Here is a 288,358-nt window from a genome sequence, read left to right as displayed (position 1 = left end):
CCCAAGCCAGTGATTCAAAGAGAAGGATGCTAAGTTGAAATTTAATTCTGCATAGAGAACTTTACATGGGATTCATTTAATATTACCTTGTGTTGAAGCCCTCACCCCTGTTCCTTCTCTGTTTGTCTTTTTCCAAAATTCACTGGTATCCCCCAACCAAGAGGAGTCAGAGCTGAGCTGGGCACTAAGAAGGGTGCTTCCTGACTCCAGTTGCAGTCCTGGGGGTAGCTGTGGGCAAGTGCAGGGCTCCCAGAGGTCCAAGGGTTGGGAGGAGCGGTCCAGAAGCACGTGGGTACAAGAGGAAGCCCTTCATCTAGAATGAGGGCTGCCTCAGCACCCCTGCAAGGACCATGCAACCCTTTCCTGGGACCCTGAGTGCTTCTCCAGCAAGACGCCATAGAACCCTCTGTCATCTTCCATGTCTCTAATGCCTGTTCTGACCCTCTTCACTTTGCCCACCACACCTGCCCCCCGTGACCCTCCTTCCCAACACCCGTCCTGCTCTGCCCTCAGTCTTGTTTCTCTCACACCCCCGGGGACAGACTCTGTTCATGGGGCTGACTGCTCTAGTTGTAGCCTTTTGTTTCATCCCAGATGTCCTTGTCACCTTCGAAGTTAATATTTTTCCCCTGGATGGAAAGATGAGGGTCCAGGGGGATAATCAGGAAGGGGCAACACAGCCAAGCTAGGACTTCAGGAGTCCTAGGGAAGAGGTGGCAGCTCGACCTCTGCTTTCCCCCTTATGGCCGGTAGGTGGTGCTAGATGCAAGCCAAGGCCCTGCTGGGGCTTTGGAGGAACAGTCACAGCCCTGCTTACAGGAAAGTGCTCTGCCTGAAGCCCTCTGTGGGTTGGGACACAAGACAGTGTGGATGGAGAGCTGATTCAGAACGCCAGAGGGGCTAGGAAAACTTAATTATTTCTCATCACTAAGCCTTGTGTCCCTTATAGACTGGGACTGTGTCCCCCTCTAGGAATTTGGGATGGGTTGAAAAAAGGACTTGCCTCACCTTTTCCTCCCTAGGAGATTAGAGCAACTAGGTTAAAGCCTTATCTCCATCTTTGCTAAAATATTGTCTCCTTCAAGTAGAGGTGAATTGTCCCTTCCATAGACACTCAACACAGTTTCACTTCACCCCATTGGAGGCACTTTACACATGACAGAAAGGAATTGTTTCCATGGGCTCCCTTTATCAGTAGATAGTCAGCTCTTGGAGGTTATTTTATAATCAATTTTATATCCTCACCCACCCAGACTTGGCACATAGTATATGCTCAATAAGTGAGTGAATGATGAAGAGAATGAGTCAATGGGTGGATAAGCTCAGTATTTTCTATGGGCTGCAAAGAGAATGTATAAACTCCCCCCTGCCCCTGAGATCTTTAAGAATGCTGATAGTCTCTGCCTAGGGATTTTTGCAGTGACCTGTGGAAGGAAGGATGAACCTTGAAGCCAACACCTAGCTCTGACCTTCACACATATATGTTGAACCTTTTCCTTCATTTGATGAACATCCACTGGTGCCCATGATGTACTGGGGGTATCTTTCTAAGCCAAGAAATCTCCTATCAATCAAGAGAGCCCCCCACATCCCTACAGAAGAGGAGTGACAGAAAGTCGGCATGCTTGAGCTCTAGGCCTTTGGGCTTAACTTCCCAGGTGTGCAGAGCTTAGGGAAAAGTTTGGACTTCCAATATTGACCAGCCGGAAAAGGCAAAGGGATCTCTCTTGGGCAGGCCCTGGGCTGGTGGGCTCAAGAGTACCCAATTGGTGTGCAGAAGGAGGCCGAGAAGTGTCTTGAGTGGGTATTTTTTTTTTTTTTTTTTGCGAAGACTGAAACTCTGCAGAGTGTGTAATTTTATTGAAGACTTGGATGAGACCTGGTAATTAGACTATAAGCTGGCATAAAGTGGGAAAGGGGTGGATAATTTGTGGAATCCCCAAAGATCTGGACCAACAGAATGAAGGGATGAATCAGTGAGGGATGGTCTAACAGGAATAGGAGGAAAGTCTTATGTAAAGGCCAACTGGAGGGGGGAGGCGTGGCTTCAGTCCTGCCCCTGTGAAGACTGCAGTGTTTATTGCTAGGATTGATCAATGAGATGAGACTGCCACACACAAAACTAACCTTTGGAGTTCAGTGGGAAGATCTGAGCTCTGGTCTGCTCTGGTCGACTACTTCTGGAATGTTCCATTCTGTTCTAGGGACCTTTTATGGGAATTATTTAACAACAGCTCATGTTGAAACACTGACCCCTGTTCCTTCTCCCTTTGTCTCTTTACAATCTTTATTGTCATCTCCCAGGGCCAGGGCTGTCTTCTGAATGACACAATTTGCTGAAACAAACACCAAAGGGAGAAAACAGGACAAGGAGGAGATTCAAAACCAGCGTGCAGGAGAAACCATTGAAAGAACCAGGAGCTCATTATCCTGGAGAAGACAAGGCCTGAGTGACTCTACTTGGGTTGAAATGACCTCTTGAGCAACAGGACACGTCAGGAGTGGGTAAGTGCCCCAGAGGTTTGCAGGCCCAGGGTCGGGGGTTGAGTGTGAAGCCCCCACGTTTCTTACTGGGCCTCAGAGACCAAGAGCAAGTGTCTCTCCAACCCTCTGCACCTCAGGGCTTCCTTAGGACCACTTAGACATAAATTCAAGCATCTGTAAGGATCAGTGGCCTCACAGCTCAGCCTCTGCTGCTGGCCCTGTGGTACTGTGCCCACTCTCTTTGTTGAGCCTAGGCCTGCTAATTGAGCTGAATTCCCTTAGGTTTCTGGGTAAGGACCAGGGTCAGCAGCAGAGCTTTAGTGTGCTCATGGCTCATAAGGGAGGTAAGCCAGATAGAAAGGCTTCTGAAACCTCTCTCCTATCCCTTGTCAGCAAAGAGTCAGGCTTCAGATTCTAGCTGTGTGATCTCAAGCAAGTCAAACAACCTCCCTGAGCCTCAGCCTGATTACCTGCAGGTTGGTGGCAGGTATCCTCACATGGGCCCTCCCTAAGAGCTTCCTCTTCACCTCTTATACTGCACTATGAGGCTCCCAAAACCAGAGGTTGTTGGGTCCTGCCCAACATCTTCTTGCTAAAATAAAGGTGTCAGCCTCCTCTGTTTACTCTGGATCATTCCTGTCAGGTGGAAAGTTCAATGCTAAAATCTGGTAAGTCCTGGGCAAACTTGGACACATGGGTTACCTTAGTTGGTATTCCCATCCATTTCTCTCTTTCCCTGCAACATGGCCAGTTTTGTAGTCAGCCCTCAGCCAAAGATTTGCTGAAGGACAGTGCAGGGCAGATGTCAAGGACTGCCACTCTGTCCTTCATCTCAGCACTGTTTGCAATCCCCCGCAACCCCGAGCTCAGCAGCTTAGGTAGTTTCTTGTCTCACTTGGAATGGGTTTGCTCTTTCTTTTCTCTTTGGCATCTGCTCATTTCCCCCTGAGATTTCTAATGAATATTGAAATTAACCTGGCATCTCCCCTAGTCCATTCCACATTGAGAACTGTCACTTCCTACAGCTCCTGTCAACACTGGCACTCACATGGTCACTAGGTGACTGGGTCTTGTTCTTGCAAACACCCTATTCTTCTGGGATGGACAAAGTTGACATTGGGCACAGTACTTTCCCAATTTCAATGTCAACTGACATCCCCTGGGGAAAAGAAATCATTGTGGTTACTAGTTCAGTTCTCAGAAATTTTGACTTCCTTTCAAGTTGCCCAAAGGTCCCAGAGAAACATGAGGCCAGTTTCCCAATGATCATGTGCAGGATCCCAAAGTGCTGCAGCCTCTTCTGGCCCACTTAAAGAATGACCTTCTGTAGAAGCGCAGAGTGCAAGTTCACACTGAGACAGACTGTGCACTCATGCTTGCCTTCAACTGAAAACTCTGTCCAAAGACCATTCTGCTCAGTCTGCAAGTTTTGTCGCTGGCCCTCAAAGAAAGATTGGGATGGAAGGTGGGGGAAGGGAAAGAATAAGAAACATTATTTTTTGCTTTAATTTCCTAGTTTAATGCAATGTGCATTAGATAAACATATGTTGATGGAGCCCCTACTAGGTACTGAGTTGTGCAAATACAATAGCCTTGACTTCAAGGAACCTAGTGATTAGGAGGGAGACAGAAATATACACAATTACCTTTGAGCCCTGGAATGTTCTGAGTTGTGCTGTGATAGATGCTTGGCTGGCACTCTCTGCATGTAGTAGTGGCCCTCTGAACTTATGGGCGGGGTGCTTGTTGAGGAGATGGGATGCCCTGGACTCTGAAAGTTGGGTGGGTGGGATCATGATGCTATAGATGAGTGAAGGGGAGCACAAAGCATTCTGGAGCCCAGGTGCCTATACAGGGAGTCATCTCATGACAGAGAAACCTGGAAGGGGAGGTAAGTTGGATTCTGGTAAACAGATTTGGGGCGATGGAGCTTAGCATGGAGTTCTATAGGTTTTATAAAGCAGGAAAGAACAAGAAAACACAGATACCTTTTGAAAAAATGTCAGTTTTTGAATTCCACCCCTTGCTGTATTTTCCTCTCCCATTTTTAACAAGGAGCTGGACCAGCCCTCCCCTGCCACACCTGCTTTGTCCTTTCCTCTGTCCCTGGAAGGGAGAGGCTTGGTCCAGCCCCAGGGAGGCTCTGGCCATTGGTTCCCCTCCATTTCTAGGTTGAGAACTGCTGAGCTTGAGGGCTGGAGGCCTGTTCTCTCCTTGTGGCTCAATCCATTTCTCCAGAGCCACTGAGCAGAAAGTTCAACCTGGCATCTTCAACCTGGACCCGATGAGTCTCCCAGCCCCTCTGCACCCTCTTCTCACCTTGTTGGCACATTTCTCTCACCATCCTTCTCCTTGCCTATCTTCCCTCTTTCTTCTTCCCTGGTCTCACCCGTCCTTCCATCTGCCCTTTACCTTGACAGCAGAAGCCCTCCCCTCCCCCTCATCCTTCCACTAGACCCCACTGCTCCATGGCTGCTGCAGAGGTGGGCTTTGGGGTGAGACAGATCTGAGTTTGCTCTTGGTCTCTACACTGTGTAATCACAAGCAAATCAGTTATCTCTCTAGACATCTGCTTCTTCACCTGCAAAAGATGGGCAATGAGAGAGACCTTCCCACGTGGGCCAAGGAGTTGCTCAGCCCCTGGCCCTGGGGGGTGTTTAGGGCTTCACTCTCTTTTTCCTCCCCTCACTTTCAGGTGGGGCAGGGAGAGGGCCTCTTGGCCTTCATGGGTAGCCAAAGGTAGCTTTGGCTAGGGAGGCCCTGGGCAGCTCCAGGTGGTGTGCAGCTCCTTGCTGGCTTCCCACGATGCTGCTGGCCTTTTAAATTGCCTCCCTGTCTCCCTTATAGGATAACAAGGGCATAAATCAGGAGCTGTCAACGTTCATTTCCATCCTCTGGCGGACAGCTGTCCTGCCCCAGCCAGGCTCCAGGCCTGTCTGCAGAACACTGGCTCCCTAAAGCTGGGGAGAATGATGGACTGGGGCTAAGGGGGTCAGTTCAGTCCTCAGAGGGGGCCATGGAGCTGGGTGAAAAAGATCTAGCATCTGCTATGGCTCCTACATGTGTCTGTCCTTGTCCTTCCTGGCCCTGAATCAGAAACCATGAGCCATCAGGTGGGGACTAGATTCTTCTTCCTGGGGTGCAATGCTGCCAGGATGGGCTAGACCTACCAGGGGCCATCTTCACTAGGAATGGAAAGGGAGGGTCTTCCACCAGGAGTCTAGGGCAAAGACACCCAGAAAGGATGACTGGCTCTTTTTCCTTCTCCTTCCAGGGGATGGGAGGGTACCAGAAGCAGAGCTAGCTCCGAGAGACTCACCAGTGATAAGGAGTAGTACCAGCAAACTCAGGTTCCGAGTAAGAGAGCCCTAGTCAGCAGCCTGGACTCAGCTGTCTTGGGCTGCCAGCAAGGAGGAACTTTGAAATCCTCAGCTTAAACCTGGTCATTTTACGGATGAGGAAAAGGAGGCCATGTGGAACCAGAGTTAGTTACTGGGATCTTCGTCCTGAGGCTGCTACATGGGATCTCACATACCCCAAACAGGTGCCCAACAAATGAATGAATGAATAAATTAAAACAAACAAATGAATAAAGAGGGCTGCAGCCCCTCAGCTCTGCACAGTGACAATGAACCTCTCCCTCCTACATCCCAGGTGATGGTCTGTTGCTGTCCTCATGCCATCTGGCACACCCTGAGCTGCTTGACATAGAGACCAAGTCTGAGTTTTTGATGCCTCCTTGCTGTGGTGAATGCTCAGGGTTCTAGTAGACTTTCTTTTCTGCCCTGCAGAAACCAGGCAGCCTCTCCTTTCCTTACTGCCTCACTAGGGGGCAGTTGAATGTAAGAAGTGTTTAGGAAGTCCTGAGTTTGAAACTGGCCTCCTACAGTATATCAGTTGGGTGACCCTGGAAAAGTGACTTAACCTCTTTGATTCTATTTTCTCATCCATAAAAAGGGGTTTGCAAGGATTCAATAACATTATGTACCTAAGAAGTATAGAAAAATATGACCCACAGCAAACAGTCACTGCTTTGTAGTTGTGGCTGTGGTCACGGTCATTGTCACCATCATCCTGCCTATCTTTATCTTCGGAATCCCAGTATGATAGGGACGGCTTGGTGTGGCCCAGTGTCTGGTATGTTGGTGCAACCTCTGGGTAGTCCTGCAACATCCAAAACACAGTAGAACACTGAGTTCCTGGGCAACCCATGAATTCTGCATAAAAGAGGATAGTGCCCTCAGATTGGTGCTTGGGACATCGCCTCCCTGTTCTCTCCAGCAGGGTCTGGAGCTTGTCACTAGGAGACACTGGGAAAGCATCTGTCACAGGGCATGGGCACCCTAGGAAAGTGCCCGCCCATCCATCCATCCATCCATCCATCCATCCATCCATCCATTGTATTGGGCTCCTGGACTCTCTTTTTGGAGTGCTGAGGGTGGTTCTTGAACTTGACTTTGGAAAGAGGGCATCCAAATGGAGCACCAAGTATCACCAACTTTTGAGGATCACCTGGCTTCCTCCAATTGGATGAACCTATGGGGGTTCCTTCCCAGACAGGTTTCTGGAGCAGGTGTCTGAAAATCCCCTCTTCATCTTACACATTCACTCCACAACTCTGGCTATCAGACTTGGGCTCTGGTCAGAGCTCACTAGAGCTGGTTTGTACCCTCTCTGACTGCCACCTTTATTCCCTCTCCCACCCCCATCTTGGAATTCCCTGGGCTGGGCTTTTTGTTCCCTCGTTCCCAGGCAGTGCAGCTGGTGCTGTAGGCTGGGGTGGGAGTGGAGCAGAAAGTCTGTGGGAGGTTGCTGTCTCTTAGTTCCAAAGGCAAACATGGCTTCCCATGCCCCCTACCCCAAGTAACACTTCCCCTAATTCCTACACTGGTATCTCATCAAATAAGATTAATTTTTCTCTTTTTTCTTATTTATTTATTTATTTATTTACTCCCCCCCCCCCTCCCGTTTGCATATGAGACCTACTGAAATGTCTGTGCGCTCTTTCTGGTAATCATGAGAGTGAGAGGAAATTGGAGCAGATTGGGTGGTTTCTTGCTTTGAGCCCCAGGAGTGTTGGCAAGCGTCTGGTCTCCTCTTCTCTGAACTGAGCACCTTGGAGCATCACCTCTTCTATCTTCGGGTTCCTCAAGTTCTGCTCTGCTTAAAGAAATAAAAGCCAGGTTGGTTTTTAGCAAGGGGCGGGGGACCGACTGGTGGAGTTGGTGAGCACCTATAACTGGGAGGCTGAACCATCTGGTAGAGAGTGGGCCCCTGAGGAAGAATAGTAAAAAGCGAAAGAAGGGAAGGAAGGACTACTATGTGTCCAACTCTGAACTAGAGACATTGGGTACATTTTATTCCATTCCCCAAGTTGCATTATAAGGAAATAACCGTGAACAATGGCCAAGAGCATTTTTTCCCAGGTGAGGCAGATAAAGCTCAGAAAGGTGCAGTGATAGGCCCAGGTCACTAGCTTGTAGGTTCTGGAAAAGGGTTTTTTCCTGGGGCTAAACCTCATGCTCCCATTGCTCCTGGGGGTGGGGGCGTGGATTAAGGGATGCTTGGCTGGAAGCTATTTCCTTGACTTTCCTCCACTGAGATCATCTGGTGACTGATAAATGCAGGTGGGTTAGGAGTGAGATGCTCATGGAGTATGTGAAGGTCCTGGGGTCCATTGACTGGCTAGCAGGAACCAATGGCTATCATTTTTGCAGAGTTTAATGTCCGTAGGATGTTTCTGTGTATTCTGATTGATCCTTGTGATTGCTGGAAGCCCATGTTACAGAAGAGAAATTGGAGGTTCAGAGAGGTGCTGTAGCATGCCCAAGGTGACAGAGCCTAATATGTTCTTGATGCTAAAAAAGTGAATTAGTTGGGTCTGAAATCCAACATTCTGTAGTCTGAGCCAAAGGCTCAGGGCCAGGGCAGGGGGAAGGTGTGACACAGGCTGCTTTTGTGAGGAGCAGGTGGAGAGAAGGGCATCTGGGGGAGGTGACAAAGAGAGGCAGAACTGGAAACTGAGTGGGAGTGGGCAGGATTGGCTAGGGATAGGGTGTAGTGGGGACCCTCGGAGATGGGAGGCCTGAAGGGGGGGATGTGTAGCCCAAAGATGGTCTTGGCTTCTGGAGGGCAGAGGCCATCATAGTAGTGGGGCCACTGGGCCTAGGCTCAGGGGGGAAACCTGGCAAGGACCCAGGTAGTCAGGTGCTGTCCTGGAAGCTGCTGTTCCCAAACTTCTCCTCACTTTAGCTGAGAACAGAGCTACTAATCTTTCTGCTTCCAGAAGCCCCTTGATATTTGCCCTGTCCAGGAGAAGTCTGCAGCAACAAGTATAATTCTGGAGGCATAGAGGAATAAGTCAGCTTGAAGCATCCTATTTTGTTTTAGTTCCAAGCTTTTCATGTGGGGTTTCAGGGAGCAAAATTGTTCATTAACTAACCTCCCCAAAATGTATAACGTCCATTTCTGGGTTAGAACCTGGGGGAAATACAGTGAAGCTCACAGATAATCCTGCCCATATTGGGGTCTGCAATTCAGGGGTGCACAGACACAGCACCTTAGTGGCACAGAAGTGCTGGGGATGCTGGGACAGTCACTCATTTACCTATACCTATAGAGTCCCTATAATGGCCTTGTTTTAAGGACTGGAAAATCAGTAGCTAAACCAGCAAGGTTCTCATCCTCAGGAAATTTACATTTTAAAATCTGGTAACAGGAGAACATTCCCTTGGGAATTGAGAAGGCACCCAGACTGCTTTGCCCCATCTTGTTGATCTCATCTGCCAAGTGAAGGCCGCTATCCCTGGCTTCCCTCTGATCAGTAAATATGCAAACAGCAGGGTATTGTGCAAAGGTAAGTGTTACATGGGGAGGAGCTCATCTGGGAAGGTACTGAGGACTGGGTCCACAATGGGTGGATGTGGGTGCACCCTAAGGGAGGAGATATTCATATCTCACAGCCTTCCCCATCCCCCAGTCCCTGTTAGTGTCCTGACCAAGCCTCTTCTGGCAACCCAATGTTGCTGCTCACCCTTCTAGCTTTCCAGAAACATGATCCCTGATTGCTGCCAGCCCATCCTGGTGCTCACCTGCTGCCATTTTCCATGGACTCTGCTCTCTGTAGAAGGGATCTGGTGTTTGCTCAACAGCAGAGCAGGGTCTTCACCAGGATTCGCTGGTGGCAGGAATCCTCCTGTCCTGCTGCCCTCCATGGGACTTTGCCACACTGAATTCCTAGTTCAGACTAACTGTTCAAAGCCCTGCTCATAGCCTGTAGAGACTCAGCATGGGGAGCTGCCCTGTATGGTAGGGACCAAAGCCTGCCTCTTCTCCCCTCCCTGCAGCAAGCCAGGTGACAGAATCCTCAAAGGGCCCCAGAGGCTCAGGAATCCTTCCTCCAGAGGAGATGCATTCTAGTCTGCACCCAGAACCTTCTTCCCCAGGAACCTGGGACTTGCTGAATACTTCCTGGCAACAGGCAACTCAAGCATCTAAGAAAGAGATAGGAGAGCATCAGTAATTGCTCTTGATGGTTGTTTCTGCTACATCCCACAGCATGACAAGGGAGGCTTGAACTTGCCAGGGGGCGCTGTACCACCCATGTGTGGGATGAGCTTTGTGGTGGCAATGTGTTTGGCTGACCAGAAGGGGCAGGAAAGCCCTCTGGGAATCTCAAAAAGGGCATTAAGTAGTCAACCCAGAAGGCTCACCCTGTTGCATTGTTCAAAGTGCTTTACTACATTATCTCACAACTGCCTTGTAAGTTAGATACAATTGAACCTCTATTTTTCAAAAGGGGAAATTGACCCAGGAGCATTCTCAATGACCAAAGCTGGGAAAGATTAGAAAATTATACATTTACACTCAGGAAAGGAACTGAGATATTTTGCTCAGAGAAGAGATGGGAGGTAGACAGTCAGCTTCCTGATTGGCTTGTAGAAAAGAGAGTAGACTTTTCCATGGAGCTCTGGGAACAGCACTAATTCCAAGGGTGAAAACTTTACAGATATTGACTTCATTATTTCAGAATGAACGTTATTCAGGAATAAAGCTGCCTGAGAACAGAGTAGAGTCTTTGGTAGTAGTGAGTTTCCTGGCATTGAAGGTGTTCAAGCGGGGACTTCATTTGGGAGTGCTGTTCAGGGAATTTCTACATCAAGTGGGGTTGCACTAGATGGCTTTATATTGGGGAGGATCTGTTCCAACCCAGAGAGTTTGTCCAAGATCTTGGAACTTGAATCTAGGACCTGAACTGGGGCTTCCTGTAGCTGGGTTATTCTGCTTTCTGGGGCCATGTTGGTGCTTGACTCCCTCCCTCTCCCTTCATGGGTGAGTTTCCATCTTCCATGTATGGACAAAATTCTCTCCTTGGCCCCCCATCTTCTGAATGGCATTATACATCCTTGACTTCTAGCTAGGTTTCTTTCCCTTGCATCTTGAGCATGGGTCATCCAGGAATCAAGCCTCTTCCTCTAGCACAAGTCCAGGCCCACCAGCTCCATGTAGCTCTTTGGAACAGCACATTCTTCAGAGCTGTCTTCCCTGTCTCCCTTGGTGCTTCCCCTAGCACCAAGATTCCTTTTTCAGCTCAGAAGGGTAGTGGGTCCTATTTCTGTTCAGCTAGAAAGTTGTGCAAATCTTAGATTCAGAAGCTGAATGGGATGAATCCATAATGCCTAGGATGTGGTTTGACTCCCCAAAAATGTGGCCAGTAATCTGGAGCTATGAGTCTATGAGAAAAGGGACTCTGGCTGGGTTTTAGAAAGGATGACAGACGACCAGAAGGTCAGGAATTTGCAGTGGACAGAAGCCCTGGGAAGTGGAAATTCTGGGCTCAGCATCATGTGTTTGTAAGTTTCCTGAATTTCTATTCCTTTCTTCCTTTCCTAGGTGGCAGGGAATTTTGGCTGCTGGGAATCCCTCATAAACAGTCAAGTAGAAATCTCAGGTGTTCACACATCTGCAACATTCCCTTTAAGAAAAAGGCATGTACTCAACTTCTCTAGGTGTTGGGAAAGTTGGCCCACTGTGCTGTGTCAGGCAGCTGTCAGTCTGGCCTATCTAATCAGAGAACACAATGGAATCTTGGGGACATTCCCATCTTCTCCAGACTTTTGGTAGCAGAAGGCATCAACTTAACTGTAAAGAGTTTCTAGAACTTTAGTTTCTGTTAAAACATATCAAAACCACCTTTGCCCATTCTTGCTTTCTCTTGATCAGCAGGGGTACACTGGTGAGTTTCCTCATCTATAAGACTCCAGCTAGCAGTAAAGGAGATTGTGTGTGTGTGTGTGTGCGTGCGTGCGTGCGTGTGTGTGTGTGTGTGTGTGTGGTGGGGAGAGGCACCCCTGATTGGAGGGATGCTGAGATGAATCATGATATCTCTTAGACCTGGTGATGGCTATATACTGGGAATGAGGATTGCCGCAGTCCGGCTGCAGCAAAATAGCCGGGTGATGTGACAGGTAGTCTTCCTAGTTGATCAGGACATTCTTAGCAAGAAGATAAGATACCCCAAATGTTTTGGACTCCAGTTGACTCAGAGAAAAGTGTCTGCACTAGAGACTCTCCTGCTTCCTCATCCAACTTCTGAGGTTAAGAGCCAGCAAAGCATGACTGTCTTTCCATGGGCAGCGTGAGCAAGCCATTCTCCTGATGTTCTTACATTTGGAGTGAAACTTCAAAGGTCTGGTTTTGACAAGATTCTTGTAGCTGAAATAGCTAGTTTATTTTGCCCTAATCCAAACCTCAATCCCTCTTCATTCTCAGTGATCCTTTCAACCAGGTCCATGTAGAATCAGAGAATATTCAAGCTACAAGGGTCTTTGGGTCACTGTGCTTATGAACCACCTGGGAGCTTGTAAAGTGGTCTGTGGTAGGGCCTAAGGGGCTACATTTGTAGCAAACTTTTGGGTATTGTGGATACATCTGGTTAGAGGGTTTGAAGGAACTGGCCCAATTTTACAGATGTGAAGGCTGAGACCCAGAAGGTTTATGTGATTTGCCCCTGATCCGAGGTAGAACTCTGCTCTTCCCACTTGCAGTCTATTATCTGCTCTAAAAAAGGTCTTCCTCCTTTCAGGCTTCTACTTCCCAGTAGGCCCAAAGCATAACCATAGCATCCACTATAACCCCATTTCACTGTCAAAGATGAAAGACCATCTCAAAAGGGTTCCTAAAATTTTTATTTTTATTTTTAATCCTGACTTATGAATGCCTATCCTTCTTTGTCAGAGAGGTTAAAATCATATTTTCTTTCTTAAAGAAAGGGTGGTGGTGGTGGTGGTGGTGGTACTGAGCATCTTTTAGACACAAACATTTTTGCTCCAGGTTGGGGCACCAATGCTGTACTGAATCCTCTTGGCATGGGATGGTTGTTCAATCTCCCCTGTGTTGTTTGAGGAAAGTTCCATGTTTCTCTGCTGCCACCTGCCACTTCCCAAGAGAGGCCAAGCTTGAGTGTTTTTGACTACACCTCAGTTTCCCTGTCTCTAAAACAGACTTTCAAAAACCAGTCACAGAATAGTACTTGAAGTGGCAGGGAGATTCCCAGTGGACAAGGACACCAGCGACTGGCCTGGGGCCAGTAGGAGCTGTTTGAGAGTCTAAGGCTGTCTCCACTCTGTCCCCTCCTGCTGGTAGGAGGGCAAAATGCCATTCTGGGGACAAGGCCATAATGGTGACAGGGCCTAAAAGTCTCACTGAGGCCAAGGGAAGGCGGAATATGACGGGAAGTTGGGAAAACTGCCTTTTATAGGCATGTTCTTTTCTTTCTTTCTTTTTTTCCTTTTTTTTTTTGTCACAAGTTTTCTCCCAGCGACAGTGCCGCTCATAGACATCAGGTCTGTCAGTGGTTACTCCTGGGGCAGGCTGAGGCACCCGCATACCCCTTCCCCCATTTTGCCTGCAAGTTGCATGACCTGCATCTGAATCCACAGGGGGGCGGGGGAGAAGCCTTTCAGATACTGGATGCAGTTGAATTCACTGTATTTTGCTTCCTCGCCTGCCCTCATCCAAGCTCCGGGAGGAGAGCCCTGCTTTCTTCTGCCTGTGAATGCTGTAGTGTCTGCCTACTCGGACTCCCCTAACCCTTTCTTCTCCTTTCCTACAGCGGATGCTCGAGTTTTCTCAGCAAACCGCTCATACTTGGCATCTTCGCGTTTATTTTATTAAAAAAAATTCCTGTCAAGGCCAAAAGCGGGGACCCCCTCTCCCCGACAAGAGCTGAACTCGCGCCGAAGGCTGCACCTGTTTTGCGCCACTACCAGGAAGGGGTGCTTGGGTGGGAGGGAAGGTGGGAGGTTCTGCGCCCCCCGAATCCGGAGAAAGCAGCCCGCCCGCCCCCTCACCGGGCAGCCAGCTCAGCGCACCCGAGAGCTGACCCGAGAAGCCGGCCTCTGACAGTGCTGGCATGGCGCTTGCCAAAAAAATGCCCCTTGCATCTCAATTTCCCTGTCGTTTCTCCACAGGCACGTCTTGCCCGGGCCACCTCAGCTCTCCAGCGCAGCCCTTTCGGTGCTTGTTCTGTCCATCTCTGCTCCCTGCTTGCCCAAGGCCGAACGTAAAACCCTTTGCCAAGAAGGCGCAGTGGGCGTAGGGGCATCAAGCGTGCCATGCCCCGCATTCCCCTCCCAGCCAAGCCCAGCTTCCCGGACTCTTGATTACGGAAGTGAGTGTCATTCACATCTAGGTCTGCGCGTGGGCAGCCCCGGTCCCTGGGTCCGGGTGGCTCTCTGGGGTTCCTGTGCGCTCCTGGCCCCCCAGTCACCATCCGCGAGCCTATGCCCCCCACCCAGGCTCGGGTGCACTCCCCGGTCACCTCGGCCACGTACATTTCACTTCCTCCCGGCTGTCGAGATTGCAGCAAAACCGGGCAGCACGAGGGCCAAAAAGTGGAGAGGAGAGCGCCTTTCGTGTCGCGCAGCCAGCTTGCCAACTCTCCCTCCCCAGCCCCGACCCTCGCAATCCCAACTGCAACTTTTTCCCTTCCGTCTCGGTTTCCCCTTGGCTGCGGCGAGAGGGCGCGGGGCCGGGAAGCTTGGAGCCGGCGGGCGGGCAGCCGCACGGCTGCGGGTGGCGGTGTCGGCGAGAGCCGCGAGCCGGCGAGTGGGTGGGTGGGTGGGGAAGGAGGAGGGAGAGGACCGGGTGGGGGGATTGGGAGAGGGGTGGGGGGAGGGGAGGGAGGGGGGAGATTCCGCTCTTCTGCCGCTCCCAGCCCGGGGGGGGGGGGGCGGCAGGGGGAGGAGGCCACGACGAGGGAGGGGAGGAGGAAGGGAGGGAGCCGAGGAAGACGCTCCGATAACCCGTGTGTTTCGTGAGGCTCGGAGCACTTGTACATTTCTGCAGGCGCGCAGCGAGCCATTCGCGGCGGCTGCTGCAGCTCCGACTGCATCTTCCTGCTTCTTCCTCCAGCACTGGGTGTGTGTATGTGTGAGTGTGTGTGTGTTTTGCAGGTGTGTCCGTTTTAATTCTGCCCAGTAGGTGGGACTTGGTGACTTTAGCACCATTTTTCCTTTTTCTTCCCCCCCCCCTTTTTATTATTATTATTTTTGCCTTCCCACCGTCTGTTGCAACCCGGCAAAGTCTCGGAGTCGGAGAGCGCGCCTCGCTTCCAGAGCCCCTGGACTCGACAAGCCAGGGAGCGCCGAGCCGGCCACCATGCCCGGCAGACCGCGCCACTAGGCGCTCCCCGCGGCTCCCACCCGGCGGCGGCGGCGGCCGCAATGGTTTCGGACGCTGAAGGATTTTGCATCTGATCGCTCGGCGTTTCAAAGGCAGAGGCCCCCCTCCCCCTTCCCCCCTCCCTCGCCGTCTTTGTTTCCTTCCCCCCCTGCTCTCCCCACTCCCCCCACCCCACCCCCCTCTCCTCTCCTCCTCCTCTTTTTTAGAAGCAGCGATCGGAGATGAATGTCTCTCTTTGCCCAGCCAAGTGTAGTTTCTGGCGAATTTTCTTGCTGGGAAGCGCCTGGCTGGACTATGTGGGCTCCGTGCTGGCTTGCCCTGCAAATTGTGTCTGCAGCAAGACTGAGATCAATTGCCGGCGGCCGGACGATGGGAACCTCTTCCCCCTCCTGGAAGGGCAGGATTCAGGGAACAGCAGTGGGAACGCCAGCATCAACATCACGGACATCTCAAGGAATATCACTTCCATGTAAGTCAGGCGGCCGCTCCCCAGCCCGCCTCCCCCTCGCTCGGTGTCTCCCTTTCGCCCGCCCGCGGCCCGGGAGCCGGCCCTACGCCCGCCCCAGCTCGCCACTACCCGCTGCCCGCCGGGCGCGCGTCAGGCTCGCTCTGGCTCGGGAGATGCTCTCGGGCTGCATATTCCAGGTGACTCTGGCCCTGGCGAGGCGGGATCCGGTGATGCTTGTGTGTACCTCTCCCGGGAGAGGACCCTAGAGCGGGCCCAGGGCTTGAGGGCTCAGCTCCTGCCCCCGCCCCCACCCCACCCGCTGTAGGCTGATTTCGAGGGTGCGAATTGGGTTCTTTGCCCCCCACTAAATAGCCCTCTCCAGCCCCATTTTGGGCATTTCTGAGGACACCCCCTTTTCCCACCCTCATCTGCATCTGGGCGCCTACAGATCCCTTTCTCTGCTTGGGCTTTGATGACTGCTCTGGATAATTCCGAGTCAGGATGATGAAGGGAGGAGAGGACGTGTTTTGGGAAGGGGGTTTCTTCTAGCATGGTGCGGATCTGTTTATGTGGAAAATTGAACTCTGCTTGGCTTTTGCCTGGTTCTGCCCCATCTGAGACCTGTGGTGACCTGCTCTTATTTTTCTTTAATAGAGATGGGGAACAGAAGCATAGGAAGGGGAGGAAGCAAGAGCTTAGGGACCTGTGAAACTGCCCATCCTTTCTTTTATTCCTTGGCCAGGTGACCCCCCCCCCCCCACTTCCAATCCTGCCACCCTACAGAAGGGTGTGGATGCTCTGGGATGTTCAGAGGATGGTTCTCCTTTATTTCTCCTCAAGGTTCCCATCCCCTGGGAACCTCCAGGAATGGGTAGGATGCTGAGAGAGGTTTGCCCCGAAGTGCTGGCCAGGTCTGAGGAAAGCATTTGGGGTGGCTCTTTACCTCTTGAAAGGACTCAAGCAAGAGGGGCTGAATGTGCCATTGGTGCTGCTCTCCTAGCGTCAGCTCTCTCTTGCTTCAGCCCAGTGTGATGGGGCCGCAAAGCCAGGAGGAATTGCAGTCCTGCTCTCTCCAAAGCCCGCCAGCCCTCTTGGCTTAATGGAGACTGCTTTCATTCTTGCAGCTGACAGTTCGAGGGAAATGGACAGCCCAGGAGATGTTCCTGACTCCTGGCTCAAGAGGCAAGCTGGACCCATATCTCAGCTCTGTTGTTCACCCCTCACCACCTTCAACCTGGCCAGGGATGATAAGACAAGCAGCTAAGGCAGAGGGGGAGGAGGAGGAGGGCAGGAGAAGTAGGATGAACCTAGTTGTCCCTCTCCTTCCTTGTAGGCCACAGTGTCCTGCTTCCCTCAGGATGTAGGGAAAAGGGCTGTTGGTGAGATTGTCAGGAAAACTGTCTTGGAAGTGCACATCTGGGGGAGCCATGTGTGGAGAAGTAGACAGAGCTCAGTGGCTAGTCCTGGTACTTGGGAGTCCAAGCTAGGGATTTCCAAGGGACTAGGTGGGCTACCGGTTGAAGAGGAGGAGCCCCAGGGGCCCCATGTGAGTCTGTGGGAGCCAGTGAGCTGCATCTAGTTTGTTCCATGTTCCATGGATATGGATGTGTGTATCTGTTGGATGGTAGCTACCGTGGGAGGCAGAGATGGTCACAATCACGTAGGCTCTTTATAGCCACACAGAGGTGTCACTCCTTTGAAAATGAGGCTCAGGGAAGCAGTCTGACAGAAAAGAGTTGGATTGGTCTTTCCAGGCTGCTGGATACAATGGTGATGGGAGGAGCCTAGGGTAGCCTCTGACCCTCTTTGGCATTGGAGGGGACCCTAAGAGAACAGCTGGGGGGATAGCAAACAGGGAATGGGGTGGAAACCCCTCTGTGTATGCCCCCATTCTTGTTTTAGGACTGGAACCCTGGCAGACTGGCAGGACTCTTTTCCCCAAATCTGCCTCAAAACCAAAGAGCAAGGGAACTGTATTCCCTAGGAGCTGTGAGAGTGGTATATTGGGAAGGGTCAGAGGTCATGGGTCAGATGACCTTTCTTCGCCCCATTTCTCCCCAGTGCCCTGTTATATATGTGACTGGTATTGACTGACCTCGGGAAAGGGCCAAGCCTTTTACTCTGGAGGCAGACAGCCTGGAGAGAGGGAGAGGAGTCTTGTTCACCCTGGAAAGAGCATGTGGCTATCCCTATTTTACCCTGAGGAAATGGAGGCTCAGGTGGTAAAGTAACTTCGTCTGGGGTGGAACCAGCCTTAGGAATATGTTCTCTCCAGCGCATGATTGCAGGCCCTGCTCTGTGGCACTCTACAGGATGAAGGGGCTTGAGGGGCAAGTGGAAGGGCCTTGCCTTAGCTTGGCCTGGAGAAGTGCTCTTTGAATTTATGATGTTTGCAGAGACAAGGTTTTAAGGAGGCCCCCAGCCTCCTGTCAGCCTAAAGCTCTGGGGACTGGTGTTTGCTTCTAGGTGGGCTTGGATGGGCTCTAGGTATAAGGAGGGTGGGGCCTCTGCAGATTCACCCTCAGGTCCCTCCCTTGGGTGCTGGATGGATTGTCTTGAGTTTTCAGAGGCACAAGAGGTCCGTGAGCCTGTGGTTCTGCTTCTCAAGGCAGTATGTGGGATGGTTCCTGTCCCTATCTGAGCCCGGCCGAGGGCTGCCTTGGGTGGACAGCTACCACCGCTTCCGCCACTTCCTGGTATCATGAAGAAATTAGCTATAAAATGTCAGGGTAGAAGTGTGGGGTCTCACTTCTGCCTCTCTCAGTGCCAAGCTGCTCCAAAGGACTTTTCCTTTTGGACTTTTTGTTCAGGAGACCAATCCTTCTGCCATTGAAGCTCTTGATACACAGTGGCCTCATCTAGAAATGTCCATGCGCAGCCACGCCCAACCAGTCTCTGACGTCACAAAGGCAGGAGGGTGGTGGCTGGGATGGTGGGCTGTCTGGGCTGGGTTGGAGTGGTGCCTCCTTGGCTGTTAGAAAGAAGATGGAAAGAAGAAGATGGCATTTCTGGGCCAGATGTTCTTGAAACTAGTTGCCTGGGCTTGCAAAGACCATGGGCTCTTGGCTGGGATGCTGAGCTGCCAGCTGGGTGTCACCCCTAGCCACCACAGCATTTGGCAGCTGTCTGGTCCCTTTATTTTCTCTGCTTCCCCTGAAGACTCTCTCCTCACTAGCAGAGGGGCCATATGGGACTTTGCCATATTGACTCTTTGATTCTCCACCTTTCTAAGTATCAAGGGGAGACTCAGCTTTGGCAATTACCAGTGAGAACAGGGGTTCCAGCAAAATGTGAACCGGGCCCCAAAGCCATTGGTCAGGAGGCTTAGCAAGGTGCTCAAGCCCCAGGATTGGAGCTAGGCCTGAGCGGGGAGGCATAGGGGACTTTGAGGTGAGATTTGGAAGGGGCAGTAGTTACAGCCCTGGGGAAAGAGATACTTCCAGGATAAAAGCTGGGGCCCTGGACCCCACTGGTCTTGGGATTTTACACTGAGGCAGGGCTGTTGGTTGGCTTCAGGCCCTCCCTGGATCTAGAGTTTCAGCCTCAGCAAGCCCAGTAGGTCAAGCTTCCATAGGACTCCCTGGGGCCAAGGACATTGGCCCTGCGGTTTCATGGAACCTGCAAATGTGAAAGCTTTGGGCAAGATCAGCCTGGCCTGCCAATAGCTTTGACAGTACTTGTATACCAGCTCCAGGACAGTTGAGCTTGGAGCCTGGAGGCTCCTCAGGGTCCTGCAAGGCTCCGGCCACCCTCCTGCCTGGCTAAGTGTGCTGCTGAAGGGAGGGAGGGCCAGACACTGGCTTGTCTGTGATGCTGTCTGTCCTCACCCTGCCAGTCAGCCCTGGCTGGTCCTTCCTTCTGTCTGAGGAAGGAGCAGGATGCCACCCCAGGTGAATCTTGAGTGGGTAGGTGTGCATAACCTGTGGCCCTCTCTGGGGATGGCTCTTGCCAGTATGGTGGTTCCTCTACTGTGGCCTGTGGTTCCTATCCCAAGTTCTCCATTGAGTGGTTTGTGTTGAGGTCACAGGCACCTCATTGGCCTCTCTTCCCAGAAAGTAGCAGGTTAGGAATAGGGGAAGGATTGGGACCCCTCTTCTAGCCCTCTTGAGCTGTGTATCACAGGGCTACAGTCTTTCTGAGCTTATGAATTCAGCTATGAATTGAGGCCATGGGGCACAGTGTCCCTTCCAGTTTGGACCTCTGTCATCCCCGAACCAATGAATATCCCCCAGGAAGCTTAGCCAGGCCAGGGCTAAGGGTCCCTTCTTTGGGATGGTGGTCACTCTTGTGATAACACCAAGAGGAGGGTGTATTGGGCTCTTTCACTGGCTGTGGGCCACCTGTCGTTTCCTCCTTCCTCCCTCTCCCACATCTAGAAATCTCAGGTTCACACAGACTTTGAAATAATTTGCGATATATGACACAATTTGAAGTCAACTTCCTAGACCAAATGTCACACTTAAGAATGTGCCAGGGCCTGCAGCCTCTCCTTAGTGGCTGGGTACCTAGCTTCATGCCCCCCATTCTGCACCCTGGGCTCAGGGCCAGGAAGACATGTTCCCCACAAAGTTCTCCACCCATTGCTGGAGCAGGGGCCTCCACTGGATGAGAGAAGGAAACATTAGAATTCTACTTGAAAGTATTTTTGCCTAGAAAAGGGAATATTTAATATTTAATGTATAAAGATACCTAAGCACATGAAAAATATGAGTATTTGGGTTGCAAATTTTTTTATTGCCAAATCATGTAAAATAAAATTTAAAAAAGCTTGGTGCCCTTGTTCTTGTGATAGGAAGGTGCTGAGCTTGAGAGGAAGGTGAGTGAGGGACAGGAGAGGTGATACTGAAACCCTTGGATCTCCCTCTTGGTGCTGTTCCAAGGGGAATTAGACGATTTAGGCAGTGGACAGAGGGACATGAGGCAAGACCAGGTTAGGGGAGCTCTCAAAAGATGATCTCCTAGTACCTATGAGGAACCTGCCTGTTTGTCCCAATGAAGCAAATTCTCCATCTGTATGAATAACCCACACTCATTTATATTGATTCCCAGTTTACATGCTACTTAGAAACTGTTGAGTTTGTTTTTGCAAAAGCAGACATTATCAGTCCCATTTTACAGATTCACCAAAGTCAAGAACAAAACTGGAGTCCCAGGTGTTTGAGTTGCTCTGGCTCCCCAGTGAAAAGGTCCAGAGGCTTTGGGGTAGCCGGAAACTGCTGCTTCTGCGCCATGGCCCTGCCGCTGCATGTCCTCTGGTGTGTTGGGAAGGGGGATGCTGAACATTTTTATCCAGAAGGTGGTTTCACTTTCAAGGGGTGGGGGTAGGGTAATGACCTGTTTCATGGGACTTGTGGAGGGCGGTTGAGTGACCTGGTAACTGTTCTAAAAGTAGCCTAATGGAGGCTGGACTTATTGGAGGCTGGTCGCCAACAGATCTGGTGACCAACTGAGCCATCAGCTCAAGTCATTTATCATTCCCTGAGCCTCACCTGTCTCGAATACTCTGGTGGCAGGGCCCATTGCAGGCTCCTTTTTGATGGGGTTGGTCATCAAAGAGTAAGGACTCCATTAAAGCCCAAACCAAAGCTCAGCATCCGCTGGAGTCTTCAGAACACTCCAGGAGGATCCCCCCCAAGTTTTAGCTGCCCTAATCACAGGGCCCACCAGTATTCAGAACTGGAGGGCATCACTGCAAGCCCATCCTCCTCTTGTTCCCCACGAAGGTCCTGAAGTCCAAAGGGCAGGACTTAGCTGGGGGTTCCCAGGTTGCTGGGAGACTTCTCTTCCCAGGCATGCTCCCAGGTCAGGGTGTGGCCTCCTACTCTACCCTGGCTCCTGTTCTGGGCACTTTGACAAAGCCAGAGCCTCCCCCACAACTGCATCTCCCTCTGGGGTGATGTTTCCAAATTCAGGGTCCCCAGAGGCGACAAGTGTGTATAAGGCTGGCAGCCCCAGGGCTCCTGGCAGCCCGTAGCCCACGCCAATTAGAAATAAACTCAATGAGAGTTTCTGCTGAGCTATTTACATGTGGGACTGCAGAACTGGGCTCTGCACACTTGGGAGCCTGTCCTTTCTCTCTGGTCACACCTCTGTCCCTGGTCCCCTGCTGGCTTATCCCATCTAAAGGGCCCCAGGTACTGGGTGATGGAAGATTCAGAATTTCTTCCTTAGGTAGACATCATCAAACATGGAGACTCTAGAAGCTACTCTCGTCCTATGCCCAGTTTTTCCAGCTACTCCTCCAGCCCTGTGGACAAATCTCTTCCCTCCTCCAGGCCTCAATTTCCTTATCTGTAAGATAAGGATAATCATAACAGCTGTTTTACAGCAGCACTCTGTTGAAGTTCAGTGTCCTGTGTCATGTCTGGCACAGAGAAAGCTGTCGATACATGATAACTAATAATAGCTAGCATCTATTGAGTACATGATAACTAATTATGGCTAGTATTTATTAAAGGACAAGAGAACCAGTGGTTGCTAGCATTTATTGAACACTTATTCCAGACACTATTCAAAGCACTTAAGGATAATACTTCATTGTGGCATCATACCAACTCTATGAATTAAGTGTTATTAGTCCCATTATATAGATGAGGAAACTGAGTCCAGGGAAGGTACTTGACTTGCTTAATTTCATACAGCCAATAAGTTTTTAAGTAATCTAGCATCTAAATATTAAGCTCTTTTGCCTATGTTCTCTTCCTATATTTGTAAGCATACTAACATACACATGTGTATATATATATATGCATGTAGTCATGTCTACATATACACATGCACACAAATATACTGGTATTATGATAAGTTAATAGGAAAGTAAAAGCATTGAAATGAAAGTCTTTGCTGTTATTCTAATTTCCTAGGTGAGAATTGCCCTGGCTGGGGTTACAGGGTAAGGCAAATGGGGTAATTATGGGTATGATGTTGGTCAGGCAGTTTTGGCGAACACAGTCCCTGGCCTCTAATGGTGGGGGAGGCTTTTGGGCTTTCCTCTTGACCGGTTCCCGATAACCAGTCCTCCCTTGAGGCCTCTTTGACCACCCCATGGTAGCCTGGCCTCTGAAGTTGCACCAGTCCTATGGTGGCCCAGGTGATAGTGGAAGCTGGCAGGGCCTCAGGGAGCTGGTGGCTGGGTCACCAGTCAGCTCCTCTTTGGGTGGAGGCATGGTTCACAGGATGATGTCCCTGGCTGCCCATGGCCAGAGAGAACCTGGATGGGGCAACAGAGGGTGGAGTGGCTTCTCCCAGCTAGAGCTTTGAGGTTTTGGGGATGTATTTGGATGCAAGAAGGAAGGGGGTATCCAAAATGCTGGGCAGCCAGAGTTGGGAACTGGTAGAGCATCTTTCTTGAAGGGAGGATTCTGGTTCTTTCTGTCCCCTTCTCTTGCCTCCTGCACAAATAAGCAGCCTCTACTTCCAGTCTCCTATCTGTTGTCCCAGCTCTCCATCCTTGCTCACTGATATTCCATCTGTCTCTCTGCAGGGATGAGCTATGAGCATGGGTGATGGCTATAGCTGTCCCCATGGAGACAGAGTGTCCTGCAAAACAGCTAAGATCGCAGGGCATTTGCGAGCACACTGTCAATGTTGCTGCTTCCTGGCTGTATGAATTTGCCATGTCATAGAACCTCTCTGGACCTCAATTTCCACTCCTGGGAGTCGGTGTCATGTAACTTGCAGCCTGGCCCCCTTAAAGGTTTATTGGTCACTGTTGAAGCCATGTAGTGATGTACTCAACAGGCTTTGTGAACAATCCAGCACGATGTTGGCTATTTCCACTTCCAGATGACTGGGGGAAGATTTTTGACTTAGGAATATCAGCACTCTGAATGGTCATTCGGTAGATCTGGAAAGAGACTCAGAAATACTTTGGGCCAAACTCAGTTTTATAGAGGAAGAACTTGAGGCTTATGAGAAGTGAATGGATTTGGCTCAAGCATCCAGTGAATTCCTAGTACAAAGTGGAGCAGGACCCTGCCTCTCTAGCTGTGTGACTGGCCCCCTGCCCTCTGGTGTCTGCTCTGAGGCTGAGGGATTACAGAGGTAGGGGAAAGAGCCTCCAACTAAGAGAGATCTCAGATTAAAGTCCTAATCCTGGTTACCTGTCACAGTACACCGCATGGTGTGCGTGCATCTGAGGGCATCATTGTGCCCCCCCAAGGGCCTTTCTTCTGTGTTCTGTGCACAGCACCTTTGAGGTCTCTGTAAACAAACCTTAAAGCCTGTGGCTTCCTGCTTGCCAATATGGGCTTCGGCTAGACTCATGGTGGCCACCAGAGGGCAGTGCGGCGCACAAGACCGTCAAGGCTGGTGACTTCAGAGGGTGAGGGGTGGAGCTGCAATGTGGCCCTAGCAGGGTGGGAAGTGCATAGTCAGCTTGTACTATCAAAGATTCCCTGAGCCAGGCCTGAGGCGGGAGGTCAGCTCTCCCCTAGGCAGGGCCTCTCTCAGCAAGCTTCTGTGCTTGCTTCTGTGCAGTCCAGCAATGTGAAACTCCTGTCCCAGCCTTTCAGGCTTCCTGGGTTCCCCAGGAAGGGCCTGAGAGACTGCCCTGGACAGAGGGACTGTCCCCTTTCCGCCACATCTCAGTCCTAGCAGCAGCTGCAGCAAGCAGCGCATTTGCATAGGAGTAATGGAGATGAACCAAGAGTGTAGCACAGCCCAGGAAAATCCAGTCTTGATAGGGACACAGTAAAGCTGATGGACAGTTACACTGTGCAGTGAGCTTTATATACTGGCTCAGGCTGTTTTGATATGCCAGCCCAGGCGTGAAGGCGTCTCTCACCTCTCCCTGCCTTCCAATCCAAATTTGGGAATTACTGAACACCATGTAGGTACTGGGTAAACACTAGGCCCTAGAAATTTTTAGAGATGAGAGCTTGGTGCCATCTCTTAAGCTCTCTAGACCCTGGGTCTGCTTTCAAAGAAGACCCCATTCAGTGGTGGGGCATGAAAGTGCCTTTGCTAACCAGGGGCTTGGGCCTTGCCTCCACAAGCAGTTTCTGTTGCCTCCTGTGACCTGCCAGCCCTTTTCTGTTCCAGGCAGGCTTGTTTGAGCAGGGATTGTTCCCATTCATGTACCAATAAGTCTATGAAGGAGCCTTGTTATCAGCTTTAGCGACCAGGTCTCTTGCTTCTGTAGTGGGTGCTGAGCTTGCAGGGCTGGGTCCTATTCTCTGACCTGAAGGGCCTCCCACAGCTGCCTGACCAAGGGATGCAGACAGGGCTCGCTCTCTCTTGTGATCAATTTTTGCCCACCAACTTATTATTTCTGATAATTTTTCTGAGGCTAGGCTGCTGAAGAGCAGGAATGAAAGTTGGCATTTATGACCCTCCAACTGGGCTGGAGCCATCTGCATAAGTAACCATATTTATTTATGGCAACTACTAAATGAAGCTTTAGTTTGTGACTCTGCCTCCTACCAGCTGTGACCTGGGCTGGCTATGGAACTTTTTTGACCCTCAGTTTCCTCATCTGAAAAATGGTGGTAATAAAAATAATACGGGTTTGTCAGTGCGAACATGAGTAGTATGTGTAAAACTCTGAATGCTGTTTCCCCTCCCTTTTGTTTTCTCCCCTAGTCATTACCATAATCCAGAACCTCATCCCCACAAGCAGGGGTGCTTTTCATGGCCCTCAGCTGTTTCTTCCTGCTCCCAGTTTCTCCTCCTCCTCTCTCATTTTACATACCCTCACAGATGCTTTCTAATCAGGGTATTCAGTTAGAACAATTCCAGTGCCCTGAGCTTTTTAGTGACTCTTTTTTTTTTCTTTATTGAGAGGTAGCAGGAAAAATAGAGACTTTTTTAGTTAGACAATTTTCCTGGTTCTGACTCGTTTGGGTTTAGACAAGTTGCTCAGTGTCTCTGAGCCTCAGTTTCCTCCTCTGAAAAATCAGGCTTATAAAGACATCTTTGTATAGTGGTTGTGAGCATTTGATGAGATTATGCTAAGTACCTGGCATGTGATGGGTACACAAGGGCTGGCTGGCAAGTATTGCAGTGGAAGTATCTAAGAGGTAAGGGACAATGACATTTCAGGGTCCTTAATGAGTGGAATTAAAGTAAATTATGAGGGGAACCAACACGTGGATGAAGCTGAGGGAGGCAACAGGAGGACCCAGGTGGTGTACATTGGAAAAGGAGGCCGACTAGCAGAGGCATGTGTCTGCCACAGTGACGGGGAGGTTGCTTTGGTTGCACAGCTAAGCGGCCCATTTGGGGTACTAAATGTCAGAATGTCCCAGGCAAAGCCTTTCTGCTGCCTGCCTTCCACACTTGCCAGGCCCAGGAGTTGGATCCCAGCAATCCCTGTCCTGGGTAATTCGGTAGCACCCAGTCTCTGGCAGATGTTGTCCCATGTGGTTTCATGACTGTTCTTGGCCCCGCTGCTCTTCCCATTTACCAGCTGACTTCCTTTTGGCTGTTGTCATGGAATAATCCTGTCAGGCACAGATGGGGCTCAGGACCAGCCCTGGTAGAAAGAATTTAGGAATCCTGTGAGATAGGGGTGACCTCAGATCCCTCCAGTACACCCTTAAGAACCTCCAAAGCACTTTCCTTTCAGTTCCATGTTAAGTCACAAGAGGGCACTAGACCATGATTTCTGCTGGGAGGGAGGTGCCATTTAGCCTTATTGTGTTTGTGTCGTGGATGGAAGTCTGAGCCCCACTTGTTTTTTTCCTAGGTGCCAGCAACTCTGAGGTCACTGCAAACCAACTTGATTAAACCACAGCCCATAGCACCAAGACTGCAATCTCAAGGCGGGGGGGGGGGGTCTATTTGTATAGTGACATGGTCATGAAATTTGGTGTCAAAACTGGGTTCCAATCCTTGCTCAGCCCCTAGCTTTTTTTTTTTTTTTTTTTTTTTTTTTTTTTTTTTTTTAATTATGAGTAAGTTATTCGGTTTCCCTGGTCTTTATCTGCAGAGTGGGAGGTGTTGCTAAGATGTTACCACTGATTAAATGGTGTGTGGAAAGTGTCTGGAACATGGTGGATACTCAATGAGCGGCCTTCTGTCTCTTTCTGGAAGAAGGTCAAAGTTAGGCCATAATCCAGGGGATAAGTCTGGGATCCTGTGGGTCTGATGGGGTCATTTTACTTCCTTTCTGCTCCACCATGAATGCTCTGTGGTTCCAATTCACTAGGGGACAGCAGTGACACCCAGTGGCTGGAATGGAGAACAGCAAGTGTGTTCTGATTGTGGAGGGCGCTGATGATGGGAATTGTTGGGGCCAGATGATACTGAATCTGAGTTAGGGGCTGTCTGCTTCAGGGAATCCATCAACAGAATATCTCCCCCTTTATGGGTAGGTGCTACTGATGATGCACTGTGGGCACCAGTGTGGTGATAGCTATTGGTATTTTTCTTGCCTGTGTCCATAGGATGAGGTCATAAATAGAGAAAACCCTGGCAACTGATTGAGTTTATGGGGGCCAACCAATTCTGGCATCTAAAAAGTAAACCCTTTCTGGAGTTCATAGAGTTCTACTCTTTTTGAGAGGCTTTAATATAATCTATCTGGTTGGCCTCAACCAAGAGACTGGAGGTCTCTGAGCCTCAGTGTGTGTATTTGGAAAATGTCGGGGTGGGGCTGGCTGACCACAAGGGCTCTTGCAGTTGAATTTGAGTGTCAGACATCATTGTACCCGCTTTGTTCAGTAAAGGTGGGGTGAGGTCCAGGGAGAAGAGGGGGGGTTGGGCTTTAGGCTGTGCTGGTGAACAGTCTCCATCCTGGATAAGGGAGGGGCCTTTCCTCAGCAGTAGGGTAGACTGGAGGCTGGAACTGGGGTGTCCGTGGCTCCTCACCTTGCAAAGCCTCTTCATTGATGCACCTGAGATCCAGGAGGGAGCATTGGCAGACGTGCCAGGCTCAGGAAGTTATTTAATATCAGCTTTGCTCCAGATTGCATTTCTGACTCCCTGCCACCTCTTAAGTGGCAGTCATTTTAACAAATGTGGTGATAAGACTCCAAGTGGGAAATAACATGAGGAAGGGGGAGGGGGCAGGGTGTGGAGGAGGGGTGGAGTTTTATTCCCTTGGCAGAAACCTTGCCTTGGAGGCCCTCAGGAGGGAGAGTCATAGAAGAAGAGCTGTGGCCCTGCAAAGCCCCTGGCAGTGAAAGAAGTAATAAGAAGTGCCTGATTTTTAGGGCGTGTCGCCTACAAGCTCCTACTTTCTCTCCAGGGGAGGGCCCTATGTCACTGGTAAATTCTGGCTCCTATCCTTGGGGCAGGTGTAGGAAGGGAGGCCCTACATTCTGTGTTCCAAGGGCATAACAGAACACTGATGGGGGCCTGGTGTTGGTGGTGCGCTTGGCTTACTGTGAATGCTGAGCTCCAGTTGTACCTAAGTTGTGGAGTGCCCAGGTGTCTGGCTACCAGCCTTGCTGCCTGCCAAGGGCCTCCTAGCCTCTGGACTGCTGGGGAAGGGTGTGCCAGCAGGGCTAGCCTGGCTCTTCCTTCTGTAGGACGGAGAGGAGGAGCCCATACTCTTTCATCTTGTCCACTTGCATCAACTTGTGCCCAGCTAGATGCTCAGCCCTGGGGTACCTTGTTGAGAAAATAAACCATGAACCTTCCCTCCTGGAATTTAGAATCGAATGAGGGAAGGAAGTTTTAGATAAATGGTCTATAGCTCACAGGATAATCTCAAGAGAAGCAGGGGCAGAGTTTTAGAAAATGGATCTGATGTAAAATTAAAATATATATAAATGTGTGTGTGTGTGTGTGTGTGTGTGTGTATGGCTTCCATTAGGTGGAGAGGGTTCCATTTACCTAGATAGAGATTTAAAAAATTCTAGATATTCCTGCTCATAGATCCTTTTAATGTTGGAAACAGTAGAGTGAGATGTCAGGATTGTGCCCCTGGCAGTGAGATTGATTTCCTGACCTTGCCCTTGCCCACAGAGGATCTGTGGTGTTCTAGGAGAAGCCACACACTGGAAGGCAAGAGAGGTAGTTTCCATTTCTTTTCCTGTCACTCTCTGCCTGTGCGAGACAAAGATTGAGGGAGAGTGGTTTGCTTGGAAGATGTTATAGCTTGGATCTGGAATGTCCCCCCAAAGCTCATGTGTTGAAAACTTGGTCCCCTATGCAGAAATGTCCAGAGGTGAGACTGTTGGGTAGTGACTGAATCATGAGAACTCTGACCTTATCAGTGGATTAATCCATTGGATGGATTAATGGTGAGTGGATTATTGGTAGAAACTTTAGGCAGGTGGAACATAGTTGGAGCAAGTATGTCACTGGGGGTGTGCCTGGTGACTATATCTTGTCCCTGACCCCTTCCTTCCTCTTGTCCCTGCTCCACTCCTTCCTGGCCACCATGAGTTGAGCAGTTTCCCACTGCCAGGCCCCGCTTCACCTTGGTCCCCAAGCCATGGAGTACCTGGTCTAAAACCTCTAAAACCATGAGCCAAAATGAGTATTTCCTCCTTTAAGTTGTTATTGTCAGATATTTTGATCACAGAAGAAGATCTGACTAACACAAAAGGGACCCAGAAAGCCTGGGGGAGGGAGGAGAAATGAAACTGGAAGGAAAGGGCCAGGAGCCAAGAGCAGATATGCTCATGGCTAGAGGCTCTGGGGGCACCGTTCATTCATGGATCTATTTGAGTATTTATTCAACATGGGTTTATTTGAGGGCTTCCAATGAGCCAGGCACTTTTGTGTGGGCCAGGAAAGCAGTGGTGAGCTGGACAGAAAAGGTCATCATTGTTATTCTGAGGTCAAGCAGCAACCCGCTAGGTTCCTGGCTCTTGCACCTGGATCCTGCTCCTGGGGATCTCACTCCATAGGTGGGAAGTGGCCAGGTGTGCTGGGGGTCCAGGGATAATTCCCTCAGTTCCCCAGGGCCAAGTTCCTGCGAGAAAATTCCATCTGAGAGTGCTTGGTGCAGGGGAAGTCAGCCTTTCCCCCTGTGTGCTGGGTGGAGGTGATCCTGGTGGGATGAGGCACAGGTCGGGACAAAGAGACTGGCCCCACAGGGTGTTGAAGAGTGGGGCTTCAGCTTCCTCTCTCAGCACTTGGCCCTACTCAGAGTTTAACAATTCCCGCCACCCTCCTATCGATCTCAGAGCACCCAGGGCCCTAGGAGAGCAGAAACGGCTGGAAGCAGGAAGGGCAATCTTAAACCTCTCTGACCTTCATCTAGGATTCATTTTCCAGGCTTATTTCTCATCTCCATGGAAATGACTGGTCACTCTTCCCTGAGTGTCAGCCTTGGACTGTGTCTCAGGCAACTGCTGCAGCACCCACCCTCCTCCTATACATCTTGTGGTCAGGGCTGCTGTTGCCTGTGGTCAGGTCAGGCTCCACCCCATTGCCCTTTGCTGTGTCTGTCCTTATCTACCCAGGTGGGACCACTGGACAGAAGAGGGTGGCATGGCTAACATCTCTGTCCAGCTGAGACCCTCTGGAGCCTTGCACCAAATACTTATGCACCTGGATCCTGCTCCTGGAGATCTCACTCCATAGGTGGGAAGTGGCCAGGTGTGCTGGGGGTCCAGGATAATTCCCTCAGTTCCCCAGGGCCAAGTGCCCTGAATGATATCAGACTTGAGTTTACTTTTTTCCCACTGTGCTGTGAGCTCCCGGAGGCAAGCAAGGTGGCTCCTTCTGCTCTGTCCCCTGTAGCCAGCTCCTGGTAGGTGACAATCAAGACCTGTAAGCTAGAACAGGCTCATTTCCTGTGTCACAGCTCTGTGACCTCCTGGCCTGGCAACAGTGCACATGCTTCTGTCTAGATGCCATACACATTGCCCTCAAAGGTCTGCATTCTTCTGTGGGCCTTGGGCTCTGCCCTCAGCACACTGCCTGTCAGAAGAATCTTCGAATCTTGCTCTTCCTAGTGAGAACAAGTGCTGTGTGATGCCACCTTCCAGGCTGTTCTAAGGGCACTCTGATTTTAACCCCTTTTATTCTCAGCACAACCAGGTGAGATGCGTACTATTTCAGGTTGAGTAACCCTTATCTAAAATGCTTGGGACCAGATGTGTTTTAGATTTGGGATAATTTTTTTGATTTTGGAATATTTGCATGTACATAATGAGATATCTTGGGGATGGAACCCAAGACAAAACACGAAATTTACTTATATTTTATATAAGCCCAGTAAACATAGTCTGAGGGTAATTTAATACAAAACTCTAAATAATTTTGTATATGAAGTTTCTCAATGTGGAATTTTCTACTGGTGGCGTCGTGCCAGCACTCAAAATGTGTAAGATTTTTAGAGAATTTGGGGATTTGGATTTTTGGACTGGGGATGCTCAACCCGTATCATTCTCATTTTGTGAATGGGGAAATTGTAGTGTAAGCCGCTAAGTGATTTGCCCTGATCATCCAGCTACTAAGTGGCGTGTCTGACTGCAGAGTCATGTGCTCACGCCCCGTGTTGCAGATGACCCTGATCATTTCTTGCCAATCCCCATTTACCTTTAGTTCTGGACCCAGCCCTCCTCCCACAGCAAACAGGAACTCTTCACTGACAGGACACAGGGCTCTGTTCTGACTTGCAACTTGGGCAATGGTGAGGAGCATGGAGCAGAAGCCACTCTTGGGACCAAGAGGAGTTTGGGATTTCTCAGTTTCATGGTGTTTCCAACCCCATCTTCAGAAAATGTCCTCTAAAGGAGTACAGAATGGATGGGCCTCTCTGGGCCTGTCCCTACCACCAACTTACTGGGTGAGTGTGGGCAAATCCATTCTTTCTTTCTGGGCCTCTGTTTCCTTGTATTAGAAATCAGAGGGAAGGTCTAGGTGATATATTTAAAAAATTTTTTTTTAGTTGTAGATGGATCCAATAACTTTTTAAATTTATTTTTAGTGGTGCTGAGGATCAAAATCAATGACTCACACATGTTAAGCAGCGCTCTGCCATTGAGCTACAATCACACCCCTTGCACTAGGTGGTCTTTGAGGCCCCTCTGGCTCTTCCTTCCACTAGTTCTCTTGTGATGGCTGGGAATGGGGAGGTTAGGAAAACCCCTGAAGCTGGAGGGGGTTGTTTGCCAGGGGCAGAGTCTGTAGGGGCAGGGGCAGGGGCAAGGGCATGGCCTGTGCTGTGCATAGGCATGAGTGGGATCCTTGTGGCCAAGTGGGCACACTGTTCTGTGGAATGGCACTAGGGGTTTTATACTTGTGTGTATGTGCCCATGACACCAGGGTTTATTAAAGCACAGACTGTTGGGCCCCAGCCCAGAGTTTCTGATTCCATCTGCCCTCCTTACCCCTCCCCCCACCCCCGGGAATTTTCATGTTGGTGATGAAGAGGCTGCGGGTCATGACCACACTTGAAGAAGGACTGTTCCTGTGGATGGCTTTCACGCTATATGTCCTGGAGTGAGATCAGAGGCGATATGGGATTCTGCCAAAGGTTTCTGTGAGGGCTGGGGTTGTAGCTCAGTGGTAGAGCACTTGCCTAGCATGTGTGAGGCACTGGATTTGATCCTCAGCACCACATATAAGTAAGCAAAATAAAGGTCCATTGACAACTAAAAAAATGTTTTAAAAAAAGATTTTTGTGAATAAAGTTTCCCAGACTGTAAACCATCTGAATGCCCCCAATCTCAAAGATATGAATTCACTCTCCAGCACATTCGGACAGGGTTTGTCTGGGTGCCAGTTTCTCTCTCTGTCTCTGCCCCTCTTCTCTTGTACCCCAAACATGGTACCTGGCTCCATCTTGAATTTGGCTCCATCCTCACCTCTCCCCACAGTGCTGGACTTGGCATGAACTTGTTTGGACCTACAAGATTCAATATGCAGTTGGGAGGTGAAAACAGAGTTATGTTGGACAGAACGCCCTTCCAGACTCAAGTTGATTTGTAAAAATGATTTGGGAGGCAAGAGAAGTAAATCTGTAACCACAGCTCAAGAGCCTTAGTTGGATCCTAATTACTCCCACGTCAAGGTCAGAGTTCTTTCTGTGCTTTTGAAGGCTTTCATGTTCAGGTACAGCATCTCTCTGGAGCCTACTGCCTGTTATCCTCCCATGAAAATCCTCTGCCCCGGCCAAACTCATCTCATGTTCATTCCTTAAACAATCCTAAGCATTTCCCACTCTTGAGTCTTTTGATCCAGCTGCTTCCCCTGCCTGGAAATCCTCTGTCCTTCATTCTGCTCATCTGGATCCTTCCTATTACTCTAGTCTCACTTTTGAGATACTCTGTTGTCCAGACCCTGTTTTTGGATCGCTCTATCTTTGCGGTTCCGTGGCTGTTGTTTGTTGAGTGCTTTTTCTTCAGGCCTGGGGGTTTATACAGTAGCTCATTTAATCAGGACAACAACCACATGCATGGAGAATGGCTCTCATTTAGCAGATGAGGAAATAGAGACCAAAAGATGCAAGAGCTTGCCTCAGGCTGGAGCTGTAAACAACAGTTAGGATTCAGACCCAGGCTGACTGCAGAGCCTGTGGTCCCATGTTTATTACAGCAGTGGGTGCAAAAGCAAAGCAATTGGAGACAATTCAGAATGTCATCAGGAGACATTTGAATCGAAAGATGAATCATGGCACATTGAAATGATGGAATCCTATATAGCAGCTACAATAAAAACCCTTTCTCTGTGTAGTAACATGGCTATATTTTGAAAACAAAATACTAATGGGAAAAAAAGCAAATTGCAGAATGACATGCCATATATATAAGTTAAATATCACAACTGATACAATGTATTGTTTATGGACATGGTTGTGCAGTAAAAAGATAAAGTTATGGCTAGATACAAACCAGTTTCCTTATAGCTTTATCTGTAGGGGGGGGGGAAGGAGGGAGAGAGGGAGGGAGGAAAGGAAGGGATGCAGAGGATATGAACTTTATCTGTTATGTTTTTCTCCTCTTTCTTCAAGATCGTTGCATATGACCCAATGGTAATGTGTCTTCATTCCAGTAATGGGTAGATAAAGGATTCAACATATAATCCTTTGTGTTTTTTTCTCTACTAAAGTAAAATTCTAGAAGCCCTAAGCAACAAAAATATCATTATGCCCATCAGATTTGTAATTTAAAACAAGAACAGTATTAAAGTCATTGTATGTATTGGCCATGGCTGCCGTAATAAAGCCTGGGGTGTCTTAAGCAAAAGGAATTCATTTTCTCACACTCTGGAGTCTGGAAGCCCAAGATCAAGGTGTCAGCAGTTGGCTTCTCTCTCCTTAGCTTGCAGACAGCTACCTTTATGCCATGTCTTCACATGGTCTTTCCTCTGTGCGTGTCTGTGTCCTAATTTTCTGTTATAAGGACGCTCGTCATATTGGATTAGGGGCTACCCTAATGACCTTATTTTATTTTAATTGCCTCTTTAAAGACCCTCTCTCAAATATAGTCACATTCTGAGGTCTTGAGGGTTCAGCAAATGAATTTGAGGCAAAGGGTCACAATTTAGCAATCCACACACACACTCAAAAAGGATGTCTTCTGAAATTAACATAGATTTTTCCAGGGGCAGAATTCTGAATTCTGCAGAAGTTCATCAGAGCTGAATTTTCCTCTGTTTTCTGATTCCTCTTGCTGCTGGTGCCCTAGCATCTGTGTGGTTGGCATTGTGGCCAAGGTGGCCCTATAGAAGAGGTTGCACAACCCTAGGTGAAACAGAGATGGATAGAGGAAAGGACACACACAAGCAAGCACAAAAGCCCAGATGGTTCCCGGGGACTGTTCTGATTGTTTTACATTTAAACCATAGGGATAGTTAAGTAACGCAACATTTCTATCAATTGTGCTATTTTTCTATTTCTCCCTCTTGTTAATCAGTTAACTTATTAATTTGATGTCTCAAGAGTTGACGTTGAATACCTTGTTCGAGTCAGCCACCCAGTGGGCAGTGGGGGACTGCTCACCCCCGGCCCCACCAAATGGCAGCAGACTAGAACTGTAGATTTGGGGTGGCAGTAAGGAAGAATGTCCCAAAAGAATGGCCACAAAATGGAATTGCTTTCCTTGGGATGTATAAATAAATAGACTTTACCTCCATCTTATCATTTGATGATAAAAAAATCTCATTCAGAAAAATTTGCATCCATATAACCACGAGCTAGAGCCTGTAATTAACATTTTATCTGCCTTGATTTACTGCATTGTCCATCCACTCATCATTCCTCCATCCACTCATTTACCCGTCCTATTTTTCTGATGCATTTTAGAATAAATTGCAGATGTTGGTACAATGCCCTGCAATACTTCTGCCTCTATATCATTAGAATTCAATATTTGTTTCCATTTGAGGTAGCATTTCTATTCAACGAAACACATAGATCTTAAGTGTCCATCTTCTGCGTTGTGACAAATGCATACACCTGTGCCACCTATGCCCATTCAGATTCACAATGTTGTCACCTGGAGAAAGTTCCCTTATGTCTTTTCCAAGTCCATCTCCACCACCAGCTCCCCAGAGGGAACCACTGTTTTGATTTTTCACCTACAGATTGCTTTGGCCTGTCCTACAGCTTCATATAATGGAATCATATCATATGTATTTAGCAAGAATGGCTTTGCGATTCCCCCTCATTGTTGCAGATGTCAGTATTTGGTTCTCTTTTATGGCTAAGTAGTGTGACATTGAACGTACGCCAAACCTGAGTTTATCTGTTCTCCTGTTTTCGGAGCTGTGGGCTTTTTCCAGTTTTGGACTATTATGGGTAAATCTGCTATGAATATTTTTGTACAAGCCTTTTGGTGAACATATGCTTTTGTTTTTCCCTGGGTCACTCTCCATGAGTGGAATTTCTGGGATGTGTAACGAAATTTGTGTTTAACTTTATAGGACACTGTCTGGCCTGTTTCTGAAGTGGTTGTACCAATTTACACACTAGGTCTGCTTTTGATTAATCTGGGTCAGGAGAGGTTCATTTACATAACTCCTGGAAACAAGACCCATGGAGTCTTTATCTTAGGTGAGGCAACTGAGGGGCAGAGGTGGCATCCCTTGCTCAAGGTCACTTACCTGGCAGTTGGCAGAGCTGAGATCCTGACTCAGTTTCCATGTGTATGGGTGTGGGGGAGCTCCTTCAGGTGCTCCCAGTCCCCTGTCCTTTCTGAGCCCCCTATTCTCTCTGACACTGTGAAAGTCGGGGCCCGGTGGGCCCTCAGTGCTCTTCGGTGGGGCTGAGCCCCTGGGCTGGGGTGCTCTAGTCCAGAACTTGAATGCTTTCTCAGAGTTCTCTGTCTACCCCAGCTTTGCTGCACCTGCCAGGGGCCCAGGCTGGGTCCCGATTCATTGCACAACTTCCCTGGGTTGGTACCTCCCACCCCCAAACACTTCAGCTGGGAATCCCGTGGGAAGGGGTTTAGATGTCAGTTTTAGTGAAATAAAAATCCATGAGGGTTTTTTCTTTTAAGTAGGAGATGAATCCATTTCATCTTAAGAGATGGGAGATACACACACACACACACACACACACACACGCACGCACGCACACGCCAGAGAAAGAAGGGCCACGTGTATGGGATTTCTTGGGAGGGTTTTTTATCCAGCTGGGACAGGTGGTCGGATTTCCCAGGGGAAGGGACAACAGAGCTGGAACTTGAAGGATGAGCCGGCATCAGCTACTGAGAGAGGTCGGACATAATGGAGGTTATTTTAAATAGAGGGAAGAGTGTGAAGAAAGCTCTGGAAGCAAGAAAGCCTGTAAGGAGCTAAGGGAAGGTCATCCTGGATGGAGAAGCAGGTAGTGGACAGATCATGGAAGACTCAAGGACTGTGGACTTCTTATAGAGGCAGGGTGGTTGTGAGCTGAGGAGTATTTTTTTTTCCTCTTTTCACATCTTTTTTTTTTTTATTGGTGCATTATAGTTGTAGATAGTGAGGGGGATTTATTATTATATATTTGTACTTGCACTTAACAATGTAATTTGGCTAATATCACTCCCCAGAACTTTCTCTCACCTTCCTCTCCTCCTCTTCCCTGGTCCCTTTCCTCTACTGATGTCCCTTTCATTTTCATGAGATCCTCCCTTTCTTTTCCTTTTTCCTCCCTGGCTTCCACAAATGGAAGAAAACATAAGACCTTTGACCTTCTGAGTGTGGCTTATTTCACTTAACATAATGTTCTCAAGTTCCATCCACTTTCCTGCAATGACATGATTTCATTTTTCTTTATGGCTAATTAAAGCTCTATATTGTGTATATATACCCCTTTTCTTTATCCATTCATTCATTGATGGACACCTAGGCTGGTTCCATGATTTGGCTATTGTGAACTGTGCTGCTATAAACATGGGTATGCATGTATCACTGTAGTAAGATGACTTTAATTCTTTGAGGGATAAAAATTGAGGAGTGGTATAGTTGGTCATATGGTGGTTCTATTCCTAGTCTTTTGAGGAACCTTCATACTGATTTTCATGGTGGTTGTATTCATTTATAATCCCCCCAATAGTGTCAAGGAGTAAGGTTTTGTCCTATTTGTCCCACCAGTGCTTAGTATGTGCCTGGTTAAGTAAGTGCTGGGCTGACACATGAATGAATGAATGAATGAATGAATGAGGAGACCTACAGCGGGGGTGGTAGGCTGTGGGAACTTTTTCAAGGTCAGGGTTGCTCAGGTATGATCTGGGTTCTGAGAGAGGCAGATGCAGTTGGGCTGAGGTGGGGTCCATCACCTCTAGGCCAGAAGTCCAGCCAATAATTCTCTAGCTTGTTTGCTAACATATCAGCCGCAGGCAGAGATTGGCCTGGCCTCATCTGAAAGGCACCAAGGGGCATGGGAGGGAACTCCAGCTCAGGAATGCCACTTACTAAAATATATTTGTTTATTCAGAGATTTAATTAACATGTTTAAATATTAAAGAGTAAACAACGTGTGTCTAGTGGGACTCAACATTTACCAACAGGAGTTCTGGCTTATTTGATGATTTGTGTTTTCTCTGCCCTAAGAGTCCTGTTCCTGGCTCTTGTTTGGGGATGCTGTGGGAGTGTAGGTTCTCCCAGGACAGGACAGGGAGGTGGGACTAGGAGAACAAAAAATCAGGAGAGGAGGAACAGGGTATTGTCAGGACCCGAAGGAGGTACACGGAGGTGGAGAAGGGAGGGGAGGGGAGGAGGAGGAGAAGGCAGAGAGCAATTTTCTAGAAAGGCGGAGCTATCCAGGCAAAAGAAACTAAGACACTGCATTCAGTTTCTGCAGAGAGAAGAGAGAAATTTGGAATTTTAGGACAATGGGACCAAGGTGCACAATAAGATGGCTGGTGGTAATTAGGAAGTCTTTGGGGGAATCTCTACAGCTGGGGGACTGAGGGGTCTTGAGGTGTGCTCCTATGAGGATACCCCACGATCCTGCAATCAACTTTCAGTTTCTGTATGCTACTTTTTGTGGGATTAGCTTCTCATCAGGATGCCAAAAGAGACTGCAGGCTGGGTAGTGACTGGGTAGAAGCAGCTCCATGACTTGTGGTCTCAGTGAGGGAGGGAAGGGTCTAGAGTGATAGGGAGACCCCAGCCACTTGGCCAGGTAGAACTCCATGAAACCAGGGGTGTTTTGCAGATGATCTGCGTTACAGTATCTCTGCAAATGAAGTCCTGGATGCGGACAGATTACACCGGGGGTTATTTATTGGCAATGCGCTCTACGGTTTTAATTTTTTCTTTTTGCTTATTCAGGCTTTAGCTCCAGAGGAAAATAGCCTGGGGTGGCTCCGAAATAGATTCTCTCTGCCCCATTAACTTATTCAGTGAGTTTAATGGTCCTTTTTTCCTCTCAGCCTTGAAGCCATCATTAAAAGGCAGAGATTTATAAAAGCAAAGACACTGAGCTTTAGTCAAACTCTCATTCTGGGCTGGGGGAGACCAGGGTCCCGGGCAGCTAGGTACCTGCTTCTGCCCAGCTCTGGTGGTGAAGATCTTGAGTGGGTCCAGGACCTCAGGACAGAAGCTCTCCGTGGAGTAGATGGTTTCCTGGTTTCTTTGGGGCATGTGACACCACTCCTCAAAAGCTCTATAGGGATGAGTGACCCTGGCTCTCCCAGTTCAGGAGACACAGATGTCTCTGAAAAGCCTAAGGCTGAGCTCCCTCTGTCCTTAGGAGGCCTCTAGGATTTTTCTAGGGACGTCCCCTGGCTCCCCTCATGGCCACCACTCACCATCTGCTGTGGGTTGCTTTATAGAAAATCAACTCACAGAAGTCACTTCACCAAGGGACCAACTTGTTAGGAGCCAGTTCCCTTCAAGCCAAGTGACTAGAAGGCCAGTTATCCCAACGACCAACGAGCAAAAAGCCCAAACAAACCCAAAGCCTGTGTGCTAAATGCTCAGTTTTCCAAATTTACCAAAATTTTGATTAAGGAATATAATTACTAAACCAAGCCAAGTGCAGCCAGCCCAATCCAAGACTGAATTCAGTTCTTTCCACTTCCTCCATTATTTGTGCATTTGCGGGGTGCAAAGCTGGAGGTTTCAGGATACTGCAGAAGAATAAAATAGGCCTGTTCTTCAAGAGAAGGTAGATGTGACAGTGAGGTCCCCACAGAACAAGATGTGGTAGGAGTGGGGTGGTGGTTTGGGAAACAGAGAGGAGGCCATATCTCATGTCCCTTGATTCACATGGGGTCTGGATACAGAGGGAGGTTTGAAGAGAGCTTGCTTTGGGTTGAGGGGGCAGTGTACAGCATAAGTACCCTATGAGATTGAGAAGTGCAAGGTCCCGGTTGGCCTGGAGAGTAGGGAGTATGGAGGAGTGATGGACAAGCACTTGGGCACACTTGGGGAGGGTGTCAAACGCCGCACTGAGCTTCTGTGCCCTGTTGGGTTAATGGTTGGCACTGTTGAAAGCTGAGGAGGACAATCTTAAGGAAGAGTTCAAATGACTTTAAAAAATATGAGTCTGTGAATGGAAATAATTGAAATAGCAAAACAGTAGAAAATAGAAAAAGAAATCATTCCTAGTCTCACCAACCCTAGGAAAACCAAACAAAACAGAAAAAAAAAGGTACACTTTGATGGAATTCCTTGAAGTATTACAGTAAACTCGATTCTTGAGTCAGTGCAGAAGATGAAGAGTGACTTCTGAAAACTCTTTGAACTGCCTGTGAACACCATAAAAATGTGCCCACTCAGAAACACACGAGAGCTAAGACCAGGTGTGGGGGCAGCCAGGTCATAGACAGTGAATCGAGCCCTGTGTAATGGTGCACACCTGTGACCCCAGCCACGTGGGAGGCTGTGGCAGGAGGATCTCAAATTTGGAGTCAGCCTCAGCAACTTGGCAAGACCTTGTCTCAAAATAAAAAATAAAGAGCAGGGATGCAGATCAGTGGTAAAGCACCCCTTGGGTTCAATCCCCAGTACAAACAAAGAAGACAAAAGAAAATATTATTTCTCTTCTCAGTCTTTCAGGGTGCATAGCAATAAATTCATTTTGTAGATTAAGTGAGAATATTTTGTCTGTGTGCGTGTGTGTATTTTCATGTACCTGAGCAGGTTTTTTTAGTTTGCATTTTTAGAAGAACAATCTGCAGTGCACCATGGATTGTGGAAGATCCTTAGATACTAGAGGAAGATGGGATCAGACCAGTTGCAAAAACTCAACATTGGGTGTTGAGGGTGGGAGGTAGAGGGAATGGAGAGGAGAAGCAGTCCAAAGACCTCAAGTATCTCAAACAATGCTGATTATATGAGTACATTACATTATATGATTATATGTGTTTAATGTGAGAGACGGAGGTGTTAAGGAGGACTGAAATTTCCAGACCTGGGTGAGGAAGGAACGGTGTGCCTTAGCAGGAATAGGTTAGGGGGGGAGGACGGTGACTTCTGAGCTGATGACGCCTGTGAGAGATGATTGGCATGCAGGATAGAAATGCTCTGGGGTGAGACACCTTGTCTCTGATCAGTGGGCCCTTCTGGATTAGGTCCATAAGCACAAAACAAAACAAAACAAAACAAAACAGCAAGCAGCTTGTTAAAGAAGGGGTTCAAGGGTTGACCATGTTCTGGGAGCAAATTCTGCCATGGCCACCAGCCAGCCTTCTCCACGGGTGTCCAACCAACCAGCATGTGTTCCAGCGACGCGCTTGCTCTTGTGAGAAATTTGTTAACATTGGCTCCTGAAACACTTTATCTTTGTCTCTATGAGGTCCTGTGCTTTTATACCCGCTCCTTCTCAATTCTGTAGGCAGGATGTGGCTTCTCTGGCTCTGAGCTTGCTATAAGTGCACTACCAAGTAATAAGAGAACCCAAGGTGTTGGCATTGGGCTGGAACAGCAAGAAGATTGGCTATTATATGGTTACTAGTAATGATTGGGAAGATTGATAATTGTAAAGATAATTATCAATCTACAGTCAAATGGATTTTCAAAATTGCTGTTTACTACATTGTGAAGAAAGCTGGCAAGATTTTATCATTCCTTTGTATGCAGACGGCAAGATCTGCCTGCCTGTTTGGGGACCAATGGGGCTCTACCCACGATAGTCAGTTTTCTGAGATCGTGTTCTCTAAACCTAAAACGAGAGCATGTGCTCTGGAGAGGTGAGCATACTTATGGGAACATCAGGTTCGCACACATCAGCTTTGAGTCATTCTGGGAAATCCAGGCGTCTTCTGTTTACTCCTCCTGGGTGAAGCAGTACTCACAGTCCAGCACTGCTGATGACGACAGCCATAATAACAGCATTATTTAACAATGGGTCTGTGTGCCCTGGCTCTGTGCTGTGTGCTTTTCATGCAGTGGCATTAATTGTTGATTTAATAACAATGGAACGAGGTAGGCGTTGTAATTTCCACTTCTTAGACTTAGGTGCCCAAGATCATCTGGCTAGTAGTACTAAGTGGGTTGGAGCTCCACCTGTCTGTGCCCAGCGCCTGAGATCCCACCTGTACACACTGTGGATGACAGTCAGCACTCCTTGTCAAGCCCACGTCTGAGGTGGTGGGACCAATCCATGCTCCCTAGTTCTGCACATCAGGCACATTATTACTTGGTAAGATTTCCCAAGTTGGAACAAATGTTCCTGATGTCAGTTCAATGAGAAATTCTGCTCCATGCTCCCTGGGCTACATTGATCCATTCACCTCGAATAAAATAACCGTGTGGCGAACTAGATAAAATATTTGTACCATTGATTGCTTTATTTCGTGTGGACAGGAGGTGCGAGTGAACAAGTGCTGTGAGCAAGCGAAGGAGGCTGTGTCAGCCATGTGAGGAGAGCAGCTAGGGCAGTGCCTGGGGCTGTTGGTGCCCCAGGGGTATTGCCTGTTGTACTTGGATACGACTGAAAAGCTATGGCAGCCTCTACTGGGGTTCCTTCTGAAAACTGGTTGTACACTGTTGGCCACTGACAGGGGTGTCTTCCTGTGGATGGAGAGAGATCAGGGCATCTCACTTGAGAAGGAGATAGACCCCTCCCACATCTCTGAAGGGTCATACAGAAAAGGACTTGGTAGTCTTTTCACTCACTGACTCACTCAACAAACATCGGAATATAATAAGGGGAAGCAGATTGAAAACAGCCTGGGGTTAGAAGTCAGGAAGATTCTTCCCTGATTCTCCCACTTATGGACTGTGGGATGTTGGGTAGTCACAATTGTGTGCCTTTTTGAGCTTTTGTTCGTAATTAGATAGGCTTGCATTTGGCTGCAGGTAACTGAAAATAGACTTTGGTGGTTTAAACATGGAAGTCTATTTTTCTGATGGAAGGTTGACTGATGTTACTCCAGTGGCTTGGTTTGTGGGTGCAGTCTATGATTGTCTAGGCCTTTGTCTCTTGGTGGCTAGATGTCTGCAACCACTGAGTGCTGGTAACAAGCAGGCAAATAAGGGGAGAGCTAAGGAGCCAGTCCACCAGGAAAGCAAGGGGAGAGGCACCCCCACCCCCTCAATTGTTGCATGTGTTTTGGCCCCAAACACTGCCACCCCCAACCACCCGGGAGATTGGGCAGATGAGCATGTGACTTTCCATCTCTATAAAGAGGCAGAGGAAGGTGGAGTGAGGGAGACAGAAGCTGGGAGGTTTCTGGAAGTGCTGCCATTTCTTGAGGACTTGTGAGCATGCAGGAATATGGGCCTCTAATTGTGTGTGAGGCTATGTGGAGGTCATTCTAGGGCAACAACAAGCCCAACAGGTAACCATAACACAAGGTGGAAGGTGAAGAGAGCTGGGGTTTGCTATGGGTTTCCCCAGGGGACAGTCTGGTCTTATCCATGAAATCTGGAAGGCTGTGGTAGGATGTGAGTGCTGAGTCCCATCTGGACAAGAGGAAGGAGAAGCAATGCCAGAGGACCTCGAGTATACTGTGGACACGTGGGGGCCAGTCCTGGGGCCATGGGCTGAATTCAGTTCTCTCCAGTTTCTCCAGTATTTGTGCATCTGTCAGGGGGCAAAGTCAGAGATTGAAGAGATCACAAGAGAGGAATAAACTAGGTCTGGGACATGCCAGACAGGTGCATCTGTTTTTCAAGAGAAGGCAGATGTGACTGTGAGGTTCCCACAGAATGGGACGGGGGTGGTGGTTTGGGAAACTGAGAGAGGAGACCATCTCTCATGTCCCCTGATATAAAGTGAGGTCTGGATATGGAGGGTGGAAGGGGGAGACCCATCTTCCAGGAAGATTAGACTTAGAGAACCAGAGAGGGATTGGGTGGGGAGACCTATTGAGAAGTGCAGATCCTCTCTGGATGGAGGGATGAAGATCAGAAATAGGAGGAGGGTGTGGGAGTGAGAAATGGCGTGGAGAGCAGAGTGGCAGGATTTGACCCTGGGGCGTTCGAGTGCTGGGATGTCCAGTGGGGAGCCTGGGAGGAGGGGAGTGGTGTGGCCACAGACTGAGCAGGATCCAGCCTGAAGTGGACAAGGGAAAGAAAGGGATGAATCTGATTTCACACACGTTCTTGCTGTGGTCTTGCCGTCTCTTGACATGTTCATCCCTTTGTGTGCACGTGGGTTCCTGGAAGCCCTCTTTTGCCTGTCTATATTTCTTCTCTTTATAAGAACACGGGTCAGATGGAATGGAGGGTCCTTCCTGATGAACTCATTTTAATTTAGTGTTTTCTTTAGGCTCTTAGGTCACATGCTGAGGTACTGGTGGTTTGGGCTCCCATTTAGGAATGTTTCTGGGGGAACATAATTCAGCCCATAATTCTTCCCATCAGGGAAGACCAGGGTTAGGTTGATAGCAAACACAGCTTTTGCGCCCGGCACAGTAGCACATGCCTGTAATCCCAGTGACTCTGGAGGCTGAGGCAGGAGGATCACAAGTTCAAGGCCAGCCTCAGCAACTGAACAAAGTTCTAAACAACTTAGTGAGACACTGTCTAAAAAAAAAAAAAAAAAGATAAATAAATAAATAGGGAAACACAGCTTTTTAAAAGAATGGGGGGGGGATCTGAAGATGGTTTTGAGTAGAAGGAGGAAGCCTGGGGGGTGGAGGGAGAGCCAGAAGGAACAGGAGAAACCAGGCAGAAATGGGAGGAATTGGAGGAGAGAGGATGAGGAGTATGGATTGAAGCTGAGATTTTCTGGAAGGCAGAGACAGTGTTGTACAGCTTTGAGGCTGCGGTGTCTCACTTGACTCTGGGGTTTGCATGAATGAAAGAAAAAGACACTCTCTATATCTGCAAAAGGTGAGTGTTTGGAGGCATTTAGTGTAGTGGGAAGATGAGGCAACTTGAGTACCACTTCCTAGATCTTCTCAGTAACCCTTAACCTCTCTGAGCTTCAGTTTTCTCATCTGTAAAATGGGAGGATAATACCTCCTACATGGGGTTACTGAGGGGATTAAGTAAGATAATTTCTGTAAAACCATGACCTCATAAAACACTGCTCAGAGTGACTAAGGGCTCTCTACAGGTTAGGTAGGATGCCCGAGAGTGGACTAGGCCATTTGAGCATCTGCTGGGGTGACTGTGGGCTCAAGAGCAGGGATGGGGGTTTGGTGGAGATTAGTACCAGCCATAGGTGCTGTGCAACCCACAGGTGGCTCTGTGCTGCTGTGGCCATGCCAGTCAGGACAGGGGTGGGCCTAAGAACCAGGAGGAGGGGCTTCTGAGGGCTGGACTTCCTTGACCCCCGGGTGTAATTTCTGTCTGATACTGCAGGAGCCTGACCATTCTCCAGGAAGTGAATGTTGTGCATGGAGATGGGCCCCACCTGTGGGTCATCCTTCACGCACCCCAACCCCCAACTTCCCCTGGGCACCTTAGGGCTGCCTTATGGATGGCTGTTGGGCCTGCTCCTTCTTTTTCATTCACTCCATCTTGTTGACACTTCTTTGGGACCTTCCCTGACGGATCATCCAGTGGCTGCAGCTTCTGGGGTTTGAGTGGCTCAGAGGCCTCCACAGAGGGGAAGGGCTTGTCCTGAGTGTGTTGGAGAGCAGGGATTGGGGAGAGACCACTGGAGGGGCAGGTAATGCCCTTGATCTTGGGTATTTCATTATCAGAGTTAGGGACTGATGTCTCCAATCTATATTTGAGGAAACTGAGGCTCAGAGGCAAGAGGACTCTCCTGGAGCCACACAACACAGGCATGGCAGAGTGAGGACTCCCACCATGGCTTTGATTCCATGTCCAGAGCTCTCTCGACTGCTTTCTGGGATTGCCCCTGGCCTATTGCACTGGCCTGTTGGAAGGGTTGACTGTGATCTGCAGTCTGAAGGACACATCAGGACAGTGAATATCCATTGACTGTGGCTGGCTGGACCCCGGAATGCCTCTGCACTCTGTTGTTCTGGCCCCTCTCCAGACCCCTCCCACCCCTCGCTTGCCTTCCATGGAATGTTGTGTGTGGGGCCATCGGGGCTCCTTGGGTTTCTGAAAGGGGCTTGGGATCCAGTCTTTGAGGATCTGGGTGGGAAGCCTTAGCACTGTCAGAGGGGAAGGGGGCTGTGCCTGGCTGGTCCTAATAATTGTGATCCTGTTTTATGAATTGGAACTGAGGATGACTTAAAGTGGAGGTGTCAGGAGAGAGACCTTCCCATGCCCTGCAGCCCCGCCCCAGCCGCTACTTGTCCCCCCACCAACTCCTGGACTCTTCATCTTTTGCTTCATTCATCTGAGGTCTTTTCCGCCCTGAATGCACCCCAGGGATCCCTCCTACAGGAGCTTCCTTGGGGTTTGCAGAGCAGAGGCGAGTGTGTGTGTGTGACACCCGCTCTGCAGCTCTGTCGGGTTGGTCTCTTAGGATGAGGGTGAGGCAGAGGCTATGGTCCCTGGGGTCTCTCCAGCCCAGCAGAGAACATGGACCAGATGGAGCCCAGCATTTGGATTTTGTGTGTGTGCAGAAATGCCTTCTCTCATGCAAAACCCTGACCCACGTTGGAAAGCAAACTCATGGGTGCAGAGGTAGAGATGCCTGGGGTGTCTTGACATAGAACTTTAGATTTATCTTGGGGGCGGTCTTTCCTTTGGTTATTCTTGGCATCTCCCTCACTCTGCTCCATCACCCTGTGAGAAATACCATCTTCCCTGCATCCTCTTGGTACTGGCTGGCATTTAAAAGAACCTCACTAACTACTAAGGGAGAATAAAATGGAGATAATTATAGGAAAATAAAAAAGCAAACATGATCAAAATAGTCAGCTTTTCAAAGCAGTACTGTACTGTGACACCCTGCTCCCCAGGGGTTGGTTAATTCTCCAGCTCACCCTGCAAGGCCCAGCCGCCTCCCGGCTCCTAGAGTGGGGGGCTGTGCACACCTCGGCCGCCCTGCCCGCCTCCTCGGTGCCAGGATAATTTATGTAGCTGCCTCCCTAACGAGACAGGGACGCTTCAAGGTCAGCCGCAGGCCGAGCTTATCAGACTTGCCTTCTCAGCAGTAGGGCACTCCTGGTAGGCACCTGGGCCGTGTGTTCCTGTTGAATAAGAAATATCACGGGCCAAATAACAGAATGAGAATAACCAAGACAGGCTTGAGAGCTCCTGATTATTGAAGTCTCAGTATGTTCCGGGCCCTGCTATGCACTTTATAGAGGTGATCTCAAGAAAAATTACAATGTTTATCTGAAGTCAGAATTAATGCCATCATTAGCAGCACTGGACAGATGGGAAAAGTGAGGCTCAGAGGTTTATGGGTGATGTGCCTAAAGTCCCTTAGCTGGCTGGAGAGGTATTCAGACCCAGCTCGTTCAGGTCCCGAAGTGCAAACTGTGGGGTACTTCTCCTTGTGTGCCAGGCCTGTTAGGCTGTGCTGGGAAGCAGAGCCCTGGAGATTGCTACCTACCTGCTCTGCAGGCCTCATACTCTGCAGGCAGGCTTTCCTCCTTTCCCTGGGTCTCCCCCTCCAGTTCTCAGTGCTTGGTGCAGGGATCCCCTCTTTTCTTGCAGGGGAAATCCTGATCTGAACTGTGGACCACTCTTCTCAGGCTGGATGCTCACATGGGCCACTCAGCACTGTACCACCCAGGGCTGTTGTCTGAGTGTCTGCAGCAGCTTTGAGAGGCAGCAGCTGAGACCACACTGAACTAGAGTCTTAGGTCACTACGGGGCCCTCCTAGTCAAGTGGGTGTTGCCTGGAGGCCAGCTCTGGGTCCTGTGAACTCTGCAACTCCCAGGAGTATACAGAATGAATGCCATGTGTCCACCCCCACTTGTCCCCACTTCTGCCTCCCTTGCCTCATGTCCCATGTCCTTTTGGTGTCCTCTACCTTTGGCACACTGCCTTTGTCTCCAGTCCCCATTCTAGACCATAACTCCCCAAGTCTTCTGCCCCTACCCTGTTAATAACAATAACAGTCACCTTTTATTTTTTTGAATTAAGGGTCTTTCAAGTACAGTATCTCACTTAATCCTTCCATGGCCTGAGGCAGTATTTATTATTCCCATTTTCCATATAAATGGGCATAATACCCAGCAGGGTTACCTGCCCTGTCTGTGCCCTCGGGATCCTGCCTCTGGCTGCCTCTGTGTCAGGGGCTGTTCCCCACCCTGCTTTCTGGCACTGGGGCATGCCCATGGCCTGCTCTGGGCTGTCTGGCTCCTGGGAAATTTAGTCCCTGCTTGCCCTTGTGCCCGTGGCCTCTGCCTTCTTGTCCCTGGTGTGGTCTTCCACACACCAGCTGCTCCTTGGCCTCCTAACACATGGACAGAAAGCAGCTCTGGGGAGGAGGGGAGCAATGAAGCAGTAGGGGGCACAGCTGCGACCAGCACTCAAGCTTGGCGACTCAGGCTACTGAGCCCTCCCGGGTGGTCTTGCTGTGACATGTTGCCCTGGCAAGCTGGTCAAGGACTTTCCACTGGCTGATTCTGGGGAAGGTCACTGTCTGCCCTGGGGCTGTGTGTGCAGGGGGTGTTCTAACTGCCGCTGACATCTGCCTTCTGCTGAGCATGGAGCCCCTCCCCCACCAGCAGCTCTGATTGGAGGGAGAAAGGAGGAAAAAACCTCTCACCGAGGCCACCCACCCTCCCATCAGCCTCTGTCTCTCCTCCTCCCTGCTCTTCCAGCTGCCCACTGTCCCCCTCCCATCACTTGTTGCTTGGTTTGAACTTGGCAGGTACTTGGTGAGGCAGTCCAGCATCCCTAAAGGACCCCCCCTTACCCCACGGCAACTCTTTGGTCCCATTTAGCCAATACCTGGCTGTGGGGTGTGCACTGTCATTAAGCCTCTCTGGGTCTCAGTTTCTTTAACCCTGTTGCTGTGGTTTGAATGGGTTCCCCCAAGTTCATGTGTTGGACACTTAATCCTCAATGCAATCCTTTGAGAGGTGGGACCTTTAAGAAGTGATTAAAGAATCAGCTATTAATACTATTACTGAGTTAGCTATTCTAATTTTAGAGGGGGTATTAGGGATTGAACCCAGAGGTGGTTAACCCCTGAGCCACATTCCCAGCCCTTTTTAAAACATTTTATTAGAGACCGGGTCTCACTGAGTTCCTTAGAGCCTCTCTAAGTTGCTGAGGCTGGCTCTGAACTTGTGATTCTCCTGCCTCAGCCTCCAGAGCTGCTGGGATTACAAGCATGCACCACATCAGCTGTTTTAGAATGGGTTCCTTTGAGGATGGGTTTGTCCCCTTCTGCTTCCCCCTTCTCATCTCTCTCTCTTCTCTCTTTCTCTCTCTCTCTGGAAAGCGTAGTCTTTCCATTCTGCCTTTTGTCATGGGATGATGCATCAAGAATATCCTTGCTCAATTTCCCAAACTCTAGATCGAGAAATAATACTTCTTCACCCAGTTACTCAGTTCATGGTATTCTGTTTTAGTGCCACTACACAGTCTAAGACAGATATTAATAATGGCATGTACCTCATAAGGCAGTTGTGAGAATTCTAAGTGCCTAGTGTTAGAGTCTGTAAACAAGTCAGGATGGCGCCTGGCATTTTGCCAGGGGGAGTGGTTTGTGAGGTGACTCCAGGGAGCCATTAAGTGTGGAGATTCCTTATTGGTTGACTGCTGTATCTAGTTTATGCTAATTAAGATAAGCTGTGTGGAATGTATATATACCGCTCCTGTCCTACAATAAACGACTCCCAGTCCAGCTGTATCAATCTACACAAGTTGTTCGTCACCCCCCGGTTATTTTGCGGCAGCCGGACTGCGGCAGCCTAGTACATCGCCTGGCATTCATTGCTCTGGAGTGGCAGCTCTGGTAACAGATTACTGCTGTTACCTTCAGGAAGCAGTAGCTCATGTCAGAGTGCCTTTGGTCTGCCACAGTGGCCATCTTGTACAGTTTAGCCTAATAACTGTACCTCCTTAACATCCTGGCAGGTCTTTGAGCTTTAGTTCTCCTGCCTATCAAATGGAAGTCACAGGATATTTTACCAGGTAACTGCTGTGGGTTCTACACCAGACAGTATGAGAATATGCTCTGTAAACTGAAAGTCATCATTAAAATGGGGAGAAAAATTTAAAAAAATTATTATGATTGTATTGTTGAAAGGCACTTTCAGGATTAAGATAATAATGTGTCGATCCTGTCTGAGTCTGAATCCTCGGGCTGCTGCTTGCCAGTCGCCCCTTTCTATATCTCAGTTTCCTGACCTCTAATGTAGGGGTAATAATAGTAACAGCTTCACAGGGGATATTTGGGCGTGGATTTGAGCAAGCATTGGAGCAATGTGTAGGTTTGGGCATGTATTAGAGCTGGGCTCTTGGATCCATACTTGTTCCTGTACTAGGGAGAATCTGAGTTCAGATTTGGATTCCAGTTGGTTGCCGACAGCCTCTCTGCACCTGCTTGCCCTGCATGGGCTTTACAGATTGATTCTGAGACATGACAGGCCTCTTTGGCCCAGGGATTCCAGTTGCAAATAAGGTGTGCAGGAAACACTTATTGGTAATATTATCTCTCCAGTGCCACATAAGCCATGTCGATAAATTAATCTCACATTGTTGGGATCAAACAGCCCTCTATTCTGGTAGAGTCTGGAAGAAGAACCTGAAGGGGCCCATGCTGGATGGGAGCTGAAGCAAGACTTGTACAACCCATTCAAACACCCATAGGCCTAGGGCCCTCACAAATCCCATAGAAAAAAATGGGAAAAGATATCAAGACAGTACATCAGAAGATCACACTGCAGGAGCAAACATGAAGTGGCTCATGGAGTCACCCTGAAGTTCTCAGGCCTTACAGGATGGTTCTAGCCAGCCCTCATATTCTTACCAAGATTTAGAAAAAAAAAATCTGGGTAGAACCTTCAGTACAGACTTACTACATTCCATGGGTGTACTTATATGTGTACCAAAAATAAAATAATGACTACAGAAAAATTGAAACCAGGAACTTTCTCCCAAATGGATGATGTTTAGGAGACCATACAACTTGCCTCTAATATGTGTCACATGTTGGTCTCCTAGATTGGGGATTATAAGGCTCCTGAATGTGCTGGTCTGTGTACTTAGGAAGACCCTAAAAGCCCCATGCAAAGGTGGAAGGGACTAATGATCAGGACTGTTTTGTACTGCACATTAGTGAGTTTTTTCCCCAAAAAGCAGCTTGCAGAAAAGTCTAAGTGTTTCTGCAAGTGAACACTTGAACGTAGAAGAGCCAAATTGAGGGTCAAAGTGGGAATGATGAAAGGATCAAGTCTGCCTGGATCATCAAAATCTGGTGCAAAAATTTGTGCAGAGATTTCAGTAAACTAAAATTTTCTGCAAGGTGCTCAAAAGTTCCCAAATGCCTCTGCTTGGGTCTACTTTAAAAGGGAACAAAATAGAGAGTGCCCAGAGTGTGCTCTAAGCAGAGGAATTACTCAGCCAAGACCAGAACACCTTCAATTCAAAGCGTTTGAGCAGCTTGCACAAAGTCCGAGTTTACTGGAAACACTGCAAAAATTTTTGCACTGGATTTCATTAATACTGAACAGAACTGATCCATTCACCATCCTACTTTGTCCCCCAAATTTGGTTCTCCTAGGTTCAAACATTCACTTGTAGGAACACTCTTAATTTTAAGATTTCGTTTTGCCCTATAGGGATGAATGCAGTTGGAACTGGAAATCAAACACAGTTTAAGACAGCTGCTTGAAACTTCACACACTCAATAAGTCCTCAGTGTGCACTGTATGTTTTATTCCCTGTTGAAGTAGCCCTAAGCAGAGGCATTTCTCAGCAAAGGCAGGAACACATTATTGGGAGCATTTGAACAGTTGCCTGAAAAGTGCAAATTTACTGGAATCTCTGCATAAATTTTTGCAATGGATTTTGTTGATACTGGGCAGGACTGATCTTTTCACCAGTCCCACTTTGGCACCCAAATTTGGTTCTCCTAGGTTCCAGCGTTCGAATGCAGAAACACTTGTTATTTTCAATTTCAATTCCTTTTGCCTATAGGGATGAATACAGTTGGAAATGGAAATAAAACACGGTTTGCGCTAGCTGCTTGAAACATCACCCAGTCAATTAGTTCTCAGTGGGCACTCTCTGTTTAAGTCCCTGTTGAAGTATTACTAAGCAAAAGCATTTCTCAGCCAAGGCAAGAACACCTTCATTTGAAAGTGTTTAAGAAGCTTGCACAAAACTCAGAGTTTACTGAAAATTCTGCAAATATTTTTCACCAGATTTTGTTAATACTCAGCAGGAATAATCCATACACCAGTCCTACTTATTCCTACAAATTTGGTTCTTCAAGGTTGAAGCATTCACTTACAGGAACACTTTTAATTTTTAGGTTTCAGTTTGTTTTACTCTATAGAGATGAATGCAGTTGAAACTGGAAATCACACACGGTTTGTGCTAGCTGCTTGAAACATCACCCAGTCAATTACTTCTCAGTGGGCACTCTCTGTTTTGTTCCCTGTTGAAGTAGCCCTAAGCAGGGGCATTTCCCAGACAAGGCAAAAACACTTTCATTTGAAAGCTTTTGAGAAGGTTACAGAAAACTCCAAGTTTATAGGAAACTCTGCAAATGTTTTTAACCAGATTTTGTTGATACCTGACAGAAATGATACTTCCTGCACTCCCAATCTCCCCCCAAATTTGGTTCTCCTTGGTTAATTCATTCAGTTGCAGGAAAACTGTAAATTTTTAGGTTTTACATTGTTTTGTTCTATAGGGATGAATTTTTTTTAGTTGCTTTAGACTATACCCACTGAATTAGTTCTCAGTGGGCACTGTCTGTTTTGTTCCCTGTTGAAGTAGCCCTAAGTAGAGGCAATTCTCAGCAACAGCAGGGACAACTTCATTGGAAAGTGTTTGAGAAGCTTGCCCAAAATTGAGGTTACTGAAGTCTACCAATATTTTTTTCCATGGTTTTTGTTGATACTTGGCAAGAATGATCCTTATGCCAGTATCACTTTGCTCCCCAAATTTCATTTTTTAGGATGAAGCATTCTCATGCAGGAACACTTCAAATTTTTAGGTTTCACTTGGTGCCGCAGCCCGGCTGGCTGGGCAAAATAACCGGGGGGTGACGAATGACTTGTGTACGTTGATGCAGCAGGAATGGAAGCTGTTTATTGTAGGATCTGAGCGATATTTATACATTTTACACAGCTTATCTAATTAGCATAAAATAGATACAGCAGTCAACCAATAAGGAATCTCCACACTTAATGGCTTGCTTTTGTTACTTCACAAACCACTCCCTCTGGCATTTGGCCAGGCGCCATCCAGACTTGTTTACAGACTCTAACATTTCTCTGGCAAAATAACAGGTGCCAATCTGACTTGTTTACAGACCTTAACAACTTGGTTTTGTCCTAAAGGGATAGGTTAGTTCTAGCTGCTTGAAACTTCACCCACTGAATTAGTTACCAGTGGGCACTCTTTGTTTTGTTCTCTCTGGAAAATTCCTAAGAAGGGGCATTTTTTAGCCAAAGCCAAAACAACTACATTGGAAAATGTTTGAGAAGCTTGAAAACTACAATTTTACAGAAAACTTGGCCAATATATTTTCTCTGGATGTTGTTGATTATTCACAGGAATGATTATGATACCATTCTCACTTAACCCTACTAATTTGGTTCTTCTAGGTCCAAGTGTTTGCTTTCAGGAACTCTTTTAAATTCTAGGTTTCACTTTGTATTGGCCTATTGAGATGAATGCAGTTGGAAGTGGAAATCAAATACAGTTTGTGCTAGGTGCCTGAAACTTCACCCACTGAATTAGTTCTCAATGGGCACTCATTGTTTTATTCCCTGTTGAAGTAGCCCTAAATAGAGGCATTTTTCAGCCAGGGCAGGAACACCTTTAATTGAAAGCATTTAAAAAGCTTGCACAAAAGTCTGAGTTGACTGAAATCTGTGCATATATTTTTTCAGCGGATTTTGTTGATACTTTGTAGGAATGATCAATATATGAGTCCTATTTACCCCTAATTTTTTTTCCCCAGGTTGATGCATTGGCTTGAGGTTACACTTCACCCACTCAATTAGTTCTCAGTGGGCACTCTCTATTTTATTCTCATTGTAAAATCCCTAAGAAAGGGCATTTCTCAGCCAAGGCCAAAACACTTTCACTGGAAAGTGTTGGAGGAGCTTGCAGAAAACTGCAATTTTACAGAAAACTTGGCCAATATATTTTCTCTGCATATTGTTGATAATTGGCAGGGATGATTATGACATCAGTCCCACTTAACTCTACTAATTTGGTTCTCCTAGGTTCAAGTGTTCGCTTGCAGAAACTTTTTAAAATTCTAGGTTTCACTTTGTTTTGGTCTAATTGGATGAATGCATTTTGAACTGGAAATCAAAAAGGGTTTGTGCAAGATGCCTGAAACTTCACCCACTGAATTAGTTTTCTGGACACTCGCTGTTTTGTTCCCTGTTGAAGTGTCCCTAAGCAGAGGCTTTTCTCAGCCAAGGCAGGAATACCTTTATTTGAAAGTGTTTTAGAAGCTTACATAAAAATCCAAGTTGACTGAAAAGTCTGCATATATTTTTTTTTTCCAGAAGATTTTGTTGATTCTTGGTGGGAACAACTGATTCATGGGTCCTACTTAGTCCTAAAAATTTGGTTCTTCCAGGTTGTTGCATTTGAAGTTATAGGGATGAATGCTGTTGGAACTGGAAATCACACATGGTTTGTGCTAGCTGCTTGAAACATCACCCAGTCAAGTAGTTCTCAGTGGGCATGCTCTGTGTTGTTCCCTGTTGAAGTAGCTCTATGTAGGGGCATTCCTCAGCCAAGGCAAAAACACCTTCATGTGAAAGCTTTTTCGAAGGTTGCAGAAAACTCCAAGTTTATAGGAAAATCTGGAAATATTTTTTTAACCAGATGTTGTTAACATAGGCAGTAATAATAGTTAAAGCACTCCCAATCTGCCCCCAAACTTGGTTCTCCTAGGTTAAAGTGTTCACTTGCAGAAAAACTTTAAATTTTTAGGTTTCACATTTTTTTGTCCCATTGGGATGGGTTTGTCCTAGTTTCTTGAGACTATACCCACTAAATAGTTTCTCAGTGAGCACTGTGTGTTTTGTTCCCTGTTGAAAAATCGCTAAGCAGAGGCAATGCTCAGTCAAGGCAGGAACAACTTCGTTTGAAAGCATTTGAGAAGCTTGCCCGAAACTCTGAGGTTACTTAAAACTCTGTCAATATTTTTTTCAATGGGTTTTCATGATACTTGGCACGAATGATCCCCCAAAAGTTCCAGTCCCACTTTGACCCCCAAATTCAGTTTTCCTAGGTTGAAGCATTCATATGCAGGAACACTTTAAATTTTTAGATTTCACTTTGATTTGGCCTATTGGGATTAATGCAGTTGGAACTTGAAATCAAACACAGTTTGTGCTAGGTGCCTGAAACTTCACCCACTGAATGAGTTCTCAGTGGGCACTCACTTTTGTGTTCCCTGTTGAAGTAGCCCTAAGTAGAGGCATTCCTGAGCCAATGCAGGAACACCTTTATTTGAAAACGTTTTAGAAGCTTGCACAAAAATCCGAGTTGACTGAAAAGTCTGCAAACTTTTTTTTTAGCGGATTTTGTTGATTCTTGGCAGGGATGATAGGTACATAAGTCCTACTTAGCCCTAAAAATTTGGTTCTCCCTGGATGATGCTTTTGCTTGCAGGAACACTTTTAATTTTTGGGTTTCAGTTCATTTTACCTATAGGGATGAATGCAGTTGGAACAGGAAATCACACATGATTTGCACTTGCTACTTGAAACATCACTCGGTCAATTAGTTCTCAGTGGGCACTCTCTGTTTTGTTCCCTGTTGAAGTAGCCCTAAGTAGGAGCATTTCTCAGTCAAGGCAAAAACACCTTCATTTGAAAGCTTTTGAGAAGGTGGCAGAAAACTCCAAGTATATAAAAAACTCTGCAAATATATTTTTAACCAGATGTTGTTGGTATTGATAGGAATAATACTTACAGCACTACAAATCTGCCCCCCAAATTGGGTTGTCCTAGGTTGAAGCGTTCACCTTCAGGAAAACTTTAAATCTTAGGGTTTCACTTTGTTTTGTCCTGTAGGGATGGGTTTGTCCTAGTTTCTTTCTTTTTTATTTTTATTTTTAAAAATTTTTATTGTTGGTTGTTCAAAACATTACGTAGTTCTTGATATATCATATTTCACACTTTGATTCAAGTGGGTTATGAACTCCCATTTTTACCCCATATACAGATTGCAGAATCACATCGGTTACACATCCGTTGATTTACATATTGCCATACTACTGTCTGTTGTATTCTGCTGCCTTTCCTATCCTCTACTATCCCCCCTCATCCCCTCCCCTCCCCTCTTCTCTCTCTACCCCCTCTACTGTAATTTATTTCTCCCCCTTGTATTTTTTTCCCTTTCCCCTCACTTCCTCTTGTATGTAACTTTGTATACCCCTGAGGGTCTCCTTCCATTTCCATACAGTTTCCATTCTCTCTCCCTTTACTTCCCACCTCTCATCCCTGTTTAATGTTAATCTTCTTCTCATGCTCTTCCTCCCTACTCTGTTCTTAGTTACTCTCCTTATATCAAAGAAGACATTTGGCATTTGTTTTTAAGGGATTGGCTAGCTTCACTTAGCATAATCTGCTCTAATGCCATCCATTTCCCTGCAAATTCTATGATTTTGTCATTTTTTAATGCAGAGTAATACTCCATTGTGTATAAATGCCACATTTTTTTAATCCATTCGTCTATTGAAGGGCATCTAGGTTGGTTCCACAGTCTTGCTATTGTGAATTGTGCTGCTATGAACATCGATGTAGCAGTGTCCCTGTAGTATGCTCTTTTTAGGTCTTTAGGGAATAGACCGAGAAGGTAAATAGCTGGGTCAAATGGTGGTTCCATTCCCAGCTTTCCAAGAAATCTCCATACTGCTTTCCAAATTGACCACACCAATTTGCAGTCCCACCATCAATGTACAAGGGAACCCTTTTCCCCACATCCTCACCAGCACTTGTTGTTGTTTGACTTCCTAATGGCTGCCAATCTTACTGGAGTGAGATGGTATCTTAGGGTGGTTTTGATTTGCATTTCTCTGACTGCTAGAGTTGGTGAGCATTTTTTCATGTACTTGTTGATTGATTGTATGTCCTCCTCTGAGAAGTGTCTGTTCAGGTCCTTGGCCCATTTGTTGATTGGGTTATTTGTTATCTTATTGTTTAATTTTTTTCAGTTCTTTGTATACTCTGGATATTAGGGCTCTGTCTGAAGTGTTAGGAGTAAAGATTTGTTCCCAGGATGTAGGCTCCCTATTTACCTCTCTTATTGTTTCTTTTGCTGAGAAAAAACTTTTTAGTTTGAGTAAGTCCCATTTGTTGATTCTAGTTATTAACTCTTGTGCTATGGGTGTCCTATTGAGGAATTTGGAGCCCAACCCCACAGTATGTAGATCATAGCCAACTTTTTCTTCTATCAGATGCAGAGTCTCTGATTTGATATCAAGCTCCTTGATCCATTTTGAGTTAACTTTTGTGCATGGCGAGAGAAAGGGATTCAGTTTCATTTTGTTGCATATGGATTTCCAGTTTTCCCAGCATCATTTCTTGAAGATGCTATCCTTCCTCCATTGCATGCTTTTAGCCCCTTTATCAAATATAAGATAGTTGTAATTTTGTGGATTGGTTTCTGTGTCCTCTATTCTGTACCATTGGTCCACCCGCCTGTTTTGGTACCAGTACCATGCTTTTTTTGTTACTATTACTCTGTAGTATAGTTTGAAGTCTGGTATCGCTATACCGCCTGATTCACACTTCCTGCTTAGCATTGTTTTTGCTATTCTGGGTCTTTTATTTTTCCATATGAATTTCATGATTGCTTTCTCTATTTCTACAAGAAATGCCATTGGGATCTTGATTGGCATTGCATTAAACCTATAGAGAACTTTTGGTAATATCGCCATTTTGATGATGTTAGTTCTGCCTATCCATGAACAGGGTATATTTTTCCATCTTCTAAGATCTTCTTCTATTTCTCTCTTTAGGGTTCTGTAGTTTTCATTGTATAAGTCTTTCACCTCTTTTGTTAGGTTGATTCCCAAGTTTTTTTTTTTTTTTTAGGATATTGTGAATGGAGTGGTTGTCCTCATTTCCATTTCAGAGGATTTGTCGCTGATATACAGGAATGCCTTTGATTTATGCGTGTTGATTTTATATCCTGATATACAGGAATGCCTTTGATTTATGCATGTTGATTTTATATCCTGCCACTTTGCTGAATTCATTTATTAGCTCTAATAGTTTCTTTGTAGACCCTTTTGGGTCTGCAAGGTATAGAATCATGTCACCTGCAAATAGTGATAATTTGAGTTCTTCTTTTCCTATTTGCTGTTCATTTCTTTCATCTGTCTAATTGCTCTGGCCAGTGTTTCGAGAACTATGTTGAACAGAAGTGGTGAGAGAGGGCATCCCTGTCTTGTTCCAGATTTTAGAGGGAATGCCTTCAATTTTTCTCCGTTCAGAATGATGCTAGCCCGAGGCTTAGCATAGATTGCTTTTACAATATTGAGGTATGTTCCTGTTATCCCTAGTTTTTCTAGAGTTTTGAACATAAAGGGATGCTGTACTTTGTCGAATGCTTTTTCGGCATCTATCGAGATGATCATATGGTTCTTATTTTTAAGCCTATTGATGTGGTGAATAACATTTATTGATTTCCATATATTGAACCATCCCAGGGATGAATCCTACCTGATCATGGTGCACAACTTTTTGATATGTTTTTTTATCCGATTCGCCAGAATTTTATTGAGGATTTTTGCATCTAAGTTCATTAGAGATATTGGTCTGTAGTTTTCTTTCTTTGAAGTGTCTTTGTCTGGTTTAGGAATAAGGGTGATGTTGGCCTCGTAGAATGAATTTGGAAGTTCTCCCTCTTTTTCTATTTCCTGAAATAGCTTGAAAAGTATTGGTATTAGTTCCTCTTTAAAGGTTTTGTAAAACTCTGCTGTATACCCATCCGGTCCTGGGGTTTTCTTAGTTGGTAGTCTTTTGATGGTTTCTTCTATTCCCTCAATTGATTTTGGTCTGTTTAGGTTGTGTATATCCTCCTGACTCAATCTGGGCAGATCATATGAATTAAGAAATTTATCGATGCCTTCACTATCTTCTATTTTATTGAGTATAAGGATTCAAAATAATTTCTTATTATCTTCTGTATTTCTGAAGTGTCTGTTGTGATATTGCCTTTTTCATCCCGTATGCTAGTAATTTGAGTTCTCTCTCTTCTTCTCTTCGTTAGCATGCCTAAGGTCTGTCGATTTTATTTATTTTTTCAAAGAACCAACTTTTAGTTTTGTCAATTTTTTCAATTTTTTTTGTTTCGATTTCATTAATTTCAGCTCTGATTTTAATTATTTATTGCCTTCTACTTCTTTTGTTGTTGTTTTGCTCATCTTTTTCTAGGATTTTGAGATGAAGTATTAGATCATTTATTTGTTGGTTTTTTCTTTTTTTAAGGAATGAACTCCAAGCAATGAATTTTCCTCTTAGAACTGCTTTCAGTGTGTCCCATAGATTCCGATATGTTGTGTCTGTGTTTTCATTTATCTCTAAGAATTTTTTAATTTCCTCCTTGATTTCTTCTATAACCCATTGATCATTCAGTAACCTATTGTTCATTCTCCAAGTGATGCATGATTTTTCCTTACTTCTTTTATTGTTGATTTTCAGTTTCATTCCATTATGATCAGATAAGATGCATGGTATTATCTCTACTCCTTTATATTGTCTAAGAGTTGTCCTGTGACATAATATATGATCTATTTTTGAGAAGGATCCATGTGCTGCTGAGAAAAAAGTGTAACTGCTTGATGTTGGGTGGTATATTCTATATATGTCAATTAAGTCTAGGTTATTAATTGTGTTATTGAGTTCTATAGTTTCTTTATTCAACTTCTGTTTGGAAGATCTGTCCAGTGGTGAGAGAGGTGTGTTGAAGTCTCCCATGATTATTGTATGGTGGTCTATTAGACTCTTGAACTTGAGAAGAGTTTGTTTGATGAACATAGCTGCACCATTGTTTGGGGCATATATGATTGTTATGTCTTGTTGGTGTATGGTTCCCTTGAGCAGTATGTAGTGTCCCTCTTTATCCCTTTTGATTAACTTTGGCTTGAAATCTATTTTATTTGATATGAGTATGGACACTCCTGCTTGTTTCCGAAGTCCATATGAGTGATATGATTTTTCCCAACCTTTCACCTTCAGTCTATGTATGTCTTTTCCTATCAAATGCATCTCCTGAAGGCAGCATATTGTTGGGTCTTGTTTTGTGATCCATTCTACTAGCCTGTGTCTCTTAATTGGTGAGTTTAAGCCATTAACATTTAGGGTTATTATTGAGATATGGGTTGTTCTTCCAGCCATATTTGTTTATTTATGTTACTAAACATGGTTTGTTTTCCTCTTTGATTATTTTCCCCCCTTTTACTGTACTACCTCCCGCTGTTGGTTTTCATTGATATTTTCCATTTCCTCTTCCTGTAATATTTTGCCGAAGTTATTTTGAAGAGATGGTTTTCTAGCTGCAAATTCTTTTAACTTTTGTTTATCATGGAAGGTTTTAATTTCATCTTCCATCCTGAAGCTTTATTTTGCTGGATACATGATTCTTGGTTGGAACCCCTTTTCTTTCAGTGTTTGAAATATGTTGTTCCAGGATCTTCTAGCTTTCAGAGTCTATGTTGAAAGATCAGCTGCTATCCTGATTGGTTTACCCCTAAATGTAATTTGCTTTCTTTCTCTTGTAGCTTTTAAAATTCTCTCCTTATTCTGTATATTGGGTATCTTCATTACAATGTGTCTTGGTGTGGATCTCTTATGATTTTGAACATTCAGCATCCTGTAGGCTTCTAGGATGTAGAATTCTGTTTCATTCTTCAAGTCTGGGAAGTTTTCTCATATTATTTCATTGAATAGATTGCTCATGCCTTTGGTTTGGACCTCTATACCTTCCTGTATCCCAATAACTCTTAAGTTTGGTCTCTTTATGTTATCCCATATTTCTTGGATGTTCTGCTCATGGTTTCTTAACAGTCTCACTGAGCTGTCTATGTTCTTTTCAAGTTGAAATACTTTGTCTTCATTGTCTGATGTTCTATCTTCTAAGTGTTCTACTCTGCTGGTAATACTCTCATTTGAGTTTTTAATTTGATTTATTGCTTCCTGCATTTCCAGAATTTCTGTTTGTTTGTTTTTTTATAACCTCTATCTCCCTGTATAGTTGATCTTTTGCTTCTTGGATTTGTTTATGTAATTCATTGTCAAAGTGATCTTTCATTGTCTTATTTTGCTGTCTAGTGTCTTCCTTGAGACTCCAGATTATCTGAAGCGCGTATATCCTGAATTCTTTATCTGACATTCCATCTGCTGCAGCCATTATCTCTTCTAAGGTTGAGTTGCCCTGCATTGCTTGTGGTCCTTTCTTTCCTTGTCTTTTCATACTGCTCGCGTTTCTTTCTGCTTGGTGAAACTGTTGTGTTATTGAATTTTCCCCCTATATTTTTATATTGCTCTTGTATAGTTGAAAAGTCTCCCTTGCAGGAGCGGGCGGCGGCTGTGCTCCTCCTCCAATTGGGGTGATCTGTCTACCACGCTGATGGGCCGCTGGTCCTGTTCTGCCGGTCGGTCCAGGTCTGCCTACCTTGCAGGCGTGGGCGGCGGCTCTGCTCTCCCCTTACCTCAATTGGGGTGATGTGTCTACCTTGCCGGTAGGCTGCTGGGCCTGTTCCGCCGGTTGGTTGCAGGTCTGCCTACCTTGTGGGCGCGGGCGGCGGCTCTGCTCTGCCCCTACTCCAATTGGGGTGACGTGACTTCCACGCCGGCGGGTCGCTGGGCCTGTTCCAGGTGCGGGAGGCGCCTCTGCTCTGCCCCTATTCCAATTGGGGTGACGTGTCTACCATGCTGGCAGGCTGCTGGGCCTGTTCCGCCGGTCGGTCGCAGGTCTGCCTACCTTGCGGATGTGGGCGGCGGCTCTGCTCTCTGTCCTAGTTTCTTGAGACTGAAATATTTCTCAGTGGGCACTGTGTGTTTTTTTCCCTGTTGAAGTATCCCTAACAAGAGGCAATGCTCAGTCAAGGCGGGGACACCTTCATTTGAAAGCGTTTGAGAAGCTTGCCCCAAACTCTGAGTTTACTGAAAACTCCCAAAATATTTTTTCAATGCATTTTGTAGATACTTGGCAGGAATGATCCTTAAACCATTCCCACTTTGCCCCCCAAATTCAGTTTTTCTAGTTTGAAGCATTCAAATGCAGAAACACTTTAAATGTTTAGGTTTCACTTTATTTTGCCCTAAAGGGATGGATTAGTTCTAGCTGCTTGAAACTTCACCCACTTAATTAGTTCTCAGTGGACACTCTTTGTTTTCTTCTCATTGTAAAACTCCTAAGAAGGGCATTTCTCAGCCAAGGTCAAAACACGTTCATTTGAATGCCTTTGAGGAGCTTGCAGGAAACTGCTGTTTTACAGAAAATTCAGCCAACATATTTTCTGTGCATTTTGTTGATAATTGTCAGGAATGATTATGACACAAGTCCCACTTAACCATACTAATTTGGTTCTGCTAGGTTCAAGCATTCGCTTTCAGGAAGTGTTTTAAATTCTAGGTTTAACTTTTTTTGATCTGTTGGGATTAATGCAATTGTAAGTGGAAATCAAACACAGTTGTGAGAGCTGCATAAATCTTCACCCAGTGAATTAGTCCTCTGGGAACTTGCTGTTTTGTTCCTTGTTAAAGTAGCCCTAAGCAAAGGCTTTTTTTCAGCCAATGCATGAAGACCTTTATTTGAAAGCATTTTAGAGGCTTGCACAAAAATCTGAGTTGACTGGGAAGTCTGCAAATATTTTTCAGTGGATTTTGTTGATACTTGGCAGTAATGATCAATACATGAGTCCTACTTAGCCCCAAAACTTTGGTTCTCCTCGGTTGATGAATTCAGTTGCAGGAACACTTTTAATTTTTAGGTTTCAGTTCATTTTACCATATAGGGATAATGCATTTGGAACTGGAAATCACACACAGTTTGTGCTAGCTGCTTGAAACATCACTCCATCAATTAGTTCTCAGTGGGCACTCTCTGTTTTGTTTTCTGTTAAAGTAGACCTAAGCAGGGGCATTTCTCAGACAAGGCAAATACATCTTCATTTAAAAGCTTTTGATATGGTTTCAGAAAACTCAAAGTTTATAGAAAACTCTTCAAATAGTTTTTAACCAGATTTTGATGATACTTGACATGAGTGATACATACAGCACTCCCAATTTTCCTCCAAAGTTTGGTTCTCCTAGTTTGAAACGTTTGATTGCAGCAAAACTTAAATTTTTAGGTTTCACATTGTTTTTTTTTTTTTTCTAGAGGTATGGGTTTGTACTATTTTCTTGAGACTGTATCCACTGAATAAGTTATCAGTGGGAACTGTCTGTTTTGTTCCCTGTTGAAGTAGCCCTAAGCAGAGGCAATTCTCAGCCAAGGCAGGAGCACCGTCATTTGAAAGAGTTTGAGACTCTGGCCTAAAACTTTGAGTTTACTGAATACTCTGCAAATATTTTTTAAATGGGTTTTGTTGATACTTGGTAGAATTGATCTTTACACCAGTCCCACTTTGCCCCCCAAATTTGATTTTTCTTCATTGAAGCATTTGCATGCAGCAATACGTTAAATTTTTAGGTTTCACATCATTTTGCCCTAAAGGTATGGGTTAGTTCTAGGTGCTTGAAAGTTCACCTCTGAATAAGTTCTCAGTGGGCACTCTCTGTTTTGTTCTCATTGTAAAATCCCTAAAAAAGGGCATTTCTCAGCCAAGACCAAGACATATTCATTGGAAAGCCTTTGAGAATCTGGCAGAAAACTGCCATTTTACAGAAAACTCAGCAAATACATTTTCTCTGCATTTTTTTGACAATTCGCAATCATGATTATGATAACAGTCCCACTTAACCCTACTAATTTTGTTCTCCTAAATTCAAACGTTTCCTTGGAGGAACTCCTTTAAATTCTAGGTTTTACTTTCTTTTGGCCTATTGGGATGAATGCAGTTGGAAGGGGAAATCAAACACGGTTGGTGGTAGCTTCCTGAAACTTCAACCACTGAATTAATTCTGAGTGGACACTCGCTATCTTGTTCCCTGTTGAAGTAGCCCTAAGCAGGGGCATTATACTTTATTTTGCCCTGACAGGATGGGTTAGTTCTAGCTACTTGAAACTTCACCCAATGCATTAGTTCTCAGTGGGCACTCTCTGATTTTTTCTCATTGTAATGTAAAACTCCTAATCAGGGACATTTCTCAGCCAACTCCAAAACACCATCTTTGGAAAGCATTTGAGAAGCTTGTAGAAAACTGCAATTTTATGGAAAACTCAGCCTATATATTTTCTTATGATTTGCTTGGTAACTGGCAAAAATGATTATGACTCCAGTCCCACTTAACCCTTCTAAATGGGTTCTCCTAGGTTCAAGCATTCGTTTGCAGGAACTCTTTTAAATTCTAGGTTTCACATTGTTTTGGTCTATTTGGATGAATATAGTTTTACCTATAGGGGTGAATGCAGTTGGAACAGGAAATCACACATGATTTGTACTTGCTACTTGAAACTTCACCCAGTCAATTAATTCTCAGTGGGCACTCTCTGTTCTCATTGTAAAATCTCTAAGAAGGGGCATTTCTCAGCCAAGGCTAAAACACCTTCATTTGAAAGTGTTTGAGAAGCTTGTAGAAAACTGCAATTTTATGGAAATATCAGTCAATATATTTTCTCTGGATTTTGTTGATAATTGGCAGGAATGATTATGACACCAGTCCCACTTAGCCATACTAACTTGGTTCTCCTAGTTTCAAGCATTCACTTGCAGGAACTCTTCTAAATTTTAGGCTTCACTTGTTTTAGCCTATTGGGATGAATGCAGTTGGAAGTAAAAAAAATCAAACATGGTTTGTGCTAGCTGCCTGAAACTTCACCCACTAATTTGTTCTCAGTGGGCACTCACTGTTTTGTTCCCTGTTGAAATTGCCTAAGCAGAGGCATTTCTCAGCCAAGGCAGGAATACCTTCATTTGAAAGCTTTTTAGAAACTTGCAATAAAATTTGACTTGTCAGAAAACACTGCAAATATGTTTTCAGTGGAATGGTTGATATTTCAAAGGAATGATTGATGAATGAATCCTGCTAAGCCCTAAAAAGTTCATTCTTTCAGGTTGATAAGTTTCCTTGCAGGAACACTTTTAAGTTTTAGGTATCACATTGTTTTGTCCTATACAGAATGGTTTGTCCTAGTTACTTGAGACTATACCCACTGAATTAGTTCTCAGTGGGCACTCTCTGTTTTGTTCCAAGTTGAAGTAGCCTTAAGCAGAGGCAATTCTCAGCTAAGGCAGAAACACCTCCCTTTGAAAGCATTTGAGAATCTTGTACAATAGTCCAAGTTTACTAAAAATTCTGCAAATATTTTTTCAATGGATTTTGTTCATCCTTGGCAGGATGGATACTTACAGGACTCCCACATTGAGACCCAAATTTGGTTTTTCTAGGTTGAAGCCTTCACATTCAGGAACAGTTTAAATTATTAGGTTTCACTTCATTTTGCCATTTAGGGATGGGTTAGTTCTAGCTGCTTAAAACTATACCCACTGAATTAGTCCTCAGTGGGCACTCTCTGAATTGTTCTCATTGTAAAATCATTCAAAAGTTCAGTAACAGGTTATAGTTAGGTTCAGGGTTTGGTTAGCATTGGAGTTATGGTTAAATTTGGTCAAATTACTTTGATACTGGGTGGAATTCATCTTTTCCCTAGCCCCACTTGGCTCCCCTAGTTTGTATCTTCTAGTTCCAAAGGTTCTCTAAAAGGTTAGGGTTTGGTTTATGTTTAATGTATTGGTTAGGATTAAAAGTGGTTGGATTATTTGTACGCTGGGCAGTGTTCATTCATTACCCATCCTTAAGAGCTTCTCCAAGTTTTGGTCCTCTAGTTTCAATGGTTCACTGCCAGGAACAGTTTGAATCTTCATGTTTCAATTCATTTTGCCTTATAGGGATGAATGGAAATGGAGGTGGTAATCAAACAGGATTTGTGATAGCTCTTTGTAACTTCACACACTAAATAAGTTCTTCGTGTTCTCTCTCTGGTACTTTCCTTGTTTATGTTTCACTAATCTGAAGTACAAAGAGACAGCTTTATCTGTGAGCATTAAAGAACAACCAAGGGACTACTCTGAACTGAAATAGCTCCATAAAAATTTTGGATGGATTTCTTTGATACTGGGTAGGATTCATATTTTACCTAGCCCCAGTAGGCTCACCATGTTTGGGTCTTCTAGGTTCAAAGTTGGCTAAGAGTTTATGGTTAGGTTTAGTGTTAGTGTTAGGGTTAGGTTTATCATTAGGGTTACAGTTAAAGTTGGCCAGATTACTTTGATACCTGGCAGGATTAATCCTTTACCTAGCCTTACTAGGTTCCCCAAGTTTGGATCTTCTAGGTTTGATGGTTCTCTGGTAGGAAGAGTTTGAATTTTCATTATTCACTTCATTTTGCTCTATAGAAATTAATTAAAATAGACGTGGAAATCAAACAGAATTTGTGCTAGCAGCTTAAAAGTTCACACAATCCACCAGATCCCAGTACACACTTTCTGGTTTGTTCTTTGTTGAAGTAGCCCTAAGCTGAAGAATTCAGCAACAACTTTGTGGGAGCATATTAGGAGAAACGTTGGAAATAGCCATGTACTGAAATAGCTTCAAAATTATTTTGGTTGGATTTCTTTGATACTTAGCAGGATTCATCTTTTACCTACACCAACTGTGCTCCTCAAGTTTGGATCTTTTTGGTTCAAAGGTTCGCTTATAAGTTAGAGTTAGGTTTGGAATTTCATTATCATTAGAGTTATGGTTAAATTTGGTCAGATTACTTTGATACTGGGGAGGATTCATCTTTTTTCTAGCCCCACTGGGCTCCCTAAGTTCATATCTTCTAATTTCAAATGTTTGCTTTCAGGTCAGGTTTATGTTTATGTTTAATGTATTGTTTAGCAGGCTGGGGATGTGGCTCAAGTGGTAGCGCACCCGCCTGGCATGCATGCAGCCCGGGTTCGATCCTCAGCACCACGTACAAACAAAGATGTTGTGTCCGCCAAGTACTAAAAAAAAATAAATATTAAAAAAATTCTCTCTCTCTCCCTCTCTCTCTCACTCTTTCTTTAAAAAAAATAAAAATAAAAAAATGTATTGTTTAGCATTAAATGTCATGGAATTATTTGGACACTCAGCAGTATTCATTCATTACCCACCCTTAAGAGGCCCCCCAAGTTTGTGTCCTTTAGGTTCAATGGTTCCCTGGCAGGAACAGGTTGAATCTTCATGTTTCACTTTATTTTACCATACAGGGATAAATGGAAATGGAGGTGAAATAAAACAGGATTTGTCCTACCTGCTTGAATCTTCATGCACACAATCAGTTCCAGTTGTGCTCATTCTGGTTTGTTCCTTGTTGAAATTGCCTTAAGATGAAGTAGAAAGAGACAGCTTTATCTGCAAGCACTTTTGGAGCAAGCAGGGAATAGATTGTAATGAAATATCTGCAAAAAAATGTGTGGTCAGATTTCTTGGAAACTGGGAAGTATTAATCTTTTACCTAGCCACACTAGGTTTCCTAAGCTTGGGTCGTCTAGGTTCATTGGTTCTCTGCCAGGAACAATTTCAGTTTTCATTTTTCACTTCATTTTGCCCTCTAGGAATGAATGAAAATAGATGTGGACATAAAACATGATTTGTGCTAGCTTCTTGAACTTCACACATTCAATCAGTTCTCAGTGCACACTCTTTGGTGTGTTTCTTGTTGAAGTTGCTCTACGCTGAAGTAGAAAGAGACAGTTTTATCTGTGAGCACTTTAGGAGCAAGAAGGGGAATAAAGTGTACAGAAATATCTGCAAATTTGTTTGGGTCAGATTTCTTTGATACTGGCAGAATTCATATTTTACCTAGACCTACTAGGCTTCCCAAGCTTGGATCTTCTAGATTCAAAGGTTTCATAAGAGATTGGGGTTAGGTTTAGAGGTAGAGTTAAGTTTATGGTCAGCATTAGGATTAGGGTTAAATTTTGTCAGATTAATTTATATGGGCAGGATTCATACTTTACCTCGCCTTAGTAGGTTCACCAAGTTTGTGTTTTCTAGGTTCAATGGTTTGTTGCCAGGAACAGTTTCAGTTTTATTTTCCCTTCTTTTTGCCCTGTAGGAATGAATGAAAATAGACATGGAAATAAAACAGGATCTGTGCTAACTGCTGGAAAGTTCACACACTCAATCGGTTCTCAGTGCCCCCTCTATGATTGGTCTAAGCTGAAGTAGAAAGAGACAGCTTTATCTTTAAGTGCTTTAGGAGAAAGCAGGGGAATACCTATCTACTGAAATAGCTTCAAAATTTTTTTATTGGATTTCTTTGAAGCTGGGCAAGATTCATTTTTACCTAGCTCCATTAAGGTCCTCATATTTGGGTCTTCTATGTTCAAAGGTTCACTAAAAGTTTAGGGTTAGGGTTAGGGTTAGCATTAGAGTTAGGGTTAAATTTGATCTCTTACTTAGCCCTATTAGGCTCCCCAATTTTGGGTCTTGTAAAAACAAAGGTTCGCTAACATGTTAGGATTAGGGTTAGGGTTAGGGTTAGGGATATGTTTAGTGTTAGAGTAAGGGTTAAAATTGATCAGATTAGTTTAATACTTGCAGGATTCATCTTTTACCTAACATTAGTAGGTTCCCAAAGTTTGGAGCTTCTAGTTTCAATGGTTCACTGGCAGGAACATTCTGAATGTTCATGTTTTATGTTATTTGCCCTATAGGGATGTATGAAAATAGAGGTGGAAATCAAACAGAATTTGTGCTAGCAGCTTGAGACTTCATACACTAAATCAGTTCTCAGTGCTCACTCTCCAGTTTGTTTCTTGTTGAAGTGGCCCTAAGCTGAAGCAGGGAGAAACAACTGTATTTGGGAGCACTTTAGGAAAAAAAAAAACAGGGAAATACCCATGTACTGAAAAAGCTCTAAAAACTTTTGGTCACATTTTTTTGATACTGAGCAGTATTCATCTTTTACCTATCCCAACTATGCTCCTCAAATTTAGTTATTCAATGTTCAAATATTTGCTAACAGGTTAGGGTTAGGTTTATGTTTAGTGTTAAATTTAGGGGTATGGTTAGCAGTAGGGCTAGGTTTAATTTGGCCGGATAACTTTGATATGAGGCAGGATTTATCGTTTACCTAACCCTACTAGGCTCCCCAAGTTTGAATACTAAAGGTTCAAAGGTTCACTAACAGGTTACTGTTAGGGTTAGTGCTAGAGTTACTGTTAGCTTTAGTGGTATGGTTAAATTTGGCCCTACTATTTTGATACTGGGAAGGACTCATTTCTTACCCAGCCTTCCTAGGTTCCCCAAGTTTGGGTATTCTGTGTTCAATTGTTTCCTGGCATAAACAGTTTGAATTGTCAGTTGTCATTTCATTTTGCCCTATAGGGATGTATGGAAATGGAGGTGGAAATCAGAAAGGATTTGTGCTAGCTGCTTGAAATTTATCACTCTCAATCAGTTCTCAGTGCACATTCTCTGTTTTGTTTTTTGTTGAAGTTGAACTAAGCTGAGGAAAAAGTGACTTCTTTATCTGTGAGTGCTTTAGGAGCAAGCAGGGGAATACTCATGTACTGAAATAGCTCCAAAAATTTTTGTCAAATTTCTTTGAGATGGGAAGCATTCATCATTTCCCTAACCCCACTAGGCTTCCCAAGTTTTATACTTCTATGAACAAAAGTTTACTACCAGGTTAGGGTTAGGGTTATGGTTAGCATTAGGGTTAGGAAATTAAATTTGTCAGATTACTTTGATACTGTTCAGGATTCACTTTTTACCTATTCTTACTAGGTTCCCCATGTTTGGGACTTCTAGGTTCAATGGTTTGCTGGCAGGTACAGTTTGAATTTTCATGTTTTACTTCATTTTTCTCTATAGGGTTGTACTGAAATGCAGATGAAATTCAAATAGGATGTATGCAAGCAGTTTGAAAGTTCACACACTTAATCAGTGTTCAGTGCACACTGTCTGAATTTTTTTCATTGAAGTTGCCCTAAGCTGCCATAGAAAAAACTTCTTTTTCTGTGAGTGCTGTAGGAGCAACCAGAAGAATACCCATGTACTGACATAGCCCTCAAAATTTTTGGTCAGATTTCTTTGACACTTGGCAAGATTTATCATTTACCTATCCCATTATGCTCCCCAAATTTGGGTTATCTAGGTTCAAAAGTTCACTAACAGGTTACAGTTAGGGATAGAGTTAGGGTTCGTGTTAGCATTAGGTTTAGAGTTAAATTTGAGGAGATTACTTTGATTCTGGGCAGGATTCATTCTTTACCAAGTCTCACTTGTTTTGCCAAGTTTGGGCCTTCTAGGTTCAATGTTTCACTGGCAGGAAGAATTTGAATTTTCCTGTATAATTTTATTTGCACAGCAGGGATGAATGTAAATGAAGGTGGAAATCAAACAGAATTTGTGATTGCTGCTTGAGTCTTCACACACTCAAACAGTTCTCAGTGTGCTCTCTCTGGTACTTTCCTTGTTGAAGTTGCCCTAAGCTGAAGTACAAAGAGACTGCTTTATCTATGAGCATTTAAGGAACAACCAGGGGACCACACAGAACTGAAATAGCTCCAAATTTTTTTTGGTTGGATTTCTTTGTTACTATGTAGGTTTCATCTTTTATGTAGCCCCATGCTCATCAAGTTTGGGTCTTCTAGGTTCAAAGGTTGGCTAAAATTTTACGGTTAGGTTTAGTGTTAGGGTTAGGGTTATGGTTGTCATTAGGGTTGGGATTAAATTTAGTCAGATTACTTTGTTACTGGGGAGGATTAATTCTTTACCTAGCCTTACTAGGTTCCCCAAGATTGAGTCTTCTAGGTTCAATGGTTCATTGGTAGGAACAGTTTGAATTTACATTTTCCCCTTCATTTTGCTCTATAGAAATGTATGAAAATAGACACGGAAATCAAACAGAATGTGTTTTAGCTGCTTAAAAGTTTACACTCTCCATAAGTTCCCAGTGCACACTCTCTGGTTTGTTCCTTGTTGAAGTAGCCCTAAGCTGAAGCAGGCAGCAACAACTTTATATGAAAGCACTTTAGGAGAAAACTTGAAAATAGCCGTGAACTGAAATAGCTACAAAATTCTTTTGGTTGGATTTCTTTGATACTGAGAAGGATTCATCTTTTACCTAGACTGACTGTGCTCCTCAAGTTTGGATGTTTTTGGTTCAAAAGTTTGGTAACAGGTTATAGTTACGTTCAGGGTTCGGGTAGTATTAGAGTTATGGTTAAATTTGCTCAAATTACTTTGATAATGGGGAGGATTCATCTTTTTCCTAGCCTCAGTAGGCTCCCCAAGTTCATATCTTCTAGTTCCAAATGTTTGCTAAAAGGTTAGATTTAGGTTTATGTTTAATGTATTGGTTAGGGTAAAATGTAGTGGTATTATTTGGACACTGGGCAGTGTTCATTCATTATCCATCCTTGAGAGGTTTCCCAATTTTGGGTCCTCTAGGCTCAACAGTTCGCTGGCAGGAGCAGTTTGAATCTTCATGTTTTAATTCATTTTGCCCTATAGGGATGAATGGAAATGGAGGTGGAAATCAAACAAAATTTGTGCTATCGGCTTGAAACTTCAGGCACAGAATCAGTTCTCAGTGCTCTAATTCTGGTTTGTTTCTTGTTAAAATTGCCTTAAGCTGAAGTAGAAAGAGACAGCTTTATCTGTAGGCACTTTAGGAGCAAGCAGGGCAATAAATTGTAATGAAATATCTGCAAAAATTTTGTGATCAGATTTCTTTGATACTGGGCAGAATTCATCATTTATCTAACTGTACTAGGCTTCCCAAGTCTGGGCCTTCTAGGTTCAATGATTTGCTGCTAGAAACAGTTTGAATATTAATTTTTCACTTCATTTTGCCCTCTAGGAATAAATGAAAGTGGACGTGGACATAAAACAGGATTTGTGCTAGCTGCGGGAAACCTCAATCACTCAATCAGTTCTCTGTGTACTTATTCTTGTTTGTTCCTTGTTGAAATTGCCTTAAGCTGAAGTCAAAAAAGACAGCTTTGTCTCTGAGTGCTTTAGGAGCAAGCAGGGGAATAAACTGTACTGAAATAGCTGCAAAATTTTTATGGTCAGATTTTTTTGACTGGGCAGAATTCATCTTTTACCTAGCCCTACAATGCTTTCTAATTTTCAATCTTCTAGGCTCAAAAGTTTGCTAACAGGTTGGGGTTAAGTTTAGGTTTAAGGTTTAGTTTATTGTCAGCATTAGGACTAGGGTTAAATTTGGTCAGATGACTTTGATACTGGGCAGGATTCACCTTTACCTAGCCATACTAGGATAACAAAGTTTGGGTCTTCTAGGTTCAATGGTTCACTGCCAGGAACAGTTTGAGTTTTCATTTTTCACTTGATTTTTACCTATAGAAACGAATGGAAATAGACGTAGAAATAAAACAAGATTTGTGGTAGCTGCTTGAAGCTTAACACACTCAATCAGTTCTCAGTGCACACTCTTTGGTTTGTTCCTTGTTGAAGTTGCTCTAAGCTGAAGTAGAAAGAGACAGCTTCATCTGTGAGCACCGTAGGAGCACACAGGTAAAGTGTTGAGAAATTGCTGCAATTTTTTTTTTGTTGGATTTTTTTTTTACTGGACAGAATTCATCTTTTACCTAGCCCTACTAGGTCCAAAGTTTGGGTCTTCTAGGCTCAAAGGTGTCCTAACAGGTTGAGGTTAGTTTTAGGATTAGGGTTAAGTTTCTTGTCAGCATTAGGATTAGGGTTAAATTTAGTGAGATTACTTTGAATCTATACAGGATTCATACTTGACCTAGCCTTAGTAGGTTTGCCAAGTTTGGATCTTCTAGGTTCAATGGTTCACTGCCAGAAACAGTTGGAGTTTTCATTTTTCACTTCATTTTGCCCTCTAGGAGTGAATGGTAATAGATGTGGAAATAAATCAGGATTTGTGCTAGCTGCTGGAAAGTTCACACACTCAGTAAGTTCTCAGTGGCCCCTCTATGTTTTTTTTTACTTGTTGAAATTGATCTAAGCTGAAGTAGAAAGACACAGCTTTATCTCTGAGCACTTTAGGAGCAAGAAGAGGAATATCCATGTACTGAAATAGCTCCAAAATTTTTTGATTGGATTTCTTCGAAACTGGGCAAGATTCATTTTTACCTACCCCATTTAGCTCCTCATATTTGGTTCTACTACATTCAAAGGTTTACTAGAAGTTTATGGTTAGGATTAGAGTTAGGGTTAAATTTGGTCAGATTACTTTGATACTCAGTAGGATTGATCCTTTACCCAGCTTTACTAGGTTCCCTAAGATTAAGTTTTCTAAGTTCAATGGTTCCATGGTAGGAACAGTTTGAATTTTCATTTTAAACTTCTTTTTGCACTATATAAATGAATGAAAATAGACGTGGAAATCTAACAGTATTTGTGCTAGCTGCTTAAAAGTTCATACACTCATTCAGTTCTCAGTGTGCCCTCTCTGGTTTGTTCCTTGTTGAAATAGACCTAAGCTGAAACAGGAAGGAAAGACTTTATGTGGAAGCACTTTAGGAGAAAAGAGGGAAATAGCCATGTAGTGAAGTAGTTCCAAAATTTTTTTTAAAGAGAGAGTGAGAGAGGAGAGAGAGAGAGAGAGAGAGAGAGAGAGAGAGAGAGAGAGAGAGAGAGAGAATTTTTTAATATTTATTTTTTAGTTATCAGTGGACACAACATCTTTGTTTGTACGTGGTGCTGAGAATGGAACCCGGGCCGCACGCATGCCAGGTGAGCGCGCTACCACTTGAGCCACATCCCCAGCCCCCCAAAATTTTTTGGGTTGGATTTTTTTGATACTGAACAGGATTCATATTTCATTTAGACCGACTGTGCTCCTCAAGTTTGGGTCTCCTTGGTTCAAAGGTTAGCTAACCGGCTAGAGTTAGGTTCAGGGGTTTGGGTTAAGTTTAGGATTGTGGTTAACATTATAGTGAGGGTTAAATTTGGTCACATTACATTGATACTGGGCAGGATTCGTCTTTTCCATAGCCCCTCTAGGCTACCCAAGTTCCTATCTTCTAGGTACCAAGGTTCACTAACAGGTGAGGTTTGGGCATATGGTTAAATAAGGAGGGATTATTTGGACACTCTCAGTATTCATCCATTACCCATCCTTAAGAGGTTCCTCAATTTTGGGTTCTCTAGGTTCAATGGTTAGCTGGCAGGAACACTTTGAATTTTGATATTTCACTTCATTTTGCCCTATAGCGAAGAATGGAAATGGAGGTGGAAATCAAACTGGATTTTTGCTACCTGCTTGAAACTACACACACTCAATCAGTTCTCAGTACACTCATTCTTGTTTGTTCCTTGTTGAAATTGCCTTAAGCTGAACTACAAAGAGACAGCTTTATCTGTGAGTGCTTTAGGAGCAAGCAGGGGAACAAAATGTACTGAAATAGCAGCGAAAATTTTGTGGTCAGATTTCTTTGATACTGGATCAAATTCATTTTGTCCCAGTCCCACTAGGCTTCCCAAGTTTGGGTCTTCTAGGTTCAAAGGTTTTCTAACAGTTTAGGTTTAGATTTAGGATTAGGGTTAAATTTATAGTCACCTTTAGGGTTAGGGTTAAATTTGGTCAGATTAATTTGATACTGGGCAGGATTAATACTTTACCTAGCCTTACTATGTTAATCAAGTTTGGGTCTTCTAGGTTCAATAGTTCACTGCCTGGAACAGTGTGAGTTTTCGTTTGACTTAATTTTGCCCTATAGTAATGTATGAAAATAGACAGGGACATAAAACAGAATTTGTGCTAACTTCTTGAAACTACACACACAGAATTATTTCTCTCTTTTTTTTCTGTTTCAAGGTTATTTTATTAAATATCTTCAGTTCAAGGTTTCATTGTAACAAAGCTATGAAGGGTCTACCAACATTCAGAACAAACACTATTTTTAAATTATTTCTATGTCATGCAAAAATTCTGCATCAAATGCCTTCCATTTCCTGTTTAAAAGATTATTTTAATAGTCTATTGTCTATAGATGCTGAAATTAGCCCCAGAAGAGGAGTAAGAATGCTAAGAAGTGGGGCTGGAACAGCCATATGAAGCTATGGGTCTCAATGAACCTAAGACCATTTGTCTTCAAGCCAGCAAAACCAAATCCTGTGGTGAAGGTATCTGCGAGCTGGCACTGCAGGCTGCAGGGCAGGGTGGTGGGTAGGGCCCAGGGGCTGGGGCATGCATGAGGCGCTAGAGGAGCCTTGCTAAATCCAAGCATCAGCACCTGTGAGTTTGCTCTCCTCAGCTGGCTCCAAAGTAAACCTGTAGCTTTGCCTCTTTTCCCAGATCCTGTGCCTCCTGAAGTTAGTCCAGGGAGCTGGAGTCTACCCACCTTTCCCCCAAAAGTGTAGATATTTGTGCAGATAAATATGCACAGTTGTTTTGGGAGAAACCCAAGGCTATGACCAATTGCTCCTCCATTATCTTCTCATATTGGCTTAGGGTAGATCTTTTCCTCCTGGAATGGAACTCCTTGGGCAGAGAGAGACAATGAATGTAGGAGTCTTTGCTCTGAACACCTTTTTTGGGTACATGCAGGTGAGGGGGGGTGATGCCCATGCAGATTGTCCAGCAATAAGTCTATACTTCAGTTGGTCAGTAGAGGCCTCTTTCAAGAGGATGCTTCTTGCCAGAGCACTCATGTCAATCTCAAAGACAGGGAAAGAGATGGATGTGCAGCAAGAGTAGAGTAAGAAGGGAGGCAACCCTGAGGGCAGCCTGAATGCATAGAAACAACCACCACCTCTTATCCCACTGCCTCACTCCTCCCATCCCACAGGGGCACTTCACGGAGGATCCAGGTCCAGATGAGGGTCAGCATGGGGGACCACCACCATGAAAAGGCAAGACAAAGATGGTCCAGAAACAAAACTGCCAAAAGCGACAAAGGGAGCCCTGACCAGGGCCTGGCTCCCTCCTTGCTAAGTTATCAGGAACAAAAACACGAAGCAGAGCAGCAAAACCTCCCCTTCCCACCTGCAGGGATTAGGCCTCAATATCAGGGCCCAAGGGCATTGTGCATCCTATATAAATGGATGAGTAAATAAGTGCATGTCAGACTAACACGAGGTTTCTCATCAGCTTCATAGCAGACATACTTCTGCAGCACCAATTCTCTTCCCTTTTATGCTAAATGAACAGTACAGCAAAATCCGGGACCTCAGTCCTGAGGCCACTGCTTCTCAGCTGCGTCCACAGCTGGCTGAGAATTCTGCATTCTCTCTCAAGTAGGTCTAACAGCCATGGTGTTTTCATCAGCTTCTTTCTAGGTGCTTATGCAGTTTCCGAAGAAGCCCACTCATAGACCTGGGGTAAGCAGGCCACCTCAGGGGCCATAATCACATCATGGCCCCCAAAGCTCTGTCAGAGTCCTTGCCTGGTCCCCCTGGGTCCGTGGGGGTTCTGAGGCTAAGCTCACCTCTTCAGGACTGGTGGGTGAGCCCAACGTTCATGCCAGGATGGGCATCACACAAACTCCTGTCTTCTTGCAAGCCCAAGGGCGTAGGTGGTTTTGAAATGCTTCATGGTACAGATTCCATTTTTTTTAAACAATCTTTTTTTTTTTCTTAAATGTAAAAAAACACCTCGGTACAGCAGAGACAGACACGAAGGGCGGACGGGAGGGCTGCATGCAGGGGCGTGCATTGGCTGCTGCCGCTTTGTAATTTAATTGTTTTAAACCTCAAACGAACAGGACTGCCACTGTCACTCAGGCCCTCCAGAGCCACTGGCTGCGAAGGTTCGACCTCCAGCTGGAATCACCTAATCCCCCTGTGGCTGAAGCTCACTGCAATGGTGCGGCAGGGGCCCCTGAGCAGTGATAGTGGACATTGAGCCACTTGCCATCCCGGCGGTGCCAGACCCGGGTCTCCTCTGACTGGCTGGTACGGGGCGACCCTGCCCGTCGATGTACTGGGTGAGACGGATGTAGGCGATGCAAGCTGCGTCCTCCCCAATCACGTGGACATGTGGGTTTAGGATGGTGGTATGGATGGGCTTGCTGTTCTTGGACAGGAGATTCTCAAAGTAAAACTTATGGAAATCCATCCCCTCCACGAGGTTACCGAGGGCATCAGACTCAAATGAAGTGAGACCTGGGTCACAAATCTTCGTGTAGGCCTCAAAGTCCCCATTGTTGATGGCTTCAATCAGCTGTTTTGTGATCTTAATGATCTCCTGTTTTCGCACTTTGAGGTCCTCATCTTCTGTAGTGGTGTTGCAGCTCTCTGTGGAGCCCTTGATCCCATCTGTAGCATTGTGCACCACGGTGGTTTGTGGCTCCATGGCCATCTGCAAGGGCACGGGCTCTTGGGCTGGGCTTACGAGACTGTTTTTGTTGTTGCTCTGTGGCTTGACACCTCCATCCGACTTCTTGTTCAATAGGCTTTTGGCAGCTGAGAAGTTCCTGGAGACAAGCATGGTCATGAGGATGGCACCCTTCAGTTTTCTCCGGGCATTGAATTTGCGCAAACACTCCACAGTCTCTTGGCGGTGCATCATGGAGGCTACCTTGGATCATTGACAGACCCATGGGTGCTTCAGAGCCTGGTCAGCCGTGATGTGTTTTGCTGGGTTTATGGTCAGCATCTGGTTGATCAATTTCTTGGCTTCAGGAGTCACTGTGTCCCATTCTGGTGATGGGAAATCATACGCTCCAGCCTTGATCTGCTGATACAGCTTGTGCTGATCCTCATCCCACAAGGGAGGGTAGCCCACCAGGAGGATATACAGGATGACCCCGCAGGCCCAGATATCCACACGTTTTCCATAGGGATCTTTCCTCAAGACCTCAGGGGACAAGTAACCTGGGATGCCAGCAAAACCAAACCAAGCCTGCTGCTCTCCTTGCACTTCGATGGCGAGGCCAAAATCAGCCAGCTTGATGGCAGCACCCTTGCATTTACTTGCCAGCAGCAAGTTCTCAGGCTTCAGGTCCCGATGGACAATGTCATGCTGGTGGATGTGGTTAACACTCTCCAGAATCTGATGTATACAGTGGCTGGCATCTGCTTCACTGTAGTATTCTCTAGCCACAATGTCTTCAAACAGCTCCCCGCCAGTAACCAGGTCAAACATGAGGTAGTGAAACCCTTCTTCAGAAATACAGTCATGGAGGTGCACAATATTTGGATGTTTCAAAAGTCGGCATATCCGAGCCTCATGTTCTAGTTTTTGGTGATCTTGGGCTGACAACTTCTTGGTATTGATGATTTTCCTGCGGACCACAGAGAAAGCACCCCTCAGGCTGTACATCAGGAAATGATGGGCAATGCTTCAAACACACACCTGCTGCATCTCACTGATAGCCCTGCAGTCTTGCCAAGCTCCTCGAAGAGCTGTAGTCGTCAGTGAAGCGAGTGCAGGTGGTGGTGGTGGCCATGCTGGCTGGCTGGCGGGCGGGCGGACGTGGTGGTGCAGCCCGCGCCGACGTTGGTGCACAGTCACCCAGAATCATTTCTCAATGCACACTCTCTGGTGTTTTCCTTGTTGAGGTTGCTCTAAGCTGAAGTAGAAAGAGATAGCTTTATCTGTCAGTGCTTTAGGAGCAAGCAGGGGAAACCTTGTGTACTGTAATAGCTCCAAAATTTTCAGTTGGATTTCTTTGACACTGGGCAAGATTCATATTTTACCTAGCCCTATTAGTCTCCTCACATTTGGGTCTTCTAAGTTCAAAGCTTCACTAAAAGTTTAGGGTTAGGGTTAGGATTAGGGGAATGTTTAGCATTAGAGTTAGGGTTAAATTTTGTCTTTTACCTAACCCTCTTAGGCTCCCAATATTGGGTCTTCTAAGAACAAATGTTCTCTATCAGGGTAGGATCAGGGTTAGGATTAGGGTTGTGGTTAGCATTAGAGTAAGGATTACAATTTGTCAGGTTATTATGATACTTGCAGAATTCATTGTTTACATAGCCTTATTAGGATCCCTAAGTTTGGGGCTTCTAGGTTCAATGCTTCTGTGGCAGGATCAGTCTGAATATTCACGTTTCACATCATTTTGCTTTATAGAGATGCATGAAAATGGAGGTGGAAATCAAACAGGATTTGTTCTAGCAGCTTGATAATTCACACGCTCAATCAGTTCTCAGTGTGTCCTCTCTGGTTTGTTCTTTGTTGAAATAGCCCTGAGCTGAAGCAGGCAGAAACAACTGTATTTGGGAGCAGTTTAGGATAAAAGAGCAGAATACAAATGTACTTAAACAGGTCCAAAAATTTTTGGTTGGATTGCTTTGACACTGGCAATATTTATTTTTACCTTGCCTCATTAATCTCCTCACATTTTGGTCTTCTATATTCAAAATGTCACTAAAAGTTTAGGCTTAGGGTTAGGCTACCCCATGTCTACCATTAGGTTTAGGGTTCATTTGGGTCTCTTAGCTAGCCTTATTAGGCTCCTCCATTTTGGGTCTTTTAAGAACAAATGTTTGCTTACAGGTTAGATTTAGGTTTAGGGTTAGGGTTATGCTTAGCGTTAGAGTAAGGGTTAAAAATGGTCAGATTACTTGACACTTGCAGGATTCATCTTTTACTTATCCTTAGTAGGTTCCCTAAGATTGGGGTCTCTAGCTTCAATGGTTCACTGGCAGTAACATTCTGAATTTTCATGAAACATGAAATTTTGCCCTATAGGGATGCTTGAAAATGGAGGTGGATATCGAACAGAATTTGTCCTAGCAGCTTGAGACTTCACACAATCAATCAGTTCTTAGTGCATCCTCTCAGGTATGTTCCTTGTTGAAGTGGCCCTAAGCTGAAGCAGGCAGAAACAACTGTATTTGGGAGCACTTTAGGAGAAAACAGGGAAATACCCATGTACTGAAATAGCTCCAAAAATTGTTGGTCAATTTTTTTTTGGATACTGAGCATTATTCATCTTTTCCCTAGCCTCCCTAGGCTCTTTAAGTTTGTATCTTCTAGGTTCAAATATTAGCTAACAGGTCAGGGTTAGGTTTAAGTTTAGTGCTAAAGTTAGGGCTATGGATAGTGGTACGGTTTGGGTTATATTTAGTCGGATTACTTTGATATTGGGAAGGACTAATGCTTTATGAAGCCTTAGTAGGTACTCCAAGATTGGGTGTTCTAGGTTCTAGGTTCAATGGTAGGAACAGTTTGAATTTTCATTTTTCACTTCATTTTGCCCTATAGAAATTAATGGAAATAGATGTTGAAGTCAAACAAAATTTGTGCAAGGTGCTTGAAAGTTCATGACCTCAATCAGTTCTCAGGGCACACTCTCTGGTTTGTTCCTTGTTGAAGTAGCCCTAAGGTGAAGCAGACATTAATAACTTTATGTGGGGGCACATTAGGAGAAAACACGGAAATAGGCATATATACTCAAATACCTCCAAAAATTTTTGGTCAGATTTCTCTGATACCAAGCAGAATTCATCTTTTACCAAGACACACTGTGCTCCTCATGTTTGGATCTCCTTAGTGCAGATGTTTGCTAACAGATTACAGTTAGGTTCAGGGTTTGGGTTAATTTTATGGTTATGCTTAGGTTTAAAGTTAGAGTTAAATCTGGTCAGATTACTTTGATACTGAGCAGGAATCATCTTTTCCCTGGCCCCACTAGGGTCCCCTAGTTTATATCTTCTAGGTTCACATTTTGCTAACAGGTGAGGGTTAGATTATGGTTAGGGCTAAATGTGGTGGGATTATTTAGACACAGGGCAGTTTTTATCCATTATCGATCTTTAAGAGGTTCCCTAAGTTTGGGTCCTCTAGATTCAATGGTTTGCTGGCAGGAACAGTTTTAATCTTTATGTTTCTTTTCATTTTGACCTATAGGGATAAATGAAAATGGAGGTGTAATTCAAACAGGATTTGTGCTACCTGCTTGAAACTACACACACTCAATTAGTGTGTGCTCTCTCTGGTTTCTTCCTATTTGAAGTTGCTCTAATCTGAAGTAGAGACAGCTTTATCTGGGAGAGCTTTAGAAGAAAGCAAGGAAATACTTATGTAATTAAATAACTCCAAAAATTTTTTAGCTGTGTTTCTTTGACACTAGGCAAGATTCATCTTTTATTTAGCCCCATTAGGCTCCTAATGTTTGGGTCCTCTATGTTAAAAGGTTTGCTAAAAATTTAGGATTAGGGCTATGGTTAAGGTAGGTTTAGAGTTAGGGTTAAATTTTTTTTTTTAACCTAGCCACATTAGGCTCTCCAATTTTGGTTCTCTTTAGAACAAAAGTTCGCTAACATGTTAGGATTAGGTATAGGGTTAGGGTTATGGTTAACATTAAGGTAAGGGTTAAAATTGGTCAGAATACATTGATACTTTCAGGATTTATCTTTTACCTAGCCCCATTAAACTCCTCAAGTTTGGGACTTCTAGGTTCAAAGATTCGCAAAAAGTTTAGGGTTAGGGCTAAGGTTAGGGTTATGTTTAGCATTGGAGTTAGGGTTAATTTTGGTCTATTACCTAGCTCCATTAACCTCCCCAATTTTGGGTCTTCTAAGAACAAAGTTTTGCTTACAGGTTAGATTTAGGGTTAGGGTTAGCATTATGCTTAGCATTAGAGTAAGGGTTAAAATTGGTCAGATTATTTTGATACTTGCAGGATTCATCTTTTACCTAGCCTTAGTAGGTTCCCTACATTTGGAGCTTCTAGGTTCAATGGTTTGCTGACAGGAACACCCTGAATTTTTATGTTTCACATCAAGGATGCATGACTTTGGAGGTGAAAATTGAAAAGTATTTGTGCTAGCAGCTTGAAACTTCACATACTCTAACCAGTCTCAGTGCCCACTCTCTGCTTTGTTCCTTGTTGAAGTAGCCCTAAGCTGAAGCAGCCAGAAACAACCATATTTGGGAGTGCTTTAGGAGAAAACAGGGAAATACACATGTACTAAAAGAGCTCCAAAAATTTGGGGTCAGATTTTTTTGATACTGTGTGGAATTCATCTTGTACCTAGCCCAACTATGCTCCTCAAGTTTGGATATTCTAGGTTTAATTGTTCACTAACTAGTTAGGGTTAGGTTTATGGTTAGTGTTAAGGTTAGGGGTATGTTTTGTGGTAAAGTTAGGGTTAAATTAGTTAGGTGTGGGGAAGGATTTATCTTTTACATAACTCCACTAGGTTCCCCAATTTTGATATTCAAGGTTCAAAGGTTCACTAACAGGTTAGGTTAGGGTTAGGGTTAGGATTAGTGATAGCATTAGGGGTAGAGTTGAATTTGGTCATATTATTTGATATGAAGCATGTTTTATCCTTTACCCAGTCTTACTAGGTTCCTCAATTTGGGGTCTTCTGTGTTCAATGATTCCCTGGCATGAACAGTTTGAATTGTCGTGTTTCATTTCATTGTGTCCTATAGAGATGTATGGAAATGGAAGTGGAAATGGAGGTGGTGCTATATTCTTGGAAGTTCACCCACTTGATCAGTTCTCAGTGCACACTCTCTAGTTTGTTTTTTTTGTTGAAGTTGCCTAACCTGCCATAGAAAGAGACTTCTTTATCTGTGAGTGCTTTAGGAGCAACCAGGGAAATACCCATGTACTGAAATGGCTCCAAAATTTTTTTGTCACATTTCTTTGACACTGGGCACAATTCATCTTATGCCTAACCCTGCTAGGCTCCCGAAGTTTGGGTCTTCTAGAACAAAATATTTAGGTTTAGGGTTAGGGTTAGGTTTTGTTTTAGGGTATGGTTAGCATTAGGGTTAGTGAATTAATTTGATTAATTTACTTAATTAATTAAATTTAATTAATTTACTTTGATACTGGAAAGAATTCCTTGTGTACCTATCCTTACTAGGTTCCCCAGGTTGAGGCCTTGTAAATTAAATGGTTCACTGGCAGGAAAAGTTTGAATTTTCAAGTTCCACTTCATTTTTATCCATAGGATTGTATTGAAATGAAGGTGAAAATCCAACAGGATTTGTGCAAACATTTTGAAATTTCACACACTTATTCAGTTTTCAGTGCACACTCTCTTTTTAAATTTTTGTTTAATTTACCCTAAGTTGCCATAGAAAGAGATTACTTTATCTGAGAGCACTTTAGGAGCAACCAGGGCATATACTGCAATAGCTCTAAAAATTTTTGATCAGATTTCTTTGACACTCGGTAAGATTTATCATTTACCTTCCTCTATTAGGCTCCCCAAATTTGGGTTTTCTATGTTCAAATGTTCATTAACAGTTTAAGGTTAGATTTAGGGTTAGGATTAGGTTCATGGTTAGCATTATGATTACAGTTAAATTTGGTCAGATTACTTTGATAGTGGGCAGGATTCATTCTTTACCTAGCCTTACTTGGGTTGCCAAGTTTGGGTCTTCTAGGTTCAATGGTTCACTGGCAGGAATACTTTGAATTCTTATGTTTCATTTCATTTTGCCCCAGAGTGGTGAATGGAAATGAAGGTGTAGATCAAACAGGATTTGCACTAGCTCCTTAAAATTTCACAAACTGAATCAGTTCTCAATGTGCTCTCTCTGCTATTTTCCTTGTTGAAGTTGCCCTAAGCTGAAGTACAAAGAGAAAGCTTTATCTGTGAGTGCGTTAGGAGAAAGCAGGGGACTACACTGTACTAAAATAGCTCCAAAAAGTTTGTGGTTGGATTTCTTTGATACTGGGCAGAATTAATCTTTACCTAGCCACACTAGGCTCCTCAAGTTTGGGTCTTCTAGTTTAAAGGATCACTAACAGGTTACCATTAATTTTAGGGTTAATTTTAGGGTTATGGTTGTTTTTAGGGTTAGGGTTAAATTTGGTCAGATTACTTTGATACTGGGCAGAAATAATCTTTTTTCCAGCCTTCTAGTTTCCCTAATATGGAGTTGTCTAGGTTCAATTCTTTGCTGGGAGGGACAGTTTGAATTTTCATTTTTCACTTTTTTTTTGCCCTATAAAAAGAATGGAAATAGATGTGGAAATCAAACAGAATTTGTACAAGCTGTTAGGAAGTTCACACACTCAATCAGTTCCAAGTGCACACTCTCTGGTTTGTTTCTTTTTGAAGTAGCCCTAAGCTGAAGCAGGCAGGAACAACTTTATGTGGGAGCATTTTAGGAGAAAACAAGGAAACAGCCATGTACTGAAATAGCTCCAATTTTTTGGTCAGATTTCTTGGATACTAAGCAGGTTTCATCTTTTACCTAGACCAGCTGCACTCCTCAAGTTTGGGTATACTTTTTCAAAGGTTTGCTAACAGGTTAGAGTTAGGTTTAGGGTTTGGGTTAAGGTTATGGTTATGGTTAGAGTTAGGGATAAATTTGGTCAAATTACTTTGATACTGGGCAGGTTTAAATCGTCTCTAACTCCACTAGGCTCCCCAAGTTTGTATCTTCTAGGTTCAATGTCTGCTAACAGATTAAGGTTATGTTTATGTTTAGTTTTATGGTTTAAGTTAAATGTGGTGGGATTATTTGAACACTGGGCAGTATTCCTCCATTATCCATCCTTAAGAGGTTCCCCATGTTTGGATCTGCTAGGTTCAACAGTTTGAAAGCAGGAACAGTTTCAATCTTTAGGTTTCATTTCATTTTGCCCTATAGGTATGAATGGAAATGCAGGTGGAAATCAAACTGGATTTGTGCTATCTTCTTGAAACGTCACATACTCAATCAGTTCTCTGTGTGCTCATTCTGATTTGATCCTAGTTGAAATTGCCTGAAGCTGAAGTACAAAAGGACAGTTTTATCTGTGAGTGCTTTAGGAGCAAGCAAGGGAATAAACTGTACTGAAATGGCTCCAAAATTTTGTGGTTGGAATTCTTTGGTACCGAGCAGAATTAATCTTTTATCTAGCCCTACTAGGCTTCCCATGGTTGGGTCTTCTGCATTCAAAGTTTTGCTAACAGGTTTGGGTTAGGTTTAAGGTTAAGGTTAAGTTTATGGTCAGCATTAGGGTTAGGGTTATAGTCAGATTACTATATAGTCAGATTACTTTGACACTAGGCAGGATTCATACTTTACATAGCCTTACTAGGTTCACCAAATTTGCATCTTCTAGGTTAAATAATTTGCTCCAAGCAACAATTTGAGTTTTCATTTTTCACTTCATTTTGCCCTATAGGAATAAATTGAAATAGATGTGCAAATCAAACAGGATTTGTGCTAGCTGTTTGAAACTTCCCACACTCAATCAGTTCTCAGTGTACTCTCTCTGGTTTGTTCCTTGTTCTAATCTGAAGTAGAAAGAGACAGCTTTATCTGTGAGCACTTTATGAGCATGGGAATACCCATGTACTGAAATAGCACCAAATATCTTTGTTTGAATTTCTTTGACACTGGGAAAGGTTCATCTTTTACCTATGCCTATTAGACTCCTCACGTTTGGGACTTCTATGTTCAAAGGTTGGCTAAAAGTTTAGGGATAGGGTTAGGGTTAAAGTTATGTTTAGCATTAGAGTTAGAGTTAAATTTGGTTTTCTAACTATCCCCATTAGGCTTTCCAATTTTGGGTCTTCTAAGAACTGAGTTTTGCTATCAGGTTAGGATTAGGGTTAGGGTTAGGGTTATGGTTAGCATTAGAGTAACAGTTAAAATTGGTCAGATTACTTTGATACTTCCAGGATTCATCTTTTACCTACCCTTAGTAGGTTACCTAAGTTTGGTGCTTCTAGGTTCAATGGTTTGCTGGCAGGAACAGTTTTCATGTTTCAGGTCATTTTACCCTATAGGAATGCATGGCAATGAAGGTGGAAATTGAACAGTATTTGTGATAACAGCTTTAAACTTCACACACTTAATCAGTTTTCAGTGCCCACTCTCTGGTTTGTTCCTTGTTGAAGTAACCCTAAGCCAAAGCAGACAGAAACAACTATATTTGGGAGCACTTTGGGAGAAAACAGGGAAATACCCATGTACTGAAATAGCTCCAAAAATTTGGGGTCAGATTTTTTTTGATACTGAGCAGGATTCATCTTGTACCTAGCAAGACTATGCTCCTCAGTTTTGGATATTCTAGGTTGAAATGTTCACTAACAGGTTAGGGTTAGTTTAATGGTTTTTGTTAATTTAAGGGGTATGGTTAGTTGTAGAGTTAGGGTTAAATTTGGTTGTATTACTTTAATACAGGGAAGGATTTATCTTTTGCATAACCCACTAGGCTCCCTATGTTTCAAAATTCAAGATTCAAAATTCAAGATTCAAAGGTTTGCTAACAGGATAGGGTTAGGGTTTGCATATTCAAAGTTCAAAGGTTTGCTATTAGGTTAATGTTAGGATTATTGTTAGGATTAGGGTAATGGTTAGCATTAGGGGTAGGGTTAAATTTAGTCAGATTGTTTTGATACTGGGCAAGATTTATAGTTTACATAGCCTTACTAGGATCCCAAGTTTGGGGCTTTTAGGTTCAATGGTTCGCTGCCAGAAACAGTTTGAGTTTTCATTTTTCACTTCATCTTTTCCTATAGGAATGAATGGAAATAGATGTGGAAATAAAACAGAATTTGTGTTAGCTTCTTAAAACTTCACATACTCAATCAGTGCTCAGAACACACTCTATTTTTGGTTCCTTGTTGATGTTGCCCTGTTGTGAAGTAGAAACAGACAACTTTATTTGTGAGTGATTTAGGAGCAAGCAGATGAATTCCCTGAACTGTAATAGCTCCAAGATTTTTATGGTTGGTTTTATTTGATACTGGGCAGGATTCATCTTTTACCAAGTTCTGCTATGCTTTGAAAATTGGGTCTGCTAGAAACAAAGGTTCGCTAACAGGTTAGGGTTAGATTTAAGAATAGGTTTAGAATTAGGGTAAGGGCTTTGGTTAGCTTTAAGGTTAGGGTTAATTTGATCAGATCACATTGATACAGTGGAGGATTCATCTGTTACCTAGACCCACTAGGCTCCCCATGATTGGGTAGTCTAGGTTCAAAGGTTCAATAACAGGTTGGGGTTAGGTTTAGGTTTAGGGTTAGGGGTAGGTTACATTTTGTCAGATTTCTTTCACAGTTGGCAGGATTCATCTTTTTCCTAGCAGCACTAGGCTCCCAAAGTTTAGGTCTTTTGGGATCAAAGGTTCACTAAAAGGTAAGGGTTAGGGTTAAGGTTAGGGTTAAGGTTAAGGTTATGATTAGCGTTAGGGTTAATTTTTAATTTGATCAAATTTCTTGGAAACTTGGTAGGATTCATCCTTTATCTAGGCTTACTATTGTTTCCTAAGTTTGGATTATTCATTTCCTTGCCCCAGGGGACTACCCAAGTTTGCCTCTTCTAGATTCAAAGGTTCACTAAAAGTTTAGTGTTAGGGTTTGTGTTAGTGTTTGGTTTAGGATTAGAATTATGGTTAGCATAAGGGTTAGGGTTAAATTTGTTCAGATTACTTTGATACTGGGCAGAATTCATTCTTTACCGAGCCTCACTAGGTTCCTCAAGTTTGTGTCTCCTTGGTTCCATGTTTTTCGGGCAGGAATAGTTTGAGTTTTCCGGGTTCATTTCATTTTTGCCTATAAGGATGTTTGAAAATAGTGGTGTAAATCCAACAGCATTTGTGCTAGTTGCTTGAAAACTTAATCTGTTTTCAGTGCACAGTCTCTGGTATGTTTTTTGTTGAAGTTGCCCTAAGCTGAATTAGAAAGAGACAGCTTTATCTGTGAGCGATTTTGGAGTAAGTGGGGAAATACACATGTACTGAAATATCTCCAAAGCATTTTGGTCAAATTTCTTTGACACTGGTAGGATTCATCTTTACCCAGCCCAACTAGGCTCACTAAGTTTGAATCTTCTGAATACAAAGATTCTCTAACAGGTTAGGGTTAGGTTAGATGAGGGTTAGCATTAGGGTTATGTTTAGCATAAGGGTTAGTGTTGAATTTTGTCCAATTCCTATGATATTAGGTGGGATTAATCATTTTTCTAGTCTTACCAAGTTTATTAAGTTTGGGTCATCTAAGTTGAATGGTTTCCTAGCTGAAACAGGTTAATTTTTCAAGTTTTACTTCATTTTGCCTTATAGTAATGAATGGAAATAGACGTGGATATCAAAAGGATTTGTGCTAGCTTCTTGAGATTTAAACACTCTATGAGTTCTCTGTGCAAACTCTGTGGTTTGTTTCTTGTTGAAGTTGCCCTAAGCTGAAATAGAAAGAGAAAACTTTATTTTTGAGCACTTTAGGAGCAAGAAGGGAAATACCCATGTACTGAAATATCTCCAAAATATTTTGTCATATTTCTTTGACACTGGAGAGGATTCATCTTTTACCTAGCCCTACTAGCCTCACCAAATTTGGATCTTCTAATAAGGAAGTTTTGCTAACAGGTTAGGGTTAGTGTTAAGTTTAGGATTATGGTTATCATTAGATTTAGGGTTAAATTAGGTCAGATTACTTTGATATTTGTCAGGATTCATTATTTACATAGCCTTACTAGTTTTTCCAAGTTTAGGTTTTCCAGGTTCATGGGTTCACTTGCAGGAACAGTTTGAATTTTTATTTTCACTTCAGTTTGACCTGTAGTGATGAATGGAAATGGGGGTGCAAATCAAACTGCTTGAAACTTCACACACTCAATCTGTTCTCAGTGTGCACCCTCTAGCTTGTTGCATGGTGAAATATCACTAAGGTGAAGGAGGAAAGAACTAACTTTATCTGGGAGCTTGTTAGGAGAAAACAGGGAAATAACCATTTGTAAAATAACTCCAAAATATTTTGGTCATATTTCTTTTATACTGACACAATGCATCTTTTACTAGTCCAACTATGCTCCTCACATTTGGGTCTTCTGGTGTCAAAGGATTGCTAAAAGGTTAGGGTTAGGTTTTGGTTAGGGTTAGGGTAGGGTCAGTTAGTGTTAGGGTTAGGATTTTATTTGATCATATTACTTTGATACTGGGTAAGATTCATAATTTAACTAGCCTCACTACACTCCCTAGTTTGGATCCTCTATGTTCATAGGTTCAATAAAAGATAGGGGTTCGAGGCAGACCACGTGGCCCGGAGAGGGGGCACAGCCACCCGCCTGTGTGGTAGACTGACCACTCCAACTGGAGTAGGGGCCCAGCTGCCCGCCTGCTGTGTAGACAGACCACTCCAACTGGAGGAGGGGCCCAGCCACCCACCCGTGCGGTCACCGGACTGAGCTCTGGACAAACATAAGGTCTCCCCAACACCCCCCACCTCATCAAACACCTTATGAGAAAAACTGATGGAACTCATCTTGGAAAATCCCACCAACCCTTAAAACCCATCAACTGGTGGGCATGGCTACCAGCTCAGTTCTGCAGCGAATCAGGCACCTGGTTTACATCTCAGAGAATAAGAGTAGAGAGGCCACAGGTGGAAGCTCAAATCCTCTCACACTTACTACCACCACCATCCTGAACCCAGAGACTCAAGCTAGGAATAGACAATGCCACCTGCTGGAAGAAAAGAAAGCCTAGTTCTAAGAGATATATTTTTTCTTTTTTTCTCTTCTCTCTCTCTTTTATCCATTCATCCAGTCTCCTCTACCCTTCCCCCTCTGGTCATCGCAACCTCAACATATGTGAATCCAAGAATTGTGCATGAAAAAGACTTTAACAACTGAATCACCAGAATAATATAATATAGAGGAATTGCATATGCCCCACCTCCCCCGCCCCTTTAATTTCTTTTTTTCTCTTACTTTCTTTTTCACACTCTCTTTTTTCTCTTTCTTTCCTTGCTTTTTGATTTTCTCATTCTTACTCCCTCTATCCCACTTGCAACCCCGTAAATTTTACTATTTCTAAGTAGGGTAACCTTATAAATACAGATAGGAGTTTGAATCTATACATTCTTCCATAAATTACCCATCTATTGGTTAGAACTCTCCAAAGTTACTAAGTTAGATTTACCGCATACCCTCACTCCTTTCCCCCTAAACATAACATCTTACACCTGAAATTCAGTTTCCTTAATGCTACCAGAAATGGTATGCCTTTCATGAAACTAATGACTATATTTGTAAATGATAATTGAAACCAACATTTGTAGACATAGAGTCTAGCTATAAAAGTAGTAATAAGGAAAACGTGTGCTTAGATGTTGTACTATTGATATTGGGAACTGTTAACATTGTCTTTCTCCACAAAAGGGAGACTTTGGAACTATACAAGAGCAATATAAATATATAGGGGGAAAATCAATAACACAACAGTTTCAGAAAGCAGAAAGAAACGTGAGCAGTATGAAAAGACAAGGAAAGAAAGGACCACAAGCAATGCAGGTCAACTCAACTTTAGAAGAGGTAATAGCTGCAGCAGATGGAATGTCAGATAAAGAATTCAAGATATACATGCTTCAGATATTCTGGAGTCTCAAGGAAGACATTAGACAGCAAAATAAGACAATGAAACATCACTTTGACAATGAATTACATAAACAAATCCAAGAAGCAAAAGATCAACTATACAGGGAGATAGAGGTTATAAAAAAACAAACAAACAGAAATTCTGGAAATGCAGGAAGCAATAAATCAAATTAAAAACTCAAATGAGAGTATTACCAGCAGAGTAGAACACTTAGAAGATAGAACATCAGACAATGAAGACAAAGTATTTCAACTTGAAAAGAACATAGACAGCTCAGTGAGACTGTTAAGAAACCATGAGCAGAACATCCAAGAAATATGGGATAACATAAAGAGACCAAACTTAATGGGATACAGGAAGGTATAGAGGTCCAAACCAAAGGCATGAGCAATCTATTCAATGAAATAATATGAGAAAACTTCCCAGACTTGAAGAATGAAACAGAATTCTACATCCTAGAAGCCTACAGGATGCTGAATGTTCAAAATCATAAGAGATCCACACCAAGACACATTGTAATGAAGATACCCAATATACAGAATAAGGAGAGAATTTTAAAAGCTACAAGAGAAAGAAAGCAAATTACATTTAGGGGTAAACCAATCAGGATAGCAGCTGATCTTTCAACATAGACTCTGAAAGCTAGAAGATCCTGGAACAACATATTTCAAACACTGAAAGAAAAGGGGTTCCAACCAAGAATCATGTATCCAGCAAAATAAAGCTTCAGGATGGAAGATGAAATTAAAACCTTCCATGATAAACAAAAGTTAAAAGAATTTGCAGCTAGAAAACCATCTCTTCAAAATAACTTCGGCAAAATATTACAGGAAGAGGAAATGGAAAATATCAATGAAAACCAACAGTGGGAGGTAGTACAGTAAAGGGGGGAAAAATAATCAAAGAGGAAAACAAACCATGTTTAGTAACATAAATAAACAAATATGGCTGGAAGGACAACCCATATCTCAATAATAACCCTAAATGTTAATGGCTTAAACTCACCAATTAAGAGACACAGGCTAGTAGAATGGATCACAAAACAAGACCCAACAATATGCTGCCTTCAGGAGATGCATTTGATAGGAAAAGACATACATAGACTGAAGGTGAAAGGTTGGGAAAAATCATATCACTCATATGGACTTCGGAAACAAGCAGGAGTGTCCATACTCATATCAAATAAAATAGATTTCAAGCCAAAGTTAATCAAAAGGGATAAAGAGGGACACTACATACTGCTCAAGGGAACCATACACCAACAAGACATAACAATCATATATGCCCCAAACAATGGTGCAGCTATGTTCATCAAACAAACTCTTCTCAAGTTCAAGAGTCTAATAGACCACCATACAATAATCATGGGAGACTTCAACACACCTCTCTCACCACTGGACAGATCTTCCAAACAGAAGTTGAATAAAGAAACTATAGAACTCAATAACACAATTAATAACCTAGACTTAATTGACATATATAGAATATACCACCCAACATCAAGCAGTTACACTTTTTTCTCAGCAGCACATGGATCCTTCTCAAAAATAGATCATATATTATGTCACAGGACAACTCTTAGACAATATAAAGGAGTAGAGATAATACCATGCATCTTATCTGATCATAATGGAATGAAACTGAAAATCAACAATAAAAGAAGTAAGGAAAAATCATGCATCACTTGGAGAATGAACAATAGGTTACTGAATGATCAATGGGTTATAGAAGAAATCAAGGAGGAAATTAAAAAATTCTTAGAGATAAATGAAAACACAGACACAACATATCGGAATCTATGGGACACACTGAAAGCAGTTCTAAGAGGAAAATTCATTGCTTGGAGTTCATTCCTTAAAAAAAGAAAAAACCAACAAATAAATGATCTAATACTTCATCTCAAAATCCTAGAAAAAGATGAGCAAAACAACAACAAAAGAAGTAGAAGGCAATAAATAATTAAAATCAGAGCTGAAATTAATGAAATCGAAACAAAAAAAATTGAAAAAATTGACAAAACTAAAAGTTGGTTCTTTGAAAAAATAAATAAAATCGACAGACCTTAGGCATGCTAACGAAGAGAAGAAGAGAGAGAACTCAAATTACTAGCATACGGGATGAAAAAGGCAATATCACAACAGACACTTCAGAAATACAGAAGATAATAAGAAATTATTTTGAATCCTTATACTCAATAAAATAGAAGATAGTGAAGGCATCGATAAATTTCTTAATTCATATGATCTGCCCAGATTGAGTCAGGAGGATATACACAACCTAAACAGACCAAAATCAATTGAGGGAATAGAAGAAACCATCAAAAGACTACCAACTAAGAAAACCCCAGGACCGGATGGGTATACAGCAGAGTTTTACAAAACCTTTAAAGAGGAACTAATACCAATACTTTTCAAGCTATTTCAGGAAATAGAAAAAGAGGGAGAACTTCCAAATTCATTCTACGAGGCCAACATCACCCTTATTCCTAAACCAGACAAAGACACTTCAAAGAAAGAAAACTACAGACCAATATCTCTAATGAACTTAGATGCAAAAATCCTCAATAAAATTCTGGCGAATCGGATAAAAAAACATATCAAAAAGTTGTGCACCATGATCAGGTAGGATTCATCCCTGGGATGGTTCAATATATGGAAATCAATAAATGTTATTCACCACATCAATAGGCTTAAAAATAAGAACCATATGATCATCTCGATAGATGCCGAAAAAGCATTCGACAAAGTACAGCATCCCTTTATGTTCAAAACTCTAGAAAAACTAGGGATAACAGGAACATACCTCAATATTGTAAAAGCAATCTATGCTAAGCCTCGGGCTAGCATCATTCTGAACGGAGAAAAATTGAAGGCATTCCCTCTAAAATCTGGAACAAGACAGGGATGCCCTCTCTCACCACTTCTGTTCAACATAGTTCTCGAAACACTGGCCAGAGCAATTAGACAGATGAAAGAAATGAACAGCAAATAGGAAAAGAAGAACTCAAATTATCACTATTTGCAGGTGACATGATTCTATACCTTGCAGACCCAAAAGGGTCTACAAAGAAACTATTAGAGCTAATAAATGAATTCAGCAAAGTGGCAGGATATAAAATCAACATGCATAAATCAAAGGCATTCCTGTATATCAGGATATAAAATCAACACGCATAAATCAAAGGCATTCCTGTATATCAGCGACAAATCCTCTGAAATGGAAATGAGGACAACCACTCCATTCACAATATCCTAAAAAAAAAAAAAAAACTTGGGAATCAACCTAACAAAAGAGGTGAAAGACTTATACAATGAAAACTACAGAACCCTAAAGAGAGAAATAGAAGAAGATCTTAGAAGATGGAAAAATATACCCTGTTCATGGATAGGCAGAACTAACATCATCAAAATGGCGATATTACCAAAAGTTCTCTATAGGTTTAATGCAATGCCAATCAAGATCCCAATGGCATTTCTTGTAGAAATAGAGAAAGCAATCATGAAATTCATATGGAAAAATAAAAGACCCAGAATAGCAAAAACAATGCTAAGCAGGAAGTGTGAATCAGGCGGTATAGCGATACCAGACTTCAAACTATACTACAGAGTAATAGTAACAAAAAAAGCATGGTACTGGTACCAAAACAGGCGGGTGGACCAATGGTACAGAATAGAGGACACAGAAACCAATCCACAAAATTACAACTATCTTATATTTGATAAAGGGGCTAAAAGCATGCAATGGAGGAAGGATAGCATCTTCAAGAAATGATGCTGGGAAAACTGGAAATCCATATGCAACAAAATGAAACTGAATCCCTTTCTCTCGCCATGCACAAAAGTTAACTCAAAATGGATCAAGGAGCTTGATATCAAATCAGAGACTCTGCATCTGATAGAAGAAAAAGTTGGCTATGATCTACATACTGTGGGGTTGGGCTCCAAATTCCTCAATAGGACACCCATAGCACAAGAGTTAATAACTAGAATCAACAAATGGGACTTACTCAAACTAAAAAGTTTTTTCTCAGCAAAAGAAACAATAAGAGAGGTAAATAGGGAGCCTACATCCTGGGAACAAATCTTTACTCCTAACACTTCAGACAGAGCCCTAATATCCAGAGTATACAAAGAACTGAAAAAAATTAAACAATAAGATAACAAATAACCCAATCAACAAATGGGCCAAGGACCTGAACAGACACTTCTCAGAGGAGGACATACAATCAATCAACAAGTACATGAAAAAATGCTCACCAACTCTAGCAGTCAGAGAAATGCAAATCAAAACCACCCTAAGATACCATCTCACTCCAGTAAGATTGGCAGCCATTAGGAAGTCAAACAACAACAAGTGCTGGTGAGGATGTGGGGAAAAGGGTTCCCTTGTACATTGATGGTGGGACTGCAAATTGGTGTGGTCAATTTGGAAAGCAGTATGGAGATTTCTTGGAAAGCTGGGAATGGAACCACCATTTGACCCAGCTATTTACCTTCTCGGTCTATTCCCTAAAGACCTAAAAAGAGCATACTACAGGGACACTGCTACATCGATGTTCATAGCAGCACAATTCACAATAGCAAGACTGTGGAACCAACCTAGATGCCCTTCAATAGACGAATGGATTAAAAAAATGTGGCATTTATACACAATGGAGTATTACTCTGCATTAAAAAATGACAAAATCATAGAATTTGCAGGGAAATGGATGGCATTAGAGCAGATTATGCTAAGTGAAGCTAGCCAATCCCTTAAAAACAAATGCCAAATGTCTTCTTTGATATAAGGAGAGTAACTAAGAACAGAGTAGGGAGGAAGAGCATGAGAAGAAGATTAACATTAAACAGGGATGAGAGGTGGGAAGTAAAGGGAGAGAGAATGGAAACTGTATGGAAATGGAAGGAGACCCTCAGGGGTATACAAAGTTACATACAAGAGGAAGTGAGGGGAAAGGGAAAAAAATACAAGGGGGAGAAATAAATTACAGTAGAGGGGGTAGAGAGAGAAGAGGGGAGGGGAGGGGATGAGGGGGGATAGTAGAGGATAGGAAAGGCAGCAGAATACAACAGACAGTAGTATGGCAATATGTAAATCAACGGATGTGTAACCGATGTGATTCTGCAATCTGTATATGGGGTAAAAATGGGAGTTCATAACCCACTTGAATCAAAGTGTGAAATATGATATATCAAGAACTACGTAATGTTTTGAACAACCAACAATAAAAATTTTTAAAAATAAAAATAAAAAAGAAAGAAACTAGGACAAACCCATCCCTACAGGACAAAACAAAGTGAAACCCTAAGATTTAAAGTTTTCCTGAAGGTGAACGCTTCAACCTAGGACAACCCAATTTGGGGGGCAGATTTGTAGTGCTGTAAGTATTATTCCTATCAATACCAACAACATCTGGTTAAAAATATATTTGCAGAGTTTTTTATATACTTGGAGTTTTCTGCCACCTTCTCAAAAGCTTTCAAATGAAGGTGTTTTTGCCTTGACTGAGAAATGCTCCTACTTAGGGCTACTTCAACAGGGAACAAAACAGAGAGTGCCCACTGAGAACTAATTGACCGAGTGATGTTTCAAGTAGCAAGTGCAAATCATGTGTGATTTCCTGTTCCAACTGCATTCATCCCTATAGGTAAAATGAACTGAAACCCAAAAATTAAAAGTGTTCCTGCAAGCAAAAGCATCATCCAGGGAGAACCAAATTTTTAGGGCTAAGTAGGACTTATGTACCTATCATCCCTGCCAAGAATCAACAAAATCCGCTAAAAAAAAAGTTTGCAGACTTTTCAGTCAACTCGGATTTTTGTGCAAGCTTCTAAAACGTTTTCAAATAAAGGTGTTCCTGCATTGGCTCAGGAATGCCTCTACTTAGGGCTACTTCAACAGGGAACACAAAAGTGAGTGCCCACTGAGAACTCATTCAGTGGGTGAAGTTTCAGGCACCTAGCACAAACTGTGTTTGATTTCAAGTTCCAACTGCATTAATCCCAATAGGCCAAATCAAAGTGAAATCTAAAAATTTAAAGTGTTCCTGCATATGAATGCTTCAACCTAGGAAAACTGAATTTGGGGGTCAAAGTGGGACTGGAACTTTTGGGGGATCATTCGTGCCAAGTATCATGAAAACCCATTGAAAAAAATATTGACAGAGTTTTAAGTAACCTCAGAGTTTCGGGCAAGCTTCTCAAATGCTTTCAAACGAAGTTGTTCCTGCCTTGACTGAGCATTGCCTCTGCTTAGCGATTTTTCAACAGGGAACAAAACACACAGTGCTCACTGAGAAACTATTTAGTGGGTATAGTCTCAAGAAACTAGGACAAACCCATCCCAATGGGACAAAAAAATGTGAAACCTAAAAATTTAAAGTTTTTCTGCAAGTGAACACTTTAACCTAGGAGAACCAAGTTTGGGGGCAGATTGGGAGTGCTTTAACTATTATTACTGCCTATGTTAACAACATCTGGTTAAAAAAATATTTCCAGATTTTCCTATAAACTTGGAGTTTTCTGCAACCTTCGAAAAAGCTTTCACATGAAGGTGTTTTTGCCTTGGCTGAGGAATGCCCCTACATAGAGCTACTTCAACAGGGAACAACACAGAGCATGCCCACTGAGAACTACTTGACTGGGTGATGTTTCAAGCAGCTAGCACAAACCATGTGTGATTTCCAGTTCCAACAGCATTCATCCCTATAACTTCAAATGCAACAACCTGGAAGAACCAAATTTTTAGGACTAAGTAGGACCCATGAATCAGTTGTTCCCACCAAGAATCAACAAAATCTTCTGGAAAAAAAAAATATATGCAGACTTTTCAGTCAACTTGGATTTTTATGTAAGCTTCTAAAACACTTTCAAATAAAGGTATTCCTGCCTTGGCTGAGAAAAGCCTCTGCTTAGGGACACTTCAACAGGGAACAAAACAGCGAGTGTCCAGAAAACTAATTCAGTGGGTGAAGTTTCAGGCATCTTGCACAAACCCTTTTTGATTTCCAGTTCAAAATGCATTCATCCAATTAGACCAAAACAAAGTGAAACCTAGAATTTTAAAAAGTTTCTGCAAGCGAACACTTGAACCTAGGAGAACCAAATTAGTAGAGTTAAGTGGGACTGATGTCATAATCATCCCTGCCAATTATCAACAATATGCAGAGAAAATATATTGGCCAAGTTTTCTGTAAAATTGCAGTTTTCTGCAAGCTCCTCCAACACTTTCCAGTGAAAGTGTTTTGGCCTTGGCTGAGAAATGCCCTTTCTTAGGGATTTTACAATGAGAATAAAATAGAGAGTGCCCACTGAGAACTAATTGAGTGGGTGAAGTGTAACCTCAAGCCAATGCATCAACCTGGGGAAAAAAAATTAGGGGTAAATAGGACTCATATATTGATCATTCCTACAAAGTATCAACAAAATCCGCTGAAAAAATATATGCACAGATTTCAGTCAACTCAGACTTTTGTGCAAGCTTTTTAAATGCTTTCAATTAAAGGTGTTCCTGCCCTGGCTGAAAAATGCCTCTATTTAGGGCTACTTCAACAGGGAATAAAACAATGAGTGCCCATTGAGAACTAATTCAGTGGGTGAAGTTTCAGGCACCTAGCACAAACTGTATTTGATTTCCACTTCCAACTGCATTCATCTCAATAGGCCAATACAAAGTGAAACCTAGAATTTAAAAGAGTTCCTGAAAGCAAACACTTGGACCTAGAAGAACCAAATTAGTAGGGTTAAGTGAGAATGGTATCATAATCATTCCTGTGAATAATCAACAACATCCAGAGAAAATATATTGGCCAAGTTTTCTGTAAAATTGTAGTTTTCAAGCTTCTCAAACATTTTCCAATGTAGTTGTTTTGGCTTTGGCTAAAAAATGCCCCTTCTTAGGAATTTTCCAGAGAGAACAAAACAAAGAGTGCCCACTGGTAACTAATTCAGTGGGTGAAGTTTCAAGCAGCTAGAACTAACCTATCCCTTTAGGACAAAACCAAGTTGTTAAGGTCTGTAAACAAGTCAGATTGGCACCTGTTATTTTGCCAGAGAAATGTTAGAGTCTGTAAACAAGTCTGGATGGCGCCTGGCCAAATGCCAGAGGGAGTGGTTTGTGAAGTAACAAAAGCAAGCCATTAAGTGTGGAGATTCCTTATTGGTTGACTGCTGTATCTATTTTATGCTAATTAGATAAGCTGTGTAAAATGTATAAATATCGCTCAGATCCTACAATAAACAGCTTCCATTCCTGCTGCATCAACGTACACAAGTCATTCGTCACCCCCCGGTTATTTTGCCCAGCCAGCCGGGCTGCGGCACCAAGTGAAACCTAAAAATTTGAAGTGTTCCTGCATGAGAATGCTTCATCCTAAAAAATGAAATTTGGGGAGCAAAGTGATACTGGCATAAGGATCATTCTTGCCAAGTATCAACAAAAACCATGGAAAAAAATATTGGTAGACTTCAGTAACCTCAATTTTGGGCAAGCTTCTCAAACACTTTCCAATGAAGTTGTCCCTGCTGTTGCTGAGAATTGCCTCTACTTAGGGCTACTTCAACAGGGAACAAAACAGACAGTGCCCACTGAGAACTAATTCAGTGGGTATAGTCTAAAGCAACTAAAAAAAATTCATCCCTATAGAACAAAACAATGTAAAACCTAAAAATTTACAGTTTTCCTGCAACTGAATGAATTAACCAAGGAGAACCAAATTTGGGGGGAGATTGGGAGTGCAGGAAGTATCATTTCTGTCAGGTATCAACAAAATCTGGTTAAAAACATTTGCAGAGTTTCCTATAAACTTGGAGTTTTCTGTAACCTTCTCAAAAGCTTTCAAATGAAAGTGTTTTTGCCTTGTCTGGGAAATGCCCCTGCTTAGGGCTACTTCAACAGGGAACAAAACAGAGAGTGCCCACTGAGAAGTAATTGACTGGGTGATGTTTCAAGCAGCTAGCACAAACCGTGTGTGATTTCCAGTTTCAACTGCATTCATCTCTATAGAGTAAAACAAACTGAAACCTAAAAATTAAAAGTGTTCCTGTAAGTGAATGCTTCAACCTTGAAGAACCAAATTTGTAGGAATAAGTAGGACTGGTGTATGGATTATTCCTGCTGAGTATTAACAAAATCTGGTGAAAAATATTTGCAGAATTTTCAGTAAACTCTGAGTTTTGTGCAAGCTTCTTAAACACTTTCAAATGAAGGTGTTCTTGCCTTGGCTGAGAAATGCTTTTGCTTAGTAATACTTCAACAGGGACTTAAACAGAGAGTGCCCACTGAGAACTAATTGACTGGGTGATGTTTCAAGCAGCTAGCGCAAACCGTGTTTTATTTCCATTTCCAACTGTATTCATCCCTATAGGCAAAAGGAATTGAAATTGAAAATAACAAGTGTTTCTGCATTCGAACGCTGGAACCTAGGAGAACCAAATTTGGGTGCCAAAGTGGGACTGGTGAAAAGATCAGTCCTGCCCAGTATCAACAAAATCCATTGCAAAAATTTATGCAGAGATTCCAGTAAATTTGCACTTTTCAGGCAACTGTTCAAATGCTCCCAATAATGTGTTCCTGCCTTTGCTGAGAAATGCCTCTGCTTAGGGCTACTTCAACAGGGAATAAAACATACAGTGCACACTGAGGACTTATTGAGTGTGTGAAGTTTCAAGCAGCTGTCTTAAACTGTGTTTGATTTCCAGTTCCAACTGCATTCATCCCTATAGGGCAAAACGAAATCTTAAAATTAAGAGTGTTCCTACAAGTGAATGTTTGAACCTAGGAGAACCAAATTTGGGGGACAAAGTAGGATGGTGAATGGATCAGTTCTGTTCAGTATTAATGAAATCCAGTGCAAAAATTTTTGCAGTGTTTCCAGTAAACTCGGACTTTGTGCAAGCTGCTCAAACGCTTTGAATTGAAGGTGTTCTGGTCTTGGCTGAGTAATTCCTCTGCTTAGAGCACACTCTGGGCACTCTCTATTTTGTTCCCTTTTAAAGTAGACCCAAGCAGAGGCATTTGGGAACTTTTGAGCACCTTGCAGAAAATTTTAGTTTACTGAAATCTCTGCACAAATTTTTGCACCAGATTTTGATGATCCAGGCAGACTTGATCCTTTCATCATTCCCACTTTGACCCTCAATTTGGCTCTTCTACGTTCAAGTGTTCACTTGCAGAAACACTTAGACTTTTCTGCAAGCTGCTTTTTGGGGAAAAAACTCACTAATGTGCAGTACAAAACAGTCCTGATCATTAGTCCCTTCCACCTTTGCATGGGGCTTTTAGGGTCTTCCTAAGTACACAGACCAGCACATTCAGGAGCCTTATAATCCCCAATCTAGGAGACCAACATGTGACACATATTAGAGGCAAGTTGTATGGTCTCCTAAACATCATCCATTTGGGAGAAAGTTCCTGGTTTCAATTTTTCTGTAGTCATTATTTTATTTTTGGTACACATATAAGTACACCCATGGAATGTAGTAAGTCTGTACTGAAGGTTCTACCCAGATTTTTTTTTTCTAAATCTTGGTAAGAATATGAGGGCTGGCTAGAACCATCCTGTAAGGCCTGAGAACTTCAGGGTGACTCCATGAGCCACTTCATGTTTGCTCCTGCAGTGTGATCTTCTGATGTACTGTCTTGATATCTTTTCCCATTTTTTTCTATGGGATTTGTGAGGGCCCTAGGCCTATGGGTGTTTGAATGGGTTGTACAAGTCTTGCTTCAGCTCCCATCCAGCATGGGCCCCTTCAGGTTCTTCTTCCAGACTCTACCAGAATAGAGGGCTGTTTGATCCCAACAATGTGAGATTAATTTATCGACATGGCTTATGTGGCACTGGAGAGATAATATTACCAATAAGTGTTTCCTGCACACCTTATTTGCAACTGGAATCCCTGGGCCAAAGAGGCCTGTCATGTCTCAGAATCAATCTGTAAAGCCCATGCAGGGCAAGCAGGTGCAGAGAGGCTGTCGGCAACCAACTGGAATCCAAATCTGAACTCAGATTCTCCCTAGTACAGGAACAAGTATGGATCCAAGAGCCCAGCTCTAATACATGCCCAAACCTACACATTGCTCCAATGCTTGCTCAAATCCACGCCCAAATATCCCCTGTGAAGCTGTTACTATTATTACCCCTACATTAGAGGTCAGGAAACTGAGATATAGAAAGGGGCGACTGGCAAGCAGCAGCCCGAGGATTCAGACTCAGACAGGATCGACACATTATTATCTTAATCCTGAAAGTGCCTTTCAACAATACAATCATAATAATTTTTTTAAATTTTTCTCCCCATTTTAATGATGACTTTCAGTTTACAGAGCATATTCTCATACTGTCTGGTGTAGAACCCACAGCAGTTACCTGGTAAAATATCCTGTGACTTCCATTTGATAGGCAGGAGAACTAAAGCTCAAAGACCTGCCAGGATGTTAAGGAGGTACAGTTATTAGGCTAAACTGTACAAGATGGCCACTGTGGCAGACCAAAGGCACTCTGACATGAGCTACTGCTTCCTGAAGGTAACAGCAGTAATCTGTTACCAGAGCTGCCACTCCAGAGCAATGAATGCCAGGCGATGTACTAGGCTGCCGCAGTCCGGCTGCCGCAAAATAACCGGGGGGTGACGAACAACTTGTGTAGATTGATACAGCTGGACTGGGAGTCGTTTATTGTAGGACAGGAGCGGTATATATACATTCCACACAGCTTATCTTAATTAGCATAAACTAGATACAGCAGTCAACCAATAAGGAATCTCCACACTTAATGGCTCCCTGGAGTCACCTCACAAACCACTCCCCCTGGCAAAATGCCAGGCGCCATCCTGACTTGTTTACAGACTCTAACACTAGGCACTTAGAATTCTCACAACTGCCTTATGAGGTACATGCCATTATTAATATCTGTCTTAGACTGTGTAGTGGCACTAAAACAGAATACCATGAACTGAGTAACTGGGTGAAGAAGTATTATTTCTCGATCTAGAGTTTGGGAAATTGAGCAAGGATATTCTTGATGCATCATCCCATGACAAAAGGCAGAATGGAAAGACTACGCTTTCCAGAGAGAGAGAGAAAGAGAGAAGAGAGAGAGATGAGAAGGGGGAAGCAGAAGGGGACAAACCCATCCTCAAAGGAACCCATTCTAAAACAGCTGATGTGGTGCATGCTTGTAATCCCAGCAGCTCTGGAGGCTGAGGCAGGAGAATCACAAGTTCAGAGCCAGCCTCAGCAACTTAGAGAGGCTCTAAGGAACTCAGTGAGACCCGGTCTCTAATAAAATGTTTTAAAAAGGGCTGGGAATGTGGCTCAGGGGTTAACCACCTCTGGGTTCAATCCCTAATACCCCCTCTAAAATTAGAATAGCTAACTCAGTAATAGTATTAATAGCTGATTCTTTAATCACTTCTTAAAGGTCCCACCTCTCAAAGGATTGCATTGAGGATTAAGTGTCCAACACATGAACTTGGGGGAACCCATTCAAACCACAGCAACAGGGTTAAAGAAACTGAGACCCAGAGAGGCTTAATGACAGTGCACACCCCACAGCCAGGTATTGGCTAAATGGGACCAAAGAGTTGCCGTGGGGTAAGGGGGGGTCCTTTAGGGATGCTGGACTGCCTCACCAAGTACCTGCCAAGTTCAAACCAAGCAACAAGTGATGGGAGGGGGACAGTGGGCAGCTGGAAGAGCAGGGAGGAGGAGAGACAGAGGCTGATGGGAGGGTGGGTGGCCTCGGTGAGAGGTTTTTTCCTCCTTTCTCCCTCCAATCAGAGCTGCTGGTGGGGGAGGGGCTCCATGCTCAGCAGAAGGCAGATGTCAGCGGCAGTTAGAACACCCCCTGCACACACAGCCCCAGGGCAGACAGTGACCTTCCCCAGAATCAGCCAGTGGAAAGTCCTTGACCAGCTTGCCAGGGCAACATGTCACAGCAAGACCACCCGGGAGGGCTCAGTAGCCTGAGTCGCCAAGCTTGAGTGCTGGTCGCAGCTGTGCCCCCTACTGCTTCATTGCTCCCCTCCTCCCCAGAGCTGCTTTCTGTCCATGTGTTAGGAGGCCAAGGAGCAGCTGGTGTGTGGAAGACCACACCAGGGACAAGAAGGCAGAGGCCACGGGCACAAGGGCAAGCAGGGACTAAATTTCCCAGGAGCCAGACAGCCCAGAGCAGGCCATGGGCATGCCCCAGTGCCAGAAAGCAGGGTGGGGAACAGCCCCTGACACAGAGGCAGCCAGAGGCAGGATCCCGAGGGCACAGACAGGGCAGGTAACCCTGCTGGGTATTATGCCCATTTATATGGAAAATGGGAATAATAAATACTGCCTCAGGCCATGGAAGGATTAAGTGAGATACTGTACTTGAAAGACCCTTAATTCAAAAAAATAAAAGGTGACTGTTATTGTTATTAACAGGGTAGGGGCAGAAGACTTGGGGAGTTATGGTCTAGAATGGGGACTGGAGACAAAGGCAGTGTGCCAAAGGTAGAGGACACCAAAAGGACATGGGACATGAGGCAAGGGAGGCAGAAGTGGGGACAAGTGGGGGTGGACACATGGCATTCATTCTGTATACTCCTGGGAGTTGCAGAGTTCACAGGACCCAGAGCTGGCCTCCAGGCAACACCCACTTGACTAGGAGGGCCCCGTAGTGACCTAAGACTCTAGTTCAGTGTGGTCTCAGCTGCTGCCTCTCAAAGCTGCTGCAGACACTCAGACAACAGCCCTGGGTGGTACAGTGCTGAGTGGCCCATGTGAGCATCCAGCCTGAGAAGAGTGGTCCACAGTTCAGATCAGGATTTCCCCTGCAAGAAAAGAGGGGATCCCTGCACCAAGCACTGAGAACTGGAGGGGGAGACCCAGGGAAAGGAGGAAAGCCTGCCTGCAGAGTATGAGGCCTGCAGAGCAGGTAGGTAGCAATCTCCAGGGCTCTGCTTCCCAGCACAGCCTAACAGGCCTGGCACACAAGGAGAAGTACCCCACAGTTTGCACTTCGGGACCTGAACGAGCTGGGTCTGAATACCTCTCCAGCCAGCTAAGGGACTTTAGGCACATCACCCATAAACCTCTGAGCCTCACTTTTCCCATCTGTCCAGTGCTGCTAATGATGGCATTAATTCTGACTTCAGATAAACATTGTAATTTTTCTTGAGATCACCTCTATAAAGTGCATAGCAGGGCCCGGAACATACTGAGACTTCAATAATCAGGAGCTCTCAAGCCTGTCTTGGTTATTCTCATTCTGTTATTTGGCCCGTGATATTTCTTATTCAACAGGAACACACGGCCCAGGTGCCTACCAGGAGTGCCCTACTGCTGAGAAGGCAAGTCTGATAAGCTCGGCCTGCGGCTGACCTTGAAGCGTCCCTGTCTCGTTAGGGAGGCAGCTACATAAATTATCCTGGCACCACGGAGGCGGGCAGGGCGGCCGAGGTGTGCGCAGCCCCCCACTCTAGGAGCCGGGAGGCGGCTGGGCCTTGCAGGGTGAGCTGGAGAATTAACCAACCCCTGGGGAGCAGGGTGTCACAGTACAGTACTGCTTTGAAAAGCTGACTATTTTGATCATGTTTGCTTTTTTATTTTCCTATAATTATCTCCATTTTATTCTCCCTTAGTAGTTAGTGAGGTTCTTTTAAATGCCAGCCAGTACCAAGAGGATGCAGGGAAGATGGTATTTCTCACAGGGTGATGGAGCAGAGTGAGGGAGATGCCAAGAATAACCAAAGGAAAGACCGCCCCCAAGATAAATCTAAAGTTCTATGTCAAGACACCCCAGGCATCTCTACCTCTGCACCCATGAGTTTGCTTTCCAACGTGGGTCAGGGTTTTGCATGAGAGAAGGCATTTCTGCACACACACAAAATCCAAATGCTGGGCTCCATCTGGTCCATGTTCTCTGCTGGGCTGGAGAGACCCCAGGGACCATAGCCTCTGCCTCACCCTCATCCTAAGAGACCAACCCGACAGAGCTGCAGAGCGGGTGTCACACACACACACTCGCCTCTGCTCTGCAAACCCCAAGGAAGCTCCTGTAGGAGGGATCCCTGGGGTGCATTCAGGGCGGAAAAGACCTCAGATGAATGAAGCAAAAGATGAAGAGTCCAGGAGTTGGTGGGGGGACAAGTAGCGGCTGGGGCGGGGCTGCAGGGCATGGGAAGGTCTCTCTCCTGACACCTCCACTTTAAGTCATCCTCAGTTCCAATTCATAAAACAGGATCACAATTATTAGGACCAGCCAGGCACAGCCCCCTTCCCCTCTGACAGTGCTAAGGCTTCCCACCCAGATCCTCAAAGACTGGATCCCAAGCCCCTTTCAGAAACCCAAGGAGCCCCGATGGCCCCACACACAACATTCCATGGAAGGCAAGCGAGGGGTGGGAGGGGTCTGGAGAGGGGCCAGAACAACAGAGTGCAGAGGCATTCCGGGGTCCAGCCAGCCACAGTCAATGGATATTCACTGTCCTGATGTGTCCTTCAGACTGCAGATCACAGTCAACCCTTCCAACAGGCCAGTGCAATAGGCCAGGGGCAATCCCAGAAAGCAGTCGAGAGAGCTCTGGACATGGAATCAAAGCCATGGTGGGAGTCCTCACTCTGCCATGCCTGTGTTGTGTGGCTCCAGGAGAGTCCTCTTGCCTCTGAGCCTCAGTTTCCTCAAATATAGATTGGAGACATCAGTCCCTAACTCTGATAATGAAATACCCAAGATCAAGGGCATTACCTGCCCCTCCAGTGGTCTCTCCCCAATCCCTGCTCTCCAACACACTCAGGACAAGCCCTTCCCCTCTGTGGAGGCCTCTGAGCCACTCAAACCCCAGAAGCTGCAGCCACTGGATGATCCGTCAGGGAAGGTCCCAAAGAAGTGTCAACAAGATGGAGTGAATGAAAAAGAAGGAGCAGGCCCAACAGCCATCCATAAGGCAGCCCTAAGGTGCCCAGGGGAAGTTGGGGGTTGGGGTGCGTGAAGGATGACCCACAGGTGGGGCCCATCTCCATGCACAACATTCACTTCCTGGAGAATGGTCAGGCTCCTGCAGTATCAGACAGAAATTACACCCGGGGGTCAAGGAAGTCCAGCCCTCAGAAGCCCCTCCTCCTGGTTCTTAGGCCCACCCCTGTCCTGACTGGCATGGCCACAGCAGCACAGAGCCACCTGTGGGTTGCACAGCACCTATGGCTGGTAATAATCTCCACCAAACCCCCATCCCTGCTCTTGAGCCCACAGTCACCCCAGCAGATGCTCAAATGGCCTAGTCCACTCTTGGGCATCCTACCTAACCTGTAGAGAGCCCTTAGTCACTCTGAGCAGTGTTTTATGAGGTCATGGTTTTACAGAAATTATCTTACTTAATCCCCTCAGTAACCCCATGTAGGAGGTATTATCCTCCCATTTTACAGATGAGAAAACTGAAGCTCAGAGAGGTTAAGGGTTACTGAGAAGATCTAGGAAGTGGTACTCAAGTTGCCTCATCTTCCCACTACACTAAATGCCTCCAAACACTCACCTTTTGCAGATATAGAGAGTGTCTTTTTCTTTCATTCATGCAAACCCCAGAGTCAAGTGAGACACCGCAGCCTCAAAGCTGTACAACACTGTCTCTGCCTTCCAGAAAATCTCAGCTTCAATCCATACTCCTCATCCTCTCTCCTCCAATTCCTCCCATTTCTGCCTGGTTTCTCCTGTTCCTTCTGGCTCTCCCTCCACCCCCCAGGCTTCCTCCTTCTACTCAAAACCATCTTCAGATCCCCCTCCCCATTCTTTTAAAAAGCTGTGTTTCCCTATTTATTTATTTATCTTTTTTTTTTTTTTTTAGACAGTGTCTCACTAAGTTGTTTAGAACTTTGTTCAGTTGCTGAGGCTGGCCTTGAACTTGTGATCCTCCTGCCTCAGCCTCCAGAGTCACTGGGATTACAGGCATGTGCTACTGTGCCGGGCGCAAAAGCTGTGTTTGCTATCAACCTAACCCTGGTCTTCCCTGATGGGAAGAATTATGGGCTGAATTATGTTCCCCCAGAAACATTCCTAAATGGGAGCCCAAACCACCAGTACCTCAGCATGTGACCTAAGAGCCTAAAGAAAACACTAAATTAAAATGAGTTCATCAGGAAGGACCCTCCATTCCATCTGACCCGTGTTCTTATAAAGAGAAGAAATATAGACAGGCAAAAGAGGGCTTCCAGGAACCCACGTGCACACAAAGGGATGAACATGTCAAGAGACGGCAAGACCACAGCAAGAACGTGTGTGAAATCAGATTCATCCCTTTCTTTCCCTTGTCCACTTCAGGCTGGATCCTGCTCAGTCTGTGGCCACACCACTCCCCTCCTCCCAGGCTCCCCACTGGACATCCCAGCACTCGAACGCCCCAGGGTCAAATCCTGCCACTCTGCTCTCCACGCCATTTCTCACTCCCACACCCTCCTCCTATTTCTGATCTTCATCCCTCCATCCAGAGAGGATCTGCACTTCTCAATAGGTCTCCCCACCCAATCCCTCTCTGGTTCTCTAAGTCTAATCTTCCTGGAAGATGGGTCTCCCCCTTCCACCCTCCATATCCAGACCTCACTTTATATCAGGGGACATGAGAGATGGTCTCCTCTCTCAGTTTCCCAAACCACCACCCCCGTCCCATTCTGTGGGAACCTCACAGTCACATCTGCCTTCTCTTGAAAAACAGATGCACCTGTCTGGCATGTCCCAGACCTAGTTTATTCCTCTCTTGTGATCTCTTCAATCTCTGACTTTGCCCCCTGACAGATGCACAAATACTGGAGAAACTGGAGAGAACTGAATTCAGCCCATGGCCCCAGGACTGGCCCCCACGTGTCCACAGTATACTCGAGGTCCTCTGGCATTGCTTCTCCTTCCTCTTGTCCAGATGGGACTCAGCACTCACATCCTACCACAGCCTTCCAGATTTCATGGATAAGACCAGACTGTCCCCTGGGGAAACCCATAGCAAACCCCAGCTCTCTTCACCTTCCACCTTGTGTTATGGTTACCTGTTGGGCTTGTTGTTGCCCTAGAATGACCTCCACATAGCCTCACACACAATTAGAGGCCCATATTCCTGCATGCTCACAAGTCCTCAAGAAATGGCAGCACTTCCAGAAACCTCCCAGCTTCTGTCTCCCTCACTCCACCTTCCTCTGCCTCTTTATAGAGATGGAAAGTCACATGCTCATCTGCCCAATCTCCCGGGTGGTTGGGGGTGGCAGTGTTTGGGGCCAAAACACATGCAACAATTGAGGGGGTGGGGGTGCCTCTCCCCTTGCTTTCCTGGTGGACTGGCTCCTTAGCTCTCCCCTTATTTGCCTGCTTGTTACCAGCACTCAGTGGTTGCAGACATCTAGCCACCAAGAGACAAAGGCCTAGACAATCATAGACTGCACCCACAAACCAAGCCACTGGAGTAACATCAGTCAACCTTCCATCAGAAAAATAGACTTCCATGTTTAAACCACCAAAGTCTATTTTCAGTTACCTGCAGCCAAATGCAAGCCTATCTAATTACGAACAAAAGCTCAAAAAGGCACACAATTGTGACTACCCAACATCCCACAGTCCATAAGTGGGAGAATCAGGGAAGAATCTTCCTGACTTCTAACCCCAGGCTGTTTTCAATCTGCTTCCCCTTATTATATTCCGATGTTTGTTGAGTGAGTCAGTGAGTGAAAAGACTACCAAGTCCTTTTCTGTATGACCCTTCAGAGATGTGGGAGGGGTCTATCTCCTTCTCAAGTGAGATGCCCTGATCTCTCTCCATCCACAGGAAGACACCCCTGTCAGTGGCCAACAGTGTACAACCAGTTTTCAGAAGGAACCCCAGTAGAGGCTGCCATAGCTTTTCAGTCGTATCCAAGTACAACAGGCAATACCCCTGGGGCACCAACAGCCCCAGGCACTGCCCTAGCTGCTCTCCTCACATGGCTGACACAGCCTCCTTCGCTTGCTCACAGCACTTGTTCACTCGCACCTCCTGTCCACACGAAATAAAGCAATCAATGGTACAAATATTTTATCTAGTTCGCCACACGGTTATTTTATTCGAGGTGAATGGATCAATGTAGCCCAGGGAGCATGGAGCAGAATTTCTCATTGAACTGACATCAGGAACATTTGTTCCAACTTGGGAAATCTTACCAAGTAATAATGTGCCTGATGTGCAGAACTAGGGAGCATGGATTGGTCCCACCACCTCAGACGTGGGCTTGACAAGGAGTGCTGACTGTCATCCACAGTGTGTACAGGTGGGATCTCAGGCGCTGGGCACAGACAGGTGGAGCTCCAACCCACTTAGTACTACTAGCCAGATGATCTTGGGCACCTAAGTCTAAGAAGTGGAAATTACAACGCCTACCTCGTTCCATTGTTATTAAATCAACAATTAATGCCACTGCATGAAAAGCACACAGCACAGAGCCAGGGCACACAGACCCATTGTTAAATAATGCTGTTATTATGGCTGTCGTCATCAGCAGTGCTGGACTGTGAGTACTGCTTCACCCAGGAGGAGTAAACAGAAGACGCCTGGATTTCCCAGAATGACTCAAAGCTGATGTGTGCGAACCTGATGTTCCCATAAGTATGCTCACCTCTCCAGAGCACATGCTCTCGTTTTAGGTTTAGAGAACACGATCTCAGAAAACTGACTATCGTGGGTAGAGCCCCATTGGTCCCCAAACAGGCAGGCAGATCTTGCCGTCTGCATACAAAGGAATGATAAAATCTTGCCAGCTTTCTTCACAATGTAGTAAACAGCAATTTTGAAAATCCATTTGACTGTAGATTGATAATTATCTTTACAATTATCAATCTTCCCAATCATTACTAGTAACCATATAATAGCCAATCTTCTTGCTGTTCCAGCCCAATGCCAACACCTTGGGTTCTCTTATTACTTGGTAGTGCACTTATAGCAAGCTCAGAGCCAGAGAAGCCACATCCTGCCTACAGAATTGAGAAGGAGCGGGTATAAAAGCACAGGACCTCATAGAGACAAAGATAAAGTGTTTCAGGAGCCAATGTTAACAAATTTCTCACAAGAGCAAGCGCGTCGCTGGAACACATGCTGGTTGGTTGGACACCCGTGGAGAAGGCTGGCTGGTGGCCATGGCAGAATTTGCTCCCAGAACATGGTCAACCCTTGAACCCCTTCTTTAACAAGCTGCTTGCTGTTTTGTTTTGTTTTGTTTTGTTTTGTGCTTATGGACCTAATCCAGAAGGGCCCACTGATCAGAGACAAGGTGTCTCACCCCAGAGCATTTCTATCCTGCATGCCAATCATCTCTCACAGGCGTCATCAGCTCAGAAGTCACCGTCCTCCCCCCCTAACCTATTCCTGCTAAGGCACACCGTTCCTTCCTCACCCAGGTCTGGAAATTTCAGTCCTCCTTAACACCTCCGTCTCTCACATTAAACACATATAATCATATAATGTAATGTACTCATATAATCAGCATTGTTTGAGATACTTGAGGTCTTTGGACTGCTTCTCCTCTCCATTCCCTCTACCTCCCACCCTCAACACCCAATGTTGAGTTTTTGCAACTGGTCTGATCCCATCTTCCTCTAGTATCTAAGGATCTTCCACAATCCATGGTGCACTGCAGATTGTTCTTCTAAAAATGCAAACTAAAAAAACCTGCTCAGGTACATGAAAATACACACACGCACACAGACAAAATATTCTCACTTAATCTACAAAATGAATTTATTGCTATGCACCCTGAAAGACTGAGAAGAGAAATAATATTTTCTTTTGTCTTCTTTGTTTGTACTGGGGATTGAACCCAAGGGGTGCTTTACCACTGATCTGCATCCCTGCTCTTTATTTTTTATTTTGAGACAAGGTCTTGCCAAGTTGCTGAGGCTGACTCCAAATTTGAGATCCTCCTGCCACAGCCTCCCACGTGGCTGGGGTCACAGGTGTGCACCATTACACAGGGCTCGATTCACTGTCTATGACCTGGCTGCCCCCACACCTGGTCTTAGCTCTCGTGTGTTTCTGAGTGGGCACATTTTTATGGTGTTCACAGGCAGTTCAAAGAGTTTTCAGAAGTCACTCTTCATCTTCTGCACTGACTCAAGAATCGAGTTTACTGTAATACTTCAAGGAATTCCATCAAAGTGTACCTTTTTTTTTCTGTTTTGTTTGGTTTTCCTAGGGTTGGTGAGACTAGGAATGATTTCTTTTTCTATTTTCTACTGTTTTGCTATTTCAATTATTTCCATTCACAGACTCATATTTTTTAAAGTCATTTGAACTCTTCCTTAAGATTGTCCTCCTCAGCTTTCAACAGTGCCAACCATTAACCCAACAGGGCACAGAAGCTCAGTGCGGCGTTTGACACCCTCCCCAAGTGTGCCCAAGTGCTTGTCCATCACTCCTCCATACTCCCTACTCTCCAGGCCAACCGGGACCTTGCACTTCTCAATCTCATAGGGTACTTATGCTGTACACTGCCCCCTCAACCCAAAGCAAGCTCTCTTCAAACCTCCCTCTGTATCCAGACCCCATGTGAATCAAGGGACATGAGATATGGCCTCCTCTCTGTTTCCCAAACCACCACCCCACTCCTACCACATCTTGTTCTGTGGGGACCTCACTGTCACATCTACCTTCTCTTGAAGAACAGGCCTATTTTATTCTTCTGCAGTATCCTGAAACCTCCAGCTTTGCACCCCGCAAATGCACAAATAATGGAGGAAGTGGAAAGAACTGAATTCAGTCTTGGATTGGGCTGGCTGCACTTGGCTTGGTTTAGTAATTATATTCCTTAATCAAAATTTTGGTAAATTTGGAAAACTGAGCATTTAGCACACAGGCTTTGGGTTTGTTTGGGCTTTTTGCTCGTTGGTCGTTGGGATAACTGGCCTTCTAGTCACTTGGCTTGAAGGGAACTGGCTCCTAACAAGTTGGTCCCTTGGTGAAGTGACTTCTGTGAGTTGATTTTCTATAAAGCAACCCACAGCAGATGGTGAGTGGTGGCCATGAGGGGAGCCAGGGGACGTCCCTAGAAAAATCCTAGAGGCCTCCTAAGGACAGAGGGAGCTCAGCCTTAGGCTTTTCAGAGACATCTGTGTCTCCTGAACTGGGAGAGCCAGGGTCACTCATCCCTATAGAGCTTTTGAGGAGTGGTGTCACATGCCCCAAAGAAACCAGGAAACCATCTACTCCACGGAGAGCTTCTGTCCTGAGGTCCTGGACCCACTCAAGATCTTCACCACCAGAGCTGGGCAGAAGCAGGTACCTAGCTGCCCGGGACCCTGGTCTCCCCCAGCCCAGAATGAGAGTTTGACTAAAGCTCAGTGTCTTTGCTTTTATAAATCTCTGCCTTTTAATGATGGCTTCAAGGCTGAGAGGAAAAAAGGACCATTAAACTCACTGAATAAGTTAATGGGGCAGAGAGAATCTATTTCGGAGCCACCCCAGGCTATTTTCCTCTGGAGCTAAAGCCTGAATAAGCAAAAAGAAAAAATTAAAACCGTAGAGCGCATTGCCAATAAATAACCCCCGGTGTAATCTGTCCGCATCCAGGACTTCATTTGCAGAGATACTGTAACGCAGATCATCTGCAAAACACCCCTGGTTTCATGGAGTTCTACCTGGCCAAGTGGCTGGGGTCTCCCTATCACTCTAGACCCTTCCCTCCCTCACTGAGACCACAAGTCATGGAGCTGCTTCTACCCAGTCACTACCCAGCCTGCAGTCTCTTTTGGCATCCTGATGAGAAGCTAATCCCACAAAAAGTAGCATACAGAAACTGAAAGTTGATTGCAGGATCGTGGGGTATCCTCATAGGAGCACACCTCAAGACCCCTCAGTCCCCCAGCTGTAGAGATTCCCCCAAAGACTTCCTAATTACCACCAGCCATCTTATTGTGCACCTTGGTCCCATTGTCCTAAAATTCCAAATTTCTCTCTTCTCTCTGCAGAAACTGAATGCAGTGTCTTAGTTTCTTTTGCCTGGATAGCTCCGCCTTTCTAGAAAATTGCTCTCTGCCTTCTCCTCCTCCTCCCCTCCCCTCCCTTCTCCACCTCCGTGTACCTCCTTCGGGTCCTGACAATACCCTGTTCCTCCTCTCCTGATTTTTTGTTCTCCTAGTCCCACCTCCCTGTCCTGTCCTGGGAGAACCTACACTCCCACAGCATCCCCAAACAAGAGCCAGGAACAGGACTCTTAGGGCAGAGAAAACACAAATCATCAAATAAGCCAGAACTCCTGTTGGTAAATGTTGAGTCCCACTAGACACACGTTGTTTACTCTTTAATATTTAAACATGTTAATTAAATCTCTGAATAAACAAATATATTTTAGTAAGTGGCATTCCTGAGCTGGAGTTCCCTCCCATGCCCCTTGGTGCCTTTCAGATGAGGCCAGGCCAATCTCTGCCTGCGGCTGATATGTTAGCAAACAAGCTAGAGAATTATTGGCTGGACTTCTGGCCTAGAGGTGATGGACCCCACCTCAGCCCAACTGCATCTGCCTCTCTCAGAACCCAGATCATACCTGAGCAACCCTGACCTTGAAAAAGTTCCCACAGCCTACCACCCCCGCTGTAGGTCTCCTCATTCATTCATTCATTCATTCATTCATGTGTCAGCCCAGCACTTACTTAACCAGGCACATACTAAGCACTGGTGGGACAAATAGGACAAAACCTTACTCCTTGACACTATTGGGGGGATTATAAATGAATACAACCACCATGAAAATCAGTATGAAGGTTCCTCAAAAGACTAGGAATAGAACCACCATATGACCAACTATACCACTCCTCAATTTTTATCCCTCAAAGAATTAAAGTCATCTTACTACAGTGATACATGCATACCCATGTTTATAGCAGCACAGTTCACAATAGCCAAATCATGGAACCAGCCTAGGTGTCCATCAATGAATGAATGGATAAAGAAAAGGGGTATATATACACAATATAGAGCTTTAATTAGCCATAAAGAAAAATGAAATCATGTCATTGCAGGAAAGTGGATGGAACTTGAGAACATTATGTTAAGTGAAATAAGCCACACTCAGAAGGTCAAAGGTCTTATGTTTTCTTCCATTTGTGGAAGCCAGGGAGGAAAAAGGAAAAGAAAGGGAGGATCTCATGAAAATGAAAGGGACATCAGTAGAGGAAAGGGACCAGGGAAGAGGAGGAGAGGAAGGTGAGAGAAAGTTCTGGGGAGTGATATTAGCCAAATTACATTGTTAAGTGCAAGTACAAATATATAATAATAAATCCCCCTCACTATCTACAACTATAATGCACCAATAAAAAAAAAAAAGATGTGAAAAGAGGAAAAAAAAATACTCCTCAGCTCACAACCACCCTGCCTCTATAAGAAGTCCACAGTCCTTGAGTCTTCCATGATCTGTCCACTACCTGCTTCTCCATCCAGGATGACCTTCCCTTAGCTCCTTACAGGCTTTCTTGCTTCCAGAGCTTTCTTCACACTCTTCCCTCTATTTAAAATAACCTCCATTATGTCCGACCTCTCTCAGTAGCTGATGCCGGCTCATCCTTCAAGTTCCAGCTCTGTTGTCCCTTCCCCTGGGAAATCCGACCACCTGTCCCAGCTGGATAAAAAACCCTCCCAAGAAATCCCATACACGTGGCCCTTCTTTCTCTGGCGTGTGCGTGCGTGCGTGTGTGTGTGTGTGTGTGTGTGTGTGTATCTCCCATCTCTTAAGATGAAATGGATTCATCTCCTACTTAAAAGAAAAAACCCTCATGGATTTTTATTTCACTAAAACTGACATCTAAACCCCTTCCCACGGGATTCCCAGCTGAAGTGTTTGGGGGTGGGAGGTACCAACCCAGGGAAGTTGTGCAATGAATCGGGACCCAGCCTGGGCCCCTGGCAGGTGCAGCAAAGCTGGGGTAGACAGAGAACTCTGAGAAAGCATTCAAGTTCTGGACTAGAGCACCCCAGCCCAGGGGCTCAGCCCCACCGAAGAGCACTGAGGGCCCACCGGGCCCCGACTTTCACAGTGTCAGAGAGAATAGGGGGCTCAGAAAGGACAGGGGACTGGGAGCACCTGAAGGAGCTCCCCCACACCCATACACATGGAAACTGAGTCAGGATCTCAGCTCTGCCAACTGCCAGGTAAGTGACCTTGAGCAAGGGATGCCACCTCTGCCCCTCAGTTGCCTCACCTAAGATAAAGACTCCATGGGTCTTGTTTCCAGGAGTTATGTAAATGAACCTCTCCTGACCCAGATTAATCAAAAGCAGACCTAGTGTGTAAATTGGTACAACCACTTCAGAAACAGGCCAGACAGTGTCCTATAAAGTTAAACACAAATTTCGTTACACATCCCAGAAATTCCACTCATGGAGAGTGACCCAGGGAAAAACAAAAGCATATGTTCACCAAAAGGCTTGTACAAAAATATTCATAGCAGATTTACCCATAATAGTCCAAAACTGGAAAAAGCCCACAGCTCCGAAAACAGGAGAACAGATAAACTCAGGTTTGGCGTACGTTCAATGTCACACTACTTAGCCATAAAAGAGAACCAAATACTGACATCTGCAACAATGAGGGGGAATCGCAAAGCCATTCTTGCTAAATACATATGATATGATTCCATTATATGAAGCTGTAGGACAGGCCAAAGCAATCTGTAGGTGAAAAATCAAAACAGTGGTTCCCTCTGGGGAGCTGGTGGTGGAGATGGACTTGGAAAAGACATAAGGGAACTTTCTCCAGGTGACAACATTGTGAATCTGAATGGGCATAGGTGGCACAGGTGTATGCATTTGTCACAACGCAGAAGATGGACACTTAAGATCTATGTGTTTCGTTGAATAGAAATGCTACCTCAAATGGAAACAAATATTGAATTCTAATGATATAGAGGCAGAAGTATTGCAGGGCATTGTACCAACATCTGCAATTTATTCTAAAATGCATCAGAAAAATAGGACGGGTAAATGAGTGGATGGAGGAATGATGAGTGGATGGACAATGCAGTAAATCAAGGCAGATAAAATGTTAATTACAGGCTCTAGCTCGTGGTTATATGGATGCAAATTTTTCTGAATGAGATTTTTTTATCATCAAATGATAAGATGGAGGTAAAGTCTATTTATTTATACATCCCAAGGAAAGCAATTCCATTTTGTGGCCATTCTTTTGGGACATTCTTCCTTACTGCCACCCCAAATCTACAGTTCTAGTCTGCTGCCATTTGGTGGGGCCGGGGGTGAGCAGTCCCCCACTGCCCACTGGGTGGCTGACTCGAACAAGGTATTCAACGTCAACTCTTGAGACATCAAATTAATAAGTTAACTGATTAACAAGAGGGAGAAATAGAAAAATAGCACAATTGATAGAAATGTTGCGTTACTTAACTATCCCTATGGTTTAAATGTAAAACAATCAGAACAGTCCCCGGGAACCATCTGGGCTTTTGTGCTTGCTTGTGTGTGTCCTTTCCTCTATCCATCTCTGTTTCACCTAGGGTTGTGCAACCTCTTCTATAGGGCCACCTTGGCCACAATGCCAACCACACAGATGCTAGGGCACCAGCAGCAAGAGGAATCAGAAAACAGAGGAAAATTCAGCTCTGATGAACTTCTGCAGAATTCAGAATTCTGCCCCTGGAAAAATCTATGTTAATTTCAGAAGACATCCTTTTTGAGTGTGTGTGTGGATTGCTAAATTGTGACCCTTTGCCTCAAATTCATTTGCTGAACCCTCAAGACCTCAGAATGTGACTATATTTGAGAGAGGGTCTTTAAAGAGGCAATTAAAATAAAATAAGGTCATTAGGGTAGCCCCTAATCCAATATGACGAGCGTCCTTATAACAGAAAATTAGGACACAGACACGCACAGAGGAAAGACCATGTGAAGACATGGCATAAAGGTAGCTGTCTGCAAGCTAAGGAGAGAGAAGCCAACTGCTGACACCTTGATCTTGGGCTTCCAGACTCCAGAGTGTGAGAAAATGAATTCCTTTTGCTTAAGACACCCCAGGCTTTATTACGGCAGCCATGGCCAATACATACAATGACTTTAATACTGTTCTTGTTTTAAATTACAAATCTGATGGGCATAATGATATTTTTGTTGCTTAGGGCTTCTAGAATTTTACTTTAGTAGAGAAAAAAACACAAAGGATTATATGTTGAATCCTTTATCTACCCATTACTGGAATGAAGACACATTACCATTGGGTCATATGCAACGATCTTGAAGAAAGAGGAGAAAAACATAACAGATAAAGTTCATATCCTCTGCATCCCTTCCTTTCCTCCCTCCCTCTCTCCCTCCTTCCCCCCCCCCTACAGATAAAGCTATAAGGAAACTGGTTTGTATCTAGCCATAACTTTATCTTTTTACTGCACAACCATGTCCATAAACAATACATTGTATCAGTTGTGATATTTAACTTATATATATGGCATGTCATTCTGCAATTTGCTTTTTTTCCCATTAGTATTTTGTTTTCAAAATATAGCCATGTTACTACACAGAGAAAGGGTTTTTATTGTAGCTGCTATATAGGATTCCATCATTTCAATGTGCCATGATTCATCTTTCGATTCAAATGTCTCCTGATGACATTCTGAATTGTCTCCAATTGCTTTGCTTTTGCACCCACTGCTGTAATAAACATGGGACCACAGGCTCTGCAGTCAGCCTGGGTCTGAATCCTAACTGTTGTTTACAGCTCCAGCCTGAGGCAAGCTCTTGCATCTTTTGGTCTCTATTTCCTCATCTGCTAAATGAGAGCCATTCTCCATGCATGTGGTTGTTGTCCTGATTAAATGAGCTACTGTATAAACCCCCAGGCCTGAAGAAAAAGCACTCAACAAACAACAGCCACGGAACCGCAAAGATAGAGCGATCCAAAAACAGGGTCTGGACAACAGAGTATCTCAAAAGTGAGACTAGAGTAATAGGAAGGATCCAGATGAGCAGAATGAAGGACAGAGGATTTCCAGGCAGGGGAAGCAGCTGGATCAAAAGACTCAAGAGTGGGAAATGCTTAGGATTGTTTAAGGAATGAACATGAGATGAGTTTGGCCGGGGCAGAGGATTTTCATGGGAGGATAACAGGCAGTAGGCTCCAGAGAGATGCTGTACCTGAACATGAAAGCCTTCAAAAGCACAGAAAGAACTCTGACCTTGACGTGGGAGTAATTAGGATCCAACTAAGGCTCTTGAGCTGTGGTTACAGATTTACTTCTCTTGCCTCCCAAATCATTTTTACAAATCAACTTGAGTCTGGAAGGGCGTTCTGTCCAACATAACTCTGTTTTCACCTCCCAACTGCATATTGAATCTTGTAGGTCCAAACAAGTTCATGCCAAGTCCAGCACTGTGGGGAGAGGTGAGGATGGAGCCAAATTCAAGATGGAGCCAGGTACCATGTTTGGGGTACAAGAGAAGAGGGGCAGAGACAGAGAGAGAAACTGGCACCCAGACAAACCCTGTCCGAATGTGCTGGAGAGTGAATTCATATCTTTGAGATTGGGGGCATTCAGATGGTTTACAGTCTGGGAAACTTTATTCACAAAAATCTTTTTTTAAAACATTTTTTTAGTTGTCAATGGACCTTTATTTTGCTTACTTATATGTGGTGCTGAGGATCAAATCCAGTGCCTCACACATGCTAGGCAAGTGCTCTACCACTGAGCTACAACCCCAGCCCTCACAGAAACCTTTGGCAGAATCCCATATCGCCTCTGATCTCACTCCAGGACATATAGCGTGAAAGCCATCCACAGGAACAGTCCTTCTTCAAGTGTGGTCATGACCCGCAGCCTCTTCATCACCAACATGAAAATTCCCGGGGGTGGGGGGAGGGGTAAGGAGGGCAGATGGAATCAGAAACTCTGGGCTGGGGCCCAACAGTCTGTGCTTTAATAAACCCTGGTGTCATGGGCACATACACACAAGTATAAAACCCCTAGTGCCATTCCACAGAACAGTGTGCCCACTTGGCCACAAGGATCCCACTCATGCCTATGCACAGCACAGGCCATGCCCTTGCCCCTGCCCCTGCCCCTACAGACTCTGCCCCTGGCAAACAACCCCCTCCAGCTTCAGGGGTTTTCCTAACCTCCCCATTCCCAGCCATCACAAGAGAACTAGTGGAAGGAAGAGCCAGAGGGGCCTCAAAGACCACCTAGTGCAAGGGGTGTGATTGTAGCTCAATGGCAGAGCGCTGCTTAACATGTGTGAGTCATTGATTTTGATCCTCAGCACCACTAAAAATAAATTTAAAAAGTTATTGGATCCATCTACAACTAAAAAAAAATTTTTTAAATATATCACCTAGACCTTCCCTCTGATTTCTAATACAAGGAAACAGAGGCCCAGAAAGAAAGAATGGATTTGCCCACACTCACCCAGTAAGTTGGTGGTAGGGACAGGCCCAGAGAGGCCCATCCATTCTGTACTCCTTTAGAGGACATTTTCTGAAGATGGGGTTGGAAACACCATGAAACTGAGAAATCCCAAACTCCTCTTGGTCCCAAGAGTGGCTTCTGCTCCATGCTCCTCACCATTGCCCAAGTTGCAAGTCAGAACAGAGCCCTGTGTCCTGTCAGTGAAGAGTTCCTGTTTGCTGTGGGAGGAGGGCTGGGTCCAGAACTAAAGGTAAATGGGGATTGGCAAGAAATGATCAGGGTCATCTGCAACACGGGGCGTGAGCACATGACTCTGCAGTCAGACACGCCACTTAGTAGCTGGATGATCAGGGCAAATCACTTAGCGGCTTACACTACAATTTCCCCATTCACAAAATGAGAATGATACGGGTTGAGCATCCCCAGTCCAAAAATCCAAATCCCCAAATTCTCTAAAAATCTTACACATTTTGAGTGCTGGCACGACGCCACCAGTAGAAAATTCCACATTGAGAAACTTCATATACAAAATTATTTAGAGTTTTGTATTAAATTACCCTCAGACTATGTTTACTGGGCTTATATAAAATATAAGTAAATTTCGTGTTTTGTCTTGGGTTCCATCCCCAAGATATCTCATTATGTACATGCAAATATTCCAAAATCAAAAAAATTATCCCAAATCTAAAACACATCTGGTCCCAAGCATTTTAGATAAGGGTTACTCAACCTGAAATAGTACGCATCTCACCGGGTTGTGCTGAGAATAAAAGGGGTTAAAATCAGAGTGCCCTTAGAACAGCCTGGAAGGTGGCATCACACAGCACTTGTTCTCACTAGGAAGAGCAAGATTCGAAGATTCTTCTGACAGGCAGTGTGCTGAGGGCAGAGCCCAAGGCCCACAGAAGAATGCAGACCTTTGAGGGCAATGTGTATGGCATCTAGACAGAAGCATGTGCACTGTTGCCAGGCCAGGAGGTCACAGAGCTGTGACACAGGAAATGAGCCTGTTCTAGCTTACAGGTCTTGATTGTCACCTACCAGGAGCTGGCTACAGGGGACAGAGCAGAAGGAGCCACCTTGCTTGCCTCCGGGAGCTCACAGCACAGTGGGAAAAAAGTAAACTCAAGTCTGATATCATTCAGGGCACTTGGCCCTGGGGAACTGAGGGAATTATCCTGGACCCCCAGCACACCTGGCCACTTCCCACCTATGGAGTGAGATCTCCAGGAGCAGGATCCAGGTGCATAAGTATTTGGTGCAAGGCTCCAGAGGGTCTCAGCTGGACAGAGATGTTAGCCATGCCACCCTCTTCTGTCCAGTGGTCCCACCTGGGTAGATAAGGACAGACACAGCAAAGGGCAATGGGGTGGAGCCTGACCTGACCACAGGCAACAGCAGCCCTGACCACAAGATGTATAGGAGGAGGGTGGGTGCTGCAGCAGTTGCCTGAGACACAGTCCAAGGCTGACACTCAGGGAAGAGTGACCAGTCATTTCCATGGAGATGAGAAATAAGCCTGGAAAATGAATCCTAGATGAAGGTCAGAGAGGTTTAAGATTGCCCTTCCTGCTTCCAGCCGTTTCTGCTCTCCTAGGGCCCTGGGTGCTCTGAGATCGATAGGAGGGTGGCGGGAATTGTTAAACTCTGAGTAGGGCCAAGTGCTGAGAGAGGAAGCTGAAGCCCCACTCTTCAACACCCTGTGGGGCCAGTCTCTTTGTCCCGACCTGTGCCTCATCCCACCAGGATCACCTCCACCCAGCACACAGGGGGAAAGGCTGACTTCCCCTGCATCAAGCACTCTCAGATGGAATTTTCTCCCAGGAACTTGGCCCTGGGGAACTGAGGGAATTATCCCTGGACCCCCAGCACACCTGGCCACTTCCCACCTATGGAGTGAGATCCCCAGGAGCAGGATCCAGGTGCAAGAGCCAGGAACCTAGCGGGTTGCTGCTTGACCTCAGAATAACAATGATGACCTTTTCTGTCCAGCTCACCACTGCTTTCCTGGCCCACACAAAAGTGCCTGGCTCATTGGAAGCCCTCAAATAAACCCATGTTGAATAAATACTCAAATAGATCCATGAATGAACGGTGCCCCCAGAGCCTCTAGCCATGAGCATATCTGCTCTTGGCTCCTGGCCCTTTCCTTCCAGTTTCATTTCTCCTCCCTCCCCCAGGCTTTCTGGGTCCCTTTTGTGTTAGTTAGATCTTCTTCTGTGATCAAAATATCTGACAATAACAACTTAAAGGAGGAAATACTCATTTTGGCTCATGGTTTTAGAGGTTTTAGACCAGGTACTCCATGGCTTGGGGACCAAGGTGAAGCGGGGCCTGGCAGTGGGAAACTGCTCAACTCATGGTGGCCAGGAAGGAGTGGAGCAGGGACAAGAGGAAGGAAGGGGTCAGGGACAAGATATAGTCACCAGGCACACCCCCAGTGACATACTTGCTCCAACTATGTTCCACCTGCCTAAAGTTTCTACCAATAATCCACTCACCATTAATCCATCCAATGGATTAATCCACTGATAAGGTCAGAGTTCTCATGATTCAGTCACTACCCAACAGTCTCACCTCTGGACATTTCTGCATAGGGGACCAAGTTTTCAACACATGAGCTTTGGGGGGACATTCCAGATCCAAGCTATAACATCTTCCAAGCAAACCACTCTCCCTCAATCTTTGTCTCGCACAGGCAGAGAGTGACAGGAAAAGAAATGGAAACTACCTCTCTTGCCTTCCAGTGTGTGGCTTCTCCTAGAACACCACAGATCCTCTGTGGGCAAGGGCAAGGTCAGGAAATCAATCTCACTGCCAGGGGCACAATCCTGACATCTCACTCTACTGTTTCCAACATTAAAAGGATCTATGAGCAGGAATATCTAGAATTTTTTAAATCTCTATCTAGGTAAATGGAACCCTCTCCACCTAATGGAAGCCATACACACACACACACACACACACACACACACACACACACACACACACATTTATATATATTTTAATTTTACATCAGATCCATTTTCTAAAACTCTGCCCCTGCTTCTCTTGAGATTATCCTGTGAGCTATAGACCATTTATCTAAAACTTCCTTCCCTCATTCGATTCTAAATTCCAGGAGGGAAGGTTCATGGTTTATTTTCTCAACAAGGTACCCCAGGGCTGAGCATCTAGCTGGGCACAAGTTGATGCAAGTGGACAAGATGAAAGAGTATGGGCTCCTCCTCTCCGTCCTACAGAAGGAAGAGCCAGGCTAGCCCTGCTGGCACACCCTTCCCCAGCAGTCCAGAGGCTAGGAGGCCCTTGGCAGGCAGCAAGGCTGGTAGCCAGACACCTGGGCACTCCACAACTTAGGTACAACTGGAGCTCAGCATTCACAGTAAGCCAAGCGCACCACCAACACCAGGCCCCCATCAGTGTTCTGTTATGCCCTTGGAACACAGAATGTAGGGCCTCCCTTCCTACACCTGCCCCAAGGATAGGAGCCAGAATTTACCAGTGACATAGGGCCCTCCCCTGGAGAGAAAGTAGGAGCTTGTAGGCGACACGCCCTAAAAATCAGGCACTTCTTATTACTTCTTTCACTGCCAGGGGCTTTGCAGGGCCACAGCTCTTCTTCTATGACTCTCCCTCCTGAGGGCCTCCAAGGCAAGGTTTCTGCCAAGGGAATAAAACTCCACCCCTCCTCCACACCCTGCCCCCTCCCCCTTCCTCATGTTATTTCCCACTTGGAGTCTTATCACCACATTTGTTAAAATGACTGCCACTTAAGAGGTGGCAGGGAGTCAGAAATGCAATCTGGAGCAAAGCTGATATTAAATAACTTCCTGAGCCTGGCACGTCTGCCAATGCTCCCTCCTGGATCTCAGGTGCATCAATGAAGAGGCTTTGCAAGGTGAGGAGCCACGGACACCCCAGTTCCAGCCTCCAGTCTACCCTACTGCTGAGGAAAGGCCCCTCCCTTATCCAGGATGGAGACTGTTCACCAGCACAGCCTAAAGCCCAACCCCCCCTCTTCTCCCTGGACCTCACCCCACCTTTACTGAACAAAGCGGGTACAATGATGTCTGACACTCAAATTCAACTGCAAGAGCCCTTGTGGTCAGCCAGCCCCACCCCGACATTTTCCAAATACACACACTGAGGCTCAGAGACCTCCAGTCTCTTGGTTGAGGCCAACCAGATAGATTATATTAAAGCCTCTCAAAAAGAGTAGAACTCTATGAACTCCAGAAAGGGTTTACTTTTTAGATGCCAGAATTGGTTGGCCCCCATAAACTCAATCAGTTGCCAGGGTTTTCTCTATTTATGACCTCATCCTATGGACACAGGCAAGAAAAATACCAATAGCTATCACCACACTGGTGCCCACAGTGCATCATCAGTAGCACCTACCCATAAAGGGGGAGATATTCTGTTGATGGATTCCCTGAAGCAGACAGCCCCTAACTCAGATTCAGTATCATCTGGCCCCAACAATTCCCATCATCAGCGCCCTCCACAATCAGAACACACTTGCTGTTCTCCATTCCAGCCACTGGGTGTCACTGCTGTCCCCTAGTGAATTGGAACCACAGAGCATTCATGGTGGAGCAGAAAGGAAGTAAAATGACCCCATCAGACCCACAGGATCCCAGACTTATCCCCTGGATTATGGCCTAACTTTGACCTTCTTCCAGAAAGAGACAGAAGGCCGCTCATTGAGTATCCACCATGTTCCAGACACTTTCCACACACCATTTAATCAGTGGTAACATCTTAGCAACACCTCCCACTCTGCAGATAAAGACCAGGGAAACCGAATAACTTACTCATAATTAAAAAAAAAAAAAAAAAAAAAAAAAAAAAAAAAAAAAAGCTAGGGGCTGAGCAAGGATTGGAACCCAGTTTTGACACCAAATTTCATGACCATGTCACTATACAAATAGACCCCCCCCCCCCGCCTTGAGATTGCAGTCTTGGTGCTATGGGCTGTGGTTTAATCAAGTTGGTTTGCAGTGACCTCAGAGTTGCTGGCACCTAGGAAAAAAACAAGTGGGGCTCAGACTTCCATCCACGACACAAACACAATAAGGCTAAATGGCACCTCCCTCCCAGCAGAAATCATGGTCTAGTGCCCTCTTGTGACTTAACATGGAACTGAAAGGAAAGTGCTTTGGAGGTTCTTAAGGGTGTACTGGAGGGATCTGAGGTCACCCCTATCTCACAGGATTCCTAAATTCTTTCTACCAGGGCTGGTCCTGAGCCCCATCTGTGCCTGACAGGATTATTCCATGACAACAGCCAAAAGGAAGTCAGCTGGTAAATGGGAAGAGCAGCGGGGCCAAGAACAGTCATGAAACCACATGGGACAACATCTGCCAGAGACTGGGTGCTACCGAATTACCCAGGACAGGGATTGCTGGGATCCAACTCCTGGGCCTGGCAAGTGTGGAAGGCAGGCAGCAGAAAGGCTTTGCCTGGGACATTCTGACATTTAGTACCCCAAATGGGCCGCTTAGCTGTGCAACCAAAGCAACCTCCCCGTCACTGTGGCAGACACATGCCTCTGCTAGTCGGCCTCCTTTTCCAATGTACACCACCTGGGTCCTCCTGTTGCCTCCCTCAGCTTCATCCACGTGTTGGTTCCCCTCATAATTTACTTTAATTCCACTCATTAAGGACCCTGAAATGTCATTGTCCCTTACCTCTTAGATACTTCCACTGCAATACTTGCCAGCCAGCCCTTGTGTACCCATCACATGCCAGGTACTTAGCATAATCTCATCAAATGCTCACAACCACTATACAAAGATGTCTTTATAAGCCTGATTTTTCAGAGGAGGAAACTGAGGCTCAGAGACACTGAGCAACTTGTCTAAACCCAAACGAGTCAGAACCAGGAAAATTGTCTAACTAAAAAAGTCTCTATTTTTCCTGCTACCTCTCAATAAAGAAAAAAAAAAGAGTCACTAAAAAGCTCAGGGCACTGGAATTGTTCTAACTGAATACCCTGATTAGAAAGCATCTGTGAGGGTATGTAAAATGAGAGAGGAGGAGGAGAAACTGGGAGCAGGAAGAAACAGCTGAGGGCCATGAAAAGCACCCCTGCTTGTGGGGATGAGGTTCTGGATTATGGTAATGACTAGGGGAGAAAACAAAAGGGAGGGGAAACAGCATTCAGAGTTTTACACATACTACTCATGTTCGCACTGACAAACCCGTATTATTTTTATTACCACCATTTTTCAGATGAGGAAACTGAGGGTCAAAAAAGTTCCATAGCCAGCCCAGGTCACAGCTGGTAGGAGGCAGAGTCACAAACTAAAGCTTCATTTAGTAGTTGCCATAAATAAATATGGTTACTTATGCAGATGGCTCCAGCCCAGTTGGAGGGTCATAAATGCCAACTTTCATTCCTGCTCTTCAGCAGCCTAGCCTCAGAAAAATTATCAGAAATAATAAGTTGGTGGGCAAAAATTGATCACAAGAGAGAGCGAGCCCTGTCTGCATCCCTTGGTCAGGCAGCTGTGGGAGGCCCTTCAGGTCAGAGAATAGGACCCAGCCCTGCAAGCTCAGCACCCACTACAGAAGCAAGAGACCTGGTCGCTAAAGCTGATAACAAGGCTCCTTCATAGACTTATTGGTACATGAATGGGAACAATCCCTGCTCAAACAAGCCTGCCTGGAACAGAAAAGGGCTGGCAGGTCACAGGAGGCAACAGAAACTGCTTGTGGAGGCAAGGCCCAAGCCCCTGGTTAGCAAAGGCACTTTCATGCCCCACCACTGAATGGGGTCTTCTTTGAAAGCAGACCCAGGGTCTAGAGAGCTTAAGAGATGGCACCAAGCTCTCATCTCTAAAAATTTCTAGGGCCTAGTGTTTACCCAGTACCTACATGGTGTTCAGTAATTCCCAAATTTGGATTGGAAGGCAGGGAGAGGTGAGAGACGCCTTCACGCCTGGGCTGGCATATCAAAACAGCCTGAGCCAGTATATAAAGCTCACTGCACAGTGTAACTGTCCATCAGCTTTACTGTGTCCCTATCAAGACTGGATTTTCCTGGGCTGTGCTACACTCTTGGTTCATCTCCATTACTCCTATGCAAATGCGCTGCTTGCTGCAGCTGCTGCTAGGACTGAGATGTGGCGGAAAGGGGACAGTCCCTCTGTCCAGGGCAGTCTCTCAGGCCCTTCCTGGGGAACCCAGGAAGCCTGAAAGGCTGGGACAGGAGTTTCACATTGCTGGACTGCACAGAAGCAAGCACAGAAGCTTGCTGAGAGAGGCCCTGCCTAGGGGAGAGCTGACCTCCCGCCTCAGGCCTGGCTCAGGGAATCTTTGATAGTACAAGCTGACTATGCACTTCCCACCCTGCTAGGGCCACATTGCAGCTCCACCCCTCACCCTCTGAAGTCACCAGCCTTGACGGTCTTGTGCGCCGCACTGCCCTCTGGTGGCCACCATGAGTCTAGCCGAAGCCCATATTGGCAAGCAGGAAGCCACAGGCTTTAAGGTTTGTTTACAGAGACCTCAAAGGTGCTGTGCACAGAACACAGAAGAAAGGCCCTTGGGGGGGCACAATGATGCCCTCAGATGCACGCACACCATGCGGTGTACTGTGACAGGTAACCAGGATTAGGACTTTAATCTGAGATCTCTCTTAGTTGGAGGCTCTTTCCCCTACCTCTGTAATCCCTCAGCCTCAGAGCAGACACCAGAGGGCAGGGGGCCAGTCACACAGCTAGAGAGGCAGGGTCCTGCTCCACTTTGTACTAGGAATTCACTGGATGCTTGAGCCAAATCCATTCACTTCTCATAAGCCTCAAGTTCTTCCTCTATAAAACTGAGTTTGGCCCAAAGTATTTCTGAGTCTCTTTCCAGATCTACCGAATGACCGTTCAGAGTGCTGATATTCCTAAGTCAAAAATCTTCCCCCAGTCATCTGGAAGTGGAAATAGCCAACATCGTGCTGGATTGTTCACAAAGCCTGTTGAGTACATCACTACATGGCTTCAACAGTGACCAATAAACCTTTAAGGGGGCCAGGCTGCAAGTTACATGACACCGACTCCCAGGAGTGGAAATTGAGGTCCAGAGAGGTTCTATGACATGGCAAATTCATACAGCCAGGAAGCAGCAACATTGACAGTGTGCTCGCAAATGCCCTGCGATCTTAGCTGTTTTGCAGGACACTCTGTCTCCATGGGGACAGCTATAGCCATCACCCATGCTCATAGCTCATCCCTGCAGAGAGACAGATGGAATATCAGTGAGCAAGGATGGAGAGCTGGGACAACAGATAGGAGACTGGAAGTAGAGGCTGCTTATTTGTGCAGGAGGCAAGAGAAGGGGACAGAAAGAACCAGAATCCTCCCTTCAAGAAAGATGCTCTACCAGTTCCCAACTCTGGCTGCCCAGCATTTTGGATACCCCCTTCCTTCTTGCATCCAAATACATCCCCAAAACCTCAAAGCTCTAGCTGGGAGAAGCCACTCCACCCTCTGTTGCCCCATCCAGGTTCTCTCTGGCCATGGGCAGCCAGGGACATCATCCTGTGAACCATGCCTCCACCCAAAGAGGAGCTGACTGGTGACCCAGCCACCAGCTCCCTGAGGCCCTGCCAGCTTCCACTATCACCTGGGCCACCATAGGACTGGTGCAACTTCAGAGGCCAGGCTACCATGGGGTGGTCAAAGAGGCCTCAAGGGAGGACTGGTTATCGGGAACCGGTCAAGAGGAAAGCCCAAAAGCCTCCCCCACCATTAGAGGCCAGGGACTGTGTTCGCCAAAACTGCCTGACCAACATCATACCCATAATTACCCCATTTGCCTTACCCTGTAACCCCAGCCAGGGCAATTCTCACCTAGGAAATTAGAATAACAGCAAAGACTTTCATTTCAATGCTTTTACTTTCCTATTAACTTATCATAATACCAGTATATTTGTGTGCATGTGTATATGTAGACATGACTACATGCATATATATATATACACATGTGTATGTTAGTATGCTTACAAATATAGGAAGAGAACATAGGCAAAAGAGCTTAATATTTAGATGCTAGATTACTTAAAAACTTATTGGCTGTATGAAATTAAGCAAGTCAAGTACCTTCCCTGGACTCAGTTTCCTCATCTATATAATGGGACTAATAACACTTAATTCATAGAGTTGGTATGATGCCACAATGAAGTATTATCCTTAAGTGCTTTGAATAGTGTCTGGAATAAGTGTTCAATAAATGCTAGCAACCACTGGTTCTCTTGTCCTTTAATAAATACTAGCCATAATTAGTTATCATGTACTCAATAGATGCTAGCTATTATTAGTTATCATGTATCGACAGCTTTCTCTGTGCCAGACATGACACAGGACACTGAACTTCAACAGAGTGCTGCTGTAAAACAGCTGTTATGATTATCCTTATCTTACAGATAAGGAAATTGAGGCCTGGAGGAGGGAAGAGATTTGTCCACAGGGCTGGAGGAGTAGCTGGAAAAACTGGGCATAGGACGAGAGTAGCTTCTAGAGTCTCCATGTTTGATGATGTCTACCTAAGGAAGAAATTCTGAATCTTCCATCACCCAGTACCTGGGGCCCTTTAGATGGGATAAGCCAGCAGGGGACCAGGGACAGAGGTGTGACCAGAGAGAAAGGACAGGCTCCCAAGTGTGCAGAGCCCAGTTCTGCAGTCCCACATGTAAATAGCTCAGCAGAAACTCTCATTGAGTTTATTTCTAATTGGCGTGGGCTACGGGCTGCCAGGAGCCCTGGGGCTGCCAGCCTTATACACACTTGTCGCCTCTGGGGACCCTGAATTTGGAAACATCACCCCAGAGGGAGATGCAGTTGTGGGGGAGGCTCTGGCTTTGTCAAAGTGCCCAGAACAGGAGCCAGGGTAGAGTAGGAGGCCACACCCTGACCTGGGAGCATGCCTGGGAAGAGAAGTCTCCCAGCAACCTGGGAACCCCCAGCTAAGTCCTGCCCTTTGGACTTCAGGACCTTCGTGGGGAACAAGAGGAGGATGGGCTTGCAGTGATGCCCTCCAGTTCTGAATACTGGTGGGCCCTGTGATTAGGGCAGCTAAAACTTGGGGGGGATCCTCCTGGAGTGTTCTGAAGACTCCAGCGGATGCTGAGCTTTGGTTTGGGCTTTAATGGAGTCCTTACTCTTTGATGACCAACCCCATCAAAAAGGAGCCTGCAATGGGCCCTGCCACCAGAGTATTCGAGACAGGTGAGGCTCAGGGAATGATAAATGACTTGAGCTGATGGCTCAGTTGGTCACCAGATCTGTTGGCGACCAGCCTCCAATAAGTCCAGCCTCCATTAGGCTACTTTTAGAACAGTTACCAGGTCACTCAACCGCCCTCCACAAGTCCCATGAAACAGGTCATTACCCTACCCCCACCCCTTGAAAGTGAAACCACCTTCTGGATAAAAATGTTCAGCATCCCCCTTCCCAACACACCAGAGGACATGCAGCGGCAGGGCCATGGCGCAGAAGCAGCAGTTTCCGGCTACCCCAAAGCCTCTGGACCTTTTCACTGGGGAGCCAGAGCAACTCAAACACCTGGGACTCCAGTTTTGTTCTTGACTTTGGTGAATCTGTAAAATGGGACTGATAATGTCTGCTTTTGCAAAAACAAACTCAACAGTTTCTAAGTAGCATGTAAACTGGGAATCAATATAAATGAGTGTGGGTTATTCATACAGATGGAGAATTTGCTTCATTGGGACAAACAGGCAGGTTCCTCATAGGTACTAGGAGATCATCTTTTGAGAGCTCCCCTAACCTGGTCTTGCCTCATGTCCCTCTGTCCACTGCCTAAATCGTCTAATTCCCCTTGGAACAGCACCAAGAGGGAGATCCAAGGGTTTCAGTATCACCTCTCCTGTCCCTCACTCACCTTCCTCTCAAGCTCAGCACCTTCCTATCACAAGAACAAGGGCACCAAGCTTTTTTAAATTTTATTTTACATGATTTGGCAATAAAAAAATTTGCAACCCAAATACTCATATTTTTCATGTGCTTAGGTATCTTTATACATTAAATATTAAATATTCCCTTTTCTAGGCAAAAATACTTTCAAGTAGAATTCTAATGTTTCCTTCTCTCATCCAGTGGAGGCCCCTGCTCCAGCAATGGGTGGAGAACTTTGTGGGGAACATGTCTTCCTGGCCCTGAGCCCAGGGTGCAGAATGGGGGGCATGAAGCTAGGTACCCAGCCACTAAGGAGAGGCTGCAGGCCCTGGCACATTCTTAAGTGTGACATTTGGTCTAGGAAGTTGACTTCAAATTGTGTCATATATCGCAAATTATTTCAAAGTCTGTGTGAACCTGAGATTTCTAGATGTGGGAGAGGGAGGAAGGAGGAAACGACAGGTGGCCCACAGCCAGTGAAAGAGCCCAATACACCCTCCTCTTGGTGTTATCACAAGAGTGACCACCATCCCAAAGAAGGGACCCTTAGCCCTGGCCTGGCTAAGCTTCCTGGGGGATATTCATTGGTTCGGGGATGACAGAGGTCCAAACTGGAAGGGACACTGTGCCCCATGGCCTCAATTCATAGCTGAATTCATAAGCTCAGAAAGACTGTAGCCCTGTGATACACAGCTCAAGAGGGCTAGAAGAGGGGTCCCAATCCTTCCCCTATTCCTAACCTGCTACTTTCTGGGAAGAGAGGCCAATGAGGTGCCTGTGACCTCAACACAAACCACTCAATGGAGAACTTGGGATAGGAACCACAGGCCACAGTAGAGGAACCACCATACTGGCAAGAGCCATCCCCAGAGAGGGCCACAGGTTATGCACACCTACCCACTCAAGATTCACCTGGGGTGGCATCCTGCTCCTTCCTCAGACAGAAGGAAGGACCAGCCAGGGCTGACTGGCAGGGTGAGGACAGACAGCATCACAGACAAGCCAGTGTCTGGCCCTCCCTCCCTTCAGCAGCACACTTAGCCAGGCAGGAGGGTGGCCGGAGCCTTGCAGGACCCTGAGGAGCCTCCAGGCTCCAAGCTCAACTGTCCTGGAGCTGGTATACAAGTACTGTCAAAGCTATTGGCAGGCCAGGCTGATCTTGCCCAAAGCTTTCACATTTGCAGGTTCCATGAAACCGCAGGGCCAATGTCCTTGGCCCCAGGGAGTCCTATGGAAGCTTGACCTACTGGGCTTGCTGAGGCTGAAACTCTAGATCCAGGGAGGGCCTGAAGCCAACCAACAGCCCTGCCTCAGTGTAAAATCCCAAGACCAGTGGGGTCCAGGGCCCCAGCTTTTATCCTGGAAGTATCTCTTTCCCCAGGGCTGTAACTACTGCCCCTTCCAAATCTCACCTCAAAGTCCCCTATGCCTCCCCGCTCAGGCCTAGCTCCAATCCTGGGGCTTGAGCACCTTGCTAAGCCTCCTGACCAATGGCTTTGGGGCCCGGTTCACATTTTGCTGGAACCCCTGTTCTCACTGGTAATTGCCAAAGCTGAGTCTCCCCTTGATACTTAGAAAGGTGGAGAATCAAAGAGTCAATATGGCAAAGTCCCATATGGCCCCTCTGCTAGTGAGGAGAGAGTCTTCAGGGGAAGCAGAGAAAATAAAGGGACCAGACAGCTGCCAAATGCTGTGGTGGCTAGGGGTGACACCCAGCTGGCAGCTCAGCATCCCAGCCAAGAGCCCATGGTCTTTGCAAGCCCAGGCAACTAGTTTCAAGAACATCTGGCCCAGAAATGCCATCTTCTTCTTTCCATCTTCTTTCTAACAGCCAAGGAGGCACCACTCCAACCCAGCCCAGACAGCCCACCATCCCAGCCACCACCCTCCTGCCTTTGTGACGTCAGAGACTGGTTGGGCGTGGCTGCGCATGGACATTTCTAGATGAGGCCACTGTGTATCAAGAGCTTCAATGGCAGAAGGATTGGTCTCCTGAACAAAAAGTCCAAAAGGAAAAGTCCTTTGGAGCAGCTTGGCACTGAGAGAGGCAGAAGTGAGACCCCACACTTCTACCCTGACATTTTATAGCTAATTTCTTCATGATACCAGGAAGTGGCGGAAGCGGTGGTAGCTGTCCACCCAAGGCAGCCCTCGGCCGGGCTCAGATAGGGACAGGAACCATCCCACATACTGCCTTGAGAAGCAGAACCACAGGCTCACGGACCTCTTGTGCCTCTGAAAACTCAAGACAATCCATCCAGCACCCAAGGGAGGGACCTGAGGGTGAATCTGCAGAGGCCCCACCCTCCTTATACCTAGAGCCCATCCAAGCCCACCTAGAAGCAAACACCAGTCCCCAGAGCTTTAGGCTGACAGGAGGCTGGGGGCCTCCTTAAAACCTTGTCTCTGCAAACATCATAAATTCAAAGAGCACTTCTCCAGGCCAAGCTAAGGCAAGGCCCTTCCACTTGCCCCTCAAGCCCCTTCATCCTGTAGAGTGCCACAGAGCAGGGCCTGCAATCATGCGCTGGAGAGAACATATTCCTAAGGCTGGTTCCACCCCAGACGAAGTTACTTTACCACCTGAGCCTCCATTTCCTCAGGGTAAAATAGGGATAGCCACATGCTCTTTCCAGGGTGAACAAGACTCCTCTCCCTCTCTCCAGGCTGTCTGCCTCCAGAGTAAAAGGCTTGGCCCTTTCCCGAGGTCAGTCAATACCAGTCACATATATAACAGGGCACTGGGGAGAAATGGGGCGAAGAAAGGTCATCTGACCCATGACCTCTGACCCTTCCCAATATACCACTCTCACAGCTCCTAGGGAATACAGTTCCCTTGCTCTTTGGTTTTGAGGCAGATTTGGGGAAAAGAGTCCTGCCAGTCTGCCAGGGTTCCAGTCCTAAAACAAGAATGGGGGCATACACAGAGGGGTTTCCACCCCATTCCCTGTTTGCTATCCCCCCAGCTGTTCTCTTAGGGTCCCCTCCAATGCCAAAGAGGGTCAGAGGCTACCCTAGGCTCCTCCCATCACCATTGTATCCAGCAGCCTGGAAAGACCAATCCAACTCTTTTCTGTCAGACTGCTTCCCTGAGCCTCATTTTCAAAGGAGTGACACCTCTGTGTGGCTATAAAGAGCCTACGTGATTGTGACCATCTCTGCCTCCCACGGTAGCTACCATCCAACAGATACACACATCCATATCCATGGAACATGGAACAAACTAGATGCAGCTCACTGGCTCCCACAGACTCACATGGGGCCCCTGGGGCTCCTCCTCTTCAACCGGTAGCCCACCTAGTCCCTTGGAAATCCCTAGCTTGGACTCCCAAGTACCAGGACTAGCCACTGAGCTCTGTCTACTTCTCCACACATGGCTCCCCCAGATGTGCACTTCCAAGACAGTTTTCCTGACAATCTCACCAACAGCCCTTTTCCCTACATCCTGAGGGAAGCAGGACACTGTGGCCTACAAGGAAGGAGAGGGACAACTAGGTTCATCCTACTTCTCCTGCCCTCCTCCTCCTCCCCCTCTGCCTTAGCTGCTTGTCTTATCATCCCTGGCCAGGTTGAAGGTGGTGAGGGGTGAACAACAGAGCTGAGATATGGGTCCAGCTTGCCTCTTGAGCCAGGAGTCAGGAACATCTCCTGGGCTGTCCATTTCCCTCGAACTGTCAGCTGCAAGAATGAAAGCAGTCTCCATTAAGCCAAGAGGGCTGGCGGGCTTTGGAGAGAGCAGGACTGCAATTCCTCCTGGCTTTGCGGCCCCATCACACTGGGCTGAAGCAAGAGAGAGCTGACGCTAGGAGAGCAGCACCAATGGCACATTCAGCCCCTCTTGCTTGAGTCCTTTCAAGAGGTAAAGAGCCACCCCAAATGCTTTCCTCAGACCTGGCCAGCACTTCGGGGCAAACCTCTCTCAGCATCCTACCCATTCCTGGAGGTTCCCAGGGGATGGGAACCTTGAGGAGAAATAAAGGAGAACCATCCTCTGAACATCCCAGAGCATCCACACCCTTCTGTAGGGTGGCAGGATTGGAAGTGGGGGGGGGGGGGTCACCTGGCCAAGGAATAAAAGAAAGGATGGGCAGTTTCACAGGTCCCTAAGCTCTTGCTTCCTCCCCTTCCTATGCTTCTGTTCCCCATCTCTATTAAAGAAAAATAAGAGCAGGTCACCACAGGTCTCAGATGGGGCAGAACCAGGCAAAAGCCAAGCAGAGTTCAATTTTCCACATAAACAGATCCGCACCATGCTAGAAGAAACCCCCTTCCCAAAACACGTCCTCTCCTCCCTTCATCATCCTGACTCGGAATTATCCAGAGCAGTCATCAAAGCCCAAGCAGAGAAAGGGATCTGTAGGCGCCCAGATGCAGATGAGGGTGGGAAAAGGGGGTGTCCTCAGAAATGCCCAAAATGGGGCTGGAGAGGGCTATTTAGTGGGGGGCAAAGAACCCAATTCGCACCCTCGAAATCAGCCTACAGCGGGTGGGGTGGGGGCGGGGGCAGGAGCTGAGCCCTCAAGCCCTGGGCCCGCTCTAGGGTCCTCTCCCGGGAGAGGTACACACAAGCATCACCGGATCCCGCCTCGCCAGGGCCAGAGTCACCTGGAATATGCAGCCCGAGAGCATCTCCCGAGCCAGAGCGAGCCTGACGCGCGCCCGGCGGGCAGCGGGTAGTGGCGAGCTGGGGCGGGCGTAGGGCCGGCTCCCGGGCCGCGGGCGGGCGAAAGGGAGACACCGAGCGAGGGGGAGGCGGGCTGGGGAGCGGCCGCCTGACTTACATGGAAGTGATATTCCTTGAGATGTCCGTGATGTTGATGCTGGCGTTCCCACTGCTGTTCCCTGAATCCTGCCCTTCCAGGAGGGGGAAGAGGTTCCCATCGTCCGGCCGCCGGCAATTGATCTCAGTCTTGCTGCAGACACAATTTGCAGGGCAAGCCAGCACGGAGCCCACATAGTCCAGCCAGGCGCTTCCCAGCAAGAAAATTCGCCAGAAACTACACTTGGCTGGGCAAAGAGAGACATTCATCTCCGATCGCTGCTTCTAAAAAAGAGGAGGAGGAGAGGAGAGGGGGGTGGGGTGGGGGGAGTGGGGAGAGCAGGGGGGGAAGGAAACAAAGACGGCGAGGGAGGGGGGAAGGGGGAGGGGGGCCTCTGCCTTTGAAACGCCGAGCGATCAGATGCAAAATCCTTCAGCGTCCGAAACCATTGCGGCCGCCGCCGCCGCCGGGTGGGAGCCGCGGGGAGCGCCTAGTGGCGCGGTCTGCCGGGCATGGTGGCCGGCTCGGCGCTCCCTGGCTTGTCGAGTCCAGGGGCTCTGGAAGCGAGGCGCGCTCTCCGACTCCGAGACTTTGCCGGGTTGCAACAGACGGTGGGAAGGCAAAAATAATAATAATAAAAAGGGGGGGGGGAAGAAAAAGGAAAAATGGTGCTAAAGTCACCAAGTCCCACCTACTGGGCAGAATTAAAACGGACACACCTGCAAAACACACACACACTCACACATACACACACCCAGTGCTGGAGGAAGAAGCAGGAAGATGCAGTCGGAGCTGCAGCAGCCGCCGCGAATGGCTCGCTGCGCGCCTGCAGAAATGTACAAGTGCTCCGAGCCTCACGAAACACACGGGTTATCGGAGCGTCTTCCTCGGCTCCCTCCCTTCCTCCTCCCCTCCCTCGTCGTGGCCTCCTCCCCCTGCCGCCCCCCCCCCCCCGGGCTGGGAGCGGCAGAAGAGCGGAATCTCCCCCCTCCCTCCCCTCCCCCCACCCCTCTCCCAATCCCCCCACCCGGTCCTCTCCCTCCTCCTTCCCCACCCACCCACCCACTCGCCGGCTCGCGGCTCTCGCCGACACCGCCACCCGCAGCCGTGCGGCTGCCCGCCCGCCGGCTCCAAGCTTCCCGGCCCCGCGCCCTCTCGCCGCAGCCAAGGGGAAACCGAGACGGAAGGGAAAAAGTTGCAGTTGGGATTGCGAGGGTCGGGGCTGGGGAGGGAGAGTTGGCAAGCTGGCTGCGCGACACGAAAGGCGCTCTCCTCTCCACTTTTTGGCCCTCGTGCTGCCCGGTTTTGCTGCAATCTCGACAGCCGGGAGGAAGTGAAATGTACGTGGCCGAGGTGACCGGGGAGTGCACCCGAGCCTGGGTGGGGGGCATAGGCTCGCGGATGGTGACTGGGGGGCCAGGAGCGCACAGGAACCCCAGAGAGCCACCCGGACCCAGGGACCGGGGCTGCCCACGCGCAGACCTAGATGTGAATGACACTCACTTCCGTAATCAAGAGTCCGGGAAGCTGGGCTTGGCTGGGAGGGGAATGCGGGGCATGGCACGCTTGATGCCCCTACGCCCACTGCGCCTTCTTGGCAAAGGGTTTTACGTTCGGCCTTGGGCAAGCAGGGAGCAGAGATGGACAGAACAAGCACCGAAAGGGCTGCGCTGGAGAGCTGAGGTGGCCCGGGCAAGACGTGCCTGTGGAGAAACGACAGGGAAATTGAGATGCAAGGGGCATTTTTTTGGCAAGCGCCATGCCAGCACTGTCAGAGGCCGGCTTCTCGGGTCAGCTCTCGGGTGCGCTGAGCTGGCTGCCCGGTGAGGGGGCGGGCGGGCTGCTTTCTCCGGATTCGGGGGGCGCAGAACCTCCCACCTTCCCTCCCACCCAAGCACCCCTTCCTGGTAGTGGCGCAAAACAGGTGCAGCCTTCGGCGCGAGTTCAGCTCTTGTCGGGGAGAGGGGGTCCCCGCTTTTGGCCTTGACAGGAATTTTTTTTAATAAAATAAACGCGAAGATGCCAAGTATGAGCGGTTTGCTGAGAAAACTCGAGCATCCGCTGTAGGAAAGGAGAAGAAAGGGTTAGGGGAGTCCGAGTAGGCAGACACTACAGCATTCACAGGCAGAAGAAAGCAGGGCTCTCCTCCCGGAGCTTGGATGAGGGCAGGCGAGGAAGCAAAATACAGTGAATTCAACTGCATCCAGTATCTGAAAGGCTTCTCCCCCGCCCCCCTGTGGATTCAGATGCAGGTCATGCAACTTGCAGGCAAAATGGGGGAAGGGGTATGCGGGTGCCTCAGCCTGCCCCAGGAGTAACCACTGACAGACCTGATGTCTATGAGCGGCACTGTCGCTGGGAGAAAACTTGTGACAAAAAAAAAAAGGAAAAAAAGAAAGAAAGAAAAGAACATGCCTATAAAAGGCAGTTTTCCCAACTTCCCGTCATATTCCGCCTTCCCTTGGCCTCAGTGAGACTTTTAGGCCCTGTCACCATTATGGCCTTGTCCCCAGAATGGCATTTTGCCCTCCTACCAGCAGGAGGGGACAGAGTGGAGACAGCCTTAGACTCTCAAACAGCTCCTACTGGCCCCAGGCCAGTCGCTGGTGTCCTTGTCCACTGGGAATCTCCCTGCCACTTCAAGTACTATTCTGTGACTGGTTTTTGAAAGTCTGTTTTAGAGACAGGGAAACTGAGGTGTAGTCAAAAACACTCAAGCTTGGCCTCTCTTGGGAAGTGGCAGGTGGCAGCAGAGAAACATGGAACTTTCCTCAAACAACACAGGGGAGATTGAACAACCATCCCATGCCAAGAGGATTCAGTACAGCATTGGTGCCCCAACCTGGAGCAAAAATGTTTGTGTCTAAAAGATGCTCAGTACCACCACCACCACCACCACCACCCTTTCTTTAAGAAAGAAAATATGATTTTAACCTCTCTGACAAAGAAGGATAGGCATTCATAAGTCAGGATTAAAAATAAAAATAAAAATTTTAGGAACCCTTTTGAGATGGTCTTTCATCTTTGACAGTGAAATGGGGTTATAGTGGATGCTATGGTTATGCTTTGGGCCTACTGGGAAGTAGAAGCCTGAAAGGAGGAAGACCTTTTTTAGAGCAGATAATAGACTGCAAGTGGGAAGAGCAGAGTTCTACCTCGGATCAGGGGCAAATCACATAAACCTTCTGGGTCTCAGCCTTCACATCTGTAAAATTGGGCCAGTTCCTTCAAACCCTCTAACCAGATGTATCCACAATACCCAAAAGTTTGCTACAAATGTAGCCCCTTAGGCCCTACCACAGACCACTTTACAAGCTCCCAGGTGGTTCATAAGCACAGTGACCCAAAGACCCTTGTAGCTTGAATATTCTCTGATTCTACATGGACCTGGTTGAAAGGATCACTGAGAATGAAGAGGGATTGAGGTTTGGATTAGGGCAAAATAAACTAGCTATTTCAGCTACAAGAATCTTGTCAAAACCAGACCTTTGAAGTTTCACTCCAAATGTAAGAACATCAGGAGAATGGCTTGCTCACGCTGCCCATGGAAAGACAGTCATGCTTTGCTGGCTCTTAACCTCAGAAGTTGGATGAGGAAGCAGGAGAGTCTCTAGTGCAGACACTTTTCTCTGAGTCAACTGGAGTCCAAAACATTTGGGGTATCTTATCTTCTTGCTAAGAATGTCCTGATCAACTAGGAAGACTACCTGTCACATCACCCGGCTATTTTGCTGCAGCCGGACTGCGGCAATCCTCATTCCCAGTATATAGCCATCACCAGGTCTAAGAGATATCATGATTCATCTCAGCATCCCTCCAATCAGGGGTGCCTCTCCCCACCACACACACACACACACACACACGCACGCACGCACGCACACACACACACACACAATCTCCTTTACTGCTAGCTGGAGTCTTATAGATGAGGAAACTCACCAGTGTACCCCTGCTGATCAAGAGAAAGCAAGAATGGGCAAAGGTGGTTTTGATATGTTTTAACAGAAACTAAAGTTCTAGAAACTCTTTACAGTTAAGTTGATGCCTTCTGCTACCAAAAGTCTGGAGAAGATGGGAATGTCCCCAAGATTCCATTGTGTTCTCTGATTAGATAGGCCAGACTGACAGCTGCCTGACACAGCACAGTGGGCCAACTTTCCCAACACCTAGAGAAGTTGAGTACATGCCTTTTTCTTAAAGGGAATGTTGCAGATGTGTGAACACCTGAGATTTCTACTTGACTGTTTATGAGGGATTCCCAGCAGCCAAAATTCCCTGCCACCTAGGAAAGGAAGAAAGGAATAGAAATTCAGGAAACTTACAAACACATGATGCTGAGCCCAGAATTTCCACTTCCCAGGGCTTCTGTCCACTGCAAATTCCTGACCTTCTGGTCGTCTGTCATCCTTTCTAAAACCTAGCCAGAGTCCCTTTTCTCATAGACTCATAGCTCCAGATTACTGGCCACATTTTTGGGGAGTCAAACCACATCCTAGGCATTATGGATTCATCCCATTCAGCTTCTGAATCTAAGATTTGCACAACTTTCTAGCTGAACAGAAATAGGACCCACTACCCTTCTGAGCTGAAAAAGGAATCTTGGTGCTAGGGGAAGCACCAAGGGAGACAGGGAAGACAGCTCTGAAGAATGTGCTGTTCCAAAGAGCTACATGGAGCTGGTGGGCCTGGACTTGTGCTAGAGGAAGAGGCTTGATTCCTGGATGACCCATGCTCAAGATGCAAGGGAAAGAAACCTAGCTAGAAGTCAAGGATGTATAATGCCATTCAGAAGATGGGGGGCCAAGGAGAGAATTTTGTCCATACATGGAAGATGGAAACTCACCCATGAAGGGAGAGGGAGGGAGTCAAGCACCAACATGGCCCCAGAAAGCAGAATAACCCAGCTACAGGAAGCCCCAGTTCAGGTCCTAGATTCAAGTTCCAAGATCTTGGACAAACTCTCTGGGTTGGAACAGATCCTCCCCAATATAAAGCCATCTAGTGCAACCCCACTTGATGTAGAAATTCCCTGAACAGCACTCCCAAATGAAGTCCCCGCTTGAACACCTTCAATGCCAGGAAACTCACTACTACCAAAGACTCTACTCTGTTCTCAGGCAGCTTTATTCCTGAATAACGTTCATTCTGAAATAATGAAGTCAATATCTGTAAAGTTTTCACCCTTGGAATTAGTGCTGTTCCCAGAGCTCCATGGAAAAGTCTACTCTCTTTTCTACAAGCCAATCAGGAAGCTGACTGTCTACCTCCCATCTCTTCTCTGAGCAAAATATCTCAGTTCCTTTCCTGAGTGTAAATGTATAATTTTCTAATCTTTCCCAGCTTTGGTCATTGAGAATGCTCCTGGGTCAATTTCCCCTTTTGAAAAATAGAGGTTCAATTGTATCTAACTTACAAGGCAGTTGTGAGATAATGTAGTAAAGCACTTTGAACAATGCAACAGGGTGAGCCTTCTGGGTTGACTACTTAATGCCCTTTTTGAGATTCCCAGAGGGCTTTCCTGCCCCTTCTGGTCAGCCAAACACATTGCCACCACAAAGCTCATCCCACACATGGGTGGTACAGCGCCCCCTGGCAAGTTCAAGCCTCCCTTGTCATGCTGTGGGATGTAGCAGAAACAACCATCAAGAGCAATTACTGATGCTCTCCTATCTCTTTCTTAGATGCTTGAGTTGCCTGTTGCCAGGAAGTATTCAGCAAGTCCCAGGTTCCTGGGGAAGAAGGTTCTGGGTGCAGACTAGAATGCATCTCCTCTGGAGGAAGGATTCCTGAGCCTCTGGGGCCCTTTGAGGATTCTGTCACCTGGCTTGCTGCAGGGAGGGGAGAAGAGGCAGGCTTTGGTCCCTACCATACAGGGCAGCTCCCCATGCTGAGTCTCTACAGGCTATGAGCAGGGCTTTGAACAGTTAGTCTGAACTAGGAATTCAGTGTGGCAAAGTCCCATGGAGGGCAGCAGGACAGGAGGATTCCTGCCACCAGCGAATCCTGGTGAAGACCCTGCTCTGCTGTTGAGCAAACACCAGATCCCTTCTACAGAGAGCAGAGTCCATGGAAAATGGCAGCAGGTGAGCACCAGGATGGGCTGGCAGCAATCAGGGATCATGTTTCTGGAAAGCTAGAAGGGTGAGCAGCAACATTGGGTTGCCAGAAGAGGCTTGGTCAGGACACTAACAGGGACTGGGGGATGGGGAAGGCTGTGAGATATGAATATCTCCTCCCTTAGGGTGCACCCACATCCACCCATTGTGGACCCAGTCCTCAGTACCTTCCCAGATGAGCTCCTCCCCATGTAACACTTACCTTTGCACAATACCCTGCTGTTTGCATATTTACTGATCAGAGGGAAGCCAGGGATAGCGGCCTTCACTTGGCAGATGAGATCAACAAGATGGGGCAAAGCAGTCTGGGTGCCTTCTCAATTCCCAAGGGAATGTTCTCCTGTTACCAGATTTTAAAATGTAAATTTCCTGAGGATGAGAACCTTGCTGGTTTAGCTACTGATTTTCCAGTCCTTAAAACAAGGCCATTATAGGGACTCTATAGGTATAGGTAAATGAGTGACTGTCCCAGCATCCCCAGCACTTCTGTGCCACTAAGGTGCTGTGTCTGTGCACCCCTGAATTGCAGACCCCAATATGGGCAGGATTATCTGTGAGCTTCACTGTATTTCCCCCAGGTTCTAACCCAGAAATGGACGTTATACATTTTGGGGAGGTTAGTTAATGAACAATTTTGCTCCCTGAAACCCCACATGAAAAGCTTGGAACTAAAACAAAATAGGATGCTTCAAGCTGACTTATTCCTCTATGCCTCCAGAATTATACTTGTTGCTGCAGACTTCTCCTGGACAGGGCAAATATCAAGGGGCTTCTGGAAGCAGAAAGATTAGTAGCTCTGTTCTCAGCTAAAGTGAGGAGAAGTTTGGGAACAGCAGCTTCCAGGACAGCACCTGACTACCTGGGTCCTTGCCAGGTTTCCCCCCTGAGCCTAGGCCCAGTGGCCCCACTACTATGATGGCCTCTGCCCTCCAGAAGCCAAGACCATCTTTGGGCTACACATCCCCCCCTTCAGGCCTCCCATCTCCGAGGGTCCCCACTACACCCTATCCCTAGCCAATCCTGCCCACTCCCACTCAGTTTCCAGTTCTGCCTCTCTTTGTCACCTCCCCCAGATGCCCTTCTCTCCACCTGCTCCTCACAAAAGCAGCCTGTGTCACACCTTCCCCCTGCCCTGGCCCTGAGCCTTTGGCTCAGACTACAGAATGTTGGATTTCAGACCCAACTAATTCACTTTTTTAGCATCAAGAACATATTAGGCTCTGTCACCTTGGGCATGCTACAGCACCTCTCTGAACCTCCAATTTCTCTTCTGTAACATGGGCTTCCAGCAATCACAAGGATCAATCAGAATACACAGAAACATCCTACGGACATTAAACTCTGCAAAAATGATAGCCATTGGTTCCTGCTAGCCAGTCAATGGACCCCAGGACCTTCATATACTCCATGAGCATCTCACTCCTAACCCACCTGCATTTATCAGTCACCAGATGATCTCAGTGGAGGAAAGTCAAGGAAATAGCTTCCAGCCAAGCATCCCTTAATCCACGCCCCCACCCCCAGGAGCAATGGGAGCATGAGGTTTAGCCCCAGGAAAAAACCCTTTTCCAGCACCTACAAGCTAGTGACCTGGGCCTATCACTGCACCTTTCTGAGCTTTATCTGCCTCACCTGGGAAAAAATGCTCTTGGCCATTGTTCACGGTTATTTGCTTACAATGCAACTTGGGGAATGGAATAAAATGTACCCAATGTCTCTAGTTCAGAGTTGGACACATAGTAGTCCTTCCTTCCCTTCTTTCGCTTTTTACTATTCTTCCTCAGGGGCCCACTCTCTACCAGATGGTTCAGCCTCCCAGTTATAGGTGCTCACAAACTCCACCGGTCAGTCCCCCGCCCCTTGCTAAAAACCAACCTGGCTTCTATTTCTTTAAGCAGAGCAGAACTTGAGGAACCCGAAGATAGAAGAGGTGATGCTCTAAGGTGCTCAGTTCAGAAAAGAGGAGACCAGACGCTTGCCAACACTCCTGGGGCTCAAAGCAAGAAACCACCCAATCTGCTCCAATTTCCTCTCACTCTCATGATTACCAGAAAGAGCGCACAGACATTTCAGTAGGTCTCATATGCAAACGGGAGGGGGGGGGAGTAAATAAATAAATAAATAAGAAAAAAGAGAAAAATTAATCTTATTTGATGGGATACTTGATGAGATACCAGTGTAGGAATTAGGGGAAGTGTTACATTGGGGGGCGGGGGCATGGGAAGCCATGTTTGCCTTTGGAACTAAGAGACAGCAACCTCCCACAGACTTTCTGCTCCACTCCCACCCCAGCCTACAGCACCAGCTGCACTGCCTGGGAACGAGGGAACAAAAAGCTCAGCCCAGGGAGTTCCAAGTTGGGGGTGGGAGAGGGAATAAAGGTGGCAGTCAGAGAGGGTACAAACCAGCTCTAGTGAGCTCTGACCAGAGCCCAAGTCTGATAGCCAGAGTTGTGGAGTGAATGTGTAAGATGAAGAGGGGATTTTCAGACACCTGCTCCAGAAACCTGTCTGGGAAGGAACCCCCATAGGTTCATCCAATTGGAGGAAGCCAGGTGATCCTCAAAAGTTGGTGATACTTGGTGCTCCATTTGGATGCCCTCTTTCCAAAGTCAAGTTCAAGAACCACCCTCAGCACTCCAAAAAGAGAGTCCAGGAGCCCAATACAATGGATGGATGGATGGATGGATGGATGGATGGATGGATGGATGGGCGGGCACTTTCCTAGGGTGCCCATGCCCTGTGACAGATGCTTTCCCAGTGTCTCCTAGTGACAAGCTCCAGACCCTGCTGGAGAGAACAGGGAGGCGATGTCCCAAGCACCAATCTGAGGGCACTATCCTCTTTTATGCAGAATTCATGGGTTGCCCAGGAACTCAGTGTTCTACTGTGTTTTGGATGTTGCAGGACTACCCAGAGGTTGCACCAACATACCAGACACTGGGCCACACCAAGCCGTCCCTATCATACTGGGATTCCGAAGATAAAGATAGGCAGGATGATGGTGACAATGACCGTGACCACAGCCACAACTACAAAGCAGTGACTGTTTGCTGTGGGTCATATTTTTCTATACTTCTTAGGTACATAATGTTATTGAATCCTTGCAAACCCCTTTTTATGGATGAGAAAATAGAATCAAAGAGGTTAAGTCACTTGTCCAGGGTCACCCAACTGATATACTGTAGGAGGCCAGTTTCAAACTCAGGACTTCCTAAACACTTCTTACATTCAACTGCCCCCTAGTGAGGCAGTAAAGAAAGGAGAGGCTGCCTGGTTTCTGCAGGGCACCTGCCCCTTGGCATCCAAACAGCAAGGGTGTTCCTGGTTTTAATAGGGAAGAGCAGGAGAGAGAGAGCAGGGGCCCAGATACAACCACTGGGCTCAGCCAGGGCTGGCCCAGGCCTCCGCAGAGAACAGGGTGGTTTGTCCACAGCCTGCCTGTGGGCAGGTTTCACCTGCCACCCACCAACCCCTTCCTAGAGGACATCAGTGGACCAACTTTCTCCTGGCGTACAATAAGGATTCTAGAGGTAGCCCTGGCACCGCGGCCACATCGAATGTCCTACACAAGCATCTGTAATAAACAAATCAATAATGAAGAGAGGATGCACATTAGCCTTTGAACAGGTTCCAGAGAGTTTATTTTTGATCTTACTCGAGGTTGAACAAGTGTGTGCTTGAAGCCTGGGGGAGGCTGTGGACAGTGACAGAGAGATGGGGAAAAGAGGAGTGGGAGGGAGTGGATCTGCCACCTGTAAAACCTGCAGTCGGGGGGAGTCTGCAGGTGCCAGCAATGCAGGTGAGCACCACGGGAAGCAGATGGCAGTGTGCTCCTCGCCTAGGGAGGTACGAACAGGGGGCTGGGTTTGCCTGTGTGGGTGTAGATGAGGGAGGAAGGCAGAGGCCAAAGGGTGCACGTGGGCTGTTGTGTGTGGTGAAGGCAACTATCTACTGGAGTTGGAGACGGAAGAAGTTGATTAATAAAGGCTGTTTGGGGAAGAAGGGGGACTTCTTCATTCCATCATGCCAGAATGTATTAGAAGATACGCTTTTAATCTGTTAACTCTATGATACAAGGACTGCAGAATAGAACATTTTAAATATCAGCCTCACTTCCTGACTCCCACGTTTCTCCCCACTCCCACCTTCCCATCACGGGCTGTCCAAGGAAGCTAGTCCACATTTCTTTCAACTTTCAATCCATCAGAAGTTTCTAGTCATGGACAAGGAAAAAGAAAGAATTAAATCTAAGAGGTTAGTTTATTATGAACCCTGTCCTCCCAAAATTAGAGCAGAGTTCATAATTAGATAATAATAACATCTGAAAAGACCTTAGAGGGTAAACAAGCCCATGTTTCTCCCACTTTTCCATCCAGAACCCGCAGGGAATAAGGGATGAGGAGGTGGAGGGTAGGGGCTGCAGCAGGCATCATTTTAAAAAATCTATGCAAGTGTTTTATTCCACTGCATAATATGATCACATGAGTTTTGGTATAAGTTGATGTTTTAAAATCTGTCCATGGAGTAAAATAGGTGTTCCTGGGACATGTGTGCCATATTTATGACCCCTGTGCCTTTGAAGAACCCTGAGAAAGAATCACCAATCCCTCTGTGGAAACTTACCAATTTAAGCACATGTTGGTCTAAACCCCTCCTTCATCATCTCTGCCATTTAATAGGTAGAAAAATTGGGTCTAAGATGACTAAGTTATGTCCCCAAGGCCACGTGGAGGGCGAGGAGGAGGAGGAGGAGGAGGAGGAGGAGGAGGAGGAGGAGGAGGAGGAAGAGGAGGAGGAGGAGGGGAAGTAAAGAACAGATTCAGGCTACAGGTCTCAGAACCTTAGGCCCCCAAACACAGCCGGTCCCTCCTGGACCACATACCTCTGTCCCAAATGGAAAGCTACCTTTTTAACACAGCAGCATTGTAGGACAAATTTATAAGACATCACTTCTCTAAACATCTCTCTCCAAGGAACACACATTGTTCAACACAACCTCATCCAGGCCTTATAAGAATTCCCCAGAATTCAGCAGAGAGCAGCTCAAGTGTTTATGGAATTCCTCTTTATCCTGCCTCTTTTCCCAAAGTGGATTTGCAGATAGGATGACCTCTGCACTAAACAAATGGGAATAATGTGGGAATAGGCCATTCTCAGAGTCACATGATAACTTTGGGCAGTGAAATGGATGAGATCTCAGGTCCTATTATACTAAGTCTTGGACTCACTGAATGATTATTTCAGTTTCTGCTCCAGACGACCAACTATCTTCACTCAGGTGCCTGGGCTGGGCTGACCTGGGCTGGACTGAACTGGAGTTGAGCTGGGGCTGGGATTGGATGGGCAAAGGCTCTGAGTACCTCCTGCTGAGCTCAGGAGCACAGGCTTGAAAAGCTTCTAAAAATACCAAGCACATTTCTTGCAGGGGGGCTGATTCAGCTGACCTTTCCTAAGGATGGCCAATTTGCTGACTTGGTACCAGGGACCAGTGGGCAGAAAACCTCTTGTTTCTCTCCGGCTGATTCTTGGGCTGAACTGAGGCAGGATGGGAACACCCTCTCAGTCCCAGCATCCCTTACCTCATCCAGTGATGATAAAAAGAAAGTCTACTAGAACCCTGAGCATTCACCACAGCAAGGAGGCATCAAAAACTCAGACTTGGTCTCTATGTCAAGCAGCTCAGGGTGTGCCAGATGGCATGAGGACAGCAACAGACCATCACCTGGGATGTAGGAGGGAGAGGTTCATTGTCACTGTGCAGAGCTGAGGGGCTGCAGCCCTCTTTATTCATTTGTTTGTTTTAATTTATTCATTCATTCATTTGTTGGGCACCTGTTTGGGGTATGTGAGATCCCATGTAGCAGCCTCAGGACGAAGATCCCAGTAACTAACTCTGGTTCCACATGGCCTCCTTTTCCTCATCCGTAAAATGACCAGGTTTAAGCTAAGGATTTCAAAGTTCCTCCTTGCTGGCAGCCCAAGACAGCTGAGTCCAGGCTGCTGACTAGGGCTCTCTTACTCGGATCCTGAGTTTGCTGGTACTACTCCTTATCACTGGTGAGTCTCTCGGAGCTAGCTCTGCTTCTGGTACCCTCCCATCCCCTGGAAGGAGAAGGAAAAAGAGCCAGTCATCCTTTCTGGGTGTCTTTGCCCTAGACTCCTGGTGGAAGACCCTCCCTTTCCATTCCTAGTGAAGATGGCCCCTGGTAGGTCTAGCCCATCCTGGCAGCATGGCACCCCAGGAAGAAGAATCTAGTCCCCACCTGATGGCTCATGGTTTCTGATCCAGGGCCAGGAAGGACAAGGACAGACACATGTAGGAGCCATAGCAGATGCTAGATCTTTTTCACCCAGCTCCATGGCCCCCTCTGAGGACTGAACTGACCCCCTTAGCCCCAGTCCATCATTCTCCCCAGCTTTAGGGAGCCAGTGTTCTGCAGACAGGCCTGGAGCCTGGCTGGGGCAGGACAGCTGTCCGCCAGAGGATGGAAATGAACGTTGACAGCTCCTGATTTATGCCCTTGTTATCCTATAAGGGAGACAGGGAGGCAATTTAAAAGGCCAGCAGCATCGTGGGAAGCCAGCAAGGAGCTGCACACCACCTGGAGCTGCCCAGGGCCTCCCTAGCCAAAGCTACCTTTGGCTACCCATGGAGGCCAAGAGGCCCTCTCCCTGCCCCACCTGAAAGTGAGGGGAGGAAAAAGAGAGTGAAGCCCTAAACACCCCCCAGGGCCAGGTGCTGAGCAACTCCTTGGCCCACGTGGGAAGGTCTCTCTCATTGCCCATCTTTTGCAGGTGAAGAAGCAGATGTCTAGAGAGATAACTGATTTGCTTGTGATTACACAGTGTAGAGACCAAGAGCAAACTCAGATCTGTCTCACCCCAAAGCCCACCTCTGCAGCAGCCATGGAGCAGTGGGGTCTAGTGGAAGGATGAGGGGGAGGGGAGGGCTTCTGCTGTCAAGGTAAAGGGCAGATGGAAGGACGGGTGAGACCAGGGAAGAAGAAAGAGGGAAGATAGGTAAGGAGAAGGATGGTGAGAGAAATGTGCCAACAAGGTGAGAAGAGGGTGCAGAGGGGCTGGGAGACTCATCGGGTCCAGGTAGAAGATGCCAGGTTGAACTTTCTGCTCAGTGGCTCTGGAGAAATGGATTGAGCCACGAGGAGAGAACAGGCCTCCAGCCCTCACGCTCAGCAGTTCTCAACCTAGAAATGGAGGGGAACCAATGGCCAGAGCCTCCCTGGGGCTGGACCAAGCCTCTCCCCTCCAGGGACAGAGGAAAGGACAAAGCAGGTGTGGCAGGGGAGGGCTGGTCCAGCTCCTTGTTAAAAATGGGAGAGGAAAATACAGCAAGGGGTGGAATTCAAAAACTGACATTTTTTCAAAAGGTATCTGTGTTTTCTTGTTCTTTCCTGCTTTATAAAACCTATAGAACTCCATGCTAAGCTCCATCGCCCCAAATCTGTTTACCAGAATCCAACTTACCTCCCCTTCCAGGTTTCTCTGTCATGAGATGACTCCCTGTATAGGCACCTGGGCTCCAGAATGCTTTGTGCTCCCCTTCACTCATCTATAGCATCATGATCCCACCCACCCAACTTTCAGAGTCCAGGGCATCCCATCTCCTCAACAAGCACCCCGCCCATAAGTTCAGAGGGCCACTACTACATGCAGAGAGTGCCAGCCAAGCATCTATCACAGCACAACTCAGAACATTCCAGGGCTCAAAGGTAATTGTGTATATTTCTGTCTCCCTCCTAATCACTAGGTTCCTTGAAGTCAAGGCTATTGTATTTGCACAACTCAGTACCTAGTAGGGGCTCCATCAACATATGTTTATCTAATGCACATTGCATTAAACTAGGAAATTAAATCAGAAAATAATGTTTCTTATTCTTTCCCTTCCCCCACCTTCCATCCCAATCTTTCTTTGAGGGCCAGCGACAAAACTTGCAGACTGAGCAGAATGGTCTTTGGACAGAGTTTTCAGTTGAAGGCAAGCATGAGTGCACAGTCTGTCTCAGTGTGAACTTGCACTCTGCGCTTCTACAGAAGGTCATTCTTTAAGTGGGCCAGAAGAGGCTGCAGCACTTTGGGATCCTGCACATGATCATTGGGAAACTGGCCTCATGTTTCTGTGGGACCTTTGGGCAACTTGAAAGGAAGTCAAAATTTCTGAGAACTGAACTAGTAACCACAATGATTTCTTTTCCCCAGGGGATGTCAGTTGACATTGAAATTGGGAAAGTACTGTGCCCAATGTCAACTTTGTCCATCCCAGAAGAATAGGGTGTTTGCAAGAACAAGACCCAGTCACCTAGTGACCATGTGAGTGCCAGTGTTGACAGGAGCTGCAGGAAGTGACAGTTCTCAATGTGGAATGGACTAGGGGAGATGCCAGGTTAATTTCAATATTCATTAGAAATCTCAGGGGGAAATGAGCAGATGCCAAAGAGAAAAGAAAGAGCAAACCCATTCCAAGTGAGACAAGAAACTACCTAAGCTGCTGAGCTCGGGGTTGCGGGGGATTGCAAACAGTGCTGAGATGAAGGACAGAGTGGCAGTCCTTGACATCTGCCCTGCACTGTCCTTCAGCGAATCTTTGGCTGAGGGCTGACTACAAGACTGGCCATGTTGCAGGGAAAGAGAGAAATGGATGGGAATACCAACTAAGGTAACCCATGTGTCCAAGTTTGCCCAGGACTTACCAGATTTTAGCATTGAACTTTCCACCTGCCAGGAATGATCCAGAGTAAACAGAGGAGGCTGACACCTTTATTTTAGCAAGAAGATGTTGGGCAGGACCCAACAACCTCTGGTTTTGGGAGCCTCATAGTGCAGTATGAGAGGTGAAGAGGAAGCTCTTAGGGAGGGCCCATGTGAGGATACCTGCCACCAACCTGCAGGTAATCATGCTGAGGCTCAGGGAGGTTGTTTGACTTGCTTGAGATCACACAGCTAGAATCTGAAGCCTGACTCTTTGCTGACAAGGGATAGGAGAGAGGTTTCAGAAGCCTTTCTATCTGGCTTACCTCCCTTATGAGCCATGAGCACACTAAAGCTCTGCTGCTGACCCTTGTCCTTACCCAGAAACCTAAGGGAATTCAGCTCAATTAGCAGGCCTAGGCTCAACAAAGAGAGTGGGCACAGTACCACAGGGCCAGCAGCAGAGGCTGAGCTGTGAGGCCACTGATCCTTACAGCTGCTTGAATTTATGTCTAAGTGGTCCTAAGGAAGCCCTGAGGTGCAGAGGGTTGGAGAGACACTTGCTCTTGGTCTCTGAGGCCCAGTAAGAAACGTGGGGGGCTTCACACTCAACCCCCCACCCTGGGCCTGCAAACCTCTGGGGCACTTACCCACTCCTGACGTGTCCTGTTGCTCAAGAGGTCATTTCAACCCAAGTAGAGTCACTCAGGCCTTGTCTTCTCCAGGATAATGAGCTCCTGGTTCTTTCAATGGTTTCTCCTGCACGCTGGTTTTGAATCTCCTCCTTGTCCTGTTTTCTCCCCTTGGTGTTTGTTTCAGCATATTGTGTCATTCAGAAGACAGCCCTGCCCTGGGAGATGACAATAAAGATTGTAAAGAGACAAAGGGAGAAGGAACAGGGGTCAGTGTTTCAACATGAGCTGTTGTTAAATAATTCCCATAAAAGGTCCCTAGAACAGAATGGAACATTCCAGAAGTAGTCGACCAGAGCAGACCAGAGCTCAGATCTTCCCACTGAACTCCAAAGGTTAGTTTTGTCTGTGGCAGTCTCATCTCATTGATCAATCCTAGCAATAAACACTGCAGTCTTCACAGGGGCAGGACTGAAGCCACGCCTCCCCCCTCCAGTTGGCCTTTACATAAGACTTTCCTCGTATTCCTGTTAGACCATCCCTCACTGATTCATCCCTTCATTCTGTTGGTCCAGATCTTTGGGGATTCCACAAATTATCCACCCCTTTCCCACTTTATGCCAGCTTATAGTCTAATTACCAGGTCTCATCCAAGTCTTCAATAAAATTACACACTCTGCAGAGTTTCAGTCTTCGCAAAAAAAAAAAAAAAAAAATACCCACTCAAGACACTTCTCGGCCTCCTTCTGCACACCAATTGGGTACTCTTGAGCCCACCAGCCCAGGGCCTGCCCAAGAGAGATCCCTTTGCCTTTTCCGGCTGGTCAATATTGGAAGTCCAAACTTTTCCCTAAGCTCTGCACACCTGGGAAGTTAAGCCCAAAGGCCTAGAGCTCAAGCATGCCGACTTTCTGTCACTCCTCTTCTGTAGGGATGTGGGGGGCTCTCTTGATTGATAGGAGATTTCTTGGCTTAGAAAGATACCCCCAGTACATCATGGGCACCAGTGGATGTTCATCAAATGAAGGAAAAGGTTCAACATATATGTGTGAAGGTCAGAGCTAGGTGTTGGCTTCAAGGTTCATCCTTCCTTCCACAGGTCACTGCAAAAATCCCTAGGCAGAGACTATCAGCATTCTTAAAGATCTCAGGGGCAGGGGGGAGTTTATACATTCTCTTTGCAGCCCATAGAAAATACTGAGCTTATCCACCCATTGACTCATTCTCTTCATCATTCACTCACTTATTGAGCATATACTATGTGCCAAGTCTGGGTGGGTGAGGATATAAAATTGATTATAAAATAACCTCCAAGAGCTGACTATCTACTGATAAAGGGAGCCCATGGAAACAATTCCTTTCTGTCATGTGTAAAGTGCCTCCAATGGGGTGAAGTGAAACTGTGTTGAGTGTCTATGGAAGGGACAATTCACCTCTACTTGAAGGAGACAATATTTTAGCAAAGATGGAGATAAGGCTTTAACCTAGTTGCTCTAATCTCCTAGGGAGGAAAAGGTGAGGCAAGTCCTTTTTTCAACCCATCCCAAATTCCTAGAGGGGGACACAGTCCCAGTCTATAAGGGACACAAGGCTTAGTGATGAGAAATAATTAAGTTTTCCTAGCCCCTCTGGCGTTCTGAATCAGCTCTCCATCCACACTGTCTTGTGTCCCAACCCACAGAGGGCTTCAGGCAGAGCACTTTCCTGTAAGCAGGGCTGTGACTGTTCCTCCAAAGCCCCAGCAGGGCCTTGGCTTGCATCTAGCACCACCTACCGGCCATAAGGGGGAAAGCAGAGGTCGAGCTGCCACCTCTTCCCTAGGACTCCTGAAGTCCTAGCTTGGCTGTGTTGCCCCTTCCTGATTATCCCCCTGGACCCTCATCTTTCCATCCAGGGGAAAAATATTAACTTCGAAGGTGACAAGGACATCTGGGATGAAACAAAAGGCTACAACTAGAGCAGTCAGCCCCATGAACAGAGTCTGTCCCCGGGGGTGTGAGAGAAACAAGACTGAGGGCAGAGCAGGACGGGTGTTGGGAAGGAGGGTCACGGGGGGCAGGTGTGGTGGGCAAAGTGAAGAGGGTCAGAACAGGCATTAGAGACATGGAAGATGACAGAGGGTTCTATGGCGTCTTGCTGGAGAAGCACTCAGGGTCCCAGGAAAGGGTTGCATGGTCCTTGCAGGGGTGCTGAGGCAGCCCTCATTCTAGATGAAGGGCTTCCTCTTGTACCCACGTGCTTCTGGACCGCTCCTCCCAACCCTTGGACCTCTGGGAGCCCTGCACTTGCCCACAGCTACCCCCAGGACTGCAACTGGAGTCAGGAAGCACCCTTCTTAGTGCCCAGCTCAGCTCTGACTCCTCTTGGTTGGGGGATACCAGTGAATTTTGGAAAAAGACAAACAGAGAAGGAACAGGGGTGAGGGCTTCAACACAAGGTAATATTAAATGAATCCCATGTAAAGTTCTCTATGCAGAATTAAATTTCAACTTAGCATCCTTCTCTTTGAATCACTGGCTTGGGAATTTCTATTTAGAAGACAGCTTTCTGAGCACTGGCAGTTGACATTCTCTGTGGTCCATGCTTCTTCTTCCAGAATCTCCAGAAGGGCCCACATCGGACCTGCTGCCCACAGAGAAGCAGGTGGAGGTTCAGATAAAAGCTCAGGTTTAGGGATCCGAAAGACCACCTGCTGACTTCAGGCAAGTCACTTAACTTCTCTGAGCCTTGGGCTTCTCCTCTTAAAAAAAAAAAATAGGGACAATGATACTACCTCCTAAGGAGTGGTAAAGCACACGAAACACTTAGCACACCACCTGGAAGATAAGTCCAATAAGAATTGGCTGGAAAAAAAAAAAAAAACAGACAGAAAAAGACTGTAGCCACTTTGTCACTGAGGGCTTTGCATCTCCCTGCTTGGAATTCTAAGGCAGGGCTCAGCAGCCTCCCTTGGGCTAGGGAGGAAAGGCGGGGGTGGGGGCCTATTCTCACCCAGGGAAGATTGCTCTTGGGGTGGGTGATGACTATGCGCCTCACCCACTGGGGAAGGCGCTCAGTGAGTGAACGGAAAAAGCCAGCACCCCTTTCTGCTGCATTCATTATTCAGAACTTCCCACAGCCTGATGCCTGCTCTGGGTGGGTGTGAGAAGCACCAGCCAAGCTCCAAAAAGGTTTTGTTTTCCCTGCCCGAGGTCCGAATGGCAAAGCCAGTGCACACAGAGACTCAAAGGTGGATCACAGACATCTCCCGGAACTCGGGGTCTCCAAGGGTCCAGGTGATGGGGTGATCACTATCCAAAGAGGAACTAGGGTTTCCCAAGGATCTGGCTTTAGATCAGTGCTTCTCAAACTTCACTGTGCATGAAAATCCCCTGGAGGGCTTTTTCAGACTCCACAGATGACCAGTACTATCTCATCCCCACTGCCTGAGATTCTGATCCAGTAGGTCTGGGGAAAAGAAAGCCCCAGACCCTGCATTTCTAAATAATTCCCAGGTATTGTGGCTACTGGCTCTGCTCTGGGGCTATGCAAGTTTAAGTCAGTGGAAATTTGATTCGATTTCAACTTAAAATACAGTTGCTTGGTGGCATCGGTCAGCTTTCAGGGACTCAGTAGCCATATGTGGCTGATGGCTATCATGTTGGATTATGCAGATAAGAAACATTTACCTCAGGAACGTTCTTTCCAACAGCACTGCCCTGAAAGACTGTCCAGAGTGGTAGCCTTATTGAGGGGAAAAAAGTGTGGGGAGTAAAAGGAGGTATGGCGCTAAAGCCCTGAGAAACTAAGGCTTTGTAGGAACTTGAAGAATGAATGAGAGGAATATGGGCCCCCAAAGGCTCTTCAGAAGAACCAGGGTGTGATAGCAGTGGCAGCCTCAGCTCCTTACTGACCGTGATGGAGAAACGTGAGCACTATGGGCACACAGGGTGGGATATTTTTAAAAGCCAGTCTGGGGGTGTCTGAGGAGTTGAGGCAAAGCTGGAATCTGCAGGGAGAATGAGTAGAGAACCGGACCTCCAGTATTTTTTGCTCGGCTGTGATCCACTCGCCCACGGACCTGCAAGTATCCATGTCACTCAGGATGTGGGCAAGTGGTTGGGTTTCGGCGTGTGGGGCAGGGGCAGGCAGGAAGGATAGCTAAAGTGCCAGGGAAGGAGCCTGAATAATGTCATGTCTCCTCCAAGGAGAAGCATACATCTAAGTAGTGAACAGATGGCCCAGCAAAAGGGGTTAAGTAAAGAGATGGCTGCGAGGAGTCTTGTCACTCGCATTCAAGGGAAGATCCAGGAGGAACAGACTTTGGGTGGGTCAGAAATAGCAAGTGCCAGGCAGGAGCAAAAGCCGCCTTCTCTGCCCCCTCCCGCCCCCCACACACCCTCTCCCTCTGCCTGTCCTCTGGGGACAGACAAATGGCTTCTGCCAACAGCTTTCCAAGGGAGGTGAGGGGAGTGCCTCCGGGTTCTGGGTTCTGCCCAGTGGGTCTCTCAAACAGAAAAACAGCTCCAGCCTTGAACACAATGGGATGGGAGTGGAGGGCGTGGCTCCCAGCCTGCAGCCTGACTGTGCTGGATTTCTCCTCCAAATGTCCCAAACCTGACCTCATACCTTTCTTTGCTCTTTCCCTTTGCTTCTCTTCATTCCCCTTCTGTTAAGGACCCTGCCAAGCACACCACTCACTGCCAGCCAGTCTGAGACGCAAAGCTACTTGGCTAGACTTGCAGAGACCTGGAAGGAAATGAGATGGGACGCTGGGTATCTACAGGAGCTGGCTCCCTCCCAGGCATGCGCATCCTCATCCACTCTTCCCGCTTCCTCCTCTCCACTTCCAGTTGCTCTCTCCTATGCACCTCCACGTCCTCCTTCTCCTCTCACACCCTTCCCTTGCCTTCTTCATCCTTCTCTGCCCTTCTTTCTTCCCCTGCTCCTCGGGCCAGCCAAGTTCATTCCCAAGTTTTAGATCTAAAAGGAGCTTTGCTCCAGGCCTGCCTTCTGCCCCTCTGCTTCCAGAGGTTCTGGGGACCAATTTCCTCTCTCAGCTCCCCTTCAGGACACAACAGCTCTGTCCACCTCTCCCAACCGACCGGCTCCTTGCCTGCAGCCTCTGTCTACCTGAACTCTTCATCTTCAACCTCTTTTGACTGTTTTCTGGCCATCCATACAACCAGAGTCAACAAGTCATTCCGGATTTTTCTTTTCATTTTCTCCACAGTCATTATCCCTGACTCCAAGGTAAATGGACTGGACTCTAGTTCCAGCATCCTTTTGTCTGTCCATAGCCATATCTTGTCCATTTCTCATTTTTTTATGTTGGATAATTTTTGGAGTCTATGAAACACACAGATTTTTGTAATGCCTTAAAAATTATATATATCAGTGGATACAGAATTGCAAAGTGCAAAAAGGAAATACCTACCTACTCAAATTCAGGGCTTCCGGGAACTTTGCCTAGGTGGACTTCCTTTTGGAATTCAGTAAAGAAACTGTCACCACCTTGGGATGAGGGTAGAGATACCATTCTGATAGAGAGATAAAGGGGACAGGTGTCTCTGAAATTGTCTTTAGGGATCGACTTCTTGTTGAGGACACCTGAACTAAATTTTCTCATCCTTGTCACTATTGACATTTGGGGCCAGATAATTCTTTGTGATGGGACGGTTCTGTGTATGGTAGGATGTTTAGCAGCATCCCTGGTCCCTACCCTCTAAATAGCAGTAGGACTTCCTCCTCCTTATTGTGACCACAAAAAATGTCACCAAACTTGCCAAATGTCTCCTCTGGGGCAAAATTGCCCCTCATTGAGAACCACAACCTGAACACAGGTTGTTTTCAGGAAACAGGGAAGGGTTTAGTGACTCTGGACAAACTTCTGTAGTTCTGAGGAAAGAAATATGATTTTCTTGGGCCCAGTAGGGGGCCACTTCCCAGTTTGAGACCCAGACATTGGCCACTTGACCTCAAGAACAGTGACAATGACAGCTGTGCATTAAGCTTCGTCAAGTTCCAGGCATGGCACTACAAGGACATCCCATGCATCCTGCAACGTTACCAACGTGGAGGGGAGAAACGGAGACATTGGGAGGTTGAAGGGCTGATGGAATTAGCTTAATCTTGCCTCCATTTTGAATGTTTGATGCTTTTTGCCTTGGTGACCTCTCTGTAGAGATGAAAGAATGCAGAAGAAGCACAAAGCTCGCGTTATAATTCCAAGCATGCAAGATACTTGCAAACATTAGGACTAAAACTCTCCATGAGCTCCCTCCTTCCTGGTTGGCAGAAATATGATCCTGCTCCTGCCCCTCGCCTATGTTCCCTGGGTTCCTGAGTCCTAAGTCGGGTCAAGACATCATGGGAAGAAAGGCAATGCCAGGGACCCCGTTGGACATCTGCCCACTCACATATTCACTGTTTCTTTTTATGTGGCCCATTTGTGTCTGACAACTCACTATTTCGGTGTAGTGCTTAAGGCAAGGGACTCTTCTTTAAGGTTACCCATAGATCCATGTGACATGCTATATTTTCCAAAGGAGGCCACAACAATATCTTCCATTCCACATATTCTTTTTACCAGTAGACTTTTTAAACTCTTCCTATTGAGAGGGGGACTGTGGCAGAAGTGACATTATGTGACTCTGAAAGGAGATACAGCTCTGCCTGGTTCTCCTGGGAGTCTGTGGAATCTAAGGCACCGTGCTATGAGGAAGCCCAAGCAGCCACATTAAGAAAACACATGCAGGTGTTCCATGACTGTTCCAGCTGAGTTCGCAGCCAGCAGCCAGCCAGCAGTGACTGCCAAACATATGGCTAAACATATGATTTTGGATGATTCCAGTCCCTGCTGGCCAGCAAGTCACCCCCTAGTCCAAAGACTCATCCCAGACATCATGGAGCAGAGACAAGACATTCCTAATGTGCTTTCTACATTCCTCACCACAAGTTCATGAGCACAATAAAATAGCTAAGCTATGGAACCTTCAACAGATGAATGGATAAAGAATTGTAGTATATATACACAATGGAATATTACTCAGCCTTATAGAGGGCAACTAGGTCAGCAATTAGGGCATTTGCTGGCAAATGAATGGAACTGAAGAATATCACGCTAAGCGAAATAATCCAGTCCCATAGAACCAAAGGCCTAATGTTTTCTCTGATATGCAGAAGCTATTTACAACAAGGGGGGTGTGGTTAGGGAAGAATAGAGGTACTTTGGATTAGGCAGAGGAGAGTGAAGGAAAGGGAGGAGGTCTGGGGGATGAAAGGATAATAGAATGAATCAGTCATTATTCTGTGTGTGCATATATGATCACATGACCAGTGTTAATTCTATATCATGTACAACCAGAAGAATGAGAAGTTGTACTCCATCTACGTACGAGGTGTCAAAATGCATACTACTGTCATGTATAATTAGAACAAATAAAAAATAAATTTTTAAAAAATAATGGCTTTACAAATTTTGAAATGGTTTGTCACCCCTAGTAAGTGAGAGCCTTTCTTCCCCCAAGCACCAGTATGCAGACCCATCTGTCTGGGGTGTTGCCATTTCTCTGGAGAAGAGACCAAGGCACGAGGACACACTCATCCAAAACTTGCATGCAACTCTCCTCTCTCCTGCCCAGGAATCTCTTTTCAGTACAGCAAGGAGTGTCTAGCCTTCCCGTTCTTGCTTATTGAGGATGCCATGTTTATAACCAAGCATGGTCTGCCTTCCTTATTTTTCCACCTCTTCCATGACTCATCTAACTTTGCCTAACATGTTCAGGCTTTTAGAACAAAAATTCTATCAGTTGTACAGGCTTTTCTCGTTTCCCATCATCTCTCTTCTAGGGCAAGGAGCACAAAGTCAGGTACCTGTTTCACTAGGAGAAGGTAAAAGGAAAAATACCCACCAGAAGGGGGGTGGGGAGGATAGATCATTTTTGACAGCTTTATTGAGATATAATACATACTGTGCAAGTCACCTGTATAATTCAGTGAACTTTACACTAATCATAAAGTCGGGCAACCATCACTAGTCAGCTTAGAACAATCATCACCTCCTTAGCCATCATTCTTCAGTCCCCCATCCCCCATCCCCAGTCTGACAACCACTTTCTGTCTCTGCAGATTGTCTATTCCAGACATTTCATATAAATGGCGTCATACAATACACAGTCCTCTGTGATTGGCTTCTTTGACTGAGTCTAATGTTCACGCCTCATCCATGTTGTAGTAGCTACATAGATGTATATTGTCAAGCCAAAGACATCCTTTTAACTTCACCTACCTCCCTTCTAAATCGCAGAGGATGCATTCATTGTGTGTAAAAGGGAGGTTCTGTCCTTCACCCACATGGTCATTCCACATCCAATCTTTGCAGAGGGATCAGTAACTGGGCCTCAAATTTGGAAGCCTCAGATCCAAAGTGAAATGATGATGAAGCTCCCAACGAGCCCTCTGCCTGGCCCCTTTCTGTGTATGATTAAGCTCCTGGAACCATCTATTCCTGTGAGCCAAATAAGCTTCCATATGAACCTGCCCTACCCCAATTCCCATGAACTCACACAGAAAGCAAGGAACAGAGGGGACAGCCATGAAGGACCCTCACCTTGCTGAGTCTCTAAAACACAATGCCTGGGGTAAGGGCTTCAATTCTCAAGATTGCTAGAGACGGCCTGTGAGCAGGCAGGGCTTAGAACCCAGCACCAAGTGAGGGCAGCAGTGGGGGCTGCCAGCGGAGGGTTTGCGCAAGAAGTGGATGAAGAATGGGCTGGAGAGGAGCATGACCATCAATGGACCACAAAGCCTTTTAGCATCCATTTGCGACTGCTGCTGAACAAACAACTGCGAACACACCAGTCACTAGCTGGGGCCAGTGTCTCCTGGGGCAGCCTTGAACTCCAATCCCAAACAAAGAAGAAAGGAGGTGCCCTCCGCAGCCCCACCTCAGTCTCTGCAGCTAAATCCAAACCTCCATGGCTGCCCTCCATCTCCATTGCCTGTCTCCATTTGTGTCCTGGTCCTTGGCAAGAGAAGGAGAAGACCCCAACGTCATTAGTTCAGTGAAGCATGGTCCAGCTTGGGCAGCTCTGTGATGAATGGAGATGACAACTGTTTAGATATCAGCTTTCAGAATCAGACCCTGTTTACCTTATCCATCCCTCCTTGTGGGGGGAGGGGAGACCCAGTTCCTCTGTGTTAAAGGTTATGCAACAGGTTCCATGCCCCTGAAACAAAGGACAGGAGGTTTGGTGAGGCCTTGATTTGTAAAAGCAGAAGAAGAGCTGTCCCCCCAGTGTTCTCCTTCTGTTCCCCATTCATTCTGTAGGGTTCCAGAACCAAAGGTCTGCTCAGCTAGGCTTGGTTTGATCTGAGTGTGGGGTCTGGAGCACACAGGCCCCATGGGTCTCTTAAAGGGGATGTTAATTCTGCAGCAGGAACAAAAGGTCACACCCACCCACTTACTCCCTCCCCACTTTGATCCATGGTCCAGCCTGACCCACTGGCTCACCTTCTAGACACAAGGGCCAGGGCAAGGCGGAAAAATCTCTTTGGGGGCAGATAGAAAGGCTGCAGTACTGGGGATCCTGGGCATCAGCACTGCTTTCTAGCCGCCTCTTTATTTTATGAACTGTGGGGAGCAGGAGGTCTTACTAAAACGGAAAACTCTTAGTTGGAAGCCAAACCATAGTAGTAGATGTTCAATAAGATCTTTCATCTGAATTTGTTGACTCTCCAGCATTTGAAAAGGACAGAAAGGACAACAAGGGAAGGAATCATGCTCTTTGAGGTGGGGCTTAAAACAGAAACCAAGAGTCAGGCTGGTGGAACAACTTTGGGCTAGGCTCCAGACGTAGGTCCTATGCCACCAGCCTGGCAGAGGGAAATGCCCATGTTGCTCTGAAGCTCTGCCCCTACTCCTCTCCCCCTGCCCCACAGTCCCCCCCTCCCCCTCCCCATTGGTGTCCGCCTGTTTATTTGCTGAGCCCTGGTTTAACAATGCGCTGTTTTTATGAGTTGTGCTGTAGTTCTTGGTAAAGCACTTTAATCCACTTTAATGCCCCCACTCTGGTCCTCCGTGACAGCCTGGTGGTTACTCTAATGCATCCCTCTCACCTCAGGGTTACTAATGAGGTCAGAGGGAACGCAATATCCCAACTGAATAATTCACTAATCAGATGCTACAGACTCCAGTGGTAAAATTTATTTCTGACACCTAAACGGCAAATGGGTTTGTGGACACACTCACTCCCTCTCTTTGCTCCAGAGCTATTTCTGCTAAATGGAAGGCTGCAGTGTTTGCTTAACAAAAGGGCTCTGGTCTGGCCTCAAAGGCATCTCCTCATCTGGGGCCTCCTGAGTCTTCAGGGGAATGGGGTGGGGGTGGGGTGGCAGGGCAGAAGAGGCTGGGGCTCTGTTTCCATGGGGCTCACACCAGATCTGCACTGCCCTGGAGCCTCCCCTCCCTTTCCAGCTGACAGCGGGTGATCCTGCCTCCCCACCCTTCCAGTGGACAAGCCTCAGACTCATGCTCCATGTTAGGTCAGTCCTTCCAACCAGTTCAGGTGTCAGGCACCTTGAGAAAGTGTAGACAGCGCCCCATGCTCCAAGAAAATGCACATGTTTGTTGTTCATTCGCATTCTGTTTTTGGGAGTCTTCAGCCCCTCTAAACTCCTCTGGCTCCGGATAAGACTCCTCTCTGCATTGAGCTCTTACTAGATTATCACCAGATTCACTTCCTTACTAAGTACCCACATCCCCAGTTGATAAGATGAAGAGGAAGAGACAGGTGTCTCCAAGTTATCCTCCTACTCTGGGATTCTCTGCATCAAGCAGAGCCCCTAAGGCCTAGTTCTTTATGTGTCAACCCAGCCCAGAGAGCCAGACCCCCGGTAGGAGGACAGACAGCTGCCTCAGAGGGAGGAACTGGCTCCTCAGACTCTCATGCCACCTCCCACAGGGGCTGAAAGGATATATGCCCATCTTCAAGCTCCATTCACAGACAGTGTCCCTCTCTGTCTGAGTGGCAGGTTTGGACTGCAACCACAGTGTCCCAAGGATCTAAAATAACCACCATCATTCTGGAACATTCCATGCTCCCTTGGATCATGCCTAGCTTCTTTTTACCCGCTTCAAGTACCCAGTACCCAGCATATGCAAAGTTAACCACAGTCCTCATGTTTTGGGCTCAGGGTCATGGGTGCCTTGAAAGGCTCTCTCTGCCTTCCAGGTTCAGCCTATCAGGGCACCAGCACACCAAGCAGAGGGCTGTTAACATCAATTGAACCTAATTGCCTGAAATAGGTATACAAGAGAAATATACCTGAATGTTCCTCAAAAATAGAAGCTGTAAATCAAATTGTTCTTCAAATTCTCAGACCTACCAATCAGACATTTCAGTTTAGAGAATTAAAACTGGAACCTTAGGGGCTCTCCTTCTTCTCTTTGGCACCTCCCTGGGGCCTCAGATGCTAGCCAAAGGGCTGCAGAAAGGGACCAACTTTGGCAGATGACTAGACTCCAGCACCAAGCCTAGTCGCCACCCTGGGCAGGAACATGGTGCTCAGGAGAAGGTGCCAGAGGCGCCAGGGCTGTCTGAAAGAGCCAGCTGTGTGGAAGCCGCATAACCCTCAGCCCTGTGTTTTTATGAATCAGCTCCCGTGCCACCTGAGGCTCTTGTGCATGCGCACCTCTCCAGGCCATACAGAGGTGCTGGAGATGGCAATGCTCAGCAGCTAATGAAAGAAGGAGACTCTCTGCAGCAAGGACAGGACTGGCATAAGCATGGCTGGCCACTCAGGCAGGCTTAATTGCCTTTCCCCTAGCCCAGTCCCTCCCTCCACAGCGCCCCTCCTTCACCCTGCCCTCCTGCTCTCTGCAGAAAGCTAAATGGGCCTCTGCTTCAGGCCCCAGAGACCCCAGGGGTGTGAGGTCCCTGGGCTGAGTCACGTGTGCCCTCCAGGTCACAGGTCCCCAGTCTGCTGTCTGTAAACAGAGGCAAAGGTGGCAGCTCCCCAGCAGCTCAATGAACCACTCTTTGTGCCAACTGAAGCAGCTCTTCTGCTTGACCCTTGCTCCCAGGTGCCTCTGCTTTGCACTCTGATTCTCATTTAGGGGGCTTCCTCTCTGCCTGGCTCCTGGGAGCCTTGCGCCTGGCATCAGCATCTAAACCCTGCATTTCTGATTCTGGAAGATTAACACCATAGCTCCAGGTCCCCAGCTTAGCTGTGCCAGCAGCTCTGATATCAGGATCTGCCTCTGGCTCCCTGATTACAGCTCTGGGCAGTGTTGTTGTTGACCTTTCCAGATTCCATTCATCGCCCTTCCTCCTCTTGGTGATCATCCTTGAGACCTGAATTCAGAAAGAGACTGTACTTATCCTGATACCTGTGGCTATGAGGCCTGGGCCTCTCAGAAAGCAAAGGGAACTACATTTGCTGAGTCACTTCCATGCACCAGGCATTGTGGGAGAGACTTTGATTCTCCAGGCAATTCTAGGGATCATCACGGCCGCCATTCTACAGATAGACAAACTGAGGCTCTGACAGGTTCCGTACATCACCTGAGCCTCTGCTCACTTTTCTACCTCATTCAGCTCAGGAATAAAGAACAACTGAGTTCTGAGGGACTTAGGGGCACATTCCATAAAAAAAGCAAGATGAACCCTCACCTTTCACAGAAGACCATGGAAGAAAAAACCTCAGCCCTGTTCCCTTAACTCCAATTGAAGCACTCACTCGAGGATTAGTTTCTCCTTGCCAGGATACCACAAGCTCTGGCTCTCAGAAAGGCAGGATGGACAAGTGCATAGGATCCTGCAGGTCTCAAGGCCCTAGCTTGTGGTCTTGGAGGGAGGGTCATCTTACCTTCTAAGCCTTGAGATCTGCATTATGGGAAAGGCAGGACTACATGACCTATGTGACCCTTAAGTTTACATTCCACATGGCACCCCAGATTCTTAATTCAAGAAGATGGTGATGAACATGATTACAACCAAGATGCTAAGGATATTAATAAATCAAAAAATGAACAATTATTGAAAGCCTGTTACACATAGACATTGTCCTTTGGATTTTATTTGGATCATGTGATTTCACCTTGCATCAATCCCATAAGAATCAGCATTGCTCCTTTTTTTATAGATGAGAAAACTGAGCCTCCTAGAAACACACAGCTAGACATTGGTGGAGCTGGGAATCATGCCCAAGCTCTCTGACTCTGTGATCTTAATGACTATTCAAGGCCCTTGTCTACTATGCTATCTAAAATACTTTGCCAGACCTACTCTCCTGAGCCCTGGTTTCAAAGAACAGGGCATGCTTTTCCACGGAGAGGCAGACTGGGAGTTAGAAAGTTGGATTTCACATCCATGGCCCTAATCTGGATGTCCATGGCTCAGTTCCATCCATACAACGGAAAATATATATATATATATATATATATATATATATATATATAGAGAGAGAGAGAGAGAGAGAGAGAGAGAGAGAGAGAGCTTGTTTTAATCCAATGTAAGAGATTTTCAAAGACAGGAAATAAAACAAGTTTCCTGTAGAAAGATTGCCTATGTGGGCAATTCCATACCCTGAGGGTGTCCCACCAATGACTCAGTTTCTCCCTCCAAGATGTCCAAGTGAGACGACAAGTGTAGCAAGATGTGCCCTTTTCTTCACTGACTCATCTACATTCTCTTATTCATCTTCACTCCATAATTCATCTACCCATTCATAAATTCCTTTCATCCTTTGAGGGAGTTAATTCATTCAGATATTCACCCATCTCCCCACCCACCATTTATTTATCTACTCAGTCATTTCTCCATTCACCCACTTATCTATCTTCCCTCCCATCCATTCATCGAGCCATTCGCCTATTTATTTCTCTACTTACTAATTTATTCATAAACTCCATTCATCTATCCTTTTATCCATCTTTCCATGCAACTACTTCTCCATCCACCAACCTACAAATTTACCATCCATCCATTCATCCACCCACCCATTTATCATTCTATCTAACTCTCCGTTTTTTTCTCCTATTCATTCCCCCAACATGTTTTGACCACCTGCTGCGTTCTAGGCCCTGTATTCTGTGCTGAAGATAAAGAGGTAAATAAATAAGTTCTGTCTTGGAAGAGATCAAACTTAAATGGACAAGACAGTGACCCCAAAATAGGCAATTGCAATAGGATATGAGAAAGAAGGTAAATTAAGAAGCACAGAAGGATATGGGATTTGTAAGGAGGATCTCTATGGAGATAAGTCAGAGAAGCCTTCTCCAAGGAGGTGACATCTGGCCTGGCTTTCAACAGGTGTTTAGGAGTTAGCAAAGGGGAACAGGCAAAGTCAGTGTTAAGCAAATAAACTGCATCCATAAAAGCAAAAGAATCATGAAAGAAAACAAAGCACCAGAGCAGCAGTTCTCAACCAGGGGTGATCCGTGTACTTCAGAAGAGAATAAGCAATGTCTAATAAACTTTTGGTTGTCACAGCTGAGAGGTAAAGGGAGACAGGTACTACCAGCATCGAGTAGGTAGAGGCCAGGAATCCTGCTAGACACCCTACAATACATAGGAGAGCCCCAACCCCAAACAATTAGCCAAACTAAAACTTCAATAGTGTCAAGGTCAAAAACTGAAAAACCTACTTTAGAAGGACAGCAAATGGTTCAGGATGGTAGGTGTGAAGAAAGGAGAAAGCAAAGAGAAAATCCTAGGGAGATAAACAGGAGCTAGATCAAAGATAGCAAGTGTTTATTGAACATTTACCCTGCAGGAAGTTTTAGCATGGGTGCTGGGGACCCAGAGATAAAACGGGATCCAATCACTGCCCTCCAACTTTGCAATCCTATTGGAGAAACGGCACACATCCATGAGGGAAGAGGAACCTCTAGGAATTGAGACCTTACTATGTACCAATCACTATACTAGAATCTTATAGGATATGTCCTGGATTCCTTTTGATAATTCAATGAGGCAGGTTCCATTTTCCAGGTGTGAAAGCTGAATCTAAGAAATTTTTTTAATGGTTCTAACAATCATTAGGTCAAATCCAGTTGACCATCTGTTTTTTTAATATTTATTTTTTAGTTTTAGGTGGACACAATATCTTTATTTTCTATTTTCATATGGTGTTGAGGATCAAACCCAGTGCCTCGCGCATGCCAGGCAGGCGCACTACACTTGAGCCACATCCCCAGCCATCTGTTTTGTGTTTTTTTTTTTTTATATAAATAAAATTTTATTGGAAAATAGAGGGGGGGAAAACCCTGCCTCTGTGTCACACAGTTAGTAGTGATACACCAAGTCCATTTCCCCCCAGCCTGACAACTCAAGGTGGCACACTCAGAGCAAATTAATAGTAGAGATCCTGATGGAGAGGGTGGTCCACAGAGTTCATGGGGAAAGCACAACTTGGCCTTGAATGAAGAAGAGGAGTCAGATATGCAGGAAGGACAGGGAAGAGGGAAAATGGAGTTAATAAAGGCACAGGTGAGCAAAGAATGTGCCAGGTTCTGGGAACCCTGGGAGGCTGGGGGACTGGAGGGTGGAGGAGGAAAAAGGTCCAAATGCAGCAAACTCCATGTGGGGCCCTGCAGGTTCAGGAAAGATGTATATAGCCGAGGGACAGAAAGGAGGTCAAGACATGTGCATTTGTAATATCTGAGGAATGAACAGAGAGGCGGAGGAATTGAGAGGAGTTTGTTTTAAACCTGAGGTTTACCTCTATTCCTGGCCCTTCTGACTGTGGAAACTGCCTCTCCCTGTCCCCATCTATTTCCAAGAGGAAGGGTCACCCAGAAGCCAAAGGAGAACCTATTGTTGTGGCCTGCTTGGCCAGCCCTGAGGGACAGAGCTGCTGTCTTTGGAGGCTCATATTCACCTCTGTTAAGAGAGTTGCTGCCACTCCCTCCACTCCTTTGCACTAACCACATGTTTTTCATGTGTGTGTGTGTGCGCGCGCACACACACACACATGCCCCATACATGAGAATTTAATGTACACTGTTCATCAGATAAGGGAGACAGTTTGTTGAAGAAAATGTTTGCTGGGGCTATTGCTCTGAGCAGCACCAGGGTGAGTGGCTCAAAGAGAATCAATTTCATCCAAGAAATCTGAAAAGAGACAGGAAGGGGAGGGGCTCACTTCAGCAGTAGCCAAAGAGACAAGGCAAGGGAGCCTTGCAAGGGAGCTCAGGCCAGGAAAACTCCTTCCAAATTGAATTTCTGGCCCTGGTGAGACAAGTCAGGGCTGCTGGCCAGAGAGGCCTAACCTCTATGGAAGAACCCTGGGTTCCTGGGTCTGAGAGTCACCTTTGGCCTCTAAGGAGGCACTTGAAAAGGAGAAAAGCATTCCAGGAGGATAGTGCTCCTCTGTAGACTACCCCACCACTGATATCTGGAGACCTCCTTTTCTCCTTCACCCTTAGCATCTTACTCCCTCCTGATTGGAAAAGAGGAGTTCCAAGAGACTCTACCTCCAGAACAAGGTCTTAGAGGTGGGACAATTCAGACAGAGAGGCAGGAGGCTGGAACAGGGGCATTACCTTCCACCTGTGAAGGCTCCAAGGAGGAGGCAGCTTCAGGCCAGGCTTCACTGCTCTGGATCCAAAAGGAATCTTTAATCACTCCTCGGTGGGCTGCTCTGAATCCGGCAAAGCCCTCCCTTGGACATCACTTGGAGAGCACCTGAGTGGGTGATGCTTGGTTGACTGTGAGGTCATGATCAATACTATGTCTACAAAGGAGCATGCTGGGGAAGTGATGGCCAGATTGTGTGTATGCGTATACCCGCGTACGCTTGTGTGACTCTGCACACTGTGTGAGCGTGCAACCAGAGCATCGAGCCAAATTCTGCCCAGTCCACCGCCCCGATAGATAGCCTCTCCAACTCTGAGCTGATGGATCACACACCTTCTGGCCTGGGGTAAGAAGGCCGCGAAGAAATCTTCCCTGCGACGCGGAGCTGCTTATGTCTCTGGCGGCTGTGACTGGAGAAGGCCAGCAGCAGCGGTCCCCCATAGCTCGCACCCAGGGCTTGGCCCGGGGCTGCGGCGGGCCAGCGCGGGCGGCGCTGCTGGGCCTCGCGCTGCTGGGCCTCGTGCTGTACCTGGCGCGTGCAGGACCGTTGGTAGCGTGGTTGGCCGTTGGGGCTACCACGGTCTGGTGGCGACCGAGCCGCGAGCTCCGTGGCCCGCGCGCCGTGCTGTTGTCGTCATTCGTTCGCAGCCAGCGGAGGCAACACTGCTCCTCTCCCCTCTAGCCAACGCGGCAGCAAACGGAAAGCTCCTAGAGCCTCGGACTCTGTTCAAAGGACTCAGACCCGCTGAACTGCTCCTCATGGGCAGCTACCTGGGTAAGCCCGGCCCTCCGCAGCCTGCCACCGCGCAGGAGGGCAGGGACCTGAGGGAGCGGCCTGTCCGCCGCCGCCTGCCCACCCGCTCCTCGCCACCTACACCTGCGACCCAGCGGGTCCCGCAGCGCGGTTACCCCTCTCTCCCGATCCCTTTCCACCAACCCCGCAAGAGGTCTATGCATAGGGATTGTGGGACTTTAGCCAATCCCTTTGTGATAGTTCCTCCAAGACGCTATCCAATTCAGCAGGCCCAGTATTCCACGCTAGGGGTACTGCCCACGGTGTGCTGGAATGGTTGTCCCAAGAAGGCTGTACTTTCGGTTCGGAACTCAAAGATGGTGTGCAGCCCAGGGACTGTGAGGATTGCCCCTCCGGATAGCAGGTTAACTCGTCGTCGAATACCAGGGCAGTTAATCAACTCAACCCTGCCCTCACCATCTGGTAATGTCCCAGACTCCTGTGCCAAGGAGATTGATCTCAGAGAGGGGAAGAAAAGGATCGCGGAGGAAGACGACCAATTACTTGTTGATGGTCAGGAGAATAAGAAGAGACGCCAGGATAGCAGTAGGAGTGGACAGTCTCCATCTGTGCCCCTGGTGGCCAATGGAGTCTCCACTTCTTCTGTGCCTAACCCTGGGTCTCTGAAAAGAGTTCTCCCTTCCCAGAGCTCAGGAGAACATCCGAGTAAGCGATCTTGTACCTCGCGGGTTGGCTCCCTGACAAGCACCTGCTGCCGCAATGCCATCACCAGTTCTTATAGTTCTACCCGAGGCATCTCTCGCCAGCAGCTGTGGAAGATGAGTGGCTCCGTTTCATCTCCCTTCTCTAGCCCAGCTTCCTCCCCAGAGAGGCCAGCCAAGAAAGCAAGAGAAGAGAAGCCACCTCAGCCTTCTTCCACTCCTCAGGTGGCCAACAAGGAGTCCCAGGGCCAGAAGGCTGTAGACACTCCCACTCAGAAGCAGCAGAACTCGGGGGCTTCCCCGTCTACACCTGGCAGCTCCAGACAGCGGAAACGGAAGATTCCGCTGGTGCCCAGGCGACGGAACAAACTGACCTTGCCTTCACCACCTCAGCTCCGTTATCCCATCACGGCTGAGGACTTTGACCTGGAGAAGAAAGCCTCGCTCCAGTGGCTGAACAAGGTCTTAGAGGACAAGACTGATGTTCCTCCGAAGTTGGTCAGTGAGAAGCCACCCGACACTCAGCCTTCTTTCACCCTGCCTGCTGCGAGTACCACTTCCTCAGCAGCCTCCTGGCCAGCCCTAGGCACTAGCCTGAAGAAGACGCAGAGTGTCCCAGGGCCATCCCTCCCAGAAGCTTCACCTCTGAAGACACCCAGTCTTCTGGACTCTCTTGGCTCTTTACCATCAGGGCCCCTGCCAGAAACCTCTTCAGACTCAAAACCCACAGCCACTTTTTTGGGACTGGTCCCTGCTTCCCCCACAGCACCAGTCGCTGAGACCAAGTCACCTCCAGCCCTTCAGGCTGACACATCTACCCCCTCCCCCATGCAAGGAGTGATGTTTGGTGGCATGTCAGACAGCCAGACCTCTGACCCTTCCTCCCCAGGTGCCCTAGCCATGTCTTCTGCTTCTCCCACCTTCAAGCCTATTTTTGCAATGGCACCTAAAAGTGAGAGTGAAGGCCCCTTGCCATCTAGTCTATCCAACCTCCCCATAATGACCAGCACTGCCGCCTCAACTTCTAAGCCCATCTTTGGTGACCTAGGGCCACCTGTGGCTGTGCCCTTGCCTGCTCCCTTTTCCTTTAAGCCAACAACTGCTGTGACGGCTGCTGCAGCCCCAGCGGCCCCTCTGTTTGCTGGCCTGGCCACTGCCACCTCTGTCGTGGCTTCCACCACCACCACCACCAGCACCAGTGTGTCCAAAGACTCTAGTTCCAAATCTGCTTTTGGCTTTGGGGTCAACAGTGTGGCCAGTACTGGGAGCAGCACAACTAGCAGCATGACTTCCGCCTCTCAGCTCTTCCCCTTTGGGGTTCCCCCTGCTTCTGTCACCAGCTCTGCCAGGGCCATGGGCTCTGAATTCCAGTTTGGCAGGGCCCCCATCATGCAGACATCCACAGCAGTGACCACCTTTGGCCAGTCTCTGCCTGGTGCTGTTCAGATGGCAACCAGCAGCAGCAGCAGCAGCAGCAGCAGCAGCAGCACTTCTGGCTTCCGTGGCTTCCGTGGCTCCCTCACAACCTCAGCCCTGGCCGCCACCTGCCAGCCTACCCTGACTTTCAGTAACACCACCACTCCTGCATTCAAGATTCCCTTTGGCTTAAGGGCCAAGCACCCCGTCGCAGCACACCCAGTAGTCATCCCCCAGCCCAAATTTGGGGCTGCCAATGGGCAGCAGCAGAAGTCCACCAAGCCAGCCCTAACCCCAAGCTTTGGCAGCCCTTTTCCTTTTGGGAACTCTGGGGCCCCTGCCCCATCTGTAGCACCAGTGCTAACGCCAATGTCAGCGCTGGCGGCAGCGCTGCCCCAGCCGGCCCAGCCGGCCTTTGGCAGCTCAGCGCAGACAGGTTTTGGCTTGAAAACCACAGCCTCAGCCTTCAGCGTCCCTGCCAGCACAAAGAAAGCCTTTGGTGTAGCCACCACCTCTGGCTTCAGAGCTACCACCCACACCACTAGCAGTGGGACCAGTAGCTCAGTGTTTGGCAGCTCAACTTCGTCCCCTTTCATGTTGGGGGGACCTGTAGCCCCAAGTGTTGGGCTCAGTGTGGCTGCCCCAGACACCAACTCCACCTCTGGGGCATTCAATTTTGGACCTGGACAGAGTGGTACCACAGGCACCACCACCCCCTTTGTGGGGGTCTTAAGTCAGAATGCCCTGGGGATTCCCAGCCAGGGAACACCATTTGCCTTTAATGTGGCCAGCACATCTGAGAGCAAACCTGTGTATGGAAGCATCTCCACACCTACCTTTGGGCGGAGCACCCTAACCGCTGGAGTGGGCACAGCGGGCAACAGCCTTTCCTTTGGGGTGTCCTCTATACCCACCCAAGGCTTTGTTGGAGTCGGGTCCTTGGGATCAGCATCCCCTTTATTTTCCATTGGTGCGGGACCCAAGACCCCAGGTGCTCGACCAAGACTGCAGGCCCGAAGGCAGCACAACCTGTAAGAAATAGATTCTGTCCCCGTCCCCATCTTCATTCCCCTGTCCCTGTCTCCAAACCCCTGTCCCTGTCTCCAATCCCCTGTCCCCACCTCCATTCCCCTGTCCCAGTTTCCATTCCCCTGTCCCCACCTCCATTCCCCTGTCCCCACCTCCATTCCCCTGTCCCAGTCTCCATTCCCCTGTCCCAGTCTCCATTCCCCTGTCCCAGTCTCCATTCCCCTGTCCTACTCTCCATTCCCCTGTCCCAGTCTCTATTCCCCTGTCCCCATCCCATTTCCCTGTCCCCATTCCCCTGTCCCCACCCCATCCCCCTGTCCCCCTCCCCATTCCCTTGTCCTTGCCCAAATCTGGACCTCAGCACCTACTAGGAAGAGCCTCTGACTCTTCAAGTTCCATAAAACAAAACTACCCTAGATCTCTAGCTTCAGCCACCAGGGTGGTGGTAGCAGCCCAGGGGCTCTTTCCCTTCTGGAGGAAGCAGGCGCCTCAGGGAGGAAGCAGGCAGTGGCAGGGCCGAAGCCTGATAACCTGTACTTGAACAGTTGCACTGGTGTTGAGAGCCACAGCCCAGTGGGGATGGTGCCTGGCGTTTTGCCAGGGGGAGTGGTTGAGAGGTGGCGCCAGGGAGCCATTAGGAATGGTGATGGTTGAGCTCTCCCAGAGTTCCTGGAGAGTTCGCCTGGGTGGCGTATTCCTAGGTTCCAAGTTAGTTCCTGCTTGAATCTACAAGTGGCTCGTGACCTCCCGGTTATTTGTGCCCAGCCAGGCTGCGGGATGCAGCTGAAGAACTAAAGGAACATCTGTACATAGTGTCGGCTCACTTCCCTGACTCATTTAGTGTGTCCCTTAGTCAGGTGGCCTCCCTTCCCACCTTTTCCCCCAAGAGCCATCCTTGCCAGAGCGTGCAATGCACACAACTTGAATTTCTGTTGCATTTGGTGGGATTGGATAAAGTGAATAATTTTCAGTCACAAGCGGGGAGGTCTTTTGGATCAGCAGCCCCTTCATTTTCCATTGATGGTGGGACCCAAGACCCCAGGTGCTCGACCAAGACTGCAGGCCTGAAGGCAGCACACCCGTAAGAAATAGCTTCTGTCCCCATCTCCATTTCACATTATTTATAAAATAAGAATTATATTTATATAATAACATGGGCAAAAGGGACTCCAGTCCCTCAAGAAAGCTGTCTGGGACAGCACTTGAGCCCTTTCTTTACACAGAGATCACCCAACTGTGCAGCTAATTCCTGATCACCGGCATTCATACTTACCACTTCAATGAACCAAGATGGGAGGAATTTAAAAGCTTAAATACAAAAATGAATTTTTACTTTGTTAAAATATTTTAACACATCATTCTCCTAAAGAGGATGGGCATGGCAGCAGTTTTCCTTGGTTCTCTTCCCCTGGTCTTTTTGCCTGGGAGACCCCAGTGGTTGTTGCTTGGGCTGCCCCCTTTCGCCCTGCCAAGTCCGAGTCAAGCCCTCTGCCAGTTTGGCCCCTAAAAACTTGGTAGCTCAAGGCTGTCAGGCTGGCAGAGCTGGGAGTGACAGAAGCTCCTGGAGAGGGCAGGATGCCTCCAACTGCCCTCAGCCGCCAGCCACCTCCACCTGCTGGTCTCGCTGCCCATTGTCTGCCTCTCCTCTTTGGGAGGAGTATGAATTCCTATGCCTAAATTTAAAAAAATATTTAAACTTAAAATTTTAACAAAAATTCATTTTTTAATTTAAGCTAAATTGCCTTTTAAATTCCTCCAAGCTTGGTTCATTGAGGTGACTAGGTATGATTGCTGGTGACCAGGAACTAGCTGCTTAGTTAGGTGATGCCTGTGTGGTGAAGGGGCTCAAGCGCTGTCCCCAGGCAGCTTTCCTGAGGGAGTGGAGCTCCTTCTGGCTGTGTTATATAAATCTTATAAATAATGTAATGGAGCTGTATCCTTTTGTGACTAAGGTTGAATATCTTGTGACAGGGGACTCCCACCCCAAGATCAGTGGGGCACCTGTGTTAGCCTGGCTCTGTGCCAGGATGAAAAAAGAACTGAGACCCAAGTCCCAAATTCCTGTTAGGGTTGGAGGGGTAAGAGTGGGCCATATGTTTAAAAATGAAGCTTCTACCTATGCCTGATGTAAAGTGGATCCTCTTAAATTTATGAGCTAGTTCACCTCAGCTTACGGGCAGGCCACTCGGCTCAGGAACACCTTGGTGGGAAGGGGGGCTGGTACCGCCTGGGCGTGGGTATGTATATATGTATATGTTTGTGCATTGGACAGAACAAGAGGTTGAGGTTTTTCCATTATAAATAAAAATTTAATTCCTGTTGAATCTAGTTGGACTTTTTAGTATGAATATGAGATTTTCCTTCCTGCTCATATCATTAAGAAATTTTTTTTTTTTTTTAAATGGACCTTGAAGGCCTGGAGTGAGGGGCAGGACTGTGGACTCTGCCCCTACATCCTGGTAAAGCTCGTTCAATCCAGACTCTGGGGAGCTATGTATCCGGTTTCCCAACAGCATACACAGCAGTAGAACTTTCCGAACACCATGCCACTATGTGGTCTGAATGAGGTGCCCCTTTATCTTTCCTCCAGGATTGCCACTCTGTCAAAGACCTTTAGGTGTCATTACAGGTATTACATCCACTAGAACTGTCGGGTGCAGTGCTGCAAAGTGCCTGGAAAAGTACCTGGCACGTACTAGGCGTGCAAGATGTACTTGTTAAAGAAATAAACTTTTACTTTATTTATGCCTCACTCTCGCCCCAAAAGAAAGACAGCTCTGTCTTAGAAATTTGCCAGGGAAGAAGCTAAGGTATAGAAGCTCAGTAACTCACACCAGGTCACTGAGCTTGTGAGGGATGGAGCTGGGGCTAGTATCCATGTCCTTCTCACTCCAGAGCTCATCCCATCTTCATCCCAACATTATAGCATTTTAAACCATAATAAGAGGTATCATCTTAAACTTGGGGGTTGTAACGGATTACATAAGATACAATGTAAATCTGAACAGAATGAATTACTGTGGCCAGGATCAGTCAAAGGAAAGAGGCCTAGTGGTAACTAGAAGAGGGGAGAAAGAATGGACAGGGATTTCAAAGAGCCCCAAGGTCTTGCCTCCAGGGTACATGGTCCACCCTGAAGAGAGGCCCTTCTCTAGTAGCCTCAGCTATGCCTCATTAGGACACAAGGACATACAACTCCTTAGGGCCAGGAACCCTCTTTCAATAAGACCTGGATCTGGTAGAACAGTGGCAACAGTGCAGAAGCTGAGCCACTTTGGAATGAAGGAAGATTCCCCTTCCCCCTGGCTACTAGCCAAGGTAAGACTTGCTGGTGGCCATTCATGATCTGGGACCTTGATCCTGTCCCACCCCTCCACTGCCCAGACCCTCCATGGCAAATCAGCCACTGCCATTCTGGGGCATATAGAAAGTTTAGACAGGTTTCCTTGGCGTCTGATCCCCTTTGACCTCTAGCTCACCTGGGTGGGACCTGGTGCTACCATTCAGGCCAGTGCCTCTGAAATCCAGCCACCTCTATCTATGCCTTACATTCCTCTGCTTTTCAGCTCAGGCCTTTTGTCCCTCCTGGACATTCCTGACTGTCCCTAAGAGCTCACGCCAGCCCCTCCAATGCTGAACTCCAAGCAAAATCCCTGGCCCTTCCCCCAGAGCAGAGCTGCTCAAACCACTGCAGAGGGGTCGGGCTCTCCTGGCCACGGGGAGATCTTTATTTTAGAATGTGCCGCACCTTGAGGAAGTATCAGGGCACAGAGCAGAGTGAAAATAACAAACCAACACCACCCGACAATGAACGCCACACAACAGGGACCTGATAAATGAAGAAAATAACTTAAAGGGGAAAAAAATGTTTAATGCTCTGAATCTTGACAGGGCCACAAGAGGTGAGACTGAAGTCTCCAAAGGGTAAGTTCTCCAAATTAGGACACTGTCCCTGTGGTACTGTGCTTGGCCCTCTTCCCTGTGTCAGGGGTCACCAGGCTAAGGCGTGCCAGTTTATTCAGAGGGCAGATGTTGGAGGTTCCATCTGGAGGGAACAGACTTACAGGCCAGGTGAAATGATCCAAAATAGGGTCACCAGGCCCAGGGTTAGAGAGGGAGAAGAGGTCAAGGAGAAAAGCCCAATGGCACAGACAAAAGGGGAAGGTCAGGGCAGGAGAAGGGGTTGGACAGGGTTTAGAGAGGTTCCTGAGCCTAGGACAGCTTCTCCTACCCTTCTCATATCATGAGGGGTTTTGAAAGGGATGTCTGTCTTCACTGCTCATCTTCTACTCCTCCTGTTCTGGTAACAGTTTCCACTTCCCCTCCCAAGACCACCTCCCCCGTGCTCAGTCCATGGTTTAGGGTGGTGTCCCAGGGTATTACATCCTCCACCATGTCAATGACTCATGGACTGGCTTGAGAGTAATGCCAGTGGAGAAAAAGAAACTAGGGTCTGACCCCTTGGCAGAGACAGGGCATAAGCTTCTTAGTGGGCATAAGCTTCTTACTCCACCATGTGGAGACCCCCCTCCTAAAAAAAGGGCAAGATCAATGGACAAAAAAATATGGGGTGAGAGAGAGTGAATGGCATTATTTGGACCCTTGGAGCCAGCTATACCTGACATTTCATTGCATAAGTTGGAAATTTTTATTTAGGTTGAAGCCACTCTGTGTTGATTTCTGTCACTTACAACCAGAAAGCTTTTGATTCATTCAGATGTTCCAGGTCCTTTAAAGAAGTCAAAACAGGTGTCATTCTGGCTGATGGCAACCAGCTCAGGCAGGCTTAATTGCCTTTCCCCTAGCCCAGTCCCTCCCTCCACAGCTCCCCTCCTTCACCCTGCCCTCCTGCTCTCTGCAGAAAGCTAAATGGGCCTCTGCTTCAGGCCCCAGAGACCCCAGGGGTGTGAGGTCCCTGGGCTGAGTCATGTGTGCCCTCCAGGTCACAGGTCCCCAGTCTGCTGTCTGTAAACAGAGGCAATGGTTTCCTGTAAGTTTGATTTGTGAGAGTCATCTTTTCAGAGGTCTATCCTTATATGAACTGATGTAAAGAAGTTTCCAAGCTTGAAAGCACAGAATCTCAAGCTTATAGCCATGGAAACTTCAAAATATAGACATACATAGTAAATGCCTAAGCAGCTAATATGCTCAACTCAAAAGATTTCTGTTTAGTTGAACACATTGTTTACTAAATAAATCAGGTCTGTGGGTTCATTTGATTAAGAAAGTCTGATTGGATTATACATTTCTTTCTCCTTTTAAACCCTTATAACTCTAAAACCTGGCTCAGAGCCCAGAAGCTATGAAGGCTCAATATCTATATTTTGGTGGATATATTTAGCAAGTGTCTTCCTCATTCTTTGCTTTTTTTCCAAAGATAAAGAGTAAAATAGATGTTCGTGAGTTTGTTGGAATGAAACTGAATAAGTTAGATATGGTTTTTCCACCTTATAGAAAAGTAAGGCCAGCATGTCAGCTGGGTTATTAATAGGGGAAATTTAACCCTGGCAAACAGGAAATCACCATAATAAAGATCTGTTTCTCTCTGTCCTTTGTAGTATCACAGAACTGGCCCTTCTCAGCTTAATCAGGAAAAAAAAAAAAAGAAAAAATTTCACTTTCTACTAATGAAATGTTTCCAAATGAGTCCTAGAACATTTTTCTTTAGTTTTAATAAGCTTTGAAAGAATATTACCTTTAAATACTGCCCCCACACAATGAATATCTTTCTCTTCCATCTGAAAAATATCTTCAATAAAGACTTTTGTTTGGCTCTAAAAATTTATATTCCATTAAGGTATTATGTTGCAGGACATGTAAATGTTTGTCCCCAAATGAAATGGACTTGCATTAAGGTAAAAGACTCATCTAAAAATTAAACTTCCACTTTCTTTCAAGGAGTAATGTAGAGTCCTTTCCACCCATTCTTTGATGAAGAATATTAATGTGGCAGTGGACACAAATCTTTGTGCCAGAAGAGTGTTAGAGATTTTTAAAAAGAAACTGCTGCTTAATATGTTGATATTATAATAGGTGGGAGAGAATGAGCTTGGGAGTCAGTTTGGGGTCATCCTTCCCCATCTTTCTTTGTGCTTAGCCCACCATTGCCATCAATAATCCTCTTTTCTTTCTTCTCAACAAGACAATCTTGACTGTCCTGTGTTGCATTTTCTGTTTTTAATAGATGAAAATGTACTTTGTGTTAATTGTTAATAAACTGATGCTGTCTTGATCTGATACCACTTTACTACACAATGTACAAGTGAAACATTGATTTTATTTCTAGTTTGAAATAGAGATGTTTAGGAGAATTGCATAGGATATTAATTAGGCTGGAGCAGATGATTTGGCTTAATACTCCTTTCAAAGGCTCCTAAAGTCACAAAGCCTAGGTAAACTCCAATATGGGTCATAGAGAGGCCACTCCATGACTGATGCTGTGCAAAGATTTTCTTTCATATCATTCAAATAACTATTTGAAACATCCTGTCCTGGGATGAAGATTGAGGTTGCTAATGAGCACATGGCCAATTTGCATTAAACACAAATGGCCTCAGTGAGTGTTTAAAAAGCTGATCCTAGCAACTTTGGTAATGATGGGGATAGTAGCAATTATTTAAAAATTATTAAGTTACCCTTAATATCTCAAATTGACTTTTCACTGTAGCATTGTAGAGAACTGACTGAATCAAGGGCTTTTCCCTTGTGAATCTACCAAATTTCAGAAGGGAGGGGCATGGACTCCAGAAACTTGCGGACAAATTGTGGTGACAGCCTCTTGGTGGCCCCCTTGATCCCTGCCTCCTAATACTCACACCTGGTGTTTCCTCTCCAGTGAGTACGGGCTGTACCTGGTGACTCTTAACAAACAGAATACAGCAAAAGTGATGGGATGTCACTTCTGAGATCAAATTACAGAAAGACTATAGCTTCTGTTTAGGGCACTTTCCTGAGGAAAGCCAACTTCTGTATCATGAAATTCCCTATGGAGAGGCCATATGGAAAGGAATTAAGGGTGACCTTGGCCAATAAACAGCAAGGAAAGGAGACCCTCAGCACAACAACATGGAAGGAACTGAATCTTTCCAACAGCCATGTGACTGAGTTTAGAAGTGGATACTTGCTCAGTCAAGTCTTTAGGTGAGACTGCTGTCCCAGGTGACACCTTCATGGTGGCCTTGTGAGAGACTCTGGGCTGGAGAATGCATTTAAGTCATATACAGATCCTAACACAGAGAAACTGTGAAAAATAATGACTGTTTTTAAGTCACTATCTTTAGGTATGATTTGTCACACAGCAATAAATACCTAGTGTAAACATAAATTAGATAGAACTATTCTAATCTAATTTCTATTTTTGGAACTAAGGGTTGGAGAAATCTACTTTGGGTTGATAAGAAAGTTAAGAACTAGTGTGCAGTTATCAATGTTTTTTATTTTTATTTTTTGAAACTGAATATTTTATACTTAATAGATGTGTTCTATGAGTTAAATCTCAATGAGACAAAATATATTTACAATAGTGTCTTAGAGTTTAAAATTCACTGCCAGAACTCAAGAACAATGGAATATGATTATGGTGGATTATAAATAGAAAAATATTAAAGTTGAGTTTTAAATTGTAATGTTATAAAATATGAAAATGGTGGCATATATTGCTATTCTTCTGTATCTCTGTAACTTAACAAGTGGAGTTCAGTATAGACCATCTCCCGTCATTCTTTTCAAATACTTTATCAGATAAGATCATCAAAATTTTTCTAATCAGTTTCACAATTTCATTTTGTTTCATTTTGCAGTGCTGGGGATCACAGCCAGTGCCTCATTCATATTAGGCAAATGCTCTATCACTGAGATGTATGGTCAGCCCTAAAGGCATTTGAATTTGCAATACCTGTTAAGAAGAACCTTATCACATGAACCCAAGTTAAAAAAAATGTTATGAACACACATCAAGTACAAAGTCCTACACCTGATGTTTAGAGGCAAAGATGGAGTGGTCTATTCTCCATGCTCAGGTAAGCAGCAACAAATTAAGGATGAAAGAATACCACACCATGCATATAATATTAATAGAAGATGCCCAATGCCACAGAGAGATACCAATGAAGTGACATGAGATTTCAAACATTGTGTGAGTTAAGAGGACCAGAGAGTATCACAGAGGACATATAAAGGAAATCACCTATAATAACTCAGTCCCTTATTAGCTTCACCCCAGCAATGAATGACTCTGTAGCACAGGAGAAGTACTTAAGGAATGACTTTCCTGAGGCTGTCTTCTTTCCTGCTGACACACACTACAGTTGGCCCCAGGTATTCCTTTCACCTGACTAGCCAAAATCATTCTTTCAGTATGACTGGATCCCTAGTCCTTAGGGGCCTGATCACGTTGCACTCCTCACATATGATGTTGTAATACAAGGTGTCCCTTAAAATCTCCTCTGTCAATACAGGAGTATTCATAGGTGAAAGAAAAGATTAGATTATGAGAGCTATAACCTAATCAATCCTCCCGATTTGAAAGGATTACTTTTCTGGGTTGGTGGGGATTGGTTAGATGAGGTGGGTCACTGGAAGTGTGCCCTGGATGATTTCACCTTCTCTACAGTCCCTTCCCCTCTCTTTCTTTCTGCTTCCTGTGGCCATGTGTGGAGCTGCTTTCTACTGCTGCGCTCTTCTGCCATGATGTTCTACCTCACCCCTGGGTGCAGAGCTAAGGACTGAGCTTATCATGGGCCAAAATCTCTGATACCATGAGACAGAATGATCTTTTCCTCCTCTAAGTTGTTCTTGTCAGATCTTTTGGTTACAACAATGTAGAGGTGATCACGGGCAGACTGGCAGGTTTAAGATTGGCTGACTGCAAGCCACATTTCTCAAGCCATCCCTAGTTGGTTCCCCAGTCTTGAGTTCTATGCTTACTCTGGAAGGCAGTTCACACAAAGGGGATATTTGGAATATGCCTTGAAACACAATAGTTAAGGTGGATGGCAGTGTAATGGGAAATGCACAACGAGATGGGTGAAATATGACAGATACACAGCCTAAAGACAATGGTATAAAAATCTTCCTTGTCCTCAAACCAGGAGTCTTCTGAGGCCAAACAGCTTAGTTTACAGAATTGTCTTCACAAGGGGAACATTTTATAATGCCTAATGTTTGTCTCTAGAAGATGGTCTAAAGAAATTTGACACTATGACTGGTTTTATTGACACAACAAGGATACTTAGAGAATGTATATTTTCAGTAGCTTTTTTAAATAAAATATACATAACTTAGGAATTTGATGTAGGTCATAAGGAAAAGAGGAGTCTAACAGTGACCTGTAAAATATGGGATGGTTAGATGTGAAAATACTGAAGTTTCCCTCTTGACCTCTAAATAAATTTACTTCTTTGAAATGTAGGTTGTCATAGTAACCGAACTGTGAAATTATGAGACTGGAGGAGATATTGTAATTTCAGAACCATTAAATCCATTACCAATGCTGTTTTCTCTCAATCAAACTTGGAGAGGGGTATATTGACTCTCAAGAGAAATTCCTGATAACTTGAGGTTAATAAATTCTATGAAGACCTTTTTTTTCCCTGTGTTATCATGGAGTTTTAGGACACAAGGGTACTGTGGGAAATTACAGAGGATGGAATAGATTTTGGGAGCAGTATGAATAATGGCACTGTGCTGGGAAAGAGTAGATCAGAGTGAGTATGGGGATTTAAGACATATTAAAGGACAAGAAGACATTACAATGTTTTTATCAGAGTTGTGAGATGAGTGGAACTGAGCTCAACATCAGAAAAAGAGTCAGTCATGCTGCACAACATAAAATGGGTGAAAGGAAAATGAAGAATTAAGTCCTTGGGAAGCCATTCTAATAGCTCAAGCTGAGGAAATAGAGTATATATTACCATGACTTCCTTAAACATAATGATGTCAAAGACCATTCCATCTATTAAACTGAGAAGCCAACAGGAGAGAATTCAGAACCATCACTAAGTTATTTGAACTTTCAATGAGAAAAACATGCAATTCCATTACTCAGGTTACATTGGGATTTGAAACATAGACTGAAGTATTTCTAGGTTCCCCACAATCAATTCCAATTTTGCAAAGCTTTGAGAAAATGGAAATTCAATGAGTGGTGTTAATCCTGCTGAGAATAAAGTGAAAACACTCTTCAGAATTTGAGACTGATTTCTGAGTGTATCAGAGATGTGGCCTGATCAGCTACACAGAAATTCCATGGAGGCCCAAAGGCCCAGTAAGGAACAAGGGATTAAAGAAACTGGAATAGTACCTTTGGTATTGCCCCTGAGGATAAACCCTAGTCCTCAGCTCCATGTGGCACAGTCATCCTTCTCTCCTGGCCCATGTACATGTGTGCTGCAGGCCTCTGCTCCAGGGACCCCGATTGCTTTGAGCTCTCATACTCTGTGAGCTTCAGAGACCACTGGGAGGCATCTTGTGAAGACCTATGTTCATGTCACTATTATTTATCCATGTCTTTTGTGATTGTTTTTTATTTTCTCATTAGACAAAATAATTAATAAAGGTGAGTATATTGTCAGCCAAGCCTAAGACAAGACTTGTTCATATTATGCCCTTTTTCTCGGGGGTGGGAGTGGATACCAAGGATTGAACTCAGGGGCACTCAACCACTGAGCCACACCCCCAACCCTATTTTGTATTTTATTTAGAGTCACAGAATTTCTTAGCACCTTGATGTTTCTGAGGCTGGCTTTGAACTCATGATCCTACTGTGTGAGCCTCCAGAGCCACTAGGATTACAGGCATGTACCACCATGCCTGGCAGCATATCATACCCCCCCCCCCCTTTTTTTTGGAACCATAAGAGAATGATCAGATCTCAGAATTAGGAATCTGTGCACCTTTGATTCTCAAGTATTTAAATCATATGAATAATGATTTTTCCCTCTGACACTGCTAGATTCTCTGATCAGTTTTTTTGTTTTTCAGCTTTAGCAAAGTGTTCAGGATTGAAGTGGGCTATTTGGGTACTAGTTTATGTCTTTCTGGTTTCAGTTAATTTTTACCATCATTTTCTTTTCCCTGTGATTTGCCTGACTTAGCTTTTTATTTATTTTTCTTTTGAATTTCAAATTCTTGTTAAAGTAAACTGGCGATACAAAATAATGTTCACAGAAAAAAAAATCACCCTCTCAATTTATTGACTAAGTCATCTTTTCATTTTGAAGGGAACAAACATCTCTTTTTCATTAAATCAACATATATGAGGCATTTTTTAATCTAATGATCTATTTTCCAATTTGAGACATCATTTTTCATATAAAACCATCCTTTCTGAGTTAAATAACTTCTATTTACTTATCAACTTTGAGAAATAACCTCAATAAAACAGTATTTCTGTGATGAAGTGCACATCTTTTTCATAAATGGGCTGTCGTCTGCAGTTATCAAATGGCAACCCCCAGTGATCTCTTTGCTGCTCTGACTGGTCTGCACCAACATCTGCCCTTATCATCTGTTGTCCAATTGTAAGCACTGTGCAAGCCAGTTTGTTCATTGGCATCTCTTCAAAACAGTCTTTGGTTTCCTCTCCTTCTGTCTAGCCACGTTTGTCTAATGATTTTTAATGCCAAGATAACTGTAGAACTGCAGTTTAAGGGCTGGGCATGGTGGTACATGCCTGTAATCCTAGTCCCTCAGGAGGATCACAACATCAAATCCAGCCCCAGCAATTTAGCAAGGGCCTAAGCAACTTAGTGAGACCTTGACTCAAAATAAAAATAAAAATAAATTAAAAAAGGGTTGGAAGGTGGCACAATGATTATATGCCCCTGGATTCAATCCCTGGTACAAAAATAAAAAGGACCAAGTTTATCTCCAGGCCCTGGAATGTTGTGGGAAGCCAGATACAATGCTGATTTTTACACTTATTTCTTTTCAAAATAAGGGAATCCTAATTTGCCACACTGGCATTTTGTATTTGTAGACCTCAGGGAATGCAAATGAATCCTTTTGTGAAAAGAAAAGCAAATCTCAGACACCTGAGGAAGAAGCCACCTTCCTTGAAGGAAAGCCAAGTCCTTCACTAGACTCTGACATTTCCCTTCTTTAAAAATATATATTCATTTTACTTATAAATCGGACTCAATGTGATATTTTTATATATGTCTATACCATACATTGATCATATTCATCCACCCTCCTTCCCCTTTACCTCCAAGCCTTAGCACTCTTCCTAGTAATAGTTCTTAATAATTTCTTTTATGTTTTGGGGTGACTTTATTTTTTAGATTTCTTATATGAGAAAGAACATATAATGCTTGCATTTCCATATCTGTCTTATTTCACTTAACATATTGTCACCAAGATCAAGATCAATGTTGTTATATTGATCTTGTTGAAAATGTGAGGATTTTATTTTTCTTTGTAACTGAATAATATACTCCACTGAGTATACATATACTCTATTTTCTTTATCCATTCATATGTTGGTGGCCACCTGGGCTGATTTCATATGTATTGTGAATAGTACTGTAAAAAAACATAGGCATAGGCAGTCATTTCATTTGTATACTGATTATATTTCCTCTGGACATATACTCAGGGATCGGGTAGTTGGATCATATGATATTTCTTTATAGGTATATTTGGAAAAGGCATTTTGAGATCACTTTTTTTTCATATGAGCATAGGACTTGTTTCCAAAGAACCCAACCTATTTACTTTTAATAAAGTAAAAAAGGAGCCACGTACAAAGAAGAGAAAATGATGCACAGTAAAAAGGCCACGAACTTTATGGCCCTGGATGCCCTGATGAAGCAGAATTTGAGCTGGGGGTTCTTAGTTTCACAAAGTGAAAAATAGGACTAATAAGAAATTTGTATAATTATTGTTAAAATCGAAGGAGATAGTGTGTATGAAAAAATCAAAATGTTACAGAATGTTATGTCATATTTTATATTCGTACATACATACATGTCATTCCAAACAGGGAATCACAGAGAAGAATTTTCATTTCTCATTTAAAAAAAAAGGATAACTTTGCTCAGTATGTTGAATACGTTTGGGGATTGCTTTTATTTTCCCCAACACACATAATATTGTACTGAAGTCTGGAGAGGTATTTCAAGTGTGATTTCCCAAGATGTATTACTCTTATGAGAGGAGAATGAATCTATGTTATTTATTAGGGGCTTGAATTATACCAGGAATTGGTAACCATAGAACAGTAGCAGATTTAATTGTGATTATCAGAAACAGATATGAGCATTAATGGTAAATTTAAAAGTAAGCAAGGTCATTTAAAAACATCCCAGCATTTTTGCACATTTATGATCACTTTGTTTCTATGATGGAATTTTATGTCAATCAGCTAGGATAATGTTAATGCTTGGATCTTGAATGGCCCCCAGAGTTCCATATGTTAAAAGCTTAGTTCCCATAGTGTCATTATTGAGAGGTGATGGAAACTTTATAAGGTGGGAAGGTCTTTAGGTCATTGGGGGTGTTTTCTTGAAGGGGATTGTGGAACCCAATTTTTCCCTTCTCTCTCTTGTTTCCTAGACATGAGGTGAGTGGTTTTACTTTGCCACAGACTCCCACCATATTGCACTGTCGTGCCACAGGCCCAAAACAACAGGGTGAACTGATCATGAGCTGAAATCTCCAAAACTGTGACCCCAAAATAAATGTTATTCCTTATAATTTGATTACCTCATATTTTTGTCTTAGTGATGGAAAGCTAATGTAGTTACACTACACAGATATTTGGTCAAACATTAGTGTGAGTATCGCTCTAAAGATTTTATTTAGATGAGATTAACATGTAAGTCAGTAGATATCAAATAAAGGAGATTCCCTTCCATAAGCTGGGTGGGCTTCATCCAATTGAAGGCCTTAAAGGAAAACAGATGCAATTACTTGAGAAATTCTGCCTCCCGACTGTCTTCAGACTCCAGCTGTGACTCTTCCCTGGGTCTCCATCCTGCTGGACTGCCTTTTAGATGTTGGATTTTGCAGTTTCTGTAATCTCATGAGGCAATTCTTTAAAATAAATTTCTATATGTATATAAATATCATATTTATTCTGCTTTTCTGTAAAACCTACTAATACAATTTCCTTTTTTCCCTCTCCTTCCAAACCCAGGCAGGGACAGCCAGGGAAATAAAAACTGCTCTTTCTTCTCTCCTCTATGCTCAGCTTCTTCCTAGTGGTAGCATATTTGTCACTCATATGTGCTATTTGTCTCTCTCTCTCTTTCTTACATTTTTTTTCTTTCCTACCCTCACCTATTTATTGGCAGAGAGACTGACCCCCTTGAGGCAGCAGACCAGGTGAATGTTCTGTGGCAATCACCTTAGAGTCAAGTGTACATGTTGCATGGATGGGGTCTTGTGCTGATGCTTCATGGAGCTCTGGGAGGAAGAGTGGTTCCGTCAGGAAAGAGCAAGACCAGAATCCATTTTAAAGTTGGTCATGACCTCTGGCTATACTTGATATTTCTAGATGATATTCAGACTTTATTTAGATGAAAATAAAGTTTTCAATTGATTCTCTTGATTTGGAGCTTGGCAGACTATTATTACACTCACAAATTCTATCATCATTAGTTGAGGCAATAGTAATATGTCAACCAAGTTGTTGGCCAGATCTTACCCCTTCTCACAACAATGAGTTACATTTGATGTAAAAATCATATTCCTAGGGCTGGCTCAGTGGTAGAACACTTGCCTGGCATGTATGAGGCCCTGGGTTTGATCCTCAGCACCACATAAAAATGAATAAATAAAAATAAAGGTATTGTGTTCAAAAAGTCATATTCCTAGATGGAATTATTCAATTATCAAAAGTCATCTATCATGAGGTTTACCTATAACTGTAATATAGGAATAAATTTAAAATTAGTCTAAAATTCATATGTTTTTGAAAAGGTACAAGTATTAGAAAAATACTTTTGAAAGCAACTAATTAATGAAAAGGAAATTTTCCTTTCATACCAGATGAAATAATCAAATGTTGAAAGTAGCACCAAATTTAGTAATTTTTAACAGATGAAAAAGTCACATAGTACACAGAAGTTATATTCCTTCCTTTGATAAAATAAGTTAAACATTTGATGGTATCATTTTAAAGATCACTAGACTTAAATGTGTGACTATGTGACTGATTATTGAAGACCTCCTCAGAAGCAATCATGGACCATGAATTTGTTTGGAGTGTAACAAGAAAACATTGGAAAGTTTGAAGTATAACATGAATAAAACCTGGCTGATATATTTAGGAAGATTGTCATATGAAGAATGGATTTTAGGATGTTGGCAGTGAAAGTTAAGAGGGTGGTAAAAATACAGTAATTTTGGCAACAATGCTGCTGGCCTCAGTTGAATTGATGATAGAATTGATGGATATGTTGGAAATCAAGATGATAGTGTTTACTAATGGGTAAAAACTAAAAAGGAAGGGGATTTCAAAGATGTCACAGTATGCCCCATTAACATGCTTTTACTTTCTCTGCTTTGAGTTACCTGCAATCAACTGAGATACAAAAATATTAAATAAAAAATCCAGAAATAAAAAATCCATTAGTTGAATATTCATGCTGCTCTGAGAAGTGTGAAGAAATCTTGACATTCCACTCCATGCTGCCCAGGAAGTGTCCAGCATATCCTGACTTCATATACTACTGTTAGTCACACAGTAACCATCTCAGTTATCAGATCCACTCTCAGAGGTATCACATTACTGTGTTTAAGTAAACATTGTTTAATAGCCCCAAAGCACAAGAGTACTGATGGTATCAATTCTGATATACTAAAAATAATCTGTTAATGCTTCTTTTAAGTGAAAAGCTGAAAGTTCTTAATTTAATAAGGAAAGAAACAATCATATGCTGATGTGCTGATGTTTGCTAAGATATATCATGAATTGACATTAATCTGCTCATCTGCCTATGTTATACATTAAACTTCATTATAGGTATGTATGCAAAGGGGGAAAAATAGCCTCTACAGCACTATCAGAAGTTCCAGGATTCCAGATGCCTTTTTTTTAAGGAAAAAAAAAAAAAGGTTTATTGCTTTGCTAGCAAAGGAGAAACACAGGGAACTCCTGTCCCAGAGGCTGTGATTCTGCCCATCAGCAGGAACTGGAGGCTTCAAAGAGGTGATTCAAAGGCTACTTTCCATGTGTTCTCTGTAGGAGATGTAATTCACTTGTTAATTTGGGATATAGTTCTTTCTGAGATCTTCTGGTGCCATCCCCAAAGTCTGGATTACTTCATACCTATGATGGGTGAGTGCCCGAGGACAGATAACTCTGTCTAAGATAAGGAAGAAAGGTAATCCTATTTCCCCTGAGATTAGGGAAGAGAGATTAGGGAGGATAGGGAGAGAGGAAGAGAAAATGTCCACTTTAAAAATAAGTTGCAGTAGCAAAGCAGCTAGGGCTATATACAAAGTATAAAGTGGACCACGGTTACATTTCCCCACTACATTTCATTTCCATTGGAAAATGGCAACAACATCTCCAAGCTGCTTCTTGCTAAAGAGGGTGAGGTTGGGGGAAGTAACCCCAAATCCTTATTTTCTCTGGGGTGGCAGAAGGCATGAACAGTTAAAGGTATTCAGCATCAGAGCAATCCAGAGATCCACAGTGGCAGATAGCAGGTGACTGGACAAGGCATACATACATAGGGCAGGGATCATTCTGAGACAACAATAAACAAGACAGCAAAGCATTACTTTTTTCATAAACTATTAGCACAAAACAATTAGTATTTAGCCCAGTCTTTGAAAACCATGGAGACAGTAGTAACTCATAATCATATCAGTGAAAAACAGATGGAGTCTATCAATGTAGAATGTTAGGAAGCTTTGTAAATCTATGAGGTCAGGCTCAAATTAATTCAGGACAAACTTGCAACGCTTGAGTCTTTTATGATCATTATTATTAGGTACTCTCACATAAGAGCCCTTCCTTTATAGTCTCCAGCTTTACTTATTTTTGGTAGGGCTGACACAAGTGTACATCTCAAGTGTCATTAAAAAAAACATTATTTTTCCTTCTAAAAGCCCATGTAGTATTGTGCTTAGGCTATACTCTCCTGCCAGGTGTTTAAGACCAAGTTGGTCAAAACCAACCTTGTTCCTATCTAAAGAGTCAGCTGGGATTTTTCAGATATTGTTTGGGGATGTGTGTTAACCCTCTTGGCTCCTTTAGCTTTCCTCTACCAGTGGTGCCATCTTCCAGGATGGGTCAGAGTCTTGTTGACCATTTATGGCTTCTCTTGAAAGAATCAGGGACATTTTCCTCTCCAGTGACCCTCATCTTTGCAGAATATGCACTGGTTAGCTTTCTGTTCTCTAGGGTTCTCTCAATCTCCCTGATTAGCTGATTGGATGAGTCACCAGAGTTGCAGCGTCCAGAGAGGGGTCCTGCCATTCTTTGGGTCCTAGCTTACCATAGATGGCAAGGGCCAAATTGTTGGCTTTTTCCTTGACCCTTTTACTTCCTTGACTTTGGGTTCAGTATTAGTACTGTAAATCAGCATTATATCCTGTCTGCCTGTAGGTGATTGCTTATTATCTCAAATTAAATCAGGTTGTTCTAGTAGAAGCAGCACCTCTGCAAAACACTAACAGGCAACAGTTACAAAGTTTGCAAGAAAAAGACAAAATGAAAATAACCAAAAACATATTCAGTTTGTGTAACAGCTATGAACCAAGTAAAATAAATTTTATAATCTTAAACCTTTACTTAGTTATGTATTATATCTCCTGTTTATTTTGAGATCACAGTAATCTTTGCAACAAAATTTGATCTTTTGAACACGACTCTAAATGATCTCAGTTCTAGCCTATTTTGGAGCCATTCTAATATGGAGTAAGGTGGGAGGTAGAACCTTATCTCAGGTCAGGTGGGGTTCCTGACAAATAACACAATACAACATTACATCCAAAACATGAATCAAACAAAGGCCAAGAGAGGTTTTAAATTTCTTTTTGTGGAAAAAGTCGCAAAATATTTCCATGTTTTACAATGTTACCGTTAAACAGATGAGGCTCTTCTTATTACTTTTCAAAAAATACATTTAAGTTCCTACTTCAGTGTGAAGAGCCACACAAAGTTGTATATATAACTTATTGAAAACAGGTTATTTCATCCAGATGTTGATTATCCAACATCAAATGACATGAACAAATACCAAACAAATTGTTATTTCTATACAAATCCAAGACTATTACTACAGGTAATTTTAGTTTGAAGAACACCAGCTTGGTAAAGTGCTCTCCCTTAAGCTTTGCCTTTAACTAAGTTTAACTTTTAAAGTACAATTTAGAATACATCGTGAATGATAAGAATATCACAGGTCTGCATGGGTTAGCAATACTAGCAAAAATTGAGAAATAGCTTTAAATCTCTTATACATTTAGGATATGATGTTAATAATCAGAAATTGACTTAGTCAAAGCAAACAGATATGACAGGTCTTCAAATGACAGTGTGACACTTCTATGTCTGATATAATGTACAAAAGAGAACTTATTGGTTATCTTACTGGTAAACTTACACAAATTTTCATTTTATAAACTTTTATGTAACACTTAGACAAAGCTTAGACAGATATAGTTCTCAAATGCATATGTATACCTAGTCACATATATTTAGAGAGTCAACTATATTTTTATAACCTATTTTATAGTTTGTTTAACCAGTTACAAAGTAATCATTTAAGACTTTAAAACAGATACAAGCCCTAATCAAATTAAGTGAAATAGGAAAAGTGAAACAAGATGTTTTATAGAGAAATATAAATCATAAAGCAAAGAACTGAACAGAAATTCTGGAGTTATATAATATGATGAATGGAATGAAAAATGCAATCAATAGTATTTGCCACTGAAGCAGAAGAAAGAAACTATGGACTTGAAGACAGCCCATTTGAAAATATCTAGTCAAAAGTAGTGAGGAGTGAATGAAAAGGAAAAAAAAACTTACAAGATTTATGGAACTCTATCAACAGATGTTTCACAAGAAAAAGAAAATAAATTGTTTTTTGAAAAGATTTTTTAAAAATGACAAATCTTTTACTAGACTACAAAAAGTCAGTTTGTGTAATAGTTATGAACATGAACAGAATCATAAGAATCTATAATGCCAGACATAAAGACAAATATTTCATGATCTTATTTACATGTAAAATCTAAAAACATCAGATTCATTGTAATAGAGTAACACATTAGAGATGGCAAGAAAAATAGCTTTGTTTTATATGCCATGGTGGCCCAGCTCAATGCCAAGAAAAACCTTCCCAGTCCATGATTCCTCCCATTGAGGAAAGTGAGAGCATAGTGAATGTATGCCCAGCTTCGATAGATTTGCAGAATACTGACCAAGAGAATGCTGGGGTTGGTGGGAAGTGGAAAAATAACATGTTGGTCAAAAGGTGCGAACTTTTAGTCATAAAATCACTAATTTCTGGAGAACTAATATGCAGCATGGTGACTGTAGTTAATAATAATATATTATACATTTACAATTTGATCTAAGATTAGATCTTAGGATTCTTACCCAAAATATAAAATAACATAATTGGGGGAGATAATGAATGCATAAATTAGCTTGATTTTGGCCATCAATTCAATTTTACAAGTATGCCAAAGGATCACAATATACACCTTAAATATGTAATCAAACCTTGAGAAATCTGGAAAAAGTAAGAGCAATGGCTATGAAGAGATAATGAGCAAATATCATTTAATTTTTCTGTATCTGCATTTATTTCCATGTGGAGTCATCTCTACTGTTAACTTGCTTGCTTAGGAGAGAAGCCTTATCTTTTGGAAAAAAAAAACCCACAAAGAAAAGAATCTTGGTTAATATACCTTGAATCTAAGAGGGTTTGTTGGTTTGGTTTATACATCATGAGACTTTATTTCTTTGGTAATAAAACACATGCAAGCACACATGAGACATATACATTCACTTCGCAGAGGCTAAAAATTCATGCCAAACATATTTTGGTAACTAATTTACAATTCATCTTCAGCTATCCTTTGAAACTCCAATATTATGAAACAAGGCACCTAAGAACAAATTATACTTTATCGAAGAGTACCTTTTTAAAACGACCATTCATTATGTGATTAGTATGGTCCAAGAAATATGTTAAGTGATTTTCACTCAATCCTGACACTAGCCCTTTGAATAAATGCTATAGTATTTCAAATTACAGAGAAGAAAACCACAACATAGAGAAATTGGATAACTTGCTCACAGCCACTCAAACAGTAAATGCCAAATGTCAATATAAGCTCTACATTATTAAGATAATTAAACTCAGTATAATCATTGCAGGAAACTTGGATACTTCACTCATCCATTTACCAACTGTCAGCCCTTGCCAACATGGGAAAAACATTGTAGTATGTTCTAGTTTATCCATATAATCATGTGGGCATATTCACTGATACATGTATGTGCATTTATGTACATGTATAACCATATTTTAATTTTTGATGTAGCAAGGTCTTTCTGTGTTATACTATGCTCTGCTATTTTGTTTCTAATGTGTTTGAGCATTTAGGTTCAAGAAGATGAAGCAAATGACAAGATATATAGAATTCTGAGTGGACAAATATGGCTATCAAACTTCTTGAAAGGAAAGAGATATTTTTATGCTATTAATAAATTCCTAATGTGTATTCCAGTCTAGAAGGATTGAATGCTTTAGATAAACATTATTTATATATTCTATTTCAAGAAAGGTCATGTTTCTGCTTGATGTCACAACCACTAATTTGAATATCTATCTTGCTTGTGGAACATTTCAGATTCTCTTATTCTCTGCAGAGATTTCCATAATCATAGCCTCAAGTGCTGATATGACTTCTCCTTCTGGGTTGAGGAAAGATGGTAAATGTATTATCCCTTCTGGTTATACAACCACTGCTGACAACGCCTTCCTCAAAGAATGACAATTTATCCCAGAAGAGATATATTCCACTTGTCTTTATGCTACCCATCTGCAAAAACTAGGATTCAAAATAGCAGATGGCAATACTTTATAAGATCAGTATATGATACAGACCTTGCTCCTCAGAGCAAGCATGGTCATATTTTAGCATGGTCATATTTCTTTTAATAGCAGCATAGCAGAGCCAGAATGACCCAACTTCCACTAAAGGTAGTTAGGATAAGAAACTCAGAATGTAATAACATTTTATTCTCTGGCTTATTTGGAAATACCTAGCTGGAATCTACTGAGGGAGACATCAGAGGTGAAAAAACAAAAATAACACTGCCAAGTGACAAATGCTTCCTCAAAGCCCACCCACCACACATGTTCACTGTCGCAGTGAAGTCAAATGTGCCTCAAGGATCCCAAGGAGAGAGAACTGAGAAGACTACAGGTCTTCAAGGAGTTTGGTGTATCACAGTATAGAAGGACATTCCAGGAATATAGCAGATAGTGATGGGAAGTCCTGACATAATTTCATAAACATTAAAGGTATGAAAAGTCAGGGAGATGAGAGGTTCAGACATATTGAAAGCATCCGGTAAGAACTGATGTCAACTTGAACCAATAAGTGGCAATGAAAGATAGAAATGGGTCATACTTGTCTGCCAGCTGGGAACAGGTTTATTTCATTAAAAAGCCCTAAAATACTACTGAGATAAATGTCCCAGAGCAACTCAGTTTCATCACTAGAGGTATTACCAGTTGTTCTGGGCTGACATAGTAGTAGCACCTTGGACACGGGAAGATATTCCTGTAGAATGGATAATAGCTGGGGAATGAGCAGGTAGAATATCAACAATAAACATCAATTTGAGCTCCAGATAACTTGTAGGTATGGCCATGGCACTGATGGAAGCAAAATTAGAATACTGTCTTTGATATACTTCATCCCTTCCCAAAGTTCATGAGCAATCTGTTAGTGGCACTTGCTCTGATCTAGCCATGCTGGCATGTCAGGAAAATAGCTTGTGTGTGTATGTGTGTGTGTGTGTGTGTGTGTGTGTGTGTGTGTGCGCGTGTGCATTGTGTAAATATACAGAAAGCTATAAAGTTACATCTCTAAAATGCTCTAACACTGAAATCCAAGGAACAAGCGCCATGGTGCCTGGCTAGTCATTGAGAAAAATTAAAAATAGGAATTAGCTCAGAACCTCTGTCCATTCTATGAATCCAGAAGTTAGGAAATCCATCAAGCTCACATTCTCCAGGAGAACTACAGAAGTTACAGGAACGGTTGCAGAAAACAAGGTTCTTAGCCTTACGATAAAGGTTGTCAGTTTTCCTTTCCAGAGTTCTATAGGTAGCAATAAACAACAATAGCCCTTCACTTTGGGTAAGTACTTCAAGGTTTCTCAGGGGGGTATTACTGGTCATGAAATCTGTGTAGAAATAAAAGCATTTTCAGCATAGGTTAATTTTATTATTAAAAGAAATATATTATTTCTGTACCCCCATGTTAGGACCATTCAAAGACATTCATCACAGCAGCAAATCAGGACAGAGGTTAGGGAAAGGCAAAAATGCCCTCACTCCCATTCATATATCCATATAATGACTTCTAGGAATTTTGGGATGTGAGAAACAGACAGGGAGCGCTTATAAATGAAAGCCCTGAATTTCATTGGCGAGTCAGGAACACAATGTGTTACTATGGTGAAGATGGAAATTTCATGACAGAATGAAACACATAAGAACCTGTCTCTTTTACATTGGCCTGGGACATACTTTCATTTACTCAACAAACATCTGTTAAATGCCTCTTGTTACCAGCCACTGTTCTAACTGATGTAGTGAACAATATACAGTGAATAATTAATTCATATATTGAATAATACATGTTATGAATAATGGAAGTAAGTTAACAAAGTTTCTTTTCTTATGAAACTTCCAAACTATGTAATCAAAGAATTTGGGAGAATAGTTGGAGCGTATTTGTAAGAGTCTATGTGGAATATGGTATGAATTTGAATTAAGTACATAGAATAGAAAATAATTTGGAAAGATAATCTGAAAAGAGGTAATAAGAAGTTACCTCAATAGAGGGAACCTGGGATATTGGAGGTCAAGAGTGGGAAAAGAATTTTCACTACACATGAGATGATAGGAGATAAAAAGAGAAAGACAGGGCCCCTTTCAGACCATGACTTAAGAAAGCATCTATAGAAATCTACATAATCTTTTAATGACTTAAAAGTAAGAGCCATGAATAGGGAGGAGAACAATGATACCAACAAGGGCACAGTACTATTTGTTCTAGATTTATAGGTGCAATGATTCCAGGGACAATGTTTATGTGTAAGGAGAAGATAATGTGTTGAGGGGGATCGTCATAAGATGTCATAAGATTATCCCATATTTTAGGATAAAGTAACTGTTAGAATCCATGTCAAAAGAGCCCAGAAGATCTTTCTCATAGGATCCCATGCTGGATGAGACTACTACAAGAACCTCGTTTTCCACAGGGAAGTAACACATCCCTCTGGGTTTAATGCTATGGTTTCAAGGTGTCTCACAATATTCATATGTTGGAAGCTTAAATTCCAGTGCAATAGCGTTGAGAAGTGGGACCTTTAATGATTAATAAGGTAATGAGGACAATGCCTTCATGAAGGGATTAATATCAGTGTCTTAGAAATTATCACAGGCAGTGGGCCCTTTCCATCTTTTCCTCTCACTCATGTGATGGATTCTGCCATATTATGATGAATCAAGAAGGTTCCCACCTGATGGAATCCCTTGATCTTAGACTTTTGAACGTCCAGAACCAATAGCCAACCAATTTTTTATTCATTATATACTACCCAGTATCTGGTATTCTGTTAGAGCAACATAATATAGACTAAAACTCCCAACTAAAACCTTTCAGACAGATATATGCAAATAACTCCAATGTTTCAGGGCAGACAAAATACAGTCAGTATTTATCTACTGTATAGTGATATGGTAGGATGCAGCCATTACTAGTATGATTATAAAAACAATATTGAGGATCAAATGTATAGGAAAAGTGAGTTAAAATCATCTATCACTGTCTCAAATTGGGTCTCTTAAATGTTAGGCATAAGAAAGATTTATAGCCAAAAAACAGGTGGTATCTTATTGTATAGTAAATAATTTGGCTGATCTTTGTTTCTGATTCCAGGGAGGGTGCCTCTCTATACCATTGGAACTTCCTAAGTATTAAGAATATTATTGTTATTCATGGTCTACCCCTAAGGCAATATCTTAGTTTATGCTAATGAAATGACCCAGTATGGGGCTGGTGGTATCAGAATGATCTACCATATTATTAGAATCTTGGTTCTTCCAAACATGTACTTTTAGTTCAACTTCTTAGGAGAACATGGAGGTTGGAGGGTTAGTAACCCACATTGATGTGGTGGGAGGGTGATTTGTCCAGAGGAGCAGGAAGCTTTGCATCAAAGCTTCCCCCAGCCTAACTTGATGGTTTCTTCCTTTAGCTACTCTTGATTTATATGCTCTTATAAGAAAGCATAATAAGTAGAGCAATTTTCTGATTTCTATGAGTCATTCTAAAAAATCTATCACATATGAGAGAATGGGAGTCCTAAACTTGTAGCCAGTAAAAACTATTAAATCTGGAGAGATGAGTGTGACTAGAGACACAGAAACTGAGCAATATGCTTCATAAATCAGAAGGTTCTGGAGCCAAATACTGGTAGAAATGCTGGAATGAAAATTTAACAAATTGCTGAGAGTTGAGTGACTTCGAAGACTCTCAAGAACCCCACCATATTTTTATGGAAATAATTCCAAGAGATCATGACTTTTGTACAGGGAGAAATCAAATTATAATTGTGAAAAAAAACAACCAGAGTCTTATCCATAAGACCTACTCTTGAGGGAAAGGATGCACCAGAGCCTAATTCTGAAAACTTATCCAAACATGGGCGGGGGGAGGAATGCCTTCTCATTTCATCCCTACTGATCCTTAAAATTTCACCTAGGAGAGAAAAATCACAAACAACAGGGGAAAGGACTCCATGGAAATATATTGAGTTCTGCAATCAGGGAAAGGAGTGTGGCAGGGAAAAAAAGAGAAAGCATGCTGCTGGAGAAGGAACAGATATTCCTGGGGTAATCACAGCCATAAGACACCTGCCAGGAGAAGACTGATATTAATCAGAAGAAAGGAGAATGTTCCCTCTTCCTAACATCCTATCACCTCACCAACAAGGCTCTAGGGTAAAGCCAACAGAGAGACACAGACTCTCAGGGTATAGAAAAGCCTGTAAGGGTAGGGGCAAGGTATAGAAAAAGCCTATAAACCAAAAGACTTACCAAAAGCAAAATACTAAAGGGAGCTGAAACCTCTGATACTTCCAGCTACAACAAACACTAGCCCCCTTCCTAAACAAATTAACATAAGTTCTCACAGTAAAATCCTATTTAGCTCAGTTCCTATGACTTTATGTGGCTTCCAACAAAATATTACAAGATATTTCAAAGGCAGAAAAAAATAACCTTAAGAGAAGAATAATTACCAGAATAGTTTGGTTCTCATATATTCTACAAAGATCCATGTGTTAAAGGCTTGGTCTTCACCCCATGATGCTCTCCGGAGGTGCTAGAATCTCTAAGAGGTGTTAGTCTAGTGAAAGGAAGTGAGGTCATTGCTGACATACCGTTTAAGGGCATAAAGGGCCCTTGACCCTTTCTGTTTCTCTTTTGTTCCTTGTCCACCATCAGGTCAGCTTTGCTCCACCTTATGTTCCTGTCATGGTGTTCTGTATCACCACAGACCCAAAAGCAACTGTACTACTTATCATGGATTGAAACTCTGAAACCAAGCCCAAATAAGCCTTTCCTCCTCATGAGTTTATTCTCTCAGGTATCTTGTCACAGTGATAGAATCCTAAGCAGCATAGAAATTTAGTACTGAGAATTGGCTGTGACTGTACCGGATGATAGAGTTCAGAAAGCTTTTGAATTGGTTTGTGGGAGGACTGGGGGAGAAGTTTCGAGAAGCAGGCTAGAGAAAGTCCAGTATGTTATAAGTAGAGCTTAATGGGTGATTATGGTGAATTCTCAGAAGGCCAAAGAGCTGATAAAAGCACAAAGAGATAAGGCTCATGAAATTTCAGGCAGAAATGAGAAATCTATTGGGAATTGTATTAAAGGCCATCCATTTTGTACTGTGGCAAGGAATTTTACTGCATTGCTCTAAATCTTTTTGGAAGGATGGAATTAAAGGTAATGGACTTGACTATTTGGTGGAGGACATTTCAAGGCAGTATTATATTCAGGAAGTGCCATGGATGTTATTGGTTGCTTTTATTCAAGCTTACAATTGCAATCAGGAGCAGGAAACAAAAGAAGATTTTGAAAAACGAAGAACTTTTGGGCTAGAGAAGCTGAACATTTCAAAGTACTGCCAATGAGGGTACAGTTGCTAAAGAGATTAGCAACATTTTTTTAAAAAGCTAAGTACTTTGCAGCAGAACAATAGGAAAGATGCCTTGAGGAAATCTCAGCAGTTGGCAACTCATCACAGACTCAAATGTAAAAATGTACTTATTTCAAAGACTTTTGTTTGAAAAGAGAGCCCTAGGTACTCTGCTCATACAGGGAAATTTAGGGAATTTTTTTCCCCATATTCTTCCATAAGGATCTCAGTAATCAGTACAGTGGTGTTTCAAGTGGGTCTCAGTACTCCCCACACTAGTAACAGACCTTTTTGCAGGCATGCAGAATGAAAGTCATTGAGGCTTGCATCAAGGTTTAAAAAAAAAAAGACTGGAATATCAGGCAACATGTGGCAGGGTCAGAGCCCCTGCAAGGAGCCTCTAACAGGATGAAGTTTGATGAACCTTTGAAAGGAAAGCCAAAACTGAAATGGAGACCCCCATTAAGTTTTAAATACCAGGAACATGGAAAGTATTTTGAGGGAAACTCTAGGTAGTGAGAAGAGCCATCCATCTCAACCAAGAAGCCATGTGGAATGCAGCCAGAAAGGTCAGAAAGGCAGAGCTGCTCAAGCTCTGTTTGCTCATATCATGCCACCAGGTGCCCTGGGGGCCAGACAAGGACCTATATGATTTAGTATTTGTCTTATTGAACTTTGGTTTTGCTTTAGTATGAGTCCACCTTATTATTTATTATGTCAGCAGGTGGTCAAGTTTAACATGGATAGTGCGAAGTCATGTCGGTACTATACACCCTTGATAGATGGGATTAAAATGGCACTTCAGCTCTATGTCCTTCATCCCCAAAACATATATATGTGCATTTTAACTAGTAGAAAAACATCAGAAAAATCTAAGGCAAAGGAAATTTTACAAATTTCCCAACCAGTGATTCTTAACACTATCAAAATCATCAAGAATAATTAAAGCAGAGACATTCAAGGCCCCAGAGAGCCTAAGAAGACATAGCAACTGTATTAGGATATGGCATGGAAACTATGTATGACATTGCAACCAAGTTTACCATCCTGCATGGGATTCTGGAAAAGTATAAAAACTCAGTAGATGAAAATCAGAAAATTTTGAATATAGGCATTATTAAATAAGAATGCATCAATTTTGGATCATTAGTTACAACAAATGCACCATACAAGTGTAAAATGTTAATTAAAAAACTTACTGTGAGGTAATGGAAACTGTCTTTTTTATCTTTTATAAAAAATTCTTAGTTGGAGTGTAATTATACAGTATAGTGGGTTTCATTGTGGCATATTCATACATGCACATGACTTAATTTGAAATATTTAATGCCCCAGTAACTGATAGACCCAACCTGATCTTTTCTTAAAATTGGGAGCCATCTCGCCACAAAGCCATGAAAAGATAATTTCGGTTTTACTATAAGTTACTACAAATTCTGAACCTGCTTGGAATGCCTGCCCGTGCCTTGAACTCACCCATGCCTGGCACTCTGACCAGATAGCAGCCCTCTCTGAAACTTTAGTGACGCCTCACAAATCTTGGCCTTCCCTGGCCAGACAACGACCCTCTCTGAGGCTCTAATGATCCTCATAAATTCTGATGTTGGGGCCAGCAAAAAAATGTAAACTACCATTAGTGTTATGCTCCTCAGAGTTCTGTTATCTGTAACCCCCCTTTGTGTAACTTTCTGGGCTATAACTCTGGGTTGCAGGAAAGCTGCGGCTGCTGTCTTGTTCCTGTGGTTTTGGGTGGGAGAGGCAGCCCAGCTGGTGGAAATAATAAGCTTGCTTTAATTTGATTTTAATTGGAGTCCATGGTCTTTTCTTGTGTCCTGGTCTAACATAACTTCCCTTGTCTGTTATACTCCCATTACCTTCTTGTACCCTAACGTTCTTCATTCCTTTTTTTTTTTTTTAATAAGATCCCTTTTTCATTTTCCTCTCTAGCTTCTACATATGAGGGAAAGCATATGACCCTTGCTTTTCTGAGCCTGGCTTGATTCTCTTAACATGATGCTCTCCAGTTCCATCCATTTTCCTGAAATGACATAAATTCTTTTCTTTCTTTCTTTCTTTCTTTTTTTTGAGGGAGGGTGTTGGGTATCAAACTTAGGGCCCCATCTACACTAGGCCAGTGCTCTATCACTGAGCTCCACCTCCAGTCCTCATCATTTTTTATGGTTGTATAAAACTCCATTATTGATATATGTCACTTTACTTTTCATTCATTAGTAGATAGAAATCTAGACAGGGTTCACAACTTGACTATTGTAAACTGCCCTGCTTCAAATATTGGTATGCATTAATTCTTTCAAGTAAATACTAAGTAGGAGTATATATGGATCATATATACTGGTTTCATTCCTATTTTTTGAGAAACCTCTGTATTGATTTCCATAATAGCTATAATAATTTCAATTCTCACCAAAATTTTGACAGTTCCATTTTCCCTGAATCCTCACTGGCATATATTATTATTTGTTCGATTGTTGATTTCCATTCTTACTGGAGTGAGATGAAATTTCAGTGTAGTTTTGATTTGCATTTCCTTGGTGGCTAGAGATGTTGAAGAGTTTTACATATAATTGCTGATACATTATTTCTTTTTTTTTTTGAAAACAGACAGTTGAGTTTGCACACTTATTGATTAGATTATTTGGGGTTTTGGGTGTTAAGTTTTTGAGTTCTTTATATATTCTAGATATTAATCCTCTATTGGAAGAGCAGCTGACAATTTTCCTCTTTTTCTGTAGCCTCTGTCTTCATGCTATGCTTTGTTTCCTTTGCTGTAAAGAAGCTATTAAATTTGATGCCATCCTGTTTATTGATTTTTGTTATTTCTATAAGGAGTCCTACTGAGGAAGTCTTTGCCTGTGTCTATAGGATGGTGTGTTTCCCCTATATTTTCTTTTGGCACCTGCAAAGTTTCTGAACTTATACCTAGGTTTAATCCATTTTGAGTTAACTTTTTGTACGAGTGAAAGAGAGGGATCTAGTTTCATTCTTCTACAGTGGATATTCAGGTTTCCCAGCTCCATTTGTTTAAAAAAAGGCTAACTTTTCTCCAATGTATGAATTTAGCACCTTTGTTGAGGACCACATGATTATTTGTGTGGGTTTATCTCTGTGTCTTCTTTTCCATTGGTCTATGTGTCTATTTTTATGCCATGCTGTTTTTGTTACTATGGTGATGAAGTATAATTTGGAATTGAGTATTGTAATGACTCTTCAGAATTTATCTTTCTGCTCAGAATTGTTTTAACTCTTTTGGGTGTTTTGTTCTTCTATATGAATTTTAGAACCATTTTTTTCTAGTTCTGTGAAAAATGTCTAGGAATTTTGATGGAGATTACAATGAATCAATAAACTGCTTTGAGTAGTATGGTCATTTTAACAATATTAATTCTACCTATTGAGGAACATAGGAGGGCTTTCTATATTCTATTGCTTTCTAGTTCTTTTTTCATATTTGGTAAATTTTTCTGTAGAAATCTTTCATATTTCTGGTTAGAATTATTTCTAAGATTTTTAAAGTTTTAGGCTATTTTGAATGGCCATCACTTTACTGATTTCTCAGTGTGTTCCTTGTGTATAGAATACATTGATTTTTAGACATTAAATGTGTATCTTGCTACTTTGTTGAATCTGTTTATCATATGTAGAAATCTTCTGATAGATTTTTTAGAGTCCTGTAATTATATAATCTGTGAATAGGGATAATTTAGCTCTCTCCTTTCCTATTCGTATCCCTTTTATTTTTTTTTCTCTTGTCTAATTGCTCTGGATTAAATATCTAGTATTATATTGAATAAGAGTGGTGAGAGTAGACATCTTTGCTTTGTTCCTGATTTTAAAGGAAATGTGTCCATTTCTCACCTACTCAGAATGATGTTGGCTATGGATTTGTCATTAATAGTTTTTATTATGATGAAGTAATTTGCTTCTATTATTAGCATTTTCAGAGTTTTTATTATGAGGGGGTATTAAATTTTGTTGAAGGGGTTTTCCTCCATCTAATGTGATGATCATGTGGCTTTCATCCTTGATTCTACTTATGTGATATGTTTATTGATCTGCAAATATTGAGCCATTCTAGTATCTCTGGAATGAAGTCAACTTGAACATGAAGTATGATCTTTTTGATGTGCTGCTGAATTTGATTTGCAAGTATTTTGTGAAGGATTTTTCATCTCTGTTCATCAAGGATATCAGACTGTAATCTTTCCTTCTTAATGTGTCCTTATCCATGTTGGGTATGAGTGTGATACTGGCTTTGGGGGAATAAATTTGGAAGATTTCCCTCCATTTCTAATACATGGGTAAATTTGAAAAAGATTGGTGTTAGTTCTTTAAAGATTTGGTAAATTTTAGTTTATGCTAAAATTTAGTGAATGCTTTTTTTAGTGAATTTTAGTTTATGCTAAAATTTTAGTGAATGCTTCTGGTCCTGGGCTTTTTCTGTGGTGAGGGTTTTTATTATTGGTTCAATTTTTTGCTTGTTATTGATCTTTTTAGGTTTTCTATATCCTATTGGTTCACTTTTGGTTAGATTATATGTGTCTAGAAATTTATCCATTTCTTGACAGGTGTGGTAGTGCATGTTTGTTATTCCAGAGGCTCAGGAGGCTAAGGTAGGAGGATCACAATTTCAAAGTCAGCCTCAGCAATGGCAAAATGCTAAGCAACTCAGTGAGATATGGTCTCTAAATAAATACAAAATAGGGCTGGGGATGTGGCTCAGTAGGTGAATGCCCTGAGTTCAAATCCCCATACCTCCCCCCAAATAAATTTATTCATTTCTTTTAAATTTTCTAATTTATTGGAATATAAATTTTAAAAATATTCTCCAACGATCTCTGGATTTCAGTGGTATCTGTTTTAATATCCTCCTTTTCTCTGTTTATGTTTTTTATTTGTGTCATCCATATCTTTCTTTCTTTCTTTTCACGAGTTTATTGATGTCAATTTACTTTTCAAAGAACAAACTACTTTTCTCATTGATTCTTTGTACATTTGTTCTCCATTTCATTAATTTTGGCTCTGATATTTAAGATTTGTTTATTCTACTGGTTTTGAGATTGGTTTGCTCTAATTTTTCTAAGAACAAGAAAAGGACCATTAGCTTATTTATTATTATTTTATGTAGGCACCCATATAAACTTTTCTCTTAAAAGTGCCTTCATTTTATCCCATAGATTCTTACAGGTTGTATTTCTATTCTCACTTGGTTCTAGAAATATTAACTTATCTCCTGATTTTTTTCAGTGACTCACTCATCATTCAGGGTTGTGCCTCAGTGGTAGAGCACTTGCCTAGCATGTGTGAGGCACTGGGTTTGATTCTCAGCACTACATATAATTAATAAATAAAGGTTATTAATAATTAATAAATAATAAATAAAGGTTCATCAGTGTCTAAAACATACTTTTAAAGTGTATTATTCAATCTCCACATTTTTGTGGTTTGTGTATTTTTGCTTGCTGTTGATTCCTAGTATCATTTCATTATGATGAGAAAAGACGCAAAAACATTGTTTTCATCTTTTGTATTAGTTAAGACATATTTTGTGGCCTAAAACATTATCTGTTTTGAAAAAACTTCCATAAACAGGGGAAAAGAAAGTGCATTCATTTGTTGTTGGATGAACTATTCTGTGGATGTCTGTTAAGTTCATTTGATCTATTGTGTGTTTTAGCTTTGTAATATCCTTGTTGTTTTATGTCTGGATGACCTATTAGTTAGAAAGGTATTTATTGAATTGGGGGTCCATCTATTCCTTTATTGAATAATGTTTGTTTTCTGAAATTATGTGTGTTGCTGTTCAGGGCATAAATATTTACACTCATTATATAGTCTTATTGAATTTTTCCCTTTATCAATATTTAATGACCTTCTTTGTTGCTTCTGATTAACTTTAGTTTGGATCCACTTTGTCAAAAATAGTAATAGCTACCTCTGCTTGCTTTGGGGTTCCACTATACATGTAATATCATTTACCATCCTTTCACATTCGACCTATGAATGTCTTTATCCATGAGGTATTTTTCTTGCAGACAATGTAGTCTTGGTTCTTGGTTTTTAAATCAATCTTTCAGTCTATATCATTCAACTGGAGAATTGAGACCACTTACATTCAGTGTTATTTTGGAAAAGAATATATTTCTTCCTGTTTTATTTTTTAATGTTTGATTTGATTCCAATTCTCATTTTCTATCTATTCTTCTAATGATATTTATTTTTTCCTAAACACTCATTTTTGTTTTATTATTTCTTGAATGTGTCAGATTCCTTTAAATATCTTCTGCAATTCTGATTTTGGCCAGTTTCCACAAAATTTCCTTGATTTATGCTTATCTTGAAAAGTTTTTATTTCTCCTTCAATTCTGACGGACAGCTTCGCTGGGTACAGCAAGCTAGGGTGACTGCTACTTTCTTCCAGGGCTTGAAATACGTTGTTCCAAATCCCCCTGGCTTTTAGGGTTTCTGCTGAGTAATCTACTATAATTCTCATTGTTTTGCTTTTGTAAGTGCTCTGTCATTTCTTTCTTTTATCTCCTTTAAAAATGTTTTCTTTGTTCTAAATTTTTGGCATTTTTAATTAATGTGTCATGAGGAAATTCTTTTCTGGTTTTCTTTATTGGGTTCTAAATACCTCCAATATGTGAATGTCAATCTTACTTTTAAAATTTGGGAATTTTCTGCTATTGTTTCACTCAATATATTATTAATGCCATTTGCTTATATCTCTTTTCCTTTGTTAATACCAATGAGCCTTGTTCAGTCTCTTAATGTTGTTCCAGTGATCTTAAATATTTTGATCATATATTCTTATTTATTTTGCTTATCATTGTCTGAATATTTCACTATATACACCTCATCTTTGAGGCCTGAACTTTTCTCTTCTACACGAATCTAACCTATTAGTGAGAACTTCAAATGGGTTTTAAAACTTGTTTAAATAAGTTTTTATTTATAGGATTTCTAGATTTTTTTTAGAATATCTACCTTTTTATTCAAATACTCTTTTATATTTTTCATTTTTTTCCTTAGTTTATTCTTTAGATCTTCTTTTATCATTTTAATAATCAGTTTTTAAATATTATATTGGAATTTTCTCCACTTCTATGTCTATGAAATCAGTTATTGAATTATTATGAATGGGGGGTACAGATTATTTACCATTTTCTCATCTTTCATGTAGTTCTATGTTGATATTTGCACCTCTCCTAAAATTGATTTCATCCACTCTTATATAAAGAACTCTTTGTATGAGTGTACCTTTTTCCCCACATCCTTGCCAACACTTATTGTTGTCTGTCTTCATAATAGCTGCCAGTTTGACAGGAGTGAGATGAAATCTTAGAGTAGTTTTGATTTGCATTTCTATAACTGCTAGAGATGATGAACAATTTTTCATATATTTGTTGATTGATTATATATCCTCTTCTGAGAAGTGTCTGTTCAGGTCCTTGGCCCATTTATTGATTAGGTTATTTGGCTTTTTTTGGTGTTTAGTTTTTTGAGTTTTTATATACCCTAGAGATTAGTGCTCTATCTGATGTGTGAGGGGTGAAAATTTGCTCCCAAGATGTAGGCTCTCTATTCACCTCACAGATTATTTCTTTTGCTAAGAAGAAATTTTTTAGTTTGATTCCATCCTACTTATTGATTGCTGGTGGGACTGCAAAATAGTGCAGCCAGTATGGAAAGCAGTATGAAGATTCCTTGGAAAACTGGGGATGGAACTACCATTTGACCCAGCCATCCCTCTCCTTGGTCTATACCCAAAGGGTTTAAAAATAGCATACTACAGGGACACAGCCACATCAATGTTTATAGCAGCACAATTCACAATAACTAAACTGTGGAACCAACCTAGATGCCCTTCTGTAGATAAATGGATTTTTAAAATGTGGCATATATACCCAATGGAATATTACTCTACAATAAAAGAGAATAAAATCATGGTGTTTGCAGATAAATGCATAGAGTTGGAGAAGATAATGCTAAGTTAGCCAATCCCCCCCAAACAAATGCCAAGTGTTTTCTTTGATATAAGGTGACTGACTCATAGTAGGGTAGGAAAGAGGAGCATGGGAGGAATAGATGATCTCTAGATAGGGCAGAGGGGTGGGAGGGCAAGGGAGGGGGCAGGGGGATAGCAATTATGGTGGAATGTGATGGACATTATTATCCAAAGTACATGTATGATGACATGAATTGGTGTGAACATACTTTATTCACAACCAGAGATTTGAAAAATTGTGCTGTATATGTTTAATAAGAATAGTAATGCATTCTGCTGTCATGTATTTAAAAAATAAAATCCATTAAAAAAAACTTTTTAGTGAGGTGCTTTCTCTTTACTATAAGCCCATGATGGGAATATAGCTGAGTTCAAGACTACCACTCAAACAATCATTGTTCAATGCTAGCAGCTCTTTGAGAGGGGATAATAATCATTAATAACTATAATTAATCCAGAGCAAAGCCACATACTAATAAACCTTTAAAAATATTTAAAATGTTTTATATAACTCCACTATTCCTAAAGTGGAAAAAGAAAGTAATGCTGTAGAATAGACTGAGAATTAGGTAGGAAATAAAATAAAATAACTATGAACTATATGGGACATGAGAAGGAAAAAGAAAAAAATTTGGATGGGAGATAAAGGCAGATAATGCAAGAAGAGAAACAGAGAAAAAAAGAAGAAAGGGTATAAATGACCAAGGATAAACATACAGAAATGATAATTATAATAAATACATTAACTATTAAAATAAATACATAATATTTGATTAAGGAATACAATATTAAATAATAGGGGGCATCTATCAAATCAACACAAAGCAAAATATCAGTGAAATGAAAAACTGGCATTAGAGAATCTTAAAATCATTCCTTGCTAAGCTAATTAAGGTGGGAGGATTTCCATCAGGTTTTGGGAGGTTCAGTAATTAATTGGCTATCCCTTCTTAGCTAATCTCTAAATGTCTCTGAGTGTGGAGGTAACAAAACCACCAGCCATCTATCTGGAAAGTTAGGTTACTATATGTTATATTTCACCCCCCACCCATTTCCATCTTTTTGCTTGAAAAAACTGTGAAAAACTTTTGTCACAGAATCATCCCTGCTGACATCATTCTGCTCACTTTTGATGTGACTTTAAGAGGTTCTTGGAGGGTTTTTTTTCATGTATCCAGGCACCTAATAGCTTTCAGAGGAAATGTACACTAATTGTCTGGCCTGGTGTTCAGGCCTCTCCCGATTGGGACTGCAGTCTTATATGCCAGCCTGTAGAAATTCTTCATGTGCCCAGAGCTATTAAAACACCTGTGAGCTCACTGGTGTAGATCTTAGTGTGCATAAAGTGTGATGGCACACAGCAGAGGCACTGTGTGGTCCATGGCAGAGGTATGGGGCATCTTACACATGCATAGGTGGGCTTAACTCTGGGGCATACATGTCAACAGGTTGATCCTAGTGTGTGCCAGCTGGTAGCTCAGGTCAGGAGCATTGTGCATATGGGAAGATGCTAGAGCATGCATTACTTAGGTCTATGGCCAAGGTACATACATTAGTGGGCTGCTGCAGGAGCTCTCTCAGTGGTGGAAGGCATCTGGATCAGATGCATTATCAGGCTGCTGATGGGGAATATGCAGCTTTGGCCTGTGGCTGAGGTGTATGCATTTGTAGACCACCGTGGGAGGGTTCTCAGGGTAGGCCAGCATCTAGGGCATGTGTGTTGGCTGGTGGCTCTGGGGCATGCTTGGTGTTTCTGTCCTCTGCTGGGACCCATGCAGGTACAACCAGTATCTCGGGTTCAAGCACCTGTGGCCTGAGGCTGGGGCATTTGCTTTTCCCCCATACTGTACTCTCTGAGAATGAATAACTCTCTGTTCTGATCTGTCCCATTTCCTTTGTCAGTGGTGTACAGAGGGAGGTTCAGCCACCTTCAGCCAGCAAAGATCCTACCTCACAGATTACTCAGCCTATTTCAAAGGCATTCCCTATGATTGTATTTGCTATTATCTCTTCACGTGAAGAATCTGTGAGATTTAATTCCTCCCAGCAAGGCAGACTTAGGCATGGTCTCTACAAAATGGCTGCCTGCCAGTTTTCTGCTAGCAGTTTGAAATAAGCTGTGCAGGTTTCCCTAATCAAGTGATTTTGCAGCTCCTGCCACAGCTTAACTGAGTCTGCCTTCCTTTTCTACCATTGTTTCTAAAGTAAGCTTGTCAGCTTTGCCTCTCCCTCTTCTTCCTTTTGTTACCACTCTCCCTTGATATACCCTAATCAAGGTTCAGGATTAACAAATTCTGTCCTAGTTTCAGTTTCTATAATCAGAATGTCCAATTTCCTCCAGCTCATTAACTATCCAGTACTATGTGTTAGTGCATTCCCTCTGCCCCTAACCTCTCTAATCAGCTGTTCTCTCAATTCCAAACCATGGAGGAGTCACAATTTGCTGCCCAGTTCCACTTCACCATCTTGCCAACAGTATATGTTCTACCTTTACAATTTTATATCACATTAAAATTGCTTTAAAATAAAGTAGAAAAATTTAAAGGTGAAAATATATGTTCATTTATTCAAATTTCACTGAGAACAGAGATGACTGTCTTGGACCATGGCGATCTTCATTCTTTAGCAAACATTATTTATTTTGCTTCTCTCCTAAGGCTCTTTTTTGTCTCTCCAAAGTTATAGGGAATTCCTTTTTGGCCAATAGATTGCATATAGTTTTGTGTTTTGCTCTAGTTGTTGTTCTTATGTATATGCCTTATGCACTAAACTGATCTTAAATTCCCCAAAGGCAAGAGATTATTCTATCTTCACTGAATTTCATTTAATATAATGCCTATGGTTTCTAGAAAGGTCAACATAAAATAAGCTTAGCCATATAAAATTCATCATTTCATTTGTGGTTAAAATGTCACAGGGGACAGGAGCACTTCAAGAATGTTTAAAAAATTCTGAAAAGCTGCTCCTCCAAATAAGCAATAATAACATTGGCAACTCTTTTAGAACTCCAAAAATTTACCTAAGCATTGGAACAATCTAAGGAATGTTTATTTAAAAAGCAAGGATGAACCACATCTTAAGAACAATGAATTTTATGATATTTTAATTTACCCTTATTTCATTTCATTCTTTCCACTGCAGAAGCCTTGAAAACAAATAAAAACAAATAGCCTCAAAATGATAGTGGCACCAGTGAATGTTTTTGGCATCTTTGTTTAGTATGACATAACAATATTTATGTGGGTTTGTCCCTGTGTCCTCTATTCAGTACCATTGGTATACAAGTCTATTTTGGTGACAATACCATGCTGTTTTTATTACTATAGCTGGGTAGTATAGTTTAAGTTCTGGTATCCTGATCCTTCCTGCTTCACTTTTCTTTCTTTCTTTTTTTTTTTTTTTGGCTTATGAGATATTTATTTATTTATTTTAATTTTTTAATTGCAGCACAATTTTCATATCTCCAGTTGTATATAAAGTATGTTCACACCAATTCATGTCTTTATACATGTACTTTGGATAATGATGTCCATCACATTCCACCATCCTTGCTAATCCCCTGCCCCCTCCTTTGCCCTCCCACCCCTTTGCCCTACCTAGAGCTCATCTATTCCTCCCATGCTCCCCTTCCCTACCCTACTATAAGTCAGTCACTTTATATCAGAGAAAATATTTGGCATTTGTTTTTTGGGATTGGCTAACTTCACTTAGCATTATCTTCTCCAACTCCATCCATTTACCTGCAAATGCCATGATTTTATTCTCTTTTATTGCTGAGTAATATTTCATTGTGTATATATGCCACTTTTTTATCCATTCATCTACTGAGGGGCATCTAGGCATCTCCACAGTTTTGTTATTGTGAATTGTGCTGCTATAAACATTGATGTGGCTGTGTCCCTGTGGTATGCTGTTTTTAAGTCCTTTGGGTATAGACCAAGGAAAGGGATAGCTGGGTTGAACGGTGATTCCATTTCCAGTGTTCCAAGGAATCTTCATACTGCTTTCCAAATTGGTTTCACCAATTTACAGTCCCACCAGGAATATATGAGTGTATATTTTCCCCATATCCACGCCAACACTTATTATTGTTTGTCTTCATAATAGCTGCCATTCTGATTGGAGTGAGATTATACCTTATAGTAGTTTTGATTTGAATTTCTCTAATTGCTAGAGATGATGAACATTTTTTCATATATTTGTTGATTGATTATATATCCTCTTCTGAGAAGTGTCTGTTCAGTTCCTTGGCCCATTTATTGTTTAGGTTATTTGGTTTTGGTGCTTAGCTTTTTGAGTTCTTTATATACCCTAGAGATTAGTGCTCTATCTGATTTGTGAGGGGTGAGAATTTGCTTCCAAGATGTAGGCTCTCTATTCTTGCCAAGGATTGCTTTAGCTATTCTGGGTCTCTTATCTTTCCAAATAAATTTCATGATTGCTTTTTACTTCTATGAAGAATGTCATTGGGATTTTAATAGGAATTACATTAAATCTGTATAACGCTTTGATAGTGTGGCCATTTTGACAATATTAATTCTGCCTATCCAGGAGCATGGGAGATCTTCTGGAGTTTTCTTCAATTTCTTTCTTTATTGTTCTGTTGTTTTCATTGTAAAGGTCTTTCATCTGTTTTGTTAGATTGATTCCCAGTTTTTTTTTTTTTGAGGCTATTTTGAATGGGGTGGTTTTCCTGATTTCTCTTTCAGTGGATTCATCACTGATGTAAAGAATGCATTTGATTTATGGGTGTTGATTTTATATCCTGCTAATTTGATGAATTCATTTATTAGTTCTAGAAGTTTTCTGATGGAATTTTTTTAACTTCTAGATATAGAATCATGTCATCAGCAAATAGTGATAGTTTTAGTTCTTCTTAACCTATTTATATCCCTTTAATTTCTTTCTTTTTTCTAATTTCTCTGGCTAGAATTTTAAGGATGATGTTGAATAGAAATAGTGAAAGAGGACATCCTTGTCTTGTTCCAGTTTTTAGTGGGAATTTTTTCAATTTTTCTCCATTTAGAATGATATGTATGATATATCAAAGTTCATAAATGCATTCTACTGTCATGTATAACTAATTAAAGCAAATAAAAAAAATTTAAAAACTGACAGCAACTCTGAAAATCAGTATCTGGACTGTCTCTAGAAGGGGAAGAAGCAATTGGAGTCCTCAGAACATACCTTTTCTGAGATAATCTTTATTACTTAACCAATCTGGCAGCATTCCATGAACCCCTAATCACAGGGTTTGACTTTACTTGACCTGACTCAGAGGTCACTCACTGCAAACAGCCTTTTTCTTCTGGCATTTGTTTAAAAATAATCAGCATCAATTAATTTCAGCTGCCTGAGGTGCTGTTAAAGCAAGTATAAGGAAAAAAGAGATTATCCAAAACATTTAAAGGAAGAACTTGAAATTATAATGTTTATAGAATTCTTTAAAAATCTCTGTAAAATCTAGAAATCATATGGATGAACAGGGCCAGGCATATATCATGGAAAAGTCAAACTCTTTCACCTATAATTGAGCTGGAGATTCTGAAAAGCAATAAGTAAAGGCTACTCAGTTGTAAACTTCATGAAGTAGCATGGAAGGAATGCATGAAGCACCTTGGCAAATGATACGAGACATATAAACTCAAGACATTTAAGGAAATCTCTGTACAATCATTAGCTAAGTATGAAGCAAATTGAGCAGACTTCAGTGGCCATGAGGACAAAATAAAACAAACCTCTCCCAAAACAATTTTTATATAATTAGTTGAAGAAAATCACTAAATAAGCAAACAGTATTAATTAACATCAACAACAATAACAAAAACCCAATAGCAATGACAGCAAACCCTGGAGGAGTCTAATTTCCAATACTGCTAAATTATATTAAATGTTCTAGTTTGCAACAAAAATTATGACACATGCTAAGAAACATTTAGGAAAGTCTGGCCTATCACGGGGTGGGGGGGGGAAGTAGTAAATAGAAACTGTACCTAAAAATGAGCAGCATGAGAGAAGTGATCCATCATATACAAAGGATCCTCAATAAGATTGATGATTTATTTCTAGTTAGAAACCATGTAGGTCAGCAGGCAGTGGGATGAGATAGTCAAAGTACTGAAAGAATGAGACTTCCAATCAATAAATTTATATACAGCAAGCTTGCCTATAAAAATAAAAGAAATTTAAGACATCACTAGATAAATAAAAATTGAGATACCCTCTCTGGCATAATTGCTCTACAATAAATGCCAAAGGGAATTGAGTAGACTGAAGTAAAGTAATATTATATAGTAACTCAAATCCACATTAAAAAAAATAAAGAGCACTGACAAAGATAAAATTATAGGTAAATAAATTTAAAAGACAGTATTAATGTATTTTTATTAATTTATCTTTCCTATCTCATTTGAAAGGCAAACATGTGTATGTGTGTATTTATATATACATATACATGCATATGTATAGATTTATATATATTTAAATACATGGCTTTATATATATTCATAAAACTGTACTGATGGGGTTTTAGTATATAAAGTTGTATTTTGTATATTTGCTACAGTAGTAGCAAAAAGAAAAGTTCAAGAAAAAGAACAAAACTTTGCAGACAGTTGAAGGTAAACTAGTGTAAATTTAATCTAGGTTGTTACAAAGTAAAAACATAATTTTAATCTCCAAAGCAAGTATTAAGAAAAAAATAAAATTTTTGAGAGAAGTGGCAAAAGAATTACAATGGAACATTAGAAAATATCTATTTAACACAAATAAGATAATAATGTATAAATCACAGAATAATACGGGCATAAAATATCCCTGTCTCAAAATAAAAAAAAATAAGAGGGCAAAGATGTGGTTCAGTGGTTTATCTTCCTTGTTATCAACCTCCAGTATCCCAACAAATCCCAAACAAAAAACAAAAAACAAACATAACCATGTGAACTGATGAATAAGTTGATTGCTGAAATCCTCAATTATGGTAATCCTTTTACTTTCTTAATGGTGTTTTTGCTACAAAATTATGTTTTTAATTAAATTATTAAACATATATAAAAACAAAAATTGTATATGTTACCATATGATGTTTATACATGTCTAAATTGTGCAATCTCCTTATTTATCAATTTTTATGGGAAAACATTTAAAATGTTTTCTTCTAGTTTTAGTACACAGTGCACAACTGCTATCAGTAGTCTCCTTAGTGTGTAATAGCACACTAGAACTTCTCACTGCTATCCAATTGCAATTTAATACACATTTATCAACCTTTCCCCATCCCACTAATAACTTCTATTCTACTTTCAATTTCTATTAGATCAACTTATTTACATATCAGGTCTGAGTGGGGATAATGAGATATCTTTATTTATGTGCCTAGTTTATTTTACTTAACATAATGGTCTCCAGTTCCATCCATGTTGTCACAAATGACAGCTTCATTCTTCTTAATGGCTGAACAGTATTTTATTATGTATATGTGTCACATTTTCTTTGTCCACTCTTCAGGTGATAAACATTTACATTCTTTCCATTTTTTGGCAGTTAAGAATACTGCTGGAATGAACATAGGATTTCAGATGTCTCCTTGAAATACATGATTTTGTTCATTTGGATATATACCTAATAATGTGATTGCTAAATTATATTGCAATTTTCATTTCTAACTTTTTGAGGAGCCTCTATACTCTTTTTCATAGTGACTGTGTTAATTTACATTTCTACCCATAATATACAAGTATTCTCTTTTTGCCACATCCTCGCTAGCACTTGTTATATTTTGCCTTTTTAAAATTAACCTCTCTTACAGGAGTGAGATGATACTGGTTTTGATTTGAATTTCCCTGATAATTAATGATATTGAGCATTTTTTGCATACCTATAAGCCTTTTGAGAAATATCTATTCAAACCTATTGTTTATTTTTGGGACCAGTATTATGGTTTTTGCCTGTTGAGTTTTGGAGGAGGTTCATATATATTCTACCTCAGAAGTTCTCATGAATGTGAAATTTTCAACTCTTTCTGTTTGGCTAATGATTTTGGTGTGCCGCTTCTTACGTATGAAGATGTCATTCTGTGTTATCTTAGAGAAATTTTGATTTTAATCTTTCTGCTTACCTCTAAAGACCATCTGAAATCGATTTCTGTATATGCATGAAGTTAGGTTCATGATCATTTTCTTGGAGATATCTGATGCATTTAGTGCAATTTATTGGAAAGGCCTTTTTTTCTTATTGCACTGTATTGATGAAGATAGAGAGACTTGAGTGTGTCACTTTAAAATACTTTGTTACTTTAATCTTTTTGTTTCTCCCTGTGCCAATATTGTACTTTCTTAATTATAGTAGCTTTAAAATAAGACTTGATATCCAGTGGGATGAGTCCTTTAGTTTTGTCAAATATGTTCTTGATTTTTCTTATGTCTTTACAAGACTCAGCTTATAAATTTCTACAAAATGCTGCTAGAATTTTGACAACTTAATTGAATCTATACATCAACTTAGAGAGAGCTGACATCTTTACTATATTGTGTGCTCCAATTCCAGATCATGATATATTCCTCTAACGATTAGATCTTCTTTAATTTTTTCCAGTAATATTTTGAGCTTTCTGTGAAGTTTTTTACTTATCTTTATTTTTTTTCTTTTATTAAAATATAACTAAAATAGAACAGAATTCATAAATTTGAACTGTATAACCCAATTAATTTTGAATATCCATTTACCTAAGTAATGATCATCTGAAAGAAGCTGGACAGTATTTTCAGCATGCCTTTGTGATTTCTTCTAGATGATACCCTCACAAATATAATCATTATTTTGATCCCTATCAACAGAGATAACATCTACTATTTTGAATTTAATATTAATGGAAGCATACAGGATATACCCTTTTGAGTATGGCCCCTTTAAAATCGACTTTATATGTGATATTCATCATATCACTATGTGTTGCAGAGGTTAATACTTTTTATTACTGTGTTGTATTTAATATTATTAATATACCTATTTATCTATTTTATTAATGGACATTTGGGTTGTTTCCAATTCAGGGCTACTCTGAATAATGCCAATGTAAATATTTTTGTATATGCCTTTTGTTGTGTGCACTTTTGCCTTTAGGTATGTGGCATATCCTCCAAATCACTATACCATATTATGTATCTATAGATATAGGTAAAGGTATGGTACTGCCTGTTTTGAAGTATATAGTAGAGACTGTAAATACTACCAAAGTGGTGCTCTTACTGATACTCTGCCATCAATATATGAATTTTACCAAGTAAGCTGAGTGGTAAGTGCAGTAGATTTTAAAGTTTTTTTAAAAAAAAACTCATTTTATATTTTTCTTATTTTATTTTGGTGTATTAGTATTTTATAATTATTTATAAAAAATCTTGATATGAGGGCTGGGGTTGTGGCTCAGTGGCAAGGCACTTGCCTCACACATATGAGGCACTGGGTTAAATCCTCAGAACCACATAAAAATAAACAAACAAAATAAAGATATTGTGTCCATGTATAACTAAAAAAAGTATTAAAAAATTCTTTATATGAGTGCCTTGTTCAATTTATTTTATTGTAAATACCTCCTCCCTGTATGAAGCATGCATTATTTTTATTCTTGTAATTTTGTACTTTATTAAATAGAAGTTCTTAATTTTGATAGTCAAATTTATCAGTCTTTTTTTTTATTGTTGATAGGTTTTTTTAAGCCCGTTTAAGAAATCTTCTTATGCTAAAGTCATAAACATATTTTATAATGTTCTCTACTATAAATCGTACTGCTGTTACCTTTCACATTTTGGTTTACAATCATTTAAATGGATCATTCATGTATAGTGTTAGGCATTAAGATTTATTTTTTTACTACATGTGGCTATTCAGTTGATGGAGCATCGTATATTGAATTGACTATCATCATTTTCCTACTGAATGCTACCCTTTCCTTAGTTGTTGTAAATTTGCAAGCTTACAGGCACTTTTCTTGTTTGCTGCAGTATTTCAATATCCTATTGCTTCTCCTATGCCATTCTCACACCTATTTATTATTGATAGTTTACCATATGCCCTGAATTTTGCTTTCTTATTTATTTATCTTACCAAGATTTCTCTAGCTGTTTGTACTCTATTTCATATAAATTTTAGAATCCCAATTTAATAGTTTGCTTGTATTACATTAAATATATAGATGAATTTGGGGGACAAAGGAAACTGATATCATTGCATTACCTACTATAATAGTGCATAGCTCCATTTAATTATGACTTTAAAAATGCCTCTGTAACATTTTAAAGATTTCAATATGGTGGTATTGAACATCTTTATGAGGTTTGTTCATAGGTAATTTTATATTTATGGTACTTCCTAAATGCTATTTTAAAATATTATTTAAAACTGATTTTTAATATTTTCCTTCTCATTATTTGTTCATAATGTGCAGAAATGCAATAGAAATTAAATTTATTTGCTGTATTGACCTTGATGTCAACAAGACCACTAAAACCAAAATCATTTGTATATTCTTTCAGCTTTTCTGTTTAAGTAGTTTATAAAGAGCACATATCTGCTTTCTTAGTTTTGACTGTTCATACTTTTAATTTCATTTTCTTACTTTTTAACACACTATAAAACATCCAGTACAATACTGAATATAAGTTATATTATGGATACCTGTGTGCTGTCCCTCACCTCAAGTAAAACATTCAATATGTAATCATTATTTAAAGTGTGAACTATTGGTTTTATCATAGACAGTTTTTGTTTTTGTTCCAAAGCATCCATTTTCTTTTCTTATTTATTTATTTATCTATTTATTTAATTTTATTTTTGGTACCAGAGTTTGGACCCAGGAGCTCTTAGCCATTGAGCCCCATCCCAGAGCTTCCTTTTTATTTTTTATTTTGAGACAATGTCTTGCTAAGATGCTTAGGGCCTTGCTAAGTTGCTGAGCCTGGCGTTAAACTTGAAATCCTCTTGCCTCAGCTTCCTGAGCACCTAGGATTACAGGAATGTGCCACAATTCCCTGCTTCATTTTCATTTTTGAAAGGAAAAGAAAATTCTTCATATAGCTGGGATATTTCACAATACAATGTGTTTGTTATTAAAACATGTGATTTAATAAAAAAATTGCTTTCAGTATAATTTATCAGAACTTTTTTATAAAATGCCCAAAGATGTTGTTCTTATTTTTAGAGAGCAAATTTATGCTTTATTTTTTTTAAAAAATTTTAACATGTATTTATTATACAAATTAATGGGATTCACTGCTATATCCATATAAGCATACAGTGTGCATTTGTCATGTCCACATCTCCTTCTTTTACTCTTCTCTCTCATTCTCCCACCCTCTTCCCAATCATAGTAATCACTGTTCTACTGTCAGGTTAACCTATTTTTCCCCCTTTTGGCTTCCATATATGAGAGAGAACTTATTAAACTAAACTTTCTTTGTCCAGCTTATTATTAACACAATATTCTCCAGTTTCCTCCATTTTGTTACAAATGACAGGATTTCATTCTTCTTTATGTCTGAATAATACTGTTGTATATATACACCACATTTATTTTATCCATTCATCTGTTGACAGGCACCTAGGCTGATTCCATTTCTTGACTATTGATAGTACTGCAACAAACATGGGTGTATAGGCATCTCTCTGAATTCTGACATCATTTCCTTTGGACATACCCAGGAATAAATGGATCATTTGGTAGTCCTATTTTAGTTTTTTGAGGACCTCCCCACTGTTTTCCATAGTGGCTATCCTAATTTACATATTACTGACAGTATATTAGGGTTCCTTTATCTTCACACCCTTGCCAGTATTTATAATACAAATAATTGCCATTCTAACTGGGATGAAACGGAATCTCAATGTAGTCTTAATTTGCATTGCTCTAATAAGAGTGTGTGAGGATATATGTGTGTGTGTGTGTATGTGTGTGTGTGTGTGTAGTCATTATATCGATCTATCTCTATCTATATATATATATTTGTTGGCTGTCTATATTTCTTCTTTTGAGACTCTGTAGATTCTTCTCAAAAGAATCTATTCCGATCAAAGGCATTATTTATTATTTATTATTTATATTTTTTGTACCGGGATTTGAACCCTGGAGTGCTTCACCACTGAACTAACTGCCCAGCACATTTTATTCTTTGTTTTGATACCAAGCTGGCCACAAACTTGCTATCCTCCAACTTTTTTCTCCCTGAGTTGCTGGAATTAAAGGTGAATGTCACTATTCTTGGCTTGTTCATAATCACTCCTACTACATTAGAAGGTTTCATTTTGCTTAATATTGTTTTTATTATAAATAATTATTCAATTTATTTTTTTATTTATCAGATGATCACATTTCTTTTTCTTCTTTATTCTGTAAATGTAATTAACAATACAAATTGACTGAAATATGCTCTTGGTTATAGTTGTATTTTAATATTATTATTATTTCTCCTTTAAAAGTGATGTCTTTATTTCTTATATATTTTATAGATTCATTTTTGTCTTTGATTTTTAGTAGTTTTTTGTGATGTAAAAGAGTAGTTTTGTTGTTGTTTTACTGAATAGGATTCATAGAGCTTCTTGATTATATGACTTGACCCATTTTAACTATTTTAGAAAATTTGTGGACAGCTGTTATTCCATTATTGCTGTCTCTTTCATTATCTTCTTATCTCCTTTCAAAATCCTTGAAATGTATATGATTTTCACCATACTTCATCTATCACTGACATTTTTTCTGTATTTTTCATGGTTTGTTCTCTTTGACTTCATTGTGGATATTTTTTATTTTAACTATTTATTTATTTGTTTGTTTGCTTATTTATTTATTTATTCTTTGTTCTTCTTTGTTCAGTCTATTCATATACTCATTCAAGTTTTTAGTTTTAGTAATTTTTTTTCCTTTTGAAGATTCTTCAATTTAGTTTCTTATATGCTTCTCTGATATATATCAGCTCAATGCTGCAAATCAACAAATGCCCCCTAGGGAATGTATGGAGGGGAACACCAAGCTAAATTCAGTGTTTTCCTTCTCCTCAGGTTAACTACTGAACTCTAGGATACCTTGATTACTTTCCAAATGCCTGGTGTATTTTTTCTTTGTTTTTAAAACAAGCTTTTGAGGTTTGTGTTAGCAGCAAGCTTCATGTTATAAAAACTTTTTCATTGTTGCCAGAATTGAAAATCTGATTCTACTAAATGTTATTCCTTCAAGCTTTTGTGTGAGAGATATTACAAAGAAGTGTTGATAAGGTTAAAAGAGAAATGACTATCAGATACATAAATTCATTGCCTAATGTAGTTGCTGATAAGATTTTCTGATGTTTCTCATCAGGGAGAGTATAGATACATAGTTTCCATTCTATAAAGATATTTTCCATTTAAGTCTGATATTTTTAGGAAAAAGAGATGTGTATGAATGATGAGTAATCAAAGAGGTGGACTGTTTGGGCACATCTTTTTTTAACTTAAGAATCTGGAAATTCTTCAAGTTCTACAAAAATTCCTTATGCAATCTTTATGGTTGCAGGACGCTGGAATATTCAAACTAATAGAATTTTGGAGCCTATTACATAAGAGAGATCACAGTATCCAATAACAGTAAACTTCCTGTAGCATGATTTTGACTATATTTCTGGCTGGTGAACTGCCTTTTCCATCTGCCCGCTTTTGGAGTTTCACTGGAAACTAATATCAATTCTGTAAGCTATCCAAAATTCTGATTAAAAATTCCCTTCCAGTATAAGTAAATTTTGATTTTTGTTGCTTTTGTTATTTGTTCTCAGAAGTCCTGGCTGTTACAGAGTTAGAAGACAAATAGCATGTTAAAGTGCAAATGGCATGTTCAATAGGGTGTACAGTGAGAGTTCTCAAGGCCAGGACGGATATCATCTATCTACCCAATCATCTATCATCATGTATATGTGTCTATACCTTGTTCCATCAATGTTGAAAGTTATAGAACAATGTATAATGCAGACATTAGTTTCTTTACCTCTACCCACAGCTCATTTTCCTCTGTTGGCATCCAAAGTCTTTCAATCAGATCATTAAAATGGTCAACTTTAACAATACTTGCATATTCTCTAATCCTAATTAAGCTCCTATGTTGTAACTACCTGTTCCTCCTAAGAATTTAAAGCAAAAACATGTTTTCATGCTGAAAACATAGTTTACTCTAAATCAAAGACTATTGTGATATTATACACTCTTTCATATGGGTCAAAGTCATTGGCCCCAGGAATATTACAAACATCAGGGTCAACTGTATTACAAATGTACTTGCATCACATTTTATTTATTTTTATTAGTGCATTAATACATAATTGGGTCTATTTTAATATATTCAAAAATGTAGGTAACACATTCCTCCATTTCAATCCCCAGTAGTTCCTCTTTTTCTTCCCTCCTCCCTCTCTCTGGTCCTCTTGCTATACTCCACTGGTCCTCCTTTTATTTATTTCTATTTGGTATATAGTTAAACATAAAAGTAGAATTCATTGTGATATATTCATACATGCACATAAATTAATTTGTTCAATTTCATTCTGCCATTCTTCACCTTTCCCGTCCCTTTTCCCTCTCTCTAAATTCCCTTCTTCTACTCCACTGTCCTCCCTCCTATTTTCAGAAGCTCCCACATTTTCAATCCTCATTTTTCTCTAGTTTTCACATATGAGAGAAAATATTCAATCTTTGGCTTTTTGAGTCTGGCTAATTTCACTTAGCATAATGTTCTCCATTTCCATCCATTTGCCAGCAAATGATATAGTTTCATTCTTCTTTATCACTGAGTAAAACTCCATTGTGTATATGTGCCACACTTTCTTTTTATCTATTCATCAGTTGATGGTCACTGAGTCTGGTTCCATAATTTGACTATTGTGAATTGCACTGCTATAAAAATCAGTATGTATGTATCTCTGAAATGTGCTGAATTTAGTTATTTGGGATATATTCCAAGTAGCGGGATAGTTGGGTCATATGGTGGTTCCATTCCTAGTCTTCTGAGGAATCTCCATCCTGCTTTTCAAAGTAGTTATTATTAATTTGCAGTCCAACCAAAAGTGCGTGAGTATACCTTTTGTCCCACATCCTTACCAGTAATTATTATTTGTATTCTTGATAGCTGCCATTTAAGCTAAGTGAGATGATCTCAGCATAGTTTTGATTTGCATTTCCCTGACTGCTAAGGAGTTAGCTTTATAATTCCCATTGGTTTTCTAGGGTGCTTTATTTTAAACATAGTTTCTTAATTGATCTTTATTTCCCTTTATTTCTCAACTTCTAGGAGCTGTCTATGTTCGTTGTGTTCTAACTCCTTCCACACTTCATTCCCACCTTCAATTTACAGAGTCAGGTATTTTACTATTCACCCTGATCTCTTTCTTCTCTATTATACTGTCTTTATGTTCATTCTGAGCCTACTTGGGTAATCCAGGAAAAATCTCCCATCCCAAGTTTCTGATCTTAATCACATCAGCAAAATTATCTTTAGCCTGTAGGCAACATTTAGAGGTATGAGAGATCAGAACAAGGACTGATGGGAGGTCTCTTATTCAGCCAGCCATACTTAACTCAGTTTTATTGGTTTTTATTCCTCTCTCAAGTCGCTTTATTTTAGATACAGATAAGGTAAATGTTCTTATTCCTAGCTTTATTAAAAATGTTCTCTATTGGTTGATTTATTGCCTAGATCTAAAAAACTCTAAAATAGCAAAGGTTTTGGTAAATTGACCATGATAATTTCTAAAATCAAGTGCTTCTTTTGAACTTCTCATCCAGTCTGTTTCTTTTCCTGTTGTTGGTAGTCTTGTTTTCTAGAATTCTATTCAATTTCCTGCTTATTTTTGGACACTAAACAATGTTTAATGATGTAATGGGTAATGGTCTTTGCTGCATTCACCATGACAGATAGTCAATGATGGGAAACATGTTCATCTCTGGAAAATATTCATTTTTATGTCTTCAATGACTATTTTATCTCCACTGTTTCTTGTTGGGTATTTTGGAAATAGATGATGACCAAAGTCTGATTTTGTGAATCATATGGCTTATTACCTTACAAAAAGAATGTTTCTTTGGTTCATAAAGCTTAAAGCAGGGGAGAAAAATCTGAAAAAAAATATAAAGAATATACCTTATAGCTGAAGTATATTCAATATATAATGAGGAAGTTTCAGAGTTACAAAACTCCAGTTTCTCTGTCAGGATGAAAGCAGGCTCTTTTGGAAGTCTAATTGAAATTTAGGTACACCTTCATAGGAACAGTTCTCAGAAGCTGGCTTGCCTCAGTGCAGTTCTGTGATGACATATGAAGTCCCTCAATGCTTGAGGTGCCAGTATTATTAGTTGAGGCTCTGGAGATTAGCTTCCAAGCCAACAGGTGTCACTTTCTATAATCAAGGCTCTCAGGATTTGAAAAAGTAGCTGAAGGCAGGCTTCCTGTCATGGCATATGCACTCCATTTTCTGAGAAGTGACTGACAGAGTGGAGCCTGCCAAAACCTAAACTGACAATGTATTGGTCAAATCCTTGAGTTTATATGATTTGAAGTCCAGTAGTTGAGGTCAATAACTAGGAGCGTAACTAATATATGAAGGGTCTACTCAAGTTTGACATAACATCCCCAAAGGGCAGAGAAAGTTCACTTCAAATTCCCACATGTGGGGCTTTGTAACTCTGAAAAGATATGCCAAAATAAAGACATCACAGAGCAAACTATGTATTTGGAACCATTTCAAAGCTGCTAGCAGTCTTTCTCAGAAACTACTATTAGTCATAAGTCAGAACTTATACTTTGGTCTTTATATTTCCTATTCTCTTTCTGATTTTTCTCTGAGTTTGACAATATCACCTCAACTTTTTCTTCCAATTCTCCTATTGAATTTTTGCTTTTGAAATTATATTTCTAGTCTCGAGTGAGTTTTTAATTCTTTAGTGACAATCTCTTTTATCATAACATCATACTTAGATTTTATAGATGAAATATTCTTTGATTTCTCTGAAAAAAAAGATATTTGCTTGCTTTTTTATTTTTGTTAGGTAGTAGCTAACTACGAACAGTCAAATGCATGGCAAGCTCACAAGCATTCTTTAAATTACTTTAGGGTATTCTTTAAGCTATTTTCAAAGTGGATAAAAAAGCAAAGGGTAGTAGCCAATTTGTAGAAAATAACAGAAACAAAAGAGCTAATTGGAAAATACAACAAAAGAAAAGGAATAAGGGGACTAACTTGACAGGGTCCATTGAAGGTTGATGTGAAGCTAGGAATTATGGCTACAGGTGTTGCCACTCGTTGGGGAAGGAAGATCTTTAGGTGCACTAAGGTGACTCTGACAGGTTACACATTAACACAGGATTGACTTGCAGATGAAGCTCCCCTAAATAGGATGGCCACCATAACAGTTCCTGAGAGGACCATTTAGGGGCAAAAACTTCACCGCCCAATGTGAAGGAGGAGTTGAACATCTGATTGGCAACGAGTACAGAAGGTGGTCCCCGGTTCTCCTGGTAAACATCAAACAATAATAAATTTGGAGACAGCATTGTCTCCTTTGTTCTCTGCTCAGAGAAGACACACTCTCTCTCTTGAGAGTGTTCTCTGCTTGAGCCTTACTTTGCTTTTACTTTACTTTCATCTAAACAAAATTCTCTTGCCTGGCTTTTGGTGTCTGACTTTAAATTTTCTTTCATTAGAACATAAGCACTGAGGTTCAGGGTTTTCTCTCCCCACTTCCCTGTGGCACTTTTAATTCTCCTCCTAAATTCTGATGCTTATTAGCACATTTAGTTCTATTAACCTATTAGTCTATTGTTTTTTACCTTCTATGTTGTTTTAGTCAGCTTTTTCATCATTGTGATCAAAGCAGGTAACAAGAACAACAAAGAGGAGGAAAGTTTATTTGGGGTTCACAGTTTCAGAGGTCTCCGTCCCATAGATGCCCAACTCCAGAGCTCCGGGTCCTGAGATGAGGCAGAACATCATGGAAGAAAAGTGTGGTTGAGGAAAGCAGTTCAGGATATGGCAGTCAGGAAGCAGAGATAAAGCTTCACTAACCAGGGACAAAACATAAACTCCAAAGGCATGCTCCCAGTGAGTTACCTCCTCCACCCACATCCTACCTGCCTATAGTTACAGCCCAATTAATGAGAATCCAGGGATTAATGCACAATTAGGTTTTGAATCTCTAATAACTAAGTCATTTCACCTCTAAATTTTCTTGCATTGTCTCACACATGAGAGCCTCAGGGATGCTTCATATCTAAACCACAACATATACCTTTAGGGTACTGATTTTCTTGACTCCCACACATTTAAAAACAAGGGAGGGAACTGGGGTGTATTTTAGGGTAGAGCACTTGCTTAACATTCATAAAACCCTAGGTTTGATATCCAGCACTGCAAATAAATAAATAAATATAAAAGTAAGCATAAAGGAGGGAGCTGGGAAGTATTTTAGGGTTAAAGAATGGGCTTAGCTTGCAAAAACCTGAGGCCGGATTGATTTTACCTAAAATATCTTTCCATGATTTTCCCACAATTAATACTTCATTCCTGATGTACTGAAGCACCACAAAAATAAATAAATAAACAACTAAATAAATAAACAATATAGTTTGGTTGATTCTTAAACATCTAGAAGGATCACATGCAACCCTGCAAAAGTGAGCATTGAGCCTCAGGGTACTGGATGGAAGTAGGATGGACTTCCTCCCTCTTGGCTTACATGCATTAAGATTTTGAGTTATTCTTATAGGGGTTTAAACTACCATAACTCCCCATATAGCTTTTTAACTAGAGAACAATTGCCCATATTTTTGTTTATGTATTGTTTCTTAGTTTGTTCTTCGTTTTAGCAGAAGGAAAACTCCAGACTATTACTGAGCATGCAAATGAAATACAGGAAAGTTTTTATTTTCTTCCCCAATTCCTTTCATTCCCTCAGTCACATCTGTCTGCTCTACCTTTGGTACTAGCGCTTCCTTTGCTCTTCATGAACATTTTTCTTTCCTCCTTTTCACCTTTTTCTTTCCTCCAAAACTGTCTTGAAAGCTGTGGTGTCCTGATAACACCAATACCTTCTCCAAACCTGGCCCACTTCTAATCTTTTCATGGTTAATTTTTCAACATTTATACTTTCTTAAGTTCATATATGTGGAAAGTTTGATGAAAGGGAAAGGAAACTATTTTCTGGAATGAATTGTCTATGCCTGGACTGGTAAAATGCATGTATTCAGGAATAACATCAAATCACATTTTCACGCACATAAAAGATTGCTAACAGAAAAATAATAGAACTAGAAGAAACTTTAAGAAAAGCAAAAGAGGTCTCAAAATGCAAGAAGTTTAAAATTATCTTTTCATTTGTGAATTTAAACAACCACCTCTAGTTTTATCAAGAACATTGTCCTGTAAATAAGTGGACAATGATTGCTTTGGAAGAATGAGATAAAGATAATTCCCTACAATAAGGGTGACAACAGCAACTTTGTCATTATATGTGAAATATTTTGTGCTACAATTTGTTTTGAATTGTTTTGTGTCTTCTATAGCACGTTTGAGGTAGGTGACTTTTGGATGCATACAATTGCAGAGCTATGAGGAAACTATGAACAGCAAAACCTGTATAAAGAGGAGTTATAAAACCAGAATGATCTCCCAAAGAGAGAATTATAGCTTTCAAACATTGAAAGAAACACTACTCAGCAATAAAAATGAGCAAAGTACTTACAACAAGTGAATGGATCTCAAAACCAAAGAGATAAAAGCAAAGCAGAGTATTACATGACTCCATTTATGTGTTCTTGAAAAGTCAAAACCATTGGAAGAGGAAGAAGGTCAGTAGTTACCTGGGGCTGGATGTAGAAACAACAGCATGTGAAAACTTTGGGGATGATGAATGTTTTAAACCTGGATTGCACTGATGGTTGCCCAGCTCTGTAAATATACTAAAGCTCATTGAACTGTACGCTTATAAAAAAATTAATTTCATGTATTTAGTCTCTCAACAAAGCTGTTAGAAAAAAATAATTTACTATAATGTAAAAAAAATAGAGAAAGAGAGGAAAAAATGAAGAGAGGTTTTAACCATTACTTATCCCAATCTCCTCACTCCCCAGATGAGAAATCCAAAGCTGAGAATGATAAAATGACTTGTCAAGGTATCACATGCACAGAACCAAGGCTGAACGCTACATCTTCTAAGATTATGGCTTGTCCTTATCTTACATCCCATGCTATTATATAAAGACCTAACAAATCTTTCTTCAAATAAATTTAGTTCTGCATGAGTAAAGGCATTCATCATTTTTTCTTAGTATATGATAATACATATTTTGTATCTTTCTTGGTAGGACTTCCATATTTTTTTTAAGCCTCAGGGATCTAACAACTTTATGACATTGTCTTTCTAGGGTCAGTACATCAGGAATGAAGTATTAATTGTGGAAAAATAATGGAAAGATATTTTGGGTATATCAACCTGTCTCAGGTTTGCACAAGCCAAATGTTATAATAAGGGATTTGATTTCAATATGGATCAAACATAAAAAACAAAAGCTAAATTAAACGAGATGGCAAATTATTGCCAATTGCTTCTATTTGGTCATTTTTAAGGAAAATCCAGCAGTCAGGAAAATTTAGAAAATAGATAACAAAAGTGCTTTTGCAGAGTTTTTAAAAGAATGGATCCCATTATACTTTAATAGCAAGCAGGAGGTTTTTCACTAACAGTCATTGCATTTTCAAGGACTCAGGGAGAACAAAGACCCAAATCTTGTACTTTGCATGCAAAGTGATTGCACTTTGGAATCAGAGGCTTCAGTAGAAGTGCTCAAGCTGGTTGAGCCAGATCTAACAACTCTGAAGCTCCACATTCCCTCATGCATGAAATGTGGACAATAATGACTGGGTGCTCTTTGGAGAATCCAGCATAAGCATCTATTTTAAGACAAAGAGAAAAGAAGGGAAGGGAGGGAAAGGGGAATAGTATAGAATAGTCTAATTATTAAGTAGAATTAATCGGACATAACTTCCCTTTCCTTCTATTTGAATACATGACCAGGGTAATTCTGTATCATATACAACCACAAGAATAGGATCCTAATTAGAATAAGTCATACCATGTATGTAAAGTATGCCAAAGTACATTCTACTCTCATGTATATCTAAAAAGAACCAATAAAATTTAAAAAGTAAAAAATAAAATATAATATATAGCATGCAGACCCCCCCCCAAAAAAAAGACACCTTTGTTTAAATCCTTCTCTATAAGAGATGCTGCAGCAACTTGGCAGCAAAACATCAATGGAAACAAGGAAGTTGGACTTGCCCAGGAAGTGTAGGTTCCAGTGAGTCAGATAAAGATGAGATTGAACCCATTAGCTGTGATGAGACACTGGACATATTATGTAATGTGTTAGTCATCTTCCTACCTGTATAATGAAAAATCTGAGATAATTATGAAGAGAACAGGGTTATTTTATCCCATGGTTTTGGAGACCTCAGTCCATGTTCAATTGGCCCCATTGCTTTCAGGCCTGTGACAAGGCAGCACTTCATAGCAGGACTGCATGGTGGAGCAAAACTGCTCACACATGAGGTAGAGAGAAAGAAAGAAAAAAAGGGGAGCTAGAATCCCACTATCCCCTTCAAGGACACCCTCCAAAGACCTAAGGACCTTCTACTGGGTCCCACCTTTTATTGGTTCTACCACTTTCTAATAATACCATCCTGGAGACCAAGCCTTTACCACATTTGCCTCCTGGGAGACATTCAAGATCCAAACTGTTGCAGGCAACCTGTCAATCTATCGGAGTCTGAATTTTTCTTGTTTCAAAATTACATTCCTTCAACATAAGTTTTGGAAAATGAAGAAAAGTCTCTGACATATGACATGGATCCTATTTAGGACTAAGTAACTATTAGTAATTGATTAATTTGAATCATTATAATATCAAAAATTTGTTTGTAATGACTCAGCCGACAATAGGAATGAAATGAATTTCTAAGCAAGCACACACACAACCTATACAGGTAATAAGTCTAATGTATGTGAGTGTGTATATATTTTAAAATCCACCAGTAATAAGGTTTTGTGGTTCATTTTGTGTCAAGATTCCATCAAATCAGACTTTGGTTCTTGATTTACTAGAAAGATAACATAAAAAGGTGTTATCATTATGGTTTATTACAAGAAAAAAACACAAATTAAAATCAGCAAAGGTGAAATGCACGTGAGGAAAAGTCTAGAAGAGACAAGGTATGAGTTTTCTGTCTCTCTCTCCCAGTGGGGTTTCCTGTCTCCCTCTCCCAGGCAGCACTGAATTTCTCCCAGCAATGGCATGTGACAGTACACACAGAGTATTACAAATCAGGAACACTTTCCCAAGCTTTGAGCTCCAGGTTTTAATTGAGAGTTGAACATGGAAACAAGGAGCACCTACATGAATGTAGGTATCTCTAACACCATTGGAAGTCAAAATAGATGCAATGTGACCCAAGGTCCCTATCATAAATGATATTGTCAATATAAAATTGGAAGTTGTCCAAGGACCCAGGAATATAAAAAAATTGTAAGTTTTGAAAAATGAATGACATTCCAACAGCTTTAAATTTACTTCCCAAGAACTAGACAAAGACCAGTTTCTTTGGAGTGAGCAGGGCCTGACCACCCCAAATTTTCTAAATTGACCTTTGTTGCACAGTATATCTCCTTGCCTTTGGCCCTTTATATTACAGAAAAATAATCATTTTGTCTGAGAATCTATATCTAGAATAGTATTTGTATTATATATATACACCAATAGTTATCAGTGTAAATAGGTCTAACACTTCAGAAATCAGGTTAAGGGTTAGATTTAAAGAAATGGCTCATCAATCTCTATTAGTTAAAGTTCTCCAGAGAAGCAGAATCAATAGATATGTGTGCATGTGTGTTGTGTGTTTGTGTGTGTGTGTGTGTGAGAGAGAGAGAGAGAAAGGGGAGAGAGAGAGAGAGAGAGAGAGAGAGAGAGAGAGAGAGAGAGAGAGAGCGCATTAAGAATTAGTTGTGCATGCAATTATAGAGGCTGATAAGTCCCAAAATCTGCAATATGAATTGTAAGCTGGAGACCCAAGAAAATTAATGGTTTAAGTCCAAAGGCAGAAAAAAAAGTTGATATAAGTTTACAGGCCATCAAGCAGGAAGAATTCTCTTATTAGGGTGTATTATTGACATTTTTATTCTGTTTAGGTTTATTAACTGGTTGGATGAGGCCCACCAAATTGTGGAGGGCAACTTGTTTTACCTAGTACACCCATGGAAATGGTAATCTCAAGCAAAACTTTCATAGAAACACCTAGAATAATGTTTGAGCAAATATCTGAGCCCCAAGTTCCATTCAAGTTTACATGAAACAAGTACAAACATTTTCATATTTTATACTAATTTGATTATACAACCTTCCTTGATGCAGTACTAAGTATACCTTAGGAGAAACATGTACTGAACTATTTAGCATTGAAATTAAATAATGTAAATCCAAATACAGTCCTTCCTCATTCCATTTTCCATTGATACTTCACCCTGAAGAGATTTTAATTTAATCTCCCAATACATTTGAGCATCAATCTCAATATCATATGATTCATATACATAAAGTAATTGAATCTTTTCAATAATGCAAGCGTTATAGTATATCACAGAATGGTAGCAGACCTAACCTGAAGAATAAAAGTCAAAAGACACCTGTATATTATTAGAGGCCCATCAAGTGATTAAAAATTGGTCTAGAATATAATCATATCATGTTCTCAGAACAATGCCACCTGAATATATTTGATTCCACTTGACATTGTCAGATTCCTAAAATAGAAAATTGACAGACATATGGCTTCACTTTCAGGCATCTGAAAGTGCCTAAATCAAGACAATGTTTTCTCTTGCTATGTGCCTTTCTTGAGGCCCCTGAATAAACCTGAATCTCTCTCATTGTGTAACTTATTTATTCATTCTTTAGTCTTCACTTGATATTTATCCTCCTCTTCATTTGTCACTGACTTTAACTCAGACTTTTCCATTGAAAGAGATGTTAGGTTCAGCTAACTTGCTGGTACAGATGTCTGACTACAATATCAGTTTAGCAAGTGCTTCTCTCTCAATTAGTTTCTGTTCATATGATGTGGAGTTGCATAAAAAAAGGAACTAGGGTCTTCTCAAACAATAGGTAATATAGTTGAATTCACTGTCAACTCCAGTTTTTCTAAGTAAAATGAATGCACAGTATCCCCTCATTGAGCTCTTAGAAATTCTACACTATTTAAAATATATAGTTACAGATTTTTGCTTAGGAATAATCCCTACTTCTAACACCCACAGATGTAAATCTGTCTCAAGATCACTGAATTAGGTTAGGAAATAGGAAATTGATTTGATGTGGAAATGGATTGTATACATACATGAATATCAGCAGTTACCCTGTCTTTCCAAACATTCCCAAGAAAAGTCAGAATCTAACTAGGAGACCCTAGTTAGATGTGGTGGTCAACACATTCCTTTGAGGGTGGCAGGAGAATCACAAGTTCAAGGTCAGCCTGAACTACACCAACAAGGAAATAAGGAAGGAAGGGAGGGAAAGAAAAGAAGAAATTAAGGAAGGAATAAAGAGAAGGAGGGAGGGAGGGAGGAAGGAAGGAAGAAAGAAAAGTATCTAGTACCTCATCATATTGAATATGAGCACCCATTCATAAATCCTCATAAGCAAGGATTTTCACACCCAATTCTTTTTATTTTAAACAACAAATATTTCAATTGTTCATTATTATTATCTCTCAAGTCACTACTCTGAGGATGATAAGCAATATATAATTCATTGCCCATTGCTGGATGCAATAGGCTACAAAGTGTTTTCTTTTGCTTAGAAAACAGCAAATTCATAGTACAAATTGACATAGTAATTTTTACAGTATTTTGAATATTTGCATTTGCCATAAGGTAAGCAAATCCCATTCCAAAGTAAGTGTCTACTTCTATCAGGATGCAGTTGCAGCCTGTAAGGCTACTGGCACCAGTTCCATCTACTCTACTTACTAGATGTATGTGGAATTTTCCCCCTGATGAATCTGATCATGGCTATCTTCATCCTCTTTTGCTTGCAGACAAAACAATATTTGTTAGCATTTGGGGTCTCAAAGACTGAGAGGAATGAGTTGACCATCAGTCCATTTCTGCATTGTTTCAGCCTCCTTTCCCCCATCCACTCTCATGGGCTAGGTTGGCTACCTCTAGTAAGTGCACAAAGATATCCACTTGCTAGTTCTGGCCATTTTCTAACCCTGTAATGGAGTCTTTCTGAGCATTGTCCTATTTTAATGTGTCCCTTAAACTCCCAAGGTGATTTCCACAGGTTGTGCCCTCATATGGGCATCTCGATAATGGTCAACTTTTTCAGTCCTTTTCCAATCACCATTTGACTATACCATTGACCACAAAATATGGGTCTGTAAGAACAACCATAAGAGCTCTTACCCTTGCTCAATTTTTCCATCAGATGAGGAAAAGATTATGCAATCAGTCCCAGGCCAATTTTTTTCCTTCTTCAGTAACAGTTTTTCTGTCAGTTATTTTGTGATGATGCTATCCATGCACATGAAGCTGCCTTTCATAAAGCAAACAATTTTTTGTTGGTCAATAGAGAGATGTCTATAAGGTACCACACGTGTGACATCACAGTCTGGAAGCTCTTCAGGTGGTTTTAAAGTCAGCCCTAGGAGAACCAAATTTCCCTTCGTAAGAGTATAAAGAATACGTCCTTGCATCCCCATCATCACATTTTAATGTTTAAACCATTTTCCATTTTGCTATGGAGAGGATAGTTTCTCTTCTTCCGCCTCCTCCCCCTCCTCCTCCTCCTCCTTCCTTTTTTTTTCTTTCTTATAGAGTGTTTCTCTGGCATCACCCAGGACATTACAAGTAATTTAAGTCTTAAGGTTATATTATGTGATTCAGTAATAGTTGTGACCTCTATAGAACCTAGAAACACCATCATTAAGTCAAACAAAAGTTCATGGATGTGTTTGTCACTCCAAGAGCACTGGAAATATCACAATGAAAAATAAATAGCAAAGTGATACATAATCTAGTAGAGTTTCTCAGTCTTATTTACTACCTCTTCCCAGAAGATGTGTTCTATCTCAGGAATAGGATTCAGGTTGTAGAACATTTCCTCGTCTAAAAGGGAAGACAAACACTCTGTGGACTTCTGCCACAACTTAATGGGCTAGTGTGGACCATGTTGTGATTAATCACAAGCCTCATCTGCGAATTGAGGATCAGACTTCAAAGACAGGGTTATTAGCTTTGGGGAACTGAACGTGAGAGTCATGTAGAGTTGGGGCTAGGGTAATACCACAAGAAGCCAAAGTTTTAAATAAGCTTAAAACGATAGAAGAGAAGAAACCATAAGACATCAGGGGGGATGAATTACCCAGAAAGATAAGGAATCATGTATTCAGAGCAGAATGGATGATACCCAGGAAATATTAAATATGCTTTTGAATCCAGATAACTTGTTCTTCCATGAGGCTCAAAGGGAGCTTGTCTATTGTCCATATGTAATATGAACCTCTTACTTTGATTTGACTTAATCTGAATCTGTTGCTATTATTATGGTAAGTAGGAAAAAATATGTTCTTAGTGGTAATAATTGCAAAAGAAAATGCTTCTGTGAGAAAATATTTGATAATATTTAAAATCACAGATTAGTTGAGGGAAATGAGCCTGCCTATTCTCAAAAGACTGGTATACTATGGGTTAAAAGCATTTTAAAAATTCATAACAACATCTCATTTCTTAGACAATGTTCCTACTGAAATTCACATTTTGAAACAGCAAGAGGTAACTACCACAAAGTGACCTCTTGACCTTGAATAAAACACATTGAGAAAAAGAAAATTCTAGTCCTGGCTTATAAGTCTGGAAGCAGACAAGAAAAAGTATGAGGATTATATCTATTTATTAAAAAATCACATCTATTTATCTAATATCACTTGCCTGACTTGTGAGTTTGTGAAAAGCAAAACCTATGTTAAGAAACTGGATGTAGCTAATATATTTTGGAGATGATCTGGGATGCACAATTGAGAGTATCAAAAGTAGATATTTGGGTGAAGCTAATGAAGAAAGTGTTAATGAGCTGGTTATTGTAATAGATAACTAAGTTTATTTCCACTAAGGACCAATTTAAGTATTTATAATATCCTATTAAAAAAGTGGGAATATTTATCCATTGAATTATATCCCATTAACAGCATCCCATGCATATTAAACCCATAGCAAATCTAGGCTGCACAGTGGTGAGACTGATCAATGGAGAGTGAGAATGAAAGTCCTCAGGCTGAAATTGAGGAAGTCAGGTTTTTGGAATAAGAACTGGTAAGATGCCAGAATTTTCCACTGCAACTCAGGTGGATAAAGCACGTACAGGGTATGGTAGGTATCTGATACAGTCCAGATATTGCTCAGATATACTCTTATCCTATAGGAAATCCATCTAATACTATGACGCTTCATAGAGTTAAGAGAAATATGGGTCCTCTTTGTCTATATTCCTTCCACTCTCAGTTTTTCTGAGTGGTTTGTCGAACCCATATTCTTATTGCTGAGAAATATGTGGCTATTATATTTGTCAAAGAGGATGGTTGAATAAGTTAGTCACTTATTGTTATCACAAAGCATGTGAATTGAGAAAATCCAGGAGGAATTGTCTGAGCTCTGTACTCTTAGTTTCCCCCTTTATGAAGCAACATTCCCAACATATTATGATCAGAGCAATTATTGTCATCAGGATGCTGTGTTTGTATTTACTTATTTACTGTCATGAAGACCCTCCAATGAGCACAGGGCAAATATAGATATTTAACCCTCCCTGGTCTGCTGCACATCTGCGTGACACATAACTTTAAGAATCTTATAATACTTATCTCATCATGGCCAGTTCTGATTGCATAATCACATGGTTAGGGTTGGTCTCTTCCGTATCCAGGAGTTGTTTATGAAGTGGGGTTGAAAGCTTGGCATTTGACCAAAACTTGAGGGATTATATTCTTGTGTCCTTTTGGAGTTTCCTAGAGGAACCACAGAGAGATTTTAGTACTTTGAGTATCTCTAGTACTACTGACTTTGCCAAGCCACATGGTCTGTGGATTAGGACAACTTGTAATACAGCCTGGAGCTGCTGCAAAACCTCTGCATTGTTTTTGAGTTCCATTTAGAATTCTCTACCTTCCAAGTTACTCAATACAGGAGCTGCAGCAATACTTCCAAGTGAAAAGATATTCACCAAGTTCTATACCTATTTGTTAATGGTATAATTACCATTGTGCCATTAATAGGTGCCATACTTTGTCCATTACCACAGGGATATCCTAGGAAATTCTAGAGCAACAGAGTGTTAGTACATTTGTGTTGCTATAACAAAATACCTGTGATTTCCAGAGTCCCAGTTTTATAAATAATATAATTTCTTTTTCTCATAGTTGTGGAAGCTGAAAAGTCCAAGATCAGGGCATCAGTTGATATGTTGTCTGGTACAGAGCTGCTCTCTGCTTCCAAGATGATGCCTTCTTACTGCATCTTCACATGGCAAGAGGGAAAAAAGGATGAATGCTATGTTCTCAAGTGACAGAAGAGATAGAAGGACAAAAAGGAAACTAGAACATTTTCTTCAACCTCCTTTGTAAGAGCACTAATATATTCATGAGGGTGAAGACCACATGACGTAATTTTTCCCCCAAAGGCCCCACATCTTAATACTATCACATTGGCAATTATGTTGAACATATGAATTTTTCAGGGACACAAATGTTTAAACTATAGTAAACAGTTCTCAAAAAGTCACCCATGAGTACTTAGAAGTCCTTAAAATCATGTTAGGGGATCCTGAGGTCCAATTAATTTCATAATGTTTGTAAGGTCATATGTTCTTAACTATTTGACACTATTCTGACAAGGAAAAGGCAACAGTGGGCAAAACTGCTGATGTATTAGCATGAAATCAATACTATGGTACCAAATTGTACCATTACAATGAATTTCACCACCAGGCTAAAGGGATAAAAGTCAGAGTCACTTTAGAATACCATTGATAAAGGAGCAAAAATCATCAATTTCATTAAATTTTAACTCTCTGTGCATAAGTACTTTGGGTGAATAAATCAGAAATCCACATTATGTACTTCTGCTGCAATTTGAAGATGAGTGGTTGACTAATGAACAAGCACTGTGTATTGTGTGAATTGCAAACGTATCTAATGGCTCCATTTTCATAGAACACCATTTCTAACCAAATGATAGATAAACCACAGTTATTCAGGCCTATTTGGATATGTGAAGTATTTTTCCTCAAATGATTAAGATAACATGCTATAGTTTGGTTCAGTAATTTTCCACAAAGGAGCATGTGTTGGAGGCTTGATCCCCTTCTATGGGGCTGTTGGGAATAGTAGAATCTTTAGATAGTAGGGCCTAGTAGAAGGAAGTTACATCATTGGAAGATACCTTTGAAAAGGAAACTGGGACTCTGGAAATCACATCCTCTTTCCCCTCCTCTCTTCCTGCTTCTCCTCCTCCCCCTCCTCCTCCCTCCTCCTCCTCTCTATTTTCTTTCCCCCACTCTGCTCCTCCTCTTCTTCCTCTTTCTCCTTCTTCTTCCCCTCCTTCTCTTCCTCCCCTCCTTCTTTTCCTTCTCTCTCTCTCTCTCTCTCTCTCTCTCTCTCTCTCTCTCTCTCTCTCTCCATGCCCCCTCTCAGCTTGCTGGCTTCTGTGAAGTGAACATCTTTCTCTACCACTCACTTCTTCTGTCACTTGCCTCCTGCAATAGCAATGGAGCCATCTGACTATGGACTGGAACCTCTGGAATCATGAGCAAATTAAATTTTCATCCTCAAAATCTTATTATCTTAGATATTTTGTTGTGGTAATTGAAAGCTCACTAAAGCATAGCAAGTAACTTCAAACAAAATGACTGGAGCATTTGTTTTTAAAGGTAAAATGTAAGCTTTCAAGCAAAAATTCACATTTTGGAAAATGTGCTCATCATCATGGGTTTGATAACTTCTTAATACTTTCTGATGAGATTAGTAATGATATGAACAAAAGTGATGTTTTGATATTTCATAATAAAGTTTGTCAAGGGCTTCATAACTCAGGAAATAGATATTTTTTCAAATGATCAATGCATGATGTGCTTCCCAATATGATAACCAAAAGTCACTGTGGCTATTTAAACTTAACTTTCAATTAAGTTGAAATAAAATTAAACATATAGTTCTTCAATCTCATTTCCACATCTCAACTGCTTAATAGATACATTTGACTAATGGATGACATATTGACTAATGGATGACATTTTCAACATGCCCAGTAGGTTGCTTTAGTTGAAGTATACAAAGAAAATCAGAAAAGATGACTATCTATATGAAGATAGATTTCTTCACAATCTCATAAAATTACAGTGTAACATATTGAATATATAGCAGATATGTAAATACAGATGTGTGCTCCAACAATACCAATCTAAAATATATTTAATTTTGAAAATGTAGTTATTTTCATTAATTGTTTATGTTAGCATATGGTGGGCTTACTATTTTTATTTTAAATGAATACCTATTTTCTGTTTTGATTTGCATGTGGTACATACTAACAGATATAACCCACAAAAATAATTTTTTTAAATCTTCCAAAATTTTAGTGTGCATAAAAGGTTCCTGACCCCAAGGACTTTAACAACTGCTGTTCCAAACTACTAGACCCAATAAGCTTTTCTACAATGGTTTCCTCCTTCTCTGTCACATGCATATTTTACCAACAAAGAATAACTTTGAGGTGATTTTTTATGGAAATAGTTCCAGAGTATCAACAAAGATTACAGAATTTGGGAATAGCAGAGACCAGAGGGCAATACTTGGCTATTAGAGTCAAAGTTGCTGTAATTACCATAATGGGTACTATTCCTTCCCTTTATTTTTAAAATTAATAATTCATCTTAGAAATTAAAGGGTATAAAAAGATGTAAACTTTTGATAAGGCTGCAAGATACTCCTTAGTGTAGATATGCCATATCTCTTTTATTGGCTCATTGTAAAGGAAATGAAAAAAAAAGAAAATATAAGAAAAGCTACCTTTAGGATTGTAACTATAACAGAGTATCTCATACTGCACTAACCGTCCTTCCAAAAACACCTATGAAACTAGGTGCAATATATATAAAACAACATCTAAAACACTGAGAAGAAACTAACAAGTCAATAACTGAAGATGTATAACCTCTGGGAGAAAGGAAGCATCCCAGGTTAACTACATTCTCACTCTTCTTTTTCCCCTGTGGGAATTTTCTGTTATCAGAGTGCAAGGGAGTCAAGTAGAAATCAGAGTCACATTAAGACGTAGGAGAAAGTGGTCAGAGTTCCTGGCTGACCAAACAATTTGGAGTTGAGAGAAAACATATAAAGAGGAAAAAAACCTTATAGAAATGAGCTGAAAACTAAAGGAGAGTGAATGGGGGACTAAATATTGCTCAAAGACTGCTTTTCCATCAAAGTCATGAAAACACTAGCAAAAATTGTCAAAATTGGAATTTTTAGAACTCTGGAAATTAACTCAAGGCCTGCAAAACTTCAAGAAGAATTGGGAAAAACAACTGAATACCAGTATGTAGACTAAGTTCTGTGACTTTCTAGCTTAGCCTATTTCCATCCATCTCTCTATAGCTCCACAGCAGCCTTGAAAACCAAGAAGTATCTGCATCTGAAAAAAAGAATGACAGTATCTGAAGAAAAAGAAAACCCACTGGAAGATTCAGAATATGACTGAGAAGACCCAAAGCCCACCCCCAAAGAATTGCTTACAATTTGCCTTGTGTGAAAGCTTACCTGAGAGCTTCATTCTCAGGACTCGACTTTACTTGACCTGACTTGGGAGCACTCCCAGGGCAAACATTTTTTCCTCTGTGGCTACATCTCTCTCTCTCTCTCTCTCTCTCTCTCTCTCTCTCTCTCTCTCTCTCTCTCACACACACACACACACACACACACACACACACACACCTTCATTAAGGCTTGGAGATGTACTGGATTCAGACATTGAAAGAAATCTCCATTTTTATCTGGAGACTTTAGAGTCTGCAAATTAAAAAAAAAGACAAAGAAAAAGGACACACTTTGAGAAAAAGTCATTTTTTAAAAAGCAAATATGATAATTAATTTTAAATTTTGGAGTACAATCTGATTTCCATAGTCACTGTGTTTTAACAAAAAAATTGCATGAAAATGTCAAAAGCCACAGAGAATTATGGCATATACACAGGAAAATATGCAGTTAATAGAAATGTCTCTGAGAAAGCCTGAACTTTAGACATTATAAACAAAGACTTTAAATCAGCTATGTTCATAAAAGAAAATCAATGCCCAGAGAGTCAAAAAATAACATTAAGACATCTCAACAAGTAGAGGATATAAATAGTTAGACAAATATTTTAAAAGAGCAGAAATTCTGGATATAATCACTTAAGTGATTTGAGGTGACAGAAGAAAACATCTATTAACTGAAAGATAGGCTAATAGAAAGTATTGTGAGGAAGAAAGACAAAACTTTAATAAAAATAAAACAACTAGACGTAGATCAACAAGAAAACAGAAGATTCTACAGAAAAAGTCTATAAACCAAGCAGAGCTAACATACATTTGTGGAACACTTCACCCTAACACAAGAATATACATTCTTCTCAAGTGCATATAAATGTGGGTAGACTGCAAATTAGGAAACAAAATAAGTGAATTGTGAAGTGTTTAGATTGCACATAATACGTTATTCCACTACAAGGGATTAAAATTAGAAATCAATAATGGGGTGAAATTTTGAAAATTCACACATATGTGAAAATTAGACAACATTTTTCATAAATGCCCAATGACTGAGAGACTCCTTTAAAGAATAAATTCATTAAATATCTAATCAATAAATAAAACTTCAATTTATGAAACTAGAAAGAGAGAAACAAAATGAAATTGAACAGAATAAAATAGTAACAGATTAGGAAGAAAAAAATTACATAGAAAAATAGTTTGTTTTTGTTTTTTGATGCCACTGGAAATTGAATCCAGGGCCCCAGGCATACACACACACACACACACACACACACACACACACACACACTATATATATATATATATATATATATATATATATATCGATACAAACATATATATATCAATCAGTGCCGATAGTAATACACATATATGAACAATAGATAAAATCAATGTAACTAAAAGCTGATTCTTCGAAAAGATAAACAAAATCAATGAACATGTATCTAAAAGTGAACACAAGGGAAAAAAATACTTGAATTATTCAAATCATGAGCTGAGGATATAGCTCAGTTGGTAGAGTGCTTACCTCACATGCACAAGGCCCTGGGTTCAATTCCGAGCCCCAACCCCAGCAAAAAAAATTATTCAAATCATGGATTAGGAATTAAGAGAGAACAGCATAACTGACCATACAGGAATGCAAAGAACTCCAAGGCAATCCTTTCACACAGTCCAATCATATCATATTACCTCCATTAAACAGGATCTAAAGGTGACACAAAGCATCCAGACTGGACCAAGAGACAAAATCTGAAATGAAATTGGTATCTTGAAGAGATATCTGTACTCTATGTTCACTGCAACATTGGTCACAATAGCCAGTTTATGGTATTAACCTAAGTATCCATCAAAGGAAAATAGATAAAGAAAATTAGATGTATGTGTATAAGATGGAATAATATTTAACATTCAATAAGAAAGAAACTTGTCATTTATAAAAATATGGATGAACCTGGAAGGCACTATGGTAGCCTTTTGCTGCAACTTTTTCCTTGATAATCCTTCCTCCTCTGAACTTTTTTCCTATTTCTGACTAGAGTTCCTGGGCTTTTATCAACATATGCCCTGGACTGGGGATGTGGCTCAAGTGGTAGCACGCTCGCCTGGCATGTGTGCCGCCCGGGTTCGATTCTCAGCACCACGTACAAAGATGTTGTGTCCGCCGATAACTAAAAAATAAATATTAAAATTCCCGCCCCCCTCCTCTCTCACTCTCTCTTTAAAAAAAAAAACAAAAAAACATATGCCCTAATTGTTCTTGGTTCCACTGGGGTGCCCCCTTTCTTCAGCAATTTACTTAACACCCCTTCCATATTTTCGTAACAAAGACAATACAATACACCAAGACAAAACAAGATAAAAACACACTGCATCAACCTTCTCCATTTTCTCGAAATGGCCATTCTTCCTCATGCCCTATCTGCTTAGGGACGGGCAGCTTTTCCTTGTCACTTACCCCTGAGTGTCCCAGGGCTTCCCAGACAAGCCACCATCTGCCGCAGTCCGGCTGGACTGGGTAATGGGGGGGGGGTGACAAGGAACTTGTGAAGGTTGATACAGCGGGAGCCGCTTTATTGTCGGACAGTAGAGGTATATATACACTTAACTGATTATACACAACTTGTTTCAATTTACATCAATTGGTCATTAAGGAATCCTCATCATCTTAATAATTACACACAGCTTAACTTAATTTACATAATCTAGACACAGCAGTCAGTCATTAAGGAATCTCTATCATCTTAATGGCTCACTGGCATTACTTCTCAAACCACTCCTCTTGGCAAAGTGCCAGGTGCCATCTTGACTTGTCTGTGGCTCTCAACACTAAGTGGAATAAGGCAGCCACCAGATAAGGCAAATATTATGCCTCAATTGTAGGAGAAATCTAAGCAAGTCAAATTCACAGAAGCCAAAGGTGGATGGTAGTTGCCAGGACCTATAGAATGAGGAAAATGGGGAAATGCTGGTCAAAGGGAACAAAGTTTCATTTATAAGATGAATAGGCTCTTGGGGTCTTAATGTACAGCATGGTGATTAATAGTTATTAATACTATTTCATATACCTGACATTTGTTAAGAGAAGACCTGAAGTGTTCTCATCACATCTGTTAACTATGTGCAATGATGGGTGTGTTAATGGCATGATTGTGTTAATCAATTCACAATGTGTGTGTGTGTGTGTGTGTGTGTGTGTGTGTCTGTGTATGTGTGTGTGAAATCATCATGTTTTACACCTTAGATATATGCAATTTTAATTTGCTGGTTGTACCTCAATAAAGGAACCCAAACACACCAGAGTATATTCTGTATGGTTTGTGTTAAGGGAAATTTCTGGGGTTTTGTTAAAAAAATAGCCATTTCTCAATTTAAATTTCTGAAATCATTTCAATGGAACTTAAACAAATAATAAATAATTCTATGAAAAAAAAATGTCTTCAGAGAAAAGAAAGTAAATTTTCCCTCTAAAAGTCTTAGATAAACCAAGAAGCACACAGAGAACTTCAATCAAAAGACCTTGTTTAGCATAAATTTAACTAGATGTAAAAGAGTGAAAAATAAGGCTGATTTATGTTGAGATTTGAATGTTCAAGCAGATGATTTAATTTTGCTGAAAACAAAAACAAACCTCTAAATTTTATTTTCCCCAAAGCCATGCTCTTTAGCATTAAAGTACTAGTTAATATATGAGTTTGCCATTGGGAAAGGTGAAAAAGTTCCTGCCCAACAAGCAGCTTTAAACAGAAGTGACCTCAGAAAACAATTTACTCCAAGCAATTTCACCAAGAGAACTGCTAACAGTTTTGCTATGATTGACTCACGTGTTTGCAAAATTCAAGAGACATTAATTCTATTTTTAGGCCTTTTTACATATGCTATGTAAATTATCATGCAAGATTTCTTCAAATAGTAAATAGCTCTGAATTGTTTCTTAAAGCTGAAGGCACTTAATGAAGTGTGTGCTCCACCTAGTGATAACATTGATTGATAAAATGCAAGTACAGATAGGAGAGTGGTCCTGATGCTCTTGTAAGAAAGCTATGCGTACACCATTCCATAATCAAGATAACCACTTCATCTTTGAAATATACATGTCTTCACTTGGATTTTCTTTTTCCCTGATCTTGAAGGCATTTGTTTTGTGCTTGGAATGGATATGCAGAAAATTCCCAAATACAAATGTATATTCTCCCTTTGACCCTTGGCTCAGGTGTACATCACATTTAGGATTTATCACTTTGATGTCAAACTCCAAACATCTGAAGTTGTGGCTCATCTCCATCACCAACCTGTTTCCTCAGTCCCAATATTCTCCCATTTGGGAATCATAGTTCACAATAAACTACTACATAAGTTATGAATAGCTAAAGGAGAAAAACATGAAGGCTCCAAACCCCAAATAATGAGAAGTAGATGAAAATGTTAATTATATTGATTTGATCATTACACTTTGTAAACATGTCACAAAATATCACACTGTACCCCATGAATAAACACAATTATTAGGAATTAATAAATTTTTAAAGTTTCAAGAATATAGAAATATTAACTACCTTTAACTACCTTGATTTGACGATTATACACTTGTGCATGTAATGAATAATAGCCTTGTACCCATAAATTTGGACAATTAAATGATAACTTTTAAGCTGGGCACAGTGGCGCATGCCTGTAATCCTAGTGGCTAGGGAGTCTAAAGCAGGAGAGTCAAGAGTTCAAAGTCAGCCTCAGCAATGGCAAGGAGCTAAGCAACTCAGTGAGATCCTACCTCTAAATAAAAATACAAAATAGGGCTGGGGATGTGGCTTGGTGGTTGAGTGCCTCTGAGTTCAATCTCTGGTACCACCCCCAAATATATAATAATAATAACCACTTTTAAAATAAAATTTTAATATTTAAAACAAAAATAACATATTAATATATATTTATCTTAAAAGGAGGCAAAGACCAGAATTTACTAAAATAAAACAATCCCAATCACTATTATTTTAATGCATTTCTTTCAATTCTTTTTTTTTTTTTTTTTTTGGTGTGTGTGTGTGGTGCTGGGGATTGAACCCAGGGCCTTGTGCATGCAATGCAAGCACTCTACCAACTGAGCTATATCCCCAGCCCAATTAATTATTTTCTAAATCTAAAATTTAATTTCTTCATACAAAAAGTATTCTCCTTGTATAAGCTTAACACACACCCAAAACATTGCTTTTTTCCCTTAATTTTTCTTTCAACAGTCCCACCTTAGTGAAGAAATTATTCTTTACTATTAAACTCATTTATTAATCATTCTCCTTGCCCTTACTATATGTTCCAGCTATGATCAGGTGCACAAAACTGTTAAGTTATTTTTCCTTAAAAGTCATTTAACACATCTTCGTAACTCTCAATGATAGGTTAGCCAAGACATTGTGTTTATGGTTTTGGATGTATTGATTCTGATTTTCACTAAAGTTCCATCAAGAAGAATGTGCTCAGTTCACAGGGGAAAATTAGGTTCAGAAAGACAGAGTCATTTGTACTGTCACATAGGAAATAAGCAACAGAACCCAGATTAAGACTCAAGTGGGGCTTACTAGCAATATTAGGTCTAGTTAACTGTATCACAGTAACTTCTTTATTCGGTAAATTCAACTTTCTTAGCTTGGCATCCGAGGATGTCAGGACATAGCTTCCACCTCCTTTCAATTCTGATCTTGTACCATCTTCAGTGGAAACCATTGGCTTCACTCTCCAGTCTGTTTCTTCTTTATCTTCTTTACACATTCTTACTTCTAAACCCTCTTACATTTTGTGCTGTACCTGAAGTCATACTACCTGTATTTCTGATGTATTCCCTTGGGTTCATGATAGGACCTCAATTCTAGACTGGTGAGGAAGTGTGGACATTAATACTCAAAGGGGCTGGAGCCACAGAGAACAAGGTGAGTGTAGAATGGATTTGAATCAGGTTCTGGTTTGCATGCCATCTTACCTATTCTGTCTTGTGCATTCTAGGGCTAGTCCTACAGTGGGTCAATGTATATACACAGGGAGGTAGCCATTATCATCTAGAAAAAAAAGAAGGAGAGAAGTTATCTTCACACAGTAATAATATCCAGAGTCAGATCAGTGGCAATAAAATAAATTGCGTCCTTTCTCCTTCTCACCCGCCCTCTACACCCTTTCCTCCTCTGATGCACTAGACAAAGAACAAGAATAATTCTTGACCCCATCGCTGATTGACTGACTCTGTAAATATATACTAGCCACTGTCAGATCACCAACCAGCATGGAAAGGTAAATGAGGAGATATAGGGAAAATGTAGCTTCCTTCGTTCAAGTCCATATCTTTAATGAATCTTTCATACCAAGTTGAAGACAAATTTTAGTATGGAGTGTTTTCTAACATGACATCTCAGAGACTTTTCTTCCAGCTTTCTTATTGAAGGCATGACAACAACAGCCTAGCCTTTTGTAACTTATAAAAGTTTCCTACTATAGGCATTTATATTCCAACTTACTTTGTTGGTTATCTGTATACATCTTCATAGTTTGAGATTCAAAAATAAATATGATCTTGGATAGGCCTTACAGATCTCACAGACTAATGTGGAGGTCAGACACAGAATGATAAAGTAATGTGATGTGAACTAGGGCAGATCAGTGCACAGTTCCTTATGGGAGAGGAAAGGTGCTATCTTTTGGGTAGAGGGAGAATTATTTATTCAAAATACTTCTCCATGTCTCCAAGTATAGAATTAGTAGGTCAAAGAATACCCTTATTGCTTTTCAAAAAGATTGCAGAAAAAGTTTGACGACATTTGATATCACGGTAGACACTTCCAGTGTCTGACTTTGCTCATTTTCTTGGGCACACAGATTCTCACACTTCCCAACCTCTTTACACTTACAAAGGGACATCCAGTGATTTCTCACCAATAGACAGTGATCTCAAGGCTCATGTCAGGGCTTACACAGTGAAAAGCCCTCACTGGAATTTTAATCTATTACCTCCCTGTTGAACTATATCCTGAAATGATGGAGTTCCAAGAACAAAGATGCCTACCTAGTTGAATTTCCAAGAGTAAAACAGTAGATTTAGAGATTAGTTTGAGCTACACTAAGATTACATGAACACAATTAATTCATGTGTTAAGCCTCTGATACTTAGTGTAGTATATAAATTAGTGGCATAACTTTTGTCTATCCCTATTAATCTAGGTGTTATCCTTACCATTTATTTTTCTCTCAGTTTATGATGTAACTCATTATTAGTAGTTATGTGATATGAAATAACTTATCCATAATTTTTACTAAATGAGCATCCAAGAAACAATATCAATGTATTCACTTGCTTGCCTCTTTCTGTTTATAACTAACTACAAAGAATGGTGGTATTTCTTGAAGACTGAGAACCTAATACAATAGACAATGGCAACCATGTAAACTTTTGTCATTAATGTGCTAAGTCCATTGGACACTGACAGCTATAGAAATGCGTCTGGAAGAATGATCAGGAGAAAGAAACAATATTTGATATTTGAAAGGCTAAGTGGTCACATAAGCTCCATATAATTGCAATTCATTTCCCTGAAGTTCTTTCTCAAATTTTCCCTTCAAATTCTCAGAAAGTGACAAAGACAAAAACAAATTCTGTCAGGAACTGAATCAATATAAATCATGCTAACTTGTACATTTACAATCTGACCTACTTCCATATAGCTTACTAACTGTTAAAGTAACAAAATGTCTTCCTTCCAGTGAAACATTTCACAGAAACAAAGTTTAGTCTTTATATATAAAAAAGTAAAAGTGAAGATGCTCTGAATAAAGAGGGGAACCAGACCTCCTCTTGTTCCTCGTCTCTGTCTTGTTTCACATCTCTGTCACCCCTATCCCTTGGGTGATCTTTCCAGGCTTCAAAAGAGTCAGTATCTACATAACCAAGGCTTGATTTACAAAATGATCATCATGTAGCTCTCCATCTTTACACATACCTGATGTGCTACCAGAGGATCTACATCCTCTTTCAAAGTTTTACTAACTTATTTTTCAGAATTTATTGTGTCTGTAGGGGTCATGTCTGCTTATGGACAAGTGTGATATTTTTGTTGGTCATCTTTTGTGGCAGACTAAATTTTGCAAAGATTGCTACCGCAATATAATTTATCCCACATCCTATTTTAATATGGCATTAACAATTCTACAAAGTGATGAGGACCATGACCTCTTCCCTTCAATACTAGGGAGTTTCATACCAGACATGATGCTATGTGATTTTCAAGGGTAAGTCATAACAAGGCATTCCTTGTTCCCTTGATAAGCTTGGTTTGGGGATCTAACCATCATGCTGGGAAAAATCCAGGCCAGAGAGATGGATGTTGTGGGGGAGTTCTGTCTGACAAAACCATAGCTCTGTCAGCAACCAGTATCCCCTTCTAAGCACAGCAATGAGAAAGCTATCAGGATGCTTCCAACTGCAAGCCATTGACTTACTGCAAAAACATGAGAGACCTTGCGCAAGAACCATATAACTCAGCCCAAGCAACTTTCGATAGCCATGAAAGATAATCATAAATAATAAGGCATTTGAGGGGATGGATGATTTTTGTGCAGCCATAGGTAACCCTTTCCTTTGGGTGATCTTTGGGAAGGAGATCATAGTTTCCAAAAATATATACTGTGAGTCTAAGATCAGCAAGGCACAATTTTAGGGTTTTTTTTAAATATTTATTTATTTAGTTAGTTTTTCGGGGACACAACATCTTTGTTTGTATGTGGTGCTGAGGATCGAACCCGGGCCGCACGCATGCCAGGCGAGCATGCTACTGCTTGAGCCACATCCCTAGCCCACAATTTTAGGTTTTAGTTTTAGGAATCTGTCTTTAAAGTCATCTCTTTGTTCCCTAACCTAAGGTTATAATTTCCCCATATGGCAATATTATTTACAATCTGCTAATTTATCAAAAATCCTGAAAACAATGTCTATTTATTAATTGTAGTTTGCATATTGTATGTTAGTCCTTTAGATTTATTCATTCTACGTATCTCTACTTTGTGGAGTCATCTACATTTAGACTGGAATCTTCTTAGAATTTGCAAATTGTCAAGTGCCTGTAGCTAAGAAAAAGAACATCAATTTATTCTGAGGACAATGACACAACAGTGCTTTAGTTTTTATAAATTACTTTATGGAGGTATGATTGGCATGTATAAAGCTGTACACATTAATAATTGCAACTTGATAACTTTAGGGATAAGTATATACATGTGAAACCATCACCACCATAAACATATCCATCATCTCCCAAAGATTCCTCTTATCTCTTATTATTATTTTTTCATGTGTGTGTAGTAAGAGAGTAGATCTCTTGGAAAATTTTAAGTATGCAAAACAAACAACATTGGTAGCTATATACACTGATATATTATAAATCTCCAGAACTTATTTGCCTTGCATAATTGGAACACTTTGCTTTGACTCTTCTTAATTTGCCCCTCCACACTGCCCCTAACAAGCACCACTCCTTGGGGCTTGGGATGTGGCTCAAGCGGTAGTGCACTCGCCTGGCATGCGTGCAGCCCAGGTTCGATCCTCAGCACCACATGCAAACAAAGATGTTGTGTCCGCCGATAACTAAAAAATAAATATTAAAAATTCTCTCTCTCCCTCTCTCTCTCACTCTCTCTTTAAAAAAAAAAAAGCACCACTCCAATCTTCCATGAGTTTGACATTTTTAGATTCTACATCACACAATATTTGTCTTTCTATGCAATATTTGTCTTATTCCTCTTGGCCTCTAAATTCATTCATGTTGTAATAATTAAAAGAATTTCTTATTTTAAAAGGTGGAATAATATTCCTTTTCAGGAATATCACATAACTTATGTATACCTTATATATATATAACACATTTCTTTACCTATTCATCTGTTGATTGACATTCAGGTAATTTCTATGTTTTTACCATGATTAGTAATACTGCAGCAAATATAGGAGTGCAGACCTTTTTGACATATTAATTTTATATCCCTTATTATTATCTTTTAATACTAGGAGTTGAATTCAAGGGCACTCAACCACTGAACCACATTCTAAGTCCCCCATTTTTTTATTTTGAGGCTGGGTCTCACTAATTTCTGAGGCTGGCCTTGAACTTGCAATCCTCCTGCTTCAGCCTCCCGTTACTAGGATCACAAGTATATACCACTACATCCAGCTAAATATGGGTTTTGTTGCATCATTTGGAAGCATGATAAATATGTTTTTTTTTTACAAAGTACTGGGAATTGAATTTAGTGCCTCACATATGCTAGGCAAGCATGCTACCACTCTACCACTGAGCTACAGTTTGATATACATTACTTTGATATATATCCAGAAATGGGTTTTCTGAACCATACAATAATTTTTCAATTTTAATTTTCTATTTTCTAAATGGCCATACCAGTTTATCCCAAAGGATCTTAATAAGCATTGATTCTATCTTTTATTTTTTAAAAGAAATGTCATTGTGTATGTTTAAGTTATAAAACATGATGTTATAAGATAAATGAATGTATATATATATACATATATGCAGATTAGAGAGAGTGTGTGTAAAATGGTTACTATAGGAACACAAATTATGCTATCCTTCATGTCTTATAATTAGCCTTTTATTTCCCCATGTGGCAAGATTATTTAAATCTGCTAATTTATCCAAAATCCTGAAAGCAATGTGCTATTTATTAATTATAGTTTGCATATTATATGTTAGTACTTTTGATTTATTCATTCTACGTATCTGCTCCTTTTTATCCCTTAATCTATATCTCACTATTTTATTTTCCATGTTTTCTTCAGTACAGTATTTTTCTTTTGGTGTCTGGCTTATTTAATTTTGCAGAAAGTCTTTCAGGTTCATCTGTATTATGGAAAATGGAAGGACTTGTTTTTATTTTTAAAGGTCAAATTATATATATATATATATATATATAATTATATATTAATATATTAATATATAATTTAATATATTAATATTTAATTATATATATAATTTTCTTTGTCCTTTGATGGATACCAAAGTTATTTTTAGATCTTAGTTATTATGAGTACTGCTGTAATGAACATGGAGGTGCAGATATCTTCATGAGGAGGTGATTTTATTTACTTTGTGTATATATGCATAAGAAGGATTGTTATTTTGCTATAGAAAAATAACAAAATATTTTGCTTTAGAAATCTCTATACTATTTTCCATAATGGCTTCACCAATCTCCATTCCCATCAATAATGGGTAATTTTAATCTGCAAGAAAATCTGTCTTTGTAATATAAGAAATTTTATTAGATTAAATAGAAACATAAAACAGGAAGTACATAGCATTATATCTAGTAAGGATCAAATGTGTTTGAATATGCTTTGTTAAATACATTGTGTCAGTAAAAATAGTTGTGCTAAGTCATAGGGAAGTAAATAAGACTTGGTCAGCAAAACAGATCGATATTAACAAGATAGCTGGAAATGTAGGCAGGGAAAGACAAAGTGATTGCTGAGTTTTTATATTTTTGAAAGGGAGTTGAGATGGAATTTGTGCAGTTGACAGATGAGGATAGCATGAGGAAACTAGTTCATAAAATTTTAAGAATTGTAGCCTATCATTTCATGCCCTTTTATTATTTCAATTGTCTTTGAAATCCACTTTTCCTTCTGTGTCACTGCCCTGTAATATAAGAAAGACTGGCTTGGGAAAAGGCAGAGCTGGAACTTTTCAGAACTGCACTGAACTTGTCCATAGTGGTGACAGTCTGCTATGAAATGAAAACCCATGAGGATAGCTATACAGAAGGCCTAGAAAAATCTCAGTTCAAATAAGACCATTGAACAAACAGAGGGATTAAGTTATGCAAATTTAAAATAAAAGGTCAACAGCTCTTATTTCACCAAAATAAAAGAAAGACAATTAGAAACTATCAGGGAAAACGAATGGAAAGCTATATAAAGCAAACACTAAGTAACTTTGTGAAAGTTAAAAGAGAACATATTTGACTCACACTTGGATCTTTCTCCTTCAACTAGCACAGGATTCATCAAATAGGATTAGATTTTCTTCCTTCCTGGTCTAATTGGGCTACAGTCAAGCATTGATATTTATAGATTCTGTACTTAAATTTTTGTGTAGTTACTAAAATTTATTTGTAAACCTAAAATCAGTACTTAAAGAACTTTCAAAAATCTTTCACAGACATACATAGAGCTAAAAAAAAAGTCATTTGATGTGCACTTTTTAAGCTGAGGCACAACCAGATGATGCCAACTGCTTGTTACAGCTCTCCTACTCCAAACAAGTGCCCCTTTCATGGTCTATTTAGTATCATGCATTTTTATGCTTTTTGTTGATGATATTTCTGCTTCACATGACTCCCAAATGTAAGGCTGAAGTGTTTCTTAAGTGCAAGAAAGCAGAGATAACACACAAGGAAAATCCATGTGTCATGTAGGTTTCATCTGAACCTGAGTTATAGCCTTGAGTTCAATACTGATGGATCAACCATATATATTTGGTTTGACGAAAATATAAAAATGTTGTGACCAGATGGGAATTTGACCCTGTATTTTCCCTAGGGGCAATGACTTGGTGTTTACTAATACAGTGGTCATAGAGACCTTATAGAGTATAACTACTGTAAACACTGAAAAATACTTAATACTTCCTATCTGTTGTTTATAGGGTATGGGGTAAACTTCTAATAAGATTAGTTCTCTCAGAGTAAAGAGTGAAACATTCTTTCTTTATTTGTCCTTTTTAGATGTACATAACAGTAGAGTGTATTCTGACATATTATACTTACATGGAATATAATTAAACATTCTTTAAAGAAATATGCCCCTGACATGTTGATTCCACCTTGCCACTTGGGAAAGTAATATGCATTCAGTGGTAACCATACTTCAATTTTTGAAGACTGATTTTTCACTTGGCTAGTGACATGTTGTTCAATATTCCTTTTCAATGCTGGTGAGGGGCAGCAGGCTCCAGATCGCCCTCAGCCATGAGATCATTAGGAGAAATAAGCTTTGGTGTTGTCAAGCTTTGGAGTTCATTAGTTTTGGTGTACTAACTGAATTTTGTTTATGATATTTTCAATTTATGATGTTTATAGTCATATAACTTAGACCAGGCCAAGAAGTTGTACTTTATCCCATAGGAGAAATAGATGATAAAAGATAATTTTTTAAAAACCTCGATATTTTAGTCAGCTTCTTTGTTGCTGTGACCAAAACACCTGACAAGAACAACCTGGAAAAGGACAAGTTTATTTTGGGTTTCAGAAGTCTCAGTCCATAGATGGCTGACTCCATATGCCTGGACTTCAGGGGAAGCAGAACAGTATAGCAGAAGAGTGTAGCAGAGGAAAGGAGCTGGGGACATTCAACCGAAGCAGAGAGGGAGTGAGCTCCACCCATCAAGAACAAAATATAAACCTCAAGAGCATGTCCCCATCTACCAGCTCTTCCAGCCACACCCTTCCTGTTAATCCCTGAGAGGATTAATTCACTGATTAGGTTAAGGCTCTCATAACCCAATCATTTCACCTCTAAACCTTCTTGCATTGTCTCATACATTAGCTTTTGGGGGACAACTAAGAAACCATAACACCTTATAACCTAATTTAATGTTGGATCCAGACAATCATAAAAATTTTAATTTATTATCAGTAATGTATTCCCATTATTTATAAAAAGACATACAATCCTATTATTTTACAAGTCAATTTGTACTGTTTTTGGTAACTTACAACAGAAAAATAAAATTTAAAGGGTTGTGATAAAGAGTACCTTAAGAAGTAAAGAAAGGGGGATGAGACACTTCTTATTTAATATTTTACATTTAAAATTTTTCACTGTTTATGTATTTCTTTTACAATAAAATAATGTAAAATAAGTGCAACTATAGAATTCATTACTACACTACATGGGGCACAAAATCAAAACAGCTGCTGACAAAGGTAAACTAACTCTTATTTTCAGTAGGTTAGACCCTCTGAAATCCTAGTGACCTAGGCTAGAGAGATGGGAAAATAAAAGCTAAGCTTACTGCATGTCTTACTTCTAATTTTAAATTAAGACAATGGAAAAAGTTAACAGGTCTGCTGTAGACAATTGTGTTTCCCCTAAAATTTATATCTTGAAACTCTAGCCTCCAGTATGATCATGCTGAATAAAAGGACCTGTAGGGAGAAAACTTTGGTTAAATGCAACAATAAGGTTTGGCCCTAAGTCAAAGGAACTGGCATCCTTATAGGAAGAGAGAAAGACACCAGCGGTGAATATGCACAGAAAAAAGGCTATCAAAGGACATAATGAGGTGGTGGCCATCTGCAATCCAAGCAGAGAAGCATTAGGAAAAATCAACACTGTTGAAACCTTGGGTTTGGACATCTATCACTCAGGAACTGTGAAAAATAAATTCATGTTGTTTACGCTATCTAGTCTGTGGTATTTTGTTAAGGAAGGCCTAGCAGACTGATTTAATGCCTATCAGTATGAAATTAAATAAGTAAATTTTGATTAACCATGAGTAATTTCTAAAATGATTTATAGATTCAATAAAACTCCATCAAAATCCTCATGAAAAACTTATTTGCTGATGATTCCAAAATTATAAGGAATTAGTAAGGGACAAAAAATATCAAAAACTTTTGAAGGCAGATAAAGTATGGGGACCTATCCTAAGAGTTACCATCATTTACTATAAAATCATAATTAAGACAGTTTTATATTGATTCAGAAATGAACAGAGGAAGCATTGGAATGGAATGTAAAGCCACATAATGGAGCTAAACATTAGTGGACATTTTTATATGTGACAAGTTATCACAGCAAAGTTCTGTAGAAGGAAGAACAATAGGAATGCTGTGATAACAGGTTATCCATATGAGAACAAAATTGTTTCTTACTACATAATATCTATAACACATTCCAGAAGGATTAGATTATGATAGCAAAGATATTTTAAACATTTTAAAAAGAATAAACAGGACTTCAAGGTAGAAAAAATGTCTTGAAATCAATACAACAAATATCCCAATCAATAAAAAGGCAAAATTATTAAACAGACTTTTTCAAAAAGAAGAAATACAAATGGTCAACAAATATACAAAAATATGTTCAACATCCCTAGCAATTAGGGAAATGCAAATCAATTTACTTTGAGATTTCATCTCACTATAGTTAGAATGGTAATCATCAAAAATACAAATAATAATAAATGCTGGTGAGGTATGCAGGAGAAAAAGTACACTCACACATTGTTGGTGGGACTGCAAATGACTGCAACCACTTTAGAAAGCAGTATGGAGATTCTTCCAAAGACTAGGAATGGAACCACCATATGACCCAGCTATTCCACTCTTTGGTGTTTATCTAAAAGACTAAAACTTGCATACTATAATGATACAGGCACTCCAAAGTTTAAAGGCATGTTATGAATGAATCAAGAATGTGATATATATATATATATATATATATATATATATATATATATGAAAAACTTATTTTTGTCAAGCTTTGGTGTTTTTATATATATATATATATATATATATATATATATATATATATAGAGAGAGAGAGAGAGAGAGAGAGAGAGAGAGTGTTTAACTCATTGGAAAGAAGAATAAAATTATGACATTTACTGGTAAATTGCTAGGAATGGAGATCATTATGATGAGTAAAATAAATCAGATGCAGAAAGTCAAGGTCTAAGTATTTCCTATCATATGTGGAAACTATAGCAAAATAAGGAGAAAAAAGTGGAGGAGCAGATTCTATGAAAATAGAGGGGAGAACAGTGGAGTAGAGGAAGGGAAGGAAGGAGGGATGGGAATAAAATTGACCAAATTATGCTATGTGAATATGTGAATGTACCATAGGGAATTGCATCTTTATGTATATGTTTAAAGCACAATTTTTTTAAAAATTAAGTAAAGAGAAGGAAGACCAGTAGAGTATAGGAAAGGGAACAGGAAAAGGGGAGGAGGGGAGGAAAAGGGGGAACTGTTGAGGATTCACATGGATCATATTATATTCCATGCTTGTGTGATTATGTCAAAAATGAATCTCATTATTATGTATAATTATAATACACTGATAAAAAAAATAAAAAAATCAATGTTGAACAGAATTAATGAAAAGAATGATAAATATTTACTAACTAAAAGAATTTCATTTAAAAGAAGACAAAATAAAGAAATCAAAAATGTAACCCATGATATGGATTCTTATTTCACTTTATGTTGTTTTTGCTTTTCAATGTTTGAGTCAGGGAAGATGGCAGCAGGGAGGGAGGGAGCACCCTCCTGACCTGCGCCACTGTGCCAGCAGTGAGTGAGTTCAGAAGGGCCGGATGATGTCTTGTCAGGAATATTCAATGAATTTAGGCTACCTGGAACCTAAGGCAAGAGTTTGAGCATCTGAGAGGTAGGGATGTGGCTCAGATGCAGAGAACTGGAGCCGCCCCTGCAAGGAGGTACCGCCAGCTGAACAGCAACCCGCCACAGCTGGAGGTGGTTGAGCACTGCAGACACCTGCCAGCGTAAAGAAAGGGAACTTCAGATCCTGTGAAGATCTGCCAACCATGCCTCCACAGGGCACCCCACCGAGATCTGAAGTTGGGACGTATTAGAGAAACGGCCCAGGTCCACCCTCCTCACCAGACACCCAGCGCAGCAACCTGTGGCCACCATATTGGAGAACTGACATCAGCAGCATTCGGTGGATCGGATTGCACTGCAGTGAGTTTGGCTACAGATTAGGTGTGTGACCCCCAGCCCTCCCCTCCACACAGCTGGGATAACTCAAACACTCTCTCCCCAGCTCTCCGTGGGCGTGAATATCAGAGCCCAGGGAAATGGAAAAGGCACCTGACCTCCAACTCCCCCTCCCACCAGCATCAAAAACCAAAACCTTTCTCCACAGCTCTTGGGGGCATGGCTATCAGAGGGAATCAGACAGAATAGGTCACTGGTTTCCAACTCCCGCTCTCTCTCTCCACAGCCATGAGGACTGGGTGAATAACAAACAAAGAGAGCGCCCAGTCATTCAAGAGAGCAAGGCATCCAGGAAACTGCAGGCCCAGAGTGTAGCTAGAACTGTGGAGAAGTGCCCCAGTAAGTGGGGCCTGGCCGGCAGGAGAATCGAGGAAGCTAGAGACCAGGAGCAACCATAAGCAACTGGGGTTAGAGACTGGAGAGGGAGAGCCTACTCACACAGATTGCTTTCTACATCTTGAGGGCAGACACTTAGCCTAGAAAGCACAGCTCCACCTACTGGAAGAGAAGAAAATGGAACTCTAAGAGTGAATTTTTTTCTTTCTATTTCTTGTTTTTTTCTTTCCCCTACCTTTCCTCCCAAGCATTACTACTTCTACTACTTGTAATTTACTAAATGCAAATAGGTGAATGTTTAGAGGCTCTCCCCTATAATGCTACTAACTACTTCTCACACACAAATACTCCTGTCAATTCTCCTGTTAATATCCTCCTTCATTACAGCTATCCTCAACAGTAGCTAAGATATACTAACCCCCATATCAGCACATCTTTCGACCTAAACATAAAGTCCTAAGACCAAACCTCAGGTCTCTATATGCCATCAGAATCTGTATGTCTTTTATGAAACTAATGAACTTATTTTAAATTACAATTAAAACTAATATCTCTAGACATTATCTCCCATCACAAAGGAGAAATGTCGAAGTTATGCAAAACCAAAACAAATCTATAGGAGAAAATAACAACACAGCAGTCACACAGAGCTAGAAAGAAACTCGAGCATCATGAAAAAACAAGGAAGAAAAGGAATACAAACAATGCAGGAGACTTTAACTTTACAGGAGATGCTAGACACAGCAGAGAGATGGTCAGATAAAGATTTCAAGATATGGGCTGGTGATGTGGCTCAAGAGGTAGCACGCTCACTTGGCATGCATGCGGCCTGGGTTCAATCCTCAGCACACATACAAAGATGTTGTGTCCACTGAAAACTAAAATAAATAAATAAATATTAAAACAATTCTCTCTCTCTCTCTCAAAAAAAAAAAAAAAAGATTTCGAGATATAATTCGTTCAGTTGGTATGGAGTCTTAAAGAGGACATTAGACAGCAAATGCAAACAATGAAAGATCACTTTAACAATGACTTACATAAACAAATCCAAGAAGCAAAAGAACAACTCTACAGGGAGATAGAGGTTATACAAAAAAATCAAACAGAAATACTGAAAATGAAGGAAATTATGAACCAATTAAAAGCTCAAATGAGAGTATCACCAGTAGAGTAGACCAAGTAGAAGTCAGAACATCAGACAACAAAGACAAAATATATCATCTCGAAAAGAGTCCAGTCAACTCAGAAAGGTTGGTAAGAAACCATGAGCAAAACATCCAAGAGATATGGGATAACATAAAAAAACCAAACTTAAGAGTCATAGGGATAGAGGAAGGTATAGAGGTCCAAACCAAAGGAATGAGCAATCTGTTAAATGAAATAATTTTAGAAAACTTTCCAGACATGAAGAATGAAATGGAAGTTCAAATCCAAGAAGCCTACAGGATGCCGAATGTACAAAACCACAAGAGACTCACACCAAGACACATTATTATGAAGATATCCAACATACAGAACAAGGAGAGAATATTAAAACCTACAAGAGAAAGGAGGCAGATTACATTTAGGGGTAAACCAATTAGGTTAACGGCTGATTATTCATCACAGACTCTGAAAACTAGAAGATCCAGGAACAACGTATTTCAAATGATGAAAGATAATGGGTGCCAACCAAGAATATTGTATCCAGCAAAATTAAGCTTCAGGTTTGACAACAAAATAAAAAATTTTGCATGATGAACAAAATTTAAAAGAATTCGCAGCCAGAAAACCAGCACTGCAAAGCATTTTGGGCAAAACACTACATGAAGAGGAAATGAAAAACAACAATGAAAATCAACAGTGGGAAGTAGATCAGTAAATGGAAAAAACTAATCAAAGAGAAAAAATCATATTAAATAACAAAATAAATAAACATGACTGGAAGTACAAACCATATATCAATAGTAACACTAAATGTTAATGGCTTAAACTACCAATTAAGTGACAGAGGCTAGTAACCTGGATTAAAAAAAAACAGATCCTACAATATGCTGCCTACAGGAGACTCATCTAATAGGAAAAGACATACACAGGCTGAAGGTGAAAGGTTGGGAAAAATCATACCACTCACATGGACCTCAGAAGCAAGCAGGGGTGCCATATTCATATCAAATAAAATTGACTTCAAGCCAAAGTTAATAAAAAGGGATAAAGAAGGACACTATATACTGTTAAAGGGAACCATTCACCAACAAGACATAACAATCATCAATATATATGCCACAAACAATAGTGCTACTATGTTCATAAAACAAACTTTCCTCAAGTTCAAGAGACAAATAGACTACAACACAATAATTATGGGTGACTTTAACACAACTGTCTCACCACTGGACAGATCTTCCAAACAAAAATAGAATAAAAAAACTATAGAACTCAATAACACAATTGATAACCTAGACTTAACTGATATATATATATATATATATATATATATAATATATGAAACATCATCAAGCGGATATACTTTTTTCTCAGCAGCACATGGATCCTTCTCAAAAAATAGACCATATATTATGCCATAGGGAAACTCTTAGCAATTATGAAGGACTAGAGATAATACCATGCATCTTATCTGATCATAATGGAATGAAACTGGAAATCAATGATAAAAGAAGAAGGGAAAAACCCTACATCACTTGCAGAATGAACAATATGTTACTGAATGATCAATGGGTTACAGAAGACATCAGGAGGAAATTAAAAAATTCATTGAGATAAATGAAAACACAGACACAACATATCAGAATCTATGGGACACAATGAAAGCTGTTCTAAAGGAAAATTCATTGCTTGGAGTTCATTCCTCAAAAAAGGAAAAACAAACAAATAAATGAACTCACCTTCATCTCAAAGCCCTTGAAAAAGAAGAGCAAAACAACAGCAAATGTAGTAGAAGGCAAGAAATAATTAAAATCAGAGCTGAAATCAATGAAATTGAAACAAAAGAAACAATTGAAAAAATTGACAAAACTAAAAGTTGGTTCTTCGAAAAAAAAAGAAAAAAGATCGACAGACCCTTAGCCATGCTAATAAAGAGAAGAAGAGAGAGAACTCAAATTACTAGCATATGGGATGAAAAAGGCAATATCACAACAGACACTACAGAAATACAGAAGATAATTAGAAATTATTTCAAAACCTTATACTCCAATAAAATAGAAGATAATGAAGGCATCGATAAATTTCTTAAGTCATATGATCTGCCCAGATTGAGTCAGGAGGATACACACAACTTAAACAGACCAATATCAATTGAGGAAATAGAAGAAGCAATCAAAAGACTATCAACCAAGAAAAGCCCAGGACCGGATGGGTATACAGCAGAGTTTTACAAAACCTTTAAAGAAGAACTAATATGAATATTTCTGAAGCTATTTTACGAAATAGAAAAACAGGGAGTACTTACAAATTCATTCTATGAGGCCATCATCACCTTGATTCCTAATCCAGATAAGGACACCTCAAAGAAAGAAAACTACAGACAAACATCCATAATGAACATAGATGCAAAAATCCTCAATAAAATTCTGGCAAATCGAATACAAAAATATATCAAAAAAATCATGCACCATGACCAAGTGGGATTTATCCCTGAGATGCAAGGCTGGTTCAATATACAGAAATCAATAAATGTAATCCACAACATCATTAGACTTAAAGATAAAAACCATATGATCATCTTGATAGACGCAGAAAAAGCATTCGACAAAATACAACATCCCTTTATGTTCAAAACACTAGAAAAACTTGGGATAACAGGAACTTACCTCAACATTGTAATAGCTATATACACTAAGCCTCAGGCTAGCATCATTGTAAACAGAGAAAAATTGAAGGCATTCCCTCTAAAATCTGAAACAAGACAGGGATGCCCTCTCTCACCACTTCTATTCAACATAGATCTTGAAACACTGGCCAGAGCAATTAGACAAAATAAATTAAAGGAATAACTATAGGAAAAAAAGAACTTAAACTCGTATTATTTGCTGACAATATGATTCTATACCTAGAAGACCCAAAAATTCTACCAAGAAACTTCTAGAACTAGTAAATGAATTCAGCAAAGTGGCAGGATATAAAATCAACACCCATAAATCAAAGACATTTCTGTATATCAGTGACAAATTCTCTGAAAAGGAAATGAGGAAAACTACCCATTCACAATATCCTCAAAAAAATAAATTAAAATACTTGGGAATTAACAAAAGAGGTGAAAGATCTATACAATGAAAACAATAGAACCCTAAAGAGAGAAATAGAAGAAGATCTTAGAAGATGGAAAGATCTACCTTACTCATGGATAGGAAGAATTAATATTATTAAAATGACCATACTACCAAAAGTACTATACAGGTTCAATGCAATTCTGATCAAATTCCCAATGGCATTCCTCATAGAAATAGAAAAAGCAATCATGAAATTCATCTGGAAAAATAAGAGACTCAGAATAGCTAAAGCAATTCTAAGCAGGAAGAGTGAAACAGGTGGTATCGCTATACCAGATTTTAAACTATACTACAGAGCAATAGTAACAAAAACAGTATGGTACTGGCACCAAAACAGGCTAGTAGACCAATGGTACAGAATAGAGGACACAGAGACTAACCCCCAAAAATTACAACTACCTTATATTAGACAAAGGTGCCAAAACCATGCCCTGGAGAAAGGATAGTATCTTCAACAAATGGTGCTGGGAAAACTGGAAATCCATATGCAACAAAATGAAATTGAATCCCTATCTCTCACCATGCACAAAAGTTAACTCAAAATGGATCAAGAAGCTAGAAATCAAACCAGAGACTCTGCATCTAATAGAAGAAAAAGTTGGCCCTAATCTCCATCTCGTGGGGTTAGGCCCCAAATTCCTTAATAAGATGCCTATAGCACAAGAATTAATAAATAGGATGGATTCAAACTAAAAAGTTTTTTTCTCAGCAAGAGAAATAATATGTGAAGTTAATAGGAAGCCTACATCCTGGGAACAAATTTTTGCCCCTCACATATCAGATAGAGCTCTAATCTCTAGGTTGTACAAAGAACTCAAAAAGCTAAACACCAAAAAACAAATAACCCAGTCAACAAATGGGCCAAGGACCTGAAGAGACACTTCTCAGAAGAGGATATACAATCAATCAACAAATATATGAAAAAATGTTCATCATCTCTAGCAATCAGAGAAATGCAAATTAAAACTACTCCAAGATACCACCTCACTCCAGTAAGAATGGCAGCCATGATGAAGTCAAATAACAATAAGTGTTGACGAGGATGTGGGGGGAAAAGGTACACTCATACATTGCTGGTGGGACTGCAAATTGGTGCAGCCAATTTGGAAAGCAGTATGGAGATTCTTTGGAAAGCTGAGAATGAAACCACCATTTGACCCAGCTATGCCTCTTCTCAGACTATACCCTAAGGAACTAAAAATAGCATACTACAGGGACACAGCCACGTTAATGTTTATAGCAGCACAATTCACAATAGCTAGACTGTGGAGCCAACCTAGATGCCTTCAATGGATGAATGGATAAAAAAAAAATGTGGCATATATATACACAATGGAATATTACTCAGCACTAAATAAAATAAGATCATGGCATTTGCCAGGAAATGGATGGCATTACAGCAGATTATGCTATGTGAAGTTAGTCAATCCCCCCCCGCCAAAAAAAAAAAAAACAAATGCCAAATGTCTTCTCTGTTATAAAGGTGGTGACTCAAAATGGGGTAGGGAGGAAGAGCAGGGGAAGATTACCTCTACATAGGTAAGAGGGGTGGAAAAGAAAAGGAGGGAGAAGGGGAATTGCATGGATGGTGGAAGGGGATCCTCATCATTATACAAAACACATGTATGAAGATGTGAGGAAAAAAAAGAATAGCGTTACCTTAGTTTAGGTAGAGAGAAGTGATGGGAGGGGAGAGGAGGGGTTGGGGGATTAGGAATGATAGTAGAATGAAACAGACATTATTATTACTGTGTGTATATATGTGACTACATGATCAATAAGATTCTGCAAACTGTACACTCAGAAAAATGAGAAATTATATCCCATCTGATTCAAATGTATGATATGTCAAGGTCATTGTACTGTCATGTGTAACTAATTAAAACAAAATAAATAAATAAATAAAGTACATAAAAATAGGTAAACTACTCAGCACAAAAAGGAGAAAGGAAAGACGGGGAAATACATAATTCACAGAAGAATAAATACAAGTGGCAAATAACACTGAATACTTTGAAACCAATTAAGCAAAAAGTAAGAAAACACCAAGATACCTCATTGTATCTACTTAAATTGATGCACACACACAAATAAAATGACTTTATTTGAAAAATCTTATTGCAAGTGTTACTATAAATTTCACATCCTGAAACTATTGCAAAGCCTGTCTTGTCTTGGGCCATATTCAAAGAGCTTTTTGGGTCACCTGGTCAATGCACCGGAGTAGCACATCTAAATGAGGTCTATATTCTTCCATAAGCCAAAGAGAGCCAGATGCAGTGGCACAAGCCTGTAGCCTCAGTTACTCAAGAAGATGAGGCAAGAGGATTATTTGAGCCTAGGAATTTGGGGCCAACCTGGGCAACACAGCAAGAAGGCCGTCTCTTCAAAAGAAAATCCAAAGAGACCCAGGAGATATTGTACCCCTTTTGTGGTATTAGGACCAGATTAAATAACATTTTCTTCACTCTGGAAAGGTTAGCTCAATATGCATTATACCATTGGACTTCTGGAAATTTCTGTGAGATAGAGACCCATGAATACTTAGATATTTACTTACCACCCTCTGTAGTATGAATGTCTTACCAGTGCTAGCACTTACAATGTGGAGTAATTACTACTATTTGCTCAGCTTGTTCAATTACCATAATATTATCTAAGTAACAGATCAGCACAATGTGAGGTAAAAGGGAAGGGTAATTAGATATATGTTTGGATGTTGATAAATCCCTGGAATTCGATAGAAAAAATAAATTGCTAGCCCAGTCTGTTAAATTCTCAAACTGCTCCTACTGGTCTTTATTAATAAATACAAAGAAAATAAAAAGGCAAGCTCCAGATCAACAGCTGCATAGCAGGTACAAGAGCATTGTTAATTTGCTCAAGTTTCAAAAGCACATCTGGTTACAGCAGCTGCAAGGGGAGTCACCATCTCAGAATTTAAGATAATCCACTATCACTCTTCAATATCTATCTTAATCACAGGCCAAATTGAATGGGATTGTGGTGGAGATCATACCACATATTTGTCTTGATAATAGCAAGGGAATTCTGCAATCCCTTCAGGAATGCTGTGTTGCTTTTGGTTAATGAATTTTAGGAGGAAATGGTTCAAGGGGCTTCTATTTGCACTTAACTATGGTGATAATCTCACTCTATATGTGAGAAACCTGTGGATTTGGGGACTCTGACAAAGTTGCTGAGACTGTATATTTGAATTATGCATTTTAAAATTGGTCAAATAAGTATAAATTGGATTCATGCAGCCACTAGGTTAAACACTGAGACAGATTTGAGCTAAAATTCCATTGATCATCTTACATGCATAGAACCTTACTCTGATTGTTATATATCATATAGGATTTGTTCCATATTACATGCCTTTTTGATTAATAGACTTTTTAGGAATTAGCATTAATTTAGAACCAATAACCTCACAGGAATCTGATTATTTCCTGAGTCACTCTGGAAAGAACTCTAGGTCCCTTTGGGGAAGGTTAGAAGAAAGATTAGAATTACAGTTTATTTTTTGGCCTGGTATTGTGGTCTTTCCTCAAGGGGATTTGTCCCCTTCATTCAAGGGGATCTGGGTCTACAAACTGATTCAAGTCTGAGAATTGCTTATGAGGCCATGACTGTTTAAGTGATTCAGTTAATTCTTTTTTGTTCACTAGACATAGGTCTTTCTGATTGTACAAATCAAATAAAAACTTAGCAAGATTGGGGTGTAGCTCAGTGGTAGAGTAATTGCCTATCATATGTCTAGAGGCTCTGTGTTCAATTCCCCAGTACTGTGAAAATTTTAAAAAAATAAACGAAAAGACCTGGGATGTAGCTCAGTGGTAAAAGTGCCCCTGGGTTCAATTGCCAGAGCAATTAATAAATAAATGTGTGTGTGTGTGTGTGTGTGTATGAGAGAGAGAGAGAGAGAGAGAGAGAGAGAGAGAGAGAGAGAGAGAGAGAATTTAGTAGACTGGTCCATCTCATTCTTTTCTAGGTACATAGTGACAACCAGGCTACTCCATAGATCTTTGTGAATCAGTCTATTCTGATCACTGTCCATTATGGTAATACAACTGTCCATTATGGTAACCACAACCACCTTGTTTCTGGCAATTGAGTAATTCCCCTTGATGCTTCATTGCATTTACAAATGTTGGTTTGATGGTAGCATTCTCCCCTTTAATTTCTGACCTATAGAGTAATCACAGAACTCTTAAGTGTGCGGACAAGTGCATGGAGTACCGAGTACATGGCATATAATAAGGGCGTCTGAGTGTCAGGCCTCTCCCCTTGTGCTAGGAGGGTGAGCTGCAGGCAGCTAACCCCTTAAGCACAACCCTGGGCATGAGGTCAGGTGTTGCAGTCCCTGCACTTGCTCCATGTCCCACTCCTTGATTGGTCGCTGCAAGGACAGTTAGCAGGAATTGCATTGGTGGCTGCCTGTAATCTGCTTAGCTAGTGCCTGAGTATATATACATGGTAAATGCGCAATAAAATCAGACCTGCTTCCTGCTTGGTCTATGGAGGTCTTGATTACCATCTCCGCAGCCACACTCTCCTCTACCCTGTTCTGTGGACCTCCTCGCTGAACGAGAGAGAGCTCACACACCTAAGGATATGGGGAGATTGCTCAAAATTAATTTCTCCCAGGAAGGGATAAAGGTGTATCCTCTGCAGCCTTACATGATGAAAGAACAGTTCTTGTATAATAAATCCACTTTATCAATCCAATATTCCTAAACCTTTGAATACCTTCCTCTACAGTATACCAAGACAGTTTAGCATTTCAACTTACATAATACAGGCCATCTTTGAATTCTTATTTCTGTCAAACAAAGTCTTTCCTAACTCCTTCAGCTAGGAATTCTGAATCCAGAATTTCTCTTTAGTTGGCTCATATCAACAAATCCATCCTTATCTGATTATACACTGCTTCTACTTTGATCCCACTTAGTATCTATTAAATTGGAAATATCCCATTGGGATAGGTCCTGGGAACATCAATACTGTCTTTTAAGCTGACTGCCCCAAGGAAAATGGAGTTCTTCAGGCAAGTAGCATTTTCCTCCTCATGCAAGGGTGGAAGGGCTGCTTCGACTAGAAAAAATAATTACAATTTTAGGGGTTGAGGTCCACAGCTACACTGAGAGGTGCTCTTATTTCCCTATCTAAATCTTAAGGTTCCAGTTTCTTCTAAATCAATGTCATAGTATTAACAGGGACAACTTTGTCAGTAGCATTACCTTTTCAAAATGTTAGCGCATTTGATGTGTGTATGTAAAATTCTGGTATTGGGGAATGAACCCAGGAAAACTCTATCACTGAGCTACATGTCCAGTCCTTTCTATTTTTTATTTTGAGACATGGTCTGCTAAGTTGCTCAGGCTGGCATGGAATTTGTGATCCTCATGCCTCAGGCTCTTGAATTCCTAGGATTATAGGAATGTGTCTGGCATGATTTTCCAATATTTTTTTAAGAAATTTTCCATCTATGTTCACAAATATTACTGTGTGTGCTTTCAGTGTTGTGATTTTTTCACTGCTTTGTTGTACCTGACGTAGTGTCTTCTCTTTCATTCTAGCTATGGTATTTTTTATCGCTTCATTTGTCCTTAATTGGAGTTTTATCACTTTTGTGAATTTTTAAATTTAACTTTTGCTTTCATTGTTTTTCTGTGTATCTCATTGTTTTTCATTTTCATTAATTCCTCTGTCCCCTTCCACCTACTTACTTTCATCTCAATTTGTTCTTCTTTTGCTGGTTTGCTAAAGTATAAAATATCATTGTTAAACTTTTACTTTCTGTACTAACACAAGACTTGAAACCTATAAACTTGCACTGTACTTTTAGTCTCAGAAATGTTGATATGATGTATTTAAACTTCCATCCGCTTCAAAATATTTGCCATTTTTAGTTGTAATATGTTCTTTGACCCGTATGCTGTTTAAAAGTGAGTTGTTTTAAGGACCAGATAGTCTAGATTTTTCTTGATGTTTTATTTTTGTTAATTTCTGAATTAATATTATCTTGGTTCGAGAACTATTCTGTAAAACTTTTAAAATTTTGAGACTTGTTTGATAGTCCACTGTATATAGTATCTTGGTAAGAATATTCTATTTGCACTTAAAATAATATTTTTTCTCAATTCTAGGTGTATTTTTGACCAAGGTAATTGATAGTATTTGTCAGATCATTTCTTTTAAGGTTGAATTTATTTTTAGTCATTTTATAAAATGTTTCAAGATCAGTGCTAAAATTTCCAACCATGATTTTGGACTTCTCTCCTCTCAACTTTTAAATATTTTGTTATATGAATATTTCAAAATTAAGCACATGTAAAAGAAATAAATTTTAATTATTATTAGTACATTGTCACTTTTATCATTGAGTGCTATTCTTTGTCTCTAGTAATACTTTTTGTCTTGATGTTTGATATGTGCATACACATATAGACACACATACACCTTATAATTTGCATGATATTTCATTTCCCATCTGTATTAATTTGCATGATATTTCATTTCCCATCTGTATTAAGTTCTTCTGTGTGTGTCACTATGTATAAATATTGTGCCAAGTAGACAAAAATATAGTTGTTTCTTGTTTTTATCTCATCCAATAATCTCTGCTTTTATACTGAAGTCCATTGACATTTAATAAAATTTTGGTACAGAACTAGGCCACCATTTCGTGTTTGCCTTTCTGTTCTCTACCTCATTAATTTCTTCTCTCCTCTGTCTATTTTCCTTTTTGTGATTTTTTTATTTTGTATTACTTTGTTGTTACTTTCTATATTGTTCAGCTGTGAAACTAAGTTTTATATAGTACTTTCATTTGTTGTTGTTGTTGTTGTTGTATTTGTGCCAGGGATTGAATCCAGGGGTATTAATTACCGAGCCACATTCCCAGCCCTTTTTAATATTTTATTTACAGACAGAGTCTCACTAAGTTGCTTAGGACCTCACTAAGTTGCTGAGGCTGACTTTGAACCAGCAATCCTCCTGCCTCAGTATTACCTGCATGGCCCACTGCAACTGGCTCATATTTTCATTTTTAGTTATAACTGTGCTTAGTGGTAAGAAATTTTCTCTAAGTTCTATATTGACTTGTAAGGTTCTGATCTATATTTTAATTATTATTTTAAAATGTTTACTTTTCTCTCTTCACTCTTATTAATAGAAATCTTTTTAAATTTCCATGTGAGTCTTTGTCATATGAATTTGTTTATAATTACTAGTTTCATTGCATTGAAACCAGCAAGTGCTCTTTGTAATATTTCTTCTTTATAAAACTTACTGCTATTTTTTATGACATCCTATGACAATCTTTTGTGAATGTTCTACCTCTTCTTGACAAGATATACTCTCTGAAGGAGTTGCATTTTGCATTTATTCTTAATATTTATTAATTTTTATGACATTTAGGTTTCTAAATTTTGACTTTTTTTGTTACCTTGATCTGTCTTGTACTGAGAGCAGGATTTTAAAGTATCCTGTAATGAGTATCTTCTGTATTAATGCATTTGTGTCTTCTATTCACTGTGATTTTTATACATTTATCTTTGTGCTGTTATCTTCACTGTGAGCTTGGTTGTAGCATTGAAAATTTCCCTCTGTTAAGCTTAGTGATTTTTTTGACTTAAAGACTATTTTATGTAACTTAGGCTTTTATCTATATAGGATATTTTGAATTGAAAATTATTGTATGTAACATAGGTTTATTCCCCTTGCATATTTATTGTTTGCATTTCCCTAGTACGTCCTTATTCATATACTTTTTATCATTCTCAGTTTTAGGCATGTCTTTTGCATCCAATGAGCATTTGGGCTTTGTTTGATCATCTAAGGTGAATGTCTTTTTGCAGGTAGGCTAAAACATCCATGATAATGATTCTGACTGATGATTTTGATGTCCACTGTCACATTTTATAATTATCTACATTATGTCACAATTGCTGTTTCTCTCTCTGAAATTCCTCTATTTATTGTTTTCATGTTTTAAGAATTATGTCCTACTTTCTTCTTTCCATTTTCATTATTTCCAAGTAATAGAACATATAACATTGTGCATATTCCTTTCTAAATTTAGAGCAACAATATTTATAAATGCTCATATTCATTTCATTGAGGTTTTCCCAGTAATTTGTTTTCTGAATTTGTTTTTGTACCAAGGATCGAATCCAGGGGTGTAAACTACCAAGCCACAGTAGTTTCTTCAAGAAAAACTCGTGATTACATGAATGTATAAATCCTTGTATCCTTAAAACTATTTATCCATGGTCATAATACTTGGAGATTACTTGGTTGAATATAAAATCTTCAATCTATACTCTCTATTATAGAGTATATTGAAAATGCTGCCCCAAGGTTGCTTTACTTTGGATGTAGTTTTTGAAGATCTGATAATATTTTAATGCTTTTGTCCTCATTGTTTGTCTGACTTCTTTCCTGGAAACCATGAAATGATTTTATCTTCAAAGTCTATAACCTTTACTCATCTATGGCTTAGCTTTTATTGTTCCAAATGAATGTTCCAAGGTACCAGTAGATTCAGGTCTATTTCTGAATACAATTATTGTAATATATTTTTAAATATTAATCACTGTTGCTTTATTCCTTTTAATTTTTGGTTTTCCAGTGACTCCAATAATGAATGTTACCTCTGCTACACTTCCATTTATGTCACACTTGTCTTATTTTAAAGCTTTATCTCATTTTCATTCTCAAAGCTATTTTCCTTCTTATATTCATTGCCTATCATTATATTTTCATTTGAGTCTATTCCCTTTTGTGAAATCGTGACTTACTTTTCATTTAGGAGACAACTTTGTATTTTTTTAATTTTACTCATCTTCTGGGTTTAATTATCTGTATTTTCATTTCTATATGTAATTATCCATTTTTGTTCTTTTTCATTTTTAAATTAAAAAATTATTTTTAATGAATGGTAATGGTAAATAATAGTGGGATTCATTTTGACATATGTATAAGTGCATATTTTGTTATGTAGATACCTGGAAAACTGTTTATTCACAAGTGTTTGAATATATTTTATTCCATTTGTAATGTTTCTTTATTTTATTTTATTCTGAACCATAATTATTTTACTGTGAGAATTAATTGACATTATTTGATCTGACTTTTAATGAGAACTCTAATGTTTATTGAGTTGTTCCCTCCCCCCCCCCCACTTTTGGTGGGGGATGGAATTTTTTACTAGCATAAAGGATTCCTAGTACAATGGCTCCCTCTTCTGTCAGGATAGCAAATTACAGGTATATAGTGAATGTGTTTTAATAGTTTATGGGAGGTGCTGTGGTTATTTCCAGAGCTTACTTTTCTTTGCCTCTTAGGATATCAAAATGTTACCTTTTACTTCACGTGCCCTTTAATACATAAACAACAACGGATGTCTTTATTTTTCTTTTAAGCTTTGTCTTTCCTAAAAAAGATGCCTTTCAAAGACTGTCTTGTAAGTTGCTTTTTTTCTATTCTGTGCCCTATAATCTACTAGGAAACATTTTTGAGTTTGTGCCCACAATTGTGGTAGAAATACTATTTCTGGAAGTTATCTTAAATGGGCTTTAAGTACATGGACAATTTTATCATTACTTTTGTTTATATTGCTTCAAGAAATGTTGGTATTTGCCAGACATCTGATATGAATTTTGCTTAAGTAACTATTCTTCAGTCTTTTTTCTGATATGCATAGTTGTTGATATATTTTCTTTTAACTATAACAGGTTTTGAGGTGTGACAGGTCACTTTTTCATATATCTTCCTGGTTTCATCTTTGACCCATGATGACCCAGAACAATTGCTTTATATTAATGCTTATGGTTGTTTCTTTGTTATTGATTTCCATCTTAATTTCTCTGTTGTTAAAGAACATGTTCTCTGTGGTTAAATATGTGTAATTGTTGAGATGTTCTTTATAGGCAAAGATGTGGTCACCCTTTCTAAATATTTGATATGTGCTTGATGAATATAAATCTTAAAGTTCATAGTTGTGGTGTTGCCTGCCTAAATTTTGGAAATAAGAATTTTTAACTTCTGATATATTTTTCTGACATTTTGACTACAACTTTTTGTTTGTTTTAACAATAATTGAAATGGAATTATTCAAAATTTTTTATTATTTTATTTTTCATTATGTTTATGTTATACAATTAGCAGCACACAGACTTACATATTATTAGTAAATTTAATATTTTATCAAGTTAAATAACTTTTAATAGACTCTCCATCTTAAAGTCTATTTTTTGTAATCTACTTTTGCCTTCAAGCCTTTGTTGTAATTTTTTGGCTATTATAATTTTGATAGCATATTTCTTATTATTCCTTTATTATTTAATTTGTCTAAGATTTTTTTTTAGATGAGCCAATTATGAAAGGCTTTAGTTGTTTTAAATAAAACATGACAACGATTTTGGTCTTAAACTTGGGTGTTAGTTGTTTTCATTTAATTACTAATCTTCTACTTTTGAATCTACCATCTTGACTTTTTTCTTTCCCTTATAATGTTTTTGATTGATCATTGTTTAGTAACTTAAATTTCAGCCTTTGTTTTTAATATTTTGCAATGTTAACTTTTAATGATTAATCAAGAAATGATGACATTTTCAAAATTAAAACTAATCAAATTATGTTTAAACCTTTCCCCAGATACTTAGAACAATTTGATCTGTTATATTCTCCTTTTACATCTTATCATTATCTGGATTTTAAAGTTTTTTGCCACATCAGACATGTTTATTGCTTATGTTTATTACATTTCTCCTTAATCTAAGACCTTTATTTTTGCCTCTAATGTACATCTTGTAGAATTCCTTTTGATCAAAATTTGTTGGCAAATACTATAATGAAGAATCTAACTCCAGTTTTTCTTTTGTTTGCCTGGTGATAGCTTCTTTTACTCCTGCTTGCTGATAATAAAACCCAGGTTCTGCCTTCGTTGAAAGTGGTATATGCTCAAACAATACATGGTAACATTTACCCAGGCCCTAAACACATTAATAGAACTTCATGCCAGTCTTCTTTCCTTGGTTTCTTAAGATATCTTCAGACTAGTTTTGTATACCTGCCCTCCTCTCCCCAGAAAAAAATCTCATTATGTAAATAATAAATCTCTTCAGACTATATTGGTGTGTGGCATCATTAGTCTTTGCTTATAAACCAATTTTTATATAGGGGTCCCTTTGTTTGGAGATGTGGACACAATGTGAATGTGGTTATCCCTTCCTTCCTCCGTCTCCTTCTTCCTTCTTCCTTCTTCTTATTTTCTGGTCTGAAAATGTCTTTATTTTGCTCTAATCCTTTTATGATAGGTTTGGATATAGAATTTTTGTAGTTCTTCTACTTTCAGGTTATAATTCTGCTATTCCCTTTTCCCATTTGTTTGGTTGTTATATAACTTTCTGCCACGCGACCAGCGCTGGCTTCATAAAAAAAAGTTCAATTCATGAGTAAGTGCTAGGGAGTTCTAAATTAAAGAGGTAAGACTCTAATTGCCTTTAATACCAGCTCTGGGATGGCTCCTCCTAGCTCCCACCTCCAGCCACCTAATGAGGTAGTGAGATTTAATGAAGAGGCGAGAGAGAGAGAGAGAGAGAGAGAGAGAGAGAGAGAGAGAGAGAAACACGCCAGGGAGTGGATTTTATTGGGGAACAAAAAACTCAAGGGAAAATCCCATCCAATGAAGGTTAAGGAGGGCAGCATCCCAAGGTCAGGGGCGATGATTGGGTCTTCAGGGCAGTGGCCAGACATGCTTCTTCATGGACAAGCCCTCGGACCTGGGAAAGGGTGAGGAAAGCTCTAACACAGTGGTGTCTAAGCGCCTCTCACCCAGCCAGGGAGGTAACTCAAATCACATGTGAGGATGGCCTCCCAAATGTTCCCTCTTTTTTCTTTTAAAAAGCAGGTGATGATTTATTCTCTCGAGTCTCTGCACTCTTGCTCTGAAGACTTGCCATCCTATAATTACAACACACAAAAAAAATTAACAGCAAAGAGAACAATCCAATAATGTACCAGACTGAGTGTTTAAGAATATTTTCAGGGTTAAATCCATTTAATTCCTTCAATATTTGATTAGCCAAAGAAGAAGGATCTGAAAAATCAGCTCTATTATTTTGAATATCTTGGATATGATGATGGAGTTCCAAAAGATCCAAGCTATTATTATTATTTTGCCAAATACCCAACAAATGGTTCTTAACCTTCTCCCAGTCCCAGTGAGAAGCATTGTACTTGGCAGCTGTAACACACACAGATTTATTTTTAACTTGCATGGCATTTAAGCCTTTCTTTAAAGCCAAAAGTTCATTACCTATATTTATAAGTTGCCTCTAAGGCGTTTAACTTAGTCTCAATCCTTTCATCAATATTTACTTGATTTTGCAGAACCTTGGAAGTATTTTGGGCTAAATTATTAAGAAATTTTGCATGTTGAATATTTGTAGATAAAGTTATCGAGGCTCTGACAGTGGATGCAATGAAAGAAACCAAAGCCATAACTCCCCCAATTATAATTCCAATGGCATGTCTAGGTCTCACTAGCTGGGTATGAATTTGCTGTAAGAATTAAAAACCAGCACCAGTGTACCATGGCTCTGAAATATTAGAAGGCAATAAAACAAAAGAGGGCTGATGAAGTACCAGCACTCCTTTTCCTCTATTATATGTAGTAATTCAATTGGTTAGGTTACATTTATTACATGTTACAACATATATGTCATTTATCCATTTAACTTTTACATTTCCAATGATTAAAACATAAGGAGATTGGACACAGGCTCGTATGTCATAGCAAGATCTCTCCTTACAACTCTTGCCAACAGATTTTGGTAAAGGCTTGTCTGTGAAATGTAAGAATTCTGAGGCAGCAATTAAGCGCCAAACATCTTTTTGAATACCATCCTCACTGTCAGTCAAAATATTACTAACAAATCCTGCAAGTGTCATAGCAGAATTTTTTCATAATTGTCTTTTATCAATTTTTAGAGACCAGTCTAAAATATACCCACTACCTTTAGACACCTTATGTTGTACTGGAAAAGTATTTACACAATCTATCCCTCTATGAAAGGTGCCAATCTCAATTGTAGAACTGTTTGAACAATGAGGTATTTGTGGAGGTTTTGCAGAAATGACTGGGTTGTTGTGGGAAAGTCCCATTTTGATCACTGATCTAGTATAAGGTTTTAAGTCTCCATAAATAGTATGATTAGTCAGTCTAGGTCTACCAATCACTGTTTTTTCCTCAAATGATACTCTCAGACAACCAGCATGTTTATGGTGGGACCAACACAAAGGTAATTGGGCGCTGTAGCCAGAATAATTAAATCTAGTCACATGATTAGGAGTAATATGAGTATCTGTAAATCCTCCCACCATGAATGAGTCATTAGTAAACACTGGAATAGATTCTCCAGTCCACACAGCTGGATGTACCATGGGTGGATCTGGGAAATACATCCAGTAAGTGTCTGCTCGACTCCTTTTTACCTGACAGCCCAGCAGGGCAATCACTGTAGCTACCATCATCAATGGAGTCTTATTTCTGCCTAGGAGTTGAATTATTCATGAAATGTATGTTGTCAGCTTCTTCACATCTTCCCATGAGATCAGCTATCAGCTGGGTCATATTGGTTCCTCTTCATTCTTCTTCAATATCTATTCCTTTTGAGTGGAGGCTTCTCCGGGTCTATTTTCAGTCGCTTGAATCTCAGTTCTATCTCTTCCATGTCTGATTGCGCGTTCCGGCACCCAGATAGAATGGAAAGCACTTTCTGGAAAAATACAAGCATGACCTCTGCCTGACATAATCACTGGATCTGGGCTTTTCCATTGACCAGTCTGTAAGTATTTCCACAAAACTCTGCTTAAAGGGCCTGTTGTTGTAGAAGACATATGTCTCTCAACTGCAGTGTAACCTTCTGCGTCACAATTTAAAAAATTTAAAACAAACATGGCATGGTTGAGTCTATTTTGGGGAGTCATAACCTAGTCCCCCCTTTTAATTTTTGTAATAGAAGCTTAATAGATAAATGAGCTCGTTCCACAATCGCTTGATCTTGGGGGTTATAAGGAATTCCTGTTTTATGGCCAATTTGAAATTCTTGGCAAAATTGTTGAAAAGAAGAGCTTACATAAGCTGGTGCATTATCTGTTTTAATCTATAAAGGGCATCCTAACACAGCAAAGGCTTTTAGGCAATGAGAAATTACATGTTGAGTATTTTCCTTTTTACGTGCTGTGACAAAAATAAATCTGGAATGTGTATCAACTATTATATGTACATAACATTGTTTACCAAATTGAGGAATATGAATTACATCCATTTGTCATATTTGATTTGGTTTTAATCCATGTGGATTTACTCCTGATGGCAGAGGTTAAGTGTGAATAACACACTTAGGGCAGTGAATTACAATTTGACAAGCTTGTTGTTTGGTAATATTAAATTTTTTACTTAAGTTAGAAGAATTTGATTATGCAAGGAATGAGAAGCTTGTGCACAATCATATGGAGACATCTGTTGACAAACAGCTATTAATTTCAATCTTGTTGTTACCTGAAGTTAAAGGTCCTGGAAGATTAGTGTGAGCTTGTATGTGTCCTATGAAACATGGGTATTTTCGCATTTGCACAGCCTTTTGTAGATTATGAAATAATTTAAATAGCTCTTGTGATGAAGTATATCCAATAACTGAAGTTTCAATATTTTTGGTAACTCCAACTGCATATAAGCTGTCAGAATAAATATTAATAGACTTATTTGTAAAGTAATTTAAGGCACAAATGAGAGCTTGTAGCTCTGCTCTTTGGGTAGAAGTATATGAGGTTTGTATTACCTCTATGTGAACATGGCTATAAAAACCGGCTTTACCTGAGCTCGAACCATCAGTGAACACTGATAGGGCTCCATCTATGGGCTGGGCACGTACAATCTTTGGAAAAATAAGCAGTGTTGTTAATGCAAATTGAATAATTTTATCACGAGGGTAATGACTTTCCATCTGACCAGGAAAATCAGCAAAAGCTATTTGCCATAAACTAGAAGCTTGAAAAAACCAATTATTTTGTTGAACAGAAAATGGAATAATTATAGTATCAGGTTTAGATCTAATTAATTGTAAAACTCTTGTTCTACTTTTGATTATTAATTAAGCAATAGAGTCATGAAAAAGAATTAATGTCTTTTGGGGAGAGTGGGCTAAATGAATCCACTCAATAACTCCTAATCTTTGCCATATAGCTCCCGTTGGGGTATGCACAGCTGGAAATATTAATAAATATATTAGTTTTTAGGATTAATTTTAGTAAGCTGTGTATTTTTAATTGCACTTTCAACCTTTTTAAAAGTTGTTCTAGCCTCTAATGTCAGCTGATGTGGAGAGGTTGAAGAAGGATCTCCTTGCAATATCTGAAATAAAGGACTTAAATCAGAAGTAGTCAGTTTTAAGGATGACCTCAGCCAATTAATATATCCTAATTATTTTTGAAAGTCATTAAGGGTATGTAATTCCTTAACTTTTATCTGTAGATTTTGAGGACAGATTACATGTCCTAGAATTATCTGACCTAAATATTGAAAGGGAGGCATCTTTTGTATCTTTTGAGGGGCAATGCACAAACCCATTGCTGTAAGTGAAGCCTCTGAGTAAAAATTTCTGATAGATTAGCATGAGCTGATAATATATCATCCATAAAATGAATAATACATGCATCAGAAAATTTATCTCTTATAGGAGCTATCGCTTGACCCATAAATTTTTGACATAAAGTAGGACTATTACACATACCTTGAGGCAAAACTTTCCAGCAATATCTTTTAACAGGTTCTTTAAAATTAATTGCTGGGACACTGAAAACAAATTTTTCACAATTCTCAGGATATAACCTTATTGAGAAAAAACAATCTTTTAGATCTATTACCATTAAGCTATAGTTTAAAGGAATTGCTGTGGGGGAAGGAAATCTGGGCTTCAATGATCCCATAGGCCTAATTGCATGGTTTATTGCCTTAAATCCTGTAGTAACCTCCAATTACCTGACTTTTTCTTAATAAAAAAATGGGGGTGTTCCAAGGACTAAGTGTTGATTCTATATGACCAGCCTGAAGTTGTTCCTCAACTAACATATGAATTATCTTAAGTTTTTCCCCTGAGATGTGCCACTGAGAAATTCATATAGGCTCTTCTGTGAGCCAGGTGATCTTTTCTGCTGTCTTTTGGATTGGGGAGACACTCAGGGCCTCCAGTAAAAATTTTGGTTTGGGGTATTTACTAATCTCTGTTGAAGAGACTGGTTTGTAAGCAGATACTCTCTCTCATAAGTTCCCTCATTATCTCCAGGAAGAAGCCCTTGATTAATTTCCTCAAATGATCTCATAGAATTTGGAGTTACTAATAATAATCCTATTTTGTTTAATATATCTTTTCCCCATAGGTTTACTAGTAAGGATTCTAACACATAAGGTTTAAAAACTCCACTGTTCCCATCAGGATCCTCCCAATGGAGATAATTTGCACTTTGAGCAGGCTGTGAGATTTGTCCAATTCCCTTTAAGTTAGCTGGTGCTATATATTAAGGGCCAATTTTTAGGCCGGAAGTGACTGGACAGAACTGAAATATCGGCTCCAGTGTCCACTACACCTTTGAACTTTTTATGATTAATTTTAAGTTCCAGTAGGTGGCGCTCCTGCCACACTAATATAGACCAGTACAATCTGTCTGGCGGTTTGGAAACTGAATTTACTTGTGGGTGTCCATCCGAATTACAGGATAATAAAATTAATTGAGTAAATGTATTTTTTGGAGTAAGCAGAAGGGCATAATTTGATTTTACAGTAACATTTAATTTTCCTTCAAAATAAGAATCTATTACTCCAGGTATTACCTCCATGGCCCCTTTTAAATTGTTTCGTCCCCGAATCAACCCTATATTTTTCTAGGGAGTGGCCCAAAAATCCCAGTAGGGATTTGTTGTGGCCCTAATTCAGGATTTAATTCAATTGTCATTGAGGGTCGTAAAGAAACTGTGATTTTCACTCCGGTAAAAATGGCGGCTCCCTGTGGTCGGCGGTGATGATGTTAAATTCCGAGACCTTCCTTCTAGTTCCCCCCCACACTTTTTTTTTTTTTTTTTGGCCTGGGAGTGGCCGACTGGAAGTTTTTTGTCTTCCTACCAGGTGGAAGTGAGGGCAAGAAGGTGGGCTGATCAGAGCCATCTTGGTCCGCCACTTGGTCTTCAACCCTGTAATATCTACTACCAACAGCAGAGGGAGCCCTGGGCTTAAAATTACAAGCATTACAATTTCCCGAGTAATGGCCACTTCTCCCACAATGAAAACATCTCCTGCAGGGTATGCATACTAATTCTTGGGGCTGCAGAGTTTGTTTTAAAGCGGTGGCAAGCGTAATTGTTTGTAAATGGGCTGGATCGATATCAGAACACAAGCGAATAAATTCTGAAACTGTGCCCTTTTTTCTATGGGGTCTGAGAACATCCTGAAACATTTATTTGCATTTTCAAATGCCAATTGCATAACAATAAACTCACAAGCACTCAGATTGCCAATGGAATGGTTTGTGGTTTGATCATACACTGCAAATTCATAATTTAGCTGTCTTTCCAAATCAATAAATTCACCCGTTCCTAAAAACATCTCCACAGGTGTTTGGAGATCTTGCCTCTGATTCCTTTCTGCTTGCTCAGAACAAGCATGATCCAGTATGATTTCCAATGTAGAACCCCCCACACACACACACTCAAGCAAGCCCTAGTGATGGAAATCCAGTCACTCGGTGGGAGTGGTTGAGAGCAAATAGTCTCAAGCAAGCTCTGCACAAATGGTGAATTTGGGCCGTAGACCTCGCAGGTGTTTTTTAACTCTTAAATAGTTTTAAAAGGAATTACAGCATGGACACAAACACGTTGGTCTTGAAAGTTAACCTGTTCAAAAACTGAAAAGAGCTGAAAATCACTAGTATCCTCTCCAGCTTCCTGTGCCTTTCTAATTCCTCGCTGGAACGGAGTAAGGAAAGTCATTGCCAGCTCAGAGTATCTGTTAAGATTTGTCCTTTTAACAGATAATGGTCGAATTCGAATGGCCGGGGCAGGTGATGTTAAGTATAGCCTGTTGTACTTCCCTGGTAAATCCTGGATTTTATTGTCTGGTTCCTCTCCCTCAGACTGAGATTCCTCCATAGATTCTTCCTTGTTGCCAGGTTGAATCTGAGCTTGTAAGTTACATGGAGGAGAAGGACTTTCTATCTCTCTATGAATCTCTTTCCAGATTTTCCTCTCCGGGAGAAGGACCTTCTATCCACTGGAGGCCTTCTCTCTATGATCTTCCTCTGGATTATTCTGGTTTGGTTCAGGCAAGGCTAAGTTTTTTTACTTTCAGTTTTGCCCCAAGGTTTTTTTTGTTTGAATATAATTTTTAGCAGGCTTAGAGGAAAAAACATTTCCTTTGCCTCAGACAATTTTTCCATTTGAATAGACTTAATGGCTCTCTGAATACCTTTCAATAGATTTTCATGGGGCCACGGACTATGGCCCATGTAATCAAAAAGACAGATCTCTAATGCAGTCCAAACCTTTTGTATATTTTCAAAGTTTCCAGGTAATTCATTAGAAAGGCAAATTTTATGTAATTTCCTTCCTAATTTGTCCCATGTATATAAATTTGGTGAATCTTGGTCACAAAACCAAGGACAAAATTCACCTACAAACTTTAAGAATTGTAGCAACTGAGTCTTTTTAACTTGCTTTCCCTTCTGATTAATTATTGTCTCTAAAATAGTCAAATACATGTCTTTATCAATAGAAGTTGAATTCCCCATTATTAAAATTTTTCAATGTCCCTTGGCTCCAAAAACTGCCTGGTACTTCCGTGACCGGAAAAATGTCACAAATGCTGTATTTCTATAGCATGCTTCCTAACACAACCTAGTCAATTTAACTCAAGGGCCTCGCTTCAGGGCACCACTTCTGCCACATGACCAGCACTGGCTTCATGAAAGAAGGTTCGATTCATGAATTAACGCTAATGAGTTCTAAATTAAAGAGACAAGACTCTAATTACCTTTAATACCAGCTCCAGGACGGCTTCTCCTAGCTCCCACCTGCAGCCACCTAATGCAGTAGCAAGGTTTACTGAAGAGGCTAGAGAGAGAGAGAGAGAGAACATTCCAGGGAGTGGACTTTTATCGGGGAACAAAAAATTCAAGGGAAAATCCCATCCAATGAAGGTTAAGGGGAGCAGCATCCCAAGGTCAGGGGCAACTATTGGGTCTTCAAGGCAGTGGCCAGACATGCCTCTGCATGGACAAGCCCTTGGACCTGGGAAAGGGTGGGGAAAGCTCTAACACAGCAGTGTCTAAGCACCTCTCACCCAGCCAGGGAGGTAACTCAAATCACATGGGAGGATGGCCTCCCACATAACTTTAGGCTAAAATAGCCAAAATTAACACCTCCTCATTCTTCACATGCAGGTGAGTGTGGAAGAATTGCCTTTCAATAAGTGGAGTAGATGCAATAAATATAGAATATCAATGCCTTAGGTAGTAAAAGTATGTATATGTATTAGAGTTCTCCAGAGGAACAGAACCAACAAGGTGTGTGTGTGTGTGTGTGTGTGTGTGTGTGTGTGTGTGTATGTGCACGCGTGCTTGCACACAGGTGTATAAGAGGGATTTTCTGTGTTGGCTTACATAACCACAACCTACAATGGCCATCTGCAGAACAAGAGGAATCAGTGATGCCTCCCCAGTCTGGGGCTAAAAGCCTGAAAACTCTATGGAGAGTCATGGGTCAGAGTCAGCTTTGGGAAGAGTGAAGGAGCTAAAGTCTGATATATTCAGGCAATCCCCTAGAGGGAGGAGTCCCCTGGAGGGAGGAGTCCCCTCTACCCTAGGTTCGGTGGGAGCAGCAGGGAGAAACCCAGGTTAGAAAGGACTCCCACCTAGAAGGAGGACTCCCCTCCACCCAGGGTATGGTGGGAGCCCCAACAACACCCAGGTTAGAGGGGACTCCACCCTCAAGGTGTGCAGTGGTGTGGGAAGCTCCCCGCAAAGACAGCCAGGTCAGAGGGACCTCCCCCCTGGAGGGGAGAGTCCATCGTATCCTGGGTGCAGTGGTGTACAGAACTCCCCCAGATGACAGCCAGGTTAGAGGGACCTCCAACCCGAAGGGGGGAGTCCCCTCTACCCTGAGTATGGTGAGGAGCTCCCCCCTGGAGGGGGAGTCCCCACTACCCTGGGTGCAGTGGGGAGCTCCCCCCAACAGCCACTTTAGAGGAACCTCCCCTCTGGAGGGGGGAGTCCTCTCTACCCTGGGTGCAGTGGGGAGCTCCCCTCAACAGCCACTTTAGAGGAACCTCCCCTCTGGAGGGGGGAGTCCTCTCTACCCTGGGAGCACTAGAGTACAGAGCTCCCCCTGATGACAGCCAGTTTATAGGAACCTCCTTCCTGGAGGGAGGTGCTAAGAGCCACAGCCAAGTAATATGATGCATGGCATTTTTGGTTGAAAGGTGATGCCAGCTAGCCATTGAGATGATATGATTATGTTAAGATTTACATTCATATGGATATTGGACTTCTGCTGTTCACCTCGGCCTGCTGGGGGACTTCTGGAGAGTTCCCATTGGTTGGGGAAGTGCAATAGGAGGGAATTCTGGGGGAAGAACTTGCTCTGGGGTTCCAGGAGAATGCTGGGGAGAACTCTGTGTGATCTTCCCAGGAGCGTACTGGGCATTGGCGGCAGTTTCAAAAAATAAAGTTTGTTCCTGCTTGAGTGGCTCGTGATTTTGTGCCCAGCCAGATTGCGGCAGGAGGAGTCCCCTCTACTCTGGGTGTGTTGGTGTACAGAGCTCCCACGACATTCAGGTTAGAGGGACCTCCAACCTGGAGAGGGGGGGTCCCCTCTACCCTAAGTGCAGTGGGGAGCTCCCCCTGACACCTAAGTTTGAGGGACCTCCTGGACCTCCCCCCTGGAGCCGGGAGTCCCCACTACCCTGGGTGCAGTGGGGAGCTGTCCCCCGACAGCCACATTAGAGGAACCTCCCCTCTGGAAGGGGGAGTCTCCTCTACCCTGGGTGCGGTGGTGTGGGGAGATCTCCTCTAAGACAGCCAGGTTAGAGGGACCCTGAGTGCCCTGCTGTACAGAGCTTCCCCCCCCAAGATAGCCAGGTTAGAGGGACCACCCACTGGAGGGGGGAGTCCCCTCTATCCTGGGTGTGTTGGTGTACAGAGCTCCCTCCAAGGACACCCAGGTTAGAGCGATCTCCACCCTGGAGGGGGGAGTCCCCTCTACCCTGGGTGCCTTGGTGTACAGAGCTCCCCCAACAGCCAGGATAGAGGGACCTCCCGCATGGAGATGGGATTCTCTCTACCCTAGGTGCGGTGGTGTACAGAGCTCCCCGGGGAAAACAGCCAGGTTAGAGGGATCTCTCCCCTGGAGGGAGGTGTCACCTCTACCCTGGGTATGGTGTTGTACAGAGCTTCCCCTGAGGTTACACAGGTTAGAGGGACCTCCCATCTGGAGGGTGGAGTCCCCTCTACCCTGGGTGCGCTGGTATACAGAGCTCCCCCCCCCAAGACAGCCAAGTTAGAGCAACTCCACCTTAAAAGGGGGAGTGCCCTCTACCGTGGGTCAGCTGGTGGACAGAGCTCCCTCTAAACAGCCAGGTTAGAGTGTCCTCCACGCTGGAGCGGGGAGTCCCCTCTACCCTGGGTGTGGCGGTGTACAGAGAACCCATGATACCCAGGTTAGAGGGCCCTCCCCCTTGGAGTGGGGAGTCACCTGTACCCTGGGGGCGGTAGTGTACAGAGTGCCCCCGACACCCAAGTTAGAGGGTCCTGATGCCCAGAGTGGGATATCCCCTCTACCCTTGGGACGATGGTGTACAGAGCTCCCCCCAACACCCAGGTTAGAGGAACCTGTCCCCTGGAGCGGGGATTCCCCTTTATCCTGGGTACGGTGGTGTACAGAGCTTCTCCCGACACTCAGGTTAGAGGGACCTTCCCCCTGGAGCACAGAGTCCCCTCTACCCTGGCACAGTGTTGTACACAGTGCCCCCACGAAACCCAGGTTTAGCCCCCTGGAGCCGGTAGTCCCCTCTACCCTGGGCACAGTGGTGTACAGAGCTCCCCCCAACACCCAGGTTAGAGGGTCCTGCCCGCTGGAGCGGGAGTCTCATCTACCCTGGGTGCTGTGACGTACAGAGCTCCCCCGACCCCCATGTTAGAGGGCTCAGCCCCCTGGAACAGGGAGTCCCTCTATCCTGGGCATGGTGGTGTACAGAGTGCCCCCTGACACCCAGGTCAGAGAGCACTGTCCCTAGAGAGGGAGTCCCCTCTACCCTGACGTGATGGTGTACAGAGCGCCCCCCCAACACACAACCAGGTTAGAGGTCCCTGCCCCCTGGAATCAGAGTCCCCTCTACCCTGGCGTAGAGAGCGCCCCCCCCCCCCAGTTTAGAGGACCCAGCCCCCTGGAGCATGGAGTCCCCTCTACCCTGGGCATGGTGGTGTAAAGAGGGCCCCTTGACACCCAGGTGAGAGGGCCCTGCCCCTTCAAGCGGGGAGTCCCCTCTACCCTGGACATGGTGGTGTACAGAGCGCCCCCCGAAACTCAGGTTACAGGGCCATGCCCCCTGGAGTGGGGAGTCCCCTGTACCCTGGGCACGATGGTGTACAGAACGCCCCCTGACACCCAGGTTAGAGGGCCCTGTCCCCTGGAGGAAGGAGTCCCTTTTACCCTGGGTGCAGTGGTGTACAGAAAGCACCCCCCAACACCCAGGTTAGAGGGCCCTGCCCCCTACATCTGGGCGTCCCTTCTACGCTGGGCTCAGAATTGTACAGAGCTCCAGTTTAGAGGGCTCTGTCCTCTGGAGCGGGTAGTCCCCTCTACCCTGTGTGCTGTTTTGTGTGCCGTGCCCCCCGACATCCAGGTTAGAGGGACCTGCCCCCTGGAGCAGTGAGATCCCTCTTCCCTGGACGCAGTGGTGTACAGAGTTCCTCTGACACCCAGGTTAGAGGGCTCTACCCCTTGGACTGGGAGTCCCCTCTACCCTGGGCGCGGTTGTGTACAGAGCTCAGCCCGACACCCAGGTTAAAGGGCCCTGCCCCCTGGAATCGGAGTCCCCTCTACCCTCGGCACAGTGGTGTACAGAGCACCCCCAACGCTCAGATTAGAGGGTCCCACCCCCTGCAACGGGGAGTCCCCACTCTCCTATGCGGTGGTGTTCAGAGCGCCCCCGACACCTAGGTTAGAGGGCCCTGTCCCTTGGAGAGCAGAGTCCCCTCTCTCCCGGGTGCAGTTTTGTACAGAGCGCCCCCCCGACACCCAGGTTAGAGGGCCCCACCCCCTGGAGCAGCGAGTCCCCTCTACATGAGCACAGTGGTGTACCAAGCGCCCCCGACACACAGGTTAGAGGGTCCTGTCCTCTGGAGCAGATAGTCACCTCTAAGCTGTGTGCTGTTTTCTGTGCTGTGCCCCCCGACATCCAGGCTAGAGGGACCTGTCCCCTGGAGCAGTGAGATCCCTCTACCCTGGGAGCAGTGGTGTACAGAGTTCCTCTGACACCCAGGTTAGAGGGCCCTACCCATTGGACTGGGAGTCCCCTCTACCCTGAGCGCCGTGGTGTACAAAGTCCCCCGACACACAGGTTAGAGGGCCCTGTCCCTTGGAGAGGGGAGTCCCCTCTCTCCGGGGCACACTTTTGTACAGAGCACCCCAAACACCCAGGTTAGAGGGCCCTGCCCCCACTGGAGAGGGGAGTCGCCTCTACCCTGGGCGTGGTGGTGTACAGAACGCCCCGCCTCCCGACACCCAGGTAAGAGGGCCCCACCATCTGTGCAGGGAGTCCACTCTACCCTGGGCACGGTGGTGTAAAGAGCTCCCCCCGACGCCGACACCCAGGTTAGAGGGCCCTGTCCCCTGGAGGAAGGAGTCCCCTTCTACCCTGGGTGTGCTGGTATACAGAGAGCCCCGCCCCCCAGCACCCAGGTTAGAGGGCCCCACCCCCCTGGAGCGATGAGTCCCCACTATCCTGGGCGCGGTGGTGTACAGAGCACCCCGACTCCTAGGTTAGAGGGCCCTGACCCTTGGGGAGGGGATTCCCCTCTCTCCGGGGCGCAGTTTTGTACAGAGCACCCCCCCTGCACCCAGGTTAGAGGGCCCTACCCCCTGGAACGGCAAGTCCCCTCTACCATGGACGCAGTGGTATACCAAGCGCCCCCGACACACAGGTTAGAGGGCCCTGTCCTCTGGAGCCGGTAGTCCCCTCTACGCTGTGTGCTGTTTTGTGTGCTGTGCCCCCCGACATCTAGATTAGAGGGCTCTGCCCCCTGGAGCAGTGAGATCCCTATTCCCTGGGCGCAGTGGTGTACGGAGTTCCTCTGACACCCAAGTTAGAGGGCCCTACCCCTTGGACTGGGAGTCCCCTCTACCCTGGGCGTGGTGGTGTACAGAGCTCGGCCCGACACCCAGGTTAAAGGGCCCTGCCCCCTGGAATCGGAGTCCCCTCTACCCTGGGCACTGTGGTGTACAGAGCACCCCGGACACTCAGGTTAGAGGGTCCCACCCCCTGCAACGGGGAGTCCCCACTATCCTGGGTGTGGTGGTGTACAGAGCCGCCCCCACACACACCTAGTTTAGAGGTCCCTGTCCCTTGGAGAGTGGAGTCCCTCTCTCCCGTGTGCAGTATTTTACAGAGCACCCCCTGACACCCAGGTTAGTGGGCCCTGCCCCCTGGAGCAGGGAGTCCCTTCTACCCCTGTTGTGGTGTACAGAGCACCCCAAGAATCCTAGGTTAGAGGGCCCTGCCCCCTATGTTGGGGAGTCCCCTCTACCCTTGTGTTGTGGTGTACAGAGGGCCCCAAGAATCCCAGGTTAGAGGGCCCTGCCCCCTAAGGCGGGGAGTCACCTGTACCCTTGGTGGTGTACGGAGTGTTCCAGACATCCAATTAGAGGGCCCTGCCACCTAGAGCGGGGAGTCTCCTCTACCCTGGGCGAGATGGTGTACAGACCGCCCCCCCCCACACCCAGGTTAGAAGGCCCTGCCCCCTGGAAAGGGGAGTCCCCTCTACCCAGGATGTGGTTTCTACAGAGTGCACCCGAAACCCAGGTTAGATGGCCCAGCCCCCTGGAGCCGGGAGTCCCCTCTATCCTGAGCGCGGTGGTGTACAGAGTGCTCCTGGATACCCAGGTTAAGGGCCCTGCCCCCTGGTGCAGTGAGTCCCCTCTACCCTGTGTGAGGTGGTGTACCGATAGCCCACAGACAACCAGGTTAGAGGGCCCTGCCCCTTGGAGCAGAGAGTCCCATCTACCATGGGCGCAGTGGTATACTGAGCGCTCCTGGACACCCAGGTTATGGGGCCCTGCTCCCTGGAGTAGGAAGTCCCTTCTACCCTGGGAGCAGTGAAGTAAAGAGCACTTCCCCAGGTCACCCAGTTTAAAAGCCCCTGCCACCAGGAGCAGGGAGTTTCCTCTACACTTGGTGCCGTGGTGTACAGAGGGCCCCCTGACACCCAGGTTAGAGGGCCAAGGACCCTGGTGCAGGGAGTCCCCTCTACCCTGAGCGCGGTGGTGTACAGAGTGCCCCCCATACCCAGGTAGAGGGCCCAGCCCCCTGGAGCGGGGAGTCCCCTCTACCCTGTGAGAGGTGGTGTACAGATCGCCCACAGACAACCAGGTTAGAGGGCCCTGCCCCTTGGAGCAGAGAGTCCCATCTACCATGGGCGCAGTGGTATAGTGAGAGCTCCTGGACACCCAGGTTACAGGGCTCTGCCCCCTGGAGTAGGAAGTCTCCTTTACCCTGTGCATGGTGATGTACAGAGCACTCCCTGGGTCACCCATTTTAAAAGGCCCTGCCACAAGGAGCGGGGAGTCCCCACTACACTGGGCGCCGTGGTGTACAGAAGGCCCCCCGGACACCCAAGTTAAGGGCCAAGGTTCCTGGAGCTGGAGTCCCCTCTACCCTTGGCGCGATGGTGTATTGATAGCACCCACACACACACACTCAGGTTAGAGGGGCCTGCCTCCTGGAGCCGGGACTCCCCTCTATCCTGGATGTGGTGTCATACAGAGCTTTCCCAGACACCAGGTTAGAGGACCCTGCTGCCTGCTGCAGGGAGTCTCCTCTACCCTGGGCGCAGTGGTGTACAGAGCGCACCCCTCACCCCACACACCCAGGTTAGAGGTCCCTACCCCGTGGAGCAGGGAGTCTCCTCTACCCTGAGCGTGGTGGTGTACAGAGTGCCCTGGGACATCCAGGTTAAAGTCCCTACCCCCTGGAGCGGGGAGTCTCCTTTACCCTGGGCTCAGGGGTGTACAGAGCGCCCACTGACACCCAGTTTAGAGGGCCCTGCATCTTGAAGCATGGAGTCCCCTCTACCCTGGGTTTGGTGGTGTACAGAGCTTCCCCCGACACCCAGGTTAGTGGTTCTTGCCCCCTGTAGCGGGCAGTCCCCTTTACCCTGGGTGCTGGGGTGTACAATGCGCCCACTGACACCCAGGTTTGAAGGCCCTGCACCCTGGAGCATGGAGTCCACTCTACCCTGGGCTCGGTGGTGTACAGATCGTTCCCCCACACACCCAGGTTAGAGGGCCCTGGCCCCTGGAGCGGGGACTCCCCTCTACCCTGGGTGCAGTGGTGTACAGAGTGTCCCCCCACACCCAGAGTAGAGGGCCCACCCCTGGAGCAGGGCGTCCCCTCTACCCTGGGTGCAGTGCTGTTCAAGTGCCCCCAGACACGCAGGTTAGAAGGCTCTGCCCCCTGGAGCAGGGAGCCCCCCCTACCCTGGGCGCGGTGGTGTACAGAGCATCACCCGACAGCCAGGTTAGAGAGCCAAGCCCAATGGAGCAGGCAGTAACCTCTACCCTGGGCACGGTGGTGTACAGAGGGCCCCCGACACCTGGGTTAGAGGACCCTGACCCCTGGAGTGCGTAGTCCCCTCTACCCTGGATGCGGTGGTGTACAGATAACCCACAGACAACCAGATTAGAGGGCCCTGTCCCCTGGAGCAGGTAGTCCCCTCTACCATGGGCACGATAGGTGTACAAAGTGCTCCTGGACACCCAGGTTAGAGGGCCCTACCCCCTTGAGCAGGGATTCCCCTCTACCCTGTGTGCGGCAGTGTACAGAGCACCCCTGACACCCAGGTTAGAGGTCCCTGGCCCCTGGAGCAGGGAGTCCCCTCTACCCTGGGTGTGGTGGTGTACAGGTCGCCCACACACACACACCCTGGTAAGAGGGCCCTGCCCCCTGGTGCGGGGTGTTCCCTCTACCCTGGGCACGGAGGTGTACAGAGAGCCCCCTGATACACAGGTGAGAGAGCCCTGCCCATTGGGGAAGAGTGTCCCCTCTACCCTAGAGGAGGGAGTGCCCCTCTACCCTGGGTGCCTTGGGAGCTCCCCCAACACCCAGGTGAGAGTGGATTCCACCCTAGAGGGGGGAGTGCCTCTTTACCCTGGGTGCCCTGGGAACTCCCCTGAAACCCATATTGGAGCAGCCTCCCCACTAGAGGGGGGAGTGCCCCTCTAACCTGGGGCCCATGGTAACCAAGCTCTCCCAACACCCAGGTTAAAGGGCCCTCCCCCCTAGAAGGGGGAGTGCCCGCTACCCTGGGTGCCGAGGGAGCTCCCCCCAAACCCAGGTTAGAGGGAGCTCCCCCATAGAAGGGGGAGTGCCCTCTACCCTTCAGGCTGTGGGAGCTCACCCTGACACACAGGTGAGATGGGCCTCCAGCCTAGAGGGGGAAGTGCCCTCTACCCTGGGTGACCAGGGAGCTCCCCCCTAGAGGGGAGAGTGCCCTCTACCCTGAGTGTCATGGGAACTACCCCCAACACCAAGTTGAGGGAGGCCTCTCCCATAAAGGGGGGAGTGCCCTCTACCCTGGGTGCAGTGGGAGCTCCTTCAGACACCCAGGATAGAGGGGCCTCCACCCTAGAGGGGGGAGTGCCTTCCACCCTGGGTTCCGGCAGATCTCCCCCCTGACACCCAGGTTAGAGGGGGCTCCCCCCTAAAGGGGGAGTGGCCTCCACACTGGGTGCCATGGTGGTATGGGAGCTCCCCCCAAAACCCAGGTTAGAGGGGCCTCCCCGATAGAGAGGGAGTGCCTTCTACCCTGGGTCCATGGTGGTATCTGAGCTCCCCCTGACACCCAGGTGAGAGGGGCCTCCGCCCTAGAGGGGGGAGTGCCTTCTACCCTGGGTGCTGTGGTGGTATCAGAGGTCCCCGCGACACCCAGGTCAGAGGGGCCTCCCTCGTAGAGGAGGGAGTGCCCTCTACCCTGGGTGCCCTGAGAGCTCCTCCGACACCCAGGTTAGAGGGGGCTCCCTCATAGAGGGGGGTAGTGCCCCCTCTACTCTGGGTGACCTGGTGGTTTCTGAGCTCCCCCCGACACCCAGGGTAGAGGGGCCTCCCCGTTAGAGTGGGGAGTGCCCCTCTACCGTGGGTGCCCTGGTGGTGTCGGAGCTCCCCCCGACACCCAGGGTAGAATGGCCTCCCCCATTGAGGGGAGACTGCCTTCTACCCTGGGTCCCATGGTGGTATTAGAGCTCCCCCCGACACCCAGGGTAGAGGGGCCTCCACCCTAGAGAGGGAAGTGCCCCTCTACCCTGTGTGCCCTGGTGGTGTCTGAGCTCCGCCCACACCCAGGTTAGAGGGGCCTACCCCCTGGAAGGGGGAGTGCCCCTGTACCCTGGGTGCTCTGATGGTGTCGGAGCTCCCCCCCCCATGACACCCAGGGTAGAGGGGCTTCCTTCATAGAGTGGGGAGTGCCCCTCGACCCTGGGTGCCCTGATGGTGTCAGAGCTCCCTCTGGCACTCAGGGTAGAGGGCCCTCCCTCTAGATGGTGGAGTGCCCCTCTACCCTGGGTGCCCTGGTGGTTTCAGAGCTCCCCCCAAAACCCAGGGTAGAGGGGCCACCCCATAGAGGGGATAGTGCCCCTCTACCCTGGGTGCCTTTGTGGTGTAGGAGCTCCCCCCAGACAACCACTGGGTACCTGGTGGTGTCAGAGCTCCCACACACACACACCCAAGGTAGAGGGGCCTCCCCCCCCCAGGGGGGAGTGCATCTATACCCTGGGTGCCCTGGTGGTGTCAGAGCTCTCCCGACATCCAGGGAAGAGGGGCATCCCCCCCAGAGGGGGGAGTGCCCTTCTACCCTGTGTACCCTGGTAGTGTCAGAGCTCCCTGGGTATTGGGGGATCTCCAAAACCACCAGGGCACCCAGGGGAGAAGGGCACTATCTCCTCTAGGGGGGAGGTCCCTCTACCGTGGGTTTTGAGGGGAGCTCCGACAACATCATGGCACCCACTGTAGAGGGGCACTCCCCCCTCTAGAGGGCAGGCCCCTCTACCCTTTGTGTAGGGGGAGTTCTGACACCACCAGGGCACCCAGGATAGAGGAGCACTGCCCCCTCTAAAGGGGAGGCCCCTCTATCCTGAGTGTGTGTGGGGGAGCTCCTACACCACCAGGCCACACAGGATAGAGGGTCACTCTCCCCTTTAGAGGAGAGACCCCTCTACCCTGGGTGTGGGGGAGCTCTGACACCACCAAGGAACCCAGGGAGAGGGGCACTCCTCTCTCTAAGGGGAGGCCCCTCTAACATGGGTGTCCAGGGGAGCTCCAAAATCACCAGGGCACCCAGAGTAGAAGGGCACTCCCCTCTCTAGGGGAGAGGCCTCTCTCCCCTGGGTGTCCGGGGGAGCTCCCACACCACCATGGCACACAGGGTAGAGGGGCACTCCCCACTCGAGGGGGGAAGCCCCTCTACCCTGGGTGTTGGGGGGAGCTCTGACACATTCAGGGCACTCAGGGTCCAGGGGCACTCCCCACTCTAGAGGAGAGGCCCCTCTACCCTGGCTGTCGGGTGTGCTTCCATGGCACCCAGGGTAGAGTGCACTCTCCCCTCTAGAGGGGAGGC

General features: G+C 42.9%; 3 long non-coding RNA genes and 2 pseudogenes across 5 annotated transcripts; 3 read left to right on the top strand and 2 right to left on the bottom strand.

Moving 5' to 3' along the window:
• Nucleotides 1–7,470: 7,470 nt before the first annotated feature.
• Nucleotides 7,471–14,589, bottom strand: LOC143641553 (uncharacterized). The gene is made up of 3 exons (XR_013155380.1): nucleotides 14,319–14,589; nucleotides 9,576–9,977; nucleotides 7,471–7,644 (listed from the first exon to the last, which is right to left on the bottom strand). It is a non-coding gene; the product is annotated as an uncharacterized LOC143641553 (long non-coding RNA).
• Nucleotides 14,590–14,731: 142 nt separating this feature from the next.
• LOC143641552 (uncharacterized) lies at nucleotides 14,732–33,377 on the top strand. Of its 2 annotated transcripts, none has more exons than XR_013155379.1 (3): nucleotides 14,732–15,637; nucleotides 31,114–31,307; nucleotides 32,341–33,377. It is a non-coding gene; the product is annotated as an uncharacterized LOC143641552 (long non-coding RNA). The 2 variants fall into 2 exon arrangements; XR_013155378.1 differs by lacking the exons at nucleotides 31,114–31,307; nucleotides 32,341–33,377 and adding exons at nucleotides 16,741–16,798; nucleotides 26,304–26,455.
• A 40,733-nt stretch (nucleotides 33,378–74,110) lies between these two features.
• LOC143395665 (calcium/calmodulin-dependent protein kinase type II subunit gamma-like) lies at nucleotides 74,111–135,663 on the bottom strand (annotated as a pseudogene). Its single transcript, XR_013155377.1, has 4 exons — nucleotides 134,758–135,663; nucleotides 77,763–77,985; nucleotides 76,326–77,727; nucleotides 74,111–76,253 (listed from the first exon to the last, which is right to left on the bottom strand). The product of XR_013155377.1 is annotated as a calcium/calmodulin-dependent protein kinase type II subunit gamma-like (transcript).
• A 142-nt stretch (nucleotides 135,664–135,805) lies between these two features.
• Nucleotides 135,806–142,923, top strand: LOC143641554 (uncharacterized). Its single transcript, XR_013155381.1, has 3 exons — nucleotides 135,806–136,076; nucleotides 140,418–140,819; nucleotides 142,751–142,923. It is a non-coding gene; the product is annotated as an uncharacterized LOC143641554 (long non-coding RNA).
• Nucleotides 142,924–167,145: 24,222 nt separating this feature from the next.
• On the top strand, nucleotides 167,146–171,746 carry LOC143394838 (nuclear envelope pore membrane protein POM 121 pseudogene; annotated as a pseudogene).
• Nucleotides 171,747–288,358: the final 116,612 nt, after the last annotated feature.

This window comes from Callospermophilus lateralis, chromosome 3 (genome assembly GCF_048772815.1).
Source record: "Callospermophilus lateralis isolate mCalLat2 chromosome 3, mCalLat2.hap1, whole genome shotgun sequence".
NCBI classification, from domain to species: domain Eukaryota; kingdom Metazoa; phylum Chordata; class Mammalia; order Rodentia; family Sciuridae; genus Callospermophilus; species Callospermophilus lateralis.
The sequence above is the reverse complement of the archived record's forward strand: the minus strand, read 5'-3'. Positions and strand labels throughout refer to the sequence as shown.